This window comes from Canis lupus, chromosome 9 (assembly GCF_003254725.2).
Source record: "Canis lupus dingo isolate Sandy chromosome 9, ASM325472v2, whole genome shotgun sequence".
Taxonomy (NCBI): Eukaryota; Metazoa; Chordata; class Mammalia; order Carnivora; family Canidae; genus Canis; species Canis lupus.
In genome coordinates this window covers 20,918,884-21,152,641 of record NC_064251.1, presented here as the reverse complement: position 1 = coordinate 21,152,641, position 233,758 = coordinate 20,918,884, and the positions used below count along the sequence as shown (strand labels likewise).

The following is a 233,758-nucleotide window of genomic DNA, read 5'->3' as shown; positions in this document are numbered from 1 at the left end:
TTGGTTTCTGATTCAGGATGTTGGGAATGAGTCCCCATATCTACAGAGCTGACCGTTCCTAGTGGTGGTGTTATTCCCCATCCTCATTCTCCATCAGGGTATCAGGGTTTGAGAATCCCTGCACTAAGCTGCTTGCAAGACTGCCTTATCATTCTGGGTCCCTGAAACTAGGTCTCCAAAGTTCATCTGTGCCAGTCCCTCCCCATAACTTGGCAGGGAGACTCTCTCTCCATTTTTCTATTCCTTCCAGACCCTCAAGGAAGGTCTTGCTTCATTGCTTAGATTTTCCTGATCATTCAGACTCATTTGAGGGTCGCCTTCCCCCCTGCCTCTGACCCCCAGCTCTCCCCAAGCCCTGCTCTCTACAGGTGCTGGCTGTCTCCCATTCTCCTTAATTTTCTATTTGCCTAGATTCATTTATTTAATTTTCTCCTTGTTATGGGCAGATTTACGAGCTGTTTGAGGGAGCTAAGCATCACCGAGGTATGGTAAGGGGGCCTCTGGCTCACCCACTCTACAGCTTTGGATAAGCAAGCTCCCTGGGTCCCTGGCTAGCAAGCCCGATTCTCCTGGAGCTCTGCGGGGGGATCTGCCGTTCCCCCTCATGCTGCCCTTCCTTCCCGTGTGCTGCCTGCCTCTGAGGCCCTCTTATCTGCTCCTCGCAGCCTTCACAGGATACATTCTGGGCAGCCTGGCTCCTTCCGCTCCAACCACCCCAACACTGATTCCTTTCTTTTTTGTCCACCTGTATTTGAGCTGATACTTTGTTGATGATTCTAGTTGCATTTTTTAGGAGGAAGATAATCTACAGAGCTCTCCTCTAGACCTCTCCCCTGCACCTGCCTGATAATCCCCCACCTTCTCCTGCCTTTCCAGCTCCTTTGCAGAAGTTCATTTGTGACAGGAGATAAAGGCGGCTCAGGACCCAGTTCCCCACAGGCTGCAGTGCCGAGAGGGCCAGACTGTGGGATGGAAAAGTGGGAGGACGTCTTAAAGCCAGAGGTCAAAGGAACAAGCAGATTTACTTCAACATCAGATAAGACTCTAAAACCCAACCAAGCATCATGAGGCCAGGGCTAGAAGCAGACTTCCGGGAATGGTTATGCAGAGCATGAAAAACAGACGGGGGGATATTTGTTGGAAGACCTCAAGAGATAATTACAGAAAGCTTTTTATGTGTCATCCCTGCTTTCACCCAAGATTCCTGGGAAGGCTGAGGCCTGGCTCAGCCCCAGGGTCCAACAAGCCATGGCTTGTCACTGTCACTGAAGACTGTGCCAATGGCACTTGCTTCCCACCCGCTTTGCTGTTCCCACCAAGACCCATGGACTCCCTGGTGGGTAGATAGCGGGCTGGCAGGAGTCCAGGGCGAGGTGGTGCCTCGGTGAGCCTGAACTGGAAGTTTTTTTTTTTTTTTTTTTTTTTAAGAGTTTACTTTCAAGTAATCTTCACACCCAACATAGGGCTTGAACTCACAACCCAGAGATTAATGGTTGCCTGTTCTACAGACTGAGCCAGCCAGGTGCCCCTGAACTGGAAGGCTTTGGTCATGGCAAGATAAGCAGTCATAAGACGGAGGCCGGAGGGAGGTGGAAACAGGCAGCTATGAGCCAATCCTACCAGTTTCTACCCAGCGCTGCTTTTCCCAGGAGAGCTGCAGCTGGGAGGCAAAAACATGCTCTTGCCTCCCTCCAAGGCCAGCAAGAGTCTGGAGTGCTAGTTCCCCTAACAACCCGCTCCTCTCCCCAAACTACCCTGAGGCTTGAGCCAGGGCCTCTGAGTGGGGTCAGTGACCTGATGTGGCTGGGAAGCTGCATGACGAGCAGAAAGGGCATGGGTTTATTTATTTATTTATTTTTTTAAGATTTTATTTATTTATTCATGATAGTTACACAGAGAGAGACAGAGAGGCAGAGACACAGGCAGAGGGAGAAGCAGGCTCCATGCACCGGGAGCCCGACGTGGGACTCGATCCCAGGCCTCCAGGATCGCGCCCCGGGCCAAAGGCAGGCGCCAAACCACTGCGCCACCCAGGGATCCCGGGCATGGGTTTAGATTTCCAGGTTATCACTTAACTAGCTGTGCAAACTCTGAGCAAAATCTTCTCTTTCCTATTCTCCTTCTTCAAGGAGAGTGACAAATACCCACTTCCTAGGGCTGTGATGAAGACCGCATGAGACAAACATGTAATGATGTCAGTTCCTTCCATTTTCTCCACTCTTCTCTTGCCCACCCACCCTCCTTACAAACGTGGCAGTGCTAAATCGTGTGAGGACTTAATTCTCTTTTCCTCTAAGAGGACTCTAATCTCTGAACAAGTGAGGACCAAAAAATGATACAGATTTTTTTTTTAATTTTTTTTTAAATTTATTTATTAATGATAGTCATACACACACAGAGAGAGAGAGAGAGGCAGAGACACAGGCAGAGAGAGAAGCAGGCAGAGACACAGGCAGAGAGAGAAGCAGGCTCCATGCACCAGGAGCCCGATGTGGGATTTGATCCCAGGTCTCCAGGATCGCGCCCTGGGCCAAAGGCAGGCGCCAAACCGCTGTGCCACCCAGGGATCCCATGATACAGATTCTTATCTGTGGATTAAGTATGTTAAATAGGAGTGGCTGTCAGGAATCTCAAAATAATCTCCCCAGATTCCTGTCTCCTGGTTATTCAAACAAAAACGAATCTAGGTCCTGTTGTGAATGGGCTCTGCAGCTGCAATTCAGGTTATGGACCTTAAGATAGGGAGATCACCCTGGATTACCCGGTGGGAACAATTTAATTACCTGAGCCCTTAAAAACAGAAATTTCTCTGGCAAGAGCTAGATCCGGCAGTGAGACTCCAAACATGAGAAAGCTTTGACCAGTGTTGCTTGCTGGCTTTGAAGATGTAGGTAGGGGTTCATGATCCTAGGAATGCAGAAGCTAAGGATGACCTCTATCCAACAACTAGTAAGGAAACAGGGGTTCTTAGTTGCACAACCTCAAGGGACAATCGGGCCAACAACATGAAATGAGCTTGGAAGCGGATTCATTCTCAGAGCCTTTGGAAAGGAACATAAATCTGCTGCCTTGATTTTGGCCTTGTGAAACCTGAAACAAAGAAACCAGTTGAGCCAACTTGGCCTTCTGACCTACAGAACTATGAGATAATAAGTGGATGACATTAGATTTGTGACAATTTGCTATGGCAGCAATATAAATAGCTATTTTGTTATTGTATTGCCTTGCTATTATATAGCAAATACAGTAGTACTGAGGTCTCCTCAATTAATCCTTGGAGTTGGTACTATTGTTATCCCCATTTTGCAGATGAGACCTGAAACAGTGAAAGGGTCTGAGCAAGGCTGCAGCTGTAAGCCTCAAGAAGTCACACTTGGTGGAAGTGTTTGCTACCAAGTTTATTTGCTAGTGAATAGTACAACATTTACAAAACATTTTGTAAAATCAAATCTGTACTGCCCTCACATGCTGGGGGACTAAGGAAGACCCAGTCCTTCCAACAGTTCTAAACAGTCCCAGATAATGAGTTGATGAAAAACATTTGCTCTTCCTTCGGCAAACAAAATTATTTATGAAGCTGTACAGTTCAGCAATAGGAAGCAAAGAGAAAAAAAATTACCTCAAGGAAAGCAATAGCTCCTTTCCTGGTGGGATCCGTCATTTTACAGACATGAAATATTCATATGAGAGATCTTATGTTTCAAGAGGAATGGGTGACATATCAGAGCTGCAACAATAAATACTGTATCTATTTCTAATGGGGAATTAAGAGGACTTTCTTTGGACACCAGTCCTTGAAAAGATTCTGCTATTTCAGAGCACATCAGTGCTAAGAAATTCTTTTGAAATCCAGTGACTACAGCACAGACTTCTGGAGATGAGTGAGGGTCAGCACGATTCCCCTGTCCCCTAACCCTTAGGGTTCATATTGATATCTCTTACCTGCCTCTGGAAGCCTCCGCCCCCCCCCCCCCCGCCCCCATCTCCACTACAACATTTAAGAGCTGCCCATGGACTGTTCTGATTTTAAGTCACGTCACGGATTCCCCGAGCACTTGCTTTCCACAGAAGGCTCTGACTCTTGGCCTTTATGAACATGGGGTTTTAGAGAAGCAAACTTAGGGAAACCAGATATTCTCCTGAGGCCAGCCATTCTGTGCTTCCAGCTCTAAGCCAACATCCCCAGGACAAGAAATAGGGCTGATAAATAATGAATCAGCATCTTGCTCAATTGGTGGGGTTTATATGGTTTTAAATTATTTTCAGGTGAAAAATTACCACAATTTTGTGCTCATGGTAGATTTCAAAGGGAGACTTGAAGCAGAAAATCTTTAAGGGACACTTGCATAGCCAGAATTTCTTCTCAGGCTGATGTACATAAAATATTCAGTAACTGGGACTGTGGAAGGAGCTCTCAGGGCCTGGAAAAAGGCTCCTTCTTAGGATCATGTGTGGGGTCCTGCAGAGACAGGCCCTACATGTTACACGCATGGCTGGCTGGAGTCTGCAGCAGCTCTGGGAATCTGCGGGATCAGGTAGGTGTCCAGCTCCTGGCACTGGTAGAGGGCTACACTGTCCAGTACCCACTCTCGGGTCACCACAGGTGCCTCACACATCTGCCCAATCGCTGGAGACAGAGAACACAAGCAGAAATTAATGTCACTTAACATTTTCCCCACACCAGACTCTTGTCAATCTACTTTGGGGACCTGGCTGTGTGAGTTCATAGGGTTCCTCAGGTAGGTGCAACACTGTTGATCTTAAGTAATGCTTCAGGACATAGGACCTAATTCAGAAGCCTGAGGAGTGACTGATGGTAAAGCCTATATCCCCTGGCAACTTTAGTAACAGGAGCTCCAATCTGTTCATGGAAAAGTCACCAGGAGCACGGGGTGACTCAGTCGGTTGAGTGACCAATCTTGGTTTTGGCTCAAGTCATGATCTCAGGGTCCTGGGATAGACTCTCGAGTTAGGCTCTGCACTCAGTGTGGAATCTGCTGGAGATTATCTCCCTCTCTCTCTGCCCCTCCTCTGCTCACGTGCTCTCTCTCAAATAAAAATAAATAAAATCTTTTAAAAAGGGGCAGGGGTGCGCCCAGTTGGTTAAGGGTCTGCCTTCAGCTCAGGTCATGATCCCAGGGTCCTAGGACTGAATCTCACATTGGGCTCCCTGATCAGCATTGAGTCTGCTTCTCCCTCTCCCACTCTTCCTGGTTGTGTTCTGTCAAATAAATAAAATCTTAAAAAAAATAAAAAGGAAAAAAAGTCACCAGAGAACACAAAACAGCGTTGCAATTTAATGATTTTGCAACATCTTAAGTGAGAAAGCAAAACAGTATGATGAGCATGATCACATCTGTGCAAAATATATGCATGTACAGGTATATGCACACATGCCTGGAAGAATTTTACCATCACCATCTCTAAATGTATTACTGAGATTATTTCATCGTATTTGTGCTCATTTATATTTAGGTGATGAACATTAATTAATATTTAACCCCCACCAATGGAAATAGCTCAAGTATTACTTTTTTTTTTAAGATTTTATTTATTTATTCATGAGAGAGAGAGTGAGAGAGAGAAAGAGGCTGAGACACAGGCAGAGAGAGAAGCAAGGAGCCCGATGTGGGACTCAATCCCAGGACTCCAGGATCACATCCCAAGGTAGATGCTTAACCACTGAGCCACCCAGGTATCCCTCAAATACTACTTTTATAATACAAAATGTGCACACCACAAGAATTTTCGGAAGGGCATTTTAGCCATTCATTCATTCAAAGATTCACTGAACACCTAGAAGGTCCGGAGAACTGTGTTAATCAAACACTGGGTGATCTGTGGTGAATTAAACTCATCACATAGGACCCCATCTCTCACAGGCACATGCCCATGGCCCTCTGAAGCCCTATACAGGTACACCATCTACTCCAATTGATTGAAACAGGACATTTAGACTTAAAATCACCACAGTTATCTGCATAATTAATCTGGGCCCTTGCCACCCATGCTCCTCTGGACAAAGGCTTACAGCCAAGACTTACCATGGAAGCCACTGTCCTCTGTCCAGGCGTCCGGCTGCACGACTACCACTGGATGAGTGCCCTGAATCCCCGGGAAGGAAACAGCATCGAGGGTATCAGAACAGGACTTCTGGAACAGTCACTTCACTATTTCTTGATGGTGCGAGGTAGACTACTTTAGGTGCAACCACAGGGCACAAGGCAAAAATGAAGGGTCGGAGGGATAGCCTTCCCTTAATAAACAAAATAACTTAACTCAAATCTTTACTGATCCTCCACAGAGGGGAGTTTTCTAGCACTAGTACATGATCAGAGAAGGCTCAGGCAAAGAGAGGCTTCTGAGGCAGCATTCACAGGGATTGATGGATACCAGCCTTGCTCAATCACAGGACAGATACTGCGTTGTTCCCCTCTGACAGACCATCAAACACTTACCTTGCTGAGGGTGAATAACGAAGGCTCCTTCACCACAGAAGCCCCACAGAGGTGCACCATCCACTCTAATTGATCTAAATAGCACAGAGAGACCTAAAATCACCACAGTACTCTACACACTTGACCTGGACCCTCTACCCCACACTCTGGTCGAAGGCTTACTGCAAGACTTCTAAGTAGGAGAGTCTCCGTCTTTGCTCCAAAACACAGAGAGGCTTGAACTAGAATCTGTAATAGGTATGGATTTTAAGTCAATTTGCCACTGATATGCCACCTACTCTGGGTATTTATTGGTCCCCACAAGGCCCCTTGGTAGATAAGGTTTGACAGTCTCTCAAAACACTTTGAAAGCAAAGAATCCAAGATCCAATATCCCTTAATTTGCTAAATTGCTGGCTATGATACTGTGAAAAAATATCCACTTGCCTTCTCTCCCTCCCTGCCTAATTCTGTGTTGGTAATTGATAATCACGGCCACTGAGGGCACCACACTTGGAGGTAATTACTGTAAATGTCAAGAGATAGGAAGATAATTCATTCAGTCAAAAAATACACATCATCCTGAACAGAGACTCTGCACATCACTGGGGAAGGGCTCCATGCTGAGCTGGAATCAACAGACTTGGGGGAATAGAAATCAAAAGGGACTATAGAGACATTCCACTTGCGCCTGGAAAATCAGCAGAATGGCTTCTCGGCCTCTTTGGGTGCTCTTTCTCCTCAGCCTATTTCTGGGGATTGCAGAGGTGCTCCTGTTTGTTTAAGTGAACTGAGGTCAACTGACTCATCTCCAAAATGATACCTGCTAGAGACCTGGTTTCATTACACCAAAGGAAAAAAAAAAAAAAAACAAAAACTGAGAAATTCCCAAGTGGCACTTGGAAAAGTCATAAAAATCCAATCAATAACCAATAAAGAAGACAGAAGCAAAATTACTTTGCCAGGCTCTCTTGCTGCCACTCACCTGTCCCCGTCCAGATGCCAAGGTCATCTTTTGAGGGGCAAGAGAACCTGATCCCTGGGGCTGAAGTGGGCACAGAAGCAAAGGTGGGTAGACTTTGTTTTGAAAAGAACAAACCAAATCCATACATATGCCAGGGCCTCAGGGCCACATGATTCCAGAGTTGAGCGCCATAGCACTCCTAAAGATAACATCACATTCAATGTCAAAGTTAATTAGAAAATGTTCATCAGGGATTCCTGGGTGGCTTAGCGGTTTACTGCCTGCCTTCGGCCCAGGGCACGATCCTGGAGTCCCGGGATCGAGTCCCACATCGGGCTCCCTGCATGGAGCCTGCTTTTCCCTCCTCCTGTGTCTCTGCCTCTCTCTCTCTCTCTCTCTATCATAAATAAATAAATAAATAAATAAATAAATAAATCAATCAATCAATCTTTTTTTTTTTTTTTTTTTTTTTTTAAATAATCTCCTGAGGCCAGCCATTATTCACAGAGAGAGAGAGAGAGGCAGAGACACAGACAGAGGGAGAAGCAGGCTCCATGCACGGGGAGCCCGATGTGGGATTCGATCCCGGGTCTCCAGGATCGCACCCTGGGCCAAAGGCAGGCGCCAAACCGCTGCGCCACCCAGGGATCCCTAAATAAATAAATCTTAAGGGAAAAAAAAAAAAAAAGAAAATGTTCATCAAGAGGCTTTCCCTGCCTGCTCTGGGCCTGTGTGGGGCCTCAGGCCCACAGGGCTTATGTAGCTACTGTGCTTATTTTTCAGTATCAAATGAAGATGATTTAGGAAGAGCAGAATTCTTTCTTTACATTTATAAATCTGAAAGGTATCTTCTCCCTACCTGATTATTTCTCTCTTTTCTTAAACCAAAGGGTAGTAAGTCAGCTCCACCCCATGAGCACAGAACACTAGCATCCTAGAAGCTAACTTTTCATGGCCTTCTAGCTCTTGAGAAGGGGCACAGGGCTGTTTTTTTGATATAGGGTAATGTTTAGGTGTGGTTTTGTCTGGCAGATGGTAGAGAAACAGAATGACCTCTAGAGCACCTCACCAATCTGAGGAACCTTCTTAAGACAGTCTCTCCTGTAACACTCCACCATGTAAGGGAAAGTCTGCTGCTGGACTCTGCACTTCTCCCAGTCTCTTACCTGTGGGCATGTTGGTAAAGGGTCCATAGCAACAGATTTCTAGGCCCCTGAAGATCTAGAAGAAGAGTGGGACAGAGGGACAGAGGGATGAGAGAAAAAAATGCTCATTATAAAAGATGCATTTAATAAGAAACAATATAAAGATTCTCCAAAATGAAGGACTTTCTTTTTCATTTACCACCTGATAATTTCTGCTCCTTCCCAGAGACAATGAGTCTAATATCAGAACATCGATAGATTTTAGAAGCCCTTTTTTTTTTTAAGATTTTATTTATTTATTCATAGAGACAGAATGAGAGAGAGAGGCAGAGACACAGGCAGAGGGAGAAGCAGTCTCTATCCAAGGAGCCCGACATGGGACTTGATCCCAGGTCTCCAGGATCACACCCCAGGCTGCAGGTGGCACTAAACCGCTACGCCACTGGGGCTGCCCTGAAGCCTTTTTTTAAAAATAAAGTGTGTATATGTAGTTGATCCACTCTAACAGTTGATCCTGTTATTCACAGGTGGGGCATCCCACTTTGCCACCAATCAGGCCCAGGCTCCTTCCTGGTGACTTGTTGAGATAAAAACTGGGCCTTCTTTATATATATATATATATATTTTTTTAATTTATTTATTTATTCATGAGAGACATAGAGGGAGAGGCAGAGACATAGGCAGAGGGAGAAACAGGCTTCATGTAGGGAGCCGGACGCGGGACTTGATCCCAGGACTCAAGGATCAGGCCCTGGGCTGAAGGCAGGTGCTCAACCACTGAGCCACCCAGGCGTCCCAGCCTACTTTATATTTAATAAAAAGTTTGGATGGCAAGAAATTCAAGCTATTAGTTGCAGTTGGTTTATCCAGAGATTTGGTACATCAATACTAACCATTACCCTAACTGGCACAGAAGTCTATGTTGATTTTACATGCTCTTTTTCTCCTGACTTTCTATTGGCTTCTGAACATCTGCTCCTACCTTCACACTGCTCTAAAAATGGCCATTGTTCCTTCAGGCAACCTAAACTGTTTTGTTTTGTATCTAGAAGTTAATCTAATCTAGAAGTGAAGCCTGGTTCTGCCTTTCCACACTGAGCTGACCTGACTGCCTGGTTTCCAAGAGACATAGATTATACTGCACCTTGAAGGTACCTCTTCTACTTACATACAAGTGCTTGCTAGCACCATCCAAAAGAACTTTCTGGGGGCATTTGGCTGGCTCAGTCAGTGGAGCATGTGACTCAATCTCAGGGTCGTGGGTTTGAGCCCCTTATTAGATGTAGACATTACTTACATAAGTAACTAAACTTAAAAAAAAAAAGAACTTTCTGTGATGATGGAAATGGTCTATATTTTTGTTAATAAGGTGGCCACAAATTACATTTAGCTACCAAGCTCCTGAAATGTGGTTACGATGAGTGAGGAACTAAACTTCGCATATTTTACTTAATTTAGTTATCTAGAATTTTTTTTTTTTTAGTTATCTAGAATTAAACAGCCTCATGTGGCTCATATGATGGGCAGATTCTAAGACATGCATTCACACAGGTTCTTAGGCAAGCACTAGGTTATCATTTATTTTTTATTGTTTTTTAAAAGATTTATTTTAGAGAAAAAGAGAGAGAATGTGAGTACTGGTGCAGGGAGGAGCAGAGGGAGAAGGAAAGAATCTTTCAAGCAGATTCCCTACTGAGTGCAGAGCTCAGAGCTTAATCCCATGATCCATGAGACCCATAAGATCACGACTTGAGCCAAAACCAAAAATCATGTAAGGCTTAATCCCATGATTCATGAGACCCATAGATCACGACTTGAGCCAAAACCAAAAATCAGATGCTTAACCGACTGCAACACCCAACTGCCCCACTAGGGTATCATTAAAAAGAAATGTAAAGTTGTGTCAGTTGGCTGGATGTATATCATCTGGTGGGTAACCATCATTCTCTTGTTCCTCTTTCTCCCCTTCCACAAAAAAGAAAATTGCCTAGGCCTAGAACTCACTTCTTTTTAAATAAAAGAAACCGAGGTACAGAAAAATTAGTAGCTAAAAACTCACGACAGCCTTTTAGGAAATGAGTCTCCCTACTCCCATCTCCACTACAGTCACAGGAATAAGAGTGAACAGCAGAACAAGTCTGTTTTTGTTGTGACAGCATCCATATATGCCATTCTTAGTATCTGTATGAATAAATTGCATCCCCAACCTGTTGACAGGACCTAGATGCTCATAATGCTAAAAGCTCTCCCCAGGCAGGTGGCTGGAGCCAAATGCTGCTGTGAAAAGTACAAAAGATTAGGAATTTTTATATCCGAACTGACACTCACTGATGAGGATGTCTAGTTATGAGATAAGGAATTTGAAGTTCATCTCTACAAATACATTTATTTCTCTTTCGCAGGAAAATACTATGATGACATTTAGTATCTTCAGCATGTCATTACTTTGACCAGGCACTTTCCATCAGTGCCACCCCAAATTCAGGAAAAACCCAAACACTGAAATTTCCTTTGAAGGAGGCAGAATCTAGTGCTAATTCTGCCTTGCTTACAGTGGAATAAAAACAAATGGCTGGCTCACACAGAACTCCCCTGGGGTGAAGGCAGAAGCAGAAAAAGGGCCAGCAGCTTTCCTTGGCATCTGGAAGTTACTTGATAGGCGCAGAGGGTGGGGGTGGGGCTGACCCCAAGATTCAGAGCTTTCCCAAAGCAATTTTCCCTAGAAAATCACCTCTCCTGGTGATTTTGCTCAAGTTCTTTTTTTTTTTTTCTTGCTCAAGTTCCATACAGGGACAGGCAATGCTCCGTATGAGATTGTTCTGAAATGCTCAGCGGTGCACATTTAAAAAAGGAGAAAATGCAGACTAGGCATGTAAGCACTCAGTGACCTGAGAAAGCAGCCAATTCAGGCCCAACAGGCAGGTGTGAAGTCTTCCCTGGACTTCTCCCTGAGAGCGGCATCACTTTGGCTCAATCACCTGCTACAGTAGGACCTGGGAAAAATCACTGAGTCTTCCTGGGCCTCTAGTCCTTCATTTGTAAAGTTGTCAGACATTGACTACTTTTTCAGACTACAGTCGTCAAGAAACTATGGTACTATTTTTTTTTAATTAGAGTTTATTTATTTATTTAATCTCTACACCAAGTGTGGGGGCTCTAACTCACAACCCCAAGATAAAGAATTGCATGCTCTTCTGACTGAGCCGACCAGACACCCTTAAGAATGTTTTGTTAAGATTTTTATTTATTATTTTTAAAGATTTTATTTATTTATTCATGAGAGACACAGAGAGAGAGAAGTAAAAACATGGGCAGAGGGAGAAGCAGGCTCCCTGCAAGGAGCCTGATATGGGACTCGATCCCAGATCCTGGGATCATGCCCTGAGACAAAGGCAGTTGCTCAACTGCTGAGCCACCCCAGGCATCCCAAGATTTTTATTTCAAGTAATCTCTACACCTGACATGAGGCTCAAACCTACCCTGATATCAAGAGTTACATGCTCCACTGACTGAGCCAAACACTCCAAGAAACTATAGTATTGTTCAGAGCTCAGATTCTGGAGCCTGACTACATGTGTTCAACTAGTCATGGGTTCCCAACTAGCTGTGTGAGCTGGGGCAATTTACTCAACCTCTCTGAGCTTTCATTTTCTCATCTATAAAATAGGTATAATTAGGAACACCTGGGTGGCTTAGTTGGTTAACTGTCTGACTTTACTTCACGTCGTGATCTATGTTGGGCTCAAAGCTCAGCAGGGAGTCTGCTTCTCCTTCTTCCTCTGCACCCCCTACCCCGCTTGTGCTTTCTCTCTGTCAAATAAATTTTAAAAATCTTAAAACAAAATTGGTGTAATTATAACACATACCTTATAGGGCTGTTGTAAGTTTTTTTTTTTTTAAAGATTTTATTTATTTATTCATGAGAGACACAGAGAGAGAGGCAGAGACATAGGCAGAGAGAGAAGCAGGCTCCATGCAGGGAGCCCGACATGGGACTCGATCCCGGGATTCCAGGATTATGCCCTGGGCCGAAGGCAGATGCTTAACCGCTAAACCATCCAAGGATCCTCTGTAAAATTGTTTTTTTAAAAAAGATTTTTTTGGGTAGCCTGGGTGACTCAGCAGTTTAGCACTGCCTTCAGCCCAGGGCGTGATCCTGGGGTCCCAGGATCGAGTCCCATGTCAGGCTCCCTGCATGGAGCCTGCTTCTCTCTCTGCCTAGGTTTCTGCCTCTCTCTGTGTGTGTCTCTCAGGAATAAATAAATAAAATCTTAAAAAAATTTTTTTCTAAAAAGATTTTTTTGGAGAGAGAGAGCACAAGGAGGGAGTGTGCAGAGGGGAGAGGGAGAAGCAGACTCCCCACTGAGTGGGGGAGCCCCTCATGAGGCTTAATCCCAGGACCCTGAGATCATGACCTGAGCCAAAGGCAGACACATCCAATTTGCCACCCAGGCACCCCGGGCTGCTGTACAATTGTTAAAATATGATCATGTGTTTAGAGCAGACCCTAGCATACAATATACATTATAAAGATGTTAGCTGTTGATTATCAATCACTGTCTTCTGTGCTTCCACAGACAGCACTGTGTACATCCCCCTCACGGTAATGACTATACTACTTTATAGAAAAACATCACAGTGATGTGGAAAAAGCAAAGGCCTTAAATTAACATCTATTTCATTTTTTAAAAAATATTTATTTATTTATTATTTATGATAGACATAGAGAGAGAGGCAGAGACACAGGAGGAGAGAGAAGCAGGCTCCGTGCCAGGAGCCTGATGCGGGACTTGATCCCGGGACTCCAGGATCATGCCCTGGGCCAAAGGCAGGCGCTAAACCGCTAAACCACTCAGGGATCCCCAACATCTATTTCATTTTTTTTTTAATTTTTTTTTAATTTATTTATGATAGTCACACAGAGAGAGAGAGAGAGAGAGAGAGGCAGAGACACAGGCAGAGGGAGAAGCAGGCTCCATGCACCGGGAGCCCGACGTGGGATTCGATCCCGGGTCTCCAGGATCGTGCCCTGGGCCAAAGGCAGGCGCTAAACCGCTGCGCCACCCAGGGATCCCCCCAACATCTATTTCAAATCCCAGTTCTGCCACTTATCAGCTGAGGTTTGAACCCCAGACTGAAATCCAAAGTACATAGCTTCCCTACACCTCTAAGTTCCCTCATTCATAAAGGGGAGAGAATACTTATTTACCTTGCTGGGCTAGAAGAACTAAAAAGAACCTAGGGATTGCCTGGGTGGCTCAGTCAGTTAAGCACCTGACTCTTGGTTTTGGCTCAGGTTGTGATTTCAGGGTCGTGGGATTGAGCCTGGAGATGGGCTTGAGATTCTCCCTCTCCCTCTCCCACTCATGCTCACTCTCTGTTCCAAATAAATAAATCTTTTAAAAAAAAATTCAAAAGGGGTGCCTGGGTGGCTCAGTCGGCTAAATGTCTGTTTTTGGCTCAGGTCATGATCTCAGAGTCCTGGAATTTAGCATCATGTTAGGCTGCTCAGTCGAGTCTTCTTGTCCATCTCCTTCTGCCCCTCCCCCTGCTTGGGCTTGGTCTCTCAAATAAATAAAATCTTAGAAAAAAATAAAAATAAATGAATAAGAATCTTTATGGAGGCACCCAGCTAGTGCTCTAGCATTGATTATGCAATGTCCCTTACAAGTGCATGAGACCATCTCCATGAAGGGAACTAGAATGCAGCGGGGTGGATAGGGTTTTGTCAACATAGCAGAGTGGGGCTTTACCTTTCTGTCTTGGGATTCTCTGTCCTGGGATTCTCTTGCTCGCTTCGGACCCTGGTGATTTCTTCCATTCACAACATCTCCTCTGACTTCAAAATCATGCTGGAAGAAACCCAAGGCAAACCACAGGAATCAGAGAAAGAAAAGCCTCCTTCAAAGGAAGTAGAGTAGATACATTCTATTAAGGAATTCAGTATTAGTGGGCAAAATTTTGACAACCCCACCCTTGCCTGAAAAATCATTCTTTTTGGTGGTCTGAATGAAATGACCAGTATCTCAGCTGCTGAAATTAATTCACTGAAGTAAATCTTTGTGGGCAGAAATGAACAATAGGCTTTTCACCTCATTGAGACTTAATGTATTTTAATTTTCAACATCTGTCTCTTCTCAAAACATTCACTTAGCATTGAGATTAAACTGCTAATGCTGTGCTGTTATAAAGGAAACTGGAGAATTCTTGATCTCTTAAACCAATTGTGTATTACCATCTAAAGAAACAAGGCCTTCTCAGATCTCCATGAAGAGAGTTACAGTTAATGAGACCAAAATGATAAAGCATACATTTAACACACTAAAGAAAGTTGTGCTTTTTCAAAATCACTCTTTTGGTTAAGTATGAAGAAATAAAGAAGAATGAGATTGGGGAGGTTAGAGCTTTGGGGAGAATTTTGGGGAAGAACGCTTAGGAACAATTCTGACCGCAAGGCCATTGTACAGAAGACAGTGTCACGAATGTCACCATAGGCTGTTATTAGAACAAAGAACACTTAACATTTCATAGCCACTTGAGTGAGAAGAGCCTAGTGCTAAAAATATGTTTGAAGCTGACCCTCCAATTCCTTGTCCTGATTATTGTACCCTCGTGCCTACTTAAGCTCCCTACCTGAAGTCTAATAGGAATCCCCACATCTGCACATCTAAAACTGAGCTCTTGACTTGGCTCCTGCCTCCCGTTCTACCCTCTTTCAGGATGCTCCTCCTCCATGTCCTCCTGGTCTGATTTACTAACAACCACTCCATTGTTCAGACCAAGGACCTAAGCCTTAGCCCCTCCAAATACCTCCCTTTACCTTATCCTTCAAATTTAACTCTTTAGCAGTCCTATCTCCAAATAGAACTCAAACCAATCTCTTCTTATCACCTCCATGCTGCCAATTATACTACAAACAGAATTCTAATTCCTTTCCATGATTTCCACCACATACTCCCTTGTCCACAACCTTCTCCAACCCCTGGTCCAACCTCCACTCCCTACACAGAATTCACCAATCATGACTCTCCAGTTACACTGGCTTATTTTTCTGTAATAAACCAAACTCATGGGATCCCTGGGTGGTTCAGCAGTTTGGCGCCTGCCTTTGGCCCAGGGCGTGATCCTGGAGTCCCAGGATGGAGTCCTACATTAGGGTCCCTGCTTCTCCCTCTGCCTATGTCTCTGCCTCTCTCTCTCTCTCATTAATAAATAAAATCTTTAAAAAAATAAAAAAATTAACCAAACTCATTCCTACCTCAAGACATTTATACTTGCAGTTCCTCTGGTTGTTAACATTTGTTCCCTACATTTTTCCAGGCCAATTCTTTGTTTTTTAGGTCTCTCGGCTCAAGCTTTTCAGAAAGCCTTTCCTGGTTTCCTTAGGTGGTCAACCTCTGTCCAGTCAGTTGCTAGTCTGTTGTTCTGTGTATTTCTCCACAGTAAATATATATGTATTTTTAATTATTTGGTTACTATCATTCTTTTTTTTAAAGTTTTTCTTCCATAGAATTGTTTTTCTTGTAAGTGGGCTCTACACCCAGCATGGAGCCCAACATGGGAGTTTGAACTCATGATCCCGAGATCACGATCTGAACTGAGATCAAGAGTCAGATGCTTAATCAACTGAGCCACCCAGATGCCCTTATTTATTTAGTATTTTAGATGCATCTTTATTTTATGTCTCCCCTCAATAGAATATGAATCCCCTCAGAGCAGGGACCTATCAGTCTTATTTACTGCTGTTTATTCCTGCAGCCCAGGACATAGTATCATATTAGGTCACTGAATCAAAGTTAAAACCAACAAAAATGTCATTTAATTAATCATGAATATGCTGAATAGTGCATAATAGTTTAAAACTGCTTTTGCTAATTTTATTTTGCCTGATCTGTTGTTACTGGCAGCTCTTAGATGGCTCTGTTCTAAAATTATTCCTCTCCTACACTGTCTTATTTACCTCTCACTGTGCTCAGGATCATAAGGAGTAACATCTCTTTGAAGGCATCTGATTTTTAAGCAGATACACTTGCTTATTAATATGAAGGGTTTTTCTTCAATGACAGTGGACAACCAGTTTTCCGCAAAGGTCTACCCATGTAAGATTTAGGTGGGCCTGTTTCTTAGGCTTATGAATCTTTTCTTTCTGCTTTCTAAGTTCCTTTTCCTTCCTCCAAGGAAAGGATTGTTTCCACTGAAACTTAAACAAATGAGTGAGAACACAGAATTTCCTGGCTTGCTCTGAGTAATTCTTGATGATCCACATCTTTGGGGAAAGTCTTTGGAAAGCAGCACAAAAAAGGAAGCAGAGAAGCGTTTATAGTGATTTTGTGACTCAATGGCACCAAGTCTTTCTGATTCGTTTGTAACATTGAGTACCTACCTCATCTAGTATCTTTCTTTCTTTAATAGACTGGGTTACCCCTAAAGAGATGACAGAAAAGACAGGTCACACGAAGGCAGAGGAACATGCTCTTTTCATGGAGGTAGATGGTGAAGTGATTCATGTAATAGCACACAGGGCAAACTACTGAGTAGAGGTCCTCTCTTTATAAAGCCACAGCTCCCTAATAGATTTTCTTCTGGAGACACTTTGGTGGCTTAATTTAAACATTATAAAAAAAATAAATAAATAAAAATAAACATTATAAAAGTGCCTGCTGCACATGGATTTCTGCCTGGTATTAAATAAATCCTTAGTTCATATGCTAACATTGCTAAGAGCAGATTAGGTCCTATTAGTTATAAAAAGAAATCCATTTTCCCAAACATCACCAGCTTATCTCAACAAAGAGATATGTATTCAAGATAAAGCTAGTTTAGTGTTACCATTAAAGACCTTTTGGTAATTCAGATTCAGCATCAGCAAAAACCTTAGGTGTTAAAAAATGTTAGGTGTAAAAATGCAATTCTGAGGTGTTAAAGGGAGGAGGGAAGACATTATATTGTACTTACAGAAATAGCTAACTACCCATTTTCCTCCTGCAATACCCAGAAAATATTTCAGTGTTCGTTCGCACACAAACTCAGCATCTGCAGGATGAAAAACATCCAAAGGATTAGAAGTTGAAAACAAAAATCAGGAAGTTCTGCTGTAAGAAGCTAAAGTGCCCCTAGCTCCTTATGCTACTTGAGATCAATCCGGATTGATGATTCCAACAGCCCTGGCGACAGACTCAGAGGCTGGAAGCACACTCTTAATTATATCCAGCAGGTATGCATCTTTGGAAGTCTGGAAGAGGCTGATAGGAGGTTAAGACCACAGGAAAGGTCTGCTCTATCTTCTAGGTGTTTTTTTTTTTTTTTAAAGATTTATTTATTTATTCATGACAGACAGAGAGAGAGAGGCAGAGACACAGGCAGAGGGAGAAGTAGGCTCCATGCAGGAAGCCCGACGGGGACTTGATCCTGGGTCGACAGAATCACACCCCATGCTGAAGGCGGCGCTAAACCGCTGAGCCACCGGGGCTGCCCTATCTTCTAGGTGTTAAGATGTCTGCCACTGTGTCCAAGAAATCCCCCAGGTCAGTAGTCCTGATACATGTGGATGCAGAAGATCTAATTCACTCGATAGCAAAATGTGAAAGATGAATATGTGAAATCCTGAATCTGAAATGTCCATGTAAGTGACAAAATTTCACCCCCAGAATATCTACTAGGGGAGTGCTAACCCCTTGATTCCCAATAAACACAGTAGGCTATTTGCCAGTAGAAGCAATGGCTAGTCTCGCTCTTAGAATTCTTCGCCAATTTTTAAAAATCTTTTTTCTTTCTTCAATTTTTAAAACTTTTTAACTATTGTAAAAGTTGATTTAGCATAGGCTTTATTATTTTTTTTAATTTTTATTTATTTGTGATAGTCACACAGAGAGAGAGAGGGTGGGGGGGGGGCAGAGACATAGGCAGAGGGAGAAGCAGGCTCCATGCACCGGGAGCCCGACGTGGGATTCAATCCCGGGTCTCCAGGATCGTGCCCTGGGCCAAAGGCAGGCGCTAAACTGCTGCGCCACCCAGGGATCCCTAGCATAGGCTTTAAACTCAGAATTCAATTTTAGTTCACTTTTAGTTTAAAAGTAGCAAATGTTGTATTGCCTTTGTTTAAACACTGAACTACTTTAGGTTTAATTTGCATTTAAAAGTTTTCTTTTCACCTTTCAGCAGCTTTGATCCAAAACTATAGTTTAAGATATATTAAACTTTAATGACATTCATCTCTAACATAGCACTTGGTTCAAAGTACCCTGTTCTGGCACCTGATTCCTGAGAGCATTATCCTCTGACCCTGTGGTACAGTGTTTGCACTGCAAAAATCTAAGATCTTAGAAGTTTGAAGGTACTGTGTCCCTGCCAAGGAGTCTGAACCCCTATGCTTAAGTGCCTGCAGCTGTGTGACAGAAGCACCCTGGAAAGGACCACTGTATTTCCAGAGTCCATTCTATTCAGAAGGTTTAAGACCTGAACCACAGTTTGCATCTTCTGTGTGCTGCATACACTGTCCTTTGCTTTCTGGAGCCCAACAAGCGGGTCCACCTCCTCCTCCAGAAAGCAGCTCTTCAAACACTGGAAGACAGCTGGCTCCTTCCCTTCAGTCTTTGCATTCCTTCCTCTGTTCTTCAAATGACACTGCTTTGACCTCCATTCTTCCATCTTCACCATCTTACCTCTGGAGAAATGCTCTAGAGTTTGTCAGTGACCAGCTTAAAAAGAAAGCAGGATGCTCAAAACAGAACCCATTATCTTCCAGGCAGTCACTCCCGCAGAGGATGCAGTAGAGGGGGTCAGAATCTACACTTTGCTTGCTCTGGACACTAGACTTACACTCATAAGGCCTGATTTCAAATGAGCTCTTTCAGCAGCCCTGAAATGTTTACTTAGATTTAGCTAAAAGCCTCTGAGGTCTCTGTTATCATACAAGTCATAATTAAGACAGAAAAAGAGAAAGTGTAGGACAAATGAATTTTCCCCTTCTCTTTTTCCTGTTTCATATGCTAGGCTACCTCAGAGGTGACAGTGGACTTGCTTCCTGAAAACCTGTCAACCACATTCAAACCAGGTATGCAAGTAGAGCTAGGACACAGAGTAGACACGGGGCTAGTGTTTCCAGCTGCCCTGATTTTGAGTGCAGACTCACTTCATTCCCCTCTTTGCCCCATATGTTCCTTCTGGATTTGGGCTCTGTCTTATCAGACAGTCCTTCACACGGTGTGGTTGAGGCAGGGTGGACTAGAAGAGGTTCGCCGTTCTAGCTCACTACTCTCCAAATCTTAACCCAAACAAAAGGGGCTCAGGAATAGCAAGACTATTATTTTTCTTTCATAAATAATTGATCAACTGCTGGAAGACTGTCATCCATGCTTTTTGCTTAACAAATAATCCCATTTCTTCATGTAGTTTTATGCAACGGACGCAACATGCTCTATAAGGGCTCTTGGTGTACCTGTTTTCATAATGACATGAGTTGTCTCTTCAGAAATTAGATTAGTTAAAGAGATGTGGTGTTTTCTGGCAAACTTGTGCACAAGCATCTGAAATAAAATCAAATATCATATTATAATCAATTGCCTCTAGTACACAGTTTAGACTATTACCCTAGCTTTGAGTCTCCACTTTCCTCACAAAAGGTACATCCCTTTTATTCAAACATGCCTGAAGTCCCAAAATAAATAGTAATTTAATAAAAATTATGTAGCAATCTGAGGAAAAAATTCTAAAATAGTCTGTGCTCACAGACATGGAATTACAACCCAGGATTCAAAATAATTTTTCCCTTTAATAGCAGCTATCATTTGATTCCTTAAGACAGTTTCTTTGCAGAGTGACACTTTAATATAATTTAGATTTATCAGCCTACACTTTATAAGCCAAGAGGTAACCAGCCTATTCAGAAAGTCATGCCACAGATATGTGGCTGAAAAACAAGGTTCAACCCTCTGGTAGTTTCAAAACATTCAAGTCAAGATGTTTCTAAAGGTCAGTGCAAAAACTATCAATTCACTTAAGGATAAGGATTAGAGGAGACTCAGGTGATGCCCAAAAGAAAGCTCACACCTTCTAGCTATTATCTATCAACCAAATAAAAATCAGTAAGTAGCAAAAAGGATTAACCAGATCCATTACGGACACAGTTGACATAATCAGTAGCTTCTGTTTGTTAAACAACTTTGCTTACCAAGGGCCATCATGTACTAGTCATCACCAACCATGCCAATATTTCTGTGCTGTGCAATACTGCAATGGAGAACGGCATCTTTCTTTCAAGCTGCCTTGCTCTCTACTGCCACAGGGCACTGCAAAAGGGAGGCTAGAAAAGCTAATGACATTCTCCCCCTTTTGCCACTGCCCTCTGTCAGGATCATTAGCAATTCTGAACTGATTAATTGCTGAAATCCCAGCCTTGAAACAGTGTTCAGTTAGAAGAGCAACAGCTGAAAAGATCATCTTAATATGGGCTTCGGAATTAATCATGTGTACTATAGTCAGCAGCTTTCATAATAAATTTATCACACTTCAGCAAGTCTGAATGGAGCTGAAAAGTTTTCTTCTTGGCTTGCCTAAAGACAACACGTACCCAAGTCACTTAGAGTCTAATCTACAGCTCTGAATTGTCCATGGCCAGAAAAGATTAGATCATTTTAGACTCTCTGAAAAGCTGAACTCACAAAACAAAGGAAAAGGAATGCTAATTTTCAATGAGTAAATGGGAATTCTAGATGTACAGGCAAATGATCAAGAGCAATATAAGCAGAGTATGAATTTTCAGAACAAACAGCTGATCTGGACACATGGTTGTAAGATGGGAATTCTGGCATTACAGATGAGAATTTATTCACTGTATCTACTAAGGCAGACAGAGGTTACTTTGCCCTCTGTGTTAGTTGTGTGATACATTTGGCACACAGAGAATGAATGTTATGCAGAGGGACACCTGGGTGGCTCAGTGGTTGAGCATCTGCCTTCGGCTCAGGGCGTGATTCCGGGGTCCCAGAATCAAGTCCCATATCGGGTTCCTTGCATGGAGCCTGCTTCTCCTTCTGCCTCTCTCTCTGTGTCTCTCATGAAAAAATAAATAAAATATTTAAAAAGAATATTATGCTGGAAAAGGGGGGGGGGAACCCTGGGTGGCTCAGCGGTTTAGCGCCTGCCTTTGGCCCAGGGCACAATCCTGGAGTCCTGGGATCGAGTTCCGTGTTGGGCTCCCGGCATGGAGCCTGCTTCTCCCTCCTCCTGTGTCTCTCTGCCTCTCTCTCTCTCTATCATAAATGAATAAATAAATCTTTAAAAAAAAAGTTGTTGGGATCCCTGGATGGCGCAGCGGTTTGGCGCCTGCCTTTGGCCCAGGGCGCGATCCTGGAGATCCGGGATCGAATCCCACGTCAGGCTCCCGGTGCATGGAGCCTGCTTCTCCCTCTGTCTATGTCTCTGCCTCTCTCTCTGTGTGTGTGACTATCATAAATAAATAAAAAATTTAAAAAAAAAATAAAAAATAAATAAAAAAATAAATAAATAAAAAAATAAAAAATAAAAAATAAAAAAAAAGTTGTTTAAAAAAATGTTATGCTGAGACACTACTTGTAGAAAGGACGAGAAATGGTTCTTAGCCTAGGAAGGATATATTAAGAAAAATACCTAAGAATGACTGGGTCATTTCTCAGTGTGCAGTAACTGGCACCCACTATTGCATCCATCTGATGCTCTGATGTGTTGTCTTATGATTCTAAAGAAATAGTCATTCAAAAAAAAAAAAAAAAAAGAAATAGTCATTCAATTACTTTATTATGAAAGGAGAGCAATGGTGATTAATTATCAGGGAGGTCAATTTCCTATGATGTCTGAAATCTACACTCAGCCCAAGCAGAAACAAAATTCCAAAGGTCTTAATATTTTAATGGAAATTTCTTTCTTTTTTTTCTTTTTTCTCTTTTCTTTTCTTTCTTTTTTCTTTTCTTTTCTTTTTTTTCCTTCCTTCCTTCCTTCCTTCCTTCCTTCCTTCCTTCCTTCCTTCCTTCCTTCCTTCCTTCCTTCCTTCCTCCTTTCCTTTCCTTTCTCCTTTCCTTTCCTTCCTTCCTTTCTTTCTTTCATAAAGATCTTATTTATTTATGAAAGACACACATAGAGAGAGAGGCAGAGACACAGGCAGAGGGAGAAGATGGCTCCATGGAGGAAGCCTGACGTGGGATTTGATCCTGGAACTCCAGGATCATGCCTTGAGCCAAAGGCAGACACTCAACTGCTGAGCCATCCAGAAGTCCCCGGATATTTTTCTACAATGTGAAACAATTCTTATTTTTGGTACCGGGACCAACAACTTGTCAAAATCCTAATCGGGGGTGGGGTGGGGGGGTGCTATAGGGCAGAACTGATAGAGTGGGCTATTGAATATGTTATAGGCCAGGATAAAGACAAACACTGGTGAAATGTCACTATCTGACAGTTTGCTTGGAAGCACTTTGGGTTTAGTTAATTACACTCATAAGTTCGCTCATATGTAAACCAAGGTGTTTTCTCTGGGGAGTAAAACTATACTTACTTGCTTTTTTAGATAAAAAGAAAATTAAAATTAAAAAGCTCTATATTATACACAAAACTATATCCTTTCTACTAATATATATATATTTAAGATTTTATTTATTCATGAGAGACACACAGAGAGAGAGAGAGAGAGAGAGAGAGGCAGAGACACAGGCAGAGGGAGAAGCAGGTTCCATGCAGGAAGCCTGATGTGGGACTCGATCCTGGGTCTCCAGGATCACACCCCGGACCGAAGGCGGCACTAAACCACTGAGCCACTGGGGCTGCCCCCTTTCTACTAATATTTAAGTTATTTTTTATTTTTTTTAAGATTTTATTTATTTATTCATAGAGACAGAGAGAGAGAGGCAGAGGGAAAAGCAGGCATCATACAGAGAGCCTGACGTGGGAGTCGATCCAGGGTCTCCAGGATCATGCCCTGGGCTGCAGGCGGCGCTAAACCGCTGTGCCACCGGGGCTGCCCTTATTTTTTAAAGTAAATATATACAAAATAAAAATAAAGCTTTAGCTTTATCTAGGTCCCAATTTTCAGAAATTAGTAATGGAAATTAAATCACATAGAATTGTTCTTGGTTCCTAGATTTCTCCCAATAGGTTATTCATTGCTAGTACCTACTTAAAACTATTTGTAATATGTTAAGAAGTCTCAGTTGTTAGGGAGATATATAAATACACTCACAAATTCTTTTGGGGTCAAGCCTGATGCCACCATAGATATTCTTTTGTTGACTCCTCTTGTTGAAGATATCACTTCTGGCTTTTCTATGCCCACACTGTCTTCGCTTTTATTATACCCAGCAGTACTAGCAATATGGACAGCAGCTGTACTCTTGGCTGATTCTTCGACCTGAAATTGGGGTAATTTCAACGCAGAGGTTGAAGTTGGCATGCTGCTAACATGAGCCAGCTCTGAGGCTCTGTGTGACGAGGGATCAGACTCAGGGTCATCAGAGAAAAGGCTGATTCCAGATTCGAGGTAAGGGGCTCCCTCTGAAAGGCACAGGGGAAGAAGTTTAACCCATATGACAATGAATCTTGAATTACCAAAGAATTCATCATGACTCTTTATTTTAAAAATAAAAGTATAAGTCAATTGACTAAAGAAATATAGCAGCATTTTATCGCTAATAACAGGAATACAAATAACTTTAAATATCTCAAAATCTTTAGTACCTATGTTCTCCAACTGTTTTATGACCATAAAAAACATGGTACTTTTGTAAGAAGGAGAACAATTTTGAAAAACGAGACAGGGATGCCTGAGTGGCTCAGCGGTTGAGCATCTGCCTTTGGCTCAGGGTGTGATCCCAGGGTCCTGGGATCGAGTCCCACATCGGGCTCCCTGCGTGGAGCCTGCTTCTCCCTCTGCCTATGTCTCTGCCTCTCTCTCCGTGTCTCTCATGAATAAATAAATAAAACCTTTAAAAAGAAAAAAAAGAAAAATGAGAAGTTTTTTGTCTCAAATTGATTTTTGTTTCTTTTCTTTTTAAGATTTTATTTATTTACTCATGAGAGACACAGAGGGAGAGAGGCAGAGACATAAGCAGAGAGAGAAGCAGGCTCCATGCAGGGAGCCTGATATGGACTCGATCCTGGGATTCCAGGATCATGCCCTGGGCTGAAGGCAGGCGCTCAACCGCTGAGCCACTCAGGCATCCCAAGATTTTTGTTTCTTTATCCACAATTTTATCATTGTCTTTTTGATTTAATAAATTATCAGATATCATTACCAAATTAAAAATAGATGACCATTCCTGAAACACTTCAGAAAATGTCACTCTATCAGGAAGTAAGCATAGCTAAAGAGAATGTGTGAGATTCCTATCTATCTATCTATCTATCTATCTATCTATCTATCATCTATCTATCACAGAGAGACAGACAGACAGAGGCAGAGACACAGGCAGCAGGAGAAACAGGCTACCCACAAGGAGCCTGATGCGGAACTCAATCCCCGACCCCAGGATCACGCCTGTGGCAAAGGCAGACACCTAACCGCTGAACCACTCAGACATCTCTCCTAAGGTGACCTTAATGAACATTGGCCAAATACCACATTTAGGTGCCAAAGAGCACATTTTATGATAATGTGTTTTTGAGGACTAATTTAAAACTTTTTTTTACTGATTAAAACTTTGATTTATAAGCCATAAAACATACCATCTGTTTAAGGTGATTTATAAGGCTTAAAATATAGTCATTTATATTCATTAATTCATAAAATAAGAGCTTACTTTGGAGATCTGACTCATTTTTCAGTAAAGGACAGGCTGAAAACTTTATTCGAGGTCCCTAGAATTCTTTGTTTTTCACCTTTTATTTTTAGGAGTCACTATGCCCCATGTGGGGCTCGAACTCATGACCCCAAGATCAAGAGCTGTATCCTCTACTGACTGAGCCAGCCAGATGCCCCTAGGGCCCTAGAATTCTTACTTTACAGTTTAAATAAAATATTTAGAGCACACAAGACTCTCCCATCCTCAAAACTGTCAGTTAAACCAATAAAGACAGATTAAGAACTGCAATAATTTTCATGTAAATTTGGATTAATATTCAAGCTATTTTTCTAAAATGGGTTTAAGTATAAGAGAAGCATTCATTACAGATTAGACATGCTAGACATCTGAAAAGTTGATTAACCAAAATATCTTTAGGTAAGAGTCAAACAGAAGTGTTTCCCCCATCAGAACAGATGATGCATTACCCAGATCTGGTCTTGACAAATAAGATTGCTCCATGAGATCTCTTGCTTCTGACTCAGTTGGTTGTTGCTCCTCCATACTGACAACCTTAGTGAGCTCCTTCTGAGATGGGCAGTTAGTGTCCTGAAGACTCCTTGGGCAGCTGTGTACATACCATCTAGTATCTAACAACCGGGACTGTGAAGGGGAAGACCTGGAAGAATGAAGGAAGAAATGCTCCATCATGGCTTATGAAAGGGCTCATCATACTTCCTGTGCGGCCAAAGCATAAGTGGAACAGCTCACTGTTAAGAGAGGTGGGGAATGACTAGCGAAAAATCTAGAAGTCTGGAGTTGTGATGCCTCCCAGTGTGTCAGGGCTACATACAACAGCTTCCCTTAAGGCCTGGGCTGAGGTGGGATATTTTTCAGCTGTTCAAAAAGCATGTCAGCAAATTTCACCAAATTTCCCACTGTCATTCACTCACTCTATACACTCTTCCACTTGAGTCCAAATGGATGTATTAGAATCAGATCTCTCATGAAAACAGAGAGCTGATTAATTCTGACATTTCTATACTTATTCGTTCTACCCAATTTTAGCAGAATTCATTGAATCATCCCTACGTCCTGCCTTTTCAATGTCCAAAGCCATTCTTTTTTTTTTTTTTAATATTTTATTTATTTATTCATGAGAGACACACACACAGAGAGAGAGAGAGAGAGAGAGAGGCAGAGACACAGGCAGAGGGAGAAGCAGATTCCACGCAGGGCTCCCCAGGACCACGCCCTGGGCCAAAGGCCACGAAACTGCTGAGCCACCCAGGCTGCCCATCCAAAGCCATTCTTAAAACAAAAGCCAGCTATAAAGTACTGTCAGAAGAGCACATGTGGCCAGTGATTCAGTCCTCCACTCTTTCAGGTGTTAGGGCTTCATAAAGGATACTTAGCAACATATTTAAAGGATACTTATTAGATTTGAGGACTTCATCCTCAAATGCATTTATAGTATCCTTTAAATAAAAACAATGGGGGATCCCTGGGTGGCGCAGCAGTTTAGCACCTGTCTTTGGCCCAGGGCGTGATCCTGGAGACCCGGGATCGAATCCCACATCAGGCTCCCAGTGCATGGAGCCTGCTTCTCCCTCTGCCTGTGTCTCTGCCTCTCTCTCTCTGTGTGTGACTATCATAAATAAATAAAAATTTTAAAAAATTTTAAATAAAAACAATTATCATAATATACAATTATAATGGATTATTTAGCAAAATAAGATATAACAATATATACAATAATATAATTAATTAAAATACATTAAATAATTGTCAATTAAACAATTACTGGGTGTTTACTACAAGTCAAGCAATAAAAGTAGGCCCTAGGCATTAAAGATGAGCAAAACCTGAATCGCTGCTCTTGGGTAGTCTGGTAGAGAGTGGACATTCATCAATATGTCGGTTCTTTTTTCTTTTTTTAAAGATTTTATTTATTTATTCATGAGAGACACAGAGAGACAGGCAGAGACACAGGCAGAGGGAGAAGCAGGCTCCAGGGAGAGAGTCCGATGCAGGACTTGATCCCAGAACTCCAGGATCATGCCCCAGGCCAAAGGCAGGCGCTAAACCATTGAGCCACCCAGGGATCCCCCCTTTTTCCTTTTCATATGTATACATATATAAAAAATATATGAATATATGTTATATGTAATATATACATATTTTATGTAGACTCCACACCCAGCTTAGAGCCAAGTGTAGGGCTTGAATTCATGCCCCTGAGACCAAGAGTCAGATGCTTAATCGTCTAAGCCACCCAGGCACCCCAACGTGTAGGTTCTTTAATAGGGTACACTGGGGAAGAGGAGGAGGTCAAGGAATATTTAGTCTCAATATTAAATGGCTGGTTAGCTCAACTGGTTAAAACATGGCAATGAGGTCATTCCAACTAAACATGGGCTAGTGCCTATGGAGACCAGATCTTTGCACTCTGTCGAGCCAAAATGTCAGTCACCCAGCCTTTTTTTTTTTTTAAAAGATTATTTATTTATTTATTTATTCATGAGAGACAGAGAGAGAGGGAGAGGCAGAGACACAGGCAGAGAGAAGCAGGCTCCACACAGGGAGCCTGATGTGGGACTTGATCCCAGGACCCCAGGATCACACTCCGAGCTGAAGGCAGGCACTTAACCTCTGAGCCACCCAGGAGTCCCAGTCACCCAGCCTTAAAAAATATTCAAGAGGCTTGAAAGATAGTATGATTAGACTATCAGCAACTGATTACTATTTTCAGAAAGATAAATAAAAAATAAAAACATATGTACACACAAGTAGGAGCTCAATAATATGAATTCCTCTTTCTTCCTAGAGCAGTGAGATGGAGGACTCTAATGGCTCTGAGGTTCTGCTCTGAACTATCAAATATTACCAGTCCCAACTTGTCTTTTTACCCTCATATCATTGCAAAGATCCAATGAGGAAGCAGGCAAAGTACTTTATATTCATATTTGAATTCATATTTTTATTCATATTTGAAAATATGAAGTGCTATACAGTCTTATCTCAATGATGATTTGCATAGACATCCCTGAAAGAGATTCTGAATTTTCTTGGGGTAAATCAATATCCAAACTTTTTCTAGAGAGGCAAAAACTTCAATTAGGGCAAGGGCTACTTTGGAGAAGCCTACTTCAGCTCCCAGGTTTATTTAGGTTTCAGTTCTATATTTTATCCTGACCTTCAAAAGGGACAGATCTACTATACATTTCTCATCTCATAGCTCATGCCTTGTATAGATCTAGAAAACCTATATGCAATTAAACAAAAGAAGTATCTTAGAGCAATGAAAGGTTAGAAATGGCTATTTATAAAAAAACTAGAAAAAGGATGGTGAAAAAAATTTAATAATAAAAGTTCAATAGAAGTAAAGATGTTACTTAGAGACCACAACTTGACATTTATTACTTCTTACCGTATCATTCCTGGTTCTCCATTTTTACTGGTGGAACTATCCAGAAATACTTGAAATTTGTCAGTAGAAAGGCTTTCGGGATTCTGGCTTATAGGAGAGTCACTACTTTTCTCTGAAGTTAATACTGCGTTAAATGGAATGAGAAAACAAAGAGATCTACTTTACTGCTTTGTCCTGATGATAATTCAGGTGAGGATATTGATTTTTCTAAAAGGAGCAACCTGTGACAATCAAATTGGTTTTTAAACAAGTATATCAGACAGAATTTTGTAAACATAAGTGATGCAGCACCAGACAAAACTAAATGACTCAAAAATAATAAGGACAATGAAAGGAATTACTTTAGGACAGAGTAAATGAAGATACTTGGCTGAGACGAGGCTGGAAAAAACATACATTTTTTGGGCCCTGAATGATAAGGAAACAAGAACAGGAAATGAATTTTTATCTCTGCAGCAAAATAAATTATTCTGAAATCCCCTTAGATAACAGGGAAGAGAAAGTACTGGAAAGCCCAAAGCACATTCTCTACTGCCTCCACATCAAAGACTGTAGAGGATGGGGATTTGAGCTTTTTGCACATGTGGGGAAATGAGGGGTGTGGTCGGATGAGAAAGAAAAAAACAGGTGACAATTTTGCTTCCCATTTTCAACGACTAAGGAAAAAAACAAAACAAAAAACCAACCCACACACCAAAAAAATGAGGTGCAGACTGATAAGGAACCTTGAAGTAATCCATGGTACTGATAATGAAATGGCATAGGAAAAGGAAAACACACACACCAGACCCAAGGCAAAGTTCTGGCATGTTAGTACATCTTTTTTATTTATTAATTCCTCCAAACGTATTATTGTATCACTGCTTTCTAGGAAATGCCTTCAAGGCAGAAATCTTTTTTTTTTTTTAAGATTTTAATTATTTATTCATGAGAGACAGAGAAAAGGCAGAGACATAGGCAGAGGGAGCAGCAGAATCCATGCAGACAGCCGGATGTGGGACTTGATCCCCGAAACTCCGGGATCACGCCCTGAGCCTAAGGCAGACGCTCAACTGCTGAGCCACCCAGGTGTCCCAAGGCAAAAATCTTAAAAAAGCAAAAACAAACACTTAAAATTACAAATGTCTTCTACCCATTAAAGTCACTGATGATTATAATTTCTTTTGAACTTTTTAAAAATTTTGAGCTTTTATTAGAAAAGCTCAAATGCATAAAATCAAGGCAATTTAAACAAAAGGCTGTATTAATTAAACTGATTTTTAAGTCACTGGATAGCTTGGGGGGGAATAATCATTGGTTTCCTGAGTTATTCCTCAAATATTTTTAGTTTCCTTTATTTAGTTTATTTCCTAGTTTAGTTTCCATTATTTTCCATTATTTTTAGTTTCCTTTATGCCCATCTTTTCTGGACCTGTGTGTTTCTAAGAACACAGGAACTCCTAACTGCTGAAAGTAAGGAGTCTTACAGTGAACCAGCAGGCTTTTCTTTCAACTGCATATGTATCATTTCACCCCAAATACAGGGTGATAATTGATAAAAGATAATCTTCAGTCTCTAAGGAATCACACCCAAAAGAATTAACCACTGGAAAGGGTTAAAAAGAAAAAAAGTGAAAGGGTGCAGGGGGTAGGAGGGCGGAGAAGGAACCTCAGACAGAAACACAGATATTAAAGTCATTACATCATCTAAACATTTGGCATATGAGTTGTTCTTTTCTTTTAAAAAATATTTTATTTGAGGGAGTGCATGTGAAAAGTGAGGGGTGGGGAGGTGGTGCAGAGAGAGAGCGAGGAAGAGAATCCCAAGCAGACTCCACACTGAGCACAGAGCTTGATGCAGGGTTCAATTACAGGGCCCTGAGATCATGACCAGAGCCAAAACCGAGAGTTAGATGCTTAAATGACTGAGCCACACTGCTCTTTTCAATACAACAAGGTTCAAGCTACAAAAAGAAATTAAGCTACAATGAGTTGGATTTGATAACTCAATAGTATACAAAAAACACAGGGCAAAACTTTTCTGCTCTTCTTCCTTAATCCTTATTTCATAAAGCAGAATCCAGAGCCAAAGTCCTGGAACAGTTTCTCTTAAACCACCCCTCCTCTTCTGGGTATCTTAAACTGTTATATTCTTCATGGGTAGAGAATATGGGCTAAAGCAAACATTTAATAAACTTACTGCCTAAGAATTATGCAAAATATTGGAGGGGGATCAAAGGAAAAAACATCAGGGAAGAAGGAAAGATATTAAGAAATAAAACACTATGAAGTATAGGACCTAAATGAAATTCAGTTTTCATAACCCACCCACCCCAACTGATTCAGAATTTCCAGGGAAGGAGCCAGGAATTGAACATACTGCAGGACAGAAAAGCTCAGATGTGTCTGAAAATCACTTCCACTGTAACGGACTGTGATCTTATAAATGCTAATGTTTGGGATCCCTGGGTGGCGCAGCGGTTTAGCGCCTGCCTTCGGCCCAGGGCATGATCCTGGAGTCCCGGGATCGAGCCCCACATCAGGACTGCATAGAGCATGCTTCTCCCTCTGCTTGTGTCTGCCTCTCTCTTTTTCTCTCTCTCTGTGTCTCTCATGAATAAATAAAATGTTTAAAAAATATATAGTGGTTTATGGTGGATATTATTGAGAGGCAGCATTTGAGCAATTTGTACAACATATTTCAGTTATGCTAATGTAAGAGGTCATGGAAGATGTTCTCTGTGGAATTGGGAGAAAGTACTTTTTTCTTTTTTTTTTAAGATGTGGGACTTGATCCTGGAACCCCAGGATCACGTGGCGGGCCGAAGGCAGGCGCTAAATCACTGAGCTATCCAGGGATCCCTGGGCAGTCCGCTTTGTATTCTCTCCCTCCCTCTGCCTCTGTCCTTCCCTCCCATGCACATTCTGTCTCTAAAATAAATAAGTAAATCTTTTTTTTTTTTTTTAGTAAATCTTAAAAAGAAAAAAAAAGGGGGGCACTTGGGTGGCTTAGTCGGTTAAACATCTGCCTTTGGCTCAGGTCATGATCTCAGGGTCCTGGGATCAAGCCCCATGTCAGGCTCTCTGCTCAATGGGAGTCCACTTCTCCCTCTCCTTCTGTGCTTTCTCTCTCTCTCTTTTTCAAATAAATAATTTTTTTAAAAGATTTTATTTATTTATGATAGACATAGAGAGAGAGTGAGAGAAAGAGAATGGCAGAGACACAGGCAGAGGGAGAAGCAGGCTCCATGACGGGAGCCCGACGCGGGACCCGATCCCGGGACTCCAGGATCGCGCTCTGGGCCAAAGGCAGGCGCTAAACCGCTGAGCCACCCAGGGATCCCCTAAATAAATAAATTTTTAAATAGAAAATAAATTAAAGTGGGTAGCCCCGGTGGCCCAATGGTTTAGCACCACCTTCGGCCCAGGGTGTGATCCTGGAGACCTGGGATCGAGTCCCACAAAAGGCTCCCTGCATGGACCTTGCTTCTCTCTCTGCCTGTGTCTGTCTCTGTGTCTCTCATAAATAAATAAAATCTTAAAAACAAACAAACAAACAAACAAAGCAGAATGCCAACTGAGCACAGAGGCCAACTCAAGTCTCGATTTCAGGACCCATGAGATCATCCCCTAAGCCAAAATCATGAGTTGGACATGCAATGGGCTAATAAGCCATCTAGGCGCCTCACACCTTTTTTCTTTTAAACCAAGAAATCTTCATTAGCCTCTTGTCTCTCCTCTCAACATTTGTCCACCTATTTGAGAACTCTGAAGATGCTATAATTTCATAAGAAGACCATGAATAAGTTTACTATAAAAGACAGTAAAAGCTCCTGACAAAAATGTTATACAGAGACTCAGAAGAAGTTTTCTTTTTCTTTTTCTTTTTTTTTAAGATTTTATTTATTTACTCATGAGAGACAGAGAGAGAGAGAGAGAGAGAGAGAGAGAGAGAGGCAAAGACACAGGCAGAGGGAGAAGCAGGCTCCATGCAGGGAGCCCGACGTGGGACTTGATCCCGGGTCTCCAGGATCATCCTGGACCAAAGGCGGCGCTAAACTGCTGAGCCACTGGGCTGCCCTCAAAAGAAGTGTTCAAAAAGGTTTTCAAATCCACAATAAAGCATAATGCATAAAAATACAGCATTTATGAAATTTTAAAATGAAAGAAAGAAAGCCATAAGAAATGTTTGTCTGCAGATTTTGAGGAAAAAATTAATGTGCACACACAACACTCTAAAAAGGAGACAGCATATTTACACACACATTCAAAGCCAGACAATAACATTTTCTATGTTGTGCATTAACAGGGAAAGTCTAATCTGTTTTTAGAACTAAGATGGTGAAAGCACCCTAAAGAAGAGAACTGTGCTGGGGACGAGACTTTAGGCTTCATTATCTGGGAGATGAACTAAATGAAGGTACCGTTACAAAGAAAGCATTTTAAGGAAATACATTTTGAACCAGTGCCATAGCAACAGAGTCCCCAGCTTCTTATGCATGAGCTACTGTTTCTCCCTGAACACGAAAATACTGCAGGGCACATTCTGGGACCAGGGCCACACTATTCTGGAAAATTAAGACTTGAATTCCTAGAAAGACAAAAAGGCAGGCCCTGTGGTCCCCAGCAGGGCTGGGGAAGGGAGCAATGAAGAAGGAACATTCATACTAAGTTAGCTGCGTAAGTGTCCGGAGTCAGGAGTGAAGAATATTTTGGGAGGGCTCAACACACCTGCCAGTCCGTAAGCAGGTCCCCCTCCCCGCCCCCGCCCCACCCTGCACCCTGACTGTGGAACATGGGCCTGCACATAGCCTCTCACCTATGTGTCTATGGACCTGCCCCCATTAATTAAAACTTGCCTAATGTGCTGTCTTTCCCAAGGAGGAAGGAATTGTTTTTCTCCAATTAAAAACTCAAAGCTTCAGCTCACTTTCCTTCATTTATGCCTGCTTTCCTTCATTTATTCCTCAGCTCAGTGCCCTTCCCCTCTTATAGGAAGTCAGCTCTGATCATTCCAATCTGACTGGTTACTAAAAATGACTTCTCTCAGAATAAAGCGCCCCACTCTCCTCATAACTGGGCTTTGTGGCTTATGGTACAATTCCTAACACTTAGGACATCTTTCTCTCTCTCAAAACCAGAAGGCACGTTAAATAGCGCTTTGGTGGGACCCCTGGGTGGCTCAGTGGTTGAGCATCTGCCTTCAGCTCAGGGCATGATCTTGGGATCTGGGATTGAGTCCCACATTGGGCTCCCTTTGAGGAGCCTATTTCTCCCTCTGCCTATGTCTCTGCCTCTCTCTTTCTGTGTCTCTCATGAATAAATAAATCTTTAAATAGATAGATAGATAGATAGATAGATAGATAGATAGATAGATAGATAGATAGATAGGGCTTCAGGACCTGACATGACTGTTTCAAGGTCTGTTGTTTTCTCTAAGTTTTCTGGAATGAAGGGTTGCCTATTCCCAGTCTCCCCCATCACATTCAGTTTCCTATGGGCTGTTGTTTTCTCTAAGCTTTCTGGAATGAAGGGTTGCCTATTCCCAGTCTTCCCTATCACATTCAGTTTCCTATGGGCTCCTCATAGCATCTCCTCATTGTGGGTACTCAGTCAGACAATGACACTTCATGACTGGTCTTGGTTACTCTGTAAGGTAAATTGTGAACAGGGACCAGAAGCAAGGCTCTAAATAAAATTACCCATGGAATGATTCAGCAAACTTATTCTGAGCAAAGAACATAAAATGTTGGATTAGGCCCATACTTTTTAAAGATTTTATTTATTTGGGAGAGAATGTGAGTGCCTGTGAGCATGAGCAGGGGGAGGAGCAAAGGGAGGACAAGCAGACTCTGTGCTGAGCATGGAGTCAGATGTGGGGCTGGATCCCAGGACCCGGAGATCATGACCTGAGCCAAAATCAAGAGTCAGGGGCTTAACTGACTGAGTCATCCAGATGCCCCAGGCCCACACTTTTTAGAAGGATAAAGGCTTAGGGAGGGGAAGAATTTTGCTTAACATATCAGAGTTTAGCCAATATTACAAACCTCTTTCTGATGCGTTTTGTTCCGGATTCAGCAGATCCTCAGGCGAACAAGAATCTGCTATAAGGGAAGGGGAGCTGTTAGAGGGCTGGCTCTCATGCTGCTCTAACACAGCTTCCAGTTCAGCCATTTCCTGCTGGAGCTTTATCAGGTTATCTTGCATGGTATCTCTCTGCTGTAAACAGAAGAAATGACACCAAGAAAGTCACACTCTTTTAGCAACTTGCCAGAGAGCAAGAATATGTCACACCAATTAATTTTAACATGGGAATCGAAATCATCTAGTATGGAATTATGAGTTCTGGCTGAACACTTTTTAATCCAATCATATTCCTGCAATTAATGACCATGAAATGACTTCAGAATGATGTTAGAGTGGGGAAAAAACTCCTCAAACTCTCCGACATAGACTTGCTTTATTGTTTTGTCCTTTCAGAGCTGGTTATTTTCTTTTAAAGCTAGGAAGCAAAAAAACCCCAAAAATCAAAAACCAAAAAACAAACCACACACACAAAAACAAGGTACTCACACATGATATTTAAAATTAGAATGATTCTGTTAACATTTTGCACAGGCTGTGTTTCCAGATTTGGTACTGTGGGACTCATAAGAGATCTGGATTTCTGGCTGGTGAGGATTCTTCCTTTTCTGGGATTCTTTAAACATTTAGTTTCAAAAAGAGAGAGCAAAGAGCTAATCCACTGATTTATCGATTTGTTCATTCAACAACTATTTGCTGACCATCTATTATATGTGAGGCACTGTTCTAGTGCTGAGGATTAGAGCCCTCATGGTGTTGCCATTCTGGATGCGGAGAGAGTACCTAGAGGTCACCTGTTGGAGGGAAGGATCTAGCAGAAAGAGCCCTGGGAAATCCTGTAAGGATAGTTATTGTTTTCAATTCAAGATAATGGGCTCTTCTTGCCTTTTTTTTATAGAAATTTTAAAAAATTGTTTTAACTTATTTTATTTTATTTAATTTATTTATTCATGAGACACACAGAGAGAGAGGCAGAGACACAGGCAGAGGGAGAAGCAGGCTCCATGCAGGAAGCCTGACATGGGACTTGATCCCGGGTCACCAGGATCACGCCCTGGGCTGAAGGTGGCGCTAAATTGCTGAGATGGGCTCTTCTTGCTTATGCGCCTTGCTGATGCTTACTTATCTATTTCAAGAAGAAATCTTGCTAAGTCTTAGGTTTTTGATAAAGCAAAGTACTTGGTAAGTAAAGGGCTTTCCAAAACACACATTTCCTCATCACTGGTAGAGGAACATCAGTGGTTGCCAGTGAACCCCAGGGAAACAGACTGTTTCACCCTCCATTGCTTCTGATCCTTGAAAATGACTTTGCCCTCTACTAAAAACAAGCCATTTACTTTCTCCTGCGACACTGAGTTCACAGTTTTCAGGCTTTTATGACCAGAAAATGTATTCCCAGTGTCAAAAAGGCTTCTGCTGCTGCCCTGAGACTGCCCTGCTGCCAATGTCTGCAGCAGCGCCATTGCCACCACGTGGTGCTTGTGGGTAGTTCTGTTGCTGATCAAACAGATCAGCTGGCCCTAGGGCTGCCTCGGTAAATCTGGAAGTAAACCACACACAGATAACCACTAAGCTTCAGAAGTTCTATCTGTCACTTCTGGCACGACCATCACATCTAACCTCTCTGTGGCCATTAAGTAGGTTAGAAAAGCAGGAAAAACAGTAACAGGAAAACTGTAATTAGATAACTTTACTTTGGGTTTTCTCAAAGGAGTTACTTTATAAACTAAATTCCCTTGTAGGTAATTGCCTAGATACATTTGTGAGACTAAAACCAAATTGCTTACTAATGAGTTTTTTTTTTTTTTAATTCTAATTCTTAAGTGTTTCTGGAATTAGCCCTATTTTTCTTTTATATTCCCAACATGCTTCTCTGATCTCTTTTAATACAGCTGCATTACTGTGGAAGTTCTTTAAAAGCCATGTTTACCATGCCTCTTTCTTCCATAAGGACCTTAGTGGCATACCACTGCTCAGATGTTAATACTTTCTGGACACTATGTAATTATCACTCATTACTGCCCTCAGGATAAAGTCCAAATTCCTAAGCATAGCATTCAAAAGGCTTTTCACACACTGATCTTTTGTTTCTTCCCTAAACCATCCATATGCCCTGTTTTCCATCATATAGGAAAACTCTGTGCTTTCTGGACATTTCATGCCTCTGTGTCTTTGCCTTGACTGCTGCCTCCCTTCCCTTTCTACCTGGGAAAATTCTTCTCATCTTTCAAGGCCCAGCTCAAATGAGGTTTTTGATAAAGCAAAGTACTTGGTAAGTAAAGGGCTTTCCAAAACACACATTTGTGGACTCCTTCAGGAGTCCCCACCATCCACATCTACTATCAGGAACAGACAATCGCCCCATTACTTCACTTATACTTTTAATGCATTAGTATATGGAAATGGAACACTGGACCCTTCTCAATGGGAGGAATCCTTCCTTCATCATTTTTGTATTCCCAATGCCTAGCATGTAGTAAATACTTAGCAAATGTTTAATGTAGAAATGAGTTAATGAATGCAGTTCATCGCTCTTGGATTTAAAAAAAAAAGATACTAATAGTACCAAATTAGAATTTCTCTATCTCCTATATACTTTTTTTTTAAAAAGATTTTATTTATTTATTCATGAGAGGTAGAGAGAGAGAGAGGCAAAAACACAGGCAGAGGGAGAAGCAGGCTCCATGCAGGGAACCTGACATGGGACTTGATCCCGGGTCTCCAGGATCACACCCTGGGCTGAAGGTGGCGCTAAACCGCTGAGCCACCCGGGCTACCCTCCTATATACTTCATAGTTCTTTTCAACAGTGGGAAAAGACTCTGCTTCAATCATTTTGCCTGTCTGTGCTACTCTAGATTTAAGTTAGCCAGGAAATCTGACTTTAAGTCTGTTTTGTTTAAGAAAAATTTAAAAATTAAAAAAATATTTATTCATAAGAAACACAGAGAGAGGAGCACCGACACAGGCAGAGTTCTTGAAGAAGCAGGCTTGCCGCAGGGAGCCCAATGGGAGATTTGATCCTGGCACTCCAGGATCACGTCCTGGGCCTAAGGCAGATGCACCCAACCACTGAGCCACCCAGGTGTCCCTCTCATGAATAAATAAATCTTAAAAAAAAAAAAAAAATCAGAAACTGGAACCTACAACCTTAAAACACAAGGGACAAAAAAGTGAAAGGCATCAGTGAAAGGATGACAGAGCCCCAAATCCACACTCAGAAAGGAGCACAAGGGGATCCCTGGGTGGCGCAGCGGTTTAGCGCCTGTCTTTGGCCCAGGGCGCGATCCTGGAGACCCGGGATCGAATCCCACGTCGGGCTCCCGGTGCATGGAGCCTGCTTCTCCCTCTGCCTGTGTCTCTGCCTCTCTCTCTCTCTCTGTGACTATCATAAAAAAAAAAAAAAAAAAAAAAAAGAAAGGAGCACAAGAGTTGCAGAGAAAAGGCCTCCTTAGTCTTTTTGTTCATTTAGTCACCATGGCAATCCCGTAGGTGGGGAGAATACTGGTGGCAACTTGGGTACAACACAGGTCCCTGTCTCTCAAAGCTTTCTTCCTGACTCCAGCAAGTTTCAGTTCTAGAGGGATTCGCTCTGCCTAGAAAATGGGCAGAAGATAAGCCTTTTCTTTCTACAGCTTTCACAGTAATGCCAAGAATTATAAGATTTTAAAATTGGATCTTGTGTTGGCAAAGGAACAGGGAAATGGGAACCATTAACGGTTGTTAGAAGAGAGCTGTTCATTATTTTTTGTTTGTTTGTTTTTGTTTTTTTTTGTGTTCATTATTTCTGAAGAACAATCTAACAGTATGTATCAAAGACCAAAAATTCCAGTTCTAGAAATTTATACTAAGGAAACCACTGGGGACACAGGGAACTATTTAGCTATCAAGATCCTACTAAAGGGGTGCCTGACTGGCTCAGTCAGTAGAGCATGCAACTCTTGATCTTGGGGTTGAAAGTTCGAGCCCCATGTTGGGTGTAGAGATCACTTAAAAGTAAAAAATTATTATAGTACTGTACATAATAGCAAACTGTGTCTCTTACCCGCAACCCTCATAGTCAGCAATAGGTGGAATAAAATCATGGCTTACCCAAGATGGAATACAATACAATAATTAAAAATTACTGAAGAAAATTTAATGACATAGAAAAAACATTATAATGTAAGTACACGGAATATTAGATAAATATTTTTTAAAGATAAAGTGTACAAGGGATAAAGATGTTTAAAGATAAAGTGTACTGTTGTACACATACATGAAGAAGAATGGAAGAATATGTACCTCAAGTTAATAATAATTATTCCTGGGTAACCCACAGAATCTTTTACATAATTAATGTAAGCACATGATATAAAATTCAAGGCACAAAAGGGTATTCAGAGAAAAGTAGGGCTTTCTCCTTCTCCCAGTCTTCTATTTCCCTGGTCCCAGGACAACTACTATTACCTGTTCTGTGAAGATGATGGAAGTGTATGGAAGTGTTAATCTTTAAATGCTGTGATAGAGAGTGCTTTTCCGAGACTATTCTTTCTGCAGTACTGAAACATTCACATTATCAAATGTCGTAGATATAACAATACTCTTATCCCCTTCATAAGTAGCCCCAATATTGTCCTGACCACAAGACACAGGAAGTAAATTTGTATACTTTCTTTTTTAAAGAAAACAGAGGACTTACAGGCACCAAAGAACAAACAACTAGCAGGTTAGAAGAGAATGAACAAAAAGAAATCCCCAGAAAACAACAAAAGGCTAGATAGTCTCTAACAGAAAAAGAACTCTGTAGGCTCCAATTTGGTCCCAAAAATAAACATAGCCCTCTCTTTGATACTTTCATAGGTATTTCTGCTATGAGGAAAATTGGTTTTGAAGGTTTAAGTTATTCATTAAATTCAGGATTGAGTGTTCTACAGTGAGCCAGATAGTATATACGTGTGTGTGTGTGTGTGTGTGTGTGTGTGTGTGTATAGAAATAAAAGGTAGCATGAGTTCCGTTCAGATGCTTATAATCTACTTTGAGGAGGCAAGGTACCACATACAAGTGTTATACCGTTAATTCTAAAGGATGATACAAGCCAATGTCAGGATGTGGAATGCATGATATTGAATGCAGAGGACACAACACACACACATACACATGCACATGCACACACACACGTTTTTTACCTGAGTGGTTAAAATATCACTCTGAGAGGACAACCTGGAACAGTCTTCAGAGAGGCTCGTTTCACTCTCATATCCAGATGCCACTTCACCTTAAATGATGATAAAAACAGCTTCAGATGTAAAAACAGCACATACCACAACTTGCTGTACCCATGTTTTCTCACTGACAGGACAAATTTCACTTTCATGTTATGCAAAATGATTACACTTCTTGTTTTGGGACACCCAGATTTCCTCTTGGAAATCATGAGAACCAGAAACAAGTTTACCAACAATCAGATCTCATTCAAACAGAGATGTTCTAGCTGGGTAAAGGACTTTTAAGGAAAGGCACCTTAAGAGGAATATGTGTAAAGTTTAAGTGGTGACTTTAGTTGCACTTGGAAACTTGTAAAACGTGCTCCCCCACAAGGCATCAACAGTTAGCTCATTTCTATAATATGGACGGGGGCAAACACAAAAACCTGGTTCCAATACCTAAGTCTGAATCCACACTCTGCTCTTCTTGAGGACTATCCTCTTCCAGGCCAGGTTCCCTTTCATCATCATCATCTGAAACCAATTCCTTGTCATTCAGAACGTCCAGATTTTCAGATTGATGCCTCACTTGTTTGGAAGTAGGATCAAACATCGAGAAAGGATCCTGGGTATTTGTATTTACAGTCAAGTCTTCCAAAGCACTGCACTGTGAAGAAAATAAGCTGCCAGAACATCTTGCTTCCTCACTAAGGTGATGTTCCTGGGATGCCTTTGCTGACGGTACCTGGTTACTGATGTCACTTAAACTATTCTTCAATGAGTCTAGGTTCTCCTCTGTTTTGTTAGATAGACCCTCTGCGGCAACTGCATTGTGACTGGTAGACTGAGAAGGCATGTTGGTTACTTTACCAAATATTAAGTGTTGGAAGCAGGGAAGCTCTTCCTCCTCACTAGACATGTTCTCTTCTGAGGACTCTAATTTCTTGGTCCCTCTCTGGTAACCCTGGGCCAAACGTGTATGGTCTGAAGGGCTAGGGCTTCTGCTGAACTCTCCACTCTGGACACTTTTGCTAAACACAGCAGATTTTTCCTTAATGTCACTTTCAGCAAAGCTGACTTTTCCCTTTATTTTGTCACCATTTAATAGGTCATCAGGTGTCTCAGAACAAACCTGAGAAGACCGACTACTTCCCATAGGTTGTTCTGGGTTATCTGAAATCAGACATGGAGAGAAATCTGCACTAACAGACAGAACTGCTCCTTCACTTTGTCCTTGCCATTTCATTTCTGGATGTTTACAATTACTTAAAGAAAGGCTTTGCTTACAGACTTCAGGTTGCATAAGACCTAATCTGAGCATAGCATTTAATTTAGGTCCTCGGTTTCTACCTAGTTCTGCTTGAATGTTTTCACCACTGGAACCTACTTCATTAACACTAGAGCCTACTTCATTAGTACTGGAAACTACTTCATTAACACTGCTTGAGCCGACTTCTTTAGAAGCACATTCTCTAATGTTATTTTGGCTAATTGTGCTCACTGTACTTTGAATGACTCTCTCATTTCCCACTGCTCTTTCGGGTGACATTGAATGTTGCTCAAACTTTTCCTCTGACAGGTTTTCCTGACATAGAGTTTTAACACATGATCTGATGGGAGAAAGTGGTGGTATATGATAAGGGTTTTGGGAAATTCCATGGTAATTTGCAATAAGGAGTTCAGTTTCCTTGCCTTTGAACTGAGATGACAGACAAAGCCGAGAGACTCCCTTTATGCTACATTTGGCAAAATCGCCTGGCTTCTTAGCTTTCTGACTAACTGCAGAAAAGCCTGCATTTGTATGAACTGCCTGCACATGTCTGATTTCAGACTCTTTCTTTCCCTGACTTTCTTCTTTCTGTCCACATTCTAGAGTGACTTTTGGACCTTGTTTTCCAAAGGCCCCAGAGCGGGGACAGACTGTTACACAGTCCTCTTCCGGATCTCTTGGATATGAAAACAGAGCAAATGACTGACGCTTTGAAACCTTGAACATATTGCGTAAGCACTGCGTGTCAAGTTCACTCTCTTCCATTTCTATGCTTGTCTCTTGAGTGTGGTTATCTTTGCACGTCAATGGAACTACAAAACCCTCTGTGTCATTTCTAGTGTCCTTAGAACAACCATGGATAGGTTCCTTGGGGTTCTCAATTGTTGCACACAGATTCGCCTGTTGATTTGATACTGTTTTTGCCTTCCTCAGGGTGTCAGCTTCCAGTAATGAGATACTGTCCTGTGTACCATAATCAGTATCAAGTACCAATGAAATACTGGTACTCTCTACAGATCTCTCAGTTTGCAAACCTCTTCCTCCACTCAATACCAGCTCTTTGGGATCTCTGGTACTATCAGACACTTGAGTCATTCTTCGGCTCTCTTCTATTTCTTCTCTTCGAAGGCCAGGGTTGATGCACTCTTGAGGCTTACTAGAACTTGAATAGTTAGCAAAAAAACCAGATACATTTGTTAAAGTTAGCTCTGGAAAAGCATGGCTGGCGAGTCTCTTATTTATTTGTTCTCCTGGCTTACTACTTTTCTTAGCTCTACCTGCAGGTTCTTTATCTTGCATGAGCTGAAGTGTTTTGTTGTGTCTGACTGGTACTTGGTCCAGATGCTGTTTCTTCATCTCTTCACTGCTAGAACAACTTTCAATCTGTAGTTCACTATGATCAGGTGGGTTTAGATTTCTATTGACTACGAATTCAAGGGCACAAGTGTGCCTGGCAGAGGACTTCCTCCTCAGCCTGTTCTTCTTAGGTGCTTTTGAACTGGAGCTATTTAATTCCAGTTCCATATTGCTTATCCTGCTGCTCATTGGTTCAGTTTTGGTTCTAAAAGCAGATTCTTTTTCCAATGATTCTGTTGGGTTAGCATTTTTCTCTTTCTGAACATAATCACCTTCTGTTTCATTCTCAGGACCATTATTTGTAATATTTATCACATGACCATCTCGCTTGATTTGGTTGATTCCCTCAATTAGCTTTTCAGGAGTCTTTGGAACAATGCCTAACTCTACTTTCTTGATAAAATCCTCAGGATGAAGGCTAGATGTAGTTCTCCTTTTATGCTCTGCTTTATTCATGAAGGGATGGGTTTGCATTGTCTGAGGTTCTATAGCACACGCTCCTATAGTTAGAACTTCAGTTGTGTGGCTCACCTTAGGGAGGCTTGCCTTCCTCCGATAGGTTTTTCCAAATATTTTATCTTCGATATTACCTCCTACTGGCTTGGTGTGGACTCTTTCACTTTCACATATGAAAGCATCCTGAGGATCACTGGCCATTAAGTCTATTTTCTCAGAAGAACCAGAATATTCACCCACTTCATTTGGAACTTCTACTGCACCACCTACTTCAGTATTCAATTCAGATCCTCTGTCATGTGAATCATCAGAAGTTAATATTTCGTCACTTCTGGAAAACCACTCATTAACTTTCCGTATGCTACTATTCAGTGTTATCCAAGGAACATCTTGGGAATCTCTAGGACTATCAGAGTGTGGAGGTTTCTGTTTATTCAGTTCTTTTCTCCCACACAGGAGATCAGCATTCACAACTACCTTTTTCTCTGTGCTGGGAATCTGCCTATCATTACATGTTTCCTTACTTTCAGCCCATCTGCTCTGTTGGCTCCTTGCTAAGCCAGGCTGTTTGCTGTTATTACAGATTTCAGCCTTTTCTACATTCATTCTGTGTTTAGTGAGTAATAAACTGCTGTTCTCATGCTGTAATGAGCTGGCATGAGTATTTGTGCCACATGGCTCCACATGCAAGTTTGAAACAGAAATACCCTGATACTTTTCTGGATGCTTCTTAGTTGCATGCTTCTCAGTGGTGGTCAAATCTTTATTACCGGATTGATGATGTTCAATATTTGTTATGTCCCCAGAAAATTCACAAGCAGCTGAAAGTATACAAAAACAACAAGGTGCTTAAAAACTGAATTATCATGAAAAAATATGGACACTTGATACAACTTGGGGAGTGGAAATAAAGCACCTATTTTTGGAGAAACTAACCACATAAACCACCAAGAATCCTGAGGATGTAGCTCATGTACTTTCACATAATTCCTAGTTATCTAGATTCTCATTATTTCCATTCAAGACACTTAGATTTTTAATTCCAGAATTCTATTCTTAACTACACCTATTTCCCTAACCTCTGACAGTGAACTAAAAGCAGCATCAGACATACAGTGCTCTGTTCTATCCTCAGACTCATACTCCCTATATTTAAATACCAGTGTACAAAAGATGAAACACAAACACATCAACTAAAAGTAAAAGGCAACAACCAATTATATAGGGCACTATTATAATCACATCAGCCTTGTGTCATTGAAACAGATCAGCCTGTACCATGACATCTGAGAAAGAAAGATATTCTAACTCTACCAAGAGATGTTCTGAATTATAAATGTCCCAAATGGTCTTCAGAATAATCTAACCACAGCATGGAATCTACCCATTTTCTCTTCAGTGCCCATTAAGTTGGAAGTCTTGTCATTACCCTTTTTTGCAGGATTCAAACTGGCTTCAGCCCTGGCTCCTTGAGAGGTGATTTCTAACTTGTCATCTCCCACACTATAGAGAAAAGACAGAACCTTAATGAGAAACACTAGTTATACATTCAGAGTTGTCAAATGAGCAAGATCAAGTATTTTAGCTCTTCTAGGTATGATTGCAGTAAGCTGATCAATTTGGTTCACTTTTTGAAACCTACACTTTGCTTTAGTAACTTCCAGTCAAAGGGAAATGGTCAAAGACTGAGGAAAAAGAGTCACAAAAATCAGAGGAGTAGCATAGATACACTACTTTATGGAAGGGCAACAGGACTAAAATTTAAATGGTAGCCAGGGGATCCCTGGGTGGCTCAGCGGTTTAGCGCCTGCCTTCAGCCCAGGGCCTGATCCTGGAGACCCGGGACAAGTCCCACGCTGGGCTCCCTGCATGGAGCCTGCTTCTCCCTCTGCCTGTGTCTCTGCCTCTCTCTCTGTGTCTCTCATGAATAAATAAAATCTTAAAAAAAAAAAAATGGTAGCCAAATAATTGCCCAAAGGTAGTAAAAGAAATAAAACAACATAATTTAAAAGTATATTTTAATGAGAATGCAAGAGCAAAGATACTTAAACCAAGGGAGCACTGGGATGGAGCAGACACTCCAATAGGATGCAACACTGCTGCTGTGCTTCTCCTCCAGCTAAAAATCCTTTCCTACTAATTGAGAGATTAGGAAAAAGACATTTGCAAACAAGATCTGACTGGCAATGGCACCACCATAGTTCAGGCAAGCTCTCACAGATCTTTAGGTCAAGCAATAATCCCTAAGGAAAGTAACTTGAGGGCAGCCCCCGTGGCGCAGCGTTTTAGCACCGCCTGCAGCCCAGGGCGTGATCCTGGGGACCCGGGATCGAGTCCCACGTCAGGCTCTCTGCATGGAGCCTGCTTCTCCCTCTGCCTGTGTCTCTGCCTCTCTCTCTCTCTGCATCTCTATGAATAAATAAATAAAATCTTTTTTTTTTTTTTTTTTTTTTTTTTTTCATGATAGGCACACAGTGAGAGAGAGAGAGAGGCAGAGACACAGGCAGAGGGAGAAGCAGGCTCCATGCACCGGGAGCCTGACGTGGGATTCGATCCTGGGTCTCCAGGATCGCGCCCTGGGCCAAAGGCAGGCGCCAAACCGCTGCGCCACCCAGGGATCCCAATAAATAAAATCTTAAAAAAAAAAAAAAGGAAAGTAACTTGACAGGTAAAGCAATTGGGGGTGGGTGGTTTGTAGATTATTATATAATTTATGTAGATAACACTTGAGAGATAGATGGAATTAAGAAACAGAGAAAGCATTGAAAATGAAGTCCTTTAATATTCTCATGAGCCAAAATGACCACTGAGCCCATACTACTGTGCTTGAGGAACTAAGTTAGACACAGTCATCTGCTGGAAGCAAGTCTGAGCAGACTTCTGTTATTCTAAACTCTTCTAGACTCTACCAAGACAGGTTTTCTCACCTATGAAAAGCAAAGGACCTTTAAGGTCTATTCCAATGCTGTGATTCTAGCCTAAATACTAATCCTTGCTATTAATTAAACACAAAAATGCCAGCTTCACAGATAAAGGCTCTCTTTAACTCACCTGCAAGAACTTGCCTTATTAACTGTATCTTCAGAAGAATCAGACCCTAAAAAATTCCCCAGATAACAAATCAATAAAAGGATTTTTGTTGAAAGGGTTAACATCATAAATGTACTTGTTGCACAACAGATATTCATTCAAGAATTATTACTGCACATTCACTATATATAAAATCTGCAGACACAATGATATGGCAGGTACAATGATAAAAATGGCAGGTAACACAGAGAAGTGGTTACCAGCACAGGCTCTGACACCAGAATTCCTAAGTTTGAATCAGAGCTCTGCCACTTGCTAGCTTTGTTATCTTGGCAAAATGTCTTAAGCTCTATGTGTCTTTATTTGCTCGTATATAAAATAAGTATAATATTAACAACCTCAGGGGTTTGCTGTGCACCTTAAATGAATTATGCAAGTAAGGCTTAATAGTGCCTAGACCTCGGTAAGTACTCCTAAATATTCGCTATTATAGTTATTTTGATTATTTTTATGACACAAGACCTGTTGTCTCAGAACTTATTATCTTTAAGAAGGGAAAAGACACACAGGTCATTTTAGGAGAATCTGATAAGTGCTATGGTAAATATATGGTGGTGCTTGAAAGCCCAACGAGGGTCACTCTTTCCAATTATAAATACATTCTATTATAAAGAGCTGTTTGAACTGAGCTCAGCTCTTCTTAAAAGTCTTCCTAGTCTAATACAGTGCATCCTTGACCCCTCCAAATGCTATGGCTATCCCATCATGTTATTTCTTATCCCTATTTTTCATCTTCCAAAGCATGTTTATATATGCTATAATCAGACAGTCTTCCTTTTACTCTCTATAAAATAAGAGTCTTGTCTTTTATACACCATAAGGCTGGAAAAATAAAGTTATTTTATTTTCACTTTCCAAAGTTCCTTGCCATTGTATATAAGCTATGAGGCTTTTGGTATAACAAAACATTATTATAAAACATATAAAACAATTATAAACATTATAATTATAAAACAATAATCCAGCAACTATTATTCTAAACTTACAAAATCTGTGTCTCTTACCCAATTCAATGTAGACAGACTTATTCTGAGGCTGTATCTGCTGCTTTGTCCTCAGAGATCTCACAATTCCAAGGTTAGAGAGTTGGACACTAAGACTGGTTTCCTGATAAGCAGTACAGTAAAAAATGATCAACTAATTGCTGACCAGTTCTGTGTTTCTTTTCTTGAAGAGAAACTCCAGGCCATGGACAAAACAGACCATCATAATTAGCTAAAATTTGAACCTAGAAAAAACACTTGGCAAACTACAAACCAAAATGTATGTAATGTGTGGTTTGAATATTTTTCCTCTCTCTGTTGTTTTAAACTTTTATAAACTGAATATACATTCTGATGCAATTTTTTTGAAGAAAAGCATAGTTTGAAGCTAAAATTTTGTTATAGTATAGAAAGGGAATGAGATTCATTGAGTACACATTTCCAATCACATCTGATAACAGGGGTATGAATAAAAACCCAGCAATCCTAAGAACATTCAGTACAACAAAGAATAAAAATGCAGCATTACTCTGATGAAGCTTTCCTTCTTTTCGAGTCTTTCAACATCTACTGAAAAACGAATGCTGGTACGATGAGAACTATTATTTTTAAGATCTACATTATTCATGCAAATACCAAGTAACAACAGAGCAAATCACTGAATTTTCTTTGACAATTATACCTATTAAGCTGAAGCAATTTTCAAATGGTAAAAACTGATTTTTCCCCCCCAGGCAACTTTTCAAAGAAAATAAATTAGAATATATTTCCTCATGCCTGGAGAATTGCCATGAGATGGTTATTTTAAAAACTAGCAAACTCAAACCTTAAAACCATCAGTGACCATCAGTGACCTCATGGCTATTTTAGATAAACATCAGAAATAAAGCACTAAAAGCAGGGGATGGGGCCAGAAGGTCTCTCTTGCCCACACTAGGTATATGGGCCTTCCCTCAGCTCTTCTAACTCTTGACCAACCACTTAATTTACTATCTAACCTTGTTTACTGACTTTTTATATAAATCCATGAACATCCAGCACCTCCCCTAATTCACAATGCTCAATGAAGAGATGTTACCAGAATAGATGAAAATGGCATTACCAAGGTAGGGTTTTCAGGTTCACTCTGTCGAAGTCTTTTGGCACGGTTTCGATAGCCCATACTTTGGATAATAGAAACTTCCTCCTTTAGATGCTCAGGAGAGTTATTTTCCTTTTTGGAAAAGTTATAGCTGTCTGCAACTGTGAATGTAATTCACAGGAAAAATATTATTGTTATGGTTAGAAACAATATAGTAACTGCATCAGAGAACCAAAAGAAACCCTGTGTATGCTCTCTCTGGTTTGTTAAGACAATACATTAAAGCTTACCTATCGTTTGTTTAATATACTTTGGAAATTCTCCTAGGAAACATACAGACCGTCAAAATTATTTCTAATCTTTTTTTTCCCCTCAACTCAAAACTACTAAAATTGCCTACAAATGCCATATTTCACTGAATCCAAGATACCAGTGATACAAGATGCACTATCATTTTCTGTGCCACTTAGAGAGAAAACACACTATTAACAATAGCACACGAGAGGTAGTAAATTGCTCCCAATTTTGGAGATGCTAAAATGTGAAAAATATGCATCTCTGGACCTATAAGGTAATATGTGAAACCAGTGGGAATGATTTAAAAAATGAATCACAGGGCAACCCCGGTGGCTCAGCGGTTTAGCGCCGCCTACAGCCCAGGGCGTGATCCTGGAGACCCTGGATCGAGTCCCACGTCAGGCTCTCTGCATGGAGCCTGCTTCTCTCTCTGCCCCTCTCTCTCTGCATCTCTATGAATAAATAAATAAAATCTTTTAAAAAAATAATAAATAAATAAATAAAAATAAATAAAAAATGATTCAGAGATAAAGAGTTAAAATTAACCTAGACCAAAAGGTCTTACTGCCTATTCACAGAATAGCTGTGAAAACTTCCTTAGTTTTAATGAACAGCCCCTTCCTTGAGAGCTGGCCGCTGGGGCTGTGGAACACTTACACTGCAATCCTGTGTCCAGCTCAAAAGCATGAATGATTTTCAACAACTCTTCAACAAGTTGACTAAATCTTGTACTTTCTTGTAGGCTCCTGAAATTAAATTGAGAAACACACTCAGCAAAGGATTATTAATTTCTTAAGAACACTAAAATAAGGAAAGATGTGTAAACAAAAAATAGATGCAGCAACAGTAGAAAAATTATATTCAGAGAACAGAGCTATTAGGGACGTTACACTATAATCAAAACATCGTTGACATCAGAACAAACTGTGGTAGCATTGGTTGTTTTCATATATATATGAATATATATTTTAGTCCTTTCAAGTCTATCAAAAGCCCTTAACTATCTAAAATAGTGGTACTCTGAATCCATAGTAAATACAAATCCACTGCATAGAAGACTAATCATTCTTAACACTCGAACCCTATCCACCCAACCTAACTTGAGCTCTCAGGGATTTCTGTGAAATGATTATATTACTTCAAAAGCACACATAGACTGATGTAGGAAAGATGTTAGGGTTCAAAGCTAAGAATTCTTGAGATGTCTGATGTCTTTGGTGCAAAAAGGTGTTTTTGTTTTAAAGATTTTTATTTATTTATTCATGAGACACAGTGAGAGAGAGAGGCAGAGACACAGGCTGAGGGAGAAGCAGACTCCTTGCAAGGAGCCGGATGTGGGATTCGATCCCGGATCTCGGGATCATGCCTTGGGCCAAAGGCAGACGCTCAACCGCTGAGCCACCCAAGCATCACAAAAAGGTGGTTTTATTAAAACATGGGGACAGGACCCATGGGCAAGAAGAGCAGCACTGGGGTCATGAGGAGTGGCCCATTATAGATTTTCAAGTCGGTTAGGGACAGCATAAGCCTAAACGTATTTTGGAAGCAAAGTTTTCAGGATCCTGAGGAAGCTAGCTATTTTTAGGAAAAGGTCATTTATTACTGTCTAATAAGACCCTTCAGATGTATATCGGTGGGTCATATGCTTGGGGGGTGTTTACCAACATGTGTCTTGTGGGGGTAGAGATAAGGAGATTTATCCCTGCTAGAGATAAGGAAATTTCCAAAGGAATTTCAATGTTAAAGTAGACCTACAGGATCCTGGGAATCAGGCTAACATTGCCTTTTGCCCTTAGAAAAGTGTCAACATGGAGGCAGCTGAGTCCCTAGAGGAATATCACTCTGCCTGTTTCAAGGACTTGTCAATGGGCTCTAAGTAATAAGGAAATTCTAGTAATTTTTCTTCTGCCTTTGTTTCCCACATCATAGATGATAATGTCCAAGAGATTTTGGTTTAGGAAAGTTGTAGGACAATATAATTCATTTATTCCTTTAAATCTCTGAGTGACTACTATGTGCCAAACAATGCTGAAAAAAACAGCATTGACTGAGACAGAAAAAGCCAGTGTCCTAACATCCCAGTGGAAGGGACCCATGATGTATAAACACACCATATGTGTATAAGTAGAAAGAAGTGCAAGAAAGAAAAATAAAAGCAGGACTTGGAGACAAGAAGGGCAGAATGGTATGGTCCTACTTTAGATAAGACTGCAGGTTCTTGGGGCACCTGAGTGGCTCAGTTGGTTAAGTGGCTACCTTTAGCTTTGGTCATTATCCTACTGTCCTGGGATCAAGCCCCACGTTGGGCTCCCTGCTCCATGAGGAGCTTGCTTCTCCCTCACCCCTGCTTGCGCTCTCTTGTGCGCACTCTCTCTCTCAAAAAAATAAATAAATAAAATCTTAAAAAACAAAACAAAACAAAACTGTATGTTCTTACGTCACTCAGAAGCATTAGAAAGAGGTAATGAATTACTAATACCTTCATAAGACAGACTTACCATAAAACTTTCAAGAAAATGACTTCGGAAATAATTTACTGTCAGCGGAACACCCGTTTATACATTTTTCTACTGATGAATAGTTTGATAGAAATACCAGCTCTGTCATAAAGGAATTTCTACTTTTCCCTGCTGTCATGCCCAACCTCCCATTACCACCCAAATTAGATACCTTTTGGTTATATCGTTCTTACACAAAGGACACTGTGAAGGCCCCTTCCTCTGGTTGAGAAGTTTCAGCATACAAAATCTATAAATTATAAAGAATGAAAGAACAGTTCAAGTTACTTTTTTTTGTAGATAGTATTCAAAAGGCAAATAGCCATGAAAAGATAATCTCACAACTGCCCTTAAGAGCCATTTTAAAGGCAACAGCAGGTGAATTGCAACCAATGGCTTTAATCATTTTTAGATGCTGCATAAGCAGAAAACCAAACTACATAAGCAATGATCTATGAAAACTGAGCTTACATGCATATGGCTGTTATGATCAAATACAACTTATTAAAAAGTTAATATGGCATATTTAATGATATATTCATAATTATTTCATGCTGCATAATCAAATAGAAATAGTAAATACTTTAAGTAAAGTGATTATAATTAGTTTAAAAACTCCACATATTACTACAAAGCTATAGTAAATCAAGACAGCATGGTCTTGGCATAAGGACAGACTTATACAACGATGAAACAAAACTGAGAGTACAGAAAAACCCATGCATCTAAGGCTAATTGATTTTCATTGTTGAAAAGACAATGAAATAGAAAAAAACAATGAAATGGAAAAAGAATAGTCTATCAACAAACAGTGCTGGGACAACCAAACAGTCATATGCAAAAAGAAGCTAGCTTCTGAGACACCTGGGTGGCTCAGAGGTTGAGCATCTGCCTTTGGCCCAGGGCGTGATCACAGTATGCTGGATAGAGTCCCACATCGGGCTCCTTGTGGGGAGCCTACTTCTCCATCTGCCTATGTCTCTGCCTCTCTGTGTCTCTCATAAATAAATAAATAAAATCTTAAAAAAAAAAAAAAGAAAAAAAAGCTAGCTTCTCCTAATGCACACAATCCAAAAAAGCTAATTCAAAATGGGTCACAGAATTAAATGTGAGAACTAAAACTATAAACCTTTGTGACCTAGGTTAAGCAGTGATTTCTTAAATGCACAAAGAAAAAATAGATACATTGGACTAAATCAAACTTAAAAACTTTTGTGCTACTATTAATACCATGAAGAAAGTAAAAGGCCAGGGGTGCCTGGGTGGCTCAGTTAAGTGTCTGCCTTTGACTCAGGTCATAATCTCAGGGTCCTGGGATCAAGCCCCATATTGGACTCCCTGCTTAGCAGAGAGTCTGCTTCTCCCTCACCCTCTGCTCCTCCCCCTGGCTGTGCTCGCTCATTCTCTCTCAAAATCTTTTTTTTTTTTTTTTTAAGATTTTATTTATTCATGAGAGACACAGAGCAATAGAGAGGCAGAGACACTGGCAGAGGAAGAAGCAGGCTCCATGCAGGGAGCCCGACGTGGGACTCGATCCCGGGTCCCCAGGATCAGGCCCTGGGCCAAAGGCGGTGCTAAACCTCTGAGCCACCCAGGCTGCCCTCTCTCTCAAAATCTTAAAACAACAAAAGTGAAGGGCCAATCCACAGAATGGGAGAAATATTTGCAAATCACATACCTCGTAAGAGACTTGTATCCAGGATATATAAATTACTCTTACAACTCAATAACAGAGAAATAACCCAACTAAAAAATAGGCAAAGGATTTTAATTTTCTCCAAAGGAGATATACAAATGGTCAATAAACACATGAAAAGATGCTCAATATTATTAGCCATTAGGAAAATGCAAACCAAAGCCATGATGAGATGTTACTTTACATCTACTAGGATGGCCATAATAAAAAATAAATACTGCAGAAGATGTGGAGAAACTGAAATCCTCATTCATTGCTGGTGGGAATATAAAACAATACAGCTGCTTTGGAAATTTGGCAGTTCCTCAAAATTTTAAACACAGAATTACCATATGACTTTATAAGTCTGTTCCTAAGAGTTTTTCCCAGAAGAAATGAAATAAAAATATAAATCCACCCAAAACTTGTACACAAATGTTCATAGCAGCATTACCCATAATAGCCAAAAAGCAGAAATCAATTGATGAATGAATAAACAAATTGTGGTATATCCACAATAGAATATTATTCACCCATAAAAAAACAAACTATTGATATATGCTGCAATATGGATGAACTTTGAAAACATCATGCCTAGTGAAAGAAGTCAGACACAAAAGGCCATATATTGTATGATTCCACTTACATGAAACATCCAGAATAGACAAATCTATAGAGATTTGTGATTGCAAAAGAGGACGTAGGAGGGGGGAATGGGGCTTCTTGGTATAGGTCTTCTTTTTTGGGTGATGAAAATTTTCGAAACTTAGATTATAGTGATGGTTGCACAACTGTGAATATACTAAAAACAAACAACCCTGAACTATATATTTAACATGGGTGAAAAAAAAAAAAAAAAAAACATGGGTGAATTTTATAGCATGTAAATTACATTTCAATAAAAATGTTTTTAAAAGCTCAAGGCAGGGAGAAAATGTACTCATTTTCATATTCACAACATGTGCTGTGGCATCTGGCATAACCAAGTTGCTCACTAGAAGTCTAAGGAATGAATAAGGCTCCAGCGTTCTGAGACAGGTGGGTTTTTACAGTAGCACTGGATGGAGAACAATTCTGGTGGTTGTCTCAGACAGTGAATATGGCTAAGAAGACATGAAGGACACATGCAACATATTCTAGTAAGTCTGCTTCCTTAAAAAAAAAATTAAAAAAAAATATATATATACCATTCCCATTGACTGATGGTGTCTATAAAGATCTATGTTCCCTTAGGAAGACAAAAGTCTTTTCCCTGAGGGAAGAAAGGTAGAAAGGAAAAAAGGGAAAGGAGCAGTAGAGATAACTGTGGGGATGATAATTATAAGCGGGGATTCACTCATAACACTGATCTTTATTACATTTCCAATACTGTTCTTGATATGGGAGATTCAGCGGAAAAGCAAAATAAAATCCCTGCCATCATAAAGAACAGAATATTCTGGTGGAGGAGGTGACTAGGGCAGGGGGCAGGGAGCAGATGTTAGCAGTGAAAAGAACCACAAAGGAAAAGGCAGTGGGAATGGTGAGCCAGCAGACACAGAGAGCACTTTTTATTGGCCAAGTCATCTCTTAATCTATACAACAATCCTGATGTATTATCTTCATTTTACAGTACAGACAGGCCCCAGGTATATGGTCAAGGAGACTAGGGTCCTTCTTTACCTATACAGATGCTTACTGACCATGTTGTGCTCAACAACAGTTCTATAGTGTAGGGGACACGGGTATCAAAAAGCTACTTGTATTGTATATAAATCCCCTTTAAAGAGCCACTGACTAGGCTACCACTCTGAGAAGATGCAAATCCTACCTATACTCTACCATAATGGCCCTTGGAGGCATCAATGCATTATAATGGCAAATGGTACAATTTAACAGTTCATAGGAGGGATAGAGGGAATCTCCTGAACAGAGTACTACAACACACAGTACCTAAGCCATAGAGTGACAAGCTATGTTAAAGTGTTATAGCCCATACAACAATTACACAAATAATTCAGGGGAACTAGGTAAGTAGAGATCAACCAAGATACAGGTTTCAATCTTTCCTTATGCTAGAAAAAGAACAGATACCTCAAGGTTGTTAACTCAACTCAAAAGAAAAAATGAACTTGTACATGACTTGAAAAGACTAAGCTAAGCAAAGTACCAACAGACCAACAGAACACTGGTATATCTTTCAGGGCTGAGAATAATTTGTTAAATTCTGTTTAGAGCTCTGGGGAGCCTATGTGATGCTCCAATTAAATGAGAGCACACATATATAAGTTCTACACGAGGTTCTTAGTAAAAATGTCTGAGTTTTCTTCTTTTTTTTTAAGATTGCATTTTTTAGTAATCCCTACACCCAATATAGGGCTCAAATTTACAACCCCAAGACCAAGAGTCATATGCTCTACTAACTGAGCCAGTCAGGCACTCCAAGTTCTCAGCCTCTTCCAATTTCTGAAGCCCAAAGCTTAAGGAAAGACAATACATATTTTAAGCCAAAGTACTATGTTTTATGAAGGGTGGTGTCAGATTTTTAAAGAAACAGTAAAATTACAGTGACACAAACTAATTTGGGGGGTACTTTCAGAGTACTCATTTCTGGGCACTTCTGTACCCTGAGCAGGTTAACAATATTATGGAAATTCATTTAATTTTGAGCTGCTGGTCCAAATCTATCCTGGCAAGAAGCAATAAATTAATAGTTCTAAGTCTGGGCAAAATAAGGGCAGGATGATTTTTGGCTTCCTACAATTACATTGGGTACCCTGGATTCCTCTGAAAAGAGCTAAAATCATGAACCAATATGGTCCCTAGTTAAAGGAAATAAAGACCGGAAGAGAGAAAGAAAGCACATGTGCATATAAGTACACATAAGTGCAGCAGGGGGTGGGGAGGTGGGTAGAGGGAGAAGAGAATCTCAAGTAGATTCCAGGCTTAGCATGGAGCTGGTTGTGGGGCTGGATCTCACGACCTAGATGAAACCAAGAGTCTGACGCCCAACTGACTGCGCCATCCAGGGGCTCCGCTTTTCAGAGTGGATAGTTTTTGCATTCTTCATTCCCCATCTTTTTACAATCCCCCAAACCCAGTAAAGGACAGATAGCGTCTAACATCATCATATAAAGCATTTTAACTTAAAAAGATAAAATCTAAAGAATAAGTGGCAATAGGGGGATCCCTGGGTGGCGCAGCGGTTTGGCGCCTGCCTTTGGCCCAGGGCGCGATCCTGGAGACCCGGGATCGAGTCCCACATCGGGCTCCCGGTGCATGGAGCCCGCTTCTCCCTCTGCCTGTGTCTCTGCCTCTCTCTCTCTCTCTGTGACTATCATTAAAAAAAAAAAAAAAAAAAGTGGCAATAGGGGTGACTGGGTAGCTCAGTTGGTTAACTGTCTGCCTTCGGCTCAGGTGATCTCAGGGTCCTGGGATTGAGCCCCACATCAGACTCTTTGCTCAACAGGGAGCCTGCTTCTACCTTTCCCCGTGCTTGTTCTCTCTTGCACTGTCAAATAAAATCTTCTTTTTTTAAAAAAAATATTTTATTTATCCATGAGAGACACAGAGAGAGGCAGAGACACAGGCAGAGGGAGAAGCAAGCTCCCTGTAGGGAGCCCAATGCGGGGCTCGATCCCGGGTCTCCAGGATCACGCCCCCGGCCCAAGGCAGGCGCTCCACCGCTGAGCCACCCGGGCACCCCAGCACTGTCAAATAAAATCTTAAAAAAAAAAAAGAATAAATGGCAACAATTCCTTTCATGCTCCCACTGCTTTTCAAACTCTCATGTACAGAAGAATTTCTTGACTCTTGTTAAAATGCAGATTCTGGGGCACTTGGCTGACTCAGTTGGTAGAACTTGCAAATCCTGATCTCGGGGTTGTAAATTCGAGCCCCATGTTGGATATAGAGATTACTTGAAAATAAAATGCTTAAAAAATAGCAATAATAAAATAAAATAAAATATAGATTCTGATTCAGTATGTTTGGGGTAGGGCTGAGATTCTAGCAAGTTCCTATGAGATGTGGTTGCTACAGGCCCATGAATGCCTCTTTGAGAAGTAAGTTCTTGGTGCTATATTGTCTAATACAGCAGCCACTAGCTATGTGTGGCTGGGCACTTGAAATGTGGCTAGTTAGAACTAAGATGTACCAGAGGCATGGAAAAACATGAGTTTTTGGAAACTTACTGCAAAAAATATCAAATATCTCATTAATAATTATATATTGATGGGGCGCCTGCGTGGCTCAGGGGTTGAGCATCTCTGCCTTTGGTTTAGGTAGTGATCCTATAGTCCTGGGATCATGTCTTGCTTCAGGCTCCCCAGGGGAAGCATGCTTCTCCCTGCCTATGTCACTGCCTCTCTGTGTTTCTCATGAATAAATAAAATCTTAAAAACATATATTGCTTATATTAAGAAATGACAGAATTTGATAATTAAAATATACAAATATGCAATGACAACTGCACTCTTTATGAGACTAGCAGAAAATTTAAGTTACTTTTATGGCTATTATATCTCTTTTGGATGATGTGGTTCTAGACCTTCCAAAAAGTATTACACATTTCATTTGTTGTGTAGAAACTACAAGCTAACACGTGGGATGGCCTAAGTAATTTTTTCATAGATTGGTACTCTTATCTTTTTTGTGTGTCTCAGGAAAGATTTCAAAACTAGAAGCTCCCCCTAGTTAATAAAGCGGCTTTATCATTAGCAATTAGAATTCATCCCAAGGAAATACGATGAATACAATTAATGCTGAGTCTTTCCCCCAGCTTTGCCATCACAGAGATCAAGGTGTTACTCAGATTACAGAGGTATTACAGAGGAGATTGCATGAAAAAGTCAATCGAACATATAGGCATTATGCTAAACCTTTGATTTTAATATACCATTTAAAATACTGCTGGTTCTTCTGCTGATCATACTCTCCATATCGGGAGACACAAGCCTTTCTCAGTCTCCCACAGTTACCAACCTTAACCCTCTTGGTCTCAATAGCTGTCTCCACCTCCAACTTCATCGAGCTCAAACTCTCTCAACAACCTCCCTACCCTACCTCAAAATCTTGCAGAATTTTGTCCAGAATCACTGTCCTCTTCCTTCATTACTGTTCATAAAGAAGAACTCTTTCTTGCATCTATTTGCTATTTCCAATCCCTTCTTCCCGTATCCTCCTGGACTTTCTTTCACTTGCAAAATGTCCTCTCCCCCCTGAGGGCTCCTTCCTCTTCCAACACAACTCCTATATGTGTATGCAAAGTTAGTTTCTCCCCTCCCCCATGACAGTCTACTTCCTTTTCTTCATACCTTTGCTCATATTATTTACTCTGCCTGTAATTTCCTTCTTCCACAAGCTCTAAAGTAATGAATGTTCACAATATAATCTCTTTTTTTACTCACTTTAACATTATATATTCATTACTCAAGGCTACAGGAAAGCATACAGTAGATTTCAGAAAGATTCTCATAAAGAAACAGTGAAAGTCCCAGCATTTAAAAAGTTAATTTTCATCTATCTAGAACTTTTTAAATCCTGGGACTTAATTAATTTATTTTTTAAAGATTTTATTTGACAGAGAGAAACAAAGAGCTCAAGTGGTAAGAGGGGCAGAGGGAGAGGGAGAACCAGGCTCCCTGCTGAGCAGGACTCAATCCCAGGACTCCAGGATCATGACCTGAGACAAAGGCAGCTGCTTAACCAACTGAACCACCCAGGCACTCCAATTCTGAAACTTAAATTTTTTTTTTTTTTTACAAAAGTATCAATCTTAAAGAAGCCAGTTCTATACCACAACAGTTTGAGAAGCTTCCCTCCAGCGGCCAAAAAACTAAAAATTCTTTTTTTTTTTTTAAAACTAAAAAAAAAGCAGAGTGATAATGCTGTGCTACCTTGGTACCCAATGGGGAGAAGGGCCTCAGGAATCAGAAAGAAAATCATGGGAGCAGACCTAGGACAGTGGAGTGGCATGGGAAAGGGGTGAGAGGCAGTGGGAATGGGCTCCATCCCTTGTTGGGACAGATGAATAGGAAGAATAAGGTAGAATTCAGAGGAAGGAAGGGGCCAGCTAGCTGGTAGACTTGTGTTCAGATATCCCTCCAGAGGGAACAGGTGTCCTTCAGTTTCAGCCAGTTCTCAGTATCCTTATTACAGAAGCTCTTCACGTTTTTTATGTTATGGAAACATTCTAAGAATCCGATGAAACTTATGGGCTGTCTTTCCCAGAAAACTGCACATGCCTAGAGCTTTTAATACAATTAAATTTAAAACTGAATATAGGGCAGCCCGGGTGGCTCAGCGGTTTAGCTCCGGTCTTCAGCCTGGGGCATGATCCTGGAGTCCCAGGATCGAGTCCCAGGATCTTCCTGCATAGAGCCTGCTTCTCCTTTTGCCTATGTCTCTGCCTCTCTCTCTCTCTCTCTCTGTGTGTGTCTCTCATGAAATAAATAAAATCTTTAAAAAATAAAACTGAATATAACTCTTGGACGGTCATGAAAATCATTAACAAACCCCAAGTTAAAAACTCCTGAATTTAAAAAATTCCTAAAAATAAATAAATAAATAAAAATTCCTGAGGGCTCAGTCAGCAGAGCATGCAACTCTTGATCACCAGGTTGGACGTTTGAGCTCCATGTTGTGTGTGGAGATGGAGGGAAGGGAGAAGCAGTGGTCTTGGGATAGGAGGGAAACAGGCTCTGCATCATATAACCTTTTGTGCTAGTAAACTCATTACCATGGACATGGGCTTGCTTTTCCAATTAAAAAAAAGGAAAAATACCTAAAAACCGATTAGTTGGCATTCAGAGCAAGTCTCAATCACAGCCTAACAACAGGGAGAGGATAGAACCTCCCCCTTGTTCTAATCATTTGGTAGGTGTTCTCAAATCACCCAAATTCTTTCATCAAGAAACATTTTCAAAAGGCAAGATCCTTAAAAATGTAAATATAACTTGAATCGTTGGTATGAATGAATTTCAGCCTAACTATAAACTGCTATCAGATGCTCGCCTTGCTTCACAGGGGATTACGAAGCCGGCAAACATTGAACCTTACAAGGGAGAAAGCAGAGGAACAGACAGAAAAAACAGAAAGGGGAAACCAGGAAGGCTGAAGCACAATTTACTTATTGCACAATAGCTTGCAATCTACTTTCACCCATGGACACAAAAACAAACAACTGTGCAAAATGATTTCATAGCCCACCAGTTAAATATGCCAATATTTTCCCAGGAACTATGGTTACAACTGACTTCCGATGGCTTGCTAAGTACTCTGAGGCAGAATTACAGAGTTAGATTTTTCTTATTCACTTAACCTTAGTAGCTAAAGCTTCTCTAAAATTAGATATTTCCTGTGTTGTGGCACAAAAGCTAATAATGGAGCCACATCAAACATTCAAACTTACTTGCAAAATATGTGATCACACTTTGTAGAAACAGGCTCTTTGATCAACTCCAGACTAGAAGGATAGGGGGGGAAAAAAAGAAAGAAGCCTCAGTAATTCATTTCAAAATAAATACATTCTTGGTAAACAAGCACAACTTTAAGCTGCGACAACTGAGTCAAAGTACGGCTTTAAATTCATATAATAAATATTTATTAAACATCCGCTGCACTTAGGAGCCAAAAATAGAGCAGAGAATATGATCCTTATTTTCCTGAGCTTTCAGCTATCAAAACAGAATTTATAACTCTTTTCATTACTCTCTATTATCTTTAGCATTTAAAAGGTTAGCCAACATTAACTACTTTTCATTGATACAATTTTTTTTTAGCTATCTTTGGGGAGGGACATCCTATATTTTAACTAAACTTTACACTCCATGAAGACAACAAACTTCTTTTATTTCTTTTGAATTCCCTCACAGAACTTTTTTTTTTTGCGTGTGACTGTCTTTTTATTTATTTTTTAAGAGTAATCTCTACACCCAATGTGGGGATCAAACTCATAATGAAGAGCTGCATGTGCTCTACGGATTGAGCCAGCCAGGCACCCCTTAAGTTTCTTAATACAGAAAACTTCAAGCATTCACACAAGTAAAATAGTAAAATGAACTCCATGTGCCATCACTCAGTTACAATGATTATTGACTCAAAGCCAGTCTTTTTTTTTTTTTTTTTTTCCAAAGCCAGTCTTATTAAATCCATATGAACACCTGGCTAAACTCCAGATTATTTAAAAAAAATCCCAAGGGGCAGCCCGGGTGGCTTAGTGGTTTAGCGCCGGCTTCAGCCCAGGGCCTGATCCTGGATAACCGGGATCGGGTCCTGCATCAGGCTCCCTGCGAGGCGCTAGCTTCTCTCTCTGCCTGTGTCCCTGCCTCTCTCTGTGTGTCTGTCATGAATAAATAAATAAAATCTTAAAAAAAAAAAAAAAAAAAAAACCCAAGAGTCATTCATTTTATCCATATTTTCAGAACATATTTTAAAGAAAACAAAGATAGGGATGCCTGGATGGCTCAGTAGTTGGGCGTCTGCCTTGGGCTCAGGGCAGACGCCCTGAGGCATGAACCTGGAGTCCCAGGATCAGGGAGCCTGCTTCTCCCTCTGTCTATGTCTCTGCCTCTCTCTCTGTGTCTCTCGTGAATAAATAAATAAAATCATAAATAAATAAATAAATAAATAAATAAATAAATAAATAAATAAATAAATAAATAATAAATAAATAAATAAATAGACCAAGATATTTTTAAGATGACCATGAAACCATTATTACTCTCAAAAAATAATTTCCTTTAGGGGTACCTGGATGGCACAGTCAGTTAAGTGTCCAATTCTTGGTTTCAGCTTAGGCTTTGGTCTCAGGGTCATGAGATTGAGCCCCACGTCAGGCTCTGTACTCAGCATGGAGTCTGCTTAAGACTCTCTCCCCTTCTGTGCCTCCCTGCCACATTCTCTCTCAAATAAATAAACTTTTTAAAAATTATTATTTCCAGGCAGCCCAGGTGGCTCAGCGGTTTAGCTGAGGATGTGATCCTGGAGACCCGGGATCAAGTCCCATGTCGGGCTCCCTGCGTGGAGCCTGCTTCTCTCTCTGCCTGTGTCTGTGCCTCTCTCTCTCTCTGTGTGTGTCTCTTATGAATAAATGGATAAAATCTTTAAAAATAAATAAGTAAATAAATAAAAATAATTATTTCCCTTAATGTCATCTGATATTACAACATTCCATTTTCTCTCACTGTCTCTTAAAATTTAATAATTACATTTAGATCAGGATTCAAACAAGATCCATGCATTGCTTTTGGTTGATATGTCTCAAGTATCTCTTAATCTATAGATTTCACCTCCTTTTTCCACCTTGTCATTTATCTTAAAAAGTAGGTCCTTTGATCTGTACCATTTTCCACATTCTGGATTTTACTAATTGTAACCCTATGATGTGGTTTAACATATTCTTTAGCCTCTATTTCCTACAAACCAGACCTACAGGCTCAATCAAATTCAGGTTCAATTTTTTGGCATGAACACTTTATAGGTGGTACTATGTTCTAGGACTTTTATTATGTTACTTTAGGAGGTACATGATTCTTGGCTTGTGATTACTGTAAAAAAACCAATGTAATAAATACTGAAAAAACTTTAGAGAATAAAAAAATTTAGAAAACTATTAAAATTTGGGAAAAGGAAATTCGTCACCCAAATTCCTATCCTTACTGGTCTATTCACAAAAATCTTAGTGCCTTCCTGAGATTATTTCATTTGCTAATAGAACAAGGGTTTATTGGCCAGTTACTATATGCAAGTACTGTTCCTGGAGATGTAGGTACAACAAAACAAAGCCTGTCCTCATAGATCTTCCATTCTAGTTGCAGTAAGACAGTTAACGGAGAATTAAATGAGAACATATGGGAATAAGAGCTAAGGATAAAAATAAAGCCCAGTAACAGGGATGGGAACTGCTGTGTGTATGTGGAGGGGGGTTGTATACAGATTAGCCAGAAAAGGCCTCACTAAGAAGGTGACATTCGCAGACAGTTGCATGTGAGGAAACACACTGCGCAACAATTGGGGAGAATTACATTCCAGCAGAGGGAGCAGAGAGGGCAGACTCTGAGTAGGACCCTGTCTGGTGTTTCTGAAGGTCAGCGAGCAAGCTGTGGGGTAAGCACTAGTGGAAGAGGTCAGACAGGCAGGTAGGAACCTATAGTTCATCTTAAGTCTTCATCTTTCATTCTGAATAAGAGCTTCAGCAATAGCATTTTGGTACAGTCCTGCCAGGATATCAAAGAACAAGCAACCTGTGTGTGGCAGGAATGCGGGTCTTTTCATTATGTGTTTCACTTTTTAGAAAAGGAGTACAAGAAAAGATGGGGGACAATAGCCTTGTTGTGAAAGGTTTGGTAACACAACTCTTGTGATCCCAGAGCTTCTGACGCAGCACAGGTAACCAAGACGAAAATACCACATTAAGTCAGAAGGCTAGGTTTCTACTACCAGTTCTCTTTTTTTAACTGAATGATCTCAGGCCAAGCCCTCAACCTGAACCTAGGGTTCCTTCTCTGTCACCCATTCTACCAGTCTCTTCGGGTTATTGTCAGAATAAAAGTAAATGCTACTTGGGAAAATGTTCACAATCTGAGATGCTCTGTACCAATGTGAGAATTATTAATCCAGACCTAATGTGATTTTAAAAAGAAAAACCACCGACAAAAGAGAACTCTGATTTGCTACTAAATCACTATTCCTCAGATAAGCTACATATCAAACAAATTCTCAGTAAAGGCGAAATTGGATTCAGCTATGATACCAGATGGCTTTCATTCTCACCACTGACTCAACTCTGAAATAATTATGTTTCAGTATGGTAATTATAAGCCAAGCTATACAAACATTCTGTAAACATAAATTTTAAGAAGATGAAAACTTCAATATGTGAAAAGGTAAGGACTGTTGAAAAAAAAACTTGAGGAAATGAGAATGAAAAGAAAAAGGTCCTCTTCTAGATCCTGATGAAAGTAAATGTTTACTATGAAAGTCATTCAAATATTTTAAACATTTTTCATGTCAGGCAATATTTTAAACTTACCGCGTATTTGCATTTTGGGTTTCCAACATGGGTAAGTGACTGGAAAGAGAAACTGGGTTAGGTACTCACCAGGATACACATTTTAGCAAACTCTTCTGAAAGTCAAAAGTCTTATACAATCATGTGTAAAAAGTTAGAAAGAACTACCAATAATCAGAAATAAACACCAATGGTAATTTAGTTAGAGGCCAGCAGAAGGTATTTTAGCTGGAAAGACCTCAAAGAAGCGGAAAGCCTACCCTCTAGCTATCGTAACACTCTTTCTGGGCAGGGTTTTTTTGTTTTGTTTTGTTTTAATTAATTAATTTGAGAGAGAGAGGAGCCCAGCAGGGGGAGGGGCAGAGGAAGAGGGAGAGGGAGAAGCAGACTCCCTGCTGAGCACAGAGCAGACACGGGAATCATTCCTAGGACCCTGAGACCATGACCAGAGCAGAGGTCAGATGATCAACCTACTGAGCCACCCAGGCGACCCAAGGGGACTGTTAAGCAAATAAACAAAAAGTAGACTAGGTGTAATTTCCATCCTAGAACTTTCCATTTGAACAAGTTTAAGGTTTAACAACAATAGAATGAAAAGTTTTAGGTTAGGAATGCCTGGATGGTTTATTTTATTATTTTTTTTAAAGATTTTATTTATTTATTCATGATAGTCACAGAGAGAGAGAGAGAGAGCAAGCGAGAGAGAGAGAGGCAGAGACATAGGCAGAGGGAGAAGCAGCCTCCATACAGGGAGCCCGACGTTGGATTCGATCCCGGGTCTCCAGGATCGCACCCTGGGCCAAAGGCAGGCGCCAAACCGCTGCGCCACCCAGGGATCCCCTGCCTGGTTTAGCAGTTAAGTGCCTCCCTTTGGCCCAGGGCATGATCTGGAGTCTCAGGATTGAGTCCCACAATGGGCTCCCTGCAAGGAGCCTGCTTCTCCCTCTGCCTATGTCTCTGCCTCTCTATCTCTAATGAATAAACAAAATCTTTAAAAAAAAATTTTTTAAAGAAAAGTTTTAGTTTAAAAGTCTAAGTCTTTGTTGACATAAAATAGATTTTTAAAAATGAGCTGGAAAACACAATAGCTAACTGAAAATGAAAATTTAGCATTAACTTTCATTCTTGCATCTGTACTTTTTATGTATCTGGGTTTTTTTTTTTTTTTTTTTTTTTTATTTATTTATGATAGTCACACAGAGAGAGAGAGAGAGAGAGAGAGAGAGGCAGAGACACAGGCAGAGGGAGAAGCAGACTCCATGCACCGGGAGCCCGACGTGGGATTCGACACACACAGAGAGAGAGAGAGAGAGAGAGAGGCAGAGACACAGGCAGAGGGAGAAGCAGACTCCATGCACCGGGAGCCCGACGTGGGATTCGATCCCGGGTATCCAGGATCACGCCCTAGGCCAAAGGCAGGCGCTAAACCGCTGCGCCACCCAGGGATCCCCTGTATCTGGGTTTTTTAACTGATGGTTTAATTTGCCAGAATGAGAAAGAACATTATGCTTTTATGACTGAGTCTCATGGAAACGTAAAATAAATGGACCCCAATGCCACACTATTGAGGACTTTTTGATCACTCTTTGTAATCATCATGAGTTAAGTTTTATGCTTTTTCTAAAGCAATTTTTTTCCAGTTGTCATTTCCTGCTTCTCTGGCTCTGATGATTCATAAAGTAAGCTATAAATCTCCTTTAGCTCTTGTTTTTATTTAGCTGAAATGTTGAGGGATAAGGGAAAGGAGGGTTACTTATAAATCGTGTATCTCTGGAAACACAACTTGTATTTTCTTTAATCTTATTTACTTGACTCCAAATATGACAACTTTGAAGTACAAAGAGAAATATACTTGAAGTTACTCTCCTTTATTGAATGTAAGGGGCAATAGGTGCAGCTTTCCAATTTATTTTTTGATTATCACCCACCACCAACCATCACCATACTAAAAAACATTAAACTATCAAAGAACCAATTTAGCTTATTATTTTATACCTTTGACAAACGTTTAGTGAGTGGCTACTATGTCCCGGGTGCACTATTCTAAGGAGACAGAAGTAAACAAAACAAACCCCTGCCTTCATGGAATTTAAGTCCTATAAGGGTAAAAAGAAGAATAAATTTTACAGAATGTTAGATAAAAGCTATGCGGGGGTGCGGGAGAGGGGACAGGAAGGGGAAACAAAGAGTGTGTTGGGTGTAATGGTGTTGCCATTGTCATTTTAAATAGGGTTGTCTGGAAATGCCTCTTTTAAAAGGTGGTATTTTAATTAAGATCTGTAAGCCATGCAATTATCAGGGGCAGAACTTTTCAGACAGAGGGAACAACAAGCATAAAAGCTCAGGCAGGAGAGTATGTTTTATGTTGAAGAGTTAAGAGGCCAGAATGACCATGAGTGCCTGAATGGCTCAATCAGTTAAGTATCCAACTCTTGATTTCTGCTCAGGTCTTGATCTTAGGGTTGTGAGTTCAAGCCCCACATTGGGCTGGGTGTGGAGCCTACTTAAACAACAAAAACAAAAACAAAAAAACCCAAGAGGCCAGACTGACCAGAGTAAAAGGAATAAGATAGAAAAGCGTAGACAACAATTTTTCTAAGGTTCCTTTAGGGCTTTTCACCAAGACACTCTGAGGTATTGTAGATTTAGCAAATGCTATAGATATCATCTCCTGACTGCTTGGAGTTCATAACCTTTGTTGAGCCATAGACTCCCTTTGGCAGCTGATGAAGCCCATGAATATCCTTCTCAGAGTAATGCTTTTAAATGAGTAAAATAAAAAATATAAAATTATACAAGAAACTAATTATAGCAAAATAAAGTTCTAGCCATAGGCCTCCAAAGGTCACAGAGGGTCAGCAATTAAAAGCTCCTGAATACACACAAGAGAACTTCCTGGAGTGATAGAAATATTCTATATCTTGACTGCATTACCCAGATATATACACTTTGTCAAACCTCATTGACTTGCACACTCAAGATCTCTGCATTTCACTGTATGTAAATTATGCCTCAACTCAAAAAGAAGCCTTTGATGATTTGCAGTATTCTGTTTTGTTTTGTTTTTTTAAGATTTTATTTTTAGGGGCTAGTTCAATCAAAGACCCACCCACTCACAAGCACAAATCATTTGTGATTTTACTTTGCTATTATTAACTATGCCCATTCTAAGTGATTGAGTTGTTTTTAGAGGCTGGATGAAAAGGTCAAGTGCGGGACTCCTGGGTGGCTCAGTGGTTGAGGTCTGCTTTGGCTTAGGGCAAGATCCTGGGGTCCTGGGATTGAATCCTGCATCAGGCTCCCCACAGGGAGCCTGCTTCTTCTCCCTCTGCCTATGTCTCTCATGAACAAATAAAAATAAAAATAAAAAATTAAGATTGTATTTATTTATTCATGAGAGACAGAGAGAGAGAGAGAGAGAGAGAGAGAGAAAGAGAGGCAGAGGGAGAAGCAGGCTCCATGCAGTGAGCCCGATGTGGGACTCGATCCTGGGTCCCCAGGATCACACCCTGGACTGAAGGTGGCACTAAACCGCTGAGCCACCTGGGCTGCCCAAAATTTTAAAAATAGGGAAGGGAATGGAATGGAATGGAATGGAAGGGAAGGGAAGGGAAGGGAAGGGAAGAGGAAGGGAAGGAAAAAGGAAGGGAAGGGAAGGAAAAAGGAAGGGAAGGGAAGGAGAAGGGAAGGGAAGGGGAAGGGAAGGGAAGGAAAAAGGAAGGGAAGGGAAGGAGAAGGGAAGGGAAGGGAAGGGAAGGGAAGGGAAGGGAAGGGAAGGGAAGGGAAGGGGAAGGGAAGGGAAGGAAAAAGGAAGGCGGGATCCCTGGGTGGCGCAGCGGTTTGGCGCCTGCCTTTGGCCCGGGGTGTGATCCTGGAGACCCGGGATCGAATCCCACGTCGGGCTCCCGGTGCATGGAGCCTGCTTCTCCCTCTGCCTGTGTCTCTGCCTCTCTCTCTCTCTCTCTCTGTGACTATCATGAATAAATAAATAAAATCTTTAAAAAAAAAAAAAAAAAAAAAGGAAAAAGGAAGGGAAGGGAAGGGAAGGGGAAGGGAAGGGAAGGAAAAAGGAAGGGAAGGGAAGGAGAAGGGAAGGGAAGGAGAAGGGAAGGAAAAAGGAAAGGAAAGGAAAAAAGAAGGAAAAGAAAAGAAAAAAAGAAAAGAAAAGAAAAGAAAGAAAAGAAAAGAAAAGAAAAGAAAAGAAAAGGCCAAGTGCCACTTACTCCAAACCAGATCTCTGCCCCAAAGTAGAATCGATCAAGACAATCTGTAAGCAAAGAAAGATAGGAAAGGAAAGATGGGGGGCTGAATAAGTTAAGGGAGTAAAAAGGGAAGAGGCAGAGTGGAGAAAAAGAGTAATATCCTGGATTTCCAAAGCTCCTGAGTTAAGAAAAACAACTTTAATAGTCTAATCTTCATAGATATTACAATTTTTTCTCCTTAATATATGCAAGGTCAATTCTACTTATTTGCATAGGATATAATCAAGTAGGGAAGGATCTTAAAGTAATAAACTCTTCTGTCTACTTACCATATTGGACACTCTAAGATTTTCTGCATAGCATTAAGAACATTTTGTACTTCTTCAACACGATCCGCAGATAAATCCATTTTTTCCTGTTCCAATGAATTTTAAAGCATAAGCTTAAATATCTATGTGTATATTTGCATGCCTACACACACATCACTTCAAAAGGTTTATAAGAACAGCCTAGTTTCATTAGATGTCATTTTTAAATAAGAAATGTAAGATTGGAGTACTTTAAAATTATACCAACCACAGAATTAATGACAAAATTTCATTTCTTTTACTTTGAAATGTAATTTTTTTTGTAATTAAGACCATTTAAATTCCCTCCCTCGCCCCCACCGCCCACATAAAGCCTGCAAAACACTTCCTTTTGGTCTTTTCCTCTCTCCAAGAAAAAGAAAGCCACGGTGGGGTGACTAGGTGAGTAAAGGTAGTCTCATCTTTCTCCAATCATCCTGGCTTTTTTCTTTTTCTTGCTGAAAACCAAACTCAACAAAAACAAAACCAACTCCAACCAACGCTCCCCACCTCTGCCCTTCCCCAGTGTTTCCCACTGGTCTGCATTCATCTCAGGATCCTCTTTCGGCCCGTCCACGCCAGTAGCATCTGTGACTACCGACACCCCTCTACTTTCTTCTTGTCCCTTCTCAGAAGCGCGTATGAAGCCAGTTCTTTCTTAAGGACTCTCCCTCCCACAAAATCCAGCCTACTCTTATTCTCAGACATATCCCTGCCCTTTCCTTCCTCAAGATCTCCATCTCACATATACCAGCCTGTCATTTTATACTATGATGTTACCCTCAGGATACATTCCAGTTCTTGCCATTAGGATTCCCCCTCGGACACACCCTGCCCCCCTTGCCTTATCCTCAGTGCCTCCCCTGCTCAGGGACCCACAAAGTGCCCCTGCCCCCGCGATTTCCCCAGACTCAACGTCTTGGGCTTCTCAGGCTCCACCCTCTGCCTGTCCTTGCCAGGTAATACCCATCTTGTTCTCCCACACTCCACACCTGTTTCCTGCCCTCGGAGCACCCCGTGGGTCCTCTCCCTTCCTGTGGAGTCTCTCACCTTCACCCAGAGCGAAGCGTCCGGGTTTCCCAGGCCCAGAGGCCCAGTTCTATGAAAAACCCCCGGACTGCCCTCACTCAAGAAAGCCTTAGCGAGCTCGCGCCGCGCAGTCGCACTTTCAATTTGCCTGTAATTCCCGCGCTTTCCTGTTGCCACGGAAACTGGCCGCAGCCACTCAGCAAGAACCTCTCAGAATCAGAGATCGAAACACGTTGCGGAAGGGCGGAGCAGAAAGAGCCGAGAGTCTCTCCGGGCTCTCGATTGGTCATCAATTCTTTCCCTGAGTAACGTAATTAGAAAGAGACGGAAGAGAAAGAATCTTTCCCAAGTTTTCTATTAGGCCCCTGCCCCCTCACCTTGGGTTTCCACTCTGGGCTTATCACGTCACAGAGATGGCTGGAATCACTGCCTGAGGCCCGAATATGAGCGCAAGATAGTGCCTGAGACAGTCGCAAAAAGGGGCCCTGTTCCCTCACCATTTCCGCCGCAATGGAAGGCTCTAGTTTAGGTAAATAAAAGAATTGTGTGGGGAAAAACTACGATTTCCAGCATGCATTGCGGATCGAAAGGCCTTCGCCACGGTGTTCCTGGGAAACTGTAGTCTTTTGGAGAGGCGCTTGCGACAGCGGAAGCGGGCGCGATTCTCACGGCAAGCCAGTAGATAGCTTGAAGAACTGCGTGCGCTTACGCACGTCAACAGATATGGATTGGAGTGTTAGGTTTTCGTATCTTGAGAGCGGCGAATAGGCTAAAGAACTTACAAGTCCCAGAAGGACTACAATTCCCATATAGCCACGCGAGTCTCGGGCACGGAGTCCACTAAGGTCAGTGACCTGAGGGAATGCGGTGGGCGCCGATTTTACCTGGGAAGGGGAAATGGGCTCTGGCTCATGACTGCGCACTCGTAGTTCCGCCCCTCTGCCTCAATGTTTGTTGTTGTTGTGCTGTTCTGGCAGCTCTTGCCCCACCCCTGCCACGCAGGCTCGACCAATCAGTGGGATGGTAGTGTTGAGGGACAATTGGTAAGAGCCAATCACCTTGTCGGAAACTCAGAAACTGGGGACTAGGCCCTATTTCTGTCCGCCATGTTAGATTCGCCCCGCAGGGATAGCAGCAGAGCTGGCAGCGAACGGTTCTTGCACTGGCCTCCGGCAGGCGCCCCCCGGGGGCGGGGAGCTGGTAAGGAAGCAGCTGCGGTTACGGAGGGGTGGGAACACATTCCCATTGAGACGGTTGGGGAAGCTTAAAGAAGGAATCCTGCAAAAAAGGGACTTTTTCCGTGTCTGGGGGCAGCCAGTCTTGTCAGTGACCAGATGAGAGAGCCGTTCGGGCCGAGTGGCCGAGGGAGCGGACACTGCCAGAAGGATGAGGGTCCGTGGCTCAGAACGCTCGGCATCTGCTGATGGAAGACCGAGACTCCCTAGCAAAAAGGGGGCCCAGGCAAAAAAATGAGAGAGTCCTCAGAGGGTGGTGACACTGTTTTGGGGACGAGGAGTGCTTGGAAACATTAACTGGAAGACTAGGATAAAATCTGCAAGAAAAAAAAAATGACATTGTCACACAGCCTCCCAGTCCCATCCCCCTCTGCTTGTTGAGAATCTCATAAAAAAAAAAAAAAAAAAGTCTCCTTAGGGATCTCTGGTATTGGAAAGACACCGTTTTTGTTTTTTGTCTAACACCCGGCTATTAGTCACATATTTTAACCCCCGGATAGCTTGTCAGGCCTTCGGCAGAGAGAGTAACCAAAGCTCGGGTTCCCAGGTCTGCTTCATTAACGGGATTTCTGGCATCCTGAAAAACCGATGTAGAGGAAAAACTGACATGTGCCAAGTAGAGGTGAGCCAGTGGCGTGAACTTACAATAATGGCAGTTTTGAAAGCCGAAGGCCTTGGTCCCAGCCACCTGACTTTACTGGCTTTAAACCTACAAGGACAGATGGTGCTAACCGTAGCTTTGGTATTTCTACAAGTTCAAGATTAATGCTCTTGCTGAAAGAATTTTCACATAAAAGCCAAAAAGAAATAGGCAATTCTTTATGAAGACCTGGATGTGATCCAGCTTAGCTAGAGTCCCCCACTTCCTGTTTTCTCTCATTAGCTTACCAGCTGGATGAGCTCCAAGGCATCTAAACTAATTTTAATTGTGTAATTTGAGAAAAGGGGAGTTAGATTAGTTTCCTTCCTTCTGGACTCTCAAAAGTGTGGAAGTGTTTCTCAGAAGTTGAAAAGTGAGAATGTGTTTCAGAATACCCACTTTTTGGCTGACTGAATCAATTACTTCATTTCCCTAATATTTTTTGCCCAAGAATCTGGGGAGTTGACAAAATCTGTCCAAATTTTAAGAACCGGAAGAATTGCATTCTATATGAATGAATACTAGATGACGGCAGATTAGTGCTAGAAACTGGTCATTCTTTTGGTAGTGAACTTGGCTCTAGGTTTTAAAAGACAAAGAATGAAAAAACTGGAGGGTAATTGTTTGGAATCAAAAAAATCCCAGATCCTCAGAGTTCAATGTCCTTTTTTTTTTAACTTTTTCCTTTTTTTTTTTTTTTTCCAATGTCCTTTTTAAGGACAATCTCAATTTTATTGTTCCACACAGGCCGGTGCATATGGCTTCTAAAGACTGATTTATTGTAATAATTTTTATATTTGAGTAACATTTTCAAAGAACTAGGTTTTAAAAGACAAAGAATGGAAAAATTTGAAGGGTAATTGTTTTGGGATTTAAAAAATCCCTGATCCAGAATCCCGGAGTGGCTCAGAGGTTTAGCGCCTGCCTTCAGCCCAGGGCATGATCCTGGAGATCCAGGATCGAGTCCCACATCAGGTTTCCTGCATGGAGCCTGCTTCTCCCTCTGCCTGTGTCTCTGCCTCTCTCTGTGTGTCTCTCATGAATAAATAAATAAAATCTTAAAAAAAAAAATCCCTGATCCTCAGAGAGTTCAATGTCCTTTTTAAGTGCATTTGGCTTCTAAAGACTGGTTTATTGTAATGATTTTTATATTTGAGTAACATTTTCAGAGAACTTGGGCACATGTTTTTATTTGACTCATTTTACAAATTGAGCTAAAAGTTCAGGTGTTAAATTATTTGCTCACTGTTACAGCTCTGACACATTACTAGCCATGTGTCTAGAGCCCAGCTTTTCTCAACCCTTTTGCTCCCTCCCCCATTAGGCTGCAAACTCCTGAGACTTAGTCTTGTTCATCTCCTACCCCCTGTGCCTAGAGCAGAATCTGGTTATTTGAAGAGGTTTTTTTATTTTATTCTTTTTAATTTTTTTTTTATTTATTTATGATAGTCACAGAGAGAGAGAGAGAGGCAGAGACAGGCAGAGGGAGAAGCAGGCTCCATGCACCGGGAGCCCGACGTGGGATTCGATCCCGGGTGTCCAGGATCGCACCCTGGGCCAAAGGCATGCGCCAAACCACTGCGCCACCCAGGGATCCCCTGAAGAGGTTTTTTTTAAAGATTTGCTGATGAATGTTTAAAAGATTACCTTTTTCATTACAGCTTGGGTTTAGATTTTAACAAATGATTTTTTCATAAAGTCATAAGAACAAGCCAATCTAACGACTCATCAGTAAGTAAAACTTTTAATTAAAAACAATGACAGGCGCCTGGCCAGCTCAGTCAGTAGAGTATGCAGCTCTTGATCTGGGGATCGTAGGTTCAAGCCCCATGTTGGGTGCAGGGACTGCTTAGAAATAAAACCTTTAAAGAAAAAAAAAACTGACCAGAGTAGACATTCAGTTACAGAATTCCTAACTTCTTAGGCATGATGATGGGATTATAGTTTTCAAAAAGTCTTGGTTTTTTTAAAGACTTAATATGCTCAATTTTATGGATGAAGTAATAGCTGTCTGTCAAAATAATCCAATAGCAAACGGGTATAGCTATAATAAGATTAGTCATTTGTTGATGATAATTATGGAAGATAGTTGATGGATCCTTAGGAGTTCATTGTATATTATTCATTCTTCTGTATATGTTTAAATTTTCCCGTAATAATTTTTTAATTAGATTACTACAGTTTGGTTAAAAAGATAACTGGGATGCCTGGGTGGCTCAGCGGTTAAGCATCTGCCTTGGCTCAGGGTGTGGTCCCTGGTCCCTGGTCCTGTCTTGGGCTCCCCACAGGAAGCCTGCTTCTCCCTCTATGTTTCCGCCTCTCTCTGTGTGTCTCTCATGAATAAATAAATAAAATCTTTAGAGAAAAAAAAAAAAAAAAACAGTTAACTACTGTCAGTCTATATTGGGGGGATTAGGTGGAGGCAATACAGATGTATAGATGAAATGAGGGTAGCCTTGAATTATTTATTGTAGTCATACGTCCATCACTCTACACTTTTATGTATGAAATTCTCCATAAAAGAAAAGAAAGTAAAACTATTTAAAAAAATGAACTTGGATGAAAGGTGTAGTTTCTTGGCTAGTGTTTTAGCCTCTAAATTGTCCAAACTGATCTAATAGGGAACCTGGGTTGCTCAGTTTAGGAAAAGGCTGCTTTCCCAAGAAAAAAATGTAGAATGTCATTTTCAAGGTATGAGATTGTAAAGTCCCTGAGGGCAGAGATCTATGGGTCTTATTCTTTGTATCCTGCTACTAGCAGATATTCAGTAATATGTATTGAATTAACTAATAATAAGTTCCATAAAATCCTAGAGGATTTTACAAATGTTAAATGATTTCTGTGAGTGTGGCCAAAATTTACAATGTCTCAGCAAAATTTACTAGTGAGATTTGGGGGTGCTTGGGTGGGTGTCCGTCTCTTGATTTCAGCTCAGGTCTTGGTCTCTAGGTCGTGGGACTGGTGGGACTCCCTGCTCAGCGGGGAGTCTGCTTCCCTCCCTCTTTCCTCCCCCACCACATTCATACTCTCTCTAAAATAAATAAATCTTTGAAAAAAAAAACACAAAATAAAAACAGATTTTGGTGGTAGCCACCGAACAGATTATAAATAGCAGAAGAGGGCAGCCCCGGTGGCGCAGCGGTTTGGCGCCGCCTGCAGCCTGGGGTGTGATCCTGGAGACCCAGGATCGAGTCCCACATCGGGCTCCCTGCATGGAGCCTGCATCTCCCTCTCCCTCTGAATAAATAAATAAAATCTTAAAAAAAAAAAAAAATAGCAGAAGAGCAGAGGCACTTCTTCACTGCAGTGTCTTCCTAGCCTAGGCTGTATAGATCTTCACAAGCATTTGTTGAATGGCTGTTTATGCAGTTTATAGAACTGTCTCTAATGTGTGTTCTGTCTTTCCTCCATCTCTTAACTCTAGCCCCACAGCATGGAACCACAGGTTACTCTGAATGTGACTTTTAAAAATGAAACTCAAAGCTTTCTGGTTTCCGATCCAGAAAATACAACATGGGCTGATGTTGAAGCTATGGTAAGTGTTACTTTGTTTCTCCATCCTTTAAGCCTACTTTTCCCAAAAGATAGCTGTCTTTGCCTGTGTTGTTTGATAGCTCTTATATTTACCTTTTCTAGGCCTTTTGGAAAATTACTTTTGATACGGTTTCAGTATTCATATAGGAAAAATGCACCACCACTATCACCTCCCTCCAGGGCACAAATTCCTTAATTTGCAGCTGGGACTTAGGAAAGCTGTTAATTTTAGAAACAGTGTGAGAAATGAATTGGTGTGGGCCCCACCCTAATCAGCCCCAGAAAAATGTTCTCCTGCCTGAGAGCAGTTGTGTTTCTGTGGTTTGTGAATCACCCAGGGTATGATTTATGTTTTGCAAGCTGATCATTTTTTATTGCTAGGTCAGAGGTCAAGTACCTGAATGTTTTGCAGTGGGGTGCCTGGGTGGTTCAGTTGGTTAAGCATCTTAGCTTAGGTCTTGTGATGTCACGCTGGACTTGGATCCTACTTAAAAACAACAACAACAACAACAACAACAACAACAACAAAAAACCTTGAGCAGAAAAAGAACTACAGGTGCTTAGCAGCTCATCTGTTTTGTGTTGTTGTCAATGCCTTTCCTCCTCTTGGTTTGCCCTTTGTACTCTTCTATTTTTGTTTGGTTTGCAGTAGAGTGAATGTTTTACTTCCTGTGTAACTGTGTTTATCCATCAAAACCTTTTGGTAAAAGCCTGCTTTTATTTGGTTATGTGGAATGATAACTAAAAAGGAAAAAAAAATGATGAGGAAACGTCACAAGATGATCTGATCTAGTTCTGTCTTCCAGCAAATATTTCTTTATATTGTTGTAAATAGGTGATTATCCAGAAAGTTTGGCCTCTTTGTCAAATGACCTGAATATCAAACACAGTTCTTTTTCTAGTAGTTAGATTAACTGATAGTTTGCCTTCTTTATTGTAAATTTTATTTTTTTTATTTTTTTTTTCTTTATTGTAAATTTTAAATTATGAAGGGGTAATACATGCCCATTATAAGAAGTAAGACAATCCAAACATATATAAAGAAAAAGTTACTATTCCTCTACTCCTTCCTCCTTTTCATCCACTGTTCCCACATCTCTGGGGTAACCAGTGCTAACAGCCCTGTGTAATACGTAGGCACACAGATTTCGTCCTAGGATCATACTATAAACATAATTGTGTACCTTATTTTTCCCCGAACAGTATATTATATACAGTTCTCAATCAATAGATAAGGATCTGAGCTCATCTTTTTTTTTCTTTTAAGATTTATTTATAGGACAGGAACAAGAGCACACAGATGGACAGAGGGAGAGGGAGAAGCTGACTCCCTGCTCAGGGCGGAGCTCAATCCCAGGACCCTGGGACCATGACCTGAGCTGAAGGCTGACACCGACTGAGTCACCCAGGCGTGCCCCCCACACACACACATACACTCCAGCTCATCCTTTTTATTTTATTTTTTTAAGACTTTATTTATTTATGAGAGAGAGAGAGAGAGAGGCAGAGACAACAGGCAGAGGGAGAAGCAGGCTCCATGCAGGGAGCCCAGCAAGGGACTCGATCCCCTGTCTCCAGGATCACACCCTGGGCTGCAGGCGGCACTAAACTGCTGTGCCACGGGGGCTGCCCAGCTCATCCTTTTTAAAATTATGGATTAGGGGCAGCCCCGGTGGCTCAGCGGTTTAGCGTTGCCTTCAGCCCAGGGCATGATCCTGGAGACCTGGCATGATCTTGGAGACCTGGGATCAAGTCCCACATCAGGCTCCCTGCATGGAGCCTGCTTCTCCCTCTGCCTGTGTCTCTGCCTCTCTCTGTCTCTGTCTGTGCCTCTCATGAATAAATAAATAAAATCTTAAAAAAAAAATAATAATAATAATAAAGCTATGGATTATCCACAGTATTTTGATGTTGTCATACCATAATTTAACCATTTCTTACTTAAAAATTTTTTTTTAATTGAGGTATAACTGCCCTATAACTTTATATAGGTTTCAGGTGTATAGCATAACAATTCTATATTTGTATATTTTCCAAAATGATCATAAGTCTAGGAAACATCTGTCACCATATGTAGTTACCATTTTTTTCTTGTGATGAGAACTTTTAAGATCTACTCTCTCAGCAACTTTCAACTGTACAGCACAGTATTAACTGTATTCACCATGCTGTACATTACATCCCCAGGACTTACTTATTTTATAACTGAAGTTTGTACCCTTTTGAGACATTTACCTGTTTCACCCACCTCCCACACCCTCTCTCTGGTAACCAGTAATGTGTTGTCTGTATCTATAAGTTCATTATTGTTATTTCACTTACTCAGTGCCTTCAAGGTCAAAAGGGTTTTGTTGTTGTTGTTGTTTTGCTTTTGACCACTGTAAGTAGACTATAAGAGAGGTCTCCTTGTCTATATAACCTATGCACTGTTCTGTAGGATGAAGTTGCCAAAGAAACATTAATGAGTCACAATGCACATATTTTTAAATTATAATAGATCCTGCCAGGTGCTTTGCAGAACAATTGTAGCACCTCATAGAAATGTATGACAAGAAGCCCCTGGGTGGCTCAGTTCATTGAGAGTCTGCCTTCAGCTCAGGTCATGATCCCAGGGTCCTGGGATCAATCCCTGCATCTGGGCTCACTGCTCTTGCAGGGAGTCTGCTTCTTCCTCTCCCTCTGCTCCTCCCCCTGCTCATGCTCGTCACTCACTCTCATAAATAAATGAATGACTAAATAAATAAAATCTTAAAGAAGAGAAAGAAATTATGACAATGCCCTGAATTTTTGACAACATTGGATGTTATGGCTTTAAAATTTCTTTACCATTCTGTTGAGATGGCATCTCATTGTTTAAATTTGCATTTTTCTACCTACCGTTAAGGTTGTTGAATGTCTTTAAATATATTTTTTCTGATTTCTCTTGTATGAAATCTCTATACATTTTTGTCCACTTTACCTGGGTTGTTAATCTTAACGATTAGCAGTTTTGCAGATGGTCTTTGCGTATTATAGATAATGGGCCTTTGTTATGAGTTGTAAATATTTTTCCTCGTCTATTCTTTGTCTTTTGACTTTGTACATAGTTTTCTTCTTTTATGCCATTTAAATGTTTAATTTTTATGTAATAGGCCCATCTTTTCTTTTATGACTTCTGAGTTTCTGTTATAACCTGCCTTTTTGATATCTTGATCATATAGGATGTACATTTCATTTGCAGGTAAAAGTTTCATTTGATCTGACCACTATTCAAATAAAATACCTGGATGAGGAAAATGAAGAGGTAAAGTATATGATGATACCCATGGCTAGTTAACCTGAATAAGGATCTTATTTCTCAAGAGTGACGGCAGATAGAAGAGTTCAGACTAGTGTTTTTCTTGTTTGTGTAGTACTTTAAATGTACTTGATAATTGATGTTCCGAGCTGACTGTGGCATGTGAAATGGAGTTGAGAAATAAGCAACATTGAGGAAGGAAATTTGAGAGATAACTTAAAACTTTATAGTGATATGGTTCAAATATATCACAAGCTGTCATTTAGCTTATAATAAAAATAATGGCAAACCTTTATTGAGTGGTTACAGCATGTCAGGCTAGCAACAATACTATGTATTAGGTATTATGTTATTAGCTGTCTTTTACCTTTGAGGAAACTGAGGCCCAGAGAGGCTAAGTAACTTGCCCAGAAGTGCAAAAGCTTGGAAATAGCAGAGTAGGGGTTCATTCCATACCTTCTGGCTCCAGAGCCCAAGCTCTTATCTGCTGTATTATGCTGCCTCTTAATATACCTGAAATAAAAGGCAGATACAGTACTTAAGCAAAAAAAGTCCTCAATTATCATTCACAGACAGTTCATGATTCTGGAAAAGCTGAACCCCAATCTGAGATTCTACACCTTATCTGTGTGAGGCTGGTCCTAGTAATAAAAATGGTCAATTATCGGGAAGTTTATAATGCACTGTTGTTTTGTCCTTTTACAGGTATCCATCAACAGTCAAGGTGAGTTCCTGAGAAGACTGCTCAGCTTTATTTATAAGCCATAGTCTGTTCATGAGCATACACATTTCCATTTACCCTCAGATCTTGCTGCAATATTTATTTTAGAGTGGAATTTAGTATACAGTAAATGGACATTGCACTCAGCCATGGGCATTAGTTACATCACAGATTTTTATTTTATATATAGATTAGTGCCTTTGATGGGAACCTAAGGACAGCTTTAACGGAAGATTCTCTTATATTAAGATGCTAATCTTCTGAAAATATGCCTCCCAGTTCAACATATACAACTCCATTCTGGTGTTGCCTGTGTCCCTGACTTCGTATATATGTTAATGTCAACTTATGAACATGCAAAGTGGTATTCTAGAACTTTTTTATAAGATGGTTGTCAGAGCTTGGAGCACCTTTTCCCATAAGAACAATATTCTATTTGAAGGTTAGGTTCCCAGGCTAGCCCCTCAAAAGCTTATTTTAACCAGCTTTAATGACAGTTTTTTTTTAATATATATATATATTTTTTATTGCACTTTGCTTTATTATGCTTTAAGATCCTCCTTTTAAAAAAAATTTTTTTTGAAGGTTTCTGGCAACCCTGCATCACTTTTTCCAACAGCATTTGCTCACTGTCACATTTTTGGCAATTTTCACAATATTTCATATTTTTTCGTTTTTATATATTTTATTATCTGTGATCAGTAATTATGACTTGCTAAAAGCTTAGATGATAGCATTTTTTAGCAACAAAGTTTTTTTTAATTAAGGTACATATCTTTTTTTAGATTTAATGCTATTACACACTTAATAGATTTCAAGTAATATAAGCATAATTTTTATGTGCCCTGGGAAACGAAAAAATTCGTTTTACTTTTTTGCAATACTCGCTTTATTGCGGTGGTATAGAATCAAACTTACATATGTTTGAGGTCTGTCTATATTAATACTACCTATGAACTCCCTTGTGTCCTGAGCTTCATTCACTAAACATAGTACAAGGCAGCTGGATTGAGGTTTCATAGCTGGAAGGCTCCAATAGCAGAGAGGGAAGGGACTTAAGAGGGAGAACTAATCTACAAGTAGTTTCTATTTGCAATGGGATGGGAAGGGAGTTTGTCAGCAAAAGGGTAGTAGTTGTTCATGTATAAGGATTATAAGCAAAATATTCTTAAAAGTAAGGGTTGGCTGTACTTAGAATCTTTTGGGCTGGTGAAGAAATATCACAATCTATATTCTTTGTCTTTTTAGGAGAATATGAGGAAGCACTTAAGGTAATGGTCATTTCATCTTTCAAATAATTTTAAAAATATTTATTGACTAAAACTTGAACCTGAATTCTATTAGCCATGGGGAGAAACTAATGAAATACAGCAAAATGGATTTTTAGAGAGATTGTGAGTGTAGGGCATACCACTCAGCAAAAGGCAACCCCTGATGTAAAGGTTCTTTCTAGTTACTGTTCTCTGTCATTTCTGGTCTTAGCCTCACCATCATAGCATTTAAAAATACAAAGAAGGACACCTAGGTGCTTAGTCATTTGGGTGTCTGACTCATCTCAGCTCAGGTCTTGATCTCAGAATTGTGGGTTCCAGCCCCACACTGGACTCCACACTGGGTGTGGAGCCTGCTTAAAAAAAAAAAAGTTAAAAAATAAAAATAACTGTGAAATGATGCTTTCTGATTCACATTTTTCATCTTCTTTCTTTAAAGTTTCATTATCTTTATGAACTTCTAGTCCTTGACTCAACTCTTTTCTATAATCACTTTTGGGTTAGGGAGGGAACAACAACAACAAAAATTTTTTTTTAAGGTAGGCTCCACGCCCATTGTGGAGCCCAGAGTGAGGCTTGAACTCACAAACCTGAGATCAAAATCTGAGCTGAGATCAAAAGTTGGTCAAATGCTGGGACACCTGGGTGGCTCAGCAGTTGAGTGTCTGTCTTTGACTTAGGGCATGATCTCAGATGCCTAGAATCGAGTCCCACATCGGGCTTCCTGCATGGAGCCTGCTTCTCCCTCTGCCTGTATCTGCCTCTCTCTCTGTGTCTCTCATGAATGAATGAATGAATGAATGAATGAATGAATGAATGAATGAATAAATAAATAAATAAATAAATAAATAAATAAATAAATAAATAAATAAATAAATATCTTTTAGAAAAAAAGTCGAATGTGTAACTGAGCCACCTAGGTGCCCCAAGGCAAGATATTTCTTTAATTGGGAGTTGGATTTACTCTTTTTGTTGCCGGGTCAAGAATGCCATTGTGGGTGCCACTTGATTCAACAGTTTAACCAGTCTTGTTTTTTACTAAGAAATCCTTATTTACCAGCTAGTCTCTTCATTTTGGACATTCAGGCCCTTCCTTGGTTTCTCTTAGTTGAGATACTCATCTCTTAATAATCTCGTGCTTCACAGTTTCCTTCTTCCCCAGTTTCCATGTGGTCTTCCTATTTCCTCTTTGGTTTTTTTGTTTTGGTTTGGGTTTTTTTTTTTTTGTTTTTTTTTTTTTGGAGAGAGAATCTTAAGCAGGTTCCTCCCCCCCAGTGCAGAGCCCAACTTGGGGCTTGATCTCACGACCCCAAAATCAAGAGTTGGCTGCTTACCCAGCTGGACCACCCAGGCACCCCATCTCTTCTTTGCTTTTAAGCTGTTGTAACATGCTGTCCCCCACACACTTTCACCCTTGTCCTACTCCTGGCTTTTCTCTTTCTCTATTCTCAGAAGCTACAGTAGTTTCACTAAAAAAAAGTCTTCTACAGGCTTCCTCTCTTTCCCATAATCACTGTTTGCCTGTTTAGTCAGCAACCTCAGACCCCAGGGGGTGCCTAGGTGGCTCAGTCTGCCTTATGCTCAGATCCTGATCTCAGGGTGCTGGGATCCAGCCCTGCTGAGCACAGAGAGCCTGCCTGTCACTCTCCCTCTGCCCCTCCCTCCACCACCCTATTCACATGCATGCATGCATGCAACTCGCTCACTCTCTCTAAAAAAAAAAAAAAAAAAAAAAAATCTCAGACCTCTGGAATCTAGATGTTATATAAGCCTCCCTGTCTCAGGAAGCAAGATTTTTGGGGATCCCTGGGTGGCTCAGCGGTTTAGCGCCTGCCTTTGGCCCAGGGCGCGATCCTGGAGTCCCGGGATCGAGTCCCACGTCAGGCTCCCTGCATGGAGCCTGCTTCTCCCTCTGCCTGTGTCTCTGCCTCTATCTCTCTCTATCATGAATAAATAAATAAATAAATCTTTAAAAAAAAAAAGGAAGCAAGACTTTTATGGACATTTTTTTTAAGGAAATTTTCTCTTTTTTTAAATTTTTATTTATTTATGATAGTCACAGAGAGAGAGAGAGAGAGGCAGAGACACAAGCAGAGGGAGAAGCAGGCTCCATGCACCGGGAGCCCGACGTGGGATTCGATCCCGGGTCTCCAGGATCGCGCCCTGTGCCAAAGGCAGGCGCCAAACCGCTGCGCCACCCAGGGATCCCTTTATGGACATTTTTACATAGTATTTGCTATATGATACTTAAGATCCCATGTTTATATTTTGACACATTTCATTGTAGTGATTTCTTGAGCAATTTTTTTCCACAGATGTACCATACACTTTACTACCAGCTTCTTGGCTTATGGTCTAGAATAAGGGTTGGCAAACTAGCCAGTGGGCCAGCCATATGCTTTTGTAAATAAAGTTTCAGTGGAACCCAGCCATGCCGACTACATACTGTCTGTGGCTGCTTTTGTGCAGACTTGAGCAGAAACCATATGGCCTGCAAGCCTAAAATATTTACGTGACCCTTTAAGAAAATTTGCTGATCCCCATCTTAAAATAATACCTTTCAAACTTTTTGGCCATAGAATGCTATTTTTAAATGGAAGCTTAAAAGTCTGATGTGTAAAAATAGATAAAAGAACTGTTCTCCTTATCACTGGCTTACAAAGGGGGAGAGCTAAAACTGATAGACTTGACCCCTAATCTCTTTCTGGACACTGGAGAACCTTCATGGAACCTCAAATGTACTTCAAGTAGAGTTTTCAAAATAGGATTTTTAAGAAGATGCTCTTTCAAAAGAGGTAACCACTCAACCATGCTTCCCGAAATACTATTGGAAAAATAAATGCTTAGTTATAGGATATAACTTTAAGTTTCTTGGGTTCTGGTAGTCTAGGATTGATTTTTTTTTAAAGTTGGAATTCAAATCCATAAGTGGGGTCCTACATAAAAACCAGTTTAACAGAAAAGTATTAACCTAGTCAGTGAGAATATCTCACATAATAAAGTGCTATCCTAAATCTACTTTTGTGTTTTTGATAATAAAACCATTCCTAGTTAACATTTTGGGTAAAAAACAGTGGGCTATTACATGTTATATACCATGTGATTTAATAAAGGTAAATCCTGGTATTTTCAGCATAATTCACCATACCTGTTCTGTTTAAATGTCTTTGAGATTTCATTTGGGAAAGAAGAATCACACAATGTTTTTATTTCATACCATTTGCTTTCAGATGGCAGTTAAGCAGGGAAACCAACTGCAGATGCAAGTCCACGAAGGCTCCCGTGTTGATGAAGCCCCACCACCAGCTGTACCAGAAAAACGGCCAGTCTTGAGGGCAGGGAAGAAGCCACTTGCACATTATTCGTCACTAGTGAAGGTCTTAGGATCAGACATGAAGACCCCAGAGGAGCCTGCAGCACAGGTATGAAGGGAACAGGACCTGTCTCTACAATTTTTCTAGCCTTCTGTCTCATTGTCTCCGGTATAACATTTGAATTGTGCATTAAAGATTTGGGAATTATTGTTACCATCTCTGCCTGACTTTTTTTTTTTTCTTTTTTAAGATTTTATGTATTTATTCATGAGAGACCACATAGAGGCAGAGACACAGGCAGAGGGAGGAGGCTCCATGCAGGAAACCAGATGCAGGACTTGATCCCAGGATCCCGGGATCATTCCCTGAGCCAAAAACAGATGCTCAACCGCTGAGCCACCCAGGCATCCCTTTTTTATTTTTTTTAATTTATTTATTTATTAATGATAGAGTCAGAGACATAGGCAGAGGGAGAAGCAGAGCCTAGTGAGAGACTCCATCCCGGGACTCAGGGATCATGCCCTGAGCCAAAGGCAGATGCTAAACCACTGAGCCACCCAGGCATCCCTTAATTTTATTTATTTATTTGAGGGGGAGAATAGAGAGCACAAGCGGGGAGGGCCGGAGAGAGGGGCAGAGGGAGAAGCAGACTCCTTGCTGAACAGGGAGCCCAATATAGAGCTTGGTCTCAGAACCTCAAGATCATGTCCTGAGCCAAAGGCAGATGCCCCTCTGCCTATTTGAAACTGGTAACTGGGGATGCCTGGGTGACTCAGTCAGTTGGGTATCTGCCTTCGGCTCAGGACCCTGGGATTAAGCCCCAAGTTGGGCTCCTTGCTCAGTGTGGAGCCTGCTTCTCCCTCTGCCTGCCACTCCCCATTGCTTGTGTTCTCTCTCTCTCTGTATCTCTGACAAGTGAATGAAAAAAAATCTTTAAAAAAAGAAAAGATGGGATCCCTGGGTGGCGCAGTGGTTTGGCGCCTGCCTTTGGCCCAGGGCGCGATCCTGGAGACCCGGGATCGAATCCCACGTCGGGCTCCCTGCATGGAGCCTGCTTCTCCCTCTGCCTGTGTCTCTGCCTCTCTCTCTCTCTCTCACTATCATAAATAAATAAAAATTAAAAAAAAAAAAAAAAAAGAAAAGAAGGGCAGCCCCCATGGCGCCGTGGTTTAGCGCCGCCTGCAGCTTGGGGTGTGATACTGGAGACCTAGGATGGAGTCCCATGTCAGGCTCCCTGCATGGAGCCTGCTTCTCCCTCTGCCTGTGTCTCTGCCCCTCCCTCCCTCCCTCTCTCTCTCTCTCTCTCTCTCTGCCTCTCTATCTCTCTGTCTCTCTATGAATAAATAAATAAAATCTTTAAAAAAATAAAAATAAATTAAATAAAAAAGAAAAAAACTAACTGGTTACACTTCTGGAGAGAGGACAATAGGATGATAAACTTTATTTTCCTTGTATGCTTCTTCATACCTTTTAAAAATATTTTATTTATTTTCTTAATTTGAGTGAGAGAGCACAAGTGGAGGGGAGGGAGAGGGAGAAGTAGGCTCCCCACTGAGCAGAGAGCCCCACATGGGGCTTGATCCCAGGTCTCTGGGATCATGGACCTGAGCTGAAGGCAGACACTCACTGAGCCAACCAGGCATCCTTTATTAGGTTTTTTTTTGCCATATGTTTATATTATTTGACAAAAAAGAAACCTCAAAGTACTACATTTCAGGAAATATTTTTTTCAGGAAAATTATTTTAAATAGGGTGCCTGGCTGGCTCAGTTGGTAGAATATGCGACTCTTATCTCAGGGTTGTGAGGTCGAACCCCACATTGGGTATAGAGATTACTTAAAAAAAATTTAAAATCTTTTTTAAAAAATAGTTATTTCAAACAGAAGAAAAAAATATTTTCTCTAAGATCTTGGGTTGTGTTTCCTTGCAGCGGTTTCCACTTGCTCCCCGCGACACAGACCAGCCTCAGGACAAGCCCCCAGACTGGTTCACAAGCTACCTGGAGACAGTGAGTGTTCTCTCTGGAGTAGGCTTTAGCAGCTGTGTTGGCACAGGTGAAGTGTGGGAGAAATAGAAAGCTCAACCCACACGGCTGCTGCCTCTGGGGCAGATGAATGAAGAGTATAGCTAATCATTTCTAAACTAGAGCAAATCTAGTCCAGAAAGTTCCTAACTTCTACAGGGATGTATCAGAAAAAGAGGGAGCCTTATTCTAAGGATGTAAGGGAAAGGAACAAATCTCTGTGCTTAGGTAAGAAGGAAGGAAGAGGTTAGAAACCTACTCATCACAATGATTTTTTCTGGTATCCTCAGTGTACCCATGGAAAGAATAGACCTTCTTTTGTTACATTTCTTTTTTTTTTTTTTTTTTGTTACATTTCTGTCCATTTGTTCAGTAGTTAGTAGCTGTTTATGATGTTCTTACACCAGAGATGGTGAGGTGTCTGGTCTATTTGGTATCTTCAGACTTTTTTCCAATGTTGGAACTGAGGTTTTTTTCCCGTTAATCTGTTCTGTATTCTAGTTCCGAGAACAAGTAGTTAAAGAAACGGTTGAGAAACTTGAACAGAAATTACATGAGAAGCTTGTCCTCCAGAACCCGTCCTTGGGTTCCTGTCCATCAGAAGGCTCAATGCCCATTTCAGAGGAAACGCTGTTTTTGCCAGAAAACCAGTTCAACTGGCGTATTGCTTGCAACAGCTGCCAAAGGAGGATCATTGGTGTGCGCTACCAGTGCAGGTAAGCACTCACTTTGGAATGCATACATGTTAGAAGACCTCTGAACAGGCCTTCCTGGCATCTGGAGAGGTAGCAGAAAATTGGGCATACTCTGTCTCTGGATATCACACATAGATACCTGCTCTGGATTAGAAATAAGCTGTTTGTCACCCACAAAAAATACTATACAAAGGTTAACTATTCAGATTGTTGTTGTATTCACATATGCATTTGAACTAACAGAACTAGACAAATTATGTTCCCCAAGGCAAAATTACATCATCAGGGATTATCACCCTGTTATTCCAAATGCTTTCATATTTTGCTTCCTCCCATAGATTGTCCTTTGAAACAGATACATGTTAAATGCTGTTACTTTCATTTTATTAATAAGGAAACTTGAGATAGAGCATGGCCAGGTGACATGCTCAGGTTACCACACCCAGCTGATAATACAGCCAGTATGGAAGTCTGGTCTCCTGTGTCACCAGGACTTGTCATGCTTTTCCCCACAGCCTGTGCCCATCCTATAATATCTGTGAAGATTGTGAATCGGGGCCATATACCCATGACTCCAACCACATCCTGCTGAAGTTGCGGAGACCTGTGATGGGTTCTTCTGAAGCGTTCTCTCACCCAAGGTTCCCTGGCCCTCGTCTTCCTGCTGCTCTGGAACAAGCCAGGTAAAAACATAAGTACACAGGAGGCTTGTTCTCTGATGGGTGTCTCCATTGTGATGGGGCAGGGATCAAATTGCAGACAGTCTACTTAGTTCCTGTGCATTTCTAGTTATGTGTGATAATGGGGACAATGAGCTGAAGCTAATGAGACAGAAACGAGAACTGTAGAAAGAAGTTAAGCTAGAAGCTGGCACTGATGGAGGCTACCAGTGGCTCAAGATAGCTTCAATATTTGTGAGGTTTTGGGTTTTTTTTTTTTTTTTTTTTAAGACTTTTTATTTGTTACCTCACAGGCTCCAGAAACAGGTCGACAAGAATTTTCTTAAAGCAGAAAAGCAAAGGTTGCGAGCGGAGAAGAAACAACGAAAGGCAGAGGTCAAAGAACTCAAAAAACAGCTTAAGCTCCACAGGAAGATTCATCTGTGGAGTTCCATCCATGGACTCCAGAGCCCCAGGTCCCCTCTAGGCCGATCTGAGAGCCTGCTGCAGTCAAACACCCTGATGTAAGCCCAAGGGTGGGGCACCTAGGCTGGAGGTCCAGCCTTCCGAAACCAGAACTTCAATCAGGTTTTCTCTTACTTATCTGCAGCCCCTAACACCCAGACTCAAACTTCCCATTCTTGGGGTGCCTGAGTGGCTCAATCAGTTAAGCATCCGACTTAGCTCAGGTCAGAATCTCAGAGTCTTGACATCGAGCCCCTTATCAGGCTCCTGCTTCATGGGAAGTCTGCTGAAGTTTCTCTTTCCCTCTCCGTGTACTCACTAGTGTGTGTACACATGCTTGCTCACGCACTCTCAAATAAATCTTAAAAAAAAGAAAGAATTAAAACTTCCCATTCTCTGATCTAGCATTCTAAAGGGTGGTTTGATAGTCATTGTTGACACTTAGAGCAGCCAATGAGGTTCCATACTGGCTGATATGACCTTTCTTCACTGGAGGCAGTTGGGATTTGAAGAGCCTGGCTCTCCAGTTCTCTTATTTATGGACCATTACTCTTACCAAAGCCTTTTCACTTCAGGAGTGAGATTTGTCTTTTTATTTTTTTTAAGATTTTATTTTTAATTGTGGTTTGTTTTTGTGTTTTGTTTTGTTTTGTTTTTAAGATTTTATTTGACAGAGAGTGAGCTGAAGCAGGGGGAGTGGCAGGCAGAGGGAGAAGGAGAAACAGCCTTCCCACAGAGCAGGGAACCCGATGTGAGGCTTGATCGCAGGACCCTGGGATCATGATCTGAGCCAATGGCAGGTGCTTAACTGACTAAGCCACCCAATCGCCCCTAAGATTTTATTTTTAACTAATCTTTATAACCAACATGGGGCTCAAATTTAAAACCCAGAAATCAAGAGTTGCATGCTCTACTGACTGAGCCAGCCAGGCACCCAAATCTGTCTTATTCTTTATTATTATTTATTTATTAAGATTATTTGGGCAGCCTCGGTGGCTCAGCGGTTTAGCACTGCCTTTGGCCTGGGGTGTGATCCCAGAGACCCGGGATCGAGTCTCACACCGGGCTCCCTGCATGGAGCCTGCTTCTCCCTCTGCCTGTGTCTCTGCCTCTCTCTTTCTGTGTCTGTCATGAATAAACAAATAAACTCTTTAAAAAAAAAAAAAAAAAAGAGGGATCCCTGGGTGGCGCAGCGGTTTGGCGCCTGCCTTTGGCCCAGGGCGCAATCCTGGAGACCCAGGATCGAATCCCACATCGGGCTCCCGGTGCATGGAGCCTGCTTCTCCCTCTGCCTGTGTCTCTGCCTCTCTCTCTCTCTCTCTGTGACTATCATAAATAAATAAAAATTAAAAAAAAAAAAAGACTTTATAAAAAAAATAAAAATAAAAATAAAAGATTATTTATGGGTGCCTGAGTGGCCAGTCAGTTAAGCATCTGACTTCAGCTCAGGTCATGATCTCAGGGTCCTGGGATTGAGCCCTGTGTTGAGCTCTGTGCTCAGTGGGGAGTCTGCTTCTCCCTCTCCATCTATCCCTTCCTCCTCTGCTTGTTGTGCACACACGAGTGTTCTCTCTCTCAAATTAAAAAAAAAAAAAAATAGGTTGGTTTTTTTTTTTTTTTTTAGGATTCTTTTTTTTTTTTTTTTTTAGGATAGTCACAGAGAGAGAGAGAGAGAGAGGCAGAGACATAAGCAGGCTCCATGCACCGGGAGCCCGATGTGGGATTTGATCCTGGGTCTCCAGGATCGCACCCTGGGCCAAAGGCAGGCGCCAAACCGCTGCACCACCCAGGGATCCCCAGGATTCTATTTATTTATTCTTGAGAGACACACAGAGAGGCAGAGACACAGGCAGAGGGAGAAGCAGGTTCCATTCTAGGAACCCAATGTGAGACTCAATCCCGGGTCTCCAGGATCACACCCTGGGCTGAAGACGGTGCTGAACCACTGATCCAACAGGGATGCCAAAAAAAAAATTTATTTGAGAGAGAGAGCATGTGTGCATATGTGGGGGATTATATTAGTAGTATTTTTATAAGGTTTTATTTTTAAGTAATCTGTACCCCCAATGTCAGGCTCAAACCTACAACTCCTAGATCAAGAGTCTACTCTACTGACTGAGCTAGCCAGGCACCCCCTATTAGTATTATTTTTAGGCAAATGCATTAGTACATCAAGAGTTACTCTCAGACTCTTGAGCCATAGGGTTAAATATTCAGAAGCCATCATACCCAACACAAGTGACTATCTGAATTTCTGTTCAGGCTCCCTTTGCAGCCCTGTGCCCCAGTTATGCCAACCCTCAGTGCAGCATTTGTGGATGAGAATTTGCCCGATGGTACTCATCTTCAGCCAGGAACCAAGTTTATCAAGCACTGGAGGATGAAAAATACAGGAAATGTCAAGTGGAGTGGAGACACAAAGGTAATTTTTTTCCCCCACAGAATAAAGATGAGGTAATTTGAAGTGGCAGTGCTCAGCTGACAAGCTGTTTTTTTCTTGTCCCTGTTCTTTTCAGCTCAAGTTCATGTGGGGAAACCTAACCTTGGCTTCTACAGAAAAGAAAGACGTTTTGGTTCCCTGCCTGAAGGCCGGCCATGTAGGGGTGGTGTCTGTGGAGTTCATTGCCCCAGCTTTGGAGGGAACATATACTTCCCATTGGCGTCTTTCTCACAAAGGCCAGCAGTTTGGACCTCGGGTCTGGTGCAGTATCATAGTGGATCCTTTCCCCTCCACAGAGAGCCCTGAGAACATTGAAAAGGGCATGGTTCACTCAAGCAAAGCCGATGAGCTCTCCTGCCAGCAAGAGGTGAGCATTGGAAGGGGAGACTAAAGCTACAACAGCCCTCTCACAGCTGGTCGTTCCTCCAGAAATCAGGAAAAGGGTAGCTCCTCCCCCTAACACCAGTATGCTTACTTATATTGGGCCCATTCCTTGGGCTTTGTTTGCGTGTCCTTAAGATCTTGGTACAGCTGTCCCTTGGTGCCTTTGTATCCCTTCATAATGATGTTTTGGCCAGCCTCTGCTGCACGAGGGAAGACAGGGCTGTTGAACAGCTGGACTGATGGCTTTGCTCCTTAACACTCATCTCTCCTGAACATCCCATGCATATGTTCCCTAAATACTAATGAAGTCTTGCTCTTGTTTTTAGTTGCTGTAGTTTGTTTAAGCAACTTCTCATTATTAGGGGGTAGTATTTTTTTCTTCCCCCCTCACCTACCCTCACTTGCAAAAATTTATTTTGCAACTTTTCTCTAAATCTAAAATGATCTCAAAATAAACTTTAAAAAATGTAGAGGTGCCACAGTGTTTTGGTTTTTAGGGAGGCAACTGTACACTTACCTTCTGAGTTCAGTTGAGGGCCTAAAATTTGTCCCAACGGTTTGTCTGTACAGGAAACTTTTCTTCTGGCTAAAGAAGAAATTCAGCTTGATGAAGTGACTGAGCAGACCAAAGAGACAGGAACCTGCATCCCACAGAAGACAAAAAATGTGGCCAGCGAGAGAGAGCTCTACATCCCATCTGTGGACCTTCTGACTGCCCAGGTAGAAGATTGAACACTTTGGGGGGCAAGGGACAAAAGATTGTGGAAAAAGAGTCCTTACCCTCTTGAGGAGAAGGTGGTAAAGCCACAGGGCAGTGTCCCACAAGTTAGAGATTGGCCCACTTCGATCATATGCCTCGAATGGCAAGGGGATCGCCTGTGGAAGCAAGCCTCTTAACTAAATGTTTCTTCTCTGAATCAGGAACTCCGTCTTGGGCTTCCCCACAGCTTCCCTTTAGTTGCCTCTGCATTTCTGCTTTTTGAGTTCACTTTGACCCCCACTGCATTTTCTCTCTTTCCTGCCCCTTGGGTATTTGAACGTCTCATCCCCATCCCTCTTTTCTTGATTTCCCTTGACTGAGGTGAGGCATGAATTTGAACAGAGTCCAGGAAAGTGTGGAGCTCAGTGACTTACAAGTCCCCTCAAGACAAAACCTGGCTCAAGCATCCACTGCAGGTAGCCTAACATTGCCCTTTTTGTCCTTAGGACCTGTTGTCCTTTGAGCTGTTGGATATAAACATTGTCCAAGAGTTGGAAAGAGTGCCCCACAATACTCCCGTGGGTAAGAATGTCATTCAACCCATGTTGTTTATTTTATTAACAGACACAAAAGTGCTACAGCCTAGACTCTAGTAGTGAATGTCTTATTCTGAGGTAATACATGGCAAGGATTTTTCTTACCATGAGACATTAAAACTGCACCCATGGGTCCATTTTCCTTCTTTTCCCTGTCCTCTATCAGAGTCAACAATACACGTTTGTGCAAGACTTCCCCACCATAAGGGCTCCTGGTTGGCTCATTTGGTGGAATGTATGGCTCTTGGTCTCGGGGTTGTGAGTTCAAGCTACATATTTAGTTTAGGGATTACTTAAAAAAATACAGTTGGGGGGGAGCCCTCCTCTCCATTTTTCTTTAAATTGTTATTTTTTTTATTCCTTTACATTCCTGGTCCTGCGTCTTGGCCATGGTTTCTCAGGCCAGATGACTTTGATCCTTCCTGTATTTATTGATCTGAGTTACTTCCACACCTAATGGTCTGGAGAAATTCTTTACAACAGGCCTCGAAGCATACCTAGATTGATTTCAGTCCTGTAAGAGGCAAGAAGTCTGTGAGGTGCTGTTTCTAGACACTGACTGTTGATGATATGATGCTTTTTTTTGGTTGATGGTTCCTCTGTCTTCATTCTCCAGATATGACTCCCTGCATGTCTCCTCTGCCGCATGACAATCCTTTAATAGAGAAGCCAGGCTTGGGGCAGATTCAGGAAGAGAGCGAAGGGGCGGGATTTAAAGTGCTTCCTGGTAAGGGGTTAAATATTTGACAAGTATTTGTATTGTCCCCTTCCATATTATACCATTTTCACACATACTCCCTCCTACCCTTACTTTAGCATGTGAGTGGGTTTTCTGTACCCTCTCATTTTGTGAAGTCCCCTCACCTTCACATGGCACAGATAGCAGCTGTCCCATGGCATGGGATCAGTATGGATACGTGACTGTGGAGGAAGCTCCTCAACACTCAGGGATCCCTGGGTGGTTCAGCGGTTTGGTGCCTGCCTTCGGCCCAGGTCCCAGGATCAAGTCCCACATCAGGCTTCCTGCATGGAGCCTGCTTCTCCCTCTACCCCCCCCCCCCTGTGTCTCTCATGAATAAATAAATGAAATATTTTTTTAAAAAGAAAAGCTCCTCAACACCAAGTGCAGACAAGGTTTGTGTCTTTCAGATCCCACGGCCTCAGTAAAGAGGAAGCCTCAGAATGTCACCTCAGTGGAGGAAGCAGAAGATGATCTGAGTGGGACCCAATTTGTGTGTGAGACTGTAATCCGATCCCTCACCTTGGATGCTGCCCCAGACCACAACCCACCTTGCAGACAGAAGTCCCTGACCAGTGAGTGTCCCTGAGTCCTCCCACCCAGCAGGGCTGTATTTGAATTGTGACTACCCAATCTGAGTAGGAAGAAGTGCTCTTCTTCGCTGAGAATGGAGGTTGAGTGATCTTTGTTAGAATTTGGATGATCATGGTGGTTTCTTTAGACTCCACACACACTACCTGACTATTTTAATTATAGCCTCAGGAGCAAAGTAGCTACCATAACCTGTTTTCGCACTCAGGGGCAGAATTACAGCTACATAACTCAGAGGAACAGCAGCTACTTGAGCTGCCTGGATTTTGCAGTGAGGAGTCTTCCTGTAAGTTGACAGAGCTTTTTCAGCAGAGACCTCCATTGCAGCTGAGTTGTGTCCTTTCTCCAAAGATACAGTCCAGGACAGGGTGCCTGGGTTGCTCAACTGGGTTAAGCATCTGCCTTCAGTTTAGGTCATGATCCTAGGGTCCTGGGATTGAGCCCCACATGGCATTGGGGTCCTGGTTTAGTAGGAAGTCTGCTTCTTTCTCTCCCTCTGCTCCTCCCCCTCTGCTCCTACACTTTCTCTCTCTCTCAAATAAATAAAATCTTTAAAAAACAAAACAAAGACAGTCCAGGAATAGTGGGCAGAAGCAGGAATACTAAACTAAGTTTCCGGGGCAGCCCCTGTGGCGCAGCGGTTTAGCGCCGCCTACAGCCTGGAGTGTAATCTTGGAGACCCCAGATCGAGTCCCGCATCAAGCTTCCTGTATGGAGCCTGCTTCTCCCTCTGCTTGTGTCTCTGCCTCTGTGTGTGTGTGTGTGTGTGTGTCTCAATGAATAAATAAAAAAATTTTTAAAAATAAAAAAATAAACTAAGTTTCCCAAGGTTAAATTCTGCCAAAGTCAGGGCGGCTGGGTGACTCAGTAGTTGCACATCTGCCTTCAGCTCAGGGCATGATCCTGGGATCCTGGGATTGTGTCCTGTATTGAGCTCCCCATAGGGAGCCTGCTTCTCCCTCTGCCTATGTATTGCCTGTCTCTGTCTCTCTGACTTACGAATAAATAAGTAAAATCTTTAATTAATTAATTCTGCTGTAGTCAATTTCCTTTACAACAGAATTTTTTTTTTTAAGATTTTATTTATTTATTCATGAGAATACACAAAGATGAGAGAGAGAGGCAGAGACACAGGCAGAGGGAGAAGCAGGCTCCATGCAGGGAGTCCAACGTGGGACTTGATCCCAGGTCTCCAGGATCGTGCCCCAGGCCAAAGGCAGCGCTAAACCGCTGAGCCACCTGGGCTGCCCTATAACAGAAATTTCTAGATATAAGATAGGTAGAGCCCATACTGTGTATTTCAAGAACTATCTGAAAATTCAAATTCTAGTTCATCAAAATAATGTGGGAAAGTTTATGTTTATTATAATGAAATTTTATCTATACCTTTAAATACTATATTTGTCTCACTTTTGTTGAAAATACACACACTCCTTTCCCCCACACATACATTCATTTCTCATACACACACACACACGCTTATGTACATATGCATAACAAAAAATGTTCACGGTAGTTATCTCTGAAAGGATTATAGATATCTCTTTATTCCCTCATCCTCACTTTGCCAATTTTCTGCCATGACTATCCGTTACTTTGCAAAGAAAAGGAGGAAAGTAAGCGTATAGCCCTGTGGTACTAACCACTTAATGTTTTCTCTTGTTATAGCTCTATTAGCTAATGTATCAGTTTTGATTTGTTTTTAAGATTCATGGTGCTTCTCAGAGGCCTTGGTGTTTCTCTGTACCTTGTGAGCTTGGTTCTTTCTGGCTTTGCTTAGGCTTCAGACTTTTAATGTGGCCACAAGTGGTTCTAGCAGCAGCCCTTCCCTCTGGCCATCCCTCTACTCTGGCTTTCATGATTGTAGCTTATAGCTGAAAATTGATTGCTCTCATCCTCTAGTGAAATCTGCTTCCCCTGAAGAGGGACCACTTGGAGATGAACAGGAGGATGTTGTCCATTACACCAAAGAAGTTGTCGTGGAGGAGGAGGAGGAAGAGGAGGATGAGCTCAAAGATGAAGTTCAGAGTCAGTCCTCTACTTCTTCAGAGGATTACATCATCATCCTGCCCGAGTGCTTTGACACTAGTCGTCCCCTGGGCGACTCCATGTACAGCTCTGCACTCTCACAGCCAGGCCTAGAGCGAGGGGCTGAAGGTGAACCTGGGATTGAGGCTGGGGAGAGGCTTGCTGAAGGGGAGAACCAGTTGCAGGGGCAGAGCATCAATGACATCCTCATGACCTCACAGACTCTGGACACAGTACCTCTGACCCCAGAGGTGGTGGGGCCTCCACCACAACTGTCCAGGTACCATCCACACCCCACTCAGCTGGGCTCTTCTTTACAGGTGGAATAGAGAGGAAACAACTTGATGTCAGAACCTGTTTTGTTTGTCAGAATGGGAAGGGATTATTTCCCATAGGAAAGTCTGAATTTAGATGAATAAAAGTTGTATTTCCCAGAATTTGTGGATCCTGAATTTAAAGCTGTGCTTATTCTTAATTATCTTTGTATAGTCTGTCTACTTCTGTTTTGATTGTTGAGAGCCAGTGTTTGGTTTGGTTTGTTTTAGGGTTTTTGTTTTTTTTGTTTTTTTTTTTCTTTTGCTGTTGAAACCCTGGATCTAAGAGAGCCAGTTTTGAAATACATCCCTGGACCTTCCTTCCCCACTCTATTGACGCATGGATAAAGACAGCAAAAATATATTTTCTTGTTAACCCAAAGTATAATAGGATGTTTAATCTATTATAAAAAATACATATATTCTAAAATGAGAGTACAATTATTTTTCATTATCAATTTGTGTGTGTCATTGCTCTGTTGTGGCATGGCAGATGGTGGAGCCTTAACTAGGATTTAAACCACTCTCGGGGAGCTAAACATTTCCCTTTATTAGTACCACTTGATGTAGGCGTGGAGCCACCCAACTGAAGCTGGTCTCTCTCCAGGTTGACTATGACTGAAAAGGAAAACCAGTAGAGTGAGCCCTTTCTACCTGATCCCTACCTCAGACATGAGATCTGGATCAGAAAAGTGAAGCCTTTATAGAGAATCTGGTACTGCTGTGCCACGTGCACTGTTTCTCCAGTGTTCCCATAGGTGCCTTTTCAACTGACTTTCAATATTGTGTCTTTCTGAAAGGAGCTCTCCTTGTGCACAGCCTGATGGTTCCCCGGGAGTGGATTTACCTGTTATCATACCAGAAGTTTCTTCAGTCCCTGATCAGATCAGAGGAGGTAATGACCAGCCTGCACTTGATGTCTTTTTCTGTGCTCCTGTCTGATGACACCAGGCATAAATAGGCATTGTGTCTTTGTGATTCTTGGCATTATTCAGAAACCTGCCCTTGCTTTTTTCTGTGGCCCTCCCTCCTTTTCTGTTCTCCAGCTTAATATTTATTAAATGAGACCTCACAGAGGTGGGCATTGTGCTACAGTGGAAAGAACACAGACTGTGGTGCTAGACTAGTCTAGGTTTCAGGCCCAGCTCCACCTTTCCACACTGTGTGACCTTGAAGCAGTTCAGCACAGTCATAAAACCTACAGGGGTGTTTTCTTATCTCCAAATTAAGGAGAATAGCACCTTGAAGTTGTTAGTAAACCTTCAAAGTCACTTCCCACTCTTAATCACAAAAACAAAACCCCAAAAGTATTTTGAAACTAATAAATGGGTTGATAAGATTTTAGACCAAGTTTTTCTGGCTCAATAAATAGTCACCTTGCATCGCATTCTGGAGAGTTCTTTCTTATCACTTAAAGCCACTTGCAAAATCCGACCCCCAAAAAAAGACTAAGTGCTGTGATCAGATTGCTGCTTGCCTCTCAAAACTAGCTTCACTCTGAGTTAGAAACAGTAGGCACTTGTGGATGCTGCTTCTAACCAATAGCTCTTTTGCTTTTAGAGCCCAGAGGCTCATCAGGACTTGTAAACAGCAGACAGAAGAGCTATGACCACTCAAGGTAACTGGACCTTGTGCAGCCTCTTCAGAAGCAGGTGGATATCCTAATACTGCTTCTGCTTAAATAAGCTTCTCAAAGCATGTGCCACCTCCAGAGGGCAAAGGAGAGCCATCATTCCTTCTTGTTCTTATTTCTTCTGATGCTTGTGAGCAACACTGAACAGAGGGCTACAGTTACATTTAAGAGTGTTCACATTCCAGGATACCTGGCTGACTCAGTCTGTAGAGCATGTAACTCTTGATCTTGGGTTATGAGTTTGAGCCCCACATTGGGTGTAGAGATTACTTAAAAAAATAAAATCTTTGGGGAAAGAAAAAGTTTCCATATTCCAGACCAGTGTTCTCAAATTCAGCTCACCTTAGTACCAAAAGAGAAGGCAGGAAGGTCAAGCCCACTGTGCATCTTAGTAACAGTTTCTTAGACACACCTGCCTCACTGCTCCCAGTCATCTCAGATCACTGGTAAGATGGACTCCTCCCTCACTACAGTGCCCAGAAAATCACATTTCCTTTGGGGGTATATCCTCTAAGATGGTTAACTGAGCAGACTGCTAAATACCCCCTCTGTGCCCTTGACCACATAGTTTTCAGCTGGGACAGAAAGCTGGTATACTCACCAGAGGGGGTGTGTTTTCTGTATGCCCTTATTTTGCAGCAGTAGAGCTGAGCTCCACATCTAACCAAGGTTCGTAGCTGTAAAACTACTAGAAAAACGGTCACATTCTCCCGGGGTCACACCCCAGGGAAATCCATTTTCTTTCAAGGATTAGAGCCCAGATTATCTTGTAGGAAGATAATGGTTTGTGGTTTTTAGGGAAATAATGTGGTTTTCCTCCCCAGGCACCACCACCATGGGAGCAGCATTGCTGGAGGACTGGTGAAGGGGGCTTTATCTGTTGCTGCTTCTGCGTATAAGGCCTTGTTTGCTGGGCCACCAGTCACTGCCCAGGTCAGTGTATGTTTTCTTTTCCTGTACCAAAGCCACGTCACCAGTGACAATGATGCTCCCTGTCTGGGTTGGAGAGTAGTATGGCATTCTGCCACTTTTTAGCTGTAGAACTTTAGCCAAGTTATTTAAGTGAGGAAAGGAAAAAGACCTAATGTTTGTAGAAGACCTATTATGTGTGGGGGGGGCTCTTCCAAGTACCAGTGCTACAAGGTGAAAAAGACACCAGTCCCTGCCCAAAGACTGTGGGACACAAACGTGATAAACAGTACCATGTAAGGTTCTGCGCCAGTGTTCTCCCATGAAACACCTCTCTGTGGGCCTCTGCATGGGCCAGAGAAGGCTTCCTGGTAGGATGATGCCTGAATTGAGTCCTTAAGGACAAGATGAGGGCAGCTCGGGTGGCTCAGTGGTTTAGCGCCACTTTCAGCCCAGTTCGTGATCCTGGAGACCCCGGATCGAGTCCCATGTCAGGCTCCCTGCATGGAGCCTGCTTCTCCCTCTGCCTGTGTCTCTGCCTCTCTCTATGTGTCTCTCGTGAATAAATAAATAAAATCTCTTTAAAAAAAAAAAAAGGACAAAATGAGTATGTGTCAGGAAAGAGGAATAGAAAGAGCATTGTGACAGAGACTGGCCAGTAAAAAGAGTTGGAAATGTTAGCTTGAAGGTGAATTTGAGGGACACCTGGGTGGCTCAACAGTTTAGCGCCTGCCTTTGGCCCATGGTATAATCCTGGAGTCCCAGGATCGAGTCCTGCATCGGGCTTCTTGCAGGGAGCCTGCTTCTCCTCTGCCTATGTCTCTGCCTCTGTGTGTGTGTGTGCCTCTCATGAATAAATAAATAAATAAATTTTTTTAAAGGTGAATTTGGGCTGAGAAGAAGGAAAAAACTCAATTTATGTAGGTGGGGTGCTGTGTTAAGTGGTTTGGATATTATTTTAAGGCTAGTGGGAAGGGCCAGTGAATGGGCTATAGGAAAATAATTAACATTAGATTCGTACCCCGTAAGATAACTCCACTACAGTGTGAAGGTTGAGGGGAGCCCTAAGGAAATCCATTTGAGAATCCATGTGTAGATGGAAGAAAAGGGTAGAAGAGAAAGAGAAATAGCAGATCTTGAAGACCATGATTAAGAGGTTGGAAAGAAGTCAAGGAGGAATCCCAAGTTTCCGGCTTTGGACAGTGGATAGTACCATCCATTAAGAAAGATGTACAGGAAGAAGGATCTATTTGGGCAGGAGAAGAAGAAAATTAGGTCCATTTGGATGGTGTGGAATTTGAGGCATATCCAGCTAAAATTACCTAGAGTGCAGCTGGGCACATGCCTGTGGCTCACAGAGGAAAGGTTTGACCTGGAGGAGGTCAGGTCATGTGTATACAGGTTCTAGTAGAAGCCGTGTGATTGGGTAAGAGTTTCTGGGAAGATGAGGTCTAAAGCAAAAAAAAAAACAGCCTTGAAGGATCCAGGAAAGAAGAAGGGCCTTGTCCAGGAACCTGAGACATAGGAGGATGTTCTGGAGCCAGGGAAGGGAGCTTGAATGAGGAGGAGGTGCCAACACCCCCAGAGAAAGAGAGCAAGTAAGGAGGGCTTGGGGAGTGCTTGAGTACTGTCAAGTTGCTGGAGCACACAGGGAATGAGTTAATGGTCAAGGTGAGAGAGGATAATTCACAGAAAGAGATTTCTGAGGTAGTGAGAGATCACGAGATAGCAAGCAATGGACTTGTGGAAGGATTATCCTGGAAAGGATGGATAATCTATTCTGAAATGAGAGTGAAGAGAGGGGGGGATCCCTGGGTGGCACAGCGGTTTAGCACCTGCCTTTGGCCCAGGGTGCGATCCTGGAGACCCGGGATCGAGTCCCACGTCGGGCTCCCGGTGCATGGAGCCTGCTTCTCCCTCTGCCTATGTCTCTGCCTCTCTCTCTCTCTCTCTCTCTCTCTCTCTCTCTCTCTCTGTGTGTGTGACTATCATAAATAAATAAAAATTAAAAAAAAAAAAAAAAAAGAGTGAAGAGAGGAACAGTGGAGTTGGGTATAGAGAGAAATGCCAGAGATTGTGCTCGACACACGTACACACTCTTGTCCTAATCCTCTCAACTAGCCTGCCAAACAGGAGGTATTTTATATCTCCATTTTCCTACATAAGAGAATTAATTGAGGGCAGCCCAAGTGGCTCAGCAGTTTAGCGCCTGCCTTTGGCCCAGGGCATGATCCTGGAGACCTGGGATCGAGTCCCACATCAGGCTCCCTGCATGGAGCCTGCTTCTCCCTCTGCCTGTGTCTCTGCCTCTCTCTCTCTCTGTCTCTCATGAATAAATAAATAAAATCTTAAAAAAAAAAAAAGAATTAATTGATGGTCAACACAGTTGGGAAGTAAATGGTAAGAGTTAGTGTAATCCAAGAATGAAATCTTGCCATTTGTAACAACGTGGATGGGACTAGAGGGTATTATGCTGAGCGAAATAAATCATAAAAAGATAAATACCATAGGATTTCACTCATCTATAGAATTTAAGAAACAGATGAAATTGGGGAAGGAAAGGAAAACAAATGAGAGGGAAACAAACCATAAGAGACTCTTAACCTCTAGGAAACACACTGAGAGTTACTGGAGGGGAGGTGGTTGGATGAGGGGTAACTGGGTGATGAGCCTTAAGGAGGACGACATGTGATGGAATGAGCACTAGGTGTTGTATGCAACTGATGAATCACTGAACTCTACCCCTGAAACTCACATACTATATGTTAATTTAAAACAAAAAAAAAAAAGATAAACCAAAGTGTTAGGATTTGGGAAGGTTATGTGTCCACTCTAGGGCTTGGCCCAAAGAGGGAGGTAAAGGAGTGTTAGCTCCCTCTTTGGAAGATTATTTCTGTTCTTTACAAAGAAAAAGGGAAAAAAATGCCAAGAAGGTCGCCCAAGATGTCATTTCCCAAGCAGTTTCTTGTTCAGCTCCTTTGCATAGCTGACCACACTCTCCTAGTAACAGTCTCTGCTCCTGCCTACACTGGCCCCATCCACACAGTTAACTTTATCTTCACAGAGTTTCCAGTGCTTGTTTGTATCTTTTCCTTCATTAGGCCAAAGAATGCCTCCTTCCAAATGCCCCCTTTGGAGCTTCCTCCTCCTCCTAGTTCTGAAGATAGTTCATTAGTTGCCCAGTTTCGGATATAAACCTACAGAATCCAGAGCTGGGCATCCCCAGTCCTCCCTCATGGGCCCAGTAGTGTCAGGTGGACAGGAGTGCCATCCATACCCTTGCTTTGAATTCCCTAATAAATAGATCTGGAAAGATTTGTGTGATTTGCAAGATAACAATTTACGAGGCACATAAATGATTCAGAAAATGTTCTGCTTTTCTTGACTCTACACAGCCAATAGTTTCTGAAGATCAGACAGCAGCTCTGATGGCCCATCTCTTCGAAATGGGATTCTGTGACAGGCAGCTGAACCTCAGGCTGCTGAAGAAGCACAATTATAACATCTTACAGGTTGTGACAGAACTGCTTCAGGTCAACAACAATGACTGGTACAGCCACCGCTACTGAGGAGTGGCCTTGTATTAAATCACTTTGCCTGCTGCTCAGAGATGATCTTTATTCTGTCCTGGGGGCGTAGGGGAGAAGCCCTGGATGATTTTTTTAATCTGATGAATATATAGAACCCATTATTGAACTACCAAGACAGTACCTGCATTACAGTATTTTCTGGAGCAAATCAAAGACCAGAACCGAAACAGAGACATTGGATGAATTGTAGGAAAACTTTTTCAGTTGATTTGGACAAAGCTCCTGTCTCCATTTTAGTGCATTGAAGAGCATTAACTTGAACTTCCTATAGAACCATTTTTCTTTCTGCTTGTATCAAAGTTGAGTATTTTTCTTTGGTTAAATGTGGATGTTTCTATGGGGATATCTGTTGTCAGTTTTTAAAAGAAATTAACCTTGGAAGTTGTTTTCAAGAATTCTTACAATTTTTCTAGCCTACCCCAAGCCTCATATCTATGTGGTATTGAAATGACACCCAGAGCCCCGTCTTGTTAATCTTCCTTGCTCAAGGACAAGTCATTTCCCTGTAAGACGTAGTAAATCAGCACTGTTTTCTAAAGACCCCACTGGTACATTCAAGAAGATCCACTTTCTAGGTCTCTACACTTCAGTGAGAGGAGGAGGGAGTGTGCTCAGTTAACCCACCAGCATCTATTGAGCAGTGTTTACTGTAGTAATTTTGCATACATTTTTCTTTGTTTAAGGGAACAAATTTAAGTAGGTAGTGTGAAATATTTTGCTAATCCTATAGAGAAGGGGAAAACTATTAAAAGGAAAAGAAATGTAACAGTTACCTTTTTTCTTAATGTCAGGGCAGATGTTACAGTTGAAAGAAGAAAAGTGAAAGGCTCTTAATCTAGTAAAGTTAGTTCTGGGGTGGGCAAATGTGTGTGAGGCACAGGAAATGCTGATGACTTTTCAAATGTCTGAAATCTGCTCAAAGGTATCTAGCCTTAGTCTAGAACAGGAGGAGGCTGTTTTGCAAGACTAGGATGGGAACAGACTCTGAAAAAGGTTTGGGTTAACCCCAAAACGAATGAGAAAGCTTGTTGCCAGGGGCCCAGGTCCTCATTCTGTTTACAGAAAGGAGTCTTGGGTATAATGGGTGAAGGAAAGGTAACAAAAAACACTAAAAGCTACTACTATCCATGAAAGTGACTTGCAGAAAAAGAAGACTCAACCCTCATCCAGAAGGGGAAGGATAGTAAACTAGTATTATTTAACCTGGTTGGTATTTATAATGAATGGTGATGTTAATTAATCATTAGTCATCATGATGTTTATTTACAGTATACTTCTTGATCGCTATTAAATAAACCAAGATTCAGACTGCAAGCCAACCAGGCTGTTCATTTATTTAAAACGTTTTTATCCGGGCTTCTGGATAGAGGCTGAGCGGCAGGGTGTGTGTAATTAATTGGGTTGATTTCGGGCGGGACCTGCTCTGACCTCCTGAGTCGTATTGTAGGGGTCCAGGAGGACCCTAAGGTCCAGTCGTCCGTACGGTTGTACTTGTACCTAACCGCTTCGAGAATGGTGAAATAAAAGTTCTTCGAAAGTCCTACCTGGACGGGCTGGTGCTTGCGAAAGTGGCGTCCGGAACCCGGGCGGTCTTGGAAGAGATGAGCTCTTCTCCGGCCAATGTAACGGGAGGGGGCGGGTCACTGGGAGGGGGCGGGTCCGGAGAAGCTGGGGCGGAGCCTCCCTAGACGGAGTCAAAGCTTGGGGCGAGCTTCTTGCCTCCCGCACTTTCGATTCTGCTTGCAGCCGTAGACGTCCTGCTGACCGCCCGGGGGTGGGGTAAGGCTTCTCAGATCTTCCTTTCTTTCCCTTTGGGAGGCAAGGGTCGAGGGACCTTCATTGCCTCCTAGTCTTACGCAGGCATTCGCGGGTTAACAGGCTCCACCAACGGCCTCGGGTTGCCTGGAGTTGAAATTCTTCAATGAAATCGAGCTTCTGTGGCTGCTCCTCCACTCGGGACCCTGGCCGAGCCCAGGAGTAAGGGCTGAAAGCAGCTTAGCCTTCTGGGGAGGCCGAGGTAGCTGCTCCCCACTCTCTCCAAAGCTGTGTATTCGCTCCCCCCAGGACTCTGCTGAAGGGGGCCGGTAGCCTGGCCAGCCCCAGTCCATGGCCCTTTGTTGGCCCTGCCCAACAAGCCCTTCTCCCCAAAGACATTTCAGAAGGCTCACTCTTGGCTGACCAGTGCCCTGGATCCCCAGACCTGAATCAGGTGAGACACTTAATTTTGACCCAGTAAGGTCTGAGTACGGCTCACCTTGGACTCACCTTGCCTACTCATTCTGCCACCACTCCTGAGCCTTTGAAGAAGAATCTGGAATTTTTTTTTTTTTTTTTAGCCTTTACCATTCCTTAATGAAGAATAGACCCTGACCATTGCTCCCATCCTTCCCCAAGCATTCTTTCCTTCCCCACAGAAAGCAGAGAAAGAGGTTTCTCTGCTCCCTTTTAGGGCTATTTTAAGGTTTTTAGGCACACCTGTGGCCAGCCTAGCTGCCTTTCCCCTGTTTCAAAGAATCCCTGCTTCCTTATTAAGCCAGCACCTGCCCAGAGGCTCAGGAATGGAAGCTTTCCTTCCACTCCCAGGCTGGAAGATCGCAGGCATTTCTGCTTGGGTGTCCTAGACACCTCTTCAGAGTCCTCTTGTTGCAGAGGGTGAAGAGACTGGACTGCTGCCTCCCCCACCTCGCGCCAGCACTATCCACTTCCTTCCCTTGAAGCAAGTGACAGCTCAGCAACTTTCCCAGAACAAAAACAAGTGTTCTGCCATTCACTTCTGGAAGTCCCTTCTAGTGAAATAACTTCTGCTTTTCTTTTCTCTTCCCTCTTGCAGGCAGTTTGAGCTCCCCTGCAGTAATGAAAACATGCTGAGATTTCTGATCCCAGAGTCCCATATAACTGCTCAGTTTTTCGTATCCTAGCTTCCTTGGGTGGGAGCTTGCTGAAATCGGGGTGGCACTCCTTGCCAATCTTGAGAACCCCAAACCAAAGTAACATCCAGTGTCTGTGCTAACAAGCTTAGCACCGAATTCTGTTCTTTTCTCATTAGCGAAAACCCCCTGAATGATGGGTGAGACGTTCTCCCACTTGGGCTCTCGGGAGGAGAACAAGTCCATCCTGCCCCGAAGCCCAGCCACTGGCAGCAAGGCTGCCTGCTACTCCAGCACGCGAAGCAGCAAGTCTTTTTGTTTTCCCGTGCCTTGTGAAGGGGCTGCCAGTGCCAGCTTTGTGACTTGTCCCACCTGCCAGGGCAGCGGGGAGATCCCTCAAGGTGAGTGGCCCAAGGCTTTAGAGATAGCCTGGAATCCAGAAAAAGCTCTTAGCAGCCAGCTGGTCAGGCCCGTCTGAGCCTCCTTGAATGGGGTTGGGTCTCCCAGTTCTGGGTCCATCCCCCACCTCCAGGTCGGCCAGCAAAATGTTAACTTTTAATCTGCCCTCGCTGCAGAGACACCTGCCCCCTGCTGCCCCTCCTGCCCTAGTTGTTCTTCCCAGCCCAAGGGGTCTCCAGCCTTCCTGCTCCCTGGGTCTTAGGATTCAGGAAGTTACAAATGACCTCTCCAAAGTCTCATTTGCTGGTGCATTCCGGAAATTCACACCTGTTAATGAAAAATCTCACCTCTATCTTAGAGCTGACAGAGTGGAGTTGCCATCTCTGTCCAAGGTCTCCAGTCCTGCCCTGGGGCAGAGGTGGCACGCTTCTGACTCTGTGGAGTGGAGGGGTCCTTCTGGATAGCTGGCACAGCAAACAGTCCTCATGCATACTTACTTCTTGGCCCTCTCACCTTCTTTCTCTCTACAGAGCTAGAGAAGCAACTAGTGGCTCTCATCCCCTATGGGGACCAGAGGCTGAAGCCCAGGCACACGTAAGCCCTTCTTTTCACCTGAGCTCCACAGGGGCTGTACTCATTGTCTCTCCCTTTCTGCCTCCCCACCCCCATTCCCAATTCTTCTCCATTGGAAGCCTCCCTGAGTTCAGATATACTAGATCATTTCCGGGGTTTTTTCCTGGTTTAAGAAGTTTGGGGCATAGCAGATGCCACCTGAGGGCACTTGGGTGTCCTCCTGAGCTTTGGTGCTTCCAAGAAGCGTGGCTCCCTTGTGAAAACGGAGAGGATCCCTTGACTCTGCAAGTACTTTCAGGAGGGAGGGAGTGGCCTTGGCTGTAGTTCATTTGGGGAAGTTATTTTTCCTGCGAGTCTCTCTCTGTTGTGGCAGTTCAGACCTGCTTGTTCTCTTCCCAGTTGAGATGGAAAACTAGCTGCTCCCTCTTCTGAGATACTTCAGAACCTCAAAGGCAGCCCTGGGGTTTCACTGGAGGGAGAGGCAGGTCATGACCCTGTTTGTGCCACCACCCTGCCCTCCCTGACCACTGCACCAGCATCTGAAACTGCCAGTGCCCCGCATAAGATACTAACAAGGTGTTGCCTCACCTTAATGCAGATTCCAGTTTTGAATTAGAAGGACAGACGATGTCCTGAGTATTAATTTTAAAATTCAGAACTCTCAAGTTCATGTGGACATGTCTTCCAGTGATAATAGCTGGCATTTGTTGAGCTTTTGTTATGTGCCCAGAAGCTGGCTTTAGTGCTTTTTCTTGCCTTAGTCCATAACACATTCTGTGAGGTAGGTCCAGTTCTCTCCATTTTACAGACAAGGAAACTGAGGCCTAAAGAGGTTAAGTGGGTTGCTCAGAGAAATGGTCCAGTGGGTAAAGAGAGGTGGGATGGAAGCCAGGCTGCTTGCCTCAGTCCTGAGCTCTGACTCACTTGGGGCTGCATCTGAACCTGGGCTGGTCGTCCACATCTGGGGAAGTAAATGTGCAGTCACAAGGGGCTTGCGCAGGGGAGAGCCTTGTGTAGGGACTGGAGTGTCCGTCTCTGCCCACATTTCCGTGGTACTCAGACTTCTGCACTGCTCGACCCCGGGGCCTGCTTTCCCACAGGAAGCTCTTCGTGTTCCTGGCAGTGCTCATCTGCCTTGTGACCTCCTCCCTCATCGTCTTTTTCCTGTTCCCCCGGTCCATCGCCGTGCAGCCTGCAGGCCTCAACTCCTCCACAGTGGCCTTTGACGATACTGATATCCACCTCAACATAACGGTGGGTGGATGCCCACACCCCTGAGCTCCATGCTGCCTTGCCGGCAACTCCTCTTTGCCCTTGTCCAGTGTTGCAGTCCTGGACATAGGTAGCCAGAGATCTTATGGCACCCAGAGGGTGTAAAAGCCTGGGGAGAAGCAAGGAGACACCACGGGCCGCGTAACAGATTGTGCAGGATGAGGACGGTACACAATGAAGGGTCAGAATCGGGGGTGTAGGGGGAGAGAAAACGCAGGTGTGGGAGGCAGGGCATGTCTGAGACTCCCTGGGTGGGCAAAACCGAACAGAGGCGCCTCACAGGATGAGACTGGATCCTGTGCCAGCTTATTGTCTCCTCCAAGGGACTCCTGGCACTGGGCTTCAGCAGCTGAGACCCACAGTGGGAGTGGGGCTCAGTCAGGCCGGGGCCGGGGGGGGTGGTGGGGGGCGGGAGGCAGGCGTTTGGGAAACTACTTCTTTTCAAGGATGGTGATCCTTCCCACTTTCCTTTCCCTTGTCTTCCTCCTCAGAATATCTTAAACATCTCCAATAGCAACTACTACCCCATCACTGTGACTCAGCTGACCATCGAGGTTCTACACCTGTCCCTTGTGGTAGGGCAGGTCTCCAACAGCCTCCTTCTCCACATCAGCCCTTTGGCTAGTGAACAGGTGATTCCCTTTCCATGTGCTTGAACATGGGTGGTGGTCGGAAGGGGCGGCTGGGGCTGAGGCTCACCCTGTGCTCATTTGGTTGACAGATATTTTATGCAGTGACCAACAAGATCAAGGATGAAAATACATAGTAAGTATACCTTGATCTCTTCTCTCTTAGCCTCTTTCCTGTTTGGAAACCCAGTCTTCATCCCTACTAGACTTCCTGACTGCTTAACAAACCCTGCAGCCAGCATTTGGCCTCCACTCTTGTGGCCAAGACTGCAATGTGCAAGGAATTCAGGGTCCTCCACCTGTTTGGACTTAGGTTGGAATGAAAACAGGCCAGAATTTGGTTAATTCTTACAATATGTGACCTCAGGCTCTTAAGCCTGAATCCCTGAGAAAATGAATGTCTTGTTTTCTGTTGAGGGGGAGGGGCTAGTACACACCTGGGCCAAGCCTGTGGGGCTTGGAGAAATGCAATTGCAGCAAGGGTGACATGCTCACCTTAGGCAGAGGGAGAAAGAGTGGGAGTGGCATTTGGGGGCCCTGATGGGAAAGAGCCCAGGAGACGACACTGGGGCCTGCAAGGCTGCCAGGCTGCTCAGTGTGAAACGCGGTCCCGTGTTCTTTCTCTCTCAGCAAAATCTGTTCCTGGATGAAAATCAAAGTCCACCATGTGCTTTTGCACATCCAGTAAGTAGGGCTTCGAGCCCAGGGGTCCACTCTCCCACTTCTCATCCCAGTCTCCCCTCTACCTTGTGGGAGGAGTCATTCAAAGCTAACTCCATTGATCTTTGTGGCTCTTGGGAGTAGCAGGTCCAGCCCTGCACTAGATCCCACCTTGCTTATAAGTCATAGAGCTGTCTTGATCACAGGTGGGACAGCTGTCCCAGGCACCTTGGTAGAGTAGGGAGTGGAAGGAAGAGCGTGGAGTGTTTGAGGGAGCCCACCCTCCCCAGACAGCAGAGCAGGGCCAGAGCTTCCCTCTTCCTCCCAGACAGAGCAACAAAGCCTGTTTCCTCTCCAGGGGCACCCTGACCTGTTCCTACCTGAGCCATTCAGAGCAGCTAGTCTTCCAGAGTTATGAATATGTGGACTGCCGGGGGAACTCATCGGTGCCCCACTTGCTGCTGGCCCCTCACCCACCATGACCTGTCTACTGTTCCCAAACTCCAGGCCCCTGCCAGCCTGGACTGTATATCCCAGTGCCCAAGGAAGAATTACACAAATTACAGTGACTTTGCCAAAGGAAAAGCCCTGCTTTGTTTTACCTCACCCAACCACACACCCCCTCAGCACAGGGAGTCCTACGTGGAAGTTAACTTGACACACACATGCACGCACACATGCTATTCACATCCTCTGATTTCCACAGGAAAAGAAGTCTGGTTCTCCTAGCAGCCAGCACCAGGCTTTTGGAAAGTCTGACCTGATATGTATCCAGAGCTGCCTTAGATTTCCCAGAGTGGTCCCTGCCCTCTGTGTACTGAGCACTTTAGTTGCCTAGTGCCTCCGGGGCTGGCCTTCCTGCCCTTCTTGCCTGAAGGGGAGAAATCTTTAATTTTATCTCACTTTTAAAACATGGATCTTTTTCAAGTTCTCCACCCAGGGATGGGAAAGTGACTTGAGGGACATCCATGCTGCCTCGTGCCTTCCTGCTTTTGTCATGTGACAAAGTGATGGTGATGATCTGCTTTTGTCCTGGTAACTTGTGCCCTGACAGCAAGATTGGCAAAGCCCTTTGGCTCTGCATCTTCCCTGGTCAAAGACTGTTCCAGTTTCTAGGAAGACAGAGCTGTTCTCTGGCTAAAGCTTCTCTCCAACAAAGTTCTTTTATTCTGGTCACAGCAGAAGCAGAAGTAGTAAGGGAGGAGAGGAGACACCTCTCCTATACAGGGAGGCACCCTCCACCTATACAGGAAAAACTGAGATGAAGCCAGAGTCATTTGGAAAGAAGTTTATTGAAGTTAGGTTTCTGGCTGGTGGTGAGCTCCCACCCCTGAGCCCATGTGAGTGGACACTGGTAGGTCAAACGGTGGTGCCAGCTGCTCCTCCATGATAGCCTGCAGAGGGGGAACTGTCAGGACTTGGCCAAGCTGCTGGGCTCTACAGCATCCCTGGCTTAGTTCCAGGGCCCATCTTCTTCCAGAGGCGTCTGCTTTCCTTCGGGTGTTGACAGGATGAAACTGCACTTGAGTAGGGACTGGTCTCAACCTCTCCTCTCTGCTGTCACTCAGATGAAGCAAAGTCCCAGATGATGGAGGGTCCCACTGGGCTCCAGATGGAGGCGGTTGGTTGTATTGCTGAGCAGGAACTGAAGGTGGCTGTGGTTTTCCTTGGGCTGGGAGATGAACTTAGGTGGTGGGGAAAGCTGAGTGCCATTTTGGATGGATGGAGAGGAGGCAGTGGTGACAGCACCTGGCTAGCTGGCTGAGCAGACAGGAAGAAGGAGGAAGGAGGCTGTCCCGTCCTGTGTCCCCGCTTTCATGCCGGAGTGAGTAGAGTCAAGAAGGTGCTGGCAGGAGCACCAAGTCCAAAAAGGCCAGGCTGGAGTTTCTGCTGTGTGTAGGTTGCCAAATGTAAAGGATATCTATTGTATTCAATAAACTATACTTTAAAAAAATAAAAATAAAAAAATAAACTATACTTAACAATGTTAAAAAATAAAGTCGGGATCCCTGGGTGGCGCAGTGGTTTAGCGCCTGCCTTTGGCCCAGGGTGCGATCCTGGAGACCCGGGATCGAGTCCCGCGTCGGGCTTCCGGTGCATGGAGCCTGCTTCTCCCTCTGCCTGTGTCTCTGCCTCTCTCTCTCACTGTGTGCCTATCATAAATAAAAATTTAAAAAAAATACACTGTCAGTGGGAATGTGAGATGGTGCAGCCACTGAGGGGAAACACTATGTCTCAAAATAAATAAATAAATAAATAAATAAAAATTAAAAAAATGTCTCCTGTGAGTGGGAGGAGAGCTGGAAGACACTCCCAGCCTGTTTCTGAGCTTCCGAGTGAGTGCCAAGCTCTTTCCCAGGCCCTATGCCCCTCTGCTAACCTGTCCAGCTCTTTTTGCTTCTGAGAGCTTGCTCCCAGGAGCTGGCGCTCTCCCTTTCTCATTGTGTATCTCTGAAGCCCTCTCCTGGCTTTAATATTCCTGGTCCTCAGGAAGCACTCCATACAAGGGCCCTGGTCCCTGGCAGTTGGTGTGGGGGCAGTCTGTGTGGGCTTTGATGAAGGGCCCAGGCATCACCTGTCTAGCCCCAGGTGCAAAGGGGGGCAGGCTGTGGGCCTAGGTATCACCTTCAGGAAGTGGTAAGGGCGGGTGCCTGGGGCCTTTGCAGCCTGACACCTCTGAAAGGCTGAGGTGGGGGAAGGGAGAGGCCTGTGGGTTTTGTGGGCAAGTCCTCCTCCCCTTCCCAATATCAGGTGTCCTGTGCTTGAGGCTACAGCCCCCCTTTCCTCTGAGCTTTTTCCACCCCTGCCTCTGATCATCCATGCCACACCTCAGAGCCCACAGTGGGCCAGGCATTACACTGGACTTGGTGGGGCCCTGCCTGCCACCTGTAATGCTGCTCCAGGCCTGCTCCAGTATGATGCAAACCCTCCTTCCCCAGCTGCATCTCAGTAAGCACTGGCCTTTGGGGAGGGGTGATGGTTCCAGTCAGAGTCTTAAACCTAAAGTACCAACAGAGGCGCCTGGGTGGCTCAGTCAGTTAAACATCTGACTCAACTCTTGATTTTGGCTTGGGTCATGATCTCAGGGTCTTGGGATCAAGCCCTGCATCAGGCTCTGCGCTTAGCAAGGAGTCTCCCTGTCCTCTCCCTGTGGACATACATGCATTCTCTCTCTCTCTTTCTCTCTCTCTCTCTCTCCCTCCCCCCTCCCTCAAATAAAGAAAATCTTTAAAGCCCCCAACACACCTGACATTGCTAAATAAGAGCCAGCAATGGAGCCATAGACTTGGGAAGGCCAAGAGCAAGTTCTCCCATTGGCTTTGCCTACAGAAGCATGGAATCACCTACTTTCTTCTCCCACCACCCCCTCCACCCCCTTCTGGGTCCTCATGCCCCCTTCTCTTCATCCCCATCTCACAGAGCTGACCAGCCTCTTGATTCTTTTTAGGAGGAAATCACATTTTATTCTCAGCTTGCCTTCTCTTCTAGAGTGGATTAGGAGGGGGTCACATTTGGAATGGAGATGCTCCGAGGTGAAAGAAGGGTAAGAAGGCATTCATCTGGTGTGTGGGGGGGCGGTTTGTTTTTTGTTTTTGTTTTTTGCTGATGCCCAGTGGGGTTGAGGGTCTATCTCTGGATCACCACTGCTGTGTGTAATTCGTTGACTGAGAAGAGGGAGAGAGAGGAGGCAAACGGTTAGTCAGCTGTTTCTGGGCCTTCTGTTCCAAAGCATTGGATCCAGAACATTTATGCCAGAGGAATCAACAAAATGAAGCAGCCCAGTCCTTATCATCAGGGTTTCTCATCCTTTGCATCTATGTCAGAGAAACCTTCTTTCCAAAGATTGTACTATGTCATGTCCTTCTCATCAAAGTGACTGCTCTGGGCTTGCAGGCCTGGATTGAGCCAGGTTCTAAACTGGGGGTTTATGATGCCTTCTCTTTCAATTGCCACATTCAGTGGTCCTGACACTTCTATTAAGGAAGTGGTATTATCATTCTCATTTTATGGATAGGGCAGATGAGGCTGAGATGCAATCACTACTGGGAAGAGGTGATCCTGAGACTTAAAGCCTGACTTCATGCCTTGCTTTCCTCCTGCTCCAGCTGCCTCCGCCCCAATCAGCACTTAAAACACCCCTCTATTTTGCTTCTCTGGCAACTGTCCTGTCTGAATAGATTTGTCAACCCCTCCATTTCGTTGTGTTTTTTTTTTTTTTTTTTTTAAGATTTTATTTATTCATGAGAGACAGAGGCAGAGAGAGAAGCAGGCTTCATTCAGGAAGCCCGATGTAGGACTCGATCCTGGGACTCCGGGATCACACATTGAGCCAAAGGCAGAGGCTCAACCACTGAGCCACCAAGGCATACCAACTCCTCCATTTCTGCTTAGTGCTGAGCAAGAGGCCCTCCTAGACATTTTTTTGAAGGCAACAAATGGAGAAATAGACCATCCAGAAATGACTATATAATTGCATCTAAAGGGATGCCTAGGTGGCTCTACCATTGGGTGCCTGCTTCAGCTCAGGTCATGATCCCGGGATCCGGGATTAAGTCCTGCATCTGGCTCCCTGTGAGGAGCCTGCTCCTCCCTTTGGCAATGTCTCTGCCTCTCTCTGTGTCTCTCATGAATAAATAAATAAATCTTAAAAAAAAAGACTTTATGGAATTGACTTTATAAAATATAAATAACTGCAGCCCTTCACCAACAAAGCCTTCCTAGATTACACACACACACACGCACACACACCCACGGTCTACCTGCCTTTCACACTGTCTCACCGTGAATCGTGAGTGCTCCGTGTATTTATCTGGATTAGATTGGAATGATTTCCTGAAACCTGATGATAAAACAAAGCACACGTTACTCATCTGACAGTTTCTGAAAAATGGAACATGGCAGAGCTGGACTCTCTACTATGTGTCTGGGAGGCAGGTGGCAGCCCCTCCCTGGGGCAAGGCACAGACTGAGCCCACTCTGAAAATTCACAACCGGGAAGCTGCACTGTGATTCCCTGTTCCAGACTTCCCATGGCTCAGTACATCTCTTGTTGCATCTGCAACTCAGATCCCACCCTCACCCCTCTGACACCCTCGCCCCTGAGACAGGGCTGCCAACATCACAGCCACTCCCCGCAAAAGTCAGCAGCCTCCTTTGCACCCCCAGAGTGACGCAAACGTCTCGGGGGGGATACCCCCCAAACAAAGGCCAAGGGTACCAGGGAGAGTCTGTGACAGTGGGAGGATAGCTGTGGATTCTGGATGTAGGGCTGGGGTGAGAGCAGGGAGCTCCCCCTCACCACTTGCCCTCCCAGGTGTTTCACTTACTAGGGCCTTGCAGGGGTTTTGTTCCTCCTAAGAATCTGTTAAGATTGGATTGCTCTCCTGCTTGATGGGTCCCTACTGAGCCAAGCTGGGGACCTGGCTTTGAAGAATCCTGCAGACTGTGCACAAAGGTGAGAGGCTCTTGGGCATTCTGTTGCTTCGACTGAGGTGGCGGCGGCATCTGTGACTCTTCGAGGAGCTGTGGTTGCGCTGGTGGTGGCCTGAGTGACAGCTGCTGCTCCTGTCGCAAATCCCGTGGACGCTGGGTTTTTCTCTCAGATTGCAGTTCCTCCTCTTGGAGTTTCCCCAGTTCCTGACAAGAAGCCCCTGGCAAGTGGCATCCTTCTCCCTCCCCTCCCAGTCACCCATCAGCCAGAGACTCTGCAGGGAGCAAGGCAAGCAATCACTGGAGATGCAGAGGTGGCTGAGGGTCTCTGTTCCCTGGAGTTGGAGGCTGGGCTCTCTCCCTTCACCCTCCATGAAACCCGAGAACTGTTTCATGTGACAGTACCTCCTAGCACAGCCCCAGCCCTGGAAATGGCAGACTCTGAGCACCTACCTCCTACCTTGATAGCTGTGCACTGAATACAGTTTGCACTGCTGGAGAATAAAGAATACTTTCCTGCAAACACTCTGAAACGGGGGGCAGGGGGGGTGGTCCGGGGTGGGTCAATCGGTTAAGTCTCTGCCTGCCTTCAGCTCAGGTCATGATCTCAGGGTCCTGGGATCAAGCCCTGCATAGGGCCCTCTGCTCTTCAGGGACCCTGCTTCTCCCTCTGCCCTTCCCCTCGCTCCTGCTCTCTCTCTCTCTCTTTCAAATGAATAAATAAACCTTAAAAAAAAAAAAAAAGCAAACCTTTGAAACAGCACTGTCCAATAGAAATAAAATGCATGCCACAAGTAATTTAAAATCTTCTAGTAACCATATAAAAAAGTAAGAAGAAAACAGGTGAAACTAATTTAAAGATAGGATAGTTAACCCAATACATCCAAAGCATGTAATCAATATCAAAGTATTAATGAGATAGTTTATATTCTTTGTTTTTGTACAAAGTCTGCAAAAAACAGCATGTATTTTATGTTTAACAGCACATCTTAATTTGGATATCACATTTTGATAAAAAATACTTGCTTTATATTTAGATGTCATGAAATCTACAGTTGAAAAATATTTACGGGGCACCTGGGTGGCTCAATGGTTGAGTGTCTGCTTTAGCTCAGGTTGTGATCCCAAGGTCCTGGGATTGAGTCCCATATCAGACTCCCCTCGGGGAGCCTGCTTCTGCCTCTCCGTCTGCCTATGTCTCTGCCTCCCTCTGTGTTTCTCATGAAAAAATGAATGAATAAAAAGAAAAGAAAAATATTTATTTTTTTTTAAATTTTTATTTATTATAGTCACACACACAGAGAGAGAGAGAGAGGCAGAGACACAGGCAGAGGGAGAAGCAGGCTCCATGCAGGGAGCCCGACGTGGGATTCGATCCCGGGTCTCCAGGATCGCGCCCCGGGCCAAAGGCAGGCGCTAAACCGCTGCGCCACCCAGGGATCCCAAGAAAAATATTTATATATCTAAATGTACTGTTCTAAACATACAAGAAAGCTTTCCCATACATAAACAGTATCTGTTTTTAACAGGGATCCCTGGGTGGCTCAGCCATTTAGCACCTGCTTTCATCCTAGGGCATGTCCTGGAGACCTGGGATCGAGTCCCACGTTGGGCTCCTAGCGTGGAGCCTGCTTCTCCCTCTGCATGTGTCTCTGCCCCCACCTCTCTGTCTCTCATGAATAAATAAATAAAATCTTAAATAAATAAATATAAATAAATAAATTAATTAATTAATTAATTTAGATTTACTGGGCAGCCCAGGTAGCTCAGTGGTTTAGTGCCTGCCTTCAGCCCAGGGTGTGATCCTGGAGACCCGAGGTGGAGTCCTCCGTTGAGCTCCCTGCATGGGGCCTGCTTCTTCTGCTTCTGCCTGTGTCTCTGCCTCTCTCTCTCCATCTCTCAACAATAAATAAATAATTTTTTAAAAAATTTAGATTTAAATTTAATTAAATGTTTAAATTTAAATTGATAAATTTAAATAAATGTTTAAATTTAATTAAATGTATATAAAATTTTACATCCAGTTCCTTGGTCTTGCCACATTGCAAGAAGGGCTCAATAGCACACAGGCTGGTGGCCACCTGAGAGAACAGTGCAGCTTTAAAATCTCTCAGGCTCAGGGGATCCCTGGGTGCCTCAGCAGTTTAGTGCCTGCCTTCGGCCCAGGGCTTGGTACTGGAGTCCCAGGATCAAGTCCCGGGATCGGGCTCTCTTCATGGAGCCTGCTTCTCCTTCTGTGTCTCTGCCTCTCTCTCTCTCTCTCTCTCTCTCTCTATTTCTGTGTGTGTGCCTCTCATTAATAAATAAGTAAACCTTAAAAAAAAAAATTCCCGGGATCCCTGGGTGGTGCAGCAGTTTGGCGCCTGCCTTTGGCCCAGGGCGCGATCCTGGAGACCCGGGATCGAATCCCACATCAGGCTCCCGGTGCATGGAGCCTGCTTCTCCCTCTGCCTGTGTCTCTGCCTCTCTCTCTCTCTCTCTCTCTCTCTGTGACTATCATAAATAAATAAAAATTTAATAAATAAATAATTAATTAATTAATTAAAAATAAAAAATAAAAAATAAATTCCCTCAGGCTGGACCGGCCAGGAGCCCCCTCTGGGCCTCAGCATTGTACAAAGCAAAGTTGAGTTACCCTAATAAACACACACCCACACACGCCCACACACACACACACACACACACACACAGTCCACCCAAGAGAACATTAAAGGACCTTTCTTCCTACATTCAGCAAAACAATATTGACCAAATCACAGCTTCCTAGGCATCTGTCTTCCCTCCCCACTCCCTTCTGGGAAGCTCTGCAAGGAACCTGATGAACCTGGCTCCTCTCATGCACCTGCTCTTCCTGCTGCTGCTGCTGCTGCTGCTGCTGCAGCTCTTCCTGTTCCTTCTGCTGTTGCTGCTGCTGAGCCATCAGCCACCTCCTCCGGTCCAAAGCCATCTGCCTGCGACGGGCCTCCCAGTGGTAAGCGCTGCCCATGATGGTGGGGGTGACCAAAGGCCTCAGAAGGGGTGGGGGCAGATGGAGCCCAGGATGCTGCCCCCACCTCCTCTGTTTCCTGTCACTCCCTCCCCACTCCCTATAACCAGAACCACCTCACAATGGGAGGAGGAGGCAGGGTTTTCCTAAGTTGCCTAGGGATTGTCTGTAAACTACCTTTCTCTCCAAGCCCTGTGAATGTAGAAGACACCTTTCCACCTGCTTTGAGTTTCCATGCGCCCAGGGACAGCTTCCGAGTCGGCTGGGTGTTCTCTCTGATTTCTTCCTCCCAGCCTTCCCAGGATTCCACCATCATCATCAGGCCCTCTGCTGTGCCCTTCCTCCCCACCACCAAAGTTCTCTGGACTTCCCCTTCCCTCAGTCTTCCATCTCCTCCTGCTGTACTGAGTCAAGAGGACAGAAAATATAAAACCCAACAAACCCTTACTGGGGTCTGACCCCCAAAAAGGCAGGGTGGCTAATGAGATTTAGAACACTGGGCTCAAGCCTGGGATCTACCTCTTCCTCTGACCCCAGAGAGCCTACCTAACATCCTGGGCCTCAGTCTCCTTGCCCGTAGAATTAGAAGGGTTTTACTTGTTACCTCCTTTGCAGGACTGGTATCAGGACTAAGTGGATTAATGGGTGAGGAATATACAAGACAAGGCAGAAAATTATCCAGCTACAGGCTGGTGTTTTTTTAATTCTCCTACCTGATTTTCATCCTCAGTAGGTGGAATGGCCAGGGGAAGGTATCATTCCTGTAACCCAGGAGCAGGTGCTGGGTAGGCTAATGACTGCGAGGCTACCTCCTACAGCCACATGCCCTTACCCACAGATAACAATCTTTCTAGAAGCTGCAGAGCCTGAGTCCAGCTTCAGGGCTGCAAACCCAGCCACAGTTTCAAACACCATGCTGGTGGAAAGCAGGGTGAGGTGGGAAGGTGACAAGGGAGAAAAGCCCTTGAACCGGAGAACAGGTTCCCGAAGAACCTGTCAATTCGGGCAGCTGGTTGAGTGGAGTCAGCCTGGGCTGCGGAGTCCAACACACTCAGGCTGAATCCTGTTTGTGCCACCTCCTAGCTGGTGGTACTTGGGTAGGTCACTCAGTGTCTCTGAGCCTTTCCTGTGAGACTTTTTGTGTGGAGGCCACCTTTAGACAACAGGCTTGAGCAACTGTGAGCCACCACCAAACTGAATCCGGACAGGCTCATGGGGTGACCCGCCTCAAACTATCCATTGGCCCTAACTAACCAGTGGGCTACTTCCAACCAGGCACAGTTACCAAAAAAGGGAAATTCCATAGATCCCCACACCTCCTCACCTTCCCTCTTTAAATACAGCCACCACTCACTACCTTGCAGACACTCTCTGCTTTCCTGCCCCCCACCCTTGCAGTGTATTCAATAAAATTCTATCTCCTTTGTTGTGCCTCAGGTGAACCCTTTCACTGCCCCCACTACTGGCCCCCACCGGATGGGGACCCCCTACATTTGAGGGCCCCCATCCGATCTGGGAGAGACACCACATTTTGGAAGATCCCATGGAATGCTTAGAAAGGGCCTGCCCTCACAGTGAGCAGGAGTCAATGCTTCTGCCAGAGGAGAGATTTTCAAGGTGAATCCGACAACATCACGCCCTTCCCCTCCCCTGTGCACACTGCCTCTCCCAACCCCTACCTCTGACCTCAGACTTCCCTCCAGCTGTGGGATTCTCCTCCACACACCACTACATTCCTTTTAGTCTGGGTTTTAACTCCTCTTGGCCCTTAGGGAACTTCCCCTTACCTGATTGTAGCTACTTGCTCATTTGAAGTTTTAAATAAAGCTTGTTATTATCCAAAGCCCGGATCTTTGTTGTGAAAGGAATAAAGTATATTTAGAAGCATTGGCCAGGTAAACCCTGTGAGATGCCAGCTGTATTATCATGTGTACAAATGTGGCCTAGTTGCTCTGATCAGTTGACTCACCTGCAAAATAGAGATAATAATACCTCTCTATCCAGAAAGTGTTGTGATGATTAAAGGAAATAATCCACATAGGCACAGGATTCAAACAACAGAGGCTTTTACATCCCAATCAACCCATCGTAAGTTGAAAAAAAAAAAATATCTAGGTCGAAAGTGCATTTAATGCACCAGCATACAAACCATCATAGTGTTACAGAACAATCTATCATAGCTGCTAATTCAGGAAACAAACAGGTCCGCCCTGGCACTCTCTCCTGGGGAATTTGGAGGGGGCTGGACAAATCAAAAGCATAGCTCCTGGCTGGGTTTGCCAACACAATTACCAAACAAACTCGGATAAATTCTTCCCTGGAGAAGCCAGTAACTCAAGAGAGGAGGGTTTGGAAAAGAGAAAGGGAGAGATTTATTTCTGGTGCTAGCCGCTAAGGAAGGGAACAGGCTCAGGCCTTAATAACGGACTTCTCCGGGGGCAGCTACCCTTGGCGCAGCGGTTTGGCGCCGCCTGCAGCCTGGGGTGTGATCCTGGAGACCCAGGATCGAGTCCAGCATCGGGCTCCCTGCGTGGAGGGAGCTTCTCCCTCTGTCTGTGTCTCTGCCCCTCTCTCTGTGTGTCTACGAATAAATAAAATCTTTTAAAAAATAAAAAATAACGGACCTCTCCAATGGCAAGATGGACACTTAGAGGTTTATCAAGGTTCAGGAGGGTACATGCAAGAGAAAAGGCAGAGAGCATATGATCATGGATGGGGGTTGGTATGTGTTCCGCCCATGATTATGGGCATGGAAGGGAACATGTGAGGTGCGGTCTTCTAGACACTCCACTGCTATCAGGGCTTTTCTGGTCTGGCAATGGGAATGCTCCAGTCACTGTCAATGCCTTAAGAAAATGCAGTAAGAAATAACCATTGAGGTCTGTGGTCAATCAAGAGGGTTCGCTGACAATAGCTTAGCCTAGTCTACCTTGGGTGTGCTCAAAATATTACCTAGGATGCAAAGGGAACGTATTCAAATAAAAAGTCTGAAAGCTATCAGCAAATTGAGGAGGGGAAGAGACAAAAGCAGGGAAAGGATGTGTTTTGTTTTGCAGGAGCAGTTCCCCACTAGGAGACACTCAGCGGGCTGTTTCACCTGATAGCCCCTTCCATGAGCCGGTCTGAGCTGGATTGGAGCCAAAGACCTGGGAAGAAACCCTCCCTGAGTTGTCCTGAAGTTCCCTTTAGCTCATTACAATACTCCAAGATCTCCTCCTATAGATGGAGCTTTCTGCCATTTTTAAAAATATGCTGTGTAAGCACTAGCATGTTGACATGCTAGGCATGGCCAATGGAACTAAAGTGCTTATGTGAGGTCCCTGCCCCTTCCCCCAGTACACTGAATAAAAGCTTCCTATCAAGCAACAAAACACAAAGGTCGCCGAGGGAATGGAAGAAGATATTTACAAATGCCATATCTGATAAAGGCTTCGATTCCAAAATCTACAAAGAACTTATCAAACTCGACACCCAAAAAAACAAGTCAATTAAGAAGTGGGCAGAAGACCCAAGTAGACACTTTTCCAAAAAAGACCTCCAGCTGGCTAACACACATGAAAAGATGTTCAACATCACTCATCATTAGAGAGATAGAAATCAAAACCACAATGAAAGAAAAAATAAAAACCACGATGAGATACTGTCTCACACCTGTAAAGATGGCTAAAATTAACAACACAAGAAACAACAGATGTTGGTCAGGATGAGGTTCAGAAAGGGGAACCCTGGTACTCTGTTGGTGGGAATGCAAAATGGTGCAGCTACTCTGGAGAACAGTACGGAGGTTCCTCACAATGTTAGAAATAGGACTACCCTAGGGACGCCTGGGTGGCTCAGCGGTTGAGCGTCTGCCTTGGGCTCGGGATGTGATCCCGGCTCTGGAGATCGAGTCACACATCGGGCTCCATTGAGATCCAGCAATTGCACTACTAGGTATTTACCCAAAGGATACAAAAATACAGATTTGAAGGGATACGTGCATCCCAATGTTTGTTTGTTTGTTTGTTTGTTTTTGATAGCAGCATTATCCACAATAGTCAAACTATGGAGAGAGCCCACATGTCCAACACCTGATGGAGGAATAAAGAAGATGTGCCTACACACACACACACACACACACACACACACACACACACACAGGAATACTACTCAGCCATCAAAAAGACTGAAATCTTGCCATTTGCAATGACACGGATGGAGCTAGAGCACATTATGCTAAGTGAAATAAGTCACTCAGAGAAAGACAAATACCATGTGATCTCACTCATGTGGAATTTAAGAAAGAAAATAGACAGGAGTGCCTATGGGGCTCACTCAGGTAAGCATCTGCCTTCAGCTCACATCATGATCTCAGGGTCCTAGGATCTAGCTTGGCATCAGGCTCACTGCTCAGTGGGGAGTCAATTTCTCTTTCTCCCTCTGCCCCTACGCCCACCTATTTTCTCTCTCTCTCAAATAAATAACATCTTTTAAAAGAAAAACAGATGAATATATAAGAAGGGGGTAAAGAAAATAAGAGACTCTTACCGACAGAGAATAAACTGAGAGTTGATGGAAGGATGTGCGTGGGGGAGGGGCTAGATGGGTGATAAGTACAAAGGAGGGAGCTCCTTATGATGAGCACTGGGTGTTGTAAGCAAGTGATGAATCACTGAATACCACTCCAGAAACTAATATTGCATTGTATGTCAACTACCTAGTTTAAATTTGAAACAAATAATACAAATTTTAAAATTAGTTAATTTTAAAATCAATTAATCTAAAAATTAATTAATTCATTAATTTTTATAAAGCTCCGGTACTAACCCCAGGAGAGACAGTGCCTTTTTTTTTTTTTTTAAGCCAGCTCTATACCTTACGTGGGGCTCAAACTCACAAGTCCAAAATCAAGAGTCTCACACTCCACCGAGCCAGTCAGACACCCCATTGCTTTGAGAGCTATACCCCCTGCCTCCTTACTTGAAACAAGTAATAAAACATTCTTTGCTGGGATCCCTGGGTGGCGCAGCGGTTTGGCGCCTGCCTTTGGCCCAGGGCGCGATCCTGGAGACCCGGGATCGAATCCCACATCGGGCTCCCGGTGCATGGAGCCTGCTTCTCCCTCTGCCTGTGTCTCTGCCTCTCTCTCTCTCTCTGTGACTATCATAAATAAATAAAAATTAAAAAAAAAAAAAACATTCTTTGCTTTCAATAGTTCCTTGGATTGTGCTCAATTACATGCATCCCAAGCAGCAAACTCCTTGAGTTTGGTTACAAGAATACTTGTATTAGTTACAGTTGGGCAAGGTCATCTAACCAAAAGCCTACTTGATAACAAAGTGTTGACTATCTCGAATATCTCATGTAATTTATATCGAATACTGTACTGAAAGTGAGAAACAGGATGGCCGTACAGGTACAGAATGGTTGTCAGGGTATCAGTTGTTTACCCTCGAGATCCTGTGGTTAACTGGGAGCTGTGGCTGCCTGCTACCCAGTATCATGAGAGAGAATTGTACCATATATCGCAGGCCCGAGGACAGATCCAAATTCAAAAATCGAAGTACAGTTCCTACTGAATGTGTATCATTTCATACCATGGTAGAGTCAAGAAGGTGTAAAATGTATCATCATAAGTTGGGGACCATCTGTACAGTATTTTATAAATTTAAGATGTTATCCATTGAGATTTTATTTACTTACGGAGGGAAGAAAGAGAAAAAGATGTGCAGGCACGTGTGAAAGAAGAAAGAGAAAGAAAAAGGAAGGAAGGAGGGAGGGAGGGAGGAAAGAAGGACAGAAGGACAGAAGGAAGGAAGGAGGGAGAGAGGAAGGAAAGGAAAGAAAGATCCCAAAATGAAGTCACTTGCCCCTAAGAAAGCAAATCAAGACTTAATTGCAGGAATGAGACTTTTAACCAGTCAGTCTGGAATTTTCTGATCAGCACCAGTGTGTAATCTGCAGGATGGCCCTCCAGCCTTTCCCCTCAAAGGCAGGCGACCTTGCCTGAAACACTCCTTTCCTCTTTTTTGGTAATGACTTCCTGCCCGTTCCCAGTTCTGCCTATAAAAGTTTTCCATTTTGTACAGCTCTCCTGAGCCCCTTTCTACGTGCTATGTGGGATGCTACCTAACTCGTGAATCAGTGAATAAGACCAATTAGGTCTTCGAATTTTGTCAGTTGATTTTTTTTTGTTTTTTAACACATTTACTGGCAGTGACCAAGCAAACTTCTGACAGCATTTGAGGATGAGAAACAGGCGTGGCACCCGTGAAGCTGTTGTTTTCTCTTTCTCGCTGGTCCTGTGGGTGGTGGGTCAGTTCTGAGTCTGAACTCTGCTCTCTCTGCATCAAGCTCGAACCGAATTTACTTTGCACAGTTCCTTATTTGGTTGGAAATCTCAGCCCTTGGTTTTGTCCCAGATTCCATGTTGGGGACTGCTGGTGGCCACTGCAGTCCACCATTCTAGAATCAGTCTGCGGTCCCCATTCTTTGGGTGTGCCGGTCAGTCCTTTCCCCAGTCCCAGATTCCACACTGGGAACTGTTGATGGTTACCAATTGGAGTCCAACTGGGTCCACCTTAAATTGAAGTGGATCCAGTGAGTAAAACTATTGGTAATGGGAATCTTGGAAGCCAAAGAAGCCACAGACAGAGGGCATGGGTGGAGAATTTAACAGCTGTTAGGGAGTGCCTGGCTGGGTCAGTAGGTGGGACATGCATCTCTTGATCTCAGGGTTGTGAGTTCAAGCCCCACATTGGGTGTAGAGATTACTTAAAATAGTTAAAAAATAAAATAAAATAGGGGCACCTGGGTGGCTCAGCGGTTGAGCTGCTGCTGCCTTTGGCTCAGGTCATGATCTAGGGATCCTGGGATTGAGTCCAGCATTGGGCTCCCCACGGGGAGCCTGCTTCTCCCTCTGCCTATGTCCCTGCCTCTCTCTGTGTCCTTCATGAATAAATAAACAAAATCTTTAAAACAAAATAAGATAAAATAAAACAGAGATTCCCCAGGTTAAGATAAGTTGGTCATAGAAAGAATTAGACTGACACTCACCCACAAACCCACAAACCCCAAGGAGATTTCTGTGTAAAATATCACACAATCCCCAGCCCTGCAGCACATCACTCTTAGGTATTAATCTGGCACCAGGGGATCCCTGGGTGGCGCAGTGGTTTGGCGCCTGCCTTTGGTCCAGGGCGCGATCCTGGAGACCCAGGATTGAGTCCCACATCGGGCTCCCAGTGCATGGAGCCTGCTTCTCCCTCTGCCTGTGTCTTTGCCTCTTTCTCTCTCTCTCTCTCTCTGTGACTATCATAAATAAATAAAAATTTAAAAAAAAAATCTGGCACCAAAACACCCAAAACGACTTCGTTAAAGGAAATAGATCTCTTATTTACTTACTTTAAGGTTTTTATTTAAGTTCCAGGTAGTTAACAAAATAGGACCCTTTAAATATAAAGAGCTAAACACGCCATCTTCCAGCAAACCTGCTTACTTTGTGTCTAAAAACCAGAGTCCTGGAAGCTGTAGCTATCTACAAAAATGGCAAAATCTTACTAAAAACCTAGAATTACAGTGACCATTCTAGGGAATGTTTCAATAAAAAAAAAAATCATTTATTTAAGAAGTGCACATGAAAGTAAGGGTTCCTGAATTAAACAGAATAGCATACTTATTTGGTATGCAGAAGTTTCTAAAAGGCTTCAAGATTCCAAAATAGCTTTATTAAAAGATTCATTACAGCGCAGCCCTGGTGGCTCAGTGGTTTAGTGCCACCTTTGGCCCAGGGCCTGATCCTGGAGACCTGGGATCGAGTCCCACGTCGGGCTCCCTGCATGGAGCCTGCTTCTCCCTCTGCCTGTGTCTCTGCCTCTCTCTCTCTCTCTCTCTCTCTCTCTCTCTCAGTATGTGTCTCTCATGAATAAATAAAATCTTAAAAAAAAGAAAAGAATCATTACAAAAAGCCAATGAAGGGCACCTGGGTGGCTGAATAGGTGAAACACCTGCCTTCCACTCTGGTTGTGATCCCAGGGTTCTGGGACCCAGCCCCACATCACTTAGCCCCACTGCTAAGCGGGGAGTTGAGCCTGCTTCTCCCTCTGCCCCTCCCCTTGCTCGTGGTTTCTCCCTCTCTCTCAAATAAAAAAATAAAATCTTAAAGAAAAAAGAAAAAACAACCAAAGAAAGAGCCAATGAAACGTTAAAGACCCAAGAAATACCAAAAATAAAATACAGTAAGACAAACATAACTCCTACTGTTCCCTTCTAACCTTCTTTATCTGAGATCTTGCTTGTTTTGCCGCTTAACTGCCTTTCTACTCTACCCTAAAGAGACTGTTAAAGTTACCTTTTCTATAGGGGTTTTTGTTTGTTTTTTGGTTTTTTAGAGATTTTATTTATTTCAGAGTCAGAGCGCATGAGCAAGTAGGGGGCAGTGGTTGGGAGAGGGAGAAGCAGACTCCCCGCTGAGCAGAACCCATGGGCTCTATCCCAGGACTCTGGGATCACAAGGCAAGCCCAAGACAGAGGCATACCCGACTGAGCCACCCAGGCACCCTTTAAAGTTACTTTTTAAGATGAAACTCCCCGGGGCCCCTGAGTGGCTCATGTTGGATCATCTCAGGTCATGATCTCAGGGTCCTAGAATCAAGCCCCACAGCTGGCTCCCCGCTCAGTGGGGGAGTCTGCTTCAGATCCTCTGCCTCTGCCCCCCACCCCATCCACTTGTGTGCATATACTCTCTCATAAATAAATAGATAGATGATAGATAGATAGATAGATAGATAGATAGATAGATAGGAACTACCCAAGGATTCAGAAGATCCTACTCAGTGTCTTTCTCTCCTTAGTCAAAGGCTGAACTTAGTGTCATAGATAAAGAGTTTCCTAAGCCTAGGGAGGACCCCCACAAGTTTTTTGAAGAATTTTGTCATTATGGGGGCCTATGACCCTGGGCTGCCAGATATTTATCATTTATGTACTTGTTGAAGGACCCAGCAAAGGTCAAAAATAGACGCAGGAAAGCAAAATGGCAAAACCCCAAGTTTGGCATTCAAGATCTTCAGTCTAGAACCTTCAATATGTTCTCATAGATAGAAGAACTTGTAAAAAAGCAACTGATCTTTGACAAGCCATTCCGAGAGTTTTCCATAGTTTGTACTGATTACTCTGTTATTCAAATATGCAAACAGGGGCATCGGGCTGACTCAATAGGAGGAGCATCCAACTCTTGATTTGGGGGTTGTAGGTCCAAGCCCCACACTCTGTGTAGAGATTACTTAAAAATATAAATCTTGGGCAGCCCGGGTCCCTCAGCGGTTTGACGCCACCTTCAGTCCAGGGTGTGATCCTGAAGACCCAAGATCGAGTCCCACGTCGGGCTCCCTGCATGGAGCCTGCTTCTCCTTCTGCCTGTGTCTCTGCCTCACTCTCTGTGTGTCTTTCATGAACAAATAAATAAAATCTTATAAATAAATAAATAAATAAATAAATAAATAAATAAATAAATAAATAAATAATAAATAAAATCTAGGGACCCCTGGGTGGCTCAGTGGTTGCGCGTCTGTCTGCCTCCGGCTCTGGGCGTGATTCCGGGGTCCTGGAATCCAGTCCCACATCAGGCCCGCTGCGAGGAGCCTGCTTCTCCGTCTGCCTGTGTCTCTGCCTCTCTCTTTCGCTGTGTCTCTCATGAATAAATAAATACAAATCCTTAAAAAAATATTGAAAATAAATAAAGCTGGGAGACTTTAAAGCTGGTTTGGAAGCTCTCTTCCTCAGGTCACTGAACCTGCTCTAGCTGCCCTGTTTGTAAGTGGATTATCTCCAGATTAGTGGAGGCTAGAAAGGCAGAAGAGAAGATGGGAGGGCACCAGTCTGACTGAACTCGTGACAATAGTTGAACACTCTGAAAGAACTTTGGAACAGGATTGTAAACCAAGACCCACCACGCTATTCACTTTATAGCTACAGCAGCTCCAAGGCCAGGCATCTATTTTTTTTAATTATTTTTAAAGATCTTATTTATTCATGAAAGACACACACACACACACACACACACACACAGAGGCAGAGATACAGGCAGAGGGAGAAGCAGGCTCCATGCAGAGTCCCATGTGGGACTCCATCCCAGGATTCCAGGATCACACCCCGAGCCGAAAGTAGACGCTCAACCACTGAGCCACCCAGGCGTCCCTTAGGCCAGGCATCTAAAAGAACACCTTATCCTCCCACATTGCACCCTTCTCCTTGGGCTCCACCATCAAAACACAGGCCCAAGGATTGATGTCTCAGTTGTAATCAACTGGGACCCTGCAAGAGGTTGTCCTCAAACACCCTTTACAAATTCTGTAATATCAACTCAAATGCCCCTATGTTTACCCTCCGAGGATCCCACCTCCCACCATGTTGATGGGATTCTGAGGGATTTTCTCTGAACTGCTACGTTACTCCCTTAAATAGCTAAGGGGAAACTACAATTAAATTAATGGGTTTGTGCAGTACGGTCAGAAATAGTCACTATTTGTCCTGGCTGAAACCTGACAAGATAGTTGAAAGGATTCAATAACACCATGATCACAAATTTGGCCAACTGGAAGCCAATATTCAAAGCCTGATAGGAATTTTTGTAAGACGTTCTCCCCTAAGCTAAGTACCTAGAGGGGGGACATCTGGGTGGCTCAGAGGTTGAGCGTCTGCCTTTGGCTCAGGGCGTGATCCCAGAGTTCCAGGATCGAGTCCCACATCGGGCTTCCTGCATGGAGCTTGCTTCTCCCTCTGCCTATGTCTCTGCCTGTGTCGCTCATGAATAAATAAATGAACTCTTAAAAAAAAAAAAAAAAAGCTGTCCTTGCTTTACAGATCTTACAAATCAAAGCCTACTTGCTGGATGGCTCCAGAATTGTTATTCAAAGTTCATCTAAAAAAAAAAGAAAAGTTCATCTAATCTTTTTATCAATTCCCCTGCCTCCCCTATTTATCTCGAAAAGTATGTAGGAGGGATCCCTGTGTGGCGCAGCGGTTTGGCGCCTGCCTTTGGCCCAGGGCGCGATCCTGGAGACCCGGGATCGAATCCCACGTCGGGCTCCCGGTGCATGGAGCCTGCTTCTCCCTCTGCCTGTGTCTCTGCCTCTCTCTCTCTCACTGTGTGCCTATCATAAATAAATAAAATTAAAAAAAAAAAAAAAAAGAAAAGTATGTAGGAGCTTGCATTTCTTTCTCCCTGTGCCTTTGAGATGTAAATGTTCTACTAGGGTAGACAATCTTCCTGATGTACAAACTTCAGGGAGGTAATTCTTATCAAAAGAAAAAAAAAGGGATCCCTGGGTGGCGCAGCGGTTTAGCGCCTGCCTTTGGCCCAGGGTGCGATCCTGGAGACCTGGGATCCCACGTCGGGCTCCGGGTGCATGGAGCCTGCTTCTCCCTCTGCCTGTGTCTCTGCCTCTCTCTCTCTCTCTGTGACTATCATAAATAAATAAAAACTTAAAAAAAAAAAGTAAAAAAAAAAGAGAGGAAAAAAAAGGAGGAAAGGTCATTTGGAACTTTGTCAAGGACAAATAAAAATCTTCAATGTCTTCCCCACAAAAATTAATAGAAAAAGTCCTGTTTACCAGAAAAACCATTTTGATCTGACTTTTCTAAGTTATGAGTTTGTATTGTTGTATCTAATTCATGGTAATAGTTTTTTTTTTCTTTTCTTTTCTTTTTTTCTTTACTCTGCCCAGCTTGATATATTTTTTCTAAATAAACACTACCCCCAATCTGGAACTTGAAAAAATGACCCTAAGATCAAGAGTCACATGCTCTGCCAACTGAGCAGGACAGGCACCCCCAGGGCAATCATTTTTAAAATCTATCTATCTATCTATCTATCTATCTATCTATCTATCTAAGAGAGAGGGAGAGAGAGAGGAACACAAGTAGGGAGGAGCAGAGAGAGACAAGCAGACTCCCTGCCAAACACAGAGCCGGACTCCGGGCTGATCCCATGATGCTGAGATCATGAGATCGTGACCTGAGCTGAAATCAAGACTTGAATGCTTAACTGATGGAGCCACTGCAGCGCCCCATGGCAATAATTTTTTTTTGGGGGGGGGCAATAATTTTTAAATGCAAGTCATAAGGTCTCTGTTTACATCTTTCATGTACTTCTGTGTATGTGCTATAGACATGTGGTATTTGGGGGCACATGTTGGCTCAACAGTTGAGCATCTACCTTTGGCTCAGGTCGTGATCCCAGGGTCCTGGGATCAAGTCCTGCATCAGAGTCCCTTCAGGGAACCTGCTTCTCCCTCTGCCTATGTCTCTGCCTCTCTCTGTGTCTCTCATAAATAAATAAATAAATAAACAAACAAACAAACAAATAAATAAATAAAATCTTTGAAAAATAAATAAATACAACAATTTAGCTCACATATTACGGGCACCCTCCTTTTCTCTGTCTAACCGCTAGAAGATTCCAGAAACTGCTTTGCAGACTCTCCTCAGAGGTTTAGAAGGTAAGGGTGAGAAAAAAAATAGTGAGGAATTGGGTTGCATATATTGGTAGTGAGAGCTGAGATCCTGAAAACTGTTTGCTGCTGCTCCCGTCTCTCTCCCTCAGTCATCAAGTCCTGTAGCAGAACACTCGTTAACCCGGAAGGTACACGTGCGTTCCAGGAGAGTCTTGTTAAATACTCTGTGGCTCTGCATTTCCAACATGCTCATGGGACCCTGGTGCTGCTGGGGTAGGGACCGCATTTTGAGCAGCAAGGTGGCAAACTGTCCCACCTCAAGTCATTTTTTCAAAATTATTTGTGGGATGCCTGAATAATTGGCATCAGCAGCTGAGTGTCTCCTTTCGGCTCAGGGCGTGATCCTGGGATCCAGGAGCAAATCTCATGTTGGGCTCCTTGCAGGGAGCCTGCTTCTCCCTCTGCCTGTGTCTCTGCCTCTCTGTGTGAGTGTGTCTCATGAATAAATAAATACAATTTTAATAAAATAAAATGTTTAAAGATTTTATTTATTTCTTCATGCAAGACACAGAGACATAGGCAGAGGGAGGAGCAGACTCCCTGTGGGGAGCCTGATGTAGGACTTGATTTCAGAACCCCAGAATCACAACTTGATCCAAGGGCAGACTTTCAACCACTGAGCCACCCAGGCACCCCATTTTTTTTAAGATTTTTATTTGGGGGACACTTAGGTGGCTCAGCAGTTAAGTGTCTGCCTTTAGCCCAGGACGGGATCCTGGGGTCCCAGGATCGAGTCCTGCATCATCTCCCTGCATGAAGCCTGCTTCTCCCTCTGCCTATGTCTCTGCCTCTCTCTCTGGGTCTCTCATGAATAAATAAATAAAATCTTAAACATCAAACAAAAATGGCTCAAGGTGAGGGGTGCCTAGGTGATCCCATTTGGTTAGGTGTCTGCCTTTGGCTCAGGTCCTGATCCCAGGATCCTGGGAATGAGCCCTGACTTTGAGCTTCCCACTCAGCAGGGAGTGTTTCTCCCTCTGCCCCTCCCCTTCCATTCATGCTCTCTCTCTCTCTCTCTGTCTCTCTCTCAAATAAAATCTTTTTTTTTTTTTTTTTTTTTTTTTAGCCACTTTTGAAACAAGGTATCTTTCACTAGTCTCTCCAGCCAGGTCTCTTCCACTAGTTATGAAAGCTGGGGTGATGGAAAGAAGCTGATGCAGCCATGCAAGGGGACAGTGAAGGCAGGGCTGCCACAGGACCAGGCAAAACATATGCAATGGGGCCTGGACTCGAGGGTGCTGTCCTCCTCGGCTGGTGGGGACTCAATGCCCTCTCAGATCCGAGGACCGAGCACAGGAGCCCCTGGAGTCGGCAACCATGGCACCAACAGATGTTCTCTGGTTGTGCATAGGCTTCCCCAACAGCTGGGTGAGGAGTGGATGTGGCTGAATGGCGGCAGAGAGGAATGGAAGAGCATGAGCATGGCAGATGCCCCTTGTGACCAAGGACAAGGTCACATTTACCTGTGTGATCCCGGGCCCGCACAGTGACAGGTGCAGAGCAGGTGCTACACCGAAGAATTGGGTGGACCAAAAATTTCATTTTATGTTATTATTTTATTGAAAGACTTATTTATTTGAGAGAGGAAGAGAGGGAGAGAGGAAGAGAGGGAGAGAGGGACAGAGAGCATGAGCAGGAGGGGCAGAGAGAGGAGAGAGAATCTCAAACAGACTCCAAGCTGAGCATGGAGCCTGATGTGGGGCTTGATCCCAGGGCCCTGAGATCAGGACCTAAGCCGAAACCAAGAGCTAGATATTTAACTGACTGCGCGACCGAGGTGCCTCTGAATCAACAAATTTAAAAACAGGTTTTCAGGGCAGCCCCGTGGCTCAGAGGTTTAGCGCCACCTTCAGCCCAGGGCCTGATCCTGGAGTCCCGGGATCGAGTCCCACATCGGTCTCCCTGCATGGAGCCTGCCTCTCTCTCTTCTCTCTCTCTCTCCCCCCATGTCATGAATAAGTAAATAAAATTTAAAAATAAAATAAACGAAAGAAAAATAGGAAAGAAAGGGAGATCCAGAAATAGATCTAAATATATATGAGGACTTTTTGGTATGATAAAGGTGGCATCTGAAAATGATGATTAGATGGGCTCTTCCATATATGATGCAGGAACCACTGGGTAGCCATCCAGAAAAAATAAAGTCAGATTAATACCGGAACTTATATACTGGGACAAATACCAAGCGCGCCAGAGATAGAAATGCAAAAAATCAACAATTCTAAGGACAGTGAGCAAAGAATATGAACACTCAGTTCACAGCAAATAATAGTGGATGTGAAGCACATGGAAAGATGAACAATCTGGCTTATGAAGACACCACTGCATACGATGCAAGAGTTTGATAACAAGACAGTTGGGCAAGGCCGTGGGGAACATGCATTGGATGAGAAAGCTAGCTGTACTTTTCAAGGCTCTGCCCCTGGCTTATCATTCCCGACTCCCTTGAAGCGATAGTAAGTTGGACACTTGGAAAGGGCCTGACCGTCACACTTGCTCTAACTTTGCAGGCACTTTGGTCTGTGCCCATTGATGTGAGCAGGCTAAGGGAGACCCATATTAACCAAACACACGAGAAGCTGGTGTGTGAACTAGAAGGGGAAATCATTGTTTATTTTTATTTTTTAAAAGATTTTATCTATTTAATCATGAGAGCGAGAGAGAGAGAGGCAGAGACAGGCAGAGAGAGAAGCAGGCTCCATGCAGGGAGCCTGACGTGGGACTCGATCCTGGGTGTCCAGGATCACGCCCTGGGCTAAAGTCAGTGCTAAACAGCTGAGCGACCAGGGCTCCCCGAAATAATTTTTGAAAGATTTTAGACATTTATTTGACACAGAAAAAGAGAGAACACAAGCAGGGGGAGTAGCAGAGAGAAAGAGAGAGAGAAACAAACTCTCCACTGGGCAGGGAGACCAATGCAGGGCTCAGACCCAAGACTCCGAGATCATGACCTGAGCCAAAGGCAGACGCCAAAGCGACTGAGCCACACACGTGCCCCGAGAAATCATTTTTTTAAAAATTGTATTTATTTATTTTTAAGTAGGCTCCACGTGCGAGTGGGACTTGAACACAGGACCCTGTTCTAGAGCTTACATGCTATGAGGCTAAACGGCAATAAATAAATGTATAAAATGTCAAGTGACGCCGTGCTGTGGAATACAGGAAAGCCAGGTAAGGGAGAAGCAGGGGCCCTGGGTGGATGAGGGAAGATGAAGCACAGGACTCTCTGCCAGCTGTTGATAGTCTCCCTTTCCAGACGAGGAGGCTACAGAGAAAGGACCTGCCTGACAGGTTTTGGCCTGCGTCTGGTTCTCACCGATATACCGTATGCGGAACATGTGTCGTGGGCCACCTGGGTGGCTCAGCGGTTGAGCGTCAGTCAGTCTGTGGCCCAGGTGGTGATCCCGGGTCTTGGGATCGAGTCGTGCATGGGGCTCCTGGGAGGGAGCCCGTTCCTCCCCCTGCCTATGTCTCTGCCTCTCTCTCCCCCTCGGTCTCTCATACATACATACATACATACATACATACATGCATGCATGAAAGAATGAATGAATGAATGAATTGAATCTTAAAAAAAAGAAAGAAGCCTGTATCCTTACTGCTAATAATCATGTCTGATAAGTTGTCATCTCATCATCTCCCGGTTTAGAGATGTCAGATGGAAGGGTTGACGGAGGAGGCCAGGTGACTCGCTAGGTCCCACAGGTCCGCAGGGCTTAGCGCCCACGCACGCCAGCTCCACGCTCCGGGGCGCACCCGCCCCACCCCCCACCCCCGCCCGCGTCCCGTCGGCGGAGGCAGCGGGCAGAGGACCCCAGAGGACCCGTGTGTCAGCATCGGCAATGCTCAGTCTCCTCGTGGGCCTGACTCAGAAGAACCATTCCTCGTTTGTCGGCGCCCCCGGCTTCCTCGGCCTAGCCTGCCCCTTGCACTCGCCAAGCTGTGTGGTCTCGGGCCAGTTGCCTAACCTCTGCCTCCACCGCTCCTTCCCTCCTTCCGCAGGTAAACTCTGCAAGTTGGACGCGAAGAGAGCGCTGAGCGCAAGTCTGGCCCAGCCGAGGAGAAGCGTCTGGCTACGGTATAGCGCACGCGGCTCACTCGTTTCGGTGTCACAGGCACGACGCCTCCACTGGTACCTCGTGGCACCTAGGACCCACATCCTGGACCACTCAAACCCCCAGGTCAGGTCACGAGCTACCTCGGCCTTCCCTCAGTCCCACGAAGGAGGGAACGTAGGAAGGTGGCCGCTTCTGCCCTGGGGAAACGGAGGCCCAGGGGGTTAGGTAGATGCCCAGGGAGCCCTCCCGATGGGGCGGTAGGGAGGCCACCCGTTCAGGGCCCGGTCTCGGGTCCCAACTGGTGTCTGGAGCCCTTGGCAGGTGACGCCAGCCAGGCGCTTCTGGGCTCCCCACGCCCTGGCCCCAGCCAGCCTGTAGGGTCCCGCAGTGACGACGTGAGGAGCCTCCTGGGCCCTGGGACGACTCAGCGCCAGCCCCCGGCGCCAGCCCCACGCCCGGTTCCACGGCCCTCCCCCGAGGCGGGCCAAAGCGGGAAGCCGAGGGCGCCTGGCCCGCAGCCGGGTTCCGCCGCCCGCCGCGCCTCTAGGGCTCCGCGCGCGGAGGGGCGGGCCATTCAAATTAGGAAGGGCCTTGCGGGGCCGGCGACGACGCGACGACGGACGCATCGTTTGTCTTTTAAAAGGAAGAGACTTTACAAGGCCTCAGGAGAGCCTAGCGGCTAGTGCCGCCCGTGCCACGGTGGGAGAAGCGGGGGGAGCGGGACGTGGGCGGAGCGGGAGGCGAGTCACCGTGAGTGTAAGGTGGACGTCGTCGGGAGGGCGTGCGCGGGGGGGTGCGCGGCGGTATCGCTTCTCGGCCTTTTGGCTAAGATCAAGTGTAGTATCTGTTCTTATCAGTTTAATATCTGATACGTCCTCTATCCGAGGACAATATATTAAGTGGATTTTTGGAGCAGGGAGATGGAATAGGAGCTTGCTCCGTCCACTCCGCGCATCGACCTGGTATTGCAGTACCTCCAGGAACGGTGCACCCCCTCGGGGAAACACTGGGTTGTCAAAGACAGAGCCTAAGTTCTCCGGAGCCGCGCTTACAGAGGCTCTTTGCTGTTCTCGGGGAGGGTTGGGAGCGGGGCTTAGCGCAAGAAAAAAGCTCAGGGCGAGACTCGAATCGAAGTTGACTTCTTGTTTTCTTTTTTTCTCCAGCTCTGCTAACCTCAGCCGCACTTTCACGGTTTGTGGGAGCAACTGACCGTTGTACTACTGTTTTTCTCTTTCTGGTTTAGGTTGTTCATTTCCCTAAAGCTGTTTTTAAGTTTTAGTTTTACCTTTTTTTTTTTTTTTCCCTTAAGTTTTCATTTACTTATGAAAAGCAGAGAGGGAGGGGGAGAGAGAGAGAGAGAGAAGAGAGGGAGAGAGAAGCAGGCTCCATGCAGGGAGCCTGACGTGGGACCCGATCTTGGATCCCCAGGATCACGTCCGGGGCTGAAGACGGCGCTAAACCGCTGAGCCACCCAGGCCTGCCCCCTTAAAACCCTTAAGACACCTGGGCGGTTCAGGGGTCGAGTGTCTGCCCTCATGAATCTAGGGCCTGATCCCAGAGTCCTGGGATCGAGGTCCGCAAAGGGCTCTCTGCAGGGAGCTTGCTTCTCCCTCTTCTTCCTCTGCTTAGGTCTCTACCTCTCTCCGTGTTTCTCATGAATAAAGAGAATATTTAAAATCAATAAGGGGGGATCCCTGGGTGGCGCAGCGGTTTGGCGCCTGCCTTTGGCCCAGGGCGCGATCCTGGAGATCGAGGATCGAATCCCACGTCGGGCTCCCGGTGCATGGAGCCTGCTTCTCCCTCTGCCTGTGTTGTGTCTCTGCCTCTCTCTCTCTCTCACTGTGTGCCTATCATAAAAAAAAAAAAATATATATATATATATATATATATATATATATATATATATATATATATAAAATCAATAAAATCTTTTTAAAAAGGATCTCTTATAAAATTTGCCAGCAAGGAAAATACCTCGGCGTGAGGCAGATTTTGTCTCCTGTCTCATGAAGTTCTGTGGGTAGTCTGAATATAATTTAACAAAACAAGTAAATCAAATACATACGAATAGGATAAAACGTTTTTAGATGAACTGTTTTTTGTGTGCCTACAATGGAATGTTTCAGCTCTATTGTTTATTTAAGTAATCTCCACACCCAATGTGGGGCTGGAACCCGCGACCCAGAGATCAAGACTTGCATGCTCTACCAACTAAGCCAGCCAAGCACTCCTAGGTGAATTATCATTATTATTATTTGTATTTTTTTACTTTTTATTTTTTTTTCCAATTCTATGTATTTATTTGAGATAGAGTGTGTGTGAGAGAGCATGAGCAGGGGGCAGAGGGAGAGGGAGAATCGGACTCTGCTGGGCAGGGAGCCTGACTCAGGCCTTGATCCCAGGACCCTGGGATCATGACCTGAGCTGAAAGCGGACGCTCAACCTAACTGACTCCGCCTGAAACCTTAAAGTTTTGCTAAGCTAAGCTAAGAGATGAGTTACTTTCGTTAGATATCCGGATCACATCCAAATAAGATAATAAATGAAACATTGAAACATCGCTTACTGAACAAAAAAAGTGGCTTATCCGCTTTTTGCTTTTTTTCTTAAATAGAGGAATTGAATGCATTTGGATCTATTAATAAACGTGTTTAGTGCCACAGTAAGAAATGTACATGAGAAAGCATGTGTTTCTAGAAATTACAAAAGGATAAATCTGCCAAGCCACAAAATGCTAAGATGGTTCACGGTGGCTTGCTTCTTAGTTTTCACTGGAAATTAAAGATTTCTAAGAGTTAAGCATCCTTGGGATCCCTGGGTGGCGCAGCGGTTTAGCGCCTGCCTTTGGCCCACGGCGTGATCCTGGAGACCCGGGATCCAATCCCACGTCGGGTTCCGGGTGCATGGAGCCTGCTTTTCCCTCTGCCTATGTCTCTGCCTCTCTCTCTCTTTCTCTCTCTCTCTCTCTGTGTGTGTGTGACTATCATAAATAAATAAACATTTAAAAAAAAAAAAGATTTATTTATTGATTTGTTGGAAGGGAAGGGAGGGGAGGGGCAGACGGCGAGAGAAATCTAAGCAGACTCCTGGCTGAAGACTCACCCCGCTGTGGGGCTTCATCTCACGATCCTGAGGTCACGACCTGAGCAGAAACCAACAGTCGGACGCAGCTGACTGTGCCATCCAGGTGCCCCCCACTTTGGATCTTAAACAATGGGCCAGACTCCCAACATTCTGCTCTTGGGAGCGTGTTTTCCAGCTTCTTAAATCAGTGCGTGCCAACGCAACCCCCGCCCCCCCCCCCCCGCCCCCCCCGCCCCGCCCCGCGTCTCCCCGCCATGCCATATGCACCTGAGTCTGTTTCCGCGTCTAGTTAGCTCAAATCTCTTTCTGAAGCTCAGTTTTCCCATCTGTTAAGTGGAGATCATAAACCCTGACCCACGTCCTCACATGGTGGATGGGAATAAGGATCCACCGATAACCAAGATGTAAAACAACCAGCCAAGAGTAAGGGTCCCCTTAATTCTGTGAGAGGAGGAAGAGGAAGAAAGCTGAATGAAGATATTGGGCGGTGGTCCTTGGCAGCCTCGATTTCTTCAGGTGAAAAACATGATAGATAACATTTTCCCTTTGGGATTGTGGAAAGACCAAAACAGAAAACGAAGGGATTAGCTGGCACACAGTGGGTGCTAAATAATGGCAGGCAACTTGTGAAGCCCCGTTCTGGGTTCTGAGTCTCACTAGTATTACAGATCTAATCTAGCGGGACATGAAACTTGCTCTCCAGCACATAAGCCCTGCTATTTTAGTCCCAGGATCCTGAATATATTCGGGATGAGAGGCTGGGGGCAGGCGCTCTGTGGGCCCATGCACTGCCTTGACCACCACGCGTAACATCCTGGGCTTTCAGGCTTGGATCAACACCGACACGTGTCAAAGAAACGCAGTGTGACAGCTCCACGCTTCTTTGTTCGTCTCTCTCCAGGAGCATTGAGGCTTTTTTATTATCCCAGCCACAGTTCTTGGAGGCTCTGAGTCACTAACAACTTAAAAAGAAAAAACGAAACCTTGCCTCCTGTGTTCTGGGCACCCTCCTTTTCTCTGTCTGACCACCAGAAGATTGTGGAAACTGCTTTGCAGACTCTCCTCAGAGGTTCAGAAGGTAAAGGTGAGAGAAGAGCGGTGAGAAGATTGGGTTGCGTATATTGGTTGTGAGAGCTGAGATCCTAAAAACTATGTTTGCTGCTGCTCCCGTCTCTCTCCCTCAGTCATCAAGTCCTGTAGCAGAACGCTCGTCAACCCGTAAGGTACACGTGCGTTCCAGGAGAGTCTTGTTAAATACTCTGTGGCTCTGCATTTCCAACATGCTCATGGGACCCCGGTGCTGCTGGGGTAGGGACCACACTTTGAGCAGCAAGGTGGCAAACTGTCCCACCTCGAGTGATTTTTCTAAAGATTCTATTATTTTTTAAAGATTATTTATCTATTTATTCACAAGAGACACAGAGACAGAGGCAGAGACATAGGCAGAGGGAGAAACAGGCTCCTCGCAGGGAGCCCGATGCAGAACTCGATCCCAGGATCCTAGGATCAAGACCTGAGACGAAGGGAGATGCCTAACCAACTGAGCCACCCAGGTGCCCCGATAAACCATTTTTTAAAGTATTTTAGGGCAGCCCCGGTGGCTCAGGGGTTTGGTGCCTGCCTTCGGCCCAGAGCGTGATACTGCAGACCCGGGATCGAGTCCCACGTCGGGCTCCCTGCATGGAGCCTGCTTCTCCCTGCTTCTCCCTGTGTCTCTGCCTCTGTGTGTGTGTGTGTGTGTGTGTGTGTTCTCATGAATAAATAAATAAAAATTTTTAAGAAAAATAAAGTATTTTATTTAAGGGCACCTGGGTAGCTCAGTGGTTGGACATCTGCCTTTGGCTCCGGGGGTGATCCCGGATCCTGGGACAGAGTCCCGCATCCGGCTCCTGGCGAGGAGCCAGCTTCTCCCTCTGCCGTCTCTGACACTCTTTATGTGTCTCTCACGAATAAATAAATAAAATCTTTTTCTTTAAGTATTTTATTTGTTTATTTTTCATTAGGCTCCACATCAGGCGTGGGACTTGAACTCATGACCTCGATATTAAGAGTCACGTGCTCGGAGGACCCAGCCAACCAGGTGCCCCCTAGAATAGGAAATCACTACTTCACGATGATAAATATTCCTTTTCCTTTTTTTTTTTCATGTACATTTTTTAAAAAAAATTATTTATGATAGTCACAGAGAGAGAGAGAGAGAGAGAGACAGGGGCAGAGACACAGGCAGAGGGAGAAGCAGGCTCCATGCACCGGGAGCCCGATGTGGGATTCGATCCCGGGTCTCCAGGATCGCGCCCTGGGCCAAAGGCAGGCGCCAAACCGCTGCGCCACCCAGGGATCCCAAATATTCCTTTTCCTTGACAGAACATGCATATCTGCAATCCAAAGCACCTCATTCTAAGATGAAATGCTACAAAGCTAAATTGGCGAGCACAAGATGGCCTTAGGAGCGTGGAAGGGAGCGGAACTATACTAGAACCCAGGCAGAGTCATGATTACGACAGGCCCAGAGGTTGGCTAGTCACTTTCTATAGGTACGGGTCACATTATATAATATTTACTGATTCGTTTACTCAATGAAATATAGTCAGCGTATGCCACGTTCTGTTCGATGGAAGCGCTGGAGGTATAAATGTGCACCAAACAGAACAAGCTCCCCGTTCTAGAGCTTACATGCTATGAGGCTAAACGGCAATAAATAAATGTATAAAATGTCAAGTGACGCCGTGCTGTGGAATACAGGAAAGCCCGGTAAGGGAGAAGCAGGGGCCCTGGGTGGATGAGGGAAGATGAAGCACAGGACTCTCTGCCAGCTGTTGATAGTCTCCCTTTCCAGACGAGGAGGCTACAGAGAAAGGACCTGCCTGACAGGTTTTGGCCTGCGTCTGGTTCTCACCGATATACCGTATGCGGAACATGTGTCGTGGGCCACCTGGGTGGCTCAGCGGTTGAGCGTCAGTCAGTCTGTGGCCCAGGTGGTGATCCCGGGTCTTGGGATCGAGTCGTGCATGGGGCTCCTGGGAGGGAGCCCGTTCCTCCCCCTGCCTATGTCTCTGCCTCTCTCTCCCCCTCGGTCTCTCATACATACATACATACATACATACATACATGCATGCATGAAAGAATGAATGAATGAATGAATTGAATCTTAAAAAAAAGAAAGAAGCCTGTATCCTTACTGCTAATAATCATGTCTGATAAGTTGTCATCTCATCATCTCCCGGTTTAGAGATGTCAGATGGAAGGGTTGACGGAGGAGGCCAGGTGACTCGCTAGGTCCCACAGGTCCGCAGGGCTTAGCGCCCACGCACGCCAGCTCCACGCTCCGGGGCGCACCCGCCCCACCCCCCACCCCCGCCCGCGTCCCGTCGGCGGAGGCAGCGGGCAGAGGACCCCAGAGGACCCGTGTGTCAGCATCGGCAATGCTCAGTCTCCTCGTGGGCCTGACTCAGAAGAACCATTCCTCGTTTGTCGGCGCCCCCGGCTTCCTCGGCCTAGCCTGCCCCTTGCACTCGCCAAGCTGTGTGGTCTCGGGCCAGTTGCCTAACCTCTGCCTCCACCGCTCCTTCCCTCCTTCCGCAGGTAAACTCTGCAAGTTGGACGCGAAGAGAGCGCTGAGCGCAAGTCTGGCCCAGCCGAGGAGAAGCGTCTGGCTACGGTATAGCGCACGCGGCTCACTCGTTTCGGTGTCACAGGCACGACGCCTCCACTGGTACCTCGTGGCACCTAGGACCCACATCCTGGACCACTCAAACCCCCAGGTCAGGTCACGAGCTACCTCGGCCTTCCCTCAGTCCCACGAAGGAGGGAACGTAGGAAGGTGGCCGCTTCTGCCCTGGGGAAACGGAGGCCCAGGGGGTTAGGTAGATGCCCAGGGAGCCCTCCCGATGGGGCGGGTAGGGAGGCCACCCGTTCAGGGCCCGGTCTCGGGTCCCAACTGGTGTCTGGAGCCCTTGGCAGGTGACGCCAGCCAGGCGCTTCTGGGCTCCCCACGCCCTGGCCCCAGCCAGCCTGTAGGGTCCCGCAGTGACGACGTGAGGAGCCTCCTGGGCCCTGGGACGACTCCGCGCCAGCCCCCGGCGCCAGCCCCACGCCCGGTTCCACGGCCCTCCCCCGAGGCGGGCCAAAGCGGGAAGCCGAGGGCGCCTGGCCCGCAGCCGGGTTCCGCCGCCCGCCGCGCCTCTAGGGCTCCGCGCGCGGAGGGGCGGGCCATTCAAATTAGGAAGGGCCTTGCGGGGCCGGCGACGACGCGACGACGGACGCATCGTTTGTCTTTTAAAAGGAAGAGACTTTACAAGGCCTCAGGAGAGCCTAGCGGCTAGTGCCGCCCGTGCCACGGTGGGAGAAGCGGGGGGAGCGGGACGTGGGCGGAGCGGGAGGCGAGTCACCGTGAGTGTAAGGTGGACGTCGTCGGGAGGGCGTGCGCGGGGGGGTGCGCGGCGGTATCGCTTCTCGGCCTTTTGGCTAAGATCAAGTGTAGTATCTGTTCTTATCAGTTTAATATCTGATACGTCCTCTATCCGAGGACAATATATTAAATGGATTTTTGGAGCAGGGAGATGGAATAGGAGCTTGCTCCGTCCACTCCGCGCATCGACCTGGTATTGCAGTACCTCCAGGAACGGTGCACCCCCTCGGGGAAACACTGGGTTGTCAAAGACAGAGCCTAAGTTCTCCGGAGCCGCGCTTACAGAGGCTCTTGGCTGTTCTCGGGGAGGGTTGGGAGCGGGGCTTAGCGCAAGAAAAAAGCTCAGGGCGAGACTCGAATCGAAGTTGACTTCTGGTTTCTTTTTTTCTCCAGCTCTGCTAACCTCAGCCGCACTTTCACGGTTTGGGGGAGCAACTGACCGTTGTACTACTGTTTTTCTCTTTCTGGTTTAGGTTGTTCATTTCCCTAAAGCTGTTTTTAAGTTTTAGTTTTACCTTTTTTTTTTTTTTTCCTTAAGTTTTCATTTACTTATGAAAAGCAGAGAGGGAGGGAGAGAGAGAGAGAGAGAGAGAGAGAGAAGAGAGGGAGAGAGAAGCAGGCTCCATGCAGGGAGCCTGACGTGGGACCCGATCTTGGATCCCCAGGATCACGTCCGGGCTGAAGACGGCGCTAAACCGCTGAGCCACCCAGGCCTGCCCCCTTAAAACCCTTAAGACACCTGGGCGGTTCAGGGGTCGAGTGTCTGCCCTCATGAATCTAGGGCCTGATCCCAGAGTCCTGGGATCGAGGTCCGCAAAGGGCTCTCTGCAGGGAGCTTGCTTCTCCCTCTTCTTCCTCTGCTTAGGTCTCTACCTCTCTCCGTGTTTCTCATGAATAAAGAGAATATTTAAAATCAATAAGGGGGGATCCCTGGGTGGCGCAGCGGTTTGGCGCCTGCCTTTGGCCCAGGGCGCGATCCTGGAGATCGAGGATCGAATCCCACGTCGGGCTCCCGGTGCATGGAGCCTGCTTCTCCCTCTGCCTGTGTTGTGTCTCTGCCTCTCTCTCTCTCTCACTGTGTGCCTATCATAAAAAAAAAAAAAATATATATATATATATATATATATATATATATATATATATATATAAAATCAATAAAATCTTTTTAAAAGGATCTCTTATAAAATTTGCCAGCAAGGAAAATACCTCGGCGTGAGGCAGATTTTGTCTCCTGTCTCATGAAGTTCTGTGGGTAGTCTGAATATAATTTAACAAAACAAGTAAATCAAATACATACGATAGGATAAAACGTTTTTAGATGAACTGTTTTTTGTGTGCCTACAATGGAATGTTTCAGCTCTATTGTTTATTTAAGTAATCTCCACACCCAATGTGGGGCTGGAACCCGCGACCCAGAGATCAAGACTTGCATGCTCTACCAACTAAGCCAGCCAAGCACTCCTAGGTGAATTATCATTATTATTATTTGTATTTTTTTACTTTTTATTTTTTTTTCCAATTCTATGTATTTATTTGAGATAGAGTGTGTGTGAGAGAGCATGAGCAGGGGGCAGAGGGAGAGGGAGAATCGGACTCTGCTGGGCAGGGAGCCTGACTCAGGCCTTGATCCCAGGACCCTGGGATCATGACCTGAGCTGAAAGCGGACGCTCAACCTACTGACTCCGCCTGAAAACCTTAAAGTTTTGCTAAGCTAAGCTAAGAGATGAGTTACTTTCGTTAGATATCCGGATCACATCCAATAAGATAATAAATGAAACATTGAAACATCGCTTACTGAACAAAAAAAGTGGCTTATCCGCTTTTTGCTTTTTTTCTTAAATAGAGGAATTGAATGCATTTGGATCTATTAATAAACGTGTTTAGTGCCACAGTAAGAAATGTACATGAGAAAGCATGTGTTTCTAGAAATTACAAAAGGATAAATCTGCCAAGCCACAAAATGCTAAGATGGTTCACGGTGGCTTGCTTCTTAGTTTTCACTGGAAATTAAAGATTTCTAAGAGTTAAGCATCCTTGGGATCCCTGGGTGGCGCAGCGGTTTAGCGCCTGCCTTTGGCCCACGGCGTGATCCTGGAGACCCGGGATCCAATCCCACGTCGGGTTTCCGGGTGCATGGAGCCTGCTTTTCCCTCTGCCTATGTCTCTGCCTCTCTCTCTCTTTCTCTCTCTCTCTCTCTGTGTGTGTGTGACTATCATAAATAAATAAACATTTAAAAAAAAAAAAGATTTATTTATTGATTTGTTGGAAGGGAAGGGAGGGGAGGGGCAGACGGCGAGAGAAATCTAAGCAGACTCCTGGCTGAAGACTCACCCCGCTGTGGGGCTTCATCTCACGATCCTGAGGTCACGACCTGAGCAGAAACCAACAGTCGGACGCAGCTGACTGTGCCATCCAGGTGCCCCCCAACTTTGGATCTTAAACAATGGGCCAGACTCCCAACATTCTGCTCTTGGGAGCGTGTTTTCCAGCTTCTTAAATCAGTGCGTGCCAACGCAACCCCCGCCCCCCCCCCCGCCCCCCCGCCCCGCCCCGCGTCTCCCCGCCATGCCATATGCACCTGAGTCTGTTTCCGCGTCTAGTTAGCTCAAATCTCTTTCTGAAGCTCAGTTTTCCCATCTGTTAAGTGGAGATCATAAACCCTGACCCACGTCCTCACATGGTGGATGGGAATAAGGATCCACCGATAACCAAGATGTAAAACAACCAGCCAAGAGTAAGGGTCCCCTTAATTCTGTGAGAGGAGGAAGAGGAAGAAAAGCTGAATGAAGATATTGGGCGGTGGGTCCTTGGCAGCCTCGATTTCTTCAGGTGAAAAACATGATAGATAACATTTTCCCTTTGGGATTGTGGAAAGACCAAAACAGAAAACGAAGGGATTAGCTGCACACAGTGGGTGCTAAATAATGGCAGGCAACTTGTGAAGCCCCGTTCTGGGTTCTGAGTCTCACTAGTATTACAGATCTAATCTAGCGGGACATGAAACTTGCTCTCCAGCACATAAGCCCTGCTATTTTAGTCCCAGGATCCTGATATATTCGGGATGAGAGGCTGGGGGCAGGCGCTCTGTGGGCCCATGCACTGCCTTGACCACCACGCGTAACATCCTGGGCTTTCAGGCTTGGATCAACACCGACACGTGTCAAAGAAACGCAGTGTGACAGCTCCACGCTTCTTTGTTCGTCTCTCTCCAGGAGCATTGAGGCTTTTTTATTATCCCAGCCACAGTTCTTGGAGGCTCTGAGTCACTAACAACTTAAAAAGAAAAAACGAAACCTTGCCTCCTGTGTTCTGGGCACCCTCCTTTTCTCTGTCTGACCACCAGAAGATTGTGGAAACTGCTTTGCAGACTCTCCTCAGAGGTTCAGAAGGTAAAGGTGAGAGAAGAGCGGTGAGAAGATTGGGTTGCGTATATTGGTTGTGAGAGCTGAGATCCTAAAAACTATGTTTGCTGCTGCTCCCGTCTCTCTCCTCAGTCATCAAGTCCTGTAGCAGAACGCTCGTCAACCCGTAAGGTACACGTGCGTTCCAGGAGAGTCTTGTTAAATACTCTGTGGCTCTGCATTTCAACATGCTCATGGGACCCCGGTGCTGCTGGGGTAGGGACCACACTTTGAGCAGCAAGGTGGCAAACTGTCCCACCTCGAGTGATTTTTCTAAAGATTCTATTATTTTTTTAAAGATTATTTATCTATTTATTCACAAGAGACACAGAGACAGAGGCAGAGACATAGGCAGAGGGAGAACAGGCTCCTCGCAGGGAGCCCGATGCAGAACTCGATCCCAGGATCCTAGGATCAAGACCTGAGACGAAGGGAGATGCCTAACCAACTGAGCCACCCAGGTGCCCCGATAAACCATTTTTTAAAGTATTTAGGGCAGCCCCGGTGGCTCAGGGGTTTGGTGCCTGCCTTCGGCCCAGAGCGTGATACTGCAGACCCGGGATCGAGTCCCACGTCGGGCTCCCTGCATGGAGCCTGCTTCTCCCTGCTTCTCCCTGTGTCTCTGCCTCTGTGTGTGTGTGTGTGTGTGTGTGTGTTCTCATGAATAAATAAATAAAAATTTTAAGAAAAATAAAGTATTTATTTAAGGGCACCTGGGTAGCTCAGTGGTTGGACATCTGCCTTTGGCTCCGGGGGTGATCCCGGATCCTGGGACAGAGTCCCGCATCCGGCTCCTGGCGAGGAGCCAGCTTCTCCCTCTGCCGTCTCTGACACTCTTTATGTGTCTCTCACGAATAAATAAATAAAATCTTTTCTTTAAGTATTTTATTTGTTTATTTTTCATTAGGCTCCACATCAGGCGTGGGACTTGAACTCATGACCTCGATATTAAGAGTCACGTGCTCGGAGGACCCAGCCAACCAGGTGCCCCCTAGAATAGGAAATCACTACTTCACGATGATAAATATTCCTTTTCCTTTTTTTTTTTCATGTACATTTTTTAAAAAAAATTATTTATGATAGTCACAGAGAGAGAGAGAGAGAGAGAGACAGGGGCAGAGACACAGGCAGAGGGAGAAGCAGGCTCCATGCACCGGGAGCCCGATGTGGGATTCGATCCCGGGTCTCCAGGATCGCGCCCTGGGCCAAAGGCAGGCGCCAAACCGCTGCGCCACCCAGGGATCCCAAATATTCCTTTTCCTTGACAGAACATGCATATCTGCAATCCAAAGCACCTCATTCTAAGATGAAATGCTACAAAGCTAAATTGGCGAGCACAAGATGGCCTTAGGAGCGTGGAAGGGAGCGGAACTATACTAGAACCCAGGCAGAGTCATGATTACGACAGGCCCAGAGGTTGGCTAGTCACTTTCTATAGGTACGGGTCACATTATATAATATTTACTGATTCGTTTACTCAATGAAATATAGTCAGCGTATGCCACGTTCTGTTCGATGGAAGCGCTGGAGGTATAAATGTGCACCAAACAGAACAAGCTCCCCGTTCTAGAGCTTACATGCTATGAGGCTAAACGGCAATAAATAAATGTATAAAATGTCAAGTGACGCCGTGCTGTGGAATACAGGAAAGCCCGGTAAGGGAGAAGCAGGGGCCCTGGGTGGATGAGGGAAGATGAAGCACAGGACTCTCTGCCAGCTGTTGATAGTCTCCCTTTCCAGACGAGGAGGCTACAGAGAAAGGACCTGCCTGACAGGTTTTGGCCTGCGTCTGGTTCTCAACCGATATACCGTATGCGGAACATGTGTCGTGGCCACCTGGGTGGCTCAGCGGTTGAGCGTCAGTCAGTCTGTGGCCCAGGTGGTGATCCCGGGTTCTTGGGGATCGAGTCGTGCATGGGGCTCCTGGGAGGGAGCCCGTTCCTCCCCCTGCCTATGTCTCTGCCTCTCTCTCCCCCTCGGTCTCTCATACATACATACATACATACATACATACATGCATGCATGAAAGAATGAATGAATGAATGAATTGAATCTTAAAAAAAAGAAAGAAGCCTGTATCCTTACTGCTAATAATCATGTCTGATAAGTTGTCATCTCATCATCTCCCGGTTTAGAGATGTCAGATGGAAGGGTTGACGGAGGAGGCCAGGTGACTCGCTAGGTCCCACAGGTCCGCAGGGCTTAGCGCCCACGCACGCCAGCTCCACGCTCCGGGGCGCACCCGCCCCACCCCCCACCCCCGCCCGCGTCCCGTCGGCGGAGGCAGCGGGCAGAGGACCCCAGAGGACCCGTGTGTCAGCATCGGCAATGCTCAGTCTCCTCGTGGGCCTGACTCAGAAAGAACCATTCCTCGTTGGTCGGCGCCCCCGGCTTCCTCGGCCTAGCCTGCCCCTTGCACTCGCCAAGCTGTGTGGTCTCGGGCCAGTTGCCTAACCTCTGCCTCCACCGCTCCTTCCCTCCTTCCGCAGGTAAACTCTGCAAGTTGGACGCGAAGAGAGCGCTGAGCGCAAGTCTGGCCCAGCCGAGGAGAAGCGTCTGGCTACGGTATAAGCGCACGCGGCTCACTCGTTTCGGTGTCACAGGCACGACGCCTCCACTGTACCTCGTGGCACCTAGGACCCACATCCTGGACCACTCAAACCCCCAGGTCAGGTCACGAGCTACCTCGGCCTTCCCTCAGTCCCACGAAGGAGGGAACGTAGGAAGGTGGCCGCTTCTGCCCTGGGGAAACGGAGGCCCAGGGGGTTAGGTAAGATGCCCAGGGAGCCCTCCCGATGGGGCGGTAGGGAGGCCACCCGTTCAGGGGCCCGGTCTCGGGTCCCAACTGGTGTCTGGAGCCCTTGGCAGGTGACGCCAGCCAGGCGCTTCTGGGCTCCCCACGCCCTGGCCCCAGCCAGCCTGTAGGTCCCGCAGTGACTACGTGAGGAGCCTCCTGGGCCCTGGGACGACTCCGCGCCAGCCCCCGGCGCCAGCCCCACGCCCGGTTCCACGGCCCTCCCCGAGGCGGGCCAAGCGGGAAGCCGAGGGCGCCTGGCCCGCAGCCGGGTTCCGCCGCCCGCCGCGCCTCTAGGGCTCCGCGCGCGGAGGGGCGGGCCATTCAAATTAGGAAGGGCCTTGCGGGGCCGGCGACGACGCGACGACGGACGCAATCGTTTGTCTTTTAAAAGGAAGAGACTTTACAAGGCCTCAGGAGAGCCTAGCGGCTAGTGCCGCCCGTGCCACGGTGGGAGAAGCGGGGGGAGCGGGACGTGGGCGGAGCGGGAGGGCGAGTCAACCGTGAGTGTAAGGTGGACGTCGTCGGGAGGGCGTGCGCGGGGGGGTGCGCGGCGGTATCGCTTCTCGGCCTTTTGGCTAAGATCAAGTGTAGTATCTGTTCTTATCAGTTTAATATCTGATACGTCCTCTATCCGAGGACAATATATTAAATGGATTTTTGGAGCAGGGAGATGGAATAGGAGCTTGCTCCGTCCACTCCGCGCATCGACCTGGTATTGCAGTACCCTCCAGGAACGGTGCACCCCCTCGGGGAAACACTGGGTTGTCAAAGACAGAGCCTAAGTTCTCCGGAGCCGCGCTTACAGAGGCTCTTTGCTGTTCTCGGGGAGGGTTGGGAGCGGGGCTTAGCGCAAGAAAAAAGCTCAGGGGGCGAGACTCGAATCGAAGTTGACTTCTTGTTTTCTTTTTTTCTCCAGCTCTGCTAACCTCAGCCGCACTTTCACGGTTTGTGGGAGCAACTGACCGTTTGTACTACTGTTTTTCCTCTTTCTGGTTTAGGTGTTCATTTCCCTAAAGCTGTTTTAAGTTTAGTTTTACCTTTTTTTTTTTTTTCCTTAAGTTTTCATTTACTTATGAAAAGCAGAGAGGGAGGGGAGAGAGAGAGAGAGAGAGAGAGGAGAGAGAAGCAGGCTCCATGCAGGGAGCCTGACGTGGGACCCGATCTTGGATCCCCAGGATCACGTCCGGGGCTGAAGACGGCGCTAAACCGCTGAGCCACCCAGGCCTGCCCCCTTAAAACCCTTAAGACACCTGGGCGGTTCAGGGGTCGAGTGTCTGCCCTCATGAATCTAGGGCCTGATCCCAGAGTCCTGGGATCGAGGTCCGCAAAGGGCTCTCTGCAGGGAGCTTGCTTCTCCCTCTTCTTCCTCTGCTTAGGTCTCTACCTCTCTCCGTGTTTCTCATGAATAAAGAGAATATTTAAAATCAATAAGGGGGGATCCCTGGGTGGCGCAGCGGTTTGGCGCCTGCCTTTGGCCCAGGGCGCGATCCTGGAGATCGAGGATCGAATCCCACGTCGGGCTCCCGGTGCATGGAGCCTGCTTCTCCCTCTGCCTGTGTTGTGTCTCTGCCTCTCTCTCTCTCTCACTGTGTGCCTATCATAAAAAAAAAAAAAAAATATATATATATATATATATATATATATATATATATATATATAAAATCAATAAAATCTTTTTAAAAAGGATCTCTTATAAAATTTGCCAGCAAGGAAAATACCTCGGCGTGAGGCAGATTTTGTCTCCTGTCTCATGAAGTTCTGTGGGTAGTCTGAATATAATTTAACAAAACAAGTAAATCAAATACATACGAATAGGATAAAACGTTTTTAGATGAACTGTTTTTTGTGTGCCTACAATGGAATGTTTCAGCTCTATTGTTTATTTAAGTAATCTCCACACCCAATGTGGGGCTGGAACCCGCGACCCAGAGATCAAGACTTGCATGCTCTACCAACTAAGCCAGCCAAGCACTCCTAGGTGAATTATCATTATTATTATTTGTATTTTTTTACTTTTTATTTTTTTTTCCAATTCTATGTATTTATTTGAGATAGAGTGTGTGTGAGAGAGCATGAGCAGGGGGCAGAGGGAGAGGGAGAATCGGACTCTGCTGGGCAGGGAGCCTGACTCAGGCCTTGATCCCAGGACCCTGGGATCATGACCTGAGCTGAAAGCGGACGCTCAACCTAACTGACTCCGCCTGAAACCTTAAAGTTTTGCTAAGCTAAGCTAAGAGATGAGTTACTTTCGTTAGATATCCGGATCACATCCAAATAAGATAATAAATGAAACATTGAAACATCGCTTACTGAACAAAAAAGTGGCTTATCCGCTTTTTGCTTTTTTTCTTAAATAGAGGAATTGAATGCATTTGGATCTATTAATAAACGTGTTTAGTGCCACAGTAAGAAATGTACATGAGAAAGCATGTGTTTCTAGAAATTACAAAAGGATAAATCTGCCAAGCCACAAAATGCTAAGATGGTTCACGGTGGCTTGCTTCTTAGTTTTCACTGGAAATTAAAGATTTCTAAGAGTTAAGCATCCTTGGGATCCCTGGGTGGCGCAGCGGTTTAGCGCCTGCCTTTGGCCCACGGCGTGATCCTGGAGACCCGGGATCCAATCCCACGTCGGGTTCCGGGTGCATGGAGCCTGCTTTTCCCTCTGCCTATGTCTCTGCCTCTCTCTCTCTTTCTCTCTCTCTCTCTCTGTGTGTGTGTGACTATCATAAATAAATAAACATTTAAAAAAAAAAAAGATTTATTTATTGATTTGTTGGAAGGGAAGGGAGGGGAGGGGCAGACGGCGAGAGAAATCTAAGCAGACTCCTGGCTGAAGACTCACCCCGCTGTGGGGGCTTCATCTCACGATCCTGAGGTCACGACCTGGCAGAAAACCAACAGTCGGACGCAGCTGACTGTGCCATCAGGTGCCCCCCACTTTGGATCTTAAACAATGGGCCAGACTCCAACATTCTGCTCTTGGAGCGTGTTTTTCCAGCTTCTTAAATCAGTGCGTGCCAACGCAACCCCCGCCCCCCCCCGCCCCCCCCGCCCCGCCCCGCGTCTCCCCGCCATGCCATAGCACCTGAGTCTGTTTCCGCGTCTAGTTAGCTCAATCTCTTTCTGAAGCTCAGTTTTCCCATCTGTTAAGTGGAGATCATAACCCTGACCCACGTCCTCACATGGTGGATGGGAATAAGGATCCACCGATAACCAAGATGTAAAACAACCAGCCAAGAGTAAGGGTCCCCTTAATTCTGTGAGAGGAGGAAGAGGAAGCAAGCTGAATGAAGATATTGGGCGGTGGTCCTTGGCAGCCTCGATTTCTTCAGGTGAAAAACATGATAGATAACATTTTCCCTTGGGATTGTGGAAAGACCAAAACAGAAAACGAAGGGATTAGCTGGCACACAGTGGGTGCTAAATAATGGCAGGCAACTTGTGAAGCCCCGTTCTGGGTTCTGAGTCTCACTAGTATTACAGATCTAATCTAGCGGGACATGAAACTTGCTCTCCAGCACATAAGCCCTGCTATTTTAGTCCCAGGATCCTGAATATATTCGGGATGAGAGGCTGGGGGCAGGCGCTCTGTGGGCCCATGCACTGCCTTGACCACCACGCGTAACATCCTGGGCTTTCAGGCTTGGATCAACACCGACACGTGTCAAAGAAACGCAGTGTGACAGCTCCACGCTTCTTTGTTCGTCTCTCTCCAGGAGCATTGAGGCTTTTTTATTATCCCAGCCACAGTTCTTGGAGGCTCTGAGTCACTAACAACTTAAAAAGAAAAAACGAAACCTTGCCTCCTGTGTTCTGGGCACCCTCCTTTTCTCTGTCTGACCACCAGAAGATTGTGGAAACTGCTTTGCAGACTCTCCTCAGAGGTTCAGAAGGTAAAGGTGAGAGAAGAGCGGTGAGAAGATTGGGTTGCGTATATTGGTTGTGAGAGCTGAGATCCTAAAAACTATGTTTGCTGCTGCTCCCGTCTCTCTCCCTCAGTCATCAAGTCCTGTAGCAGAACGCTCGTCAACCCGTAAGGTACACGTGCGTTCCAGGAGAGTCTTGTTAAATACTCTGTGGCTCTGCATTTCCAACATGCTCATGGGACCCCGGTGCTGCTGGGGTAGGGACCACACTTTGAGCAGCAAGGTGGCAAACTGTCCCACCTCGAGTGATTTTTCTAAAGATTCTATTATTTTTTTAAAGATTATTTATCTATTTATTCACAAGAGACACAGAGACAGAGGCAGAGACATAGGCAGAGGGAGAAACAGGCTCCTCGCAGGGAGCCCGATGCAGAACTCGATCCCAGGATCCTAGGATCAAGACCTGAGACGAAGGGAGATGCCTAACCAACTGAGCCACCCAGGTGCCCCGATAAACCATTTTTTAAAGTATTTTAGGGCAGCCCCGGTGGCTCAGGGGTTTGGTGCCTGCCTTCGGCCCAGAGCGTGATACTGCAGACCCGGGATCGAGTCCCACGTCGGGCTCCCTGCATGGAGCCTGCTTCTCCCTGCTTCTCCCTGTGTCTCTGCCTCTGTGTGTGTGTGTGTGTGTGTGTGTGTGTTCTCATGAATAAATAAATAAAAATTTTTAAGAAAAATAAAGTATTTTATTTAAGGGCACCTGGGTAGCTCAGTGGTTGGACATCTGCCTTTGGCTCCGGGGGTGATCCCGGATCCTGGGACAGAGTCCCGCATCCGGCTCCTGGCGAGGAGCCAGCTTCTCCCTCTGCCGTCTCTGACACTCTTTATGTGTCTCTCACGAATAAATAAATAAAATCTTTTTCTTTAAGTATTTTATTTGTTTATTTTTCATTAGGCTCCACATCAGGCGTGGGACTTGAACTCATGACCTCGATATTAAGAGTCACGTGCTCGGAGGACCCAGCCAACCAGGTGCCCCCTAGAATAGGAAATCACTACTTCACGATGATAAATATTCCTTTTCCTTTTTTTTTTTCATGTACATTTTTTAAAAAAATTATTTATGATAGTCACAGAGAGAGAGAGAGAGAGAGAGGGGGCAGAGACACAGGCAGAGGGAGAAGCAGGCTCCATGCACCGGGAGCCCGATGTGGGATTCGATCCCGGGTCTCCAGGATCGCGCCCTGGGCCAAAGGCAGGCGCCAAACCGCTGCGCCACCCAGGGATCCCAAATATTCCTTTTCCTTGACAGAACATGCATATCTGCAATCCAAAGCACCTCATTCTAAGATGAAATGCTACAAAGCTAAATTGGCGAGCACAAGATGGCCTTAGGAGCGTGGAAGGGAGCGGAACTATACTAGAACCCAGGCAGAGTCATGATTACGACAGGCCCAGAGGTTGGCTAGTCACTTTCTATAGGTACGGGTCACATTATATAATATTTACTGATTCGTTTACTCAATGAAATATAGTCAGCGTATGCCACGTTCTGTTCGATGGAAGCGCTGGAGGTATAAATGTGCACCAAACAGAACAAGCTCCCCGTTCTAGAGCTTACATGCTATGAGGCTAAACGGCAATAAATAAATGTATAAAATGTCAAGTGACGCCGTGCTGTGGAATACAGGAAAGCCCGGTAAGGGAGAAGCAGGGGCCCTGGGTGGATGAGGGAAGATGAAGCACAGGACTCTCTGCCAGCTGTTGATAGTCTCCCTTTCCAGACGAGGAGGCTACAGAGAAAGGACCTGCCTGACAGGTTTTGGCCTGCGTCTGGTTCTCACCGATATACCGTATGCGGAACATGTGTCGTGGGCCACCTGGGTGGCTCAGCGGTTGAGCGTCAGTCAGTCTGTGGCCCAGGTGGTGATCCCGGGTCTTGGGATCGAGTCGTGCATGGGGCTCCTGGGAGGGAGCCCGTTCCTCCCCCTGCCTATGTCTCTGCCTCTCTCTCCCCCTCGGTCTCTCATACATACATACATACATACATACATACATGCATGCATGAAAGAATGAATGAATGAATGAATTGAATCTTAAAAAAAGAAAGAAGCCTGTATCCTTACTGCTAATAATCATGTCTGATAAGTTGTCATCTCATCATCTCCCGGTTTAGAGATGTCAGATGGAAGGGTTGACGGAGGAGGCCAGGTGACTCGCTAGGTCCCACAGGTCCGCAGGGCTTAGCGCCCACGCACGCCAGCTCCACGCTCCGGGGCGCACCCGCCCCACCCCCACCCCCGCCCGCGTCCCGTCGGCGGAGGCAGCGGGCAGAGGACCCCAGAGGACCCGTGTGTCAGCATCGGCAATGCTCAGTCTCCTCGTGGGCCTGACTCAGAAGAACCATTCCTCGTTTGTCGGCGCCCCCGGCTTCCTCGGCCTAGCCTGCCCCTTGCACTCGCCAAGCTGTGTGGTCTCGGGCCAGTTGCCTAACCTCTGCCTCCACCGCTCCTTCCCTCCTTCCGCAGGTAAACTCTGCAAGTTGGACGCGAAGAGAGCGCTGAGCGCAAGTCTGGCCCAGCCGAGGAGAAGCGTCTGGCTACGGTATAGCGCACGCGGCTCACTCGTTTCGGTGTCACAGGCACGACGCCTCCACTGGTACCTCGTGGCACCTAGGACCCACATCCTGGACCACTCAAACCCCCAGGTCAGGTCACGAGCTACCTCGGCCTTCCCTCAGTCCCACGAAGGAGGGAACGTAGGAAGGTGGCCGCTTCTGCCCTGGGGAAACGGAGGCCCAGGGGGTTAGGTAGATGCCCAGGGAGCCCTCCCGATGGGGCGGTAGGGAGGCCACCCGTTCAGGGCCCGGTCTCGGGTCCCAACTGGTGTCTGGAGCCCTTGGCAGGTGACGCCAGCCAGGCGCTTCTGGGCTCCCCACGCCCTGGCCCCAGCCAGCCTGTAGGGTCCCGCAGTGACGACGTGAGGAGCCTCCTGGGCCCTGGGACGACTCCGCGCCAGCCCCCGGCGCCAGCCCCACGCCCGGTTCCACGGCCCTCCCCCGAGGCGGGCCAAAGCGGGAAGCCGAGGGCGCCTGGCCCGCAGCCGGGTTCCGCCGCCCGCCGCGCCTCTAGGGCTCCGCGCGCGGAGGGGCGGGCCATTCAAATTAGGAAGGGCCTTGCGGGGCCGGCGACGACGCGACGACGGACGCATCGTTTGTCTTTTAAAAGGAAGAGACTTTACAAGGCCTCAGGAGAGCCTAGCGGCTAGTGCCGCCCGTGCCACGGTGGGAGAGCGGGGGGAGCGGGACGTGGGCGGAGCGGGAGGCGAGTCACCGTGAGTGTAAGGTGGACGTCGTCGGGAGGGCGTGCGGCGGGGGGGTGCGCGGCGGTATCGCTCTCGGCCTTTTGGCTAAGATCAAGTGTAGTATCTGTTCTTATCAGTTTAATATCTGATACGTCCTCTATCCGAGGACAATATATTAAATGGATTTTTGGAGCAGGGAGATGGAATAGGAGCTTGCTCCGTCCACTCCGCGCATCGACCTGTTATTGCAGTACCTCCAGGAACGGTGCACCCCCTCGGGAAACACTGGGTTGTCAAAGACAGAGCCTAAGTTCTCCGGACCGCGCTTACAGAGGCTCTTGGCTGTTCTCGGGGAGGGTTGGGAGCGGGGCTTAGCGCAAGAAAAAAGCTCAGGGCGAGACTCGAATCGAAGTTGACTTCTGGTTTTCTTTTTTTCTCCAGCTCTGCTAACCTCAGCCGCACTTTCACGGTTTGGGGGAGCAACTGACCGTTGTACTACTGTTTTTCTCTTTCTGGTTTAGGTTGTTCATTTCCCTAAAGCTGTTTTTAAGTTTTAGTTTTACCTTTTTTTTTTTTTTTCCTTAAGTTTTCATTTACTTATGAAAAGCAGAGAGGGAGGGAGAGAGAGAGAGAGAGAAGAGAGGGAGAGAGAAGCAGGCTCCATGCAGGGAGCCTGACGTGGGACCCGATCTTGGATCCCCAGGATCACGTCCGGGGCTGAAGACGGCGCTAAACCGCTGAGCCACCCAGGCCTGCCCCCTTAAAAACCCTTAAGACACCTGGGCGGTTCAGGGGTCGAGTGTCTGCCCTCATGAATCTAGGGCCTGATCCCAGAGTCCTGGGGATCGAGGTCCGCAAAGGGCTCTCTGCAGGAGCTTGCTTCTCCCTCTTCTTCCTCTGCTTAGGTCTCTCTACCTCTCTCCGTGTTTCTCATGAATAAAGAGAATATTTAAAATCAATAAGGGGGGATCCCTGGGTGGCGCAGCGGTTTGGCGCCTGCCTTTGGCCCAGGGCGCGATCCTGGAGATCGAGGATCGAATCCCACGTCGGGCTCCCGTGCATGGAGCCTGCTTGTCCCCTCTGCCTGTGTTGTGTCTCTGCCTCTCTCCTCTCTCTCACTGTGTGCCTATCATAAAAAAAAAAAAAAAATATATATATTATATATATATATATATATAAAATCAATAAATCTTTTTAAAAAGGATCTCTTATAAAATTTGCCAGCAAGGAAAATACCTCGGCGTGAGGCAGATTTTGTCTCCTGTCTCATGAAGTTCTGTGGGTAGTCCTGAATATAATTTAACAAAACAAGTAAATCAAATACATACGAATAGGATAAAACGTTTTTAGATGAACTGTTTTTTGTGTGCCTACAATGGAATGTTTCAGCTCTATTGTTTATTTAAGTAATCTCCACACCCAATGTGGGGCTGAACCCGCGACCCAGAGATCAAGACTTGCATGCTCTACCAACTAAGCCAGCCAAGCACTCCTAGGTGAATTATCATTATTATTATTTGTATTTTTTTACTTTTAATTTTTTTTTCCAATTCTATGTATTTATTGAGATAGAGTGTGTGTGAGAGAGCATGAGCAGGGGGCAGAGGGAGAGGGAGAATCGGACTCTGCTGGGCAGGGAGCCTGACTCAGGCCTTGATCCCAGGACCCTGGGATCATGACCTGAGCTGAAAGCGACGCTCAACCTAACTGACTCCGCCTGAAACCTTAAAGTTTGCTAAGCTAAGCTAAGAGATGAGTTACTTTCGTTAGATATCCGGATCACATCCAAATAAGATAATAAATGAAACATTGAAACATCGCTTACTGAACAAAAAAAAGTGGCTTATCCGCTTTTTTGCTTTTTTTCTTAAATAGAGGAATTGAATGCATTTGGATCTATTAATAAACGTGTTTAGTGCCACAGTAAGAAATGTACATGAGAAAGCATGTGTTTTCTAGAAATTACAAAAGGATAAATCTGCCAAGCCACAAAATGCTAAGATGGTTCACGGTGGCTTGCTTCTTAGTTTTCACTGGAAATTAAAGATTTCTAAGAGTTAAGCATCCTTGGGATCCCTGGGTGGCGCAGCGGTTTAGCGCCTGCCTTTGGCCCACGGCGTGATCCTGAGACCCGGGATCCAATCCCACGTCGGGTTCCGGGTGCATGGAGCCTGCTTTTCCCTCTGCCTATGTCTCTGCCTCTCTCTCTCTTTCTCTCTCTCTCTCTCTGTGTGTGTGTGACTATCATAAATAAATAAACATTTAAAAAAAAAAAAGATTTATTTATTGATTTGTTGGAAGGGAAGGGAGGGGAGGGGCAGACGGCGAGAGAAATCTAAGCAGACTCCTGGCTGAAGACTCACCCCGCTGTGGGGCTTCATCTCACGATCCTGAGGTCACGACCTGAGCAGAAACCAACAGTCGGACGCAGCTGACTGTTGCCATCCAGGTGCCCCCCACTTTGGATCTTAAACAATGGGCCAGACTCCCAACATTCTGCTCTTGGGAGCGTGTTTTCCAGCTTCTTAAATCAGTGCGTGCCAACGCAAACCCCCGCCCCCCCCCCGCCCCCCCCGCCCCGCCCCGCGTCTCCCCGCCATGCCATATGCACCTGAGTCTGTTTCCGCGTCTAGTTAGCTCAAATCTCTTTCTGAAGCTCAGTTTTCCCATCTGTTAAGTGGAGATCATAAACCCTGACCCACGTCCTCACATGGTGGATGGGAATAAGGATCCACCGATAACCAAGATGTAAAACAACCAGCCAAGAGTAAGGGTCCCCTTAATTCTGTGAGAGGAGGAAGAGGAAGCAAGCTGAATGAAGATATTGGGCGGTGGTCCTTGGCAGCCTCGATTTCTTCAGGTGAAAAACATGATAGATAACATTTTCCCTTTGGGATTGTGGAAAGACCAAAACAGAAAACGAAGGGATTAGCTGGCACACAGTGGGTGCTAAATAATGGCAGGCAACTTGTGAAGCCCCGTTCTGGGTTCTGAGTCTCACTAGTATTACAGATCTAATCTAGCGGGACATGAAACTTGCTCTCCAGCACATAAGCCCTGCTATTTTAGTCCCAGGATCCTGAATATATTCGGGATGAGAGGCTGGGGGCAGGCGCTCTGTGGGCCCATGCACTGCCTTGACCACCACGCGTAACATCCTGGGCTTTCAGGCTTGGATCAACACCGACACGTGTCAAAGAAACGCAGTGTGACAGCTCCACGCTTCTTTGTTCGTCTCTCTCCAGGAGCATTAAGGCTTTTTTATTATCCCAGCCACAGTTCTTGGAGGCTCTGAGTCACTAACAACTTAAAAAGAAAAAACGAAACCTTGCCTCCTGTGTTCTGGGCACCCTCCTTTTCTCTGTCTGACCACCAGAAGATTGTGGAAACTGCTTTGCAGACTCTCCTCAGAGGTTCAGAAGGTAAAGGTGAGAGAAGAGCGGTGAGAAGATTGGGTTGCGTATATTGGTTGTGAGAGCTGAGATCCTAAAAACTATGTTTGCTGCTGCTCCCGTCTCTCTCCCTCAGTCATCAAGTCCTGTAGCAGAACGCTCGTCAACCCGTAAGGTACACGTGCGTTCCAGGAGAGTCTTGTTAAATACTCTGTGGCTCTGCATTTCCAACATGCTCATGGGACCCCCGGTGCTGCTGGGGTAGGGACCACACTTTGAGCAGCAAGGTGGCAAAACTGTCCCACCTCGAGTGATTTTTCTAAAGATTCTATTATTTTTTTAAAGATTATTTATCTATTTATTCACAAGAGACACAGAGACAGAGGCAGAGACATAGGCAGAGGGAGAAACAGGCTCCTCGCAGGGAGCCCGATGCAGAACTCGATCCCAGGATCCTAGGATCAAGACCTGAGACGAAGGGAGATGCCTAACCAACTGAGCCACCCAGGTGCCCCGATAAAACCATTTTTTAAAGTATTTTAGGGCAGCCCCGGTGGCTCAGGGGTTTGGTGCCTGCCTTCGGCCCAGAGCGTGATACTGCAGACCCGGGATCGAGTCCCACGTCGGGCTCCCTGCATGGAGCCTGCTTCTCCCTGCTTCTCCCTGTGTCTCTGCCTCTGTGTGTGTGTGTGTGTTGTGTTCTCATGAATAAATAAATAAAATTTTTAAGAAAAATAAAGTATTTTATTTAAGGCACCTGGGTAGCTCAGTGGTTGGACATCTGCCTTTGGCTCCGGGGGTGATCCCGGATCCTGGGACAGAGTCCCGCATCCGGCTCCTGGCGAGGAGCCAGCTTCTCCCTCTGCCGTCTCTGACACTCTTTATGTGTCTCTCACGAATAAATAAATAAAATCTTTTCTTTAAGTATTTTATTTGTTTATTTTTCATTAGGCTCCACATCAGGCGTGGGACTTGAACTCATGACCTCGATATTAAGAGTCACGTGCTCGGAGGACCCAGCCAACCAGGTGCCCCCTAGAATAGGAAATCACTACTTCACGATGATAAATATTCCTTTTCCTTTTTTTTTTTCATGTACATTTTTTTAAAAAAATTATTTATGATAGTCACAGAGAGAGAGAGAGAGAGAGAGACAGGGGCAGAGACACAGGCAGAGGGAGAAGCAGGCTCCATGCACCGGGAGCCCGATGTGGGATTCGATCCCTGGTCTCCAGGATCGCGCCCTGGCCAAAGGCAGGCGCCAAACCGCTGCGCCACCCAGGGATCCCAAATATTCCTTTTCCTTGACAGAACATGCATATCTGCAATCCAAAGCACCTCATTCTAAGATTAAATGCTACAAAGCTAATTGGCGAGCACAAGATGGCCTTAGGAGCGTGGAAGGGAGCGGAACTATACTAGAACCCAGGCAGAGTCATGATTACGACAGGCCCAGAGGTTGGCTAGTCACTTTCTATAGGTACGGGTCACATTATATAATATTTACTGATTCGTTTACTCAATGAAATATAGTCAGCGTATGCCACGTTCTGTTCGATGGAAGCGCTGGAGGTATAAATGTGCACCAAACAGAACAAGCTCCCCGTTCTAGAGCTTACATGCTATGAGGCTAAACGGCAATAAATAAATGTATAAAATGTCAAGTGACGCCGTGCTGTGGAATACAGGAAAGCCCGGTAAGGGAGAAGCAGGGGCCCTGGGTGGATGAGGGAAGATGAAGCACAGGACTCCTGCCAGCTGTTGATAGTCTCCCTTTCCAGACGAGGAGGCTACAGAGAAAGGACCTGCCTGACAGGTTTTGGCCTGCGTCTGGTTCTCACCGATATACCGTATGCGGAACATGTGTCGTGGGCCACCTGGGTGGCTCAGCGGTTTGAGCGTCAGTCAGTCTGTGGCCCAGGTGGTGATCCCGGGTCTTGGGATCGAGTCGTGCATGGGGCTCCTGGAGGGAGCCCGTTCCTCCCCCTGCCTATGTCTCTGCCTCTCTCTCCCCCTCGGTCCTCTCATACATACATACATACATACATACATACATGCATGCATGAAAGAATGAATGAATGAATGAATTGAATCTTAAAAAAAAGAAAGAAGCCTGTATCCTTACTGCTAATAATCATGTCTGATAAGTTGTCATCTCATCATCTCCCGGTTTAGAGATGTCAGATGGAAGGGTTGACGGAGGAGGCCAGGTGACTCGCTAGGTCCCACAGGTCCGCAGGGCTTAGCGCCCACGCACGCCAGCTCCACGCTCCGGGGCGCACCCGCCCCACCCCCCACCCCCGCCCGCGTCCCGTCGGCGGAGCAGCGGGCAGAGGACCCCCAGAGGACCCGTGTGTCAGCATCGGCAATGCTCAGTCTCCTCGTGGGCCTGACTCAGAAGAACCATTCCTCGTTTGTCGGCGCCCCCGGCTTCCCTCGGCCTAGCCTGCCCCTTGCACTCGCCAAGCTGTGTGGTCTCGGGCCAGTTGCCTACCTCTGCCTCCACCGCTCCTTCCCTCCTTCCGCAGGTAAACTCTGCAAGTTGGACGCGAAGAGAGCGCTGAGCGCAAGTCTGGCCCAGCCGAGGAGAAGCGTCTGGCTACGGTATAGCGCACGCGGCTCACTCGTTTCGGTGTCACAGGCACGACGCCTCCACTGGTACCATCGTGGCACCTAGGACCCACATCCTGGACCACTCAAACCCCCAGGTCAGGTCACGAGCTACCTCGGCCTTCCCTCAGTCCCACGAAGGAGGGAACGTAGGAAGGTGGCCGCTTCTGCCCTGGGGAAACGGAGGCCCAGGGGGTTAGGTAGATGCCCAGGGAGCCCTCCGATGGGGCGGTAGGGAGGCCACCCGTTCAGGGCCCGGTCTCGGGTCCCAACTGGTGTCTGGAGCCCTTGGCAGGTGACGCCAGCCAGGCGCTTCTGGGCTCCCCACGCCCTGGCCCCAGCCAGCCTGTAGGGTCCCGCAGTGACGACGTGAGGAGCCTCCTGGGCCCTGGGACGACTCCGCGCCAGCCCCCGGCGCCAGCCCCACGCCCGGTTCCACGGCCCTCCCCCGAGGCGGGCCAAAGCGGGAAGCCGAGGGCGCCTGGCCCGCAGCCGGGTTCCGCCGCCCGCCGCGCCTCTAGGGCTCCGCGCGCGGAGGGGCGGGGCCATTCAATTAGGAAGGGCCTTGCGGGGCCGGCGACGACGCGACGACGGACGCATCGTTTGTCTTTTAAAAGGAAGAGACTTTACAAGGCCTCAGGAGAGCCTAGCGGCTAGTGCCGCCCGTGCCACGGTGGGAGAAGCGGGGGGAGCGGGACGTGGGCGGAGCGGGAGGCGAGTCACCGTGAGTGTAAGGTGGACGTCGTCGGGAGGGCGTGCGCGGGGGGTGCGCGCGGTATCGCTTCTCGGCCTTTTGGCTAAGATCAAGTGTAGTATCTGTTCTTATCAGTTTAATATCTGATACGTCCTCTATCCGAGGACAATATATTAAATGGATTTTTGGAGCAGGGAGATGGAATAGGAGCTTGCTCCGTCCACTCCGCGCATCGACCTGGTATTGCAGTACCTCCAGGAACGGTGCACCCCCTCGGGGAAACCTGGGTTGTCAAAGACAGAGCCTAAGTTCTCCGGAGCCGCGCTTACAGAGGCTCTTGGCTGTTCTCGGGGAGGGTTGGGAGGCGGGGCTTAGCGCAAGAAAAAAGCTCAGGGCGAGACTCGAATCGAAGTTGACTTCTGGTTTCTTTTTTTCTTCTCCAGCTCTGCTAACCTCAGCCGCACTTTTCACGGTTTGGGGGAGCAACTGAACCGTTGTACTACTGTTTTCTCTTTCTGGTTTAGGTTGTTCATTTCCCTAAAGCTGTTTTTAAGTGTTAGTTTTACCTTTTTTTTTTTTTTTTTTCCTTAAGTTTTTCATTTACTTATGAAAAGCAGAGAGGGAGGGAGAGAGAGAGGAGAGAGAGAGAGAGAAGAGAGGGAGAGAGAAGCAGGCTCCATGCAGGGAGCCTGACGTGTGACCCGATCTTGGATCCCCAGGATCACGTCCGGGGCTGAAGACGGCGCTAAACCGCTGAGCCACCCAGGCCTGCCCCCTTAAAACCCTTAAGACACCTGGGCGGTTCAGGGGTCGAGTGTCTGCCCTCATGAATCTAGGGCCTGATCCCAGAGTCCTGGGATCGAGGTCCGCAAAGGGCTCTCTGCAGGGAGCTTGCTTCTCCCTCTTCTTCCTCTGCTTAGGTCTCTACCTCTCTCCGTGTTTCTCATGAATAAAGAGAATATTTAAAATCAATAAGGGGGGATCCCTGGGTGGCGCAGCGGTTTGGCGCCTGCCTTTGGCCCAGGGCGCGATCCTGGAGATCGAGGATCGAATCCCACGTCGGGCTCCCGGTGCATGGAGCCTGCTTCTCCCTCTGCCTGTGTTGTGTCTCTGCCTCTCTCTCTCTCTCACTGTGTGCCTATCATAAAAAAAAAAAAAAAAAAAAAAAAATATATATATATATATATATATATATATATATATATATATATATATATAAAATCAATAAAATCTTTTTAAAAAGGATCTCTTATAAAATTTGCCAGCAAGGAAAATACCTCGGCGTGAGGCAGATTTTGTCTCCTGTCTCATGAAGTTCTGTGGGTAGTCTGAATATAATTTAACAAAACAAGTAAATCAAATACATACGAATAGGATAAAACGTTTTTAGATGAACTGTTTTTTGTGTGCCTACAATGGAATGTTTCAGCTCTATTGTTTATTTAAGTAATCTCCACACCCAATGTGGGGCTGGAACCCGCGACCCAGAGATCAAGACTTGCATGCTCTACCAACTAAGCCAGCCAAGCACTCCTAGGTGAATTATCATTATTATTATTTGTATTTTTTTACTTTTTATTTTTTTTCCAATTCTATGTATTTATTTGAGATAGAGTGTGTGTGAGAGAGCATGAGCAGGGGGCAGAGGGAGAGGGAGAATCGGACTCTGCTGGGCAGGGAGCCTGACTCAGGCCTTGATCCCAGGACCCTGGGATCATGACCTGAGCTGAAAGCGGACGCTCAACCTAACTGACTCCGCCTGAAACCTTAAGGTTTTGCTAAGCTAAGCTAAGAGATGAGTTACTTTCGTTAGATATCCGGATCACATCCAAATAAGATAATAAATGAAACATTGAAACATCGCTTACTGAACAAAAAAAGTGGCTTATCCGCTTTTTGCTTTTTTTCTTAAATAGAGGAATTGAATATATTTGGATCTATTAATAAACGTGTTTAGTGCCACAGTAAGAAATGTACATGAGAAAGCATGTGTTTCTAGAAATTACAAAAGGATAAATCTGCCAAGCCACAAAATGCTAAGATGGTTCACGGTGGCTTGCTTCTTAGTTTTCACTGGAAATTAAAGATTTCTAAGAGTTAAGCATCCTTGGGATCCCTGGGTGGCGCAGCGGTTTAGCGCCTGCCTTTGGCCCACGGCGTGATCCTGGAGACCCGGGATCCAATCCCACGTCGGGTTCCGGGTGCATGGAGCCTGCTTTTCCCTCTGCCTATGTCTCTGCCTCTCTCTCTCTTTCTCTCTCTCTCTCTCTGTGTGTGTGTGGGACTATCATAAATAAATAAACATTAAAAAAAAAAAGATTTATTTATTGATTTGTTGGAAGGGAAGGGAGGGGAGGGGCAGACGGCGAGAGAAATCTAAGCAGACTCCTGGCTGAAGACTCACCCCGCTGTGGGCTTCATCTCACGATCCTGAGGTCACGACCTGAGCAGAAACCAACAGTCGGACGCAGCTGACTGTGCCATCCAGGTGCCCCCCACTTTGGATCTTAAACAATGGGCCAGACTCCCAACATTCTGCTCTTGGGAGCGTGTTTTCCAGCTTCTTAAATCAGTGCGTGCCAACGCAACCCCCGCCCCCCCCCCGCCCCCCCCCGCCCCGCCCCGCGTCTCCCCGCCATGCCATATGCACCTGAGTCTGTTTCCGCGTCTAGTTAGCTCAAATCTCTTTCTGAAGCTCAGTTTTCCCATCTGTTAAGTGGAGATCATAAACCCTGACCCACGTCCTCACATGGTGGATGGGAATAAGGATCCACCGATAACCAAGATGTAAAACAACCAGCCAAGAGTAAGGGTCCCCTTAATTCTGTGAGAGGAGGAAGAGGAAGAAAGCTGAATGAAGATATTGGGCGGTGGTCCTTGGCAGCCTCGATTTCTTCAGGTGAAAAACATGATAGATAACATTTTCCCTTTGGGATTGTGGAAAGACCAAAACAGAAAACGAAGGGATTAGCTGGCACACAGTGGGTGCTAAATAATGGCAGGCAACTTGTGAAGCCCCGTTCTGGGTTCTGAGTCTCACTAGTATTACAGATCTAATCTAGCGGGACATGAAACTTGCTCTCCAGCACATAAGCCCTGCTATTTTAGTCCCAGGATCCTGAATATATTCGGGATGAGAGGCTGGGGGCAGGCGCTCTGTGGGCCCATGCACTGCCTTGACCACCACGCGTAACATCCTGGGCTTTCAGGCTTGGATCAACACCGACACGTGTCAAAGAAACGCAGTGTGACAGCTCCACGCTTCTTTGTTCGTCTCTCTCCAGGAGCATTGAGGCTTTTTTATTATCCCAGCCACAGTTCTTGGAGGCTCTGAGTCACTAACAACTTAAAAAGAAAAAACGAAACCTTGCCTCCTGTGTTCTGGGCACCCTCCTTTTCTCTGTCTGACCACCAGAAGATTGTGGAAACTGCTTTGCAGACTCTCCTCAGAGGTTCAGAAGGTAAAGGTGAGAGAAGAGCGGTGAGAAGATTGGGTTGCGTATATTGGTTGTGAGAGCTGAGATCCTAAAAACTATGTTTGCTGCTGCTCCCGTCTCTCTCCCTCAGTCATCAAGTCCTGTAGCAGAACGCTCGTCAACCCGTAAGGTACACGTGCGTTCCAGGAGAGTCTTGTTAAATACTCTGTGGCTCTGCATTTCCAACATGCTCATGGGACCCCGGTGCTGCTGGGGTAGGGACCACACTTTGAGCAGCAAGGTGGCAAACTGTCCCACCTCGAGTGATTTTTCTAAAGATTCTATTATTTTTTTAAAGATTATTTATCTATTTATTCACAAGAGACACAGAGACAGAGGCAGAGACATAGGCAGAGGGAGAAACAGGCTCCTCGCAGGGAGCCCGATGCAGAACTCGATCCCAGGATCCTAGGATCAAGACCTGAGACGAAGGGAGATGCCTAACCAACTGAGCCACCCAGGTGCCCCGATAAACCATTTTTTAAAGTATTTTAGGGCAGCCCCGGTGGCTCAGGGGTTTGGTGCCTGCCTTCGGCCCAGAGCGTGATACTGCAGACCCGGGATCGAGTCCCACGTCGGGCTCCCTGCATGGAGCCTGCTTCTCCCTGCTTCTCCCTGTGTCTCTGCCTCTGTGTGTGTGTGTGTGTGTGTGTGTTCTCATGAATAAATAAATAAAATTTTTTAAGAAAAATAAAGTATTTTATTTAAGGGCACCTGGGTAGCTCAGTGGTTGGACATCTGCCTTTGGCTCCGGGGGTGATCCCGGATCCTGGGACAGAGTCCCGCATCCGGCTCCTGGCGAGGAGCCAGCTTCTCCCTCTGCCGTCTCTGACACTCTTTATGTGTCTCTCACGAATAAATAAATAAAATCTTTTTCTTTAAGTATTTTATTTGTTTATTTTTCATTAGGCTCCACATCAGGCGTGGGACTTGAACTCATGACCTCGATATTAAGAGTCACGTGCTCGGAGGACCCAGCCAACCAGGTGCCCCCTAGAATAGGAAATCACTACTTCACGATGATAAATATTCCTTTTCCTTTTTTTTTTTCATGTACATTTTTAAAAAAAAAATTATTTATGATAGTCACAGAGAGAGAGAGAGAGAGAGAGGGGCAGAGACACAGGCAGAGGGAGAAGCAGGCTCCATGCACCGGGAGCCCGATGTGGGATTCGATCCCGGGTCTCCAGGATCGCGCCCTGGGCCAAAGGCAGGCGCCAAACCGCTGCGCCACCCAGGGATCCCAAATATTCCTTTTCCTTGACAGAACATGCATATCTGCAATCCAAAGCACCTCATTCTAAGATGAAATGCTACAAAGCTAAATTGGCGAGCACAAGATGGCCTTAGGAGCGTGGAAGGGAGCGGAACTATACTAGAACCCAGGCAGAGTCATGATTACGACAGGCCCAGAGGTTGGCTAGTCACTTTCTATAGGTACGGGTCACATTATATAATATTTACTGATTCGTTTACTCAATGAAATATAGTCAGCGTATGCCACGTTCTGTTCGATGGAAGCGCTGGAGGTATAAATGTGCACCAAACAGAACAAGCTCCCCGTTCTAGAGCTTACATGCTATGAGGCTAAACGGCAATAAATAAATGTATAAAATGTCAAGTGACGCCGTGCTGTGGAATACAGGAAAGCCCGGTAAGGGAGAAGCAGGGGCCCTGGGTGGATGAGGGAAGATGAAGCACAGGACTCTCTGCCAGCTGTTGATAGTCTCCCTTTCCAGACGAGGAGGCTACAGAGAAAGGACCTGCCTGACAGGTTTTGGCCTGCGTCTGGTTCTCACCGATATACCGTATGCGGAACATGTGTCGTGGGCCACCTGGGTGGCTCAGCGGTTGAGCGTCAGTCAGTCTGTGGCCCAGGTGGTGATCCCGGGTCTTGGGATCGAGTCGTGCATGGGGCTCCTGGGAGGGAGCCCGTTCCTCCCCCTGCCTATGTCTCTGCCTCTCTCTCCCCCTCGGTCTCTCATACATACATACATACATACATACATACATGCATGCATGAAAGAATGAATGAATGAATGAATTGAATCTTAAAAAAAAGAAAGAAGCCTGTATCCTTACTGCTAATAATCATGTCTGATAAGTTGTCATCTCATCATCTCCCGGTTTAGAGATGTCAGATGGAAGGGTTGACGGAGGAGGCCAGGTGACTCGCTAGGTCCCACAGGTCCGCAGGGCTTAGCGCCCACGCACGCCAGCTCCACGCTCCGGGGCGCACCCGCCCCACCCCCCACCCCCGCCCGCGTCCCGTCGGCGGAGGCAGCGGGCAGAGGACCCCAGAGGACCCGTGTGTCAGCATCGGCAATGCTCAGTCTCCTCGTGGGCCTGACTCAGAAGAACCATTCCTCGTTTGTCGGCGCCCCCGGCTTCCTCGGCCTAGCCTGCCCCTTGCACTCGCCAAGCTGTGTGGTCTCGGGCCAGTTGCCTAACCTCTGCCTCCACCGCTCCTTCCCTCCTTCCGCAGGTAAACTCTGCAAGTTGGACGCGAAGAGAGCGCTGAGCGCAAGTCTGGCCCAGCCGAGGAGAAGCGTCTGGCTACGGTATAGCGCACGCGGCTCACTCGTTTCGGTGTCACAGGCACGACGCCTCCACTGGTACCTCGTGGCACCTAGGACCCACATCCTGGACCACTCAAACCCCCAGGTCAGGTCACGAGCTACCTCGGCCTTCCCTCAGTCCCACGAAGGAGGGAACGTAGGAAGGTGGCCGCTTCTGCCCTGGGGAAACGGAGGCCCAGGGGGTTAGGTAGATGCCCAGGGAGCCCTCCCGATGGGGCGGTAGGGAGGCCACCCGTTCAGGGCCCGGTCTCGGGTCCCAACTGGTGTCTGGAGCCCTTGGCAGGTGACGCCAGCCAGGCGCTTCTGGGCTCCCCACGCCCTGGCCCCAGCCAGCCTGTAGGGTCCCGCAGTGACGACGTGAGGAGCCTCCTGGGCCCTGGGACGACTCCGCGCCAGCCCCCGGCGCCAGCCCCACGCCCGGTTCCACGGCCCTCCCCCGAGGCGGGCCAAAGCGGGAAGCCGAGGGCGCCTGGCCCGCAGCCGGGTTCCGCCGCCCGCCGCGCCTCTAGGGCTCCGCGCGCGGAGGGGCGGGCCATTCAAATTAGGAAGGGCCTTGCGGGGCCGGCGACGACGCGACGACGGACGCATCGTTTGTCTTTTAAAAGGAAGAGACTTTACAAGGCCTCAGGAGAGCCTAGCGGCTAGTGCCGCCCGTGCCACGGTGGGAGAAGCGGGGGGAGCGGGACGTGGGCGGAGCGGGAGGCGAGTCACCGTGAGTGTAAGGTGGACGTCGTCGGGAGGGCGTGCGCGGGGGGGTGCGCGGCGGTATCGCTTCTCGGCCTTTTGGCTAAGATCAAGTGTAGTATCTGTTCTTATCAGTTTAATATCTGATACGTCCTCTATCCGAGGACAATATATTAAATGGATTTTTGGAGCAGGGAGATGGAATAGGAGCTTGCTCCGTCCACTCCGCGCATCGACCTGGTATTGCAGTACCTCCAGGAACGGTGCACCCCCTCGGGGAAACACTGGGTTGTCAAAGACAGAGCCTAAGTTCTCCGGAGCCGCGCTTACAGAGGCTCTTGGCTGTTCTCGGGGAGGGTTGGGAGCGGGGCTTAGCGCAAGAAAAAAGCTCAGGGCGAGACTCGAATCGAAGTTGACTTCTGGTTTTCTTTTTTTCTCCAGCTCTGCTAACCTCAGCCGCACTTTCACGGTTTGGGGGAGCAACTGACCGTTGTACTACTGTTTTTCTCTTTCTGGTTTAGGTTGTTCATTTCCCTAAAGCTGTTTTTAAGTTTTAGTTTTACCTTTTTTTTTTTTTTTTCCTTAAGTTTTCATTTACTTATGAAAAGCAGAGAGGGAGGGAGAGAGAGAGAGAGAGAGAGAGAGAGAAGAGAGGGAGAGAGAAGCAGGCTCCATGCAGGGAGCCTGACGTGGGACCCGATCTTGGATCCCCAGGATCACGTCCGGGGCTGAAGACGGCGCTAAACCGCTGAGCCACCCAGGCCTGCCCCCTTAAAACCCTTAAGACACCTGGGCGGTTCAGGGGTCGAGTGTCTGCCCTCATGAATCTAGGGCCTGATCCCAGAGTCCTGGGATCGAGGTCCGCAAAGGGCTCTCTGCAGGGAGCTTGCTTCTCCCTCTTCTTCCTCTGCTTAGGTCTCTACCTCTCTCCGTGTTTCTCATGAATAAAGAGAATATTTAAAATCAATAAGGGGGGATCCCTGGGTGGCGCAGCGGTTTGGCGCCTGCCTTTGGCCCAGGGCGCGATCCTGGAGATCGAGGATCGAATCCCACGTCGGGCTCCCGGTGCATGGAGCCTGCTTCTCCCTCTGCCTGTGTTGTGTCTCTGCCTCTCTCTCTCTCTCACTGTGTGCCTATCATAAAAAAAAAAAAAAAAAAAAAAAAAATATATATATATATATATATATATATATATATATATATATATATATATAAAATCAATAAAATCTTTTTAAAAAGGATCTCTTATAAAATTTGCCAGCAAGGAAAATACCTCGGCGTGAGGCAGATTTTGTCTCCTGTCTCATGAAGTTCTGTGGGTAGTCTGAATATAATTTAACAAAACAAGTAAATCAAATACATACGAATAGGATAAAACGTTTTTAGATGAACTGTTTTTTGTGTGCCTACAATGGAATGTTTCAGCTCTATTGTTTATTTAAGTAATCTCCACACCCAATGTGGGGCTGGAACCCGCGACCCAGAGATCAAGACTTGCATGCTCTACCAACTAAGCCAGCCAAGCACTCCTAGGTGAATTATCATTATTATTATTTGTATTTTTTTACTTTTTATTTTTTTTCCAATTCTATGTATTTATTTGAGATAGAGTGTGTGTGAGAGAGCATGAGCAGGGGGCAGAGGGAGAGGGAGAATCGGACTCTGCTGGGCAGGGAGCCTGACTCAGGCCTTGATCCCAGGACCCTGGGATCATGACCTGAGCTGAAAGCGGACGCTCAACCTAACTGACTCCGCCTGAAACCTTAAGGTTTTGCTAAGCTAAGCTAAGAGATGAGTTACTTTCGTTAGATATCCGGATCACATCCAAATAAGATAATAAATGAAACATTGAAACATCGCTTACTGAACAAAAAAAGTGGCTTATCCGCTTTTTGCTTTTTTTCTTAAATAGAGGAATTGAATATATTTGGATCTATTAATAAACGTGTTTAGTGCCACAGTAAGAAATGTACATGAGAAAGCATGTGTTTCTAGAAATTACAAAAGGATAAATCTGCCAAGCCACAAAATGCTAAGATGGTTCACGGTGGCTTGCTTCTTAGTTTTCACTGGAAATTAAAGATTTCTAAGAGTTAAGCATCCTTGGGATCCCTGGGTGGCGCAGCGGTTTAGCGCCTGCCTTTGGCCCACGGCGTGATCCTGGAGACCCGGGATCCAATCCCACGTCGGGTTCCGGGTGCATGGAGCCTGCTTTTCCCTCTGCCTATGTCTCTGCCTCTCTCTCTCTTTCTCTCTCTCTCTCTCTGTGTGTGTGTGGGACTATCATAAATAAATAAACATTAAAAAAAAAAAGATTTATTTATTGATTTGTTGGAAGGGAAGGGAGGGGAGGGGCAGACGGCGAGAGAAATCTAAGCAGACTCCTGGCTGAAGACTCACCCCGCTGTGGGGCTTCATCTCACGATCCTGAGGTCACGACCTGAGCAGAAACCAACAGTCGGACGCAGCTGACTGTGCCATCCAGGTGCCCCCCACTTTGGATCTTAAACAATGGGCCAGACTCCCAACATTCTGCTCTTGGGAGCGTGTTTTCCAGCTTCTTAAATCAGTGCGTGCCAACGCAACCCCCGCCCCCCCCCCGCCCCCCCCGCCCCGCCCCGCGTCTCCCCGCCATGCCATATGCACCTGAGTCTGTTTCCGCGTCTAGTTAGCTCAAATCTCTTTCTGAAGCTCAGTTTTCCCATCTGTTAAGTGGAGATCATAAACCCTGACCCACGTCCTCACATGGTGGATGGGAATAAGGATCCACCGATAACCAAGATGTAAAACAACCAGCCAAGAGTAAGGGTCCCCTTAATTCTGTGAGAGGAGGAAGAGGAAGAAAGCTGAATGAAGATATTGGGCGGTGGTCCTTGGCAGCCTCGATTTCTTCAGGTGAAAAACATGATAGATAACATTTTCCCTTTGGGATTGTGGAAAGACCAAAACAGAAAACGAAGGGATTAGCTGGCACACAGTGGGTGCTAAATAATGGCAGGCAACTTGTGAAGCCCCGTTCTGGGTTCTGAGTCTCACTAGTATTACAGATCTAATCTAGCGGGACATGAAACTTGCTCTCCAGCACATAAGCCCTGCTATTTTAGTCCCAGGATCCTGAATATATTCGGGATGAGAGGCTGGGGGCAGGCGCTCTGTGGGCCCATGCACTGCCTTGACCACCACGCGTAACATCCTGGGCTTTCAGGCTTGGATCAACACCGACACGTGTCAAAGAAACGCAGTGTGACAGCTCCACGCTTCTTTGTTCGTCTCTCTCCAGGAGCATTGAGGCTTTTTTATTATCCCAGCCACAGTTCTTGGAGGCTCTGAGTCACTAACAACTTAAAAAGAAAAAACGAAACCTTGCCTCCTGTGTTCTGGGCACCCTCCTTTTCTCTGTCTGACCACCAGAAGATTGTGGAAACTGCTTTGCAGACTCTCCTCAGAGGTTCAGAAGGTAAAGGTGAGAGAAGAGCGGTGAGAAGATTGGGTTGCGTATATTGGTTGTGAGAGCTGAGATCCTAAAAACTATGTTTGCTGCTGCTCCCGTCTCTCTCCCTCAGTCATCAAGTCCTGTAGCAGAACGCTCGTCAACCCGTAAGGTACACGTGCGTTCCAGGAGAGTCTTGTTAAATACTCTGTGGCTCTGCATTTCCAACATGCTCATGGGACCCCGGTGCTGCTGGGGTAGGGACCACACTTTGAGCAGCAAGGTGGCAAACTGTCCCACCTCGAGTGATTTTTCTAAAGATTCTATTATTTTTTTAAAGATTATTTATCTATTTATTCACAAGAGACACAGAGACAGAGGCAGAGACATAGGCAGAGGGAGAAACAGGCTCCTCGCAGGGAGCCCGATGCAGAACTCGATCCCAGGATCCTAGGATCAAGACCTGAGACGAAGGGAGATGCCTAACCAACTGAGCCACCCAGGTGCCCCGATAAACCATTTTTTAAAGTATTTTAGGGCAGCCCCGGTGGCTCAGGGGTTTGGTGCCTGCCTTCGGCCCAGAGCGTGATACTGCAGACCCGGGATCGAGTCCCACGTCGGGCTCCCTGCATGGAGCCTGCTTCTCCCTGCTTCTCCCTGTGTCTCTGCCTCTGTGTGTGTGTGTGTGTGTGTGTGTGTTCTCATGAATAAATAAATAAAATTTTTTAAGAAAAATAAAGTATTTTATTTAAGGGCACCTGGGTAGCTCAGTGGTTGGACATCTGCCTTTGGCTCCGGGGGTGATCCCGGATCCTGGGACAGAGTCCCGCATCCGGCTCCTGGCGAGGAGCCAGCTTCTCCCTCTGCCGTCTCTGACACTCTTTATGTGTCTCTCACGAATAAATAAATAAAATCTTTTTCTTTAAGTATTTTATTTGTTTATTTTTCATTAGGCTCCACATCAGGCGTGGGACTTGAACTCATGACCTCGATATTAAGAGTCACGTGCTCGGAGGACCCAGCCAACCAGGTGCCCCCTAGAATAGGAAATCACTACTTCACGATGATAAATATTCCTTTTCCTTTTTTTTTTTCATGTACATTTTTAAAAAAAAAAATTATTTATGATAGTCACAGAGAGAGAGAGAGAGAGAGAGGGGCAGAGACACAGGCAGAGGGAGAAGCAGGCTCCATGCACCGGGAGCCCGATGTGGGATTCGATCCCGGGTCTCCAGGATCGCGCCCTGGGCCAAAGGCAGGCGCCAAACCGCTGCGCCACCCAGGGATCCCAAATATTCCTTTTCCTTGACAGAACATGCATATCTGCAATCCAAAGCACCTCATTCTAAGATGAAATGCTACAAAGCTAAATTGGCGAGCACAAGATGGCCTTAGGAGCGTGGAAGGGAGCGGAACTATACTAGAACCCAGGCAGAGTCATGATTACGACAGGCCCAGAGGTTGGCTAGTCACTTTCTATAGGTACGGGTCACATTATATAATATTTACTGATTCGTTTACTCAATGAAATATAGTCAGCGTATGCCACGTTCTGTTCGATGGAAGCGCTGGAGGTATAAATGTGCACCAAACAGAACAAGCTCCCCGTTCTAGAGCTTACATGCTATGAGGCTAAACGGCAATAAATAAATGTATAAAATGTCAAGTGACGCCGTGCTGTGGAATACAGGAAAGCCCGGTAAGGGAGAAGCAGGGGCCCTGGGTGGATGAGGGAAGATGAAGCACAGGACTCTCTGCCAGCTGTTGATAGTCTCCCTTTCCAGACGAGGAGGCTACAGAGAAAGGACCTGCCTGACAGGTTTTGGCCTGCGTCTGGTTCTCACCGATATACCGTATGCGGAACATGTGTCGTGGGCCACCTGGGTGGCTCAGCGGTTGAGCGTCAGTCAGTCTGTGGCCCAGGTGGTGATCCCGGGTCTTGGGATCGAGTCGTGCATGGGGCTCCTGGGAGGGAGCCCGTTCCTCCCCCTGCCTATGTCTCTGCCTCTCTCTCCCCCTCGGTCTCTCATACATACATACATACATACATACATGCATGCATGAAAGAATGAATGAATGAATGAATTGAATCTTAAAAAAAAGAAAGAAGCCTGTATCCTTACTGCTAATAATCATGTCTGATAAGTTGTCATCTCATCATCTCCCGGTTTAGAGATGTCAGATGGAAGGGTTGACGGAGGAGGCCAGGTGACTCGCTAGGTCCCACAGGTCCGCAGGGCTTAGCGCCCACGCACGCCAGCTCCACGCTCCGGGGCGCACCCGCCCCACCCCCCACCCCCGCCCGCGTCCCGTCGGCGGAGGCAGCGGGCAGAGGACCCCAGAGGACCCGTGTGTCAGCATCGGCAATGCTCAGTCTCCTCGTGGGCCTGACTCAGAAGAACCATTCCTTGTTTGTCGGCGCCCCCGGCTTCCTCGGCCTAGCCTGCCCCTTGCACTCGCCAAGCTGTGTGGTCTCGGGCCAGTTGCCTAACCTCTGCCTCCACCGCTCCTTCCCTCCTTCCGCAGGTAAACTCTGCAAGTTGGACGCGAAGAGAGCGCTGAGCGCAAGTCTGGCCCAGCCGAGGAGAAGCGTCTGGCTACGGTATAGCGCACGCGGCTCACTCGTTTCGGTGTCACAGGCACGACGCCTCCACTGGTACCTCGTGGCACCTAGGACCCACATCCTGGACCACTCAAACCCCCAGGTCAGGTCACGAGCTACCTCGGCCTTCCCTCAGTCCCACGAAGGAGGGAACGTAGGAAGGTGGCCACTTCTGCCCTGGGGAAACGGAGGCCCAGGGGGTTAGGTAGATGCCCAGGGAGCCCTCCCGATGGGGCGGTAGGGAGGCCACCCGTTCAGGGCCCGGTCTCGGGTCCCAACTGGTGTCTGGAGCCCTTGGCAGGTGACGCCAGCCAGGCGCTTCTGGGCTCCCCACGCCCTGGCCCCAGCCAGCCTGTAGGGTCCCGCAGTGACGACGTGAGGAGCCTCCTGGGCCCTGGGACGACTCAGCGCCAGCCCCCGGCGCCAGCCCCACGCCCGGTTCCACGGCCCTCCCCCGAGGCGGGCCAAAGCGGGAAGCCGAGGGCGCCTGGCCCGCAGCCGGGTTCCGCCGCCCGCCGCGTCTCTAGGGCTCCGCGCGCGGAGGGGCGGGCCATTCAAATTAGGAAGGGCCTTGCGGGGCCGGCGACGACGCGACGACGGACGCATCGTTTGTCTTTTAAAAGGAAGAGACTTTACAAGGCCTCAGGAGAGCCTAGCGGCTAGTGCCGCCCGTGCCACGGTGGGAGAAGCGGGGGGAGCGGGACGTGGGCGGAGCGGGAGGCGAGTCACCGTGAGTGTAAGGTGGACGTCGTCGGGAGGGCGTGCGCGGGGGGTGCGCGGCGGTATCGCTTCTCGGCCTTTTGGCTAAGATCAAGTGTAGTATCTGTTCTTATCAGTTTAATATCTGATACGTCCTTTATCCGAGGACAGTATATTAAATGGATTTTTGGAGCAGGGAGATGGAATAGGAGCTTGCTCCGTCCACTCCGCGCATCGACCTGGTATTGCAGTACCTCCAGGAACGGTGCACCCCCCGGGGAAACACTCGGTTACAAAGAATAGGTTTTGTTTCTTTTTTCGTCTTGACGTCAGGTGAGGTGCCACTTGTTCGGTTTCGCGGAGGATAGGGGCAGTTGGGTATTCGGTGTTCTCTTTTTTTTTTTTTCCTCGGGTGTGTTTTCTAAGTTCTTACCCATGCTCTTTGGCTGTGCGGGTCTCTGTTCTCTCTCTATCTGTCTCTTGTTTTTTTTTTTTTTTTTTTTTTTTACTTTTTGAGGTGTTTTTTTGTTTACTAAAGAAGCGTGACAGGGCTAGAGTCAATCTCCGTGCCGGGGTCGCACTGGGGGACTAGATCCGGTGACGCCAGAATCATGCCAGAAGCCTTAGGCAGACGCTGAACCGCTCATCCACTCAGGCGTTCCCCAGTCTTTTAACATCTTGAGGTTCTTTGGCAGGAAGCCAGTTGTGGGGCTTGACTTGAATTTACCTCCTGCTTTTTCCTGCTAGGCTACACCCAGGAGGAGTTTCACTCTTCTAGGAACCTGACGGCTTGAGGGACCAACAGGCAGCTCCTCTCTCCCTTACTACCTCTCTCTATCTGGTTTATGTAGTTGACTTCTCTAAAACCTTTTTCAGGCTTAAAAGCAAATATGTGATGGAGGAGTGCAGACACGTGACACATCTGCTCCTTAATCCTGCTTTTTACCTTCTGACTGAGGGGGTAAATGTTTAAATTTCATACTTAACCGTGGAAAAGGAGGATGACAGGCTGTCTCTCTAGAGGGTCAGAGAGTAAATAGTTTAGGCTTCATGACCCCGAAAGGTCCCTGTGAGCTCTTTCTTCTGCAACCCTTGAGAAATGTAAAATTCGTTCTTGACTTGCAGTATAGGAGAACAGAGGGGCCGACCTTGCTGGCTGGCTGTAGTCCGCTGACCCCTGGACTAAAAACACCTAATTTAGGCTGCCTGGGTGGCTCAGTGGTTGAGCGTCAGCCTTCGGCTCGTGGCCTGGTCCCAGGGTCCATGGGGCTCCTCGCGGGGAGACCTCTGCCTTTCTCTATGTGTGTTTCTCACCGATAAATAAAATATTTTAAAAACTAAAAAGTAAAATAAAAACATCTGCTTTGTGTATTGTCCCACAGAAGGGGGCCCCCTTCAGGCTTCTGGACAGTCTGCTGCCTGAACTCAAGAAAGGCCTCCTTGATGCTATGTGCCAAGACCGAAATGAAAGAGACAGACAGGCCTCCTACCCCGAGAAGTCTTTTCTGTCTTTTAAAGTTTGATTTAGGGCAGCCCCGGTGGCACAGCGGTTTAGCGCCGCCTGCAGCCAGGCGTGTGATCCTGGAGACCCGGGATCGAGTCCCACGTCGGTCTCCCTGAATGGAGCCTGCTTCTCCCTCTGCCTGTGTCTCTGCCTCTGTGTGTGTGTGTCATGAATAAACAAGTAAAACAAAATCTTTAAAAAATAATAAGGTTTTATTTACTTATTCATGAGAGACGGGGGTGGGGTGGGGGGAGAGGCAGGCCTCAAGCAGGGAGCCGGATATGGGACTCCATCCCGGGACTCCAGGATCACACCCTGAGTGGAAGGCAGACACTCAACCACTGAGCCTCCCAGGTGTCCATACTCTGAGAAATCTTAATGGTTTCTGGCAGAGAAAATGGAGCAGCAAATCGTCATGGGTCCAGGACCGGCTCCTGGACTGAAAAAATTTTAAAACATTTAATTTATTTATTCATGAGAGAGAGAGAGAGAGAGAGACAGGCGGAGGGAGAAGCAAGGCTCCATACAGGGAGCCCAATGTTGGACTGGATCCCGGGATTCCAGGATCACACCCTGAGCCAAAGGCAGACGATCAACCACTGAGCCACCCAGGCGTCCCTGAACTGGAATATCTACAAACCCTACAAGGATTTCTTCTCATTTTTTTCTCCTCTGCAGGCAGAGTGTACCCGGGACTGAGGGATGCAAGGCATCTGTTTCTGTGCATCCTGTCCACCGGTCTAGGAGATACGCTAGGAATTGACACAGAACAGTTGAATACACGACAGAAAATAGGCGAAGCATAGACACTGTGTGCGGGAAGGGAGGAGGGGGACTCGAGACGGGAGAAAAACACAGGTATGTGCTGACATCTGGCCCCGAGCAACATTACCCGTCTGTCCCCTCGAGTCTCTGCACCAAAGGGCCTGGGGCCACCCGCTCATGCCGCGGACCCTAGGATCCATACGGTCCCTCTGTGCCATCACTCCAAGAGGCAGGATGAGCTGGGGGAACAGGCGCACCAGAGGCCATCAAGAGCCTCAGTCACTCCCGTCACACACACACACACACACACACACACACACACGGATCAGAGAAGAAGGTAAATCCTACAGTGAAACAGTGTAGCACGATGTTTAGGGGCTCCTGCTGTCGGGGCCGGCCAGGAACATCCCCTCCAGAGCCCAGAAAAATTGCTTCCTCTTTATACCTCCGACCACGGAGCTAGAGGGAAGCCCAGGGCCCCGCAGGCCTCTTGCGTTCTGGAAGCAACACATTCCACACCCAGACACCGTGCTTGGGCTGACGCCCTGGGTGACGGGGAAGACCCTCAGCTCGGAGGCTGGCCTAGAGCCTTAAAGAGCTCTCAAGCCGAGTCAGGGGCAGCGGGGGCAGCCCCGCGTTTGGGCCCCAGTATCCAGCGGACCCCAGGGTGTTGGTGACAGGGGGTGGGTCCCTGAAGGAAAGAGATGCCCTGTGGAGTATATGGCAAGTGGGGGCTGCAGAGGATCACAATGGGGCCCCTCCCTGGGGGTCCTAGCAAGGGCTGCTAGAGACTTCTCCACCTTCTGAAAAGCAGCTCCCGGCACACTGCTGGGCCTTTGAGGGGAACGAATGTTTACAGAGGGACAGTCAGGGACCGGGGCTCCGGACTGCCCAACAGACCTGCAGGTCAGGATGTCAGCTGGGTCAGCAGCAGCGGGCCCCCCTAGGAGAAGCGTGTGGTGTCGGGATGGAACCCGAGCAGGAATAAGAGACACCGGACAGCCAGCCAACCCGTCGGCCCCGCAGGCCTTTGTTGGCCACCCCAGACCTGGCAATATGGGCATGGGAACCGTGGAGCCACAGGGGTGTCCGGGGAGGTCCCACACCGGCAGGTGCTCCTTGGCTGGGGCTCTCAGTTCTGAGCTCGTGGGGGTACTGGGGCCGGGATGCAGGGATGCAGAGCTCCTCTGGCCTGCCGCCCTTGTTCCCAGAAACCTCCCTGGGACTGGCCCAGCCTCTGTCAGATCCCATGGGGCCCTGAGGTTCTCCAGGCTCACATCTGCCTCCCCTCTCCTTTCAAAGCACCCCACCCCACCCCACCACCAATGAACCTCTTGCACTCCTCGCTCTGTTCCTGTAACTTCTTCCCAGAGGACCCAATGCCACCTAGGACTCAGACTCCAGTAGTCTAACTTTTACAAAACATTGGTGCATTTGAATATGTAACACTCATGTCTGTCTAATTAAAAAGAGAGAGAGAGAGAGAGAGAGAGAGGTCAGCCCCGGTGGCTCAGAGGTTTAGCGCCGCCTTCAGCCCAGGGTGTGATCCTGGAGACCTGGGATCCAGTCCCACGTCGGGCTTCCTGCATGGAACCTGCTTCTCCCTCTGCCTGTGTCTCTGCCTCTCTCTGTGTGTGTCTCTCATGAATAGATGAATAAAGTCTTTAAAAAAATAACAGAAGAAAGAAAAAAAAGATAAAGATAAAGAAAAAGAACGAAACTGGGAATAAATATTTGCCGGTCGATCACCGGCGGGACTCATCTACAAATTTTTTTTTTTTAAGATTTTATTTATTTATTCATGAGACAGAGAGAGGCAGAGACAGGGGAGGAGGGAGAAGCAGACTCCACGCAGGGAGCCCGCAGGAGACTCGATCCTGGGACTCCAGGATCACGCCCTGGGCGGAAGGCAGGCGCTCAACGGCTGAGCCACCCTGGTGTCCCCCCAATTTATTTATTTATTTATTTATTTTTTTTTAGGATTTTATTTTCCTCAGTTCCTCAGGCTGCAGAAACAGATGCTGCCGGGGAACCCTCAGGGTGCAGTTCCTCGAGTCCCCATCCCAGATCCACGGCTCGGGCAGGGGTATCGGGCACCACCGGGGTGCGACACCTTGGTGGGGGCGCATGGTTCTTGGGCAAGGGTGGCGCCAGCCCTAGCTACCCGGGCACCGCTGTCGGTGTCTGGGGATTTCTGGGTCCTTGGGGCATGGCCGGGAGGGGTTTCTGACGCCAGTGCCCCTGGAGTCCCTGAACTCACAAGAGGCCAATGCAGGTGCTAGAAGGTGAAGTAAGGAAGTCCTCTTCAGCGGGAAGCACTCCTTTGCAAGCAGTGGAAGCGTCTGAGGGTCAGACTACCTGGGAACCCGTAATGGGACTACTGAAGCCCCCCTCCCTCCCCCAGTAAGCAGAGAGGTCTTGGGCGGGAGGGGCCGGAAGGGCCATCGCTCGAGAACGCTGTGCCAGGGGCTGGGTAAGCCGGGTTGACACATGACCTGATTTAATCCTCTCTCTCATCGGTTCACTCGTCCCCTCAACCGATATTTAGATGCTGGGCAGCGGTCTAAGTGCCCGGATCAGAGAAGTGGAAAAAGCAGTCCAGGTGGGGGATCTTTCCAGCGGCTCAGAGCTGGGGCGGCGGGGCGGGGGACGAAGCTCACCTGGGACAAACCCCGTCGGTGCAGGGCGGGCCGTAGGAGAGACTCACGACCAGCTTGGGGGCCGAGGGGGGCGCCTCGCGCGCGGGCAGGGAGGGGCGGAGCGGAAACGGGCCCCACGTTAGCTTTTATTAGGACCTGGCCGGCCGCGAGGAGATGACCGTCACCTAACTCGCTGTTTGGGCCCGAGGGTTCGCTGCTCCGGGGCTGACTCCCGCCGCGCATTTCCACAGAGGGCCTCCCGTCCGGACCAGGACTTCCTTAGGGACCCTCCAGACCGCGCGCCACCCGAGCACGAGGGCGGGAGAGATCATGCCACCCCGACGGCCGAGAGGGCGAACCCGGGCCGGGAGAGAGTCACAGGGCCGGGAGCTAAGACAGGGGCGGGCCGGGCGGTGACCGCAGACGTCCCCATCGTGTTACCTCCTGCCGACCCAGGCGCGTCCGACCAGCTGCCCTCCCCGTCTCCCGGGTCCGCGTCCGGTTCTCGGGGCTCTCTGCGCTAGGCTCCGTCACTTGGAACGGTCCGCGCTCCAGGCGCGGGCGGCGTCTTGGGACAGGGCGACGGCGGCAGGGCACCGGTCTCGGTTACACCGCTGTGAAGTGAGGATGGGAACAGCTTCAAGTCGGCCTGGGGTCCTGGGGAGCCACACGGATAGCAGAGCCCGCAGGGCAGTGCGTCCGGCGCGCGGCGGCGGGGCGATCCGGGTTCTTTCCCCGCAGGGTTGACGCCCCGGAGAGTCAGTCGGGTTGAGGGGCGAGCGTGCTGGTCCAACGAGCCTTACGGCCGAGCGTGCAGGCTTTGCGGAGAATCCACCGTGGAACGGAACAGACGCGGGCCCGGGGCGGGGGTGTCTAGTGGCGGGAGGCTGGAGAGGAGGGGAGGAGGGCGGAGGCCGGCTCCCAGCCACACTCACACGTTCCTACCCCGGGGGCAGCTCGCTCCCCGCCCGAGGTCCGGGCCCTGCGCCTCCCGGATGCCCGGCGTCGACCCCGCGGCTCTCTCGGGAGCACGCGCACCGCTCTCGTCCCTCAGCTCCCTGCCACACGCCCCCTCCCTGCTTCGGCCGGCCGGGGTCACAGTTCCCAGGTGGGAGTAGTTCCCGGGACCCGGCGCGCTGGCGCAGGAGGCCCAGGGGCGTGGCGGGACCGCCGGGGGTCGGGGACGGGCCGGGGGCACGCAAATCGCTGGTCGTCCTCTAGGGAAGGACGCGAGGGAGCGGAAAGGGATGTGAAAATCGACCAGGAATGCGGGGGATGGCTGCAACCGTAACCGCGTGTGGAGCGGACCACCGCAGCCGAGTGGGCGAGAACGTGGCCTGAAGGTGACCTGGCTCACCGTGGGCGCAGTGAGGACGGTGGCGGGGCGGTACCGGCGAGGGCCGGGGGCTCGGCGTCTCTTCCCGGTATCTTGGCTCGGGTCCAGCGTAGTGGTAGTGGTGGTGTTGGTGGTGGGGGGTGTTTCTTCTCGGCTTGGTTACTGTACTTTTTCTAAAGAGGGATCTATCTTACCTGCTTTTGCTTTTTTGCTTTTGCGTTTTACTCACTTGGTGCTGAGAGAGGCAGAGATGCAGGCTGAGGCAAGCAAGTTCCCAGGTAGATGCCCGGTGCCGGGGGAGGGGGGGGCTCGTGTCCGGGGGTCCCAGGAACTCTGGGCCTGAGCTCGATCCTGACCCCAAGGCAGGCGCTCAACCGCTGAGCCACCCAGGCTTCTCTCTTACCAGTGTAACGGCTGCTACGTGACCTACGCTATAAAGGCTGACTGGCTCTGGTGGGCTCTTTTTGGTTTTGCTTTTTCGTTGTGTTAGCGCTGTTTTTCTTAGGAGCTTCCCTTCTCTTCCTTCCGGCAGCTTTTCTCTTCACCGCTTACCAGGTTGCTGCTTTGTGGCCCCGAGGGCAGAGACGGAGAGAGCCGGCAAGTGGGAAGGAACTGGGCTCCAGCGGGGCCCGGCCTGAGTAGTGGAGGCTCCACCTGCTTCCAAGTGGGCGGGCGCTTGGCTGACCTGTGTGCCACCGGAATCCGTCTCCGCGCTTTCCTGCGGCTCCGGGAAGTCCTGGTCTCCGCCTCTCCCCTTCGTGCCTCCACCTCTTTTTGTGTCTTGAACCCTGTCACTCACTCCTCTGCCAACCCCCCCCCCCACCGCCACCTCTTCTCCAAGCGTTCCCCGCACTCCTTCTGCCTGCTTGAACTTTGCCCTCCTCCAAACCGACGGTTTGGTGAGGAGCAGTGTTTGATAGGAATGAGGAATAACGGGATCCCTGGGTGGCGCAGCGGTTTGGCGCCTGCCTTTGGCCCAGGGCCCGATCCTGGAGACCCGGGATCGAGTCCCACGTCGGGCTCCCAGGTGCATGGAGCCTGCTTCTCCCTCTGCCTGTGTCTCTGCCTCTCTCTCTCTGTGACTATCATAAATAGATAAAAAAAAAAAAAAAATTAAAAAAATTAAAAAAAAAAAGGAATGAGGAATAACGCCTGCGCACGAGTGACTGGGCCTCCGGCTTAGAGGATTTAAACCCGGCTCCTTCAAGTAGCTCTCAACTCGCTCTGCCTGCCTGACCGACCGACCGCCCCCTTACCCTTCTGGAACAAAAGTCGGGCAGATGGGGTCAGAAGTACACAGGTCTTCCTCGGTAGGGATGGAAAAGTCCTTCTTCCAGATCGGTCTATGGCAGCGTTTGAGCACCCTGGTGGCACACCGGAATCTCCTGGGCCTTCATTTAAATCAGACTCCTGTCCCAGCACGGCCGAGGAGCAATCGAATTGGAGTCTCCGGGGTGGGGCCGAGGCTGCTGTACTTCCCAACCTGCCAGACGTTCCTGTTGCACGGTGTGCCTCCAGAAGCACTCCTTGGAGCACCTGGGAAGATGCCGCCGGTCACCTTGTCCTGAACCCTGAATGTCCTGTGACAGACACGGAAAGCGGTGGATGCGCTCCTGCAAATCCGGGCATGAGTCGCTTTAGATTTATTTTTTTTTTTAATTTATTTATGATAGACATAGAGAGAGGGGGGTGGGGCAGAGACACAGGCAGAGGAGAGGGAGAAGCAGGCTCCATGCCGGGAGCCCGACGCGGGACTCGATCCCGGGACTCCAGGATCGCGCCCTGGGCCAAAGGCAGGTGTGAAACCGCTGAGCCACCCAGGGATCCCCCATGATTCGCTTTAGGACAACAGTCTCGGACTGGCGTGGTGTTTAGCACACCGTAGGCACTTGGCGTACCGAAGAGGAAATAACGGATTCCCTGGTCCTGGCACAGACAGGAGGCCACCCAGTCTAGACTGTGGGGAGGCCCTTGGACCCTGTACGGGAATCTGCGGAGACCCAGTGCCAGACGGAGCTTCTGTGCTGCGCTGCTGCTCTGCGGAACCGGATGGGCACCGCCCTTCCCAAACCCACCCTCCAAATTTGTTTTAGATGTGGAGACTGATGACACCACCCGTGAGGGGATGAGAAGGTTGACAGCTCACATAATGAGGCTTTCCAGGGAGACCGAGGTGGCTCCCAGGCAGATTCAAAAAGGGCTTGAGAGCAAGGGGTCAGTCAGTGTGTTTATGGTGGTGAGTGGAGGGCCTGGGATAAGGCTTTTTATCAGCTCCATCGACCAGAGGGAGGTCAGGAGGAGAGGAGGGAATGGCAAGGCTTCAAAGCTGTGGGCAGTCAAACGTCCAGACCAGGTCAGACTCTCCCACAAGCTGCTTTCTCCTCTAGGGAATGGGGATGGGAAGCCGCCTTCCATGGGCACGGTACAGATGACTCGGGACCTTAAGTGATCCTGCCTTCGTGCCTTCCACGGTGAGCAATCAACAGACGTCCATTGGATCAGAGTCTGATGTAATGAGAAGGGGGTGGGGTGGGGGGGCAGGGGAAGGGTTCAGGTTCCCGTGAGAAGCTGAACCTGCTGGCCAAGTTTGGGGTACGAATGAGCCTGTGAGGGAAGGGACACCGGGGTGAGGGAGCGATTATGGTAGGCAAGAGCCCACCCGAAGCAAGCATCCCCCCCGGGGCAGTTCTGAGGCCCAGATCACAACTTCCAGGTGGCTGGGGGGGGGGGGGGTCAGCCTGAGGCAAACTGGCCCCCTCCCCAAGGCCCCCCACTCTTGCCTCAGACTGCAACGTCCCGGGTTCCTCCCTCCTGTCGACATGTCCTGAAATTCTGACTTGCACTGAAATTCTGACCTGAAGCTCCCCTAAGACGTCGGGCAGGCCTTCGTGACTCAGCTGGCTTTGTGTTCCATCCCACCTTCTCATTTATTGAGTAAGCCTCTCAGGCTCCTGGTCGGGACACAGAGCCACGTGGCTCGAGAGGCCTTGGACCTCAAAGGGGTCATGGCCAGGTGGGAGCCACAGCCTGGTGTTCCTCTCTCACAGTCCCCTGCACAGGGATCACGGCGTTGTGGCCATTTGGCCACGTGTCTTATCCAGTCCGGTCCTGGCCCCCCCCCCCCCCCCCCCCCCCCCCCCCCCCCCCGCCCGCCCCCCGTAGGGGGCCGCGAGGCGACAGGAATCCTGTCTGGCTTCTCTCTACTCCCAGGACCAAGCCCCGCCCTGGTGGGTGGAGTCGCAAGTGATAAAGGACTGTTGGTTACGTTGGAACCGGTGGTGATGGCAGAAGGCCCAGAGTCCAGTGGGGTGGGATCCGGACCCCAGCTCAGCCGCTGGCAGATATGTCCTCCTGGGCAGATCCACTTACTTCCCCAGGGTAAAACAAACAAGCACACATGCTTTATCACTGGGCCTCCTGGTCTGAGGGTCCGTCCACTCTGTACTGCCTGTCGCTTTCCAAAGGGGCATCCATTCTCTTGAGGATTCTCCGTGCAAGTCACCATGCACCACCACCACCACCATCACCACCCCTCCCCCAACCATGAATCCCTAGTGGGCAGGAATCAGATCACAGTCGCCTTTCAGTGTTGGGCTCTGTCTGATTCAGCGTGCCCAGCCATCATCTGCGTGGAACGGATAGGTCAGTCCTGTGGCCTCAAAGAACCAAAGGTGGTTTCTTCAATGTGTTCTGCTCTTTCTTTCTTTCTTTCTTTCTTTCTTTCTTCTTTCTTTCTTTCTTCTTTCTTTTTTTTTAAAGTAAGCTCTTGGCCCAATGTAGGGCTTCAACTCATGACCCTGAGATCAAGGATCTCACGCTCTACCAACAGCCAGCCAAGCACCCCTGTTCTGCCCCCCCCCCCGTTTTTTTGCTTGTTTGTTTGTTTTTAAGATTTAACTTATTTGAGAGAGAGCGAGAGAGCTTGTGTGCAGGCACACGTTAGCGGGGAGAGGGGCAGAGGGACAGGATCTCAGGCAGACATCCACCGCCCACACCCCCACCCACCTTCTCCCACTCTGAGCCCAGAACCCAAGGCGGGACTTGATCTCAGGACCCTGTGATCTTGACCTGAGTCCAAATCAAGGGTCCCACGCCTAACCCACGGAGCCACCCAGGCGCCCCCCTGCTGTGCTACTTTTGAAAAAACATCCAAAGGCAGGGGGTGGGCACCCGGTTGGCTTCGTGGTAGAGCACCGAGAAATTACTTGAAAATCAGATCTTTAAAAAAGAGACGAGGAAAAAAAAATCCAGGCATGTTACAAAAATGTACGTGTGGTGCACTTTAGGATCGGAGGTGGCCTCTGATACACTGTACTGCAAGGTAGACACCAAATGGCTGAAGATTCAGGTGTTGAGAAAGAAGTAGAAAAAGACCTAAGGGAAGATGTGGGACATTATTTTATAACCTCATGGTGAAGTCCTTTCTAACGCTGACTCAAGGTGGAAAAACTATTTACTTAAAAAACGGATCGATGGGATGACATGAAAGAGGACTTTTTAAAAGTCTACTTAGGGGATCCCTGGGTGGCGCAGCGGTTTGGCGCCTGCCTTTGGCTCAGGGCGTGATCCTGGGGACCCGTGATTGAATCCCACATCGGGCTCCCTGCATGGAGCCTGCTTCTCCGTCTGCCTGTGTCTCTGCCTCTCTCTCTCTTTCTCTGTGTGACTATCATGAATAAATAAATAAAATCTTAAAAAAAAAAAAGTCTACTTAGGTATTTATTTAGTAATGTCTACGTCCAGCGTGGGGCTCGAACCCAGGCCCCGCCCTTCCCACTGAGCCACCGGGCGCCCCCGAAAGCTACCTTTCAGTGGGTGAACCTTCGGCACCTGGCATCGTCTCCCTACGCAAGGCCCGGAGACGGCTGTGCAACAGAAGAAAATACTCCAGGCTTCGATTACAGACGCGGGGCCAGAGCCCTGAATATGTAAATGACAGATAGAAGCCGAATCAAGGACCGAGCCAGGAAGGGGCCGGAGTCCCCGACCCGAGAGTTCAGAGAGAGAAAATAAGCTTGGCTCTGACCCGCGCACACGCACGGGAGGAGACGCTCGGCGGGAGGAGGGAGGCGCAAGTCAAGGTTGCGCTAAGGTCGTCTTCCTCTTCTTCTTCTTCCTTTTTAAGATTTATTTATTCATCACACACACACACACACACACACACACACACACAGAGGGAGAGACACAGGCAGAGGGAGAAGCAGGCTCCATGCAGGGAGCCCCACGCGGGACTCGATCCCAGGTCTGCAGGATCACATCCCCGGCCAGACCGAAGGCAGGCGCCAAACCGCTGAGCCACCCAGGCATCCGCTAAGACCGGCCCTCACCCTGCTCCTCGCTTGTCCCCCTCCCCCAGAGAACCCAACTTTGACGCCACGCGGGGTCGCCGGCGAGACGGGGGAAGTAGATGCTGCCCGAGAACGTCGGCCCGCGCTCTCGCAGTCACCGTCCCTGGCTCCCCGGAATCCAAGGGACCCTCGCGGCGAGGGTGGCCGGCACCGCGACAAGGGCGCACGCACCGGGAGGGCACAAGGGCTCACGACAGGCCTCGGCAGATCGCAGTTTGCAGGCGTTTGGGTGCGTGCGTTGGACCGCGCGCGAGGAAACGGGGGTGGTTCTATTCCGTGAACGCGACCCGGGGACATCCCCTTCTCGGGACGGAACCGGTCGCGCGGGCTGGGACTCTGGGGTGGAAGATGGCCCGAAGGACGCGGACGCGAGCAGAGAAGAGCCAAGCAGGGAGAGAGGGAGAGGGAGAGGGAGAGGGAGAGGGAGGCGTGGGGTGCTGGCTGAAGAGCCGCTTCGCCGTCGCCGTCGCCGTCGCGACGGATACTGGCTGGGGGTGCGGGAGGCGAGAGCTCCTGGGCTGAACCGCTGTGGAGTGTGCGGTGCGTGCCGGGGAGGGAAAGAGCGGTGACCGAAACCTCTCGAGAGGGCAGCCCCGGTGGCACAGCGGTATAGCGCCGCCTGCAGCCCGGGGTGTGATCCTGGAGACTCGGGGTCGAGTCCCAAGTCGGGCTCCCTGCATGAAGCCTGCTTCTCCCTCTGCCTGTGTCTCTGCCTCTCTCTCTGAATGAATAAATTAAAAAAAAAAAAAAAAAAAAAGAAACCTCCCGAGAGCCCCGGGAACTGCGGCCGTGTCAGCCGTCCCTCCGCGGTGCCCGGCAGTCGCCGCGCCTCCTCCGGGGTCCTGGCGCGGGATTTGTCCACGCGGGGAGGTGGGCCGCTAGCTGGGTGGGCTCTGGCTCTCGGCGAGCGGAGGCGGTCCGGAGGGCGGAGCCGGGCCTGGGTGGCCGCACCTCTTCCGGCAGCCAGAAGGAGGCGGGGCATGCAGATGCAGATTAGAAACGGCCGTTCGGCGCGGGCAGGACGGGGCAACCAGGGACATGCGATTTGCCGCTCGTAGTGAAGAGGAGGAAACATCTACCCCAGAGTCTCGCGCTGGGGACGGCCGTGTTGTGGACGACGTGAAGGAAATCAGGCCGGGAGCGAGGGTTAAGCTTGTCACCGTGAGTGAAATAGGGATGGTGGGAACATGGTACCCCGGTGGCCCGGGTGCCCGACATCGCTTCTCGGCCTTTTGGCTAAGATCAAGTGTAGTATCTGTTCTTATCAGTTTAATATCTGATACGTCCTCTATCCGAGGACAATATATTAAATGGATTTTTGGAGCAGGGAGATGGAATAGGAGCTTGCTCCGTCCACTCCGCGCATCGACCTGGTATTGCAGTACCTCCAGGAACGGTGCACCCCCCCTTCACTCGCGGTTTCCGAAAAACAGACTTTGCTTTGGTCGCTGCTTGAACTGCGGTTATGAGCCTTTTTCTTCGGGTGCGGCAGCTCCGCCGCGGGGGTCTTGTCTCGTCGATCTTGTTTTCCCCGTCGTGCTTAGGCTCCCCCCGGGTTTAAGGCGGCGGCTCCGTTCGTGTTCGCGGGATCAGCTTCTCCCTTTTCTCCCCGCCGCTCTCCTTGCCTCTGCTATCTTCCGCCGCTTTTGCCTGCGGAGGGCGTGCGTCCCTGCGCCCTCTTCAGGTAGCGCTTCTCTCTCCTGCCGCGGGGCTTCCCTCCGCGTTGTTGTCCCTTACCCCCCCCCCCAGCCTCAGCCCTGCAGCCTGCGCCCTCGCTTCCCTTACAGGCTCCAACGTTCGGCAACCTGGCCGCCTGTCTCCCCAACCCACTCGCGTCGTTCCCGGTGATCTCAGCAGCCGCTCCGCCGATCCCTCCCGACACCTGGCCTCTCGGTTCTTCCCTCCCTCCGCCCTTCGGTACCTACCACTCTTCACCGTCCCTTCGCCCCCACCCCACCCCCCGAACCCCCCATGTCCCGCATCCCCGTTGACCGAGAAGAATTTCCCTGCACGTACCCTCGGCTCCCGTGCAGCGTTCTTGGGGCCATCTGGGCCACTGAACGTAGCTGGCAACAAGCACACCACCAGGCTCGGGCTCATCCCGCTCACCTCAGCTCTCGGTGTGCCAGGGAAAACTAGACACCGTCCACATTTGCCACCGGGCATCCGTCCAAGGGGCCCTCACACACAAGAAGTCAAAATAAACCATAGCGGAAAACAGCTTTATTAAAAATCGATTTAAACGTAGCACTCTCACATTTTAAATGACTTCATACTTTCCAGGTTCTCAAGGTCTAAATACCTGAATCCGGGGACATCCTCCAAATGCCAGGCAGGAACTGCTCATTGGCTGTCATACCCGTCGGTGACCTCAAATGCATCTCCAACAGGTTCTGGCTTGCCACGACTTCTGGTTCTTCTCGCACTTGCATTGTCAAAAACACAACAGTTGAAAATGTTCGTGGCTTACGGTGTTGTTGAGTTGCAGAAAAATCCATCTCTAGGATATGGTCATTTGCACATATGAGGTCGGAGATCTCCCTCATGTAACTCCTCTCACCATCCTCATTTAGAGACCAGTCCTGGGAAGCCTGGGTGGCTCAGCAGTTGAGCGTCTGCCTTTGGCTCAGGGTGCGATGTCACCACGGTCCCGGGATCGAGTCCCGCATGGGGCTCCCTGCTTGGAGCCTGCTTCTCCCTCTGCCTATGTCTCTGCCTCTCTGGTGAATGAATGAATGAATGAATGAATGAATGAATGAATAAATATAATCTTAAGAAAACAAACAAACATATACCAGTCCAGTCCTTTGCTTTCATCTTCCGATCCCTCTGACAGTCTCACACTTCGACTCACGGAAATAGGCTCCTCTGTCAGTGTTCTTTTCTTCATCATCCGGGTGAAAAGATGAAGATTTCCGAATTCTCTCTTGCATTCAACAAAAGCAAAATTGGGCCTGCAAGGATGTTGTCTCCCATCTGCTTGTCTACCTTCCGGAAAGAGGAATCGGTGCGTCTTTTATGGCGACAAGGCCAGGAGAAAGCCGAAGGATGGTGGACTTGCTTCGCCACCCGCTGCAACACCCCTCTGAGGGGTTCCTTCATTCCTCCACCTCCCGATCCTTGTAGACTTCTTCGTCCTTGCAGACAGGCAAAAATATTCCTAGGATGATGAAATAGCAGATCGTGTGGAGATACAGGGAAAATAGGACCGCTGAGACCCTGTGACGGGACTTCAGTTTTGAGAGAGAGAGAGAGAGAGAGAGAGAGAGAAGAGCAGCGGCAGAAGCTGGCCCGCCACTCACAGCTAGGCTGTGGTGGTCTCCGGTTGGACATAAACGGTTTCACACAGCGGCGGCGTCCTTAAAAACAAGAGCCAGTTATTTTACTAACCAAATGAGTCTATCTAGGAATGGCGGAGGAAGCCCGGTTAGGGACATGCAAGCCGTGGTGAACCTCGGGCAGGTCCCAGGAGGCAGAGGGAAGGTCAGCTTCTATTTAGGCTTTAGGAGGAAACTGGGGAGGGAGGCTTGCTTTGAACGAAAGCTCACTGGAAAAGAACAAGAGTGTGAGATTGTGGCAGTTTCTCATTAAGTGCAAGCGGTGGTTCCTGCCTTGTTGCTGTGGCAAGGAGGGCTCTATCCTTCTCCTTCTTTTTTCTTTCTTTTTTCTTTCTTTTTTTTTTTTTTTTGGATTTTATTTATTCACGAGACACACACAGAGAGAGGCAGAGACACAGGCTGAGGGAGAAGCAGGCTCCCTGCGGTGAGCCTGATGTGGGACTGGATCCCAGGACTCCAGGATCGTGATCTGAGCCAAAGGCAGAGGCTCAACCACTGAGCCGCCCCAGGCGCCCTTATCCTTCTTGTTCTTAAAAGGCAGGAGATGAACTCCCTACGTGAAAAGGTTCTCCCTCGTCAGAATAAGTTTTAACGATTTCCTGCTAGTTAGTCAGGCTGCAAAGGAGTGGTATGTGCCTGAGGGCTCCCCTTTCAGGGCTTCTTGACTCCATCTTACAGGAGATCTCCTTTATTTATTGTCAACATCAACATCGGACAAGGCCGCTCTGTGACCTTGACGAACTGAATCAAGACAGAAACAAGACCACTCCGTGGTCACGTCAGAACGGAGACAAAACAGAAGAATGTCCGAACAACAAAATGAGACCAAACATCCCCTGTGCTGGCTAGTTGGAGTAACTGCTACTACTTTTTACCAGTTTGCGGCTTTGGCCTCGCTCTAGCCTCCCTTTCTTCTGGGTAAGATTTACTCAACCACCCAAATCACCAAATGACCCCGACTTTCCGGAAAGCCTCTTGTAGGGTCTCGGAGATCTTTTTTCTTCTCCACTTTGAGGTCCTTGGCGGAGGGGGGTGGGTGGGTGGATGGGCTGGGGCTTTGTAAAACCAAAGACAAGAGGAAACACGTTTATTAGTGTGTGTATCTTATATATACATGGGAGAAAATCAGGGGTGAGGAACTCAATGGGCTGGCTAGGACTTGGGCATGCACAGCCCCTCAAAACAAAAGGAACAGAACACACACACACATACACACACACACAACCGCCCCCACCTCACGATACATGTTCAGAGAAGTGACAAGACACTTTGCTATGAGTTTCTAGGGTGTAGGAACAGTGGAAGGCGAGGCCCGGCCAGTAAAGTCTGTTACGGAGAGTCCTCTGGTGCCAGTCTCTCTGGGCCGATGAGGATCTAGGGTTGTCGGCGACTAACTCCTGTACACATCTACGGGCAGAGTTCTTCCTTCTGTTTCAGCTCAAAACAATCCTCATGCCAGAGTGGCATACTGGGGAGCGGGGTCAGCAAAATCCGCTACCCTTCAACCTCCCATTCGACGGGAAGGCCTCGCTCCCTTAAACTCTCCGGCAAGCCCACGTCCCAGACACACGTTAAGAAGCCACTCCGGGGATCCCTGGGTGGTGCAGTGGTTTAGCGCCTGCCTTTGGCCCAGGGCGTGATCCTGGAGACCCGGGATCGAATCCCACGTCAGGCTCCCGGTGCATGGAGCCTGCTTCTCCCTCTGCCTGTGTCTCTGCCTCTCTCTGTGTGTGTGTGACTATCATAAATAAACTAAAAAAAAATTTTTTAAAAAGAAGCCACTCCGGACACCCTCGCACCGAGGCGCCGCGCGGTGCCCCGTGGTGCGCGTCCCCTCTCACTTTTGCAGCAAGCGATGATGACCCGATTCATCTCGTTCCGGGTGTGTTCCTGGTGGCCTCTGCCTGGATGGCACCGACGAGTCATTGAGGGTCCACGGAAGGACCCACACGGTAACCGCAATACGGAAAGAGTTTTGCTCTGTTTAAAAAGCAACGTTTTCTCTCTCTCTCTCTCTCTCTCTCTCTCTCTTTTTCCCCCGTCGGAAGGCCCGTAGAAGGGACAAGTCATGAAACACGGATATTCGCAGACAGAACTGCTCAAAAGAGAAACTTGAAAAAGGAAGGAGAGAAAAGGTTGTTGATCTCCTCTCTTAACTCGTAGGGCAAGACAAGTTGGTAAAAGGGCAGAGGGATGGATGAGATACGCGTCTGCATCTGCGTCGGCGGACGTACCTACCTGACACAGAGGTCAGATGACGTTAGGGGGTGCTCACGGTAGAAATCTTTCAACGTAGCTGCACGTTCGAAAAGATGTTCAAAAGGAAAAGAGGAGAAATGCCGCATGAAGCTGTTTGCACCTGTCTTTCCCGTCCCGGGCTTTCTCCAAGGAAACGAGGCCGGAGGAGCTTTCCGGCTACCGGGCTACCCGGCTACCCGCGCGTTTCCGTTCCAGCGCGGGAGGGCGGGCGCGGAGCGCAGGAAACCAGGAAACGGCGTGGGGGGAAGGGGCGGGACATGCAAATTAACATGGCTGCTTCTCCCGGGAGCTATGGGAGCAAGACCATAAAAATCGCAAAAGCCCCAGACAAGTTAAAGATCTGACAAGCTGCGTATGTTTTATGAGTTGTGAGGGTGACAGACTGTCAAGTCTGGGGGAAGAGGGTGGGCTTTCGTTTGAGGGTGACTTTTCTCACCGTGACTTTAAAGATGTTGGAGAGGGAGGGTGTGCAGGCGCCGCAGAGCTAAGCGTTATCGCTTCTCGGCCTTTTGGCTAAGATCAAGTGTAGTATCTGTTCTTATCAGTTTAATATCTGATACGTCCTCTATCCGAGGACAATATATTAAATGGATTTTTGGAGCAGGGAGATGGAATAGGAGCTTGCTCCGTCCACTCCGCGCATCGACCTGGTATTGCAGTACCTCCAGGAACGGTGCACCCCCTCGGGGGGAATTCTCAGTTGTTAAAGGAAAGCTAAGCTCTACGTTGCAGGAAGCGTGGCAGTCGCTAGGCTTGCGGCCCGTTTCTCCTCTGTCTCGGTCTTCCGTCGGGGCTGGTGTGTGACGATGATGATGTTTGCCTTGTTCTTTCTTATATGGTTTCTAGGAGACTGGCTCTCAAGCCCGGCTGCAGCCTACGAGTTTACCAGTCAACCTTTTTCCCGTTCTCCTTGGGGCACTCTGACACGAGAGGTCTCGTCTCCCATCTTCTGTCTGCCTGCGCTTAGCGTTCCCGAACTTTTGGGAACTCTAACGTTAACCGTACCGGGTCGGAAGGAATAGATGTATTGACTCTTCCTATCCATGAACACAATTTTGCTTCCTTTCCTCTTTTTTAAGTTTGCGGGTGTTCTCCTTTTTTGCTTTCCTTTTTTGAGAGAGGGAGCCAAGGAGCCCGACGTGGGCCTTCACCCCGGATCATGACCTGAGCGGAAGGCGGACGCTTAGCTAACTCAGCCACCTGCGCCACCCAGGGATCCCCGGACTGTGTCTTTCAAAAACATGGTCCAGGGCAGCCCCGGTGGCGCAGCGGTTTAGCGCCACCTGCAGCCTGCGGGGTGATCCTGGAGACCCGGGATCAAGTCCCACGTCAGGTTCCCTGCATGGAGCCTGCTTCTCCCTCTGCCTGTGTCTCTGCCTCTCTCTCTCTGTGTGTCTCTCATGAATAAATAAATAAAATCTTTAAAAAAAAAAAAAAAAAAAAAAAAAACATGGTCCATTTTGTAGGGGAGCAAATTGTCCTCTACCTTTTTAGCATCCCAGCGTGAGTCCGTAATTTATGATTGACAAGAGAAAAGCATACACATTTAATCGAGGTTTTCAGAACAGTGCAGCCTTCCCCAGGAAATGAAGTCCTGACAGAAAGTTAAACTTTGAGTATGTCTCATGCTCAGTGAAGAGTGGACTGTTGCGTAGAAAGGATAGGTCAAAGAACGTGAGTGAAGGTACTAAACTTGGGAAATGACAGTTCTCTGGGTTTGTTTTTTTTTTTTTTTTTTAAGATTTTTTAAAAATTGGGGATCCCTGGGTGGCTCAGCGGTTTAGCGCCTGCCTTTGGCCCAGGGCGCGATCCTGGAGACCGGGGATCGAGTCCCACGTCGGGCTCCCACCCTGCATGGAGCCTGCTTCTCTGCCTGTCTCTCTCTCTCTCTCTCTCTCTCTCTCTCGGTGTGTGTGTCTCTCATGAATAAATAAAATCTTTTTTTTTTAATTTTTATTTATTTATGATAGTCACACACAGAGAGAGAGAGGCAGAGACATAGGCAGAGGGAGAAGCAGGCTCCATGCACCGGGAGCCGGACGTGGGATTCGATCCCGGGTCTCCAGGATGGCACCCTGGGCCAAAGGCAGGCGCTAAACCGCTGCGCCACCCAGGGTTCCCAATACATAAAATCTTAAAAAAAGAAAAGAAAAAGAAAAAGAAAGGGGAACCCTTATACACAGTTGATGGGAATCCAAGCTGGTGCAGCCACTCTGGAAAACAGCAGTTCCTCAAAAAGTTGAAAATAGAGTTATCCTACAACACAACAGTTGCACTGCTGGATATTTACCGCAAAGATACAAACGCAGTGATTTGAAGGGACACCTGCACCCCATAGTTTATAGCAGCAAAGTCCACAATAGCCAAACTATGGAAATAGCCCAGATCTCCATCGACAGATGAATGGATACAGATGTGGTCTGTATATCTATCTATCTAATCTATCTATCTATCTATCTATCTATCTATCTATCTATCTATCTATCATCTGTATGTATGTGCATATGTATACGTATATGTATGTATACATATACAATGGACTACTACTCAGCCATCAACAAAATTGAATTCTTGCCATGTGCAACGATGTGGATGGGACTAGAGGATATTATGCTAAGCAGAATAACTCAATCAGAGAAAGACAATTATATGATCTCATTCATGTGGAATTTAAGGAACAAACCAGATCATAGGGGAAGAGAGGAAAAAATAAGACAAAATCAGGGAGACAAACTATAAGGGACTTAATCATATGAAACAAAGTTGAAGGTCACTGGAAGGGAGAGGGGTGGGAGAACGGGGTAACCGGGAGGTCGACATTAAGGAAGGAATGTGATGTAAGGAACTCTGGGTGTTATCAAACATTGGTGAATCGCTGACCTCTACCTCTACCCCAAGGTCGAACTTGTTAATAAACCCTCATGTAAACAAAGAAAAAAATAAACCCTTATGTACTTGCATCGGTGTCGGCTCCTTGGTGGTTTCTTGGATTCCCAATCTTGGGCACAACATTTGGGGGCTCATCAGGGATCCAAGAGACCCCCAGGACCCCATCCGGAGGGTCCACGCCTAGTGAGTACCAACTTTTTCTACCTGTGTCTTTGTTATTTTCTGAGAGCTCTATACTGTATTTTTACCTGTAGGAATTCCATTCTGTATTACATTGACATTGGCTTAGGTGTACGCGCTGGCAGGCCGTCGACCGGGGGTCTCGGGAGACATCCCTTGCCTCTGCCAGGAGGACGAAGTCCTCATCTGTGAGGAGGGCCGACTGCCAGCCCTTCAGTTTACTTTCTGTTTTGTCTCCGCAGCCGCCCTGGAACGTTTGTCTGTGTTACTGTGTCTTTAACTGTCATAACTGTTTGTGCCTTGGTGTGGACTGGGGACATAATGGGGCAGACACAAACCACCCCCCTGTTTCTTACGCTCTCCCCATTTCTCTGATGTTAAAGAAAGAGCTCATAATCTGAGCATAGACATAAGGAGAGAGAAATTTCAGACTTATTGCATGTCAGAATGGCCAACCTTTGACACAGGATGGCCCCAAGAAGGAACTTTCCACCTACTTATTATCTTACAGGTTAAGGCCGTGATCTTCAGAAATAAACCAGATGGCCACCCTGACCAGGTGCCCTCTACATCCTGGCCTGGCAAGACATGACTGAGAATCCTTCTCCTTGGCTAAAACTATTTTTACCCCCCCCCCCCCCAAAAGCAGGACCTACCAAGATTCTAGCCCTATGGAAAGGCCAAGAAGGAGACTGGCTCTAAGACCAAAAAGCCCCTTTATATAATGTATTTATAGTTTCAGAGGTAGAGGTCAGCGATTCACCAATGTTTGATAACACCCAGAGTTCCTTACATCACATTCCTTCCTTAATGTCGACCTCCCGGTTACCCCGTTCTCCCACCCCTCTCCCTTCCAGTGACCTTCAACTTTGTTTCATATGATTAAGTCCCTTATAGTTTGTCTCCCTGATTTTGTCTTATTTTTTCCTCTCTTCCCCTATGATCTGGTTTGTTCCTTAAATTCCACATGAATGAGATCATATAATTGTCTTTCTCTGATTGAGTTATTCTGCTTAGCATAATATCCTCTAGTCCCATCCACATCGTTGCACATGGCAAGAATTCAATTTTGTTGATGGCTGAGTAGTAGTCCATTGTATATGTATACATACATATACGTATACATATGCACATACATACAGATGATAGATAGATAGATAGATAGATAGATAGATAGATAGATAGATTAGATAGATAGATATACAGACCACATCTGTATCCATTCATCTGTCGATGGAGATCTGGGCTATTTCCATAGTTTGGCTATTGTGGACTTTGCTGCTATAAACTATGGGGTGCAGGTGTCCCTTCAAATCACTGCGTTTGTATCTTTGCGGTAAATATCCAGCAGTGCAACTGTTGTGTTGTAGGATAACTCTATTTTCAACTTTTTGAGGAACTGCTGTTTTCCAGAGTGGCTGCACCAGCTTGGATTCCCATCAACTGTGTATAAGGGTTCCCCTTTCTTTTTCTTTTTCTTTTCTTTTTTTAAGATTTTATGTATTGGGAACCCTGGGTGGCGCAGCGGTTTAGCGCCTGCCTTTGGCCCAGGGTGCCATCCTGGAGACCCGGGATCGAATCCCACGTCCGGCTCCCGGTGCATGGAGCCTGCTTCTCCCTCTGCCTATGTCTCTGCCTCTCTCTCTCTGTGTGTGACTATCATAAATAAATAAAAATTAAAAAAAAAAGATTTTATTTATTCATGAGAGACACACACACCGAGAGAGAGAGAGAGAGAGAGAGAGAGAGAGACAGGCAGAGAAGCAGGCTCCATGCAGGGTGGGAGCCCGACGTGGGACTCGATCCCCGGTCTCCAGGATCGCGCCCTGGGCCAAAGGCAGGCGCTAAACCGCTGAGCCACCCAGGGATCCCCAATTTTTAAAAAATCTTAAAAAAAAAAAAAAAAAAACAAACCCAGAGAACTGTCATTTCCCAAGTTTAGTACCTTCACTCACGTTCTTTGACCTATCCTTTCTACGCAACAGTCCACTCTTCACTGAGCATGAGACATACTCAAAGTTTAACTTTCTGTCAGGACTTCATTTCCTGGGGAAGGCTGCACTGTTCTGAAAACCTCGATTAAATGTGTATGCTTTTCTCTTGTCAATCATAAATTACGGACTCACGCTGGGATGCTAAAAAGGTAGAGGACAATTTGCTCCCCTACAAAATGGACCATGTTTTTTTTTTTTTTTTTTTTTTTTTTAAAGATTTTATTTATTTATTCATGAGAGACACACAGAGAGAGAGAGGCAGAGACACAGGCAGAGGGAGAAGCAGGCTCCATGCAGGGAACCTGACGTGGGACTTGATCCCGGGTCTCCAGGATCACCCCGCAGGCTGCAGGTGGCGCTAAACCGCTGCGCCACCGGGGCTGCCCTGGACCATGTTTTTGAAAGACACAGTCCGGGGATCCCTGGGTGGCGCAGGTGGCTGAGTTAGCTAAGCGTCCGCCTTCCGCTCAGGTCATGATCCGGGGTGAAGGCCCACGTCGGGCTCCTTGGCTCCCTCTCTCAAAAAAGGAAAGCAAAAAAGGAGAACACCCGCAAACTTAAAAAAGAGGAAAGGAAGCAAAATTGTGTTCATGGATAGGAAGAGTCAATACATCTATTCCTTCCGACCCGGTACGGTTAACGTTAGAGTTCCCAAAAGTTCGGGAACGCTAAGCGCAGGCAGACAGAAGATGGGAGACGAGACCTCTCGTGTCAGAGTGCCCCAAGAAGAACGGGAAAAAGGTTGACTGGTAAACTCGTAGGCTGCAGCCGGGCTTGAGAGCCAGTCTCCTAGAAACCATATAAGAAAGAACAAGGCAAACATCATCATCGTCACACACCAGCCCCGACGGAAGACCGAGACAGAGGAGAAACGGGCCGCAAGCCTAGCGACTGCCACGCTTCCTGCAACGTAGAGCTTAGCTTTCCTTTAACAACTGAGAATTCCCCCCGAGGGGGTGCACCGTTCCTGGAGGTACTGCAATACCAGGTCGATGCGCGGAGTGGACGGAGCAAGCTCCTATTCCATCTCCCTGCTCCAAAAATCCATTTAATATATTGTCCTCGGATAGAGGACGTATCAGATATTAAACTGATAAGAACAGATACTACACTTGATCTTAGCCAAAAGGCCGAGAAGCGATAACGCTTAGCTCTGCGGCGCCTGCACACCCTCCCTCTCCAACATCTTTAAAGTCACGGTGAGAAAAGTCACCCTCAAACGAAAGCCCACCCTCTTCCCCCAGACTTGACAGTCTGTCACCCTCACAACTCATAAAACATACGCAGCTTGTCAGATCTTTAACTTGTCTGGGGCTTTTGCGATTTTTATGGTCTTGCTCCCATAGCTCCCGGGAGAAGCAGCCATGTTAATTTGCATGTCCCGCCCCTTCCCCCCACGCCGTTTCCTGGTTTCCTGCGCTCCGCGCCCGCCCTCCCGCGCTGGAACGGAAACGCGCGGGTAGCCGGGTAGCCCGGTAGCCGGAAAGCTCCTCCGGCCTCGTTTCCTTGGAGAAAGCCCGGGACGGGAAAGACAGGTGCAAACAGCTTCATGCGGCATTTCTCCTCTTTTCCTTTTGAACATCTTTTCGAACGTGCAGCTACGTTGAAAGATTTCTACCGTGAGCACCCCCTAACGTCATCTGACCTCTGTGTCAGGTAGGTACGTCCGCCGACGCAGATGCAGACGCGTATCTCATCCATCCCTCTGCCCTTTTACCAACTTGTCTTGCCCTACGAGTTAAGAGAGGAGATCAACAACCTTTTCTCTCCTTCCTTTTTCAAGTTTCTCTTTTGAGCAGTTCTGTCTGCGAATATCCGTGTTTCATGACTTGTCCCTTCTACGGGCCTTCCGACGGGGGAAAAAGAGAGAGAGAGAGAGAGAGAGAGAGAGAGAGAAAACGTTGCTTTTTAAACAGAGCAAAACTCTTTCCGTATTGCGGTTACCGTGTGGGTCCTTCCGTGGACCCTCAATGACTCGTCGGTGCCATCCAGGCAGAGGCCACCAGGAACACACCCGGAACGAGATGAATCGGGTCATCATCGCTTGCTGCAAAAGTGAGAGGGGACGCGCACCACGGGGCACCGCGCGGCGCCTCGGTGCGAGGGTGTCCGGAGTGGCTTCTTTTTAAAAAATTTTTTTTTAGTTTATTTATGATAGTCACACACACACAGAGAGAGGCAGAGACACAGGCAGAGGGAGAAGCAGGCTCCATGCACCGGGAGCCTGACGTGGGATTCGATCCCGGGTCTCCAGGATCACGCCCTGGGCCAAAGGCAGGCGCTAAACCACTGCACCACCCAGGGATCCCCGGAGTGGCTTCTTAACGTGTGTCTGGGACGTGGGCTTGCCGGAGAGTTTAAGGGAGCGAGGCCTTCCCGTCGAATGGGAGGTTGAAGGGTAGCGGATTTTGCTGACCCCGCTCCCCAGTATGCCACTCTGGCATGAGGATTGTTTTGAGCTGAAACAGAAGGAAGAACTCTGCCCGTAGATGTGTACAGGAGTTAGTCGCCGACAACCCTAGATCCTCATCGGCCCAGAGAGACTGGCACCAGAGGACTCTCCGTAACAGACTTTACTGGCCGGGCCTCGCCTTCCACTGTTCCTACACCCTAGAAACTCATAGCAAAGTGTCTTGTCACTTCTCTGAACATGTATCGTGAGGTGGGGGCGGTTGTGTGTGTGTGTATGTGTGTGTGTGTTCTGTTCCTTTTGTTTTGAGGGGCTGTGCATGCCCAAGTCCTAGCCAGCCCATTGAGTTCCTCACCCCTGATTTTCTCCCATGTATATATAAGATACACACACTAATAAACGTGTTTCCTCTTGTCTTTGGTTTTACAAAGCCCCAGCCCATCCACCCACCCACCCCCCTCCGCCAAGGACCTCAAAGTGGAGAAGAAAAAAGATCTCCGAGACCCTACAAGAGGCTTTCCGGAAAGTCGGGGTCATTTGGTGATTTGGGTGGTTGAGTAAATCTTACCCAGAAGAAAGGGAGGCTAGAGCGAGGCCAAAGCCGCAAACTGGTAAAAAGTAGTAGCAGTTACTCCAACTAGCCAGCACAGGGGATGTTTGGTCTCATTTTGTTGTTCGGACATTCTTCTGTTTTGTCTCCGTTCTGACGTGACCACGGAGTGGTCTTGTTTCTGTCTTGATTCAGTTCGTCAAGGTCACAGAGCGGCCTTGTCCGATGTTGATGTTGACAATAAATAAAGGAGATCTCCTGTAAGATGGAGTCAAGAAGCCCTGAAAGGGGAGCCCTCAGGCACATACCACTCCTTTGCAGCCTGACTAACTAGCAGGAAATCGTTAAAACTTATTCTGACGAGGGAGAACCTTTTCACGTAGGGAGTTCATCTCCTGCCTTTTAAGAACAAGAAGGATAAGGGCGCCTGGGGCGGCTCAGTGGTTGAGCCTCTGCCTTTGGCTCAGATCACGATCCTGGAGTCCTGGGATCCAGTCCCACATCAGGCTCACCGCAGGGAGCCTGCTTCTCCCTCAGCCTGTGTCTCTGCCTCTCTCTGTGTGTGTCTCGTGAATAAATAAAATCCAAAAAAAAAAAAAAAAGAAAGAAAAAAGAAAGAAAAAAGAAGGAGAAGGATAGAGCCCTCCTTGCCACAGCAACAAGGCAGGAACCACCGCTTGCACTTAATGAGAAACTGCCACAATCTCACACTCTTGTTCTTTTCCAGTGAGCTTTCGTTCAAAGCAAGCCTCCCTCCCCAGTTTCCTCCTAAAGCCTAAATAGAAGCTGACCTTCCCTCTGCCTCCTGGGACCTGCCCGAGGTTCACCACGGCTTGCATGTCCCTAACCGGGCTTCCTCCGCCATTCCTAGATAGACTCATTTGGTTAGTAAAATAACTGGCTCTTGTTTTTAAGGACGCCGCCGCTGTGTGAAACCGTTTATGTCCAACCGGAGACCACCACAGCCTAGCTGTGAGTGGCGGGCCAGCTTCTGCCGCTGCTCTTCTCTCTCTCTCTCTCTCTCTCTCTCTCTCAAAACTGAAGTCCCGTCACAGGGTCTCAGCGGTCCTATTTTCCCTGTATCTCCACACGATCTGCTATTTCATCATCCTAGGAATATTTTTGCCTGTCTGCAAGGACGAAGAAGTCTACAAGGATCGGGAGGTGGAGGAATGAAGGAACCCCTCAGAGGGGTGTTGCAGCGGTGGCGAAGCAAGTCCACCATCCTTCGGCTTTCTCCTGGCCTTGTCGCCATAAAAGACGCACCGATTCCTCTTTCCGGAAGGTAGACAAGCAGATGGGAGACAACATCCTTGCAGGCCCAATTTTGCTTTTGTTGAATGCAAGAGAGAATTCGGAAATCTTCATCTTTTCACCCGGATGATGAAGAAAAGAACACTGACAGAGGAGCCTATTTCCGTGAGTCGAAGTGTGAGACTGTCAGAGGGATCGGAAGATGAAAGCAAAGGACTGGACTGGTATATGTTTGTTTGTTTTCTTAAGATTATATTTATTCATTCATTCATTCATTCATTCATTCATTCATTCACCAGAGAGGCAGAGACATAGGCAGAGGGAGAAGCAGGCTCCAAGCAGGGAGCCCCATGCGGGACTCGATCCCGGGACCGTGGTGACATCGCACCCTGAGCCAAAGGCAGACGCTCAACTGCTGAGCCACCCAGGCTTCCCAGGACTGGTCTCTAAATGAGGATGGTGAGAGGAGTTACATGAGGGAGATCTCCGACCTCATATGTGCAAATGACCATATCCTAGAGATGGATTTTTCTGCAACTCAACAACACCGTAAGCCACGAACATTTTCAACTGTTGTGTTTTTGACAATGCAAGTGCGAGAAGAACCAGAAGTCGTGGCAAGCCAGAACCTGTTGGAGATGCATTTGAGGTCACCGACGGGTATGACAGCCAATGAGCAGTTCCTGCCTGGCATTTGGAGGATGTCCCCGGATTCAGGTATTTAGACCTTGAGAACCTGGAAAGTATGAAGTCATTTAAAATGTGAGAGTGCTACGTTTAAATCGATTTTTAATAAAGCTGTTTTCCGCTATGGTTTATTTTGACTTCTTGTGTGTGAGGGCCCCTTGGACGGATGCCCGGTGGCAAATGTGGACGGTGTCTAGTTTTCCCTGGCACACCGAGAGCTGAGGTGAGCGGGATGAGCCCGAGCCTGGTGGTGTGCTTGTTGCCAGCTACGTTCAGTGGCCCAGATGGCCCCAAGAACGCTGCACGGGAGCCGAGGGTACGTGCAGGGAAATTCTTCTCGGTCAACGGGGATGCGGGACATGGGGGGTTCGGGGGGTGGGGTGGGGGCGAAGGGACGGTGAAGAGTGGTAGGTACCGAAGGGCGGAGGGAGGGAAGAACCGAGAGGCCAGGTGTCGGGAGGGATCGGCGGAGCGGCTGCTGAGATCACCGGGAACGACGCGAGTGGGTTGGGGAGACAGGCGGCCAGGTTGCCGAACGTTGGAGCCTGTAAGGGAAGCGAGGGCGCAGGCTGCAGGGCTGAGGCTGGGGGGGGGGTAAGGGACAACAACGCGGAGGGAAGCCCCGCGGCAGGAGAGAGAAGCGCTACCTGAAGAGGGCGCAGGGACGCACGCCCTCCGCAGGCAAAAGCGGCGGAAGATAGCAGAGGCAAGGAGAGCGGCGGGGAGAAAAGGGAGAAGCTGATCCCGCGAACACGAACGGAGCCGCCGCCTTAAACCCGGGGGGAGCCTAAGCACGACGGGGAAAACAAGATCGACGAGACAAGACCCCCGCGGCGGAGCTGCCGCACCCGAAGAAAAAGGCTCATAACCGCAGTTCAAGCAGCGACCAAAAGCAAAGTCTGTTTTTCGGAAACCGCGAGTGAAGGGGGGTGCACCGTTCCTGGAGGTACTGCAATACCAGGTCGATGCGCGGAGTGGACGGAGCAAGCTCCTATTCCATCTCCCTGCTCCAAAAATCCATTTAATATATTGTCCTCGGATAGAGGACGTATCAGATATTAAACTGATAAGAACAGATACTACACTTGATCTTAGCCAAAAGGCCGAGAAGCGATGCCGGGCACCCGGGCCACCGGGGTACCATGTTCCCACCATCCCTATTTCACTCACGGTGACAAGCTTAACCCTCGCTCCCGGCCTGATTTCCTTCACGTCGTCCACAACACGGCCGTCCCCAGCGCGAGACTCTGGGGTAGATGTTTCCTCCTCTTCACTACGAGCGGCAAATCGCATGTCCCTGGTTGCCCCGTCCTGCCCGCGCCGAACGGCCGTTTCTAATCTGCATCTGCATGCCCCGCCTCCTTCTGGCTGCCGGAAGAGGTGCGGCCACCCAGGCCCGGCTCCGCCCTCCGGACCGCCTCCGCTCGCCGAGAGCCAGAGCCCACCCAGCTAGCGGCCCACCTCCCCGCGTGGACAAATCCCGCGCCAGGACCCCGGAGGAGGCGCGGCGACTGCCGGGCACCGCGGAGGGACGGCTGACACGGCCGCAGTTCCCGGGGCTCTCGGGAGGTTTCTTTTTTTTTTTTTTTTTTTTTAATTTATTCATTCAGAGAGAGAGGCAGAGACACAGGCAGAGGGAGAAGCAGGCTTCATGCAGGGAGCCCGACTTGGGACTCGACCCCGAGTCTCCAGGATCACACCCCGGGCTGCAGGCGGCGCTATACCGCTGTGCCACCGGGGCTGCCCTCTCGAGAGGTTTCGGTCACCGCTCTTTCCCTCCCCGGCACGCACCGCACACTCCACAGCGGTTCAGCCCAGGAGCTCTCGCCTCCCGCACCCCCAGCCAGTATCCGTCGCGACGGCGACGGCGACGGCGAAGCGGCTCTTCAGCCAGCACCCCACGCCTCCCTCTCCCTCTCCCTCTCCCTCTCCCTCTCTCCCTGCTTGGCTCTTCTCTGCTCGCGTCCGCGTCCTTCGGGCCATCTTCCACCCCAGAGTCCCAGCCCGCGCGACCGGTTCCGTCCCGAGAAGGGGATGTCCCCGGGTCGCGTTCACGGAATAGAACCACCCCCGTTTCCTCGCGCGCGGTCCAACGCACGCACCCAAACGCCTGCAAACTGCGATCTGCCGAGGCCTGTCGTGAGCCCTTGTGCCCTCCCGGTGCGTGCGCCCTTGTCGCGGTGCCGGCCACCCTCGCCGCGAGGGTCCCTTGGATTCCGGGGAGCCAGGGACGGTGACTGCGAGAGCGCGGGCCGACGTTCTCGGGCAGCATCTACTTCCCCCGTCTCGCCGGCGACCCCGCGTGGCGTCAAAGTTGGGTTCTCTGGGGGAGGGGGACAAGCGAGGAGCAGGGTGAGGGCCGGTCTTAGCGGATGCCTGGGTGGCTCAGCGGTTTGGCGCCTGCCTTCGGTCTGGCCGGGGATGTGATCCTGCAGACCTGGGATCGAGTCCCGCGTGGGGCTCCCTGCATGGAGCCTGCTTCTCCCTCTGCCTGTGTCTCTCCCTCTGTGTGTGTGTGTGTGTGTGTGTGTGTGTGTGATGAATAAATAAATCTTAAAAAGGAAGAAGAAGAAGAGGAAGACGACCTTAGCGCAACCTTGACTTGCGCCTCCCTCCTCCCGCCGAGCGTCTCCTCCCGTGCGTGTGCGCGGGTCAGAGCCAAGCTTATTTTCTCTCTCTGAACTCTCGGGTCGGGGACTCCGGCCCCTTCCTGGCTCGGTCCTTGATTCGGCTTCTATCTGTCATTTACATATTCAGGGCTCTGGCCCCGCGTCTGTAATCGAAGCCTGGAGTATTTTCTTCTGTTGCACAGCCGTCTCCGGGCCTTGCGTAGGGAGACGATGCCAGGTGCCGAAGGTTCACCCACTGAAAGGTAGCTTTCGGGGGCGCCCGGTGGCTCAGTGGGAAGGGCGGGGCCTGGGTTCGAGCCCCACGCTGGACGTAGACATTACTAAATAAATACCTAAGTAGACTTTTTTTTTTTAAGATTTTATTTATTTATTCATGATAGTCACACAGAGAAAGAGAGAGAGAGGCAGAGACACAGGCAGACGGAGAAGCAGGCTCCATGCAGGGAGCCCGATGTGGGATTCAATCACGGGTCCCCAGGATCACGCCCTGAGCCAAAGGCAGGCGCCAAACCGCTGCGCCACCCAGGGATCCCCTAAGTAGACTTTTAAAAAGTCCTCTTTCATGTCATCCCATCGATCCGTTTTTTAAGTAAATAGTTTTTCCACCTTGAGTCAGCGTTAGAAAGGACTTCACCATGAGGTTATAAAATAATGTCCCACATCTTCCCTTAGGTCTTTTTCTACTTCTTTCTCAACACCTGAATCTTCAGCCATTTGGTGTCTACCTTGCAGTACAGTGTATCAGAGGCCACCTCCGATCCTAAAGTGCACCACACGTACATTTTTGTAACATGCCTGGATTTTTTTTTCCTCGTCTCTTTTTTAAAGATCTGATTTTCAAGTAATTTCTCGGTGCTCTACCACGAAGCCAACCGGGTGCCCACCCCCTGCCTTTGGATGTTTTTTCAAAAGTAGCACAGCAGGGGGGCGCCTGGGTGGCTCCGTGGGTTAGGCGTGGGACCCTTGATTTGGACTCAGGTCAAGATCACAGGGTCCTGAGATCAAGTCCCGCCTTGGGTTCTGGGCTCAGAGTGGGAGAAGGTGGGTGGGGGTGTGGGCGGTGGATGTCTGCCTGAGATCCTGTCCCTCTGCCCCTCTCCCCGCTAACGTGTGCCTGCACACAAGCTCTCTCGCTCTCTCTCAAATAAGTTAAATCTTAAAAACAAACAAACAAGCAAAAAAACGGGGGGGGGGCAGAACAGGGGTGCTTGGCTGGCTGTTGGTAGAGCGTGAGATCCTTGATCTCAGGGTCATGAGTTGAAGCCCTACATTGGGCCAAGAGCTTACTTTAAAAAAAAAAGAAAGAAGAAAGAAAGAAAGAAAGAAAGAAAGAAAGAAAGAAAGAAAGAGCAGAACACATTGAAGAAACCACCTTTGGTTCTTTGAGGCCACAGGACTGACCTATCCGTTCCACGCAGATGATGGCTGGGCACGCTGAATCAGACAGAGCCCAACACTGAAAGGCGACTGTGATCTGATTCCTGCCCACTAGGGATTCATGGTTGGGGGAGGGGTGGTGATGGTGGTGGTGGTGGTGCATGGTGACTTGCACGGAGAATCCTCAAGAGAATGGATGCCCCTTTGGAAAGCGACAGGCAGTACAGAGTGGACGGACCCTCAGACCAGGAGGCCCAGTGATAAAGCATGTGTGCTTGTTTGTTTTACCCTGGGGAAGTAAGTGGATCTGCCCAGGAGGACATATCTGCCAGCGGCTGAGCTGGGGTCCGGATCCCACCCCACTGGACTCTGGGCCTTCTGCCATCACCACCGGTTCCAACGTAACCAACAGTCCTTTATCACTTGCGACTCCACCCACCAGGGCGGGGCTTGGTCCTGGGAGTAGAGAGAAGCCAGACAGGATTCCTGTCGCCTCGCGGCCCCCTACGGGGGGCGGGCGGGGGGGGGGGGGGGGGGGGGGGGGGCCAGGACCGGACTGGATAAGACACGTGGCCAAATGGCCACAACGCCGTGATCCCTGTGCAGGGGACTGTGAGAGAGGAACACCAGGCTGTGGCTCCCACCTGGCCATGACCCCTTTGAGGTCCAAGGCCTCTCGAGCCACGTGGCTCTGTGTCCCGACCAGGAGCCTGAGAGGCTTACTCAATAAATGAGAAGGTGGGATGGAACACAAAGCCAGCTGAGTCACGAAGGCCTGCCCGACGTCTTAGGGGAGCTTCAGGTCAGAATTTCAGTGCAAGTCAGAATTTCAGGACATGTCGACAGGAGGGAGGAACCCGGGACGTTGCAGTCTGAGGCAAGAGTGGGGGGCCTTGGGGAGGGGGCCAGTTTGCCTCAGGCTGACCCCCCCCCCCCCAGCCACCTGGAAGTTGTGATCTGGGCCTCAGAACTGCCCCGGGGGGGATGCTTGCTTCGGGTGGGCTCTTGCCTACCATAATCGCTCCCTCACCCCGGTGTCCCTTCCCTCACAGGCTCATTCGTACCCCAAACTTGGCCAGCAGGTTCAGCTTCTCACGGGAACCTGAACCCTTCCCCTGCCCCCCCACCCCACCCCCTTCTCATTACATCAGACTCTGATCCAATGGACGTCTGTTGATTGCTCACCGTGGAAGGCACGAAGGCAGGATCACTTAAGGTCCCGAGTCATCTGTACCGTGCCCATGGAAGGCGGCTTCCCATCCCCATTCCCTAGAGGAGAAAGCAGCTTGTGGGAGAGTCTGACCTGGTCTGGACGTTTGACTGCCCACAGCTTTGAAGCCTTGCCATTCCCTCCTCTCCTCCTGACCTCCCTCTGGTCGATGGAGCTGATAAAAAGCCTTATCCCAGGCCCTCCACTCACCACCATAAACACACTGACTGACCCCTTGCTCTCAAGCCCTTTTTGAATCTGCCTGGGAGCCACCTCGGTCTCCCTGGAAAGCCTCATTATGTGAGCTGTCAACCTTCTCATCCCCTCACGGGTGGTGTCATCAGTCTCCACATCTAAAACAAATTTGGAGGGTGGGTTTGGGAAGGGCGGTGCCCATCCGGTTCCGCAGAGCAGCAGCGCAGCACAGAAGCTCCGTCTGGCACTGGGTCTCCGCAGATTCCCGTACAGGGTCCAAGGGCCTCCCCACAGTCTAGACTGGGTGGCCTCCTGTCTGTGCCAGGACCAGGGAATCCGTTATTTCCTCTTCGGTACGCCAAGTGCCTACGGTGTGCTAAACACCACGCCAGTCCGAGACTGTTGTCCTAAAGCGAATCATGGGGGATCCCTGGGTGGCTCAGCGGTTTCACACCTGCCTTTGGCCCAGGGCGCGATCCTGGAGTCCCGGGATCGAGTCCCGCGTCGGGCTCCCGGCATGGAGCCTGCTTCTCCCTCTCCTCTGCCTGTGTCTCTGCCCCACCCCCCTCTCTCTATGTCTATCATAAATAAATTAAAAAAAAAATAAATCTAAAGCGACTCATGCCCGGATTTGCAGGAGCGCATCCACCGCTTTCCGTGTCTGTCACAGGACATTCAGGGTTCAGGACAAGGTGACCGGCGGCATCTTCCCAGGTGCTCCAAGGAGTGCTTCTGGAGGCACACCGTGCAACAGGAACGTCTGGCAGGTTGGGAAGTACAGCAGCCTCGGCCCCACCCCGGAGACTCCAATTCGATTGCTCCTCGGCCGTGCTGGGACAGGAGTCTGATTTAAATGAAGGCCCAGGAGATTCCGGTGTGCCACCAGGGTGCTCAAACGCTGCCATAGACCGATCTGGAAGAAGGACTTTTCCATCCCTACCGAGGAAGACCTGTGTACTTCTGACCCCATCTGCCCGACTTTTGTTCCAGAAGGGTAAGGGGGCGGTCGGTCGGTCAGGCAGGCAGAGCGAGTTGAGAGCTACTTGAAGGAGCCGGGTTTAAATCCTCTAAGCCGGAGGCCCAGTCACTCGTGCGCAGGCGTTATTCCTCATTCCTTTTTTTTTTTAATTTTTTTAATTTTTTTTTTTTTTTATCTATTTATGATAGTCACAGAGAGAGAGAGAGAGGCAGAGACACAGGCAGAGGGAGAAGCAGGCTCCATGCACCTGGGAGCCCGACGTGGGACTCGATCCCGGGTCTCCAGGATCGGGCCCTGGGCCAAAGGCAGGCGCCAAACCGCTGCGCCACCCAGGGATCCCGTTATTCCTCATTCCTATCAAACACTGCTCCTCACCAAACCGTCGGTTTGGAGGAGGGCAAAGTTCAAGCAGGCAGAAGGAGTGCGGGGAACGCTTGGAGAAGAGGTGGCGGTGGGGGGGGGGGGGTTGGCAGAGGAGTGAGTGACAGGGTTCAAGACACAAAAAGAGGTGGAGGCACGAAGGGGAGAGGCGGAGACCAGGACTTCCCGGAGCCGCAGGAAAGCGCGGAGACGGATTCCGGTGGCACACAGGTCAGCCAAGCGCCCGCCCACTTGGAAGCAGGTGGAGCCTCCACTACTCAGGCCGGGCCCCGCTGGAGCCCAGTTCCTTCCCACTTGCCGGCTCTCTCCGTCTCTGCCCTCGGGGCCACAAAGCAGCAACCTGGTAAGCGGTGAAGAGAAAAGCTGCCGGAAGGAAGAGAAGGGAAGCTCCTAAGAAAAACAGCGCTAACACAACGAAAAAGCAAAACCAAAAAGAGCCCACCAGAGCCAGTCAGCCTTTATAGCGTAGGTCACGTAGCAGCCGTTACACTGGTAAGAGAGAAGCCTGGGTGGCTCAGCGGTTGAGCGCCTGCCTTGGGGTCAGGATCGAGCTCAGGCCCAGAGTTCCTGGGACCCCCGGGACACGAGCCCCCCCCTCCCCCGGCACCGGGCATCTACCTGGGAACTTGCTTGCCTCAGCCTGCATCTCTGCCTCTCTCAGCACCAAGTGAGTAAAACGCAAAAGCAAAAAAGCAAAAGCAGGTAAGATAGATCCCTCTTTAGAAAAAGTACAGTAACCAAGCCGAGAAGAAACACCCCCCACCACCAACACCACCACTACCACTACGCTGGACCCGAGCCAAGATACCGGGAAGAGACGCCGAGCCCCCGGCCCTCGCCGGTACCGCCCCGCCACCGTCCTCACTGCGCCCACGGTGAGCCAGGTCACCTTCAGGCCACGTTCTCGCCCACTCGGCTGCGGTGGTCCGCTCCACACGCGGTTACGGTTGCAGCCATCCCCCGCATTCCTGGTCGATTTTCACATCCCTTTCCGCTCCCTCGCGTCCTTCCCTAGAGGACGACCAGCGATTTGCGTGCCCCCGGCCCGTCCCCGACCCCCGGCGGTCCCGCCACGCCCCTGGGCCTCCTGCGCCAGCGCGCCGGGTCCCGGGAACTACTCCCACCTGGGAACTGTGACCCCGGCCGGCCGAAGCAGGGAGGGGGCGTGTGGCAGGGAGCTGAGGGACGAGAGCGGTGCGCGTGCTCCCGAGAGAGCCGCGGGGTCGACGCCGGGCATCCGGGAGGCGCAGGGCCCGGACCTCGGGCGGGGAGCGAGCTGCCCCCGGGGTAGGAACGTGTGAGTGTGGCTGGGAGCCGGCCTCCGCCCTCCTCCCCTCCTCTCCAGCCTCCCGCCACTAGACACCCCCGCCCCGGGCCCGCGTCTGTTCCGTTCCACGGTGGATTCTCCGCAAAGCCTGCACGCTCGGCCGTAAGGCTCGTTGGACCAGCACGCTCGCCCCTCAACCCGACTGACTCTCCGGGGCGTCAACCCTGCGGGGAAAGAACCCGGATCGCCCCGCCGCCGCGCGCCGGACGCACTGCCCTGCGGGCTCTGCTATCCGTGTGGCTCCCCAGGACCCCAGGCCGACTTGAAGCTGTTCCCATCCTCACTTCACAGCGGTGTAACCGAGACCGGTGCCCTGCCGCCGTCGCCCTGTCCCAAGACGCCGCCCGCGCCTGGAGCGCGGGCCGTTCCAAGTGACGGAGCCTAGCGCAGAGAGCCCCGAGAACCGGACGCGGACCCGGGAGACGGGGAGGGCAGCTGGTCGGACGCGCCTGGGTCGGCAGGAGGTAACACGATGGGGACGTCTGCGGTCACCGCCCGGCCCGCCCCTGTCTTAGCTCCCGGCCCTGTGACTCTCTCCCGGCCCGGGTTCGCCCTCTCGGCCGTCGGGGTGGCATGATCTCTCCCGCCCTCGTGCTCGGGTGGCGCGCGGTCTGGAGGGTCCCTAAGGAAGTCCTGGTCCGGACGGGAGGCCCTCTGTGGAAATGCGCGGCGGGAGTCAGCCCCGGAGCAGCGAACCCTCGGGCCCAAACAGCGAGTTAGGTGACGGTCATCTCCTCGCGGCCGGCCAGGTCCTAATAAAAGCTAACGTGGGGCCCGTTTCCGCTCCGCCCCTCCCTGCCCGCGCGCGAGGCGCCCCCCTCGGCCCCCAAGCTGGTCGTGAGTCTCTCCTACGGCCCGCCCTGCACCGACGGGGTTTGTCCCGGGTGAGCTTCGTCCCCCGCCCCGCCGCCCCAGCTCTGAGCCGCTGGAAAGATCCCCCACCTGGACTGCTTTTTCCACTTCTCTGATCCGGGCACTTAGACCGCTGCCCAGCATCTAAATATCGGTTGAGGGGACGAGTGAACCGATGAGAGAGAGAGGATTAAATCAGGTCATGTGTCAACCCGGCTTACCCAGCCCCTGGCACAGCGTTCTCGAGCGATGGCCCTTCCGGCCCCTCCCGCCCAAGACCTCTCTGCTTACTGGGGGAGGGAGGGGGGCTTCAGTAGTCCCATTACGGGTTCCCAGGTAGTCTGACCCTCAGACGCTTCCACTGCTTGCAAAGGAGTGCTTCCCGCTGAAGAGGACTTCCTTACTTCACCTTCTAGCACCTGCATTGGCCTCTTGTGAGTTCAGGGACTCCAGGGGCACTGGCGTCAGAAACCCCTCCCGGCCATGCCCCAAGGACCCAGAAATCCCCAGACACCGACAGCGGTGCCCGGGTAGCTAGGGCTGGCGCCACCCTTGCCCAAGAACCATGCGCCCCCACCAAGGTGTCGCACCCCGGTGGTGCCCGATACCCCTGCCCGAGCCGTGGATCCGGGAAGGGGACTCGAGGAACTGCACCCTGAGGGTTCCCCGGCAGCATCTGTTTCTGCAGCCTGAGGAACTGAGGAAAATAAAATCCTAAAAAAAAAAAAAAAAAAAAATGGGGGGACACCAGGGTGGCTCAGCCGTTGAGCGCCTGCCTTCCGCCCAGGGCGTGATCCTGGAGTCCCAGGATCGAGTCTCCCGCGGGCTCCCTGCGTGGAGTCTGCTTCTCCCTCCTCCCCTGTCTCTGCCTCTCTCTGTCTCATGAATAAATAAATAAAATCTTAAAAAAAAAAAATTTGTAGATGAGTCCCGCCGGTGATCGACCGGCAAATATTTATTCCCAGTTTCGTTCTTTTTCTTTATCTTTATCTTTTTTTTCTTTCTTCTGTTATTTTTTTAAAGACTTTATTCATCTATTCATGAGAGACACACACAGAGAGAGGCAGAGACACAGGCAGAGGGAGAAGCAGGTTCCATGCAGGAAGCCCGACGTGGGACTGGATCCCAGGTCTCCAGGATCACACCCTGGGCTGAAGGCGGCGCTAAACCTCTGAGCCACCAGGGCTGACCTCTCTCTCTCTCTCTCTCTTTTTTTTTAATTAGACAGACATGAGTGTTACATATTCAAATGCACCAATGTTTTGTAAAAGTTAGACTACTGGAGTCTGAGTCCTAGGTGGCATTGGGTCCTCTGGGAAGAAGTTACAGGAACAGAGCGAGGAGTGCAAGAGGTTCATTGGTGGTGGGGTGGGGTGGGGTGCTTTGAAAGGAGAGGGGAGGCAGATGTGAGCCTGGAGAACCTCAGGGCCCCATGGGATCTGACAGAGGCTGGGCCAGTCCCAGGGAGGTTTCTGGGAACAAGGGCGGCAGGCCAGAGGAGCTCCGCATCCCTGCATCCCGGCCCCAGTACCCCCACGAGCTCAGAACTGAGAGCCCCAGCCAAGGAGCACCTGCCGGTGTGGGACCTCCCCGGACACCCCTGTGGCTCCACGGTTCCCATGCCCATATTGCCAGGTCTGGGGTGGCCAACAAAGGCCTGCGGGGCCGACGGGTTGGCTGGCTGTCCGGTGTCTCTTATTCCTGCTCGGGTTCCATCCCGACACCACACGCTTCTCCTAGGGGGGCCCGCTGCTGCTGACCCAGCTGACATCCTGACCTGCAGGTCTGTTGGGCAGTCCGGAGCCCCGGTCCCTGACTGTCCCTCTGTAAACATTCGTTCCCCTCAAAGGCCCAGCAGTGTGCCGGGAGCTGCTTTTCAGAAGGTGGAGAAGTCTCTAGCAGCCCTTGCTAGGACCCCCAGGGAGGGGCCCCATTGTGATCCTCTGCAGCCCCCACTTGCCATATACTCCACAGGGCATCTCTTTCCTTCAGGGACCCACCCCCTGTCACCAACACCCTGGGGTCCGCTGGATACTGGGGCCCAAACGCGGGGCTGCCCCCGCTGCCCCTGACTCGGCTTGAGAGCTCTTTAAGGCTCTAGGCCAGCCTCCGAGCTGAGGGTCTTCCCCGTCACCCAGGGCGTCAGCCCAAGCACGGTGTCTGGGTGTGGAATGTGTTGCTTCCAGAACGCAAGAGGCCTGCGGGGCCCTGGGCTTCCCTCTAGCTCCGTGGTCGGAGGTATAAAGAGGAAGCAATTTTTCTGGGCTCTGGAGGGGATGTTCCTGGCCGGCCCCGACAGCAGGAGCCCCTAAACATCGTGCTACACTGTTTCACTGTAGGATTTACCTTCTTCTCTGATCCGTGTGTGTGTGTGTGTGTGTGTGTGTGTGTGTGTGTGTGACGGGAGTGACTGAGGCTCTTGATGGCCTCTGGTGCGCCTGTTCCCCCAGCTCATCCTGCCTCTTGGAGTGATGGCACAGAGGGACCGTATGGATCCTAGGGTCCGCGGCATGAGCGGGTGGCCCCAGGCCCTTTGGTGCAGAGACTCGAGGGGACAGACGGGTAATGTTGCTCGGGGCCAGATGTCAGCACATACCTGTGTTTTTCTCCCGTCCCGAGTCCCCCTCCTCCCTTCCCGCACACAGTGTCTATGCTTCGCCTATTTTCTGTCGTGTATTCAACTGTTCTGTGTCAATTCCTAGCGTATCTCCTAGACCGGTGGACAGGATGCACAGAAACAGATGCCTTGCATCCCTCAGTCCCGGGTACACTCTGCCTGCAGAGGAGAAAAAAATGAGAAGAAATCCTTGTAGGGTTTGTAGATATTCCAGTTCAGGGACGCCTGGGTGGCTCAGTGGTTGATCGTCTGCCTTTGGCTCAGGGTGTGATCCTGGAATCCCGGGATCCAGTCCAACATTGGGCTCCCTGTATGGAGCCTTGCTTCTCCCTCCGCCTGTCTCTCTCTCTCTCTCTCTCATGAATAAATAAATTAAATGTTTTAAAAATTTTTCAGTCCAGGAGCCGGTCCTGGACCCATGACGATTTGCTGCTCCATTTTCTCTGCCAGAAACCATTAAGATTTCTCAGAGTATGGACGCCTGGGAGGCTCAGTGGTTGAGTGTCTGCCTTCCACTCAGGGTGTGATCCTGGAGTCCCGGGATGGAGTCCCATATCCGGCTCCCTGCTTGAGGCCTGCCTCTCCCCCCACCCCACCCCCGTCTCTCATGAATAAGTAAATAAAACCTTATTATTTTTTAAAGATTTTGTTTTACTTGTTTATTCATGACACACACACACAGAGGCAGAGACACAGGCAGAGGGAGAAGCAGGCTCCATTCAGGGAGACCGACGTGGGACTCGATCCCGGGTCTCCAGGATCACACGCCTGGCTGCAGGCGGCGCTAAACCGCTGTGCCACCGGGGCTGCCCTAAATCAAACTTTAAAAGACAGAAAAGACTTCTCGGGGTAGGAGGCCTGTCTGTCTCTTTCATTTCGGTCTTGGCACATAGCATCAAGGAGGCCTTTCTTGAGTTCAGGCAGCAGACTGTCCAGAAGCCTGAAGGGGGCCCCCTTCTGTGGGACAATACACAAAGCAGATGTTTTTATTTTACTTTTTAGTTTTTAAAATATTTTATTTATCGGTGAGAAACACACATAGAGAAAGGCAGAGGTCTCCCCGCGAGGAGCCCCATGGACCCTGGGATCAGGCCACGAGCCGAAGGCTGACGCTCAACCACTGAGCCACCCAGGCAGCCTAAATTAGGTGTTTTTAGTCCAGGGGTCAGCGGACTACAGCCAGCCAGCAAGGTCGGCCCCTCTGTTCTCCTATACTGCAAGTCAAGAACGAATTTTACATTTCTCAAGGGTTGCAGAAGAAAGAGCTCACAGGGACCTTTCGGGGTCATGAAGCCTAAACTATTTACTCTCTGACCCTCTAGAGAGACAGCCTGTCATCCTCCTTTTCCACGGTTAAGTATGAAATTTAAACATTTACCCCCTCAGTCAGAAGGTAAAAAGCAGGATTAAGGAGCAGATGTGTCACGTGTCTGCACTCCTCCATCACATATTTGCTTTTAAGCCTGAAAAAGGTTTTAGAGAAGTCAACTACATAAACCAGATAGAGAGAGGTAGTAAGGGAGAGAGGAGCTGCCTGTTGGTCCCTCAAGCCGTCAGGTTCCTAGAAGAGTGAAACTCCTCCTGGGTGTAGCCTAGCAGGAAAAAGCAGGAGGTCAATTCAAGTCAAGCCCCACAACTGGCTTCCTGCCAAAGAACCTCAAGATGTTAAAAGACTGGGGAACGCCTGAGTGGATGAGCGATTCAGCGTCTGCCTAAGGCTTCTGGCATGATTCTGGCGTCACCGGATCTAGTCCCCCAGTGCGACCCCGGCACGGAGATTGACTCTAGCCCTGTCACCCTTCTTTAGTAAACAAAAAAACACCTTAAAAAGTAAAAAAAAAAAAAAAAAAAAAAAAAAAAGAGAGAGAGAACAGAGACCCGCACAGCCAAGGAGCATGGGTAAGAACTTAGAAGACACACCGGAGAAAAAAAAAAAAAGAGAACACCGAATACCCAACTGCCACTATCCTCCGCGAAACCGAACAAGTGGCACCTCACCTGACGTCAAGACGAAAAAAGGAACAAAACCTATTCTTTGTAACCGAGTGCTTCCCCGAGGGGGTGCACCGTTCCTGGAGGTACTGCAATACCAGGTCGATGCGCGGAGTGGACGGAGCAAGCTCCTATTCCATCTCCCTGCTCCAAAAATCCATTTAATATATTGTCCTCGGATAGAGGACGTATCAGATATTAAACTGATAAGAACAGATACTACACTTGATCTTAGCCAAAAGGCCGAGAAGCGATACCGCCGCGCACCCCCCCGCGCACGCCCTCCCGACGACGTCCACCTTACACTCACGGTGACTCGCCTCCCGCTCCGCCCACGTCCCGCTCCCCCCGCTTCTCCCACCGTGGCACGGGCGGCACTAGCCGCTAGGCTCTCCTGAGGCCTTGTAAAGTCTCTTCCTTTTAAAAGACAAACGATGCGTCCGTCGTCGCGTCGTCGCCGGCCCCGCAAGGCCCTTCCTAATTTGAATGGCCCGCCCCTCCGCGCGCGGAGCCCTAGAGGCGCGGCGGGCGGCGGAACCCGGCTGCGGGCCAGGCGCCCTCGGCTTCCCGCTTTGGCCCGCCTCGGGGGAGGGCCGTGGAACCGGGCGTGGGGCTGGCGCCGGGGGCTGGCGCGGAGTCGTCCCAGGGCCCAGGAGGCTCCTCACGTCGTCACTGCGGGACCCTACAGGCTGGCTGGGGCCAGGGCGTGGGGAGCCCAGAAGCGCCTGGCTGGCGTCACCTGCCAAGGGCTCCAGACACCAGTTGGGACCCGAGACCGGGCCCTGAACGGGTGGCCTCCCTACCGCCCCATCGGGAGGGCTCCCTGGGCATCTACCTAACCCCCTGGGCCTCCGTTTCCCCAGGGCAGAAGTGGCCACCTTCCTACGTTCCCTCCTTCGTGGGACTGAGGGAAGGCCGAGGTAGCTCGTGACCTGACCTGGGGGTTTGAGTGGTCCAGGATGTGGGTCCTAGGTGCCACGAGGTACCAGTGGAGGCGTCGTGCCTGTGACACCGAAACGAGTGAGCCGCGTGCGCTATACCGTAGCCAGACGCTTCTCCTCGGCTGGGCCAGACTTGCGCTCAGCGCTCTCTTCGCGTCCAACTTGCAGAGTTTACCTGCGGAAGGAGGGAAGGAGCGGTGGAGGCAGAGGTTAGGCAACTGGCCCGAGACCACACAGCTTGGCGAGTGCAAGGGGCAGGCTAGGCCGAGGAAGCCGGGGGCGCCGACAAACGAGGAATGGTTCTTCTGAGTCAGGCCCACGAGGAGACTGAGCATTGCCGATGCTGACACACGGGTCCTCTGGGGTCCTCTGCCCGCTGCCTCCGCCGACGGGACGCGGGCGGGGGTGGGGGGTGGGGCGGGTGCGCCCCGGAGCGTGGAGCTGGCGTGCGTGGGCGCTAAGCCCTGCGGACCTGTGGGACCTAGCGAGTCACCTGGCCTCCTCCGTCAACCCTTCCATCTGACATCTCTAAACCGGGACATGATGAGATGACAACTTATCAGACATGATTATTAGGAATAACCTGATTTGCTTCTTACTTTTTTAAAGATTTTATTTATTTATGAGAGATTGAGGGAGAGAGAGAGAGAGGCAGAGACATACGCAGGGGGAGAAGAGCGCTCCCTACTGGGAGCCTGATGGGGGACTCCATCTCAAGACTCCAGGATCACACCCTTTGCCAAAGGCTAAGGCTCAACTGCTGAGCCACCCAGGCGTTTCCAGGGATTCATTCTCTTAGAGGAGGCACCAGAGAGCTTGTTCCCTCTCTACCATATGGAGAAGGTGGCCATCTGTGAGCCAATAGGGACCTCAGTATAGCCCTATCATGCTGGCACCGTCAACTGGAACTTCTAGCGTCCTTAACTAAGAAATTTCTGTTATTTAAGCTCCCAGTCTATGGTATTTTGTTATGGCAGCCAGAGCAAACTAAGAAAGTAGGTCTGATGTGGTGTCTGACATTCTGCATTTCTAACCGGTTCCCAGGTGTTACAGATGCTGTAGTTCACAGGCCATACTTTCAACAACAAGGTTCTAGAACAGATTAATAGTAAGTTACCCCAAAGGCTGTGTATTTTCCCTATCGATGAGCACTTTATTTTTTTTTTAAAGATTTTATTTATTTATTCATGAGACAGAGAGAGAGGCTGAGACACAAGCAGGGGGAGAAGCAGGCTCCATGCAGGGAGCCTGATTTGGAACTTGATCCCGGGACTCCAGGATCATGCCCTGGGCCGAAGGCAGGCGCTAAACCACTGAGCCACCCAGGGATCCCCTCGATGAGCACTTTACATGTTTTCCTGCTAATCTACAACAGACATGTATTATAATCCCAAGCTTCTAGTAGGTCTAGACATTTTTAATCCCAAAAGTTTAATGAGTCTATCCTCAGCAATCATTGTTAGATAAAGGAATGAATGAGTTAAGAGTGTTGTCTGACAGCTGGCCACCTGCCTACTGGTAAGGCCTTTGGACTTGGAAGACATTTGGAAATATCCAGGGTGAGTGAAGAAGCTTCTGGGAGCTGGGTTCATAGCAACCCCCTTTCAGCATAACCAATTTAGTGAGTATAAGATGATCTGATATACACATCTAAACAGAGAGCATGGGATTAAAAGGCCCGAAGAGCCATCTCAGGTGCAAGCTAAGCACATTATATATTGTTTTGGGTGACTCTCATTCATTCATTCAACAAATATTTATCAAGTGTGGAATATGTGCTGAACACTGAGGTGCTGGGAAATAGAACAGCAACAAAACCTCTACCAAGATGAGAAGCAAATAAACCAAGTTGTGTATATTTGTGAATATATCTTTTTTTATTCATGAGAGACACACACAGAGAGAGAGAGAGAGAGGCAAAGACATAGGCAAAAGCAGAGGGAGAAGCAGGCTACCCTCAGGGAGCCCAATGTGGGACTCAATCCCTGAACTCCAGGATCACACCCTGAGCCTAAAGCAGAGCCCAACCACTGAGCCATCCAGGCATCTCATTTGTGAATATATCTAAATAAATTCTTAAAATATTTTAATCTTGATTACTGGAGAGTTTTGCGGAGGACATTCTCTTAAATCTGGCCCCTCCCCTTTGGCCTCACTATAGTTCTGGCCCTGTGTAATTATAATAACATCCACCTTGTAGAGCTGTTGAGTGAATTAAGTGAGGTAGTACAATAGAGCACTGAGTCCAGGGGAAAGGCCCAGGCAACGCCTAGAACATGCTTTTCATCTTGCAGGGTGAAGGTACTGACTGGGTTTCGGTCTTACATCCATGATACCTTCTAGTTTTTCTGATATCAAATGAAAGAAATATTAACCCCTCTAGTAAACTGAAGTTTTCTCCGAAGGAGGATATGAAAGGTAAATGCTGACTGAGAATCAGCAATCTTTGCCACAGGGAAACGTCAGGGGAGAGGATTTAGGAATTGATTGGCCTTAATACCCAGAGCATCATGTGACAGTCATCTCTCCTCTGTGGTGTGCCACCATCCTGACCAGATCTTCCACGCTTATAACCCCTGGATTTGACCAGTAGCCTCCTAATTGTTTCTCTGATTGTCTTATCTGGGAATCGCTTCTTCACTCAACCAACGTTTACACCACCTACTATATGCCAAGCACTGAGCTAGTGATGGGATACAGAGATACTGATGAGGTCACCATCCTCAATGATCTCAGATTTCAAGTGGGAGCGATCAAAGATTGCCCAAAAAGGTGGTGAGTGGTGTACCTGAAATGAATTCGCAGGTGGGATGAAATGCATATGAGGGCCGCTAATCAGACTGGAGGCAGGGTGTAAAAGGGTCTTTAAGGAAGGCTTCCAAAAAAAAAAAAAAAAAGGAAGGCTTCCAGGAGGAGGTGACACACAAGCAGAATCCAGAGTATCCATCTGCGTAAGACGCGAAGGGAAACGATGTCCCCGGAGTTGGGAGCTTTACGTACAAAGCCCAAGATAGAATCCATTCTCAGAAGCGGGGATAGAGGCAGGTACTGGAGTCGGAGAAAATCCCAGCAGCGGGGCATCCCGGCCTCCCAATCAACGGACCCGCCTCCCGCCTCACTTTCTGTGGTCCGCCTTCCCTCTTGCAGGGAGGCGACCCTCTCTGCTCAGGGAAGCCCTTCCTCCAGGCCTTTCGCTCCCCTGGCTCAGAATGAGACCCTCAACTGGCAGATACGAAGCTCGTCTTTCCGCCGACGTAGAGCCAACTTAATACGATACGCTCTAAGCGCTTCTAATGGGTATATCTTCCAACTTTGTCTTCAGGAAGACTCCGCCAACAGCGCCCTTCCACAGACCCTATTGCCGTCACCCTCAACCCTCTTTGGTCCTGGCTTTTCTCTACGTCCGTACAAAACTGAAGGCGGACCCCCCCTTCCCCCCCATCCCGGATTCCATTCTCCCTGCACCGAGCAATTCCCGGAAACGGCCTGCGGGGTGTGAGCGCGTCACCCGGCGCGCTAAAGGGTGGGGCATTCAAATTAAAAGGGGCGTTACAGACCGATGCAGACGCAGCAGCGACAGATGCATCACTTGTCTTTTAAAAGGTAGAGACTTTACAAGGCCTCAGGAGAGCCTAGCGGCTAGTGCCGCCCGTGCCACGGTGGGAGAAGCGGGGGGAGCGGGACGTGGGCGGAGCGGGAGGCGAGTCACCGTGAGTGTAAGGTGGACGTCGTCGGGAGGGCGTGCGCGGGGGGGTGCGCGGCGGTATCGCTTCTCGGCCTTTTGGCTAAGATCAAGTGTAGTATCTGTTCTTATCAGTTTAATATCTGATACGTCCTCTATCCGAGGACAATATATTAAATGGATTTTTGGAGCAGGGAGATGGAATAGGAGCTTGCTCCGTCCACTCCGCGCATCGACCTGGTATTGCAGTACCTCCAGGAACGGTGCACCCCCTCGGGGGAAACGGTTGGTGACTAAAAACAGGTTTTAGTTATTTGGAGATGGTAGTAGACCGATGTTCTTCTGTTCTTCGCGTGAACCATGTAGGGAAGACGGGTTTGATAATTTTTGGCGCTTCGTGGTTTCTCTTGAAGGAGCAGATTTTTTTTTTTTTTTTTTTTTTTTTGCTGGATACTCAGTCCCCGTGCTAACAGCTGAGTTACTCAAGCGTCTCCAGTCTCTAAGATCTTGAGGTTCTTTGGTAGGAAGCCAGTTGTGGGACTTGATTCCAATTGATCTCCGTTTTTTCCTTCTAGGTAAACCCAGGAGGAGTTTTACTTTTCCAGTGACCTGATGGCTTGAGGGGCCAACGGACAGGACAGGCTTCCCTAGAACCCTTTTCAGGCTTAGAAGCAATGGTGTGAATGTAGGAGTGTAGACACGTGTTACACCTGCTCCTTAACCCTGCTTTTTACCTTCTGAGCCAAGGTAAAACGTTTTGATTTCATACTTAAGGGTATGAAAAGGAGGAGGCAGGCTCTCTCTAGAGGGTCAGAGAGTAAATAGTTAAGGCGAGTAAATAGTTTCACGGCCTGAAAATTCTCTGTGAGCTATTTCTTCTACAATGTTTGAAAAATGTAAAATTCGTTCTTGACTTGCAGTATAGAACAGAGGGGCCGAACCTGTTGGCTGGCTGTAGTCTGCTGACCCCTGGTCTAAAAACACCTAATTTAGGCTGCCCGGGGGACTCAGTGGTTGAGTGTCTGCCTTCAGCTCGGGGGCCTGACCCTGGAGTCCCGGGATTGAGTCCCACGTTGGGCTCCCTGCATGGAGCCTGCTTCTCCCTCTGCCTGTGTCTCTGCCTCTCTCTCTCTGTGTCTTTTTTTTGTGTGTGTCTCTTAAAACAAACAAACAAACAAACAAACAAATAAAATCTTAAAAAAAAATAAGGGAACGAATCCCATTATGAGGGCCCCACTTTCATGGCCTCATCTAATCTAATTACCTTCCAAAAGGCCTCACTTATAAATACCACCACATGGGGGGGGGTAGGGCATCAATATATACATGTTGAATATATATTTGAATAAAATATTGTATATTATATTGTATATAAACTGGGGAGGTGGGGCACAGTTCAGTCTACAACACCTACTGAACCATAATCTGCATTTTAATAGGGTCCAAGGAGGTTCATATGCACATGAAATACTAAAAGCAAGTCTTTAAGTCATATACATTGGAAAAGAAATGGCAGCCAAGAATCTGTCCATGTCACTTTGTGCCCTATCTAAGAAAGATATTCCATATTAAAGTGGCTTCCTGGGACGCCTGGGTGGCACAGTAGTTGAGCGCCTGCCTTCACCTCAGTATAAACAAACAAACAAACTAGCTTCCTGGGTCAAATTTTATTTTTTGGTGTTATGGTTGAGATAAATAATTTAATATTATCATATCTACCAGGTATAGAGGACTTTTAAGATTTTATTCATTCATGGGATCCGTGGGTGGCGCAGCGGTTTAGCGCCTGCCTTTGGCCCAGGGCGCGATCCTGGAGACCCAGGATCGAATCCCACGTCAGGCTCCCGGTGCATGGAGCCTGCTTCTCCCTCTGCCTGTGTCTCTGCCTCTCTCTCTCTCTCTGTGACTATCATAAATAAATAAAAATTTATAAAAAAAAAAAGATTTTATTCATTCATGAGAGGCAGAGACATAGGCAGAGAGAGAAGCAGGCTCCCCACAAGGAGTCCGATGTGGGACTCCTTCCCAGTCCCGGGGATTATGCTCTGAGCCAAAGGCAGATGCTCAACTGCTGAGCCACCCTGGGTAAAGAGGACTTTTTTTTTTTTTTTTTAAAGATTTATTTATTTATTTATTTATTCAGAGAGAGCGAGAGAGAGGCAGAGACACAGGCAGAGGGAGAAGCAGGCTCCATGCAGGAAGCCTGACGTGGGACTCGATCCCGGATCTCCAGGATCACACCCCGGGCTGCAGGCGGCGCTAAACCGCTGCGCCACCGGGGCTGCCCAAGAGGACTTTTTATAAGCCAAGTCCTTTGTGGAGTCCTTCACACATTTAACCTTATTTAAATTCTCATGACAACCATGTGAGTGAAGCATGATCCCATTTTACAGATGAAGAAGTTGAGGCTAGGAAGGTAAATAATTTGCCCAAGGGCTCACTGGAAATGTTTAAGTCAGGATTGGAACTCATCCTTCAAGTCAGTGTTCCTCCTAATGTGGCCCCCAGACCAGCACCATCAGTATTATCTGAGAAATTGCTATAAATGTACATTTATCAGGCCTGTGAGCCTGAGACCGACTGAGTCAGAAATTCTGGAAGTGGGACTCAGCAATCTATGTTTTAGTAAGTCCTCTAGGTGATTCTGGTATACTCTCAAATATGAGAACCACTATTTGGAGCCACCCTACCTCTCAGTGTATGGAAGACAACATGGAGGGCTTGGCAGAGAAGCCTCCCGTCAGAGGACAGAGGATGAGATCACTGGGGACTGGCTCCTGTTGTGAATGCTTCAAGGAAAGCCCAGCCAGCTTGGATACCTGGGCTGTCACCCTGTTCCCTCCGGAGCATGAACTTGGCTTTCTCCCTCTCTGCCTGTCTCAGTTTGGTCGTTCCTTGCTTCCAAGGCATCATCACCCTCCTGCTCTTGCAGGGCATCATCACCCTCGTTGCTCTTCCTTGCCGACCACACAAATCTCCTCCAGCCGAGTCGTCCCCTGCATGCTAGGCTCTGGTGCAAATGGATGCTGGACATCCATCCTCCCAGACACGGAAACATGGCTGGGACTTAGCTCTTCATAACCTTCCCTGCCCTGGAGCTTCCTCCTGCCTCAGCCTTCTCGGCACTTGTCATTAGGCCCTCAGTAACACTATGGGAAATGTCATTGAAATCAGACTTTTCTGGGGCAACAGTGGCTCGGCGATTTAGCGCCGCCTTTGGCCCAGGGCCTGATTCTGGAGACCGTGGATCGAGTCCCACGTCGGGCTCCCTGCATGGGGCCTGCTTCTCTGTTCGTTTAAATTTGACCTCACCTCCTCAGAAAAATTTGAAGAGGGTAGATTTTTCAGTCCCACCTCAAACTGTAGGAAAGGCCCAGGCTGATAGGAAGACTCCAAAAGGAGGCGATGGAACCCTCACCACTTAACCTCTACTCCTCCACTTTTTTTCCGGGATCAGATGGTGACCAATTTATCCACCAGGGGGCAGCATCTGCTCCTTCCTAGCTCTAAGACTGGAGCCCTGGGACCCAGTTTCTGGGAGGGTTGGATCTGGCAACTTGGAAGGGAAAAGGGTGCCTCTGGGGCCCTTACACACGTTTTGTTTTTTTTCACACTCATTCTAAAAGGTAGGTTGTGTTTTCTCCATTTTGTTCCTGAGGAAATAAAGCTGGGATTTGAAAAATGTGTCTTGGTAGCAGTGCCTGGGTGGCTCAGTTGGTTGAGTGGCCAACTTTTGGTTTTAGCTCAGGTCATAGTCTCCTGGTCATGGTCTCAGGGCTGTGGGATTGAGCCACGAGTCCAGATATGCGTTCTGCAGGGAGTCTGCTTGAGGATTCTCTCTCTCCCTCTCCCTCTGCCCCTCCCTTTGTTCACTCACTCGTTCTCAAATAAATTAAAAAAAAAAAAAAAAAAGGAAAATAACAGGACACCTGAGTGGCTCAGCTGTTGAGTGTCTGCCTTTGGCCCAGGGCATGATCCTGGAGTCCCGGGATGAAGTCCCATATCGGGCTCCTACATGGAGCCTGATTCTCTCTCTGCCTGTCTCTGCCTCTCTCTGTGTCTCTCATGAATAAATAAATAAAATCTTAAAAAAAAAATCTTAAAAAAATTTAAAAAAGAAAAAGAAAAGTGGGTTTTTGTGGGACACCTGGCCGACTCAGTTGTAGAGCATGTGACTCTTGATCCCGGGTCAGGTCGTGAGTCCCAGTCCCACACTGGGTGGAGAGTTTACTTAAGGAAAATGGGTCTTTGTGATTCCTACGCTGCCAGCTGGTTCTTTGGCTTCCCTCCTGCAGACTCTTCTGCTCCCTTCCTTTGCAGATGGCATCTGTGCATTGTGCACTGAGACAGATACTGGGTTAGGGTAGTGGGGAGACAAGGATGTCCTCAGCTACTTCCTGGGTGAGTTACTTCATTCCCTATCCTCAGCTATTCCTGAGTATGGACTGTTGGTGGGGGAAGGGACCTGGAATCACTTTAGCCCTGGAGGTGTGTGTGTGTGTGTGTGTGTGTGTGTGTAACTTTTCCAAGCCATCTACTGGTGAGGGGGACAGGATTCGCCATGACTCTCAGCCCAGGGTTTCAGCATACCAGGCCTTGAGGGCGGCCTCTCTCTTCAGGGTCATCCCCACTCCTGGCCTCTGTATTTCTTCCTCTAAGAAGTCCCTCATCCTCAATAAAGATCTGAGAGTTCAATACTAACCAGACTTTGCCCAGAAATGCAGGGTTTTATAGGCAATCCTGGCTAACCCAGTATCAAACAGAACCTCCAAGGGCTCAGGAAGCCCCGACCAGGAAATTTCCAGGCTAAGGGTTGATGTTCGGTTCTCACACTCTGGGATACCCCTCAATACATTTAATCATTTGGTCATACCTCCATGAATTCATGCAAGATTTTCTACCTGCCTTTTGTGTACCCCGCACAGCGCTGGGCACCTTGGAGCTATAGATGCTATAGATGACAGGAACCAGCTTCTGGGCTCAGGGCTTAGTCTGGTAAGAGACACTCTGAGGAAGAACGATGACATAGAAGCTTGAATCTCATACGGGTGGAGGAGCCCATAGAAGGAAGTGGGTAGGTCCCAGCTAGTCTATCATTCTGTTTTGAATGCTTATCCAACTCTGTCATTTCAACGTTGGCTCTAATGTCACCTATTGGAGAGGCCTTCCTGAGCATCCTGCTCCCCCAGTCTGAAGTAGGTCCTTTTTTGAGTTTCTCTCCAGCACATCTCCCTGTGTTATTTCCCTTGATGGCATCTGAAATGATCTTCTTTATTTACTTATTTTTTTAAAGATTTTATTTATTCATTCATGAGAGAGAGAGAGAGAGACAGAGAGGCAGAGACTTAGGCAGAGGGAGAAGCAGGCTCCCTATAGGGAGCCTGATGTGGGACTTGATCCGAGGACCCTGGGATCACAACCTGAACCAAAGGCAGATGCTCAACCACTGAACCACCCAGGTGCCCCCGATCTTCATTTATTGCCTGTCTCTCCCCACTAGCATGTACACCCCAGGAGGGCAGATCCTTAATCACCTCACTCCTGGCTGTATGCTTCAGAAACTAGCAGGTACTCCCCATAGGATTGTTCAATGTACAAATGCTCAAATGTTCTCTGCAGTGAATCCCTCAACACAGGCAATCCTGTGGAGAGAAAGGGCTGCAGAGGTGAGGCTGCCAGGAAGGAATATGGTCCGTAATGGAGGAAGGCTCCCTGGGGACAGGGTGTGTGTGGGGGGATCTGGAGTTCCCATTTAAAGGGGACAAACTGCGGTTAAGTACGTAGCCTAGTGCTGCCCTGACAAGCTGGGCCCCTTCCTTCACCTCTCCCTGCCCCACCACCTCCTCTCCATTTGTTCATCAACACCTCTGGCAAACCAGAAAGATGAAGGGTGGGGTGGGATCAGCAGTTTTATCACTTTTATCTGGCTAATCAAGTAACAATTTCCCTCTTGGTTGTGAGGCCCAGGAGATAAAGGAGAAATGTTCAAGAAGTTTCAAAGGTGCAGAAAAAAACTTGAGACAGTCTGTATTTTTCATTTCTGTGTGTTTTCAGTTTCATAGCCACTGTAACATTTGCTCAAAGCCAAGTTTGGCCAATTTCTAGCAGAGTGACTTTGGACAAATTACCTAACCTTTCAGTGCTTCTGTTTCTTCTTTTTGGAATAACCATACTTACTTCTGGGGTTGAATTACATATTAAAGAGGAAAAATATGGAGTGCTTGGCTGGCTCAGTTGGTGGAACATGCAGGTCTTGATCTCGGGGTTGTGAGTTCAGGCCCCACTTGGGCATGCAGCATACTTAAAAAAATTTAAATGCAAAAAAATCAAAATGAAAAAAAAATCAAAAGTATGTAGAGTCCTCAGGCCAGGGCCTAGCATGCAGTGGCCCCTCAACAAGGCAGTGCAGTAGTGGTTTCCAACTTTGTGGCCTGCTCTGTCTTCCCCTCTCCTAACACAGGCCACCTCTATGTCTTAGATCCTCTGGCAAACTGCCACCCCCCAACATGGAGTGTAACACTAATTTCCTAAGGTCTTGATGTCTTCAGGGATTCAGGGGGGCTCCCTGCATTACTGGGGAAACGAGGTGGCTGGTTTTGTAGGAGGGAGGGGAAGAAGGAGGTGGCAAGGCAGGCTGGTGCTAAACAGATGTGAGGGCAGGAGCTGGGCAGGAAAGGGTTAGGCCCTTCTGTCTAGCAGTGACTTTCCTACTTTTTTTTCTGATCCCCCTCAAATATAACCTTTAAGAAAGGTTAATACTGAATTACACAATAAATGTAAGAATCCAACATCCTTGTAAAAATGGAAATATGAGAGTTATGATCTTATTCTCCTTTGATCTTCCTCCCCTCCTTCAATTTTACTTACCTCTCTGCAGGTAATCACTGATATCCTTTTGGTCACACTGTCCCTTTGTGACATCTCGTCCTCTTCAGGGCTATCTAGACTGTATCAGGCTGCAATGGCTGGGGAGATGCCACTCAGTCCTGTACCTCTCCCAATCAATCCTATACAGGACTCATTAACTTATAGAAACTTTTCCAGAGCCTTCCAGTTCACTCTCTTTTCCCCTCTTCTGAAGACCTACAAGGACTTATCTCAGATTTACAAAGGCCTGGTGTTCCCTGTTAGTGATCAGTCTTGTTTTTTCCTTTTCTAAGATTTTATGTATTCACTTGAGACAAAGGGATATGGAGGGGGAGAGAGAGAGAGAGTGAGTGAATGAATGAGCATGGAGAGATGAAGAGGGAGGAGAAGCAGACTCTCCACTGAGCTAGGAATCTGATGTGGGGTTCAATCCCAGGACTCTGAGATCATGACTTCAGCTGAAGGCAGATGTTTAACCATCTGAGCCACACTGGCAACCCAGTCTTGTTGTTGTTTTTTTTTTTTTTTTTCCCACTAGATTTTAAGCATTCTGAGGCCAGGCCCTGTGGCCTACACTTTTCTATATCCCCAGAGTCTCTCTGGCAGAGCACACAGTATGAATGAGGACAAAGTCCTGTGGAGTGAACAACTATCTTTTTATCTATCTGAACAAGGGAGGCCCTTGGGGTGTCTGCTTCTGGCCAGCCCTCTAACCGGCCATTGAGGAATTTCTTTTTTTTTGTTTTTTTTTCATTGTGGGATTTCTGCTGAGAATGCCTAGCCCTGTGGCCCCTGGCCCCGTACCTAGCACCCCCTCTCCCCCCTCCCCGCCCATGAGAGAGGACAGACACCAGATTCAGACAGATCCTTGCTTTGCTCACCCACTTTCTGGCTAGGTGACCTTAGGCAAGTCATTTGAACCCTTCAGAGCTCTCCTTCCCTGTAGAATACAGACAGCACCAGTCCCTAGCTCACAGGCTGCTGTGAGGAGCAATGGGCTCAGGCTTAGGCTGTTTCATGAGGTTCCAGGTTTTACACAGGTTTGAACACTGACTCAGGAAAGATAAAGGAGTAAGATTTGTCAGCATCTGTCCAGTAGACCCTGGCGGAGGCGGTGTCGGTGCTGGGGGGTGGGGGCGGGGGGGGGCGGGGGGGCTATCTCTGGCGGGAGGGAGGAGGATGCCGCGGTGTAGAGTATGAAGCTCTTCACCTCTCCTTCCAAGGAAAACGCTGCCACGTCTGTCCCTCCCACTTTCCATCCCGAGTTTACCTCCAAATGTGGTAGAAAAGGTCAAATAAAACGGTCACCAATTGAGCAGAGGTCCATCCATGGGGTTGTCCGGGTGTCGGGGCACGTATCTCCAGGCCCCGCCCCTCCCCGCCCCTCCTCGCCGCCGCGTGACTATGATTGGCTCGCGCTGCGTGACGTCACGCACGGCTTTTTAAAGCCGAGTCCCCGGGACCGCTCCGCAGTAGCAGCAGTGGCGGCGGCGGGGACGCGCCAGCGGCGGGTGTGGAGTTTCAAGTGGAGGCTCGAGTGGCTGGCTCGGGGGGGACGTGGGGAGAGTGCGGCTGCCGGAAGGTAAAGGGGCTGTACAGGCGGTGCTGAGGTGGCCCCGTGCGGGACCCGGGGAGCTGGCGTCCACGATCCCGGTAAGGCGAAGTGTCACGGGATGGTGGAAGGGGGGACGGTGGAAGGGGGTCGCGGTGTTAAGGAGGGGCGTGCCAGTCGCCTGGGGATGCGGAGCGTGGGAGGGAGCGGGCCTTACGCTCTCTTAGGTCTCAGCGCCCATACCCTATCTCTAATTTGGGGGCACTGCCCAGTCTGCCCCCGCCACGGATTCTTGCGTGGGGCATAAGGGTCTCTGCATCTGCTACCACGCCACGAGCTCGGAGAAGAGGCGCGGGAAGCCGACCATCTGCAGATAGAGGCCTCACCTCCCAACCTGTGTCCAGGACCCGGAGGGCTCTCTCTAGGTCTTGTCCCTCCTGGAAGCTGTTGGAGTGGTTTAAAAAACACTTGGAGCTGTTTAAAACAAAACAAAACCCAGAATTTTGGTTTGGAAGGATGGACGACTGATTGAGGAAAGGATCTAGAAGTTGCACATTTCATGTTTATTATTAAATGTCTCCTTTTTTTCTCCCATGACCTTTCCCTGTTCAGATCACCCAGCTGTGGTCCCCAGAGCCTGCAGTTCAAGGCTACCTCCCTGCCTCTACTGAGTGCCCCAAGACCTGCACCTTAGCTGGAGCTCATCATGGGGAACCACTTGACTGAGATGGCGCCCACTGCCTCCTCTTTCTTGCCCCACTTCCAGGCCCTGCATGTTGTGGTCATTGGGCTGGATTCTGCGGGAAAGACCTCGCTCCTTTACCGCCTCAAGTTCAAGGAATTTGTCCAGAGCGTCCCCACCAAAGGCTTCAACACAGAGAAGATCCGGGTGCCCCTGGGAGGGTCCCGTGGCATCACCTTCCAAGTGTGGGATGTCGGGGGGCAAGAGAAGCTGCGACCACTGTGGCGCTCCTACACACGGCGGACAGACGGGCTGGTGTTTGTGGTAGATGCTGCTGAGGCTGAGCGCCTGGAGGAGGCCAAGGTGGAGCTACACCGAATCAGTCGGGCTTCGGACAACCAGGGTGTGCCTGTGCTGGTGCTGGCCAACAAGCAGGATCAGCCTGGGGCACTGAGCGCAGCAGAGGTTGAGAAGAGGCTTGCAGTCCGGGAGCTTGCAGCAGCCACCCTCACCCACGTGCAGGGCTGCAGTGCTGTGGATGGGCTGGGCTTGCAGCCAGGCCTGGAGCGCCTGTATGAGATGATCCTCAAGAGGAAGAAGGCAGCCCGGGTGGGCAAGAAGAGACGGTGACCCGAGGCTGTCCCCTCCTCACCAGTAGGGGTCTGCACACTTGGACAGCCAGGCGGAGCCTGTGGCCCCTCATTCAGCTCTGGGGTGCAGGACCTGCCCACCTCAATGAAGGACCAAGGAGCACTCTGGGAGTCCTGTTCTGGTGCAGCATTGGGGAGGGGTGGGGGAGATGGGGTGTCTTCTCTCTCTCTCATCCTCACCTCTGGAGAAATGGGGGCTGCAGGACTGGGGAGGCTTAAATGTAAGCTGTGACTCTACCTCGACCCTGTTTCTTCTTTTTCTTCTCTGGTTTATTGATTAAATGTGTTTGGGGGCAAAAGAAGGTTGTTTGGAGAATGCATTTGGGATGAATGAGGACTATCCCCCACCCTGCGTCCACTCCCCCAACTGGGGTGTCTCCCCAGGCTGCTTTTCTAGGGATGCTAGTCACAATAGTCTTTATTTTTGTGTCTCTGTGAAAGTGCCAAGAACCCCTCCCCACATTTGTAGATCCACAACCGTTTTTATAAACCGTGTGTGTCCTCTGTATTATTAACTATTTTTTAGCATTTGCCTATAAGTTATTAAAGACTGATGATACTGTAGCTCTGACCTTGGTCTGGCATCTTCTTACCTAACCACAGGAGTAGTCCCAGATTTCTATATAGGTGGCAGGAATGGGGAGGGGGGTGCTTATCTTGAAGCCAAGTTTGCAAAGGAAACATTCTTTCTGGGATGACTGGTGGAGATTATAGATGGTGTTGAAACTGCCCCTCTCCCCTACTGTTACCTGATTTCTGCAGGGTTTGTGTGTGTGTGTGTGTGTGTGTGTGTGTGTGTGACTCATTTCTCCTGCTTTCCTCCCTTCCTCTCATCTCCTGACTCTTGCTTGCCCCTCATACCAGCTGGTCCTTGGGGACACTTCCTAGGTTTGTAGAGGTAAGTCCTCAAGGAGCCATTCTGTTCTCATCCTCCCCCACTTCTCAGCACTTGGGCTGATCTTTTTTTTTTTCCACCTTGGGGGATCCTGTGAGAATGGAAAGTAATTTCTTCCTGGCTTTCAGCCATCTCTGTGTGCTCAATCCTGCTGACTGTAGCTCAGTGGCTGCAGCTGCTGGTGCTAGGGAGGCCTGGCTGGATTGAGCCAGCCCAGCCCTGTGACTAAGCTGTGAGTTGCCCAGCTCTGGGAATGGTGGCTGTTCCCATGAGAGAGGCTGTAGTAGAAGTTGAGGTTTGTGGCTGGTGGGAGTGTGGACTGCTAGACATCCACTCCCCCTATCCAGGGGAACAGGGGGAAGGTGTAGACCACCAATAACGGTGAAAAGAATCAAATGCTATGGGTGCCTGGGTGGCTCAGTCGGTTAAGTGGGTTAAGTGTTTGCCTTTGGCTCAGGTCATGACCCCAGGATCCTGGGATGGAGCCCCACAATGCCCCAAATCAGGCTCCCTGCTCATCAGGGAGTCAGCTTCTCCTTCTCCATTTGCCCCTAGGCCTGTTCATGCACCTGCTGTCTCTCTGAGATAAATAAATAAAATCTTAAAAAAAAAAAAGAAAAAGAATAAAATGCTAACGTTGTGAGGTCCAGAGGGCCTCTGCCGGGACTTTCAAGTCTGCCCCCTCCACCAACACCCGGGGCCAGCTGAGTCTGAGATAATAAACAATCAGACCCTCCTAATCTGGGTGGGAGTAGTGGGTAAAAACCAAGCACAATTCTTTCCAGCCCTCTGCCTCCAGTCCCACCCTTACCCTTTGTGCAAACATGGACTCCAGAGCAGGTTTAGAGTCTTTGCTTCAGAATCAAATAAGGGATCTGGGGAGGGAGAGAAGGTGCTTGGCAACCCTATTCTGGAGGATTGCTAAGGAACTTAATTTTTTTGGCCAGGGCCAGCAGAAGCAGAGTTTTGCTGTGGAATCTGGGCCAGTTCAGATTTGTCTCCCTTCATGGCTGGCAGGATGCGGGTGGGTATGCACGGATCCGGAAGGGTGCCCAAGTGTGCGTCAGCGCAGGGCCTGCTCGATAGAGCTGCTGGGCTGGTTCTGCTTGGGACACGTGCTACCTGGCCCCCCTCTACACACGCCTGTGACTCATCTCACTCAGTCTTCAGGGCAGAGTCCTCTTCTGCTAAGGAATAGGCTGGGGAGGACTTGGCTAGAAGGGCCTCTGTCCTGCTGGGAGATGTTTCCTACTCAATCCACCCCAATAATGTTCTTTTGTCTCAGAGTCTCCAAAGACATGTTTTCTCCATTTCCTGTCACCTGGGGGACTGAGATCCATCTCTAGATTTGGAAGAAGAGCCCCCACTCTCCCCCAGTAGAGTGACCTCCATGGGGCCAGCTCCTGGTTCTGGCTCTGCCAACCATCTAGCCTCCCTCTTTGGTTAGAATTGTCTTCTGCTCCCCCAGACTCCAACCCTGGGTAGGGGCCATGGTCCACAGGAGACTGCCAATGTCCCAGCTCTTATGCCTCTCAAGCCTGACCAGCTGGTGGGGAGTAGGGAAAGAGGTGTTGGTAGCAAGAGAGTGAGATGGAGAAGCCAGCTGCTTTGAAGGGGTTGTGGGAACACGGGAGCACTGGAAGATTCTGATAAGAAAGCTACTTTCTGGCTGGGTGGGGGTCAGGAGCTTTGGAATAATCTTACTGCCTCAGTCCATCCTGCCACAGGGATTTTTTTTTTTTTTTTTTTTTTAAGATTTATTTATTTAGGGACACCTGGGTGGCTCAGCAGTTAAAGCCTCTGCCTTCGGCTCAGGGAGTGATTCTGGAGTCCCGGGATCTAGTTCCACGTTGGGGTCCCCACATGGAGCCTACTTCTCCCTCTACCTGTGTCTCTGCCTCTGTGTATGTGTCTCTCATGAATAAATAAATAAAATCTTAAAAAAAAAAGGGGGGCAGAGGGAAAGAATCTTTTAAGTCAATTTCCTGCTGAGCACGGAGCCCCAGGTGAGGCTTGATCCCACAACCCTGAAATCATGAGTTGAGCCAAAACCTGGACACTTAACCAACTGAGCCATCTGGGCACCCCTGCCCCAGGGATTTTGCATGCTGAGCTCTGGACCACAGGCTTGGAATGGGAGTGGGATCAGGGTTGGAGGTAGGCTGTAGTTTCCTTTGTCCCAGCTTCTTTATCAAGTAGAATTTCTTTGAGGTCCTGAGACGGATGTTGAGATGCTGAGGCAGGGAGTCTCAGGGGGCCCGGAGTGGTGGTTAGGTGCTGGGGTGGCAGTGGGGAGGCTGTGGGTGGAGTAGAAGGAAATCGATGGGTCCAGAGTTTGGGCTCCCTCTGAGCTGCCCTTCCCCCACCAATCACCTCCTCTCCTTGCACACACTGGATGGTAAAATCCAGATGGATAGCACTTGCCCTGGGTGTCTTGCCCATCCCAAGCAAAGATGACAGTGGTCTCTCAACTTCTCTGCCCTCTCCAGGCCTCCTATGCTGCATGTGCTCCAGGAAGAGATAAAACAAAGAGGAAGTAAAGAAGTCTCTAAGGCCCAGAGGAGGCAGCAACTTGACCAGGAACATATAGCTACTTAGTGGCACATCCAGATCCTTCCTCCCAGGCTGGCTCTTTGTACTCCCAGGGCCAGACAGATAGGAGATGGGGCAGCAAGTCTAGCAATTCAGAGCTCTGACCTCCCTTTCCCTCCCTGTGTCCCCTCCCTGATTAGTTCAAAGGCCAGCTTTCCGCTCCCCTGATCCCCCTTCCTGAGGAGTTGGAACTTTATCTCTGAAGTCCAGCAGAACTCTGGCTTCATTCGGACCAGAAATCCCCACCCTCCTTTCACACTGACCATGTGTCACCCCAAGTCTTGCTTGAGATGGGGCCCTGGGAAGCACACACTTCCACTGAGGCACCAGAGGTGAATGGGACAGTGTGTTCTCCAAAACAGGCCTTTTTTTAAAATGGAGGCCAGTTGCAGTGGATGGAGTGAAGGCAGTAAGGGAAGCCCAGGCCAGCACTGGGCTATAAAGTGTGGGCAGTCTGTAGCCACACATCACTTCCAAGGCCATCAACTGGGGAGTTTGTGGGTGGATGTCATGGGACCTCCTCCCTTGCCTAAACCAGAGGACGGGATTTGTTCTTCCTTCCTTTACAAAAAAAAAAAAAAAAAAAAACTTTTTAAAAAAACGATTCCTCCTCTCCCCTGCCTTGATTACAAAAGTAACAGATCTTTCTGTATAGAAGCTTAGAAAATGGAGAACCCCCTAATCTAAATTTCAGAATTAGCTAAACACTGGGGACAGTTTTTTTAAAAAATATTTTTATTTATTCATGTGGGGGGGGGGGCGCTGGGCAGAGACACAGGCAGAGGGAGAAGCAGGCTCCATGCAGGGAGCCCGACGTGGGACTCAATCCCGGGTCTCCAGGATCACACCCCGGGCCGAAGGCAGCGCTAAACTGCTGAGCCACCCGGGCTGCCCGGGGACAGTTTTTATATATAATCTCTCAGATATTTTTTTCTCCACATATACAAAAGAGGCATGTATTAGTATCCAACACACGGAATTATATGAGGCATATTGTGGTACAGTTTTGCTTTTCTCATTTATATCTTGGGCATTATTCAATGTTGGGACATATGGGTTTTTCTTGTTCTTTTTGATGACCACATGAGATTTCACTGTCTGAATATGCTATCGTTTCTTAATTAAATCCCCTGTTAAATTCACAATGTGTCCACAGCAACAGACCTCCTTGCACATATTTCTTATAAGATATATTCCTAGACATGTAATCATTGTGTCAAAGGGTATATGTATTTCAAGTTTTCCTAGATGCGGCCAAAAATGTGCATCGAAAGGGTTTGGGGAGGGAAGGAACTTTAATTCAGCCTCCTCTTCCTCCATCCCCAGATTTCAAGGACTTTTCAGGCCAAAGGGTGTATATGTGAGGGGTAGATGTTATAGTGCCCTCACTTCAGGGGAGGTAAGAAAATCTCCAGCCACTTGCCAGAGGATTCACAGGCGTGGGAGTGAGCTTGGGCTGACTTTCCTGGTCTGGGAATTCAACCCCCTGGGGGCTGCCTGGCTGATGGTGGAGGTGGGCAGATGGTGAGGACTCCCTAAGCACCCAGCTTCTCACAGACGTCAGGCAGAGTGGGCGAAACATCTCCTGAAATAAATCCCAGCGACTCAGGGAGGGAGCCAGGCTGAGACACGGAGTGCATGCTCTGAAGGGAACATGGAAAGAGGAGCTCTTCAGACTGAAGAAGGGCAGCTGAGACCCTGGATGCCCCCAGGGTGACCCCCGCCCTCCTAGCGAGAACCCCCTACCAGCTGCTATAGAGCATGGACTCCTCGAACAGGAAGCAGAA

The 233,758-nt window shown here is 47.3% G+C and overlaps 7 protein-coding genes, 1 long non-coding RNA gene and 13 other non-coding genes across 45 annotated transcripts; 14 read left to right on the top strand and 7 right to left on the bottom strand.

The window, feature by feature from the left end:
• Positions 1 to 3,377: 3,377 nt before the first annotated feature.
• BRCA1 (BRCA1 DNA repair associated) lies at positions 3,378 to 70,254 on the bottom strand. 13 transcript variants are annotated; one of them, XM_025440434.3, is made up of 24 exons: positions 70,129 to 70,254; positions 68,198 to 68,283; positions 63,688 to 63,726; positions 60,067 to 60,120; positions 51,174 to 51,251; positions 49,161 to 49,249; positions 48,228 to 48,367; positions 47,147 to 47,249; positions 46,104 to 46,149; positions 44,482 to 44,555; positions 40,430 to 43,873; positions 39,953 to 40,041; positions 34,748 to 34,919; positions 28,722 to 28,845; positions 25,780 to 25,970; positions 23,755 to 24,065; positions 19,984 to 20,071; positions 17,502 to 17,579; positions 16,930 to 16,970; positions 14,300 to 14,398; positions 8,568 to 8,622; positions 6,459 to 6,532; positions 6,045 to 6,105; positions 3,378 to 4,627 (listed from the first exon to the last, which is right to left on the bottom strand). In XM_025440434.3, exons 2-24 carry the CDS (start codon positions 68,275 to 68,277, stop codon positions 4,482 to 4,484), a joined length of 5,676 nt encoding a protein of 1,891 aa, XP_025296219.1. In that variant the 5' UTR covers positions 68,278 to 68,283; positions 70,129 to 70,254; the 3' UTR covers positions 3,378 to 4,481. The 13 variants fall into 13 exon arrangements, 10 of the variants coding, with proteins under 10 accessions (XP_025296219.1, XP_025296215.1, XP_025296223.1 ...); XM_025440430.3 differs by lacking the exon at positions 70,129 to 70,254 and adding an exon at positions 69,622 to 69,747; XM_025440438.3 differs by lacking the exon at positions 70,129 to 70,254 and adding an exon at positions 69,622 to 69,747 and having other exon boundaries at positions 43,760 to 43,873.
• Positions 69,634 to 102,316, top strand: NBR1 (NBR1 autophagy cargo receptor). 3 transcript variants are annotated; one of them, XM_035721319.2, is made up of 21 exons: positions 69,634 to 69,773; positions 74,544 to 74,654; positions 77,874 to 77,936; positions 78,636 to 78,654; positions 79,900 to 79,922; positions 83,153 to 83,344; positions 85,167 to 85,244; positions 85,761 to 85,975; positions 86,470 to 86,637; positions 86,928 to 87,137; positions 89,341 to 89,500; positions 89,595 to 89,885; positions 90,473 to 90,622; positions 91,109 to 91,184; positions 91,815 to 91,925; positions 92,348 to 92,512; positions 94,431 to 94,836; positions 95,671 to 95,765; positions 96,431 to 96,488; positions 97,328 to 97,436; positions 100,808 to 102,316. In XM_035721319.2, the coding sequence occupies exons 2-21, from the start codon at positions 74,553 to 74,555 to the stop codon at positions 100,979 to 100,981; spliced, it is 2,865 nt and encodes a 954-aa protein (XP_035577212.1). In that variant the 5' UTR covers positions 69,634 to 69,773; positions 74,544 to 74,552; the 3' UTR covers positions 100,982 to 102,316. The 3 variants fall into 3 exon arrangements, with proteins under 3 accessions (XP_035577212.1, XP_025296228.1, XP_035577211.1); XM_025440443.3 differs by lacking the exon at positions 69,634 to 69,773 and adding an exon at positions 69,950 to 70,089; XM_035721318.2 differs by lacking the exon at positions 69,634 to 69,773 and adding an exon at positions 70,289 to 70,444.
• A 311-nt stretch (positions 102,317 to 102,627) lies between these two features.
• On the top strand, positions 102,628 to 113,581 carry TMEM106A (transmembrane protein 106A). 8 transcript variants are annotated; one of them, XM_025440448.3, is made up of 10 exons: positions 102,628 to 102,781; positions 102,881 to 103,019; positions 104,049 to 104,270; positions 104,799 to 104,862; positions 105,942 to 106,095; positions 106,605 to 106,745; positions 106,835 to 106,878; positions 107,373 to 107,426; positions 110,851 to 110,946; positions 111,418 to 113,581. In XM_025440448.3, exons 3-10 carry the CDS (start codon positions 104,063 to 104,065, stop codon positions 111,470 to 111,472), a joined length of 816 nt encoding a protein of 271 aa, XP_025296233.1. In that variant the 5' UTR covers positions 102,628 to 102,781; positions 102,881 to 103,019; positions 104,049 to 104,062; the 3' UTR covers positions 111,473 to 113,581. The 8 variants fall into 8 exon arrangements, with proteins under 8 accessions (XP_025296233.1, XP_025296236.1, XP_025296230.1 ...); XM_025440451.3 differs by having other exon boundaries at positions 102,881 to 103,211; positions 111,423 to 113,581; XM_025440445.3 differs by having other exon boundaries at positions 102,881 to 103,211.
• CCDC200 (coiled-coil domain containing 200) lies at positions 108,676 to 115,927 on the bottom strand. 4 transcript variants are annotated; one of them, XM_025440452.3, is made up of 4 exons: positions 115,675 to 115,927; positions 112,730 to 113,039; positions 112,184 to 112,242; positions 108,676 to 109,292 (listed from the first exon to the last, which is right to left on the bottom strand). In XM_025440452.3, the coding sequence occupies exons 1-4, from the start codon at positions 115,816 to 115,818 to the stop codon at positions 109,218 to 109,220; spliced, it is 588 nt and encodes a 195-aa protein (XP_025296237.3). In that variant the 5' UTR covers positions 115,819 to 115,927; the 3' UTR covers positions 108,676 to 109,217. The 4 variants fall into 4 exon arrangements, 3 of the variants coding, with proteins under 3 accessions (XP_025296237.3, XP_025296238.3, XP_025296239.3); XM_025440453.3 differs by having other exon boundaries at positions 108,676 to 109,289; XR_003133641.3 differs by lacking the exon at positions 108,676 to 109,292 and adding an exon at positions 110,841 to 111,067 and having other exon boundaries at positions 112,730 to 113,107; positions 115,675 to 115,925.
• Positions 115,928 to 133,172: 17,245 nt separating this feature from the next.
• On the top strand, positions 133,173 to 133,363 carry LOC112655699 (U2 spliceosomal RNA). The gene has a single exon (XR_003133837.3). It is a non-coding gene; the product is annotated as a U2 spliceosomal RNA (small nuclear RNA).
• A 6,532-nt stretch (positions 133,364 to 139,895) lies between these two features.
• LOC112655696 (U2 spliceosomal RNA) lies at positions 139,896 to 140,086 on the top strand. The gene has a single exon (XR_003133833.1). It is a non-coding gene; the product is annotated as a U2 spliceosomal RNA (small nuclear RNA).
• Positions 140,087 to 146,611: 6,525 nt separating this feature from the next.
• LOC125755723 (uncharacterized) lies at positions 146,612 to 173,678 on the bottom strand. The gene is made up of 2 exons (XR_007412871.1): positions 173,637 to 173,678; positions 146,612 to 146,768 (listed from the first exon to the last, which is right to left on the bottom strand). It is a non-coding gene; the product is annotated as an uncharacterized LOC125755723 (long non-coding RNA).
• LOC112655691 (U2 spliceosomal RNA) lies at positions 146,615 to 146,806 on the top strand. Its single transcript, XR_003133829.2, has one exon. It is a non-coding gene; the product is annotated as a U2 spliceosomal RNA (small nuclear RNA).
• LOC125755863 (U2 spliceosomal RNA) lies at positions 153,318 to 153,507 on the top strand. Its single transcript, XR_007413311.1, has one exon. It is a non-coding gene; the product is annotated as a U2 spliceosomal RNA (small nuclear RNA).
• Positions 160,011 to 160,201, top strand: LOC125755862 (U2 spliceosomal RNA). Its single transcript, XR_007413309.1, has one exon. It is a non-coding gene; the product is annotated as a U2 spliceosomal RNA (small nuclear RNA).
• Positions 166,750 to 166,940, top strand: LOC125755861 (U2 spliceosomal RNA). Its single transcript, XR_007413308.1, has one exon. It is a non-coding gene; the product is annotated as a U2 spliceosomal RNA (small nuclear RNA).
• On the top strand, positions 173,483 to 173,673 carry LOC112655700 (U2 spliceosomal RNA). Its single transcript, XR_003133838.3, has one exon. It is a non-coding gene; the product is annotated as a U2 spliceosomal RNA (small nuclear RNA).
• Positions 173,679 to 183,144: 9,466 nt separating the features above from the next.
• LOC118355818 (uncharacterized) lies at positions 183,145 to 187,742 on the top strand. The gene is made up of 4 exons (XM_049113783.1): positions 183,145 to 183,195; positions 184,945 to 185,218; positions 186,777 to 186,906; positions 187,273 to 187,742. Exons 1-4 carry the CDS (start codon positions 183,145 to 183,147, stop codon positions 187,514 to 187,516), a joined length of 699 nt encoding a protein of 232 aa, XP_048969740.1. The 3' UTR covers positions 187,517 to 187,742.
• LOC118355876 (U2 spliceosomal RNA) lies at positions 186,206 to 186,396 on the top strand. The gene has a single exon (XR_007413310.1). It is a non-coding gene; the product is annotated as a U2 spliceosomal RNA (small nuclear RNA).
• Positions 187,743 to 191,079: 3,337 nt separating the features above from the next.
• LOC112655701 (U2 spliceosomal RNA) lies at positions 191,080 to 191,270 on the top strand. Its single transcript, XR_003133839.2, has one exon. It is a non-coding gene; the product is annotated as a U2 spliceosomal RNA (small nuclear RNA).
• Positions 191,271 to 196,600: 5,330 nt separating this feature from the next.
• Positions 196,601 to 196,791, bottom strand: LOC112655690 (U2 spliceosomal RNA). The gene has a single exon (XR_003133828.1). It is a non-coding gene; the product is annotated as a U2 spliceosomal RNA (small nuclear RNA).
• Positions 196,792 to 200,129: 3,338 nt separating this feature from the next.
• Positions 200,130 to 206,896, bottom strand: LOC125755686 (uncharacterized). Its single transcript, XM_049113782.1, has 5 exons — positions 206,707 to 206,896; positions 204,997 to 205,061; positions 202,653 to 202,926; positions 200,966 to 201,095; positions 200,130 to 200,599 (listed from the first exon to the last, which is right to left on the bottom strand). Exons 1-5 carry the CDS (start codon positions 206,894 to 206,896, stop codon positions 200,356 to 200,358), a joined length of 903 nt encoding a protein of 300 aa, XP_048969739.1. The 3' UTR covers positions 200,130 to 200,355.
• LOC112655697 (U2 spliceosomal RNA) lies at positions 201,475 to 201,665 on the bottom strand. The gene has a single exon (XR_003133835.1). It is a non-coding gene; the product is annotated as a U2 spliceosomal RNA (small nuclear RNA).
• A 7,278-nt stretch (positions 206,897 to 214,174) lies between the features above and the next one.
• Positions 214,175 to 214,365, bottom strand: LOC125755860 (U2 spliceosomal RNA). Its single transcript, XR_007413307.1, has one exon. It is a non-coding gene; the product is annotated as a U2 spliceosomal RNA (small nuclear RNA).
• A 4,451-nt stretch (positions 214,366 to 218,816) lies between these two features.
• LOC112655688 (U2 spliceosomal RNA) lies at positions 218,817 to 219,007 on the top strand. Its single transcript, XR_003133826.1, has one exon. It is a non-coding gene; the product is annotated as a U2 spliceosomal RNA (small nuclear RNA).
• An 8,053-nt stretch (positions 219,008 to 227,060) lies between these two features.
• ARL4D (ADP ribosylation factor like GTPase 4D) lies at positions 227,061 to 229,048 on the top strand. Its single transcript, XM_025440386.3, has 2 exons — positions 227,061 to 227,253; positions 227,765 to 229,048. The coding sequence occupies exon 2, from the start codon at positions 227,859 to 227,861 to the stop codon at positions 228,462 to 228,464; it is 606 nt and encodes a 201-aa protein (XP_025296171.1). The 5' UTR covers positions 227,061 to 227,253; positions 227,765 to 227,858; the 3' UTR covers positions 228,465 to 229,048.
• Positions 229,049 to 233,758: the final 4,710 nt, after the last annotated feature.

What these genes read in the sequence shown, in the direction of transcription:
- BRCA1 (XM_025440430.3), bottom strand. Translation starts at nt 69,744, where the DNA reads ATGGTGAGGGAACAGGGCCCCTTTTTGCGACTGTCTCAGGCACTATCT. An exon ending in GCTGGACACAGGATTGCAGT is followed by an intron (nt 48,368 to 49,160) that starts GTAAGTGTTCCA and finishes TTACATTCACAG; the next exon opens with TTGCAGACAGCTATAACTTT. An exon ending in GTCTGTCTACATTGAATTGG is followed by an intron (nt 46,150 to 47,146) that starts GTAAGAGACACA and finishes GGAATTTTTTAG; the next exon opens with GGTCTGATTCTTCTGAAGAT.
- NBR1 (XM_035721319.2), top strand. Translation starts at nt 74,553, where the DNA reads ATGGAACCACAGGTTACTCTGAATGTGACTTTTAAAAATGAAACTCAA. An exon ending in TCACAAGCTACCTGGAGACA is followed by an intron (nt 85,245 to 85,760) that starts GTGAGTGTTCTC and finishes TCTGTATTCTAG; the next exon opens with TTCCGAGAACAAGTAGTTAA. An exon ending in CAGACAGAAGTCCCTGACCA is followed by an intron (nt 92,513 to 94,430) that starts GTGAGTGTCCCT and finishes CTCATCCTCTAG; the next exon opens with TGAAATCTGCTTCCCCTGAA.
- TMEM106A (XM_025440448.3), top strand. Translation starts at nt 104,063, where the DNA reads ATGATGGGTGAGACGTTCTCCCACTTGGGCTCTCGGGAGGAGAACAAG. An exon ending in AGGCTGAAGCCCAGGCACAC is followed by an intron (nt 104,863 to 105,941) that starts GTAAGCCCTTCT and finishes GCTTTCCCACAG; the next exon opens with GAAGCTCTTCGTGTTCCTGG. An exon ending in ATCAAGGATGAAAATACATA is followed by an intron (nt 106,879 to 107,372) that starts GTAAGTATACCT and finishes TTTCTCTCTCAG; the next exon opens with CAAAATCTGTTCCTGGATGA.
- CCDC200 (XM_025440452.3), bottom strand. Translation starts at nt 115,818, where the DNA reads ATGGGCAGCGCTTACCACTGGGAGGCCCGTCGCAGGCAGATGGCTTTG. An exon ending in AGCAGCAGCAGGAAGAGCAG is followed by an intron (nt 113,040 to 115,674) that starts GTGCATGAGAGG and finishes GCTTCTTGTCAG; the next exon opens with GAACTGGGGAAACTCCAAGA. An exon ending in CGGAGCACTCACGATTCACG is followed by an intron (nt 109,293 to 112,183) that starts GTGAGACAGTGT and finishes ACCTACACACAG; the next exon opens with CAGAAACTCCAGCCTGGCCT.
- LOC118355818 (XM_049113783.1), top strand. Translation starts at nt 183,145, where the DNA reads ATGCACCACCACCACCACCATCACCACCCCTCCCCCAACCATGAATCC. An exon ending in CGCAGTTTGCAGGCGTTTGG is followed by an intron (nt 185,219 to 186,776) that starts GTGCGTGCGTTG and finishes CTTCCCTTACAG; the next exon opens with GCTCCAACGTTCGGCAACCT. An exon ending in TTCCCTCCCTCCGCCCTTCG is followed by an intron (nt 186,907 to 187,272) that starts GTACCTACCACT and finishes CATACTTTCCAG; the next exon opens with GTTCTCAAGGTCTAAATACC.
- LOC125755686 (XM_049113782.1), bottom strand. Translation starts at nt 206,896, where the DNA reads ATGGAAAAGTCCTTCTTCCAGATCGGTCTATGGCAGCGTTTGAGCACC. An exon ending in CAGGACCAAGCCCCGCCCTG is followed by an intron (nt 202,927 to 204,996) that starts GTGGGTGGAGTC and finishes TGAGCCACCCAG; the next exon opens with GCATCCGCTAAGACCGGCCC. An exon ending in TTCCCTCCCTCCGCCCTTCG is followed by an intron (nt 200,600 to 200,965) that starts GTACCTACCACT and finishes CATACTTTCCAG; the next exon opens with GTTCTCAAGGTCTAAATACC.
- ARL4D (XM_025440386.3), top strand. Translation starts at nt 227,859, where the DNA reads ATGGGGAACCACTTGACTGAGATGGCGCCCACTGCCTCCTCTTTCTTG.